Source organism: Anoplopoma fimbria, chromosome 11 (assembly GCF_027596085.1).
Source record: "Anoplopoma fimbria isolate UVic2021 breed Golden Eagle Sablefish chromosome 11, Afim_UVic_2022, whole genome shotgun sequence".
Classification (NCBI taxonomy): domain Eukaryota; kingdom Metazoa; phylum Chordata; class Actinopteri; order Perciformes; family Anoplopomatidae; genus Anoplopoma; species Anoplopoma fimbria.
Genome location: NC_072459.1, coordinates 8,243,041 through 8,531,398, shown reverse-complemented (window position 1 = coordinate 8,531,398; position 288,358 = coordinate 8,243,041). Strand labels below are relative to the sequence as shown.

The 288,358-nt window shown below is 38.9% G+C and overlaps 12 protein-coding genes, 2 long non-coding RNA genes and 1 other non-coding gene across 15 annotated transcripts; 7 read left to right on the top strand and 8 right to left on the bottom strand.

The window, feature by feature from the left end:
- Nucleotides 1-12,413: 12,413 nt before the first annotated feature.
- gsg1l (gsg1-like) lies at nt 12,414-40,929 on the top strand. Its single transcript, XM_054607233.1, has 5 exons — nt 12,414-13,011; nt 23,305-23,352; nt 33,174-33,326; nt 36,805-36,916; nt 39,597-40,929. The coding sequence occupies exons 1-5, from the start codon at nt 12,723-12,725 to the stop codon at nt 39,955-39,957; spliced, it is 963 nt and encodes a 320-aa protein (XP_054463208.1). The 5' UTR covers nt 12,414-12,722; the 3' UTR covers nt 39,958-40,929.
- A 15,239-nt stretch (nt 40,930-56,168) lies between these two features.
- Nucleotides 56,169-56,824, bottom strand: hoatz (HOATZ cilia and flagella associated protein). The gene has a single exon (XM_054608244.1). The coding sequence runs from the start codon at nt 56,783-56,785 to the stop codon at nt 56,339-56,341; it is 447 nt and encodes a 148-aa protein (XP_054464219.1). The 5' UTR covers nt 56,786-56,824; the 3' UTR covers nt 56,169-56,338.
- Nucleotides 56,825-60,424: 3,600 nt separating this feature from the next.
- Nucleotides 60,425-92,898, top strand: LOC129098803 (myosin-11-like). The gene is made up of 42 exons (XM_054607910.1): nt 60,425-60,589; nt 61,761-61,931; nt 65,312-65,468; nt 66,924-66,951; nt 67,628-67,727; nt 68,031-68,060; nt 68,440-68,532; nt 68,614-68,677; nt 68,775-68,873; nt 69,129-69,272; nt 70,335-70,430; nt 70,537-70,655; nt 70,744-70,896; nt 70,973-71,146; nt 71,813-71,986; nt 73,329-73,443; nt 73,536-73,723; nt 74,095-74,216; nt 76,403-76,472; nt 76,963-77,123; nt 77,595-77,703; nt 78,840-78,971; nt 79,053-79,259; nt 80,118-80,255; nt 80,339-80,462; nt 81,183-81,354; nt 82,216-82,428; nt 83,548-83,692; nt 84,235-84,441; nt 85,234-85,338; nt 85,930-86,082; nt 86,173-86,421; nt 86,961-87,173; nt 87,257-87,469; nt 88,268-88,429; nt 88,543-88,671; nt 88,819-88,907; nt 89,577-89,700; nt 89,816-90,024; nt 90,922-91,030; nt 91,120-91,292; nt 92,508-92,898. Exons 1-42 carry the CDS (start codon nt 60,425-60,427, stop codon nt 92,719-92,721), a joined length of 6,012 nt encoding a protein of 2,003 aa, XP_054463885.1. The 3' UTR covers nt 92,722-92,898.
- On the bottom strand, nt 73,623-74,558 carry LOC129098804 (uncharacterized). The gene is made up of 3 exons (XR_008531611.1): nt 74,490-74,558; nt 74,069-74,230; nt 73,623-73,695 (listed from the first exon to the last, which is right to left on the bottom strand). It is a non-coding gene; the product is annotated as an uncharacterized LOC129098804 (long non-coding RNA).
- Nucleotides 92,899-94,974: 2,076 nt separating the features above from the next.
- Nucleotides 94,975-104,204, bottom strand: LOC129098624 (nuclear distribution protein nudE homolog 1-A-like). The gene is given in 10 exon segments (XM_054607682.1): nt 94,975-97,113; nt 98,005-98,150; nt 98,603-98,688; nt 98,773-98,968; nt 98,971-99,053; nt 100,247-100,383; nt 100,645-100,793; nt 102,453-102,606; nt 103,239-103,350; nt 104,036-104,204. Coding segments are annotated over 9 exon segments (1,086 nt in total). The 5' UTR covers nt 103,325-103,350; nt 104,036-104,204; the 3' UTR covers nt 94,975-97,064.
- A 4,929-nt stretch (nt 104,205-109,133) lies between these two features.
- mpv17l (MPV17 mitochondrial membrane protein like) lies at nt 109,134-112,079 on the bottom strand. The gene is made up of 4 exons (XM_054608282.1): nt 111,773-112,079; nt 111,342-111,412; nt 110,085-110,114; nt 109,134-109,385 (listed from the first exon to the last, which is right to left on the bottom strand). Exons 1-4 carry the CDS (start codon nt 112,077-112,079, stop codon nt 109,170-109,172), a joined length of 624 nt encoding a protein of 207 aa, XP_054464257.1. The 3' UTR covers nt 109,134-109,169.
- Nucleotides 112,080-115,129: 3,050 nt separating this feature from the next.
- crlf3 (cytokine receptor-like factor 3) lies at nt 115,130-131,068 on the top strand. The gene is made up of 9 exons (XM_054607151.1): nt 115,130-115,204; nt 120,515-120,642; nt 122,871-123,078; nt 123,576-123,663; nt 124,428-124,605; nt 124,685-124,913; nt 125,073-125,212; nt 125,412-125,523; nt 126,804-131,068. The coding sequence occupies exons 2-9, from the start codon at nt 120,526-120,528 to the stop codon at nt 127,070-127,072; spliced, it is 1,341 nt and encodes a 446-aa protein (XP_054463126.1). The 5' UTR covers nt 115,130-115,204; nt 120,515-120,525; the 3' UTR covers nt 127,073-131,068.
- A 1,293-nt stretch (nt 131,069-132,361) lies between these two features.
- Nucleotides 132,362-147,314, bottom strand: LOC129098064 (polycomb protein suz12-B-like). The gene is made up of 16 exons (XM_054607018.1): nt 146,540-147,314; nt 144,758-144,804; nt 144,563-144,627; nt 141,917-141,985; nt 141,609-141,658; nt 140,888-140,973; nt 140,527-140,773; nt 139,913-140,015; nt 139,701-139,806; nt 138,483-138,657; nt 138,304-138,392; nt 137,822-137,965; nt 137,104-137,261; nt 135,902-136,094; nt 135,717-135,796; nt 132,362-135,147 (listed from the first exon to the last, which is right to left on the bottom strand). The coding sequence occupies exons 1-16, from the start codon at nt 146,727-146,729 to the stop codon at nt 134,694-134,696; spliced, it is 2,256 nt and encodes a 751-aa protein (XP_054462993.1). The 5' UTR covers nt 146,730-147,314; the 3' UTR covers nt 132,362-134,693.
- A 2,777-nt stretch (nt 147,315-150,091) lies between these two features.
- On the bottom strand, nt 150,092-152,238 carry LOC129098915 (uncharacterized). The gene is made up of 2 exons (XR_008531616.1): nt 151,903-152,238; nt 150,092-151,172 (listed from the first exon to the last, which is right to left on the bottom strand). It is a non-coding gene; the product is annotated as an uncharacterized LOC129098915 (long non-coding RNA).
- Nucleotides 152,239-152,544: 306 nt separating this feature from the next.
- trnat-cgu (transfer RNA threonine (anticodon CGU)) lies at nt 152,545-152,616 on the top strand. The gene has a single exon. It is a non-coding gene; the product is annotated as a tRNA-Thr (tRNA).
- Nucleotides 152,617-154,532: 1,916 nt separating this feature from the next.
- LOC129098926 (type-2 ice-structuring protein-like) lies at nt 154,533-157,048 on the bottom strand. The gene is made up of 5 exons (XM_054608065.1): nt 156,373-157,048; nt 156,002-156,117; nt 155,191-155,325; nt 155,004-155,109; nt 154,533-154,719 (listed from the first exon to the last, which is right to left on the bottom strand). The coding sequence occupies exons 1-5, from the start codon at nt 156,425-156,427 to the stop codon at nt 154,652-154,654; spliced, it is 480 nt and encodes a 159-aa protein (XP_054464040.1). The 5' UTR covers nt 156,428-157,048; the 3' UTR covers nt 154,533-154,651.
- Nucleotides 157,049-161,186: 4,138 nt separating this feature from the next.
- On the bottom strand, nt 161,187-164,452 carry LOC129098247 (C-reactive protein-like). Its single transcript, XM_054607231.1, has 4 exons — nt 164,383-164,452; nt 164,197-164,257; nt 162,721-162,928; nt 161,187-161,737 (listed from the first exon to the last, which is right to left on the bottom strand). Exons 1-4 carry the CDS (start codon nt 164,422-164,424, stop codon nt 161,332-161,334), a joined length of 717 nt encoding a protein of 238 aa, XP_054463206.1. The 5' UTR covers nt 164,425-164,452; the 3' UTR covers nt 161,187-161,331.
- A 3,873-nt stretch (nt 164,453-168,325) lies between these two features.
- tsen54 (TSEN54 tRNA splicing endonuclease subunit) lies at nt 168,326-180,975 on the top strand. Its single transcript, XM_054607724.1, has 13 exons — nt 168,326-168,396; nt 170,462-170,601; nt 172,296-172,454; nt 173,114-173,177; nt 174,374-174,457; nt 174,578-174,676; nt 174,757-174,809; nt 175,564-175,671; nt 176,669-177,134; nt 177,454-177,589; nt 177,711-177,771; nt 178,863-178,976; nt 179,371-180,975. The coding sequence occupies exons 2-13, from the start codon at nt 170,546-170,548 to the stop codon at nt 179,519-179,521; spliced, it is 1,551 nt and encodes a 516-aa protein (XP_054463699.1). The 5' UTR covers nt 168,326-168,396; nt 170,462-170,545; the 3' UTR covers nt 179,522-180,975.
- Nucleotides 180,976-181,273: 298 nt separating this feature from the next.
- On the top strand, nt 181,274-187,415 carry LOC129098285 (5-hydroxytryptamine receptor 3A-like). Its single transcript, XM_054607273.1, has 9 exons — nt 181,274-181,313; nt 181,408-181,571; nt 182,208-182,252; nt 182,363-182,472; nt 183,415-183,587; nt 183,671-183,831; nt 183,907-184,117; nt 185,347-185,505; nt 187,150-187,415. Exons 1-9 carry the CDS (start codon nt 181,274-181,276, stop codon nt 187,413-187,415), a joined length of 1,329 nt encoding a protein of 442 aa, XP_054463248.1.
- A 1,420-nt stretch (nt 187,416-188,835) lies between these two features.
- tmem104 (transmembrane protein 104) lies at nt 188,836-255,515 on the top strand. The gene is made up of 10 exons (XM_054608147.1): nt 188,836-189,071; nt 189,792-189,858; nt 190,515-190,636; nt 191,830-191,911; nt 194,328-194,421; nt 197,311-197,394; nt 209,240-209,339; nt 212,009-212,105; nt 238,543-238,636; nt 254,162-255,515. The coding sequence occupies exons 2-10, from the start codon at nt 189,814-189,816 to the stop codon at nt 254,923-254,925; spliced, it is 1,482 nt and encodes a 493-aa protein (XP_054464122.1). The 5' UTR covers nt 188,836-189,071; nt 189,792-189,813; the 3' UTR covers nt 254,926-255,515.
- Nucleotides 255,516-288,358: the final 32,843 nt, after the last annotated feature.

Here is a 288,358-nt window from a genome sequence, read left to right as displayed (position 1 = left end):
TTAAGTATACTGATCTGTACTTTTACTGAAGTAGTATGACTTCACCTGTTTCTGTAACAGAGTATTTCTACTCTTACTTCACTAAAAGATCTGAATATACAGAACATAAGTGAAAACTAACTATGAGTGTACTTTAATTAAAACAGCGTTTTAAAAGATGTAAAAGCAACACAATGTTTAGAATCAGAAATATATTAATGGGTCTTGTGTGTCTGAAGATGTTGGGTTGAAAAATCTAACAGAGGTTTATTTAATTCATTTCAGCTCGTTTGCAATCCACTGACGTTTATGAACGACTGAATCTTTGGAACAGCTCTTTGGTTTGAACGAATGAAACCGACTAGCTCTTGGGAGACGTTCTTTTCAAAGTATTGTAAAAGTACAAAGGAAACAAAACGACTTAGTCAGATTTAGGACAAGATCGTTGTTTGGGTTAAAATGACTAAAAAAGTGCAGTTATTGAACTAAGCTACGTGACAAATAAATCAATATTAACTTCTCGTTTCACAAAAGGAATGAACAGCGGTCGGCTGGGTGAAAGTTTGCCACTTGTTGGATTAATCCACCTTACTCCCTCCTTTGTTGGATATCTACAAAGTATGGCACATTATTTTTTTACAGGTATAGTTACAATGCTGGATTGGAGACAACCAAAGTGGATGGACTGATACTCTAATTATCGACATGTTACAATCATGTTAAAAATGTCTGTGTGTGTGTGTGTGTGTGTGTGTGTGTGTGTGTGTGTGTGTGTGTGTGTGTGTGTGTGTGTGTGTGTGTGTGTGTGTGTGTGTGTGTGTGTGTGTTGGAAGAAGGTGTCTAAACTGATCATTTAAAAAAAGCCCAAATCAAACTATATTACAAAGGAACCCTGAGGACTTTTTGATGTGAAGACAGAGAAGATTAAAGACGTTGAGGTCACTCGTGAAGGTGAGGACGTCAGTTGTCCTCTGTCTCTTTAGAGCTCTGGGACTAAAGACACTGATGGATGTCAGGAGGACGATCTGTCTGCTGTCCTGTTCTCTGATCTCCGACACTTCCTCTCTCTTCTTCCACAGCTGCAGCCATCGATCATCTGCCTCCTCTGTAAAGGACGACTGTCTGCGTGCAGCGAGTGGAGGCTGCAGATTTAGAATTTAAGCATCGTCTTATTCTTTGTCTATTTATAACACACACACTCCTTTTTTTGGTCTGAATAGTTAAAGTTTCTTCTTTCTTATTTACTCAAGTGCAATATTGAGGTACTTAGTATACTTCACTTTTTTTTTTCTGCTATCACACTTCTACTCTTCTACATCTCACATGGAAATATTTTGACACCTAAAGTCTAAGAATTTTCTCTCAAAACACAATAATTGATGCATTTTTCAGTCAATAAAATTTCACACTGCTGTAAGAATATTTCTACTTTGAAATATTTTCGCCATTGAACTTGTTTCAAGTATTTTATAAAATAACATTCTTCATAATTCTAGTGCAGCAAACTGAATTTTATATATATATTTTTACGGCACCAAATTCTTTCAAAACACAATCAAAGAAACTGTTTTTGTATAAAGAGTATTTTTACATTTTCAGTTAGCATTTTGAACACATGACTAGTACTTGTTTTGAAGCATTTCTATAGTCTGTTCAACTTCTTAGTACTTCTTTCTCCACTGATACCGTGTAATTTAGTACTTCTCTCCTGAAAAAGTAAAGTATCTGCTATAATACGAGTACAAACTCACAGTACTAAGTGATGAGTGAAACAGCAGCAGCCTGTTATCAACTATTAAAGACATGTTTTTCTCTTTGTGCTGATTCACAGCTTTAATCTGACTCAGCCGTCTGAATGCTGCTGATTAAGGATGAATGTTCATCTCTTAAAACACTTTGTTTTACTATAAAGTAGTTTTTCTCTACCGTTCCGTTCTGCTGACTTGATGAATTCATCCTGTCATTCGTCTCTTTTTCATTCTTCTCCTCGTGATTTGCTCGATTTGTCTCCCTTAAAAACAAAAAACCTTTGCCCATCTTAAATGTAAGTTTAAATAACATGCAGATTTTGTTTCCTTCTGCTAAAGATACTTCCTCCACCACAACAACATTGAGACATTTGACTGCAAGTAAAGGAATTTATTAAAATAAAAGAGACACATCTGTTATGTTTTTCAAATTTCCGTGACAGACGTAAATTAATCTGAACTCCAAAAGAAGATTCAAACGTGGAAATAAAACGAAACACAAATCGAATTTTAAATTTATTGCAACTGCTTGTTCAAGATATTTTCCTGACTTTCAGTTTGCAAAAATACATCAGTTTCACTTTAGAACATGCAGATATAAAAAAATGCAATATTCTACGTTTTTATCATACAAACAGGAAGAAAGTGCATTTGTCTGGGACTATTTACAGTGGCAGTTTAATCCACATTTTCTGCCCTGAATTAAACCAAAACCATCACATTATTTTACGTTTCTAATGCTCTGTGTGTTTGTGCAAATCCCATCAACCTTTTTAAAGCTAATAAAAGTTCAGTGGAACCAATTAAAATCATCAACTTAATCTGTTTGGTATCGACTAACAGCCGACAACATTTAGTTTGCATTAGTTTACAATTATTTCTGTCGAGACGTAAAAGCCCCCCAGTTACAGTTTGAATTCATACACAGGTGCTTTCTCCTCTTCCACAAGAATAAAAAGTCTCAGGGTAACATATTTGTAATTTGGGGGGAACTTTTGGCATAAAACCAGTGGAAGATAATGGCTTTAGATAATGAAAATACCGGCGTTTGGCCTTCAGAAAGTCATTTTGGTGGAACCCTGATACGGACGGCTGGCGGAGACAGATAGACTGACGGAAAGTCCCGTTAGATTAGGAGAGAGGAGCATGAAGAGGAGCTTCAGCAGAGGGTATAATGAGCTGCAGGTTAGCACACAGCCACAGTGCTTTACCGAGGGGAAATCAGGCTGCACATACACACACACACACACACACACACACACACACACACACACACACACACACACACACACACACACACACACACACACACACACACACTGAATACAGTTATAGTGTGTGTAGAGGCCAACAGACAGACAGATGGACTGATATTCATGCATGCACACACAGCTCCTCTGCAGCTTAGACAGAAGTCACAGAGAGGATTAACAAACCGCCGCTCTGTTTCTCTTTTAATCTCATTCTCTCTTTAAAAACATTCAGGTTGACCAGCTGTTTCTGAGAGCAAACACACGCTTTCTTCAGGCTTTACACACCGGGGACATTTTGATGTTAATTTGGACGACAATATATGTTTTTAAACTGTTGTTTTTTTGTCATGAATATGTTCGCACAGAACGCAGATATTTCCCAAACTTTTGGTCAAAATTACAACTTCCCGGTCCGTCACATGATGCAGCTTATCTTAAAGTCCAGCATCACGTGTCTTTTTTTGGCTCTTTACATGAATACAGTCTTTTCAAAATAAACTTCCGTCTTAACTGGAAACAACTTTGTTGGGTTTAGGCAACAAAATTACTGAGTAAGGTTTAGGAAAAGATGGAAATGTTGTAAAATGCATTAATAGCTGAATCTAGAGTCATTTCTCTTTATTTATTCATGTGAACTAGATCGAGGCTGGGCAGAGGGCTGGGAGGCGGGGCTAAAGGAAACATTAGTGCGCTTTCTCAATGAGCTAGGTGATGTGGACGATCAGCGGATCTCTGGGTAATTTGACACTCGAAAGTCAAACTTAAAGCTGCGTTGATATTTTATTTTGGCCACTAGGGGGCAGAAAAAATTAAACTTTTATCAAACTGTTGTCCTCTAATTGTCCAACAAACACAATCATATAGATAAGAGATGAGAGGAGTTGATTATCATATAAATATATAAATTGTTAAGAAGCTGAGCTGCCTTCATGAGGTACTGTGACACGCTGTCGTATCTTTCATGCGACAGTGCTGTTGAAGTGATGAGAAAGGATGCTCCGTGGACACTGTTCTTGCTGGTATAATAAAGTTTATTATAAACAAGCAACACATGTCATGACGGACGTCTAGAGCGCCCGGAGGTCTCGAGTCGAATCTGTGAGTTCCCTGACAATCCGGGCTCTTACACCTCATTATATAGGGTACATGTTAATCACATTTGGGGGGGGAAAGTCAAGATAATGTATGTGGCTCCGTCATTCTACACACTTAATCACATTTGGCCCCTGGTATCCTGTCCATCTGCTTCCTGTATCCTATGTAAGACAAAAACACTTGGGTCCTTCGCTGTATTGTGAAAGACCAGAAAATATACCACAACGCTTACTGACTTTTTTGGACCTTTTTATGGCCTTTGAGGCCATATACAGCCTGAGAAAAAAACAAGTCGATACTAAATTGAAAATAGTATTTGCACAACTGAAAATAGTATTTGCACATTTTTCAATATTCTCCCGAAAAGACACTAGAATTATTTTTCGTCGTCATGTCCTCCCCATTTCTAAAATCAAATGTATGGATGTTAGTCTCTTTTCCTCTTAGCTCACCTGTCTGTGTAGTTTTAGCTTTCAGAACTTTGTGTTTATTTCAGTCTCTAACTTGCACATCATGTGATTCATTAAACTTCTGTTGTCATGTAGGTGAAGACTCAGCACCGTCACACAATCCGGCCATTTAGACTACGTCTGCATCCACACTCCACACACACACCTCTGTCAGCAATCCATCCTCAGGGAATTTGCATAAATGTCATTTACTGGCCAAAATAAACAACTTACCTCTCTCAGACATCACCCCCCCCTCCCCCCTTTTGCACCCATCCAGACACTTAATTGGAAAAACACAACCAGGAGGAATCTGCTGAGCGTGGAATTGATTCGCAGGTTATTTTCACTGCAAACTGCTGTTCAATTTTTTCATTTTTTATTTATTATGCTGCTGAGAGAGTGAGAGGAGGGAATCGTTCCCAACAAGATGACCAATGACAATAAAGAGGGATTTAGATCATTTAAAGGCAAGTAAAAGAGTACTGCAAATTGCATTGAAATAAAAGTAAAGCAGTGAAAGTACTTCAGAAGAGCGGGTAGTAAATAAGAAGCAGGACGTTGCATTCAGGGTCAAAGCATCCTTTAGCGAGGATTGATGTTTGCAGATTTTTGCGGGTGCTGTGATAAAAGCCTGATTTATGTTTGACGCATTTGCAAGAGTCTCAAGCGTTTGCAGCATAGACTGTTTATAAGAAATGGACGTAAGGGCGGCTGTGGCGTAGTGGAGAGCAAGGTAGTTCTCCAATCAGAGGGTCGGCTTCGGCAGTCGATGTGTCCTTGGGCAAGACACTTAACCCCAAGTTGCTCCTGAAGGCTTGCCATCGGTGTGGACTGGATGATGAATGTTAGTTAGAGTCTGATGCTGGCACCTTGCATGGTAGCCTGTCATCAGTGTGTGAATGGGTGAATGATATGTAATATACTACTGACTGTAAGTCGCTTTGGATAAAAGCGTCTGCTAAATGACTGTAATGTAATGTAATGTAATGTAATTCTGGTGACATCTGGACTGATGTTAATAAGACTTGAGTGCAGTGTTTTTGTCGTCTTCATCTTGCCTTCATGCAACCCATTAACGGAAGTGACCATATTTGGACTGAGGAGGAGTGATGTAGAGACGCCGTATACATCTCTGGTAGAGACCTGTCAATCAGTGTGTAGCCCCGCCCTAAAGCATACCCTGCTTTATGGTCTGTTTGACTCTAAATGGACCATAATTTACTAAATGAACATCATGCTGTATTGAAGAAGACTTGAAACTAGAGATTGAGACCATAAACTCATGTTTACAATGTTTCCTGAGGGAATAAATCAAGAGAGAAGTAGAGTCATTTTCTCATAGACTTCTATACAACCAGAGGAGTCGCCCCCTGATGGACAGTAGAGAGAATGCAGCTTTAAGACATGAAGCATTGGATTCACTCAGCAGAGCAAGAGGTTGCCGCCTTAGGAGAAACTTCTTGTCCTTTTTGAACAAACTATTGTATGAGGATACGTTTGAATAGGGTTGTGTGTTTTTATAGATTTAGTCCTTTGTTGATTGTGATCATTGTATAAAATTTGCCTTTTAGTAGTCTGGATAATTTAAAGGGTGATATTGATCCATTGGTTGTGGCAGTTAAGGCTTTTGCTGCTGGTTCAGATATAAACTCACATCATCACAAACTTTCATTTCAGCATAAGAAGGAAAGAAGGAGAGACATGAAGAACAGACGGAAAATGTAAAGAAGTGAAAAAATAATGGCGGTTATTTTTTTTAATGACTTTACCTCATTGTGAATGTGAAACATAAATCTGTAAAGTAACTTTTAAAACAGTCATATATTAATCTCTGAGATGAATGGAGAGAAAATGAGTCCCAGAAGCTGTAAATCACAGTAAATGTACCAGGTTGATGTATTTTGTTGTTAGAGGTGGAAACAGACCGACAGCCTGTAAACTCTTATTTATCTGCTCTCCTCTTGTGCAACACGTCGACTCACATTTAATTAAACTAAAGTTATGAGTTCAAACAGGCAGAATGGATGAAGGAAATCACTTTCGATGCTTTATGCAAGACGTTATGCGCTGAGGACAGATCCTGGATCAGCGTCACAACATTTACAGTTTTATCAATCTGACACTGTTGATTTTTTATTTATTAACTGAGAGTTTAATCTCAGCTGATAAAGAGACAAACAGACGTTTGATTTGTTTTAGTTGATAAAAGTAAAACTCACTGAGGGAATCAAACCGTCACTGATCACTGAGAGTTTGTTTATTATGTTTCTACATCCAGAGACAGATAATTATAATAAAAATAAGCTTGTATACGTGTGTAAGTATTATCATTAAATGTTTTAATGGTATTGAAAGATCAGTTAAACGTTTCACTATTATACTATAGTACAATACTACAGTTTCCTTTTTAGGACAAAGTATTCAGATGAAACAATTATTATATTATATATTATATTATTAAATGAATGAAAATCACTCTTTAGTTGAACTGCTATAATCACCTGACATGCATCATGTGATGAGGTTGGTTTATTTTAAACTGAGGGAAGATAAAATTACTATACTATACAAATATACTTCTTGTGTAAAAAAAAATATATATATATATATATACATATAAATATGTATATGTATGTGTATATGTATACATATGTACTGAGTGTATCTTGTGTTATATATATATATTGTGTGTCTCTTGTGTTCAGTGTTTGCAGCATCACGGTGTAAATATATATATATATATATATATGTGTGTGTGTGTGTGTGTGTGTGTGTGTGTGTGTGTGTGTGTGTGTGTGTGTGTGTGTGTGTGTTGAGTCATGTTGTGTGATGTCACAGATGATGAACCGCTGACTCTGATTAAACTCAGCACTCAGTTCACAGACTGAAGTCAATTTCAGACAAGGTCGCTCTGAGCTGGTAGCTCTCAAATACCTAGCCCAGTGTGTGTGTGTGTGTGTGTGTGTGTGTGTGTGTGTGTGTGTGTGTGTGTGTGTGTGTGTGTGTGTGTGTGTGTGTGTGTGTGTGTGTGTGTGTGTGTGACAGGTAGAAATGAGACACCTGAGGACAGTGTGTTCAGCGTGTTTCGTCTCCAGTAGGCGTCAGATGTTGATCACTCCCTGTTGAGGTGTTAATTCCCAGAAGCCCCGTTCACCATTCACCGCCATCCAAACCTTCACCTGTCTCTCTTTCTGTCCGTCTCTCTGCCCACCTGTCTTTCCATGCTCCTGTCTGTCCTAGTGTCTGTTTTCTTTTTTTTTAAGAATAAATGGACTTTGTACATGGACTCGTCTCATTATTGGCATAATTCCACCAAACTACCACCCAAGCAGCAGCTTTTTTAGAATAACTGTAACCTTCACAAATGTCCTTGAGGATTTTCTTTGAGAGGATAAAAAGTACTTGATGTAGATAATTCAGTCGTCTGATCTTAATGAAACAACATCATTTTTGATGAGGATAATCACCTGCAACTATTTTTTTGGAAAATGCATTTTTATCTTTGTTGACACCAGACTCCTTTGACAGAAACAACATTTTTCCTCACGGGAGTAGCTGGTCTAGTGCTGCTTTGATTGGATAATTACTAGTGGTATTGTGGGACTTTGGTGAATCTTAATTTACCAGAATCACACATTTTTGTTACCATCTTAAAATAACACTTTAATGATTGGCAGAAGGTCTCATTAGCATCTAGTTACTGTCCTTATCTTATAGACCAAACAGCAATTTGATATTCATAGTACATCCATGGGAAAATATCCAGTACTTATAAGACTACATAATATATATTATTAAATTATACTTATTATTTTGGTTCATATTATGTTTAAAACCAGCTGAGTTTCTGCCAATCATGAATCTTGTTGCACATGTTCAGGCATCTTTATCTCAGTATGTGTCACTGTATCTGATTTCAATGTCAACTTTAATTTGGCTGAGAGACCATATTCTGTGTGTGTATGTGTGTGTGTTTAATCTGGAGAGTGGAGTAATTTTCCCCTCTAATGAGTGTGTGTGTATAAACTGAGTCCTAATAGGATCAGTAGAGTCCTTTAACAGCCCACAGTGAACACTGAGGAACAGCTGGAGGGAGTTCACACACACACGCACGCACGCACGCACGCACACACACACACACACACACACACACACACACACACACACACACACACACACACACACACACACACACACACACACACACACACAGTCGTGTTTCCATCATTTTAGAGGACATTACCTTGACCTACATTCATTTCCTGGAGCCTAATTCTGACCCTTAACCTTCAACCAAACAATGTATCGTCAAACAACAGTTCGTATGAATTCTTATGAAACATAACTTCTCGTTTTTTGTGCTTTTTTTTTTACTAAAGTCCAGAAATACATGTCAATTTATGTCATAACATGAATAAAGGTATTCAGTTTTTTATCTTTTCATCATGGAAGGAAAGTTGTTTTAATATTTTTTTTATTTTTTTATTTGCCATAAACACAATCTTTCCTTAACCTTGACCGTATTGTAGCTTACCTTCACAGAATATTATAGAATATTAAAAACATTGATGATGAACATTATCAGGGATTTAGTTTCTTCTTCGTCTTTTGGCTGTTTCTGTTTTCTGATATGGAAACCTGATTTTATGATCCACATATTTTGATTTGGCAAAAGTTGTACAACAGCTCCCCCCACACAGAAACTGCCCAATATGGGAATCAAACACTGAGCCTTCTCTCTTAAAAAACCTGCAAATGACTCTGCAAAACAAACAAAAAAAGAGACCCGAAGACAAATAGAAGATTCTGCTCAAAACACAAAGCCTGCAGAGAATGAAGACGCTGGAAGAGTGTGTACTGTCAGATAAGTTAGCAGCGGTGTGTTGTTGTTGTTGTTGTTGTTGATGTGTTATCTCGTGATCTACTGGCTGCTGCCGGGATTTAATTCAGACGGCAAACAAAGCCGGGGCGAACCCACAGATGGTCCCATATATCCGATGGGAAATCTTGTCAGGGGGCATCTATCCAACAACCCTGCAGAAAAGAGGTGTGTGTGTGTGTGTGTGTGTGTGTGTGTAGAGGTGTGTATGTGTGTGTGTTTTCAAGCCAGAGAGGGGATTTAACTGTCACACGGACAAAGTGATTCACAGCTCTGTTTTCAGAGATTTAAAGCTAATGATTCTTTGACGTAAAAGAAGAAAACACAAAACATTTCGTTTCCTCACAGAATTAAGAGAGACTGGTTCAGGACCAGATAAAAGTTCCTCTGCATATCATTGTCTCAGTATTCTGCAATAACAGTAATGTTGACTCTAAACGTTCTTGTTAAATGCTCCTAAACGCTCTGATTAGAGGACAAAATGTTCTCTGAAACCCAAATATATCAGATTATTTCCCAGAAGTCCCAGTCTGGTCATCAAAGTGGTTTATATAACTTTTAATATTTTAATTGTTTGGTTTGTCTGCAGAGAAATCAAACAGCATTATCACACATCCATCAACGTTTTTCTGCTGTTTATCGACTTTCCTGAAGTGCTTCGTCACTCTGGATCAGACCGAGCAGGCCGTACGTCACACACACACACACACACACACAGGGTATTGATCTGCAGGTGGGGGCCATAAAACGGGCGCTGATGGATCGGTGGCTCGGTCTCTCGTTTTCATGCCCTGGAGTTGTGAGCTCTCTGCCGGCTGATCGATAAAGAAGGCCGGCCCACAGCTTTCTACGCCGTTCCCCTCGTTCTCCATCACACCTGCAAAAACAAATAACAGAGAGAGGGTGCGCTCCATTTTAACAGATGTATCGGCCCGTCAAGCTGCACCGGGGTTCCCCCTAATAACCAGAAACATCTTTCATCCTCGTTCTGCGGCGGATTTGTCGTCGTCTCGTTGATGTATTTGAGCTCAAACTCTGCATGTTTGTATGAAACAATCATGAATCAAGACATGAAGTATGAAGGCCCACTAAACGTCCAGCAGAGGTCATGTAGAGGTCATGTAATGTGCATTATGGGCGATTTTACTCATAGTAATGTGGCTTTATTAGAAGAAAAAGGACTGTAAAAGCAAAGCAAACTAGAATATAATCCAATAAATATTAACAGATCACAGCTGAGAAGATTCATGTTTACTTTTTTACTCCAATAAAGTGTATTTTTTGTCTCAGTCTTGTTAGTTAGTTTGCAGGAAAAATAATAATTAACAGATTGTACTGGATTTAGGTGGATATCTGGAAATGATATTTTAAATCGCTTAAGTCATTTTTCGTTTTTCAAATATGAGGATTTAATGCTTTTCTGTGTTACATTACAATAAACTGGAAATGTGTTGGTTTTGGACTTTAATCCAACAAAGCTACATAATTTCAAGACATCAACCTTTTACTTTTTTTTTTTTTTTTTTTTTACATATTAAAGACTCAATTATTCATCGAAAAATAAACAGTAATACAAATATTTGTTAGGTTGCAGCCCCGCTTCCCTTAAATCTCATTAAAGGATATTCAATATTCAATATTTGTTTTAATTATCAACAATCTCATGAAACGACCAAAGCCATCAATGTGTTTGTTCGTCTCCATAGACTGTCTGACTTCCTGTTTGTGTCTCTCAGCTACAATCCCATTGGTTCCTACTGAAGACGTAAATCTTTAAAAACACTTACATGTAGAGTCATTTTGTTAAAAGTAATCTCCTAACTTCTCTTTTCTTTGGTGGATATGTGGAAATATTGTGTACAACTCTATGAATCATTCTTCATAAAGGGTTTATGTGTTGTAAATAATGACAGACATTTTCTTTATAAGGACAACGTTTGGGTGTTAAAATAATCCATTTGGCATTTGAGACAAACAGCGCTGTTATAAAGGTTGTTAAACCGTTAATAAAAGAGTCTAAAGTTTTAACAAGCCATGTAGTCTATATTTAAATATTAATCTAAGTAAATGAAAAAAATAATGTCTGTTGGAATCGCCTTCCATGTGAATTAAAGGGTCAATAAAAAGGAGGACAAACAGCAGCAGAGCTGTGACACCAGATTATTTAACATTCCCAGATGAGCTTTTTAAATTATGTTTTACATTTTTAATCAATGTTTTTATTTACTTCTGCAGATACTGAGATGAAAAAAAAAACAACCTGGCATTGGTCCTTTAACTGTTTGTCACTGAGGGGTTTGTTGCTTATTATTATATTGTCACACACAGACATGTCTAAGCATTTCCTACTATTTAGAAAAAGTAAAAATTTAAATTAAAATAACCAACCCTTCCATTTCAAACATGTGTATAAGTAAATGATAAAACTGTACTGTAAATAAATTAAATGTATTGACATGCGTTGACAGAGTGCCCATCAGTGGTGAGTGCTTCACTTGTCCTCCAGTAACCTTAACCTTTACATATAACTTATGATCAATTCATATGTTTCATCATTGTTTATGTACAAATGTTACAAGTTCTACAAGTTTCCAGCTACATTTGCTGCTTTTCTTTGCTACATATATAATAAAAAAATGAACTGAATATCTTGTTTTTCTGATAAAAGAGCTGACATTTTTCCAGCATTTTCTATAAAACATCTATAATGATAATAACATTTAGGTGTAGCAGCTCTCTGCGTGTTCTTTTTTATTTTATTTTTTTATAAGAACAGTCCGGTCACGGTGATGACGCACGAACAACCGAGAGAGAGAGAGAGAGAGAGAGAGAGAGAGAGAGAGAGAGAGAGAGAGAGAGAGAGAGAGAGAGAGAGAGAGAGAGAGAGAGAGAGAGAGAGAGAGAGAGAGATGCTGCTCTCTCGTCCTGCTCTCTGCCAGTGATCGCTGTTCTGTCGGTGATGCTGGGAGCAGATCTAGGAGCAGGTCTACAGGTTTTGAAGCAGGTCTTGGAGCAGGTCTGGGAGCAGGTCTGGGAGCAGGTCTACAGATCCGGGAGCAGGTCTACAGGTCTGGGAGCAGGTCTACAGGTCTGGGATGTGGTTCTGGGATGTGGTTCTGAAGTAGATGGAACATTCCCGTCCCGTGGACTCCGGACTACCTGTCACGTCTCCCCGCTCGGAGGACACCCCGACCCGAACAGGAGAGCAGAGACGCGCGTAATTCCCTCAGTGCGTCTCCCCGCGCCATGCCGCCTCTCCGCCTCTGACCGCCGCCTCCCGACGCCTCCTCTCCCCGGAGGAACTTGGACCGAGACCATGAAGACGACGCGGAAATGTCGCGCACTGCTGTCCGTGGGTCTGAACCTGGTGGCGCTGTTCTTCTCCACCACCGCCTTCATCACCACGTACTGGTGCGAGGGCACCCAGCGCGTGCCCAAGCCCAACTGCAGCAAGCAGCGGCGCCACAACTGCATCGACTACGGAGTGAACGAGACGGACCAGAACAAGGTCCACTACAGCTGGGAGACCGGGGACGACCGCTTCCTGTTCCGTCGCTTCCACACCGGCATCTGGTACTCGTGCGAGGAGAACATCCACGAGGCAGGTGGGCACATCGGTCCAGAGATGGTTTCATTAAAAAAACCAAAAAAAAAACGAGTTCAAGCAGTTTAAGATCCAAATAAAGTTGTTCCAAAAATAAATCTTTTTAAGTCCAGGGCTTATAGAGCCGTGTCAGAGGCGCCTCTGGGACCAGCTCGGCTGTAAACACCAGTGAATTATTCAGCATCTTGTGCGTCAGCTGTTGTTTGTTTTTGTCCCCAGAAGTTTATTCCGTTTAAAGGCTTTTAAATCAAAAAGATTTCCCTCCTGAATAAAATAAGATAACGTTTCAGTAATATCTGAGCGTGAAGCTCGAGTTTGCGCTTTATTCTTTTTTTGTTTTGTCCTCGTGTTCAGGAGCTTTGTGGAGGTCGTTCAGGTGCGTTCATGAACGCTGTGTGTACTTCACTGTCGTTGGAATAGACTTGTTAGTTGGTCGATGTGGATCTACAATAAATTATTCCCAGCAGGAATGTAAACTACTGGCTTCTTATAGAGCTGAAAAGATTAATTGAATATTTGATTTACATTAGATTAATTAGTAGCTTTTTAAAAAACATTATATTTTGAGTCATTTTTCGAGAAAGAATACCAAAGATTTTCTGGTTCTAGTTTCTCAAATCTAATGATTTGCTGCTTTCTTAAATTATAAAAAAAATGGATAATTGTTGGTATTCAACTTTAATTTGATGGAATCACAAAATTCAAGACATTAACATTTTTTTTTACATTTAACTATGATTAATCGAGATAATAAACGATAAAGAGGTATTTGTAACAGCCCCGTGTTCCTTAGTTATCTCCTGAAACAGCAGTTTTGTTAAATAAAACAAACGGGAGGAATTAGTTCATTTGTTTGGGACTATTTTTAGCGGCAGATTAATACACATTTAATGCTTAACTTGTCTGTGATCCAATAGGCTGTTTCTGTTATTTTGTCCATCTGAGAGGACAAATCTGAACATTAATAGTCTGATAAACAACAAACAAGATCTGTTGCTTCTGTGCTGCAACCAGAGTGTAAGGGTAAATAAAACAGCTCAGCGAGACAGACAGATAAAATATATCAGACATTGTGTTTTCTGTCCAGTTGAAGGTCTTAAACACAAAGATTGATGTGTGAAACGTTTCAGATGGTAAATATCTGAGTTTAACCTCATGTTTCCTAATCAGGCTCCCCACAGGATGAACCAAACAGCTCAGGACTGTGAGAGCGAGTTAAAACCAAAAGCCCAAACTGAACTTTATTATGCCGTTGTAGTTTAAAGGTCAGTTGTAAACTACGTCAATATGAGAGTTAAGGAATCACATGCTGATACATTTAGTTTATTTTTATTTTAAAGTTAATGTTACTGGTACAGTTAACATTTAAAGTTCAACAACAATCCTGTTTTAATGTGTTTGTTTCTGTTTGTACATGATTCATTGTTTTTCAGATAGTTGGTCTTCGGCTAGTTGTCCAGCAGTTTATTTTGATCACATTTTTCTCTATGTGGTCTCGTTTTTCGCTGCAACATAAAACTCCTGCATCTCTATGGAAACAACACAACCATGACGAAGTAGAGAGAACTCAAACAAGTCCTTTGTGCAGGAAAACACAGTTATGATGGTATAAATTATTTAAAAAGAAATTGTCCAAATGCCCACAAGTGTTACCAATGCTGGTTAAAAAAAGTTGTCCACTTGTTGTATATATATATATATAAAAATATTTACATCTTTACAACCTCCCCTGTCCTGACCTCTGACCTCTGTGTTCAGCAGCCTGCAGTTCAGTTTTTTACAGGGTCTTTTTAAAGCGACATGTAGAATTAAGTGTTTATGAGGAAAAATCACGATTTTAGGCTTCGATTTGGTTGCATTTTCACTCATTTCTCGTCATCAGAGTCTTCCACAAGCTGGTATCTTCACAGCTGTCAGAACTAACAGCAGCCATGTTTTGTTGTCTAAGTTAACTAAGAGCATTTTGGGGGAGTGTCTTTGGAGGCCTGAAGGGATGGACTGACAGAGTTGAAGATTTGAAGACTTTCTTGTCAGATTTAGTGACTTTTGGATTTAATGCTGCTGGATACTTTCACACAAATATAAAGCTTTAATTTGAATAAGTACATTGATTGTAACAAAGAAGTTTTAAGTTTTAAACAGTAGACTTGGTATCTTATGCATAGTTGAACTGGGAGGGTAGATGTTGTTTAAGAGAAACCAGTCAATCATCAGCAAAGAGCCACACCAGCTGCAATTACTTAACAGCTTCTTGTTGAGAAAATTGGGCGTGAGAACATGCAGCAGACCTAATGAACCCTGTTGATTCTGACTCCATGATCAATAGCTCTGGCTCTCAAATGTTTTCAATCAAGTTTTATTTATATAGCACATTTCAAACAAATCAAGTGCGAAACAAATATTTGACAATTCGAAAACAAGACAAAAAACATTGTAGCTCCATTACATAATATTTGTTTATTCAATGTTTTTTTATCTGAAGCTACTTACAATAAGTTTTTCTGCAGTACTGCCAAACCTTGGACATAATGTCAGAACCATCAACATCAACAAACAGAGACCTTTCAGCCAGGAGACTGGGGTTCATTCCCAGTGTGAAAAGAGAAGTTAACGTTGATTTATTTGTCATGTAACTTGCGTACTTCGGTTACACTACTTCCATAGTTATTCAATCCAAACAACAATCTTTTCCTTTAGTAATTTGGTTGTCTAAACCTAATTGAGTTGTTTCCAGTGAAGACAGCAGTTTATTTTGAAAAGACTGTATTCATGTAATGAGCAGAAATGAACATGTGTCGATGGACTTTTGTAGGAAAATGCACTAAAATGAGTAACTTTTTCGTAAGACATCATACAGACCGTTGCATGAGGATACGTTGGTATGTTAGCATGTGATCTCATCGTTCATGTCGAGTTGGGGATCTTTGCACACCAAACCAACACAGGTGTTTTAACTTGTTCCACCTGATTAGAGCTGATCTGAGAACTGTGCTGAGTTTTTTCAGAGAGCAGCTGGTTGACTCTCCAGTTACCATTTCTGCATTTTGTAGAGTGAACTCACACTCCAAAAACCAGACAGTCTTTTTCAATCCAGTTCAATTCAGCACACAAAACATGCACACTAATATTCCACTGTTAGTCCGATGATGACAATATTGTGACTTTAATATAGTTCATGTAAACATCATATTCTGTTTGGATATTCTGAATTAGATCTTATTCCAAATGAAGCGTTTTCCGATCAAGACATTAGGGACATGCAGATATTATTCAAGTTTTTGGAGCAAGTATCCCTTTTATAATAAACCTCTCACTGACTATGTTTACCTGCACCAAATATTCAGTTTTTTGCCCTTATTCCAAATAAGACAATATTGTCAATTAAACCGTTTTCATGGCTAATGAAAATGAATGTCACACTAATATTCCCGTTGACATGCAGCAGTGCGTACTCCAATTCATTTGAAAAACTTCTAATCCAACCTCTCTTTAACCGTTTTATTTTCTTCTTTTTTTAAACTGAATATTTAGTGCATGTAAATGTAGACAAACGTAGTGAAAATAAAACTCCACGTGCACCTACAGCGTAAACAACACACACTAACACAAATCAACGCCTCATGGCTCATTCTGTTATGTCTCTGCTGAGAACGCAGCGAGCAGATTAAAGTTTAACCACCTGCTGCCGTTTAATTATGAGCTGATGAAGATTCTCCGTCATCCTCAAACTCCACCTGGACCACATTTAACTCGTCAGTGGAGAAACAGGCCAACAGAGCGCAGCCACAGTCCTCCTCCTCCTCATCCTCATCATCATCATCATCATCATCATCAGAACCTGAGCTCAGGTCCAATCAGCCTCACTAACTGACTACACCTGTGTTGAGTTCAGGGCCTTTGAATGCAGCAGATTTATCAGAATTAGAATCATGTTTGTTGCCTGAAGCAAGTCTACAATGTTTATACATCGTTTGATAGTTTAATATATTTATTTTTCGCAGCTATGATTGTTAAACTCTTTGTGCACTTTGGATGTTTTGGTTTATTACTCCGATAGAAACGAGGCAGCTCGTTTGTTTTGCATCAAGACTGTGATGATGGAGTTCATTTAATGGAGCAGCCGTTTGTGGATTCTGCTTCCAGTTTGAAAAGTGAAAAGATGTCGAGCTGATTATATAAATAAAGTTTAGATGATTAGGTTAATTTTACTGCTTTACTCAACTCTCTAAAGAATCTTTTGTTCCTTTGTGGTTGGCTGTTTGAATTCAATCACTTGTTAAGGCCTTAATACATGTTTTACGCATATTTCATCAGGATAACTCATCTTTCAATAATATTTGTCACATTTTTGCATCATGTTGTACAAAACCAGCCTGATATCAAAGAAAAAAGGATGAAATGATGAGTCAAACACGGTATTACACCCAATAGACTGGTGTTTGTTTCCCATATGAAACCAAAATGCAATGCAGATTTATTTTAAATTCTAAATGTTATGATACTTAACAAACATACCGTATTTTCCGCACTATAAGGCGCACTTAAAAGCCTTTAATTTTCTCAAAAAACGACAGTGCGCCTTATAATCCGGAGCGCCTTATATATGGATTAATTCTGGTTGTGCTTACTGACCTCGAAGCGGTTTTGTGTGGTACACGGCGCTCTGTCAACATGTTTTAGTAGACTTAGTAAACTACAAAGCTGCACCGCAGCAGCATCACGGCCACCGTAGTCAGGAGCGTCGCGGAGTAATACATACTGTGCTTCACCATCATATCACAGTGTGTGTGTGTGTATAAGGACCAACATGGCTCCGGTCAAGAGACACGCTTACGACGCGGACTTCAAACTCAAGGCTGTCAGTCACGCAGTAGAACATGGGAATAGAGCAGCTGCGAGAGAATTCAACATTAATGAATCAATGGTACGGAAGTGGAGGAAGTTTGACTGACTGACTGTTTTGTTTCGCTTAATGCGCCTTATAGTCCGGTGCGCCTTATATATGAAAAAAGATCGAAAATAGACCATTCATTGACAGTGCGCCTTATAATCCAGTGCGCCCTATAGTGCGGAAAATACGGTAGTTCTTTTTACCCAAACCAGGATTCTTTTTACCCAAACCAGGATCTTTTCTTTCCTAAATCTAAGTAAAAGGAGGATAACCTCCGCTTCACCCGGCTTAATCTTAAATAAGCTGCTTGAAGTATCAAAAACCTCAAACTGGTAGAAAAGATATCTGCAAACTTAAATCTATGCAGAGAACACTTTATTTTTAGTTTTAGGTCTAAAGGACCTTCCTCAGAGCATAAAGGGTTCAGCTGGAATGGCAGGTGAAGAAAAAAACAAATCACATCCCAGAGGGGTTTTACACAAAGACAAATGACTTCCATTTTTTATTTAAGTGAAACAAATAAATAATTCAAATAAGGTTAAATTTAAGGATTTAAAGTGATCATATTTGAACTGGAAACATGCAGATGATCCATTAAACACCTTAACAGGACAGGTTTACATTATATTATGCAGGTGAGGTCATTATTCATTCTAAATTGATAACAAAAGCATTAAAAAAATATTTTAAAAAAGTAATTCAGACAATCCACTAAAAACCCTTAAACCACTTAGATAATCCAACATAAAAGCATAAACCAGTCCCTTAAAGAATCCATAAAAAATAGAATTGACTCAAATGAAAGCCTGCAAAACAGTTGTTTAGTGTTTTAAGAGGTTGTGGCCATTTCATGTATTTCTTAGAGATCAAGTTGAAAAAAGCACCATTTTTATAACCTTATTGTGAATTTCAATTTTATTCACAAAACACCAACTCAGTCTAATTGACTTCACTTAATTTTAGAGTTCATCCAGTCCACAATGTTTTATTGAAAACAAAGAATGTATTCTAGACTAAATAATAAATATAAAGTACCTGTCAGTTCCTCGGTGTCTTTATTATTTCTGGCTCAGCAGGATAAAGGATTTTTGACGTCACATAAATCACAGAGCAAAGTGTTATGTTAATTAACATTTTACAGTGAGACTCCCTCTTCTCCCTCTCTCTCGCCCTTCTTCTTCTTCTTCTTCTTCTTCTTCTTCTTCTTCTTCTTCTTCTTCTTCTTCTTCTTCTTCTTCTTCTCTGCTCCTGTTTGTCTTTTAGGAACCTCATTTTAAAACCTCCTCTAATGTTCGCTGTAAAGACGACAGGCAGCTCTTCCTAAAGGAGCCATCAAACACTCATTTACTTCAGTAATTCACAAACATCATAACTCAGAATATGAAGCAACATCAGAGTTTATGAAGCACTTTAGTCACAAAGATGTAAATCAGAGGCAATCAAGAGAAGAATCTGTGAGGTTGAAGTTACAGAAGGAATGTTGCTGCCTCAAAGTTGATCACATTTTAGATCTTATTTTCATATTTTTGTCATTATATCTATCAGTAATCATTACCAGTTAATATCAGAGATGTGGGCACACAGTGACATTGTTTAAAAGAGAAGTCGGACGGTTAAACAGGCTGTGAATAAACCTTTTAAACAACTTTATCTGGAGGTCAAACTTCCACACACTTCTGTAGATATTCAACCCAAACCACGATGTTTTTTCAAGAAAAATCTAAATACTTATCAATCTTTTCCTTCACCTAACTAAATATATCGAGATATTTCCCTAAACCTTACTAAGTATTTCACCATATTTTACTAAACCTAACTAAGTATTTATCGATCTTTTTACTAAACCTAACTAAATATTTCATGATCTTTTCCTAAACTAATTGAAGTAGTTTTGTTTCCTAAAACTAACTAATTTGTTTCCTGTGAAGACGAAAGTTAATTTGGGAAATATTTTATGTAACAAGCGTAAATGTGTTGGAAATTTGAAGGAAAATGCACCAAAAATTTGGATTTTTGTATGATTTCATACAAACCATTTTATGAGGATATGTTAAAATGTAACGTATTTGCCTCTGAGATGTTGCAGATTAGAAGTTTAATGTAGCAGAAAATGAAAGTACTTTCAATTTCTTTGCACCACTGTGTGTTTGTGAATAAATGAAGGCACAATAAAGACAGCAGACTTCTTATTAAAGTGACTCCTCTCTCTTTGAGGTCTAATCCGGCTGCATAATGCAGACGAAGTCACCACCGCAGAAGTAACCCTACATTAATCGTTGTTTCACAAAACCATTCATACTCATTACAGCTGCAATTAGCCCCGAATGACACGGGATCACTGATTAAACAGACTGAAGAGCCGCCGGCTGCAGGACCACGGAATAATAAACGAGTGAGAGTTGAGACTGTGAAAGAGAAGGAAACCTAAAAACCACCTGAAGCCTCTTTAAAATGAATCCATTCCATTACAACCTGATGGACCATCAGCCTGATAACTGGGATATTTTGGGGGTAATTGTCACATTGGAGCAGCGTTTTGGAGGCGTAGGGATACTGATTGTGCTGTTAGTTAGTGCCGTCGCTGGGTCACAGACGAGCCTGCTCACTCTTTAATTACATTTTAGATTCATGTCCTAATCAGACGCTGAGCTGCTCACCTTTTGGCTCCGGAACACTTTGACTGCAGCTCACCGAGTCATGAACACACTCATCTGTTGCCTCCACTCTCCATTCACATCCCTGGAGTTTTAACCTTGGAAAAGATGAGTTTTAATACTTCAGATGAGTTTCTGGGAAGTATCTGACAAATAGCATGCTGCATGTTTAACAAGGGAGCCAACTTTTAATTGTGATTATATTTTAATTCAGGGGAAGTTTAGGAACTGGCAGGCAAGAAGGGGGAAATGCAAAAAGGAACTGAGGGAAACCAGAGGGGACAATTTCAGTAATTATTTGTAACTTAAAAGAAGATTTAAGATGGAAGACAGTTGCTCTCTGCAGACTCCAGAAACAGTAACATATGCTGGTTCATAGTGGTGGAATGTAACTAAGTACATTTACTTAAGTACTTAAAGTTACTACAAGGAGCTGTCATTTTGTGGTGATTTTAGCGGTGTTGAGGTTGTATTTCTGAGCACCAGAGTCCCTTTAAAAAAACTCTAATTTTACTGCACCAGGGTTAGTCTGTTTCTGGCTTTTATGGTAAATGATCTGAACACTTCTTTAACATCTGCTTGTTCTTGCAATGCATGCTGGGCAGGCTGCACAGTATGAGTCCCGTTTAGTTTTCATTGGCTCTGGCCCTGGAGGGTCGATCTCTCAAAAGTCGTTCTTGAGTTTTCAGGGTGTTTAAACGTCACTTTTGCTAAAGAGAGTTTATATGGGAGTTACCGTGGTTACCAGTTTCTCATCTCTATCTTTTATCCCAGATAATATGAACAGCAGATTAATGCTTTGTATAACAAAATATAGTATATAGTACTCAGATCTTCCTGCTTTTAAAATATTCTCATAATTTGTACGTACTTTGGAAGTCTGACACTAAAGACTCAAGTCTTTTTTAGCTTCTGACACTTCAATCATCCTCAGTATGCGGGAGACAAACCGAGTATCTTCATCTGTGGTTTGTGCGTATTTGTGTGTGTGTGTGTGTGTGTGTGTGTGGTGTTCAGGCTGGTTATGGATGGGCCCGCCTGCTGCCGGTGACACCGTGGAGGCTGAGTTATGGCTCGTGTTGTAGCCGCCGATCTGTGACCTGCAGGGTCCCAACGAGCTCTGATCAACTCTCTGCAGCCGGAGTGTGCCAGAAAAAAATGGAACGAAAGCCAAGATGATACTGCATTATGCAAAACAGCCCACATTAATATTGTAGGCGACTAAAAATAGCATAGTGTTGCTAATAAATGCAACTGTTGAGTGTGTTTCAGGTGTAAGGTTAATCCAACATCTTAAGAATTTCTTGATGAAACCTGTTGACATGAAGCCTAAACAGAGAAAACATATCACGTCTTCTTTTAAAAGAGACAACATGTAATCAACAATCTGCAGGAAATAAATTAGACCTGTTTGAAAAAGTGAAGAAGATCCATAATATCAACTGCTGAATAATACAAAGGAAAGAGAAAGAAGGAAAAATAATATAAAACAATTGCCATTTAGCACTAAACACAAGTATTGTTGAGGTAATAGTTTTGTAGTTTTTTGGTCATTAAGTATTGGAGACATTAAAAGGTTGACATGATGTTGGTGCAGGATTAAAAGTTAATAAAATGTATCTGAAGGGAACATGAAAGTCTGAACCAAACTTCATGGCAATCCATCCAATAGTTCTTTAGACATTTCATTCAAAACCCCAAATTTGGCCACATGGCGACACTACAGGAAGAGTCAGAGGATCACCAAAGTCAGATGGGATCATCCACTGAGTACCATGAATGTGTGTCCAAATTTCAAGCCAATTCATTCAATAGCTCTCGTTACATTTCATTGAAAACCACATAGGTTAACCTCATCTTGGCATTCAATGAAACATCAGGGGATCACCAAAGTCAGATGGGTTCCTCCCCTGATGACCATGATTGTGTGTACAAAACTTCAAAGCGTTCCATTGAACAGGTCGATGCAGGCCATTAAGTAATTGTGCCTTTTACATGGTGAATTTTCTTAGTTTGCCTGGCTGCATGTTTTTCTGGCCAGCGTCTATTATTAGATTAAACATTTTTGTTATGTTAGTAAAATGAAACTTTGTTAAAATCTTTAAGTTTATTGCTTCCCTTATTTGTCATGGTCTCAGATTCAGTCAGAACATATTGGTTGTCCGTCCAATTTGAGAACTAAGCTGTGAGCAGTTGTTAATCGATACGGTTTTGTTGTTAAGACATTGATTGGCAGCTTCTCTAGACGACTTGGTAGTAGTGGGTTCCCAAGTTATTGACTTAAGGTCCAAGGATTACCTTTTTTCGCTCGTTCACGTAGGGAGTTAATGAAATGTTTTCTCGTGTTTTCTTGTGTTTGATCCAAACACCTTGATGGAATAATTTCTATGCAAAATGTGTTTCTTTCTGCAAAAGTTTAGATTTTTTTGCGGTGCATATGTTTAGCTGACTCCACTGTAGAGGTAACACGTTTTATAATTCATTTAAACAAGTGTTGATACTGAAATAGCTCATTTTATCACTGTTTGATAGCCTGACACATTATTTGCTTGTATTGGTTTGACACTAACGCTCGTTTCATCCTTTTTCTCTCCACCATTAAATTTCATCCTCATCATCTTCTCATTAATCACGTCATCCTCTCTTTTCTCTTCCTCCTTCTTTCCAAGCTCATTTCCCCTTGTGCTCTTCACCTCTTTTCCTCTTTACATCCCCCTCTTCATCTCCCCCCTCTCCCCCCCTCTCTCAGGTGAGAAGTGTCGGAGCTTCATTGATCTGGCCCCGGCGTCTGAGAGAGGTGAGTAATGGCTGTCATTAGGCGTCGTCGCCACTCCCCGCCGCTCCCCACCGCTCCCCGCCGCTCCCCGCTCCCCACCTGTTCCTTAGGCTCAGAGAAACCCACGAAAATATATATACACACACATCTTCTCATTGTTTGTTTTCTGAGGAATCTGTTACTGTGATCTTATCCAACGAGATGAGACAGATCTCACTTCAGAATTGGGTGGTTTTGTCGTATGACGTGTCCTTAAAGCAAATAACACCAAGGCCATGGTTAATGACTTCTGAGCATCAGCTCCCAAAACAAGAAAGGACAGTAATTTAAAGCGTAAAAATAGTTAATTTTAGCAACAAGTCCTCCAAATTAGATGCGCCATTTTTAGCTGCCTGTCAGAATGACACATGGACCTATCAGCTGGATGACATCATTTGTCCTTGTCCTCCAAAACCGCCAATCAGATGGCAATCTCCGGTTTTGCATAGTGAATCCAATGCTTCAAGTCTTAAAGCTGCATTCTCTCTAGTGTCCATCAGGGGGCGACTCCTCTGGTTGTATAGAAGTCTATGAGAAAATGACTCTACTTCTCTCTTGATTTATTCCCTCAGTAAACATTGTAAACATGAGTTTATGGTCTCAATCTCTAGTTTCAAGTCTTCTTCAATACAGCATGATGTTCATTTAGTAAATTATGGTCCATTTAGAGTCAAACAGACCATAAAACAGGGTATGCTTTAGAGCGGGGCTACACACTGATTGACAGGTCTCTACCAGAGACATACTGTATACGGCATCTCTACGTCACTCCTCCTCAGTCCAAATATGGTCACTTCCTGTTCACTGCTTGCAAAAAAACAACATGGCGTCGGCCATAAACCAAGATGGCGATGACGAAAAATCGTTGAACTTGAGGCTTCAAAACAATGAGTGACATCCCGATGACTACATCAACTTCTCATATACAGTCTTTGGTTAATGAATGAAATTAGTGACAACTTCTGGCTCTATAACAACATCAACTCTTTCCTAAAAATGTCTCTTTTGGGCATTTGCTGGATTGATGCTGTTGCTTTTCTTAGGAGGACAGCCTCAGTTTTAGGCATCTGAACAAAACAATCAATGTTGTTATTTATTTTTTGGTCTCTGAACCCAACTGTCCAGACTGTACACGAGCAGAGTGTGCTGCTGCTTTCCTGTTTGTCCTCAACTTAGAGGACAAAAAGAAGACAAGGCTGGAGTCGGGCTTAAAGGGACAGTGTGTAGCATTAAGGGGGATCTATCTAAGGAATATAATATTATGAAGTATGTTTTCTTGAATGTATAATCACTTTAAATTTAGAATGTTTTCTTTACCTTACAATGAGCCGTTTATATCTGCAAATAAACCAAATACTTGCTCTAGATAGATCTATTCATGTTTTTCGCGTTGGCCACCGTAGTTCTCCTACATGCTTGGCACACAGGAGAAGTTTCAGTTGGTTGCAATCTGCGACCGCACCACTAGATGGCGCCAAATACTACACACTGGCCCCTTTAAGTAATCTTTGGACAAAATCGTGGAAAACGTTTCTATTGGTTGTCTGAAACCTGCATTGTTTAGTCCAGTTGAATTGTGTTGTTTTTTTTGGGAAGATCATGACACAGTAATCATACTTTGGTTGCTGTGAAAGGTACTGGTTTGAGCTCCAGTAGCAAGGTGCACTTTGCATGCTGGGATGAAGATGGCTGATAATTGGGCTAATGGGACTTTTTTTGAATGTTAGTTAGAGTCATGACCTTCTTCATCAGTGTGTGAATGGGTGAATGATATGTAATATACTACTGATTGTAAGTCGCTTTGGATAAAAGCGTTTTTGTAATGTAATGTAATGCATGCTGGGATGAAGATGGCTGATAATTGGGCTAATGGGACTTTTTTTCATGACCTTCTTCCTGTTTTTTAGAGTGAACGCTCTCACTTAACCTCTGATTCCATCTTCAGAATATTGGCTTCAGATGCCCTAATCGTCTGACGCCTTCATTGTGATTTTATTGACGGACGAGGCAGTAAAAAGAAAGTGACATGTATTAATTGAAATGAAACAAGCTCCGTCTTCTCCGGTGTGTTGTCAGTTTTGATTTATGGAAGTTATAAGCACCTGAACCCGAACAAAAATGAGGATGACGCCTGACGTTCACATAAGTTTTAAGCCAATTTACCAAAGTCCCAAATGTTTCCATCAAGAATGTAGTGAGCAATATTTTCAGATGAATGCATCTTTTTTTCATTATAGATATGTTACCTTCATGAATTAATCATTTTTTTTCTCAGCAGGCTTTGCTGAACCTGTCGATACACGTCAGTCCTGTTTTTTAATCAAGTCAATTAACATTTTTGAACCAAAACAAATCAGTTTTTTAAAATTTTATAGGTATCCTTCTTAATTGCTTCATATTTCTGTCATCATTGATGTTTGAAGGAACTGTTTGCTTTGGCTTTTATTCTTTTTTTTTTTTTTTGCTTCTTTTTAATAGGATCATTTATGAAAAACAGACAGAATATATTTGTATGCATCCGGAGCTGGATAATGAGAGAACATCTCATCCAGATTCCTCCTAACTGCAGATGAGAGCAGGTTTTTTTTTTTCCAACAGCACTTTGTGTTTTTTATTCTGCAGCTCATAAAAGGAATATTTGAGCGTCCAGAAGAAAGGGAATATTTGGTGCATGTGGGCGTAGCCCTCTAATTCGCTGTTTCATGCAGAGCAGGTAGTTAATAATGAAAGTTCTGCGATGGTTTCGTCTGTTGATGCCATCTGGAGGAAGAGCAGGGGTGTTTTGCACTGAGCAGCGGTGGATGATATGATGCATCGAGCCGAGCGACCTTGCCTTTCACACAAGGATGCAATATGTTAATCTGCCTTCCTTTGAGTCTCAACATGCTCACTGCTGTGTTTCATAACACACAGCTGCTCCTCACTCAGATCCAAGTTCGTTCTTAATGAAAACTAAAATAAATAAACAAACAAGAAAATCCAATTTGATTACAAGAAAACACTCCAGAGTGCAAAGTCCAACCTGAGAAATGCACCACTAGCCACCAACCACATTTTTCTTAATTAAGATTTTACTTTTGATTTATTAACTGTCCAATCTCTGTTCTCAATGCTGCAGTATGTGTTTTATTTATTTAGTTTTTTGCCTAAAAACAAACCTACTTTTTAACCTAATTAAAAAGTTTTTGGGCCAATTCACATATTGTAAAGTTGTTATGGGGAAAGTGTTAGCAACCAGTACACAACAAACACAGAGCAATGATAAATGAATGAGTCCATTATTCTCTCTTTAAACTCTGTTTTTGGTCCCCACCAACTCCTGAGGAAAATATCACGCGGTGAATAAAGAGACAAAATGTTTCTTATGCTAAATTTTTCTGAGCTTTCACACTACAAATCAAAGCATAATCCAATTATGACAGACATATACAATGGTTTCTGCAAACCTCGGGATACATTGAATTTCAACTTTTCCAAACCAAAAATAAGTTTCATAAGTACATTTCATATCAGCCTTATATGATTACAAATGGTTAGATTTATGCAACAAAACTATCTGCCTAAGGTTAAAAAATAATGTAACTGCTAAATAACAATGCAACGTAATAACTGTAAAAACATAATGTAACAACTGTAACAACATAATGTAACAACCGTAGAAACATTGTGTAACAACCATAACTGCGTAGCTAGCATTATTAAACAACAACTGGCCTTTCATGATTTTCCGACACAAAGTAAAGTAACAACTGTAACAACGTGACTTAACTACTTAACTAGTAACTAGTAAAAATGATAAACAACAGCTTTTAGGGGACTTTTTTTACATAAAGTAACAACGTAACGCAACAACCGTAACAACTTAACTAGCGTTGTTAATAACTGCCCTTTCTGGACTTTACTGCTCGTTATACTTGTTATTTTTCCATGTAACAGTCACTTGACATACTACGTCACTTGCTCTGCAACCTCTGAAACCTACGCCCTCAACATTTTTACCTGGAGACTGAGCTGCCTGTGGTTGTCTTCATCAATACAAAAGCTGTCTAAGAAAATAAATGTTGATTGAAGACAAACTGGAGATCACCATAACAAAACAAGTGTTAAATGTCTTCAAAAAGGCCACGTTTGTTCACTGATAAAAAACAAAGACTACAATGGAAGTAGCTTAGAAAACTCTCCTGTGAATATGATTTAATAAAAAACAATACAACATTAAATCAGCATGTATCATACGCTGCATGAATTCATTTCTTTATTATTTTATTTAGAGCTAATAAGAATAACTAATTAGTCAGCAGACAGGAAATTAATCAATCTAGAATTGATTAATGGTTTTATTTCTCATTTAACAATATTCTTCGTTTTCTCTGTGTCATTCAAACCCTGTGAGATTGTATAACTGTGGTTAAAATCAAGCCGTTTAAAGACAATTTTAGTTTGAGCTCAAAACCTTTTCTTTAAGCTTAATAATTTAATTAAATACTCCTGAAATGAATTTAAATATTAAGCAGTAGTGACATCGCTGCAATCATTAGATGGAGCCCTAATTCTATTTGCTAAAAACAACTCTTCTGATTTAATTTTACATCCTAAATCCAGCATTTAATCAATTAATCAATAATCTTGTCACTGAGATTCCCTGTGGGTTATAAATCTTAATAAATCTGCATTCCCGACATGGAAATGTTTTGTGAATCTCTGAACGACGGAATCAAAAACGTATAAGAGACAGAAACTGTTGACATCAAGCACCACGGACACACAGATAAAAGCACACACACACACACACACACACACACACACTGAGAGTAATTAAAGTTGTAATTATATGCGGCTCGGTCTGATGAGCTCCTTCCTTCCTGTTATCAGCTCCTCAGAACACGTTTTATTTGCTGTTTAATGAAGTCTCACTCTGCTCCGTCTACTGATACATTTCAATAAAGTCAATATTGTTGCATTGTGAGTTTCCCTTAAAGGCATTTTACAAAACCAGAAATTTGTTTCCAACGACTGGAAATTAAAGCTGCAGCCGACTAGAAACTGGAGAGTGAAGTTTGGTGATTCAGAGAGATACTTCATTAAAACTCTGATTATTAAGACAAGGCACAAACATTGCTTTAGATAAAAAAAAAAATCTTATTTTGGGCTTCCATAACACGTCTTCTTTCAGACTAGTGGAAAGTAAACATTTATTTTTCCCCTAAATTCACCAAAAGTGAACATTAGATAATGCCTAATTTGCATATTTAAACCTAACATTTCTGAAAACTTGTAATAGAAAAAAAAATTGACTACAGTCTTAATGTCAGTAATCAACTGGGGAAGTTTCATGTTGATATCTATTAGTTAATTTTTTACCCTATTCACCTGTAGAGTCTTCAAAATGTATGTAATTTAACAAAACATATCTTTAAAGGTTGTTTTCTCTAAATTAGTTTTTTCTCAGACTGATCCAGAAATCTCCACTTCAGTAGCTCTTACATACACCAAACTTTACAGTTTCATTAATATCTATATTCTTAAGGTTTTTACAGAGATGTTTGTTCATATATCATTCATAATCTGATTAATACAACATTGTATTACTTAAAACATGGACATTTATGGCTTTTGACAGTATTTACTGATTCATGGAGTGATACAAAAAGATATCCAAAATTCCCTCTGTATAAACCTTTGACTCTAAAATGTCAACAAAATAAAACAAGAATTTTGAACTTGGCTTTATCCAATGTTCACATTTATGTTCTGGAAATGTATGTGAAGTGTATTGCCACATATTTAACAAGAGAATGCCTCATTTGCATATTTAAACATACAATTTCAGAAAACTTTCAGAAATAATTTTCTTTGTGTAAGAAATCAATTTAGGAATGTTCATGGTGATATCTAGTAGTTAAAAGATAATATTCACATCTATTTCAAATTCAAATTTGCTTTATTGGCATAAATAAAGTATCGCCTAAGCATGTTGTAAAACATGTTATGACATAATGCTAACATTAGCTAGTTAGTACGAAACACAGCTGAGGCTGTTGGGAAAGTCTCTAAAGTTATTATGGTTAATCCTGAGGGGAACATGAATGATGAGTCAACACAATCCGTCCAGTAGTTGTTGAGATATTTCAGTCTGGACAGACGGACATTAGAGTCACGCCGACGGCAGAACGCGTTCTACAAAAGAAAACAACATCACGAGGAAACACCGCTCAGTGTTTGTCATCCTGAAGGTTTTCAGCTGCAGGTTTGTAGTTTCTGTAGGATCTGAGCAGCCATCATGTTTATTCTGCACCTTCACATCGTAAAGGGGTTAGTGCTGCTTTTATCACTGACCCCCCCCCCCCGGAGGTTTCTACACTTCTTCATGTCTCAGTGTTTCTCTCAGTCTGTTCTGCAGTTTTGTTGTTTCTTATCATCAAATATGATATGATTTAATATATCTTCTGATTGGATGGCTCTACAGATGTCTCTTAGCAACCAGTTTACACATTACTAAAGTCTTTAGCTAAGATATTTTTCCAGAGTTTCCAAGTGGTATTAATTGTTGCTGATGTAGATTCAAACACCCGTTAGAATTAATAAGCAGGCAGGTTTTGTTAACCTTCTCAATTCCATAAGCTCTCTCCGAGGTTCACTCTTGTTTTACCTCAGGTTTTCATCAATAGACTATTTATAAGAAGTGGACGTAGTCATGGTGACGTCACCCATTGGTTCGTGGACTGAGGTTAGCAAGAGCTAACATTATATTCTGTTATTTCACTCAATGTCTTGTATAAAACACTTTGAATATAGAAGTAAGCTTGCCTAGAGAAAAAGCGTGACACAAAATTTCTGATCAATTTTGGCTGTTCAGGGATCCTGTAGCTCCCTGAAAACTCAGCGTTGAGGTCGCAGAGAGCAGATAATCTGTTTAATTCTATAAGTTAAAGTGTTGGAGAGCCTTGCCGACTCAAAAGGAGCCTCTGCCTTTTAGAAATGATAACTGTGGAGAGCTGGTTGAGTCTGAGAGTGGACCCTCAGGACAGCTTCGCTTACAGGATGACAACTCCTCTCTGCTTTAAAAATGTTCACATTTCCAGAGCGCGAAGAAGCACAGAAAGGTTGTAAAACTTTTTCATCATCCTGCGTAATGTCTTTGCTCTGATGGGATTTTTTTTTTATGTACAGCCCTGTATGACCAGAGGGCTCCTTCGACACAGCACAGAGCAAATCAGTGTGTGTCAAACAAGCAGGTGGTGATATCAAACACACCCTCCCCTTTGCCCGATCAAAAACGAATACTTCACCTTGTTTTGAGCTCAAAGTGTCACGTCCTGTCGGCAGAGCAGAGATGTATCATCATCCTCCGAAGATTCATCAGAGTCTCATCAGTAGTTTCAGAATAAATGGAGGGACAATTGAACGTCCCCACCCTCAGTTTGTGCCTGGAGGACAAAAATACTACAAAATGGAATTCTAATATCCACATTTTTATGAAAGCAGCGGGAGTGAAGGTCGACACGGACATTTTGTTCGAGTGAGAGATAGGACGAGGAAAGTTGAGCACATTTAAAACACAAAAAGAGTAAAAACAGAGAAAGAAATATAGAAAGGTGAAGATGTAATATAATTCAGATACTTTACTGCAGTAAAAGTAGTAATACCACACTGTGAAAATACTCCACTACAAATAAAAGTCCTGCATTTAAAACTTTCCTTCTATTATCAGCTATATTACCTTCAAGTACTCGAAGTAAAAGTATTGATTGACAATAATGTTTTACTATTATATCGATTGTTTATTGACTGTAATCGTTTGGTGCAAGAGACGGGTAAATGTGTGTGTCGTCTGCATAATGTGATAGTTGATTTTAGTTTCGGCATTATTTCGTCAAAAGGAAGCAAGTTAATGTTTCGTAAAAGAAGCTTCAGCTGTGGATGAACAGTTGTCAACATCTTCATTAGAAACATTTTATTATAAAAAAAAATTAAAAGAAAGAAATCTTGTGTCAGCTGCTGATACAATGGATTTGTTTTACTTTTTTAGCTTCAGGGTTGTTCATGACTTGTGACTGAGTTTTTAAATGGAGGAAATTAACAAATACAGAAACTACAGGTTCTAAGCTTCAAGTTGATGTAAATGTGAAATCTAGCCGTGCACATTCAGTAATCTGGTGGACATGGAACAAGTACTTATGAGCAACTTTGGGTAGGAAAAATGTCTGTTTCCATGGCATTATTTGTGCTTTTCTGAAAAACGTGTTCGGGTATATCCCTAGTATTCATGTCCACTAGGCTGCGCTTGCATTGATTAGAGCCTATATAGAGGAATTGAGATCAGGTGTGAGCCCTTTTACACTAGCCAACCGCAGAACCCTGGACTTTCTATTGGAAGCAATGGTTTGTCTGAGTAAATATATATGAAAACCAGCCTAGATTGTGCCAGCCTCACCTGCCCAACCACCTGTCTACAATAAATCACAACAGAAGTGGTTTCTCCTGGTGTGTCATTGTGCTCGACTGCCCATCCATATTGTTTGTCAAAGAACCTGGTTTTGAGCAAACCCTCATTTAATCCTGAATGGGGAATATTCTACAACCTTTGTTCTATAAATTGCTTTAAGACAGAGCCTTGTCAACTATTTTGTCCTGTTTCCAGTCTTAATGCTAAGCTAAGCTAACTGTCTGCAGGCTCCAGCTACATATTTCACATGCAGATCTTCAAGCAGAATCAATTTTCTTATCTCTTTGCAAGAATATTTAACTATTTGTATTCAGATTATTCTGTTCCGTAATTTGCGAAACGACCTCCTTCCATCTAAACTATGATCCTTTTGAATCACGTCTCTGTCTGAAATCTTTTTAGCTTAGACAGTTTTCTTTTTCTGGTTCTTCGGCAGGTTTTTGTGATTTTCTTCCCAGAGCGCAAAGTAGAAAAGCTTCAGATGTTTGACAAGTCAAAACCCTGACCTCCAGAGTCCATGAGCTCCTTCAACACAACTTTATGTTTCTCTTTTTTGAACTTGTGCGTCACTGTGAATGTCGAGAGAGAAAAAAGGGGAAATTGAGTCAGAACAAGAGGAGCGCTATCCCACAAGTCATTCCTGCATTTGGTTAGATGTATTTTCTGCTCCAGATGTACTACTGAAGATTGTCATTTGAGAATTCATCAAAGTAGGTCGTAATGCTGAACATTGTTCTTAAGCAATTAAAAACATGTAAGTAATCTCATTTAAAAACCCAGGTGCACAAAACACATTTTATTGTGAACAAATTAATTTATGGAAAATTATTTATTTGATCCCTTTTACATTTGAACATATTTATTCCCTAAAACGTCCAAGAGTCCCACGTTTATTCTTAAGTGAAACAAACTCTGAAACAATAAATAAACCATCAGAATTTACCATTTTTTAGTTACCTCGGCCAAGGAGGTTATGTTTTTTTGGTTTGAGATGTATGCCTTCAAATCTTCATAGTTCATAACAGAGTTAATGTCTTAATTGGCCGGCAGGTTTGTCTCAGGCTAATGTTTGCATGTGTGTTCTTAGTTGAGGTGTACTGTTCCAGTGTGTGTTTTGTTGTGATGTTTGTTTTTTATGCAGCCATTTCCCTCATTCAAAGACAATTTTCTCACATGGGAGACATTAGCATTAGTATTAGCATTAGCATGAGCTCCAAGACTGGTTAAAATTGCATTTTAAAGAATGTAATCTGCCCAGAAAATCCTACTTGTACAAGCAGGACAGAGGTTTACTTTATGCTTTAATGTTCTTATTTTCAAACACTGTCTGTGTTTAACTGGGTTGCGTGTGTTGCAGGTGTGTTGTGGTTGTCCGTGGTGTCCGAGGTTCTCTACATCCTGCTGCTGGTGGTCGGCTTCAGCCTGATGTGTCTCGAGCTTTTCCACTCCAGCAATGTCATCGACGGACTCAAACTCAACGCCTTCGCCGCCGTCTTCACCGTGCTGTCTGGTAAGATGAGATGAGACACACCTAAAAAAATAAATAGATTATTTCCTCCTCCCTGTATTGTTTGGAAGTAGGTGAAGTGGGAAAGAAAGACAGACATCATCTTCCTTTAACCCACTTCCACGTTCAGAAGTGTCCTGAGGATGAGGAGGGAGACTGATGCCGATTTGTCAGCGGTCGTCCAGGGTCGGAGGTTATCCTCTGGAAGCCTTTCGCTGTGAAGGATTGTAGGCTTTTTTCTCCCAACTCATGTTAAACCTCTTACACAAGAAGTTGGCTCTGTGTGCAGTGTGTCGATCACATGCTCTCCTCTTCCTCCCCTTCTTCACTGATTCTTTTCAAAGAATCAGCTGAAACTGTGAAGCTGTGAGGACGATTCCTGTTCTTTACCCGTCACTTCACAGATGATAGATTTAAAACATAGTTTGTAATGACATGAGATGCTTATGAAAGTACTTTAAGATAAAATAAGATATATCTTTATTAAACCATAAAGGAGATTTGTGTGCCAACAGAAGAATAAGAAAAAACAATAGCGTAAAAATATAAACATATATATAAACAAACAGATGCATGATTCTGCCATTAACTGGAAACCAATATATAAATAAATAATTACTGGATGTAAATACAAAAAAATATTGATTAATGCTGTAATCATGTTGAACCAGATCATGTTGTTAGTCACAGTCCTACCTGATTTAGTTTGAACCAATATGATGTGATATTGAGAATGTAATTCATCTCTTTGATTAGTGTCATTAATATTATTCCCATAAAATGAAGAGATGATGAGCCTTTATTGATCTCCATTGTTGCAGAACCACAAGGGCAGAAATAAGTACAGATATATCCAGAAAGTAAACAATGAAAAAATTTAAATGAGAATAGAAGTACAAAAATAAAACTATGAGAGCAATTGAAGACAAAAATTAAAAGGTAAAAGTGACAGTGGAGTGATCAATAACAGCAAAGTCAGCAGGTCTAGTATATTTAAACAGCATACAACAGACTAATATATAATATGATTAAGTCATGATACTTAGTGTTTGTCTGTATTAATAGAGAATTATAATAGAAACATATTGTAGTAAAAACAGTATCAGAATCAAAACATGTTTATACACATCAAAGTACTTTAGAATGAAGTAACCATATAAAATGAAGTATTTTAGGAAACTAAAAATAACACAATACAGCAGAACATTTAAGAGAACTGAAACAATACAACCACTACATATGACAAAACATCATATTTATGTGTTATAAATGATGAGTAGTGAGTTATAGATGTGACCACCTCATCCTCTCTGTTTTGGCCTTGAGGCAGCATCAGTTGTTGTGGTGATGGAAGTATTTTATGATCCACGTCAGGATGTGAGAGTTCACATCAGGTGGTACGTTCAAGGTCAGGTAGTATCTCAAACTATGCTGCCTGTCAGGATGCTCTCCTCTGTGTTTTCTTGAGAAAGGTGATGATATTGTAAAATATACTCATTACTCCAAAAAGTGATGGTGTCAAACTGCTTTATGGTCTGTTTGACTCTAAATGGACCATCATTTACTAAATGAACATCATGCTGTATTGAAGAAGACTTGAAACTAGAGATTGAGACCATAAACTCATGTTTACAATGTTTACTGAGGGAATAAATCTAGAGAGAAGTAAAGTCATTTTCTCATAGACTTCTATACAACCAGAGGAGTCGCCCCCTGATGGACAGTAGAGAGAATGCCGCTTTAAGACACTTCAGCATTGGCTTCACTTTTCAGACTACAGAGGTTACAACCTGGTAGAAACAGTTTGCTCACTTTTATTGTTTTGGATGGTGTTTAAAGCTAACAGATAACAGATAATGCTACTACCAGTACTTCTGCTAAGTACATCACTGCCACTTAGTCGCTGCTACGTGGGCAGAAAGCTTGGTGAGTGTATTTAGTCTTTGTAAAAATTGTTTGATTTAACATTACAGCAGTGGTCGTAGCAGACACTCCTGGTTGAGATATTTTGGTTGTATGTTGGTTTGGACATAAACATTGGTGACAGCTATCATTAAAGCTAAAATGTTTACAGCCAAGCAGACAGTAAAGCAGGTGAATGACCTTGTGTACTAACTGTCATCTGACACACACACACACATTTCTTATATAATATCTAATAGGTGTCTGTCACGGTGTCAAGGTCAAGGAGAAATGATGCTCTCTTTATGGTGAACTGTAAATCTGAAGCAGCTGAGTTATATTTACCGTGGCATGAAGCCTCAAACACACACACACACTGATTACAAACACAGACACGTGGCTCTAACACATCACACACTTCCACGTGACACACATACACAAACACACACACACACACACACACACACACACACACACACACACATAAAGAAAGGCGGTGATGTATAACCGCTGCATTAATGTCATTCTCTCTCATTCCCTCATTTACATTGTGGCTTTTTTTGATTAACTGTATGTTTATGAGGGATTGTATCCCTATTTCTAATTGATCGGGTGTCCCACGTTAAATCAATTAGTGCTGTGTTATGACTAATTATTACAGTTACATGTGTTCTGATTTATCACTGATAGTATGTTGAGCTGGGACGTAAAGTGATTTACTGTGGTTTTGTTAATGGTAATCGACCCACGGCTGTAAAGCCGGTCAGGTCTTTATTCACTGTTACAATCATTAAATAGCAAAGGCAGCATGTGAAGACATTCAGTATAGCTTCAGTAGCTAGCGTAGCATTGAAGTGCCAACATCAGTTAATGATGTGCTAACATACTCTGCTAATATTAGCTCCACAGATTTTTACATAGAAACATTACATTTAAGAAATGTATGACTCATAGACTGAAAATAAGAAGTGGAGGTATTCTTCGTGACAGTATTGAAGCTTTGAGTTCAGCATTTTGGCCGTCGCCATCTTGTTTTTTGCAACCAGTGAACAGGAGTGACCATATTTGGACTGAGGAGGAGTGATGTAGAGACGCCGTATACGTCTCCGGTAGACCTGTCAATCTCAGTAGCCCCGCCCTTAAGCATACACTGCTTTTTTTGTTGTTGATTGGACAGGTTCTGATCGGACACGTTTTGAACGGTCATTGCAGTAGTTCATAACAAATTCTGCTGCCAGGCTCACTGAGCCGACATTAGTTCTGCAGGTATTTGATCATAAACCAAGTTAAAAAAAACCAATGTTGACCTGATTTGGTAGATGAGAAGTATCAAAAGTTATTTTGATTCATCCCGAGGATAACATGAATGTCTGTGTGAAATATTAATGCCTTTCTACCAAAAAGCACGACCACATGAGTTGAAAATGTCCAACTTGAGGGGAAAATTTGTCCGTATCCCAAATGTATGATTCTGCTTCATATGCGTACAGAAAATAACTATAAATAGTTTATTTCTGCCCATTTTTGGATTTTGTTTGAAGTAGAAAATGTTGCTTATAATGATGTGTGTATGTTACAGGTCTTCTGGGTATGGTGGCCCACATGATGTACACTCAGGTGTTCCAGATCACAGTCAGTCTGGGTCCTGAAGACTGGAGGCCTCACAGCTGGGACTACGGATGGTCCTTCTGGTCAGTCTCACACACACACACACCCACACACCCACACACACACACACACACACACACACACACACACACACACACACACACACACACACACACACACACACACACACACACACACACACACACACACACACACTCGTACATAAATAATAATTAATTTTAATCAACCCTGTTGTGTTAAAAGGCCCCTGCGTTTTGACTAAAGGATGATTGTTAACTTGTTTTAAAATGTCAGAATAATCATCCACACAAAATCAGACCGACGGCGGATAAACAAATCCAGTCACCTATAAATCATCTCTTCAGGGTGTCGATGTTTTGGGAGTGTGTTCAGGTACACAGGGAGCTTTTGTTTCTGAGATAATTAGCCAGACAAGACATCCGGAAGCACCTTAACCTCCGCTGCTCTCGGCTGGATGGTGAAGACGAGCTGCAGCTGCCGTCTGAGCTCACGTCGCTCGTTAGTGGATCAAGGACAGAGAATCTGAGAGAGGAGAGAACAGAGCACTTTAAGGACTTCTCATCCTCGCTGCCTTAAAAACAATTCATCATTCTTTACTTTAAAAACATTACATGCGCTGATGAAGATCATGTGAGGCGTTCAAAGGCTCCAGAACAGCTACAAAATGGACCTATAGGTGAAATTGTTACCGTTCTTTCTGCTGTTGGATTACAAATAGCGACCCAAAACACTAAAATTCAGAAAATTGTATTCACAAACAAAGATCTTAAGTGACATTTTTTTGGGGCTATTTGCTTCCATCACATGTCTTCTTTCAGACTAGTGGAAAGAAAACATTTATTGTACTACTTTGTCTGCTTGTGTCTGTAGATTTCTCCTTAATTCACCAAAAATGATCATTAGAAAATGCCTTATTTGCATATTTAAACATAACATTTCAGAAAACTTGTAACACAAAAATGAATTGTCTTAATGTGAGTAATCAACTGGTGAAGTTTCATGGTGATATCTACTTTTTAGAAGAAGTTTCTATTAGATACATTTTCTATTGAGTCCCTGAAAGATGAGAAATTGAGAATAAAACATGACGACAGAAAGAGAGAAATATCCGGAACAAGAACCCGTTAAAAGTGAAGGCTGCTCATTTAAACACCTCCAGGGAGTCGCTCAGAATCTTCAAAGTGGAATAAAATCATCAGGAGTGATGAATCTCAAGGCCAAAACGTTCCTTGAGGATGAATAAAAAGTGTGAATTTAAAGCTCTTTAGCTCCATTTACAGCCTGAGAAAACAGCTGACACCCAAATCAATTATGTAATAAATCACCAGTCAAACTGCGTCATACTATCTGCAAAAAGAAAGTCGTCCTCTGCTTGAAACAATAGTTATCTGATTGTGTCAGCGACTGATGTTTATCAGTTTGATAAATGTTTTTGTGAAACTATGATTTATTGTCTTAATGTTTTCCTCTTTCTTTTGTTTGACTCTGAACACATTGAGTGACATTAATGTTCCAACAGAAGAGAAAGAAACTCATATTAAACCAAGTAATTTAAAATGATGATGCATAGTTTAGATTCGTGTTTTCTGAGATAAAGGGCAATGATTGTTTATTCTTTTTTTCTCTTGATGTAGCTGTGGAGACAGATGGCTGTCTTATTAGTATTGGAGAAAAAGTTGTATTGGCACTGAAACAAGAAAAATAAAACAAAAAAACAAACCTTTGTCTCTTCGAGGCTGCACTGGCTGCAGTGTTTTAAGCTTCATCATATTGCTAACATATTCATGATGATAATGCTAACATGCTGGTGTTAAAAAGGTATAATGTTTAACATTCAGCATCTTAGTTAGTATGCTAACATTAGCTAGATATTAGCACTAGAAACAAAGTATTTTTCATACTCAAAACCACAAATGCCAATCTCATGGTGGCACAAGAGGACAAGTCAAAGGATCACTAAAGTCTTCAAGTTTCAATATCTGAGGACCATGAATTTCTTCTAACCATTTTGTATCAATGTATCTAGTAGGTGCCAAGATATTTCACGGATTAATTAATGGGAGAATTGAATATCTGTCCCAAATTTCTTGCCAACCTAATTGTTTCATATACTTTCAACTGATATGTAATATACTACTGATTGTAAGTCGCTTTGGATAAAAGCGTCTGCTAAATGACTGTAATGTAATGTAATGTAACTCAAAACAATAAATGCCAACCTCATGTTTGTGCTAGAGGCAAAGAAACACTGAAGTCATCAGGTTTTATCTTCTGGGGAACATGAAAGTCTGTAAACCATTTTTTACCAATGAATATAGTGTAAGTGGCAAGATATTTCAAAGATGAATTAATTGCAGGACATGAATATTGGTCCAATCGTTGTAGAGACATTTCACTCAAAACCACAAATGCCAACCTCATGATGTCACTAGAAGGCAAGTCAAGGACCACTAAAGTCCTTTGGTTTTATCTTCTGGGGAACATGAATGTCTGTCAACCATTTTGGACCATATTTTGGACCATATTATCAAGCAGATACCAAGATGTTTCACATATTAATTCTTTGTGGGACATGAATATCTGTCTCAAATTTCTTGGCGATCTAACCAATAGTTGCCAAAAGCGTTGGACCAACCAACATCCATCCATTGAGCTACATGAGTAGAAATATTCACTACCTCTTCTTCTTGTTCTTCCCTCCCTGTGTCCCTCTCCAACCAGCATGGCCTGGGGTTCGTTCACCTGCTGCATGGCCGCCTCCGTCACCACCCTCAACTCCTACACCAAGACGGTGATCGAGTTCAGACACAAACGCAAGCTGTTTGAGCAGGGTCTGCGGGAGGAGCAGAACTACCTGGACCAGGAGGCCTTCCACTACTTCCGGGACCGCTCCCTCCAGTCCATCTCCAGCACTGTGGAGGTCTACCCGGGCCACGGCGGAGCCAGAGCCGGGCTCGTCGTCGGGGGCCCTGTTCCAGGACCGGGACCGGGTCGTGGCCCCGGGAGAGGCGAGATGAGAGGCACGTCAGCCTCCATAGACCTGGGGGAGAACACAGACTCTCTGGGGGAGGAGCAGTGCTGAGAATCCATGAACGGCTTCTTTAGGTCTGAACTGGCGACGGGTTCTTCCACCGAACACGAAAGCACAGCAGCCCTTTTTTTTTCTGTTTGAGGAAAATTATTAACCCGTCGAAGAGAGTTGGAGACAGTGAAATTAATTTACTAGACGGATATATCCTTTATATATTAACTGAAAATCAATATGTATGAAAAAACAGAGAGATCTGTGACTTTGAGAACCAGAAATTAAGATCCTTTGTTTACGGAAGAAGGTGTTCTCCAGCATAAATCAAGGTGTTATGTGTAGTATTTCAACATGGATATTATACATTTAGATGCATCAAAAGTGAACCTATTTAATGTCTGTGGCCAGAAGTTGCATTTACAAAATTAAAGTGAATTCAGAAGAGTAGCAGCAAATGTAGAGAGCCGTTAAATGGAAGTTATACAGCAATATCTACCGTAAATTCGCTAACATGAGAGTCCATAGAGAGGCGAAGTCCCGCCCCTTCTGTTGGGTCACCATGGGACCTTATTTCGGAAGAAATATGCACAGTTGTCAAAAATCATACATGTAATTCTCATTATATTTATTTCCTAAATATATTTTAGAGCAGTGCAGATTAAAACCAAAAACATAGATATTTTTTAATGCTTAACAAACTTAATTGTTGATGAAAATGGGTAGTAAACTAAAGGAACATGTGTCACTTTTCAAGAAAACAAAGAGAGGTGAGAGTTTCAGGAGCTGGCTGATGTTACAGCAGGGCTTTGGCTCTTTATAAATGTTCTCTTTTTTAAATCCACCATCTTGTGGCCATTAGAAGAACTGCAGCTTTTTACTGATGGATCGTGTCTCTCATCTTTCCTCTGGTTCAGAAAAAAACTGAGAATGATTCAGAGGTGGACACGCAGGGTGATCTACCTGGAGAAAAACACAAAATACTACACATAGCACTTTTAAACAGGTTGTACAAAGCCAAGAACATATTTATGACGCTGAATGTGAAAACTAGTGTTGAGAGTTATTATTAAAAGCTATATGTACATTTTTTCAGCCGTGTTGATTCTGTTGATGAAAACTGGACAAAAGTCCTTTCATATTTAATTTAAGAGTGAAAGCGCTTCCTGTTTTTCTAATAGTAAGTGTGAATATTTGCCTTCATTTGACAACTTTTAATTATTTGTTCAACACAAGTTTCAATATATAATTGCAGTTGCAGATGCAAATGCACATAATGTGAGCGTAGTGGTGGAGGGACTTTATTTATATTACAACACGCCGGGCCTCGGGAACAAATTAACTCTAAAGACGACCTGTGGAGCCTTCTTCTAAACAAACACATTTATATTTGGTGTTTGAGCTCTAACACATGTGCTGATTGCATTTCCTTCCTCTTAAACCATTGAATGTACCTTTCAACCCTATTTTTCATGTTTTTGTGTCTTAAGTGACTGATGGGGACAAAAGTTTTTTTAATTGGTCCAGTATTAGTACCAGTCTGTTGTATGAGTTTTGAAATGTGAAGAAAATATAATTGGCATCACAACTTGCAGTTCAATAGTAGAAACTTCTACTAGCTTTTTGTGCAGGTTTCTGTCCAGGTGCATCACTTTATCAGACTGTTCCCTCTTCTCTCACTCTTTAGTAACAGTTTCTCCAGTTCCATTTCTGTCACTGCTTAAATTACTTTTTGCCAATTAAACTTCCCCAAAAAGATCAGTTTGAGGGCATTGATGATTGTTAATGATCAAACAACGGCAGAGATGTGCACCTGCTCATGAACAGGTGGAAATCATCAGGCTGAAACAAGCAATTTATGACAAGTTGGTGAGGAGAGTTTGTTGAATCCGACTTTGGATACTCTTACGAGGCACACGGTATAAAGTGAGACTAAATACACCTTAACAGAAAAAGTGTTTATTCATTCTGTCTCTGTATATTTAGAGTAACAATCTTTCCACCTGCAGCAGTTTGACACTTTTGAAAGGGCTTCGGGCAAATATTGACACCATGCACCAGTAAAGTAAATGATTAGAGCACAAATCAAATTATAAAGGCTTCCACTCTTCAGTCTCCACTTTTCATGTTGACAGTTCTTTTTGTTGGCTGTGGGTTATACGTTTTTGTTGTGGGTTCAAACACATGACTGACAGCTCCATCACACGGAGGTCAGAGGGTCAACCCTCTCAGAAAGGTAACGTGCTCCACCGGCACACAGCATCCTTGGAGAGGCTGCTGAACCTGCTGCAGGGAACCGTTCACCTCCGACCTCTCTGAAAATTAACTGCATAAATGTTCTGTGTGAGACTCTCAAGGGGAGGCTGGCTGTACCTACCACATAAATCCTAATAGTGACTGAATATCAAAAAGAACAGAGCTGAAATTGAGCGGCTGTGTTGGCAGCTGACACCAATAGATCAGAGCAGGAGTTGTTTCTTTTCAAGCGAAGTAAATATTAAAAAAGTTAATCTATGAACGTCTTTCTATTTGAAGCGCTGACCTGAAGAGAAATGGATTAATTGCACATGACATGATGGTATCCGGACCAAAAGAGATCTAGAAGTCCTTTTTTCTCCACTGCAGGAACTTAACGACCAGAAACGTTGAGCTACTTGTAACCTGAACTGAAGAAGCTTCACGTTCTTTAGTGTATGATATGAATTATTCAGCAGAGTTATATATTCAAAGGTATTTTAATGATCTTATGAATCTACTATCAAGAATGATAAAAATTATATTTGCCTGGAACAAACCACTTGCCTGGAACAACCTCAATGTTACTGGAAAAATGTAGCCAAACTATAAAAATACTAGTTAGTTAGTTTACAAAGACAAATAAATAACAAGGCAACATAACAAGCATTTTGGATATTCTGAGGAATCAAAATACTTTTCATTCTAAACACTCATCCTGCATTTTCTTTCCCCTGAAAGTACCTTGAGTTTTATCTCCTGTATTTGAGTTCCATGATCAATGCGACCAGTGAGAAATCGAAACCCTGTCACCATGGCGACATGTTAAATTTAGTGGAAAAGTCCTGTATGTTCAAACTTGGCTATGTCGAGCTAAAATGAGAAAAGGTTCCAACTATATGCTGAAATTAAAGTAATTAAAATGCACAGTATGCAAATGTTTTGTCATCTAGGACGTAGTTTGTTGGTGTGGTGAAACAGCATGGGATTATGGGAGTTGCAAAAAAAGCAGTTACACGTTAAAAATCAGTGTTTCTCCGCTGCTGTTCAGAGGATGTTAGATGCTGCTGCTAACGTTAGCACAGCTTGTTTCTCTGATGACTTAATATCCAGGCGTCCGACGAAACCAACAAGATCTTAAAAGTTTATTATAAAACTATGTCTTAAAACTGGATAAAAGTTCAGTTCATGACGACCACAACGCTGACACATGAACAAAGAGGATATGATGCTGATAACAAAATTACGGCCATTAACTTAATTTAAATTAAATTATTGTTGGTACAAAAATTGTTGAAACATTAAGGAAAATATAAGTACACAACTCAACAACAAACAGAGATTATATTTTAAGACTTAATTTGGACTGATGCGGTTGTTTCTTCTCTTTTGTTTCATGCATTTAGAAAATCAAACTAATACCCTGAGAATAATCTCACCAACACAAATGAGTCATGTGATGTTCAGGAGTTTGAATAAAAGTCAGACATGTACAGTGAGATGGACACAAACTGCAGCTTCTTCTTTCTCCTTGAAGCTGACAGTGAGCTGCTCAGCCTTGAAATCTGTGTTATTATGTAACGCGTGTTGGATTGTAAACAGCTGGGATTAAATTGGCTGCAGAAGTAACGGGGAGTTTTGTTGGGGGGACGACGTAATCCAGACTCAAATTCTAAATCCCTGTGCTGCCTGTCTGTAAACTGCTGGTTGGTGGCAGGTCATGAATCCTCTCTGTACGCAGATGTAAAACAATCTGATTTAATGTATTTACTGACATATATTTACTATGGATAACACATCCTCTTTCCTGTCGTTTTTTCCTCAAGCACATACATATATATATATATATATATATATATATATATATATATATAATATATATATATATACAGCTGAATATCACTCAAGGTCATGAACTTGTTTAATCTTAGCTTTCTGTATTTGGACTGAGGAGTGACGTAGAGACGCCGTATACGTCTCTGGAGTCGACCTGTCAATCAGCGTGTAGCCCCGCCCTAAAGCATACCCTGCTTTATGGTCTATTTGACTCTAAATGGACCATAATTTACTAAATGAACATCATGCTGTATTGAAGAAGACTTGAAACTAGAGATTGAGACCATAAACTCATGTTTACAATGTTTACTGAGGGAATAAATCAAGAGAGAAGTAGAGTCATTTTCTCATAGACTTCTATACAACCAGAGGAGTCGCCCCCTGATGGACATTAGAGAGAATGCAGCTTTAAGACATGAAGCATCGGCTTGAGAGCCTTTGGTAGGCGATAGAAATGCTCCCTATCTCTTATATAGCACTTTGAAAGGAAAAAATATCATGCTCATTTTGAGGTTTATACTTGTATTTTTGGTTTCTACTAGAACATATTTAGATGCTATAATTTACATAAAATACATTCTTTTTCTCTGAATGTCTGTCTGAATATACCTTTATTCATCTTCTGGCTGAATAAATAAATAAACGCTTTGTCTAGCACCTGTCACTTTAAGACCCCTCCTAAAAAAGCCCTGTCTGCTCTGATTGGCTTGATAAAAAAATATGGTGTGTCTTTATTTGACAGATTATGGGTTGGTAGGAAATCCAGACACTCAGATTCATTCATGATATGTTCCCTTTAAATTTAACATAATTAGCTTGTTGCATTATCCAGCAGGTAAAAGTTGATCCCTATACAGCTAGCAACAAAAGCTAATCTAGGCTGCTTTCGTTGTTTGCTTTCAGTTGAACTCAGAGACAATCATGTATGTGATCTGTTACACTTGGTGACATGTTCCATAATCACCATGAACAAACACAATGGAGTTTATTTTGACTCAATCCAATACACACCATCCTGCTCCAACAAATACTCACTAAAGCATCAAATGTGTATTAATCCACCGCTGAAAATAGTTCCCAACAAAATGCACAACTTCCTCCTAAAAACTAAAGTGATCGCTGATAAAACTATATATTCATGGAGTGTTTTTTTTAGATGTGCACAAGTTATTACTATAAATCACAAAGATAATTTGTAAGCATGAATTACAAAATTAAATCAGCGCTGTTTTCTGAACTTTTCTGATTTGTAGAGACCTCTAAAGATGAATCAGGAGCTCCATGCTGACCTGCAGTTATGGATTCCTCTCCCTCCCATCTCTTACAGATGTGTCGCTCTGATCCATAATGTGTCCACATGCCGACGTAATGAATGGACTCTCTGAGCCGTAACGGCCAGCAGAGATTCAGAGTGGGAAGATTAGCTGAGCAGTTAAAGCTTCTGTTTCGCTGCTTTGCTGGACGTTGTAAATGGAGGTGGAGGATTTATAACTAGAGAGAGAGACGCAGAAAGGAAAGACATCTCTTTTATTTTCATAAGTCAAACATTCGTTAAACATTTAACTCATCACCTCCAGTAATTTTTCTCCACATGTACGGATCAGACATCTCGTTTTAAATGCTAAATGTTACATGTTTTTCAAGCTGGCTGTTGGAGAAATATCAATATGATCATTGATTTTACATCCAGGTGACCCTCTTTATAAAGTTCATGTCTTCAAATTTACACTAAGTAAGTGATGAACTGTAGCACTGACATTTAGAGATGCTTTAACACTGTACGACCTTTTTATCTTTTATGTTTTATCATTCATTTAATCAGTGTTATCATTATTTTCTCAGCTGTAGTTTAAAATTTTAAATGTTGGTTTAATATTCAAAGTACAATTACTAAAAATGACAACAGACCTTATAGTGAGATTGTTTTCTCAACTACTGTCATAAGCCCACAGCATGCACTTGAAAAGAAAGTAGAAACCGTTTTTTTGTTGAGTTTAACAGTTTAGTGTGTAGATTAAAATCCTAACACAATCCGGCAGATTTAAGGATAAATCCAGCCTTGTGGCCATAAAATGAACTGCAGTGAATTAGCTGTTCAATGTATCAATATGTGTTTTTTCATGTAAGAAAAATATTACATGAACCAATTTCTATGTTAACGTCTTAAAAAATGCTTCATGTATCAATTACTGTGTTTACGTCTTTAAAAATGTTACATTAATAATTTCTGTGTTTGCGTCTTTAAAAATGCTACATAATTTAATTTCTGTTTTTAAAAATGCTACTGATATCTATTGATGTGTTAACATGTAAAGAAATGATACATATATCAATTTATGTGACTCCATAAAATGCTCCAAATATCAATTTCAATGTTGAAAAATGCAGCCCCTTTAAAGCAGCATTTATTCATTTTTGGCAATTTAGAGGCAGCGTAACAAGCTTTAACCATTCACTGTTTGGAAAAAGTTGAATTTGTCATCATGACATCACCCATCAGTTTGTGGACTTTGGTCTTGAAGCCTTGAGTTCCGCATTTTGGGTTTGTTGTTTCAGGCTGTAAACATGTTTATTTCTGCAGTATAGTAAGTCATTTTAACATAGAGGTCTATGGGGATTGATTCGGTTTAGAGGCAGCCTCAAGTGGCCATTTGAGGAGCTGCAGTTTTCTGTTTTGGCTTCATTTTTCTACACCAGAAGTTGCTGCTTGCTGTGAACACCAAACTGGAATAGCGTCACCTGAAGAAACAAACTGCTAAACTAAAATGATCAGAAGAAGATGTTAAAAGCTCCATAAAACTGAGAGATACTGAAAATGTGAGTGTTTTTCTGTGGTTTCAGCTCTTCTAAGACATTTAATCCATGGATAAAATAATTTAGACGTGTGTCAAAACTTTAGTTTCAATTCGTAGCCCCTTCACAATGCACTTGTGCAGCTTCCAGACAATGACAGGCCTCTTTTCTGGCACTAAGTGAGTGCCGGTGTCAGTCCTTGGAGAATACATTAGATGCATATTTGTGTGCTGCTGCCGGGCTTAATGGGGCTTGATGATAGCAATGCTTCATCTCAAGGTGGACCTGCATTTTTCAGTCCGTACAAACAGCCTCACACTGTATGACCTTCTGTATTAGCGATGACACGGCAATAAACAAGAGCTTTTATTCACTGAGGTTGGTTGTACATTGCCAAGTGTTGTTTGCAGAGAATCTGGCAATAGTGATAGAAATACATCGGTAACAGAACATCCAGAAGAAAAAGGGAAACAGGTTATTTTTTTTCGTCAGAAAATTAGAGGCATTTATAATGATACAATTAATTTCCAATGGGGGCATCCCAGAGATCAATACCCTTTATTCTCATCAATTGAACTGCCCATCCTTCACCCGGCTGCTTCAGAGGCTGATCAATGCATAACAGATCTCATTAAGGTTGACATTTCATGTTCCTGGTTGGCAGAGAAACTGCAACTCCAGCTCAGTATCACTGCAGGTCATGAAATTGTCATGAAGGTAGTGATTTTGTTGCCTAACAATTAAAGTTTATGACAGCCTAACTGTTGGTTTTGTTGTCTAAACCTACTGTTGGTTTTGTTGCCTAAACCTAACTGGTGGTTTTGTTGCCTAAAACAAACTGTTGGTGTTTTTGTTGCCTAAAAGTAAATTCTTCTTTATTGTTTCATATTTAAAATGACTAAATAGTCATATATTGGAAAATGTCCACCTTATTATGACCAAATTGTTTCATAACTCTTGTTCAACATATGCTATTTGTCGAGAGTAAAGAGCAGTGGGGCAGTTTACCAGCTCTGAGAACATCTTGTTGAATCCCAAAGGACGAGTCAAAGTCGCAGAGCGGCCACGTAGCTCCACCATTAAAAGTGGGACTTTTTTACTAGACTGCTCCTGGTACTGATCAACTGTAAAACCTCCCGCTGGGTACGTAGCTTTTATTGGAGAGGAGACGGTTGTATATCACCTCCTTTTAAACTCAACCTCAGGGACGTTTCTCTGGAAGGCGTCTGTGTCGCTGTGATTTGTGTCCCTCTCCAGTTTATTGTCATTGACTGTCTTTTTTTTTTATCACGTGTCTGTTTTCTTGTGTTACACAACAGGTCGTCACAGACCCCAGAGACGGATCCATAAAACATCCTCAGTGTTCCTCTCCAAACAAATAAAGCCCTTCAGTGTACTGGTGCCTGACAGTGTGTTCATATTAAATGGTACACACTTGATATTACTGCTGTGCTCGCATTTTCGTCTGCAGGAACTGGTCTTCCCAATGGGATGGATATGAAAACGTAATGCAGGAAAACAGAAATAATGTGGTGGAAACTGATATTTCTTCTACCCAATGATGATCGCAATTATTCAGTGAGGGAAGCAATGAATGACGTGTCTGTGTGTAACATATCCTCAAAGAACATTTCTTATGACATATTAAGAAAAGTTATACCTCATTTTTCATGCGTTTTTCTACGAAAGTTTGGAAACATGTTCATTTTCACTCAATAAATGAATACAGTCTTTTTTTAAATAAACTTCCATCTTAGAAGGAAACATCTCAGTTAGGTTTATTCAGAAAAATGATCGGAAAATACTAAGTTAGGTTGAGAATTTTTTTTTGAATTTGCTTAGTTAGGTTTACGAAAAGATTGTGAAATATTTTGTTAGGTTCAGGAAAAGATGTTAGTTTGGGTTAAAATAACTACTAAAGTGCCGTTACTGAAGTACACAAGTTACGTTAGAAATAAATCAACGTTGAATCGTTCTACATGAGGAACAAACAGTGGTCTCTTGGCTGAAATATCACCTTTTGTTGTTCCCATCCACCTCCCATCCCTCCAGCCCTATGTTGGCTCTTGCAATCCTTATTTTTCCTCATTAATTATTAGGTGGATAGAATACTAAATCATTTTCTGGGATATCTTTATATTTTTTGTCTGCGACAATATTCGCCCAATTTAACATAACTTCTGGTATAAACCACGGCCACTTCCTAACTTCTATCCAAATACAGATCCAAATACAGATTATCTCCTCTCTGTACATCTCTAGACACCACCATTCCCCATTCCCCATTACCTGACCGTCCCCGCCCAGTAGAACATACTGGTCCATTTCCCTGTTTTAAACCGTGAGTATGTTTTATTTTACCAGCCTGGTCCCAGAGTCTTTAGGTTCCAACCCTTTTTTTTACAAGCCTTTACATGTTTACAAGTCTATATAAGTATTTTGTATTTAAAATACATTAAACAAACGTTTAAGAAATGTCTAATGACCCAATCTGCCGAACAACGACCCCACAGAAGTTGACCCACATTGGCCAACAGACTGGACCCTCCAGAGCTCTGAGAGGCTTCCTGGCTCCCTAACTGGACGATTACTGAGAGGTTGCATCAGGGAGCGAAGGCCCTTTGATGCTCCAAGTGTTGTATTATTTAACCACAGACGAGCATGAAAGGTCAAAAAGAGAAAATGCAAAAAGTCTAATTTGATAGCAGAGGATTCAAACAATTTAAAGCAGTTTTACATTTTTGGCCACTAGGGGGCAGAAAAACACATTTACAGGCTGACAGATGCACCTTAACTGAACCAACTTCACCTCCAACAGTAAACTACAACAAATCAATTTCTAATCATTATTCTAATTTTCCTAGGATAGAAATATTAATAATATAAGTTGTTTAGGGTATTTAAAGAAAGACTATTATCAAAAGCAATGAATCCAACCCGTTCTCTCTTGTAGCATACGGATACTCAGTCAGGGGCCGTTTAGTCAAACTGTGACGCTCTATTTACCCCTCAGTTTTGGACGTGCAGATCAGCCTCTAGTGGTCATAGTAATTATGACGGGTGGAAAGAAAGAAGTTACGTGACTATAAAGAAAGGAAAAAAACACATAGAGGTCGGGTTGCTGGCTAGGAAAAAACACAAAGGACTTTTTATCCAGAGTACTGTTCTTTGTCTCCCAAGTGACACCAAAACTAAACTTTGATTTATTATAATTTACGTAGCATACTTACGCAACTTATTTAACTAACGTTGCATGAATAACAACAACTTACTTACGTTAATGCAGGGTTAGTAATCATTTTAGATATTTTTGTTAAAGTTCTAAATATATCCTGACAGCAATAAATGCTCTGACTAAAAAGAAAGAAAAAACATCTGGAGTCTGTGGCTGTTGCAGGACTTAATAAGGTAATAAATAGACACGCAGGCAGCCTTAATGTCCAATCATTAAATTCAGGACTAAACAGTTGTGTTTGGTCCACGTTAACCAAAATTCACTCAACTTTTGGTTTCATAGGTGACCCAAAAGTCCACAGTTTGTTTGACCCATCCAACACACCTCCAATTGTCCCTTAGCGGACTTTCTCTCTTTATCATACGTCTGTTTCTCTTAGTGTCTAATAAAGAAACAGACGGGTTTACATTGGAGTAAGTTGAAAGCCCGGAGCGTATCATAAAGACGCTGAATGGTGTCTCTGTGCTCCGGTATCAAGACACCAATGGCGACTTACCAAGCGTCGATGTCCTGGGAGAAAAAGTACTGAAATCTGAACATTTGGAATTTCTTAAAGACAGAAATAAATTAAAGTTAGTGAACGCTTTTTTCCAAGTTTAAAATGTAACATTGTTCACCAACTGTCTTCTGTCTTTGACTTAAACAAAGACAGAAGACTATCACTGCCTCCCTTTAGAGCCGATGAATCAGTCGAGTACACACCAAAGCTGTGTGAGCTGCAGACCTTTACTTTGGAAAGTTAATACATTATGTAAATTCTCATCCTCACGAGTATAGAGGACCAAACGTGTGTTGTGTTTGTCATTTATTAACAAACCCAGCTGATTGCGTGGAGCCTATCAGAAGGCCGTCTGAATACCTGACTGGTGTGTTTGTGTGTCTGTTTGTGACTTTTGGATACACACCAAAAATGTACTTAATAAAAAACTAAATGAATAACAGTTAATATGTTTTTTTAAGGTAGACGTCGGCGGGCAGAACAGCTGCCTCAGCATGATACAGAGAGTAATAAATGGATGACACACACACTTTAATTACAGCTCCATTGTTGTGGGGACGGTTTGGGAATCAAGTGTTTCAAACACTTGATTCCCAAAACAGTAAAAAAAAAAAAAACCTGATGATTACAAACACTGTGTTTGTAATCATCAGGTTTTTTGTTTTTTTTACTGTTTCTTCTTCTGTTCTCTGCTCAACCCTGTCTCCTACAAAATTACATTCCACTAAAACTAAATATTATTCAGAATCATGCTTTGGATTATGGTCGCTGCTTTAAACATGTGCTTAATGTATGAAATGTAAATGAAACCAAACAAAAACACAACAAGTTTCCGTTGTAATGTTTGGTAAATCATCATGGTTGGGCTTATAATAAGTACGTTTGTTAGGTTATTGAAGCTACGGTTGTAAGTTAAAACAAGTCAACGTTGACTTGGAACAGCTGGATTCTCACGATATCATGATATCTTATGAGAAAACATCTTGGTTGGGCTTAAAATAACAACATACAGTTAGGTTTAGGCAGGCGGCAACCTCCAGTACTATCAAGTGAAGTCAACGCTTCATGTGTTAAAGCTGCATTCTCTCTACTGTCCATCAGAGGGCGACTCCTCTGGTTGTATAGAAGTCTATGAGAAAATGACTCTACTTCTCTCTTGATTTATTCCCTCAGTAAACATTGTAAACATGAGTTTATGGTCTCAATCACTAGCTTCAATACAGCATGATGTTCATTTAGTAAATGATGGTCCATTTAGAGTCAAATAGACCATAAAGCAGGGTATGCTTTAGGGTGGGGCTACACAGTGGTTGACAGGTCTCTAACAGAGACATATACTGAGTCTCTACGTCGCTCCTCCTCAGTCCAAATATGGTCACTTCCATTACTGGTTGCAAAAAGCCAAGACTGCCGTAATCCAAGATGGCGACAGCCAAATTGCCCAACTCAAGGCTTCATAAAAGCAGTCACGACGACTACGTCCACTTCTTATATACAGGCTATGGGTTTAGGCAACAAAAACCACAACAACAAAACAGCAACACACTCTCAAACACTGGTCCCGTGGTTAAAAGTACAGTGTTTGTTGGATTAAATCATCTCCCTTCCTGCCCAACAATTATGGCTTTGACCTGCCATCATACTGGGCTGGTGAGGAGCTACTGGCAGCTAGGGCCGTGGCTTAGGCGCGTGTGTGTGTGTGTGTGTGTGTGTGTGTGTGTGTGTGTGTGTGTGTGTGTGTGTGTGTGTGTGTGTGTGTGTGTGTGTGTGTGTGACAACACAGAGAGGCGACTCTTTGTTCAAAACAACATGGCCGCTCTTTAAGAGGCTAGCGTAGCTGCAATAACAAAGAAGACGATGGAGAAGTTGTTTTTGCCTAACTCCCTACTGGTTTCGGTTACAGTTTGAATGACAGATGGTTCATCCAATCACCTGCCTGCCCTTTTCCAAACAAGTACATATGGAGGCCAAAGTATTTCCTCCTGTTTGAGTTGTTAAAAACTACAGTGAAAAGCTGTTTAAGAGCCTTTTTTGTGAAACTACATGTTGTTTTTTTAAAGATTACTCAGACAGTATTGAGAGGTTATAATTAATTATTTATTAGAATTTTAGAGCCTACAGGATGTATTCACACCTCATAAAAAAGTAAAGAACATTAAAAAAAACATAATTGATCCAAAACAGCAGATAGTATTGACACAGCTCAACAGCTGTCTTGTCTGGTTTGAGATTTTATGAAACCTTGATGCATATTTAAAAACTCTCTACTCAAGAAGGTGGACAGACAAGAAACAGAGATTCTGCCAGACTTTAAGCAACACGTTGCCAACGCTGTGCAGCTGAACATCCATCCGATCGTCTCTGCTATCAGACCGTAAAGCCTCCTGAGACTCTGAATGAAATGTCAGATAAATATCAGGAACATCGGCTGACCGTCGCGCTCCCTCAGAGCTCCTCGTCTCTCACTGAGCGGTGATGAAGTGCAGCTGACTGAGCGAGCGACAGCTGGCGTGAAGATATTACAGCGATCTGTTTTCACCCCTGAGAGAAAGAGACGTCCAGGCCCGGTAATCACGCACCAACACAGACGGAGAGCTTCAGGAAGTCATGCTGAAGTATTGGCATTAAAGGCAGCACATACAGGAAGCTTATGGGTGTAGTTCTCAATTTAAATTCACCTTTTTATCTGTGGAATACAGTTTACAGTCTCAGTAGAATCTACTCAAACACACTGTTTGAGTTGTAGATCAAGTGAAGTCCATAAATGAGATTTTACTGACATCTTCTGGCATATCTGTATCATTACACATGAGCTCTAACTGGGCATGTTAAAACCAGAACCAGTACTGCATGTGTACTGGAGGATATTCTAGGAATTAAGAATAAATGTCCACATCTTTTTGTCCAGACTGAAACAACTTTTCCTCTAGTGACACCAAAAAACTTTTGGATTGTCATCATATTTTATTAGGACATTCATGTTCTCATCAGGGGCTGCACAGTGGTGTAGTGGTTAGCATTGTCGCCTCAGAGCAAGAGGGGCCCAGGTTCAATTCCCAGGCTGGACAACCTTCTGTGTGGAGTTTGCATATTCTCCCTCTGTCAGCGTGGGTTCTCTCCGGGTTCTCCGGCTTCCTCCCACAGTCCAAAGACATGCAGCTTAGGGGCATTGAAGACTCTAAATTGCCCGTAGGTGTGGATGTGAGTGTGAGTGGTTGTTTGTCTCTATATGACAGACTGGCGACCTGTCCAGGGTGTACCCTGCCTTCGCCCATTGACAGCTGAGATCGGCTCCAGCACCCCTGCGACCCTTAACTGGATAAGCAGGTTACGGAAGATGGATGGATGTTCTCATCAGGAAGAATTGAAATAACTTTGTTGAAACTCCGACCAAATCCCAACCTCCACACTCACAGACTTTGATGCATACTATCTGAAAGTCTGCATTTCAGCAGCCTCTGCCTAAGGGAATTACCCACAATTCATAGCAATGTGAAGTCAAACACAGGGTTACTAGTGAAAGCATTGAGATGTAAGATAAAAGAGGTAAACAAAGAGAACGGCACGAGTGTTCAGAATCAATTCTTTCATTTGATTGATAGACAAGAAGAGAAAATATAGATTATAACCAGATTCATCCTTTAATAAACTGACTCCAAGTTAAGAAGTTTTTCTTTAGCATTAGAACAAATTATTATATCTGACATCAGTGACCACAGCTTCTATTTGCATGCAGACTAAAAACTTTTAACTGTAAAGTTTCTCCTGAACAACAATCCACTTTTTATTCATATCATATTTTCTGTCACTATATAACTAAACATACTGCTGGTCCCATTAAAACATAATCCTGAGCTTTTGTTCATCAGTGAGGAAAGTTATTACAGCGAGCACAGAAGAGGATTGTTGATAGTGAGGCTGGATTTAAGGTGGTGGATCACTTTAAAGCTGCTTAAGGGGGAATTACACGGATACAGATGGTTTGAGAGGTTAAAGAGAGTTTAGAGACATCGAGCCTCCGTGTGCTTTGAAAACTTTAACCAAATTAGCTAAAGTCAACAGTCGGCAGACTTCTTCTTATCCTATTATGGTTGGGCCTTCTCCACTGCAGGTTTGGGATTTGAATATCACACAGGCTTCACTTCACGTTACGTAATGCGGTTTGAAGCAAACTGATGTGTGTCAGCTCCTGCTGACACACATCAGCAGTTTAAATACAACCAGAAAGTTCAATTTTATTTATTATATTTGCTAAAAAAAAAGGCAGGTTGAAATATTTCTTTAAGATGAGAAACTACTGGCATTTCTCCTAAATTCCCCAAAAGTTACCATTAGATAATGCCTCATTTGCATATTTAAACACACCATTTCAGAAAACTTGTAATACAAAACATAATCATCTTAATGTCAGTAATCAACCGGTGAAGTTTCATGTTGATATCTATTAGTTTTGTTTTTTTTACCCTTTTCACCTGTAGTGTCTTCAAAATGTTTGTAAAAACACAAAATGACTATATAAAAAAAGACCAAAAAATAAACACAAAATTACTACTAATGGTCCAAAGCTTCACAAAAAACTACAAAGAGACACTAAAATGACCAAAAAACCACACAAAATGACTAAGAAATGTCCCAAAACGACACAAAATGAGTACAAAGAGACACAAAGCAACATATCACAATGTGCCCATGCATGTACATTGACGTCACCCTTTTTGGTGTTTTGTTGTACTTGTACACTGTTATAATACTAATTAGTACATCTTGGTGACATCCCATAACATACCCTACACAGCTTTATTTTTTATATTTTATATATACAGTACCAGTCAAAAGTTTGGACACACCCTCTCATTCAACTACTTTGAAGAATCTAAAATATTTTATATATATTCAGTCATTTAGCAGACGCTTTTATCCAAAGCAACTTACAATCAGTACCTCAAAGCTTATATTACACATCATTACATATCATTCACCCATTCACACACTGATGAGGCAGGGCTACCATGCAAGGTGCCACCTGCCCATCAGACTCTGACTAACATTCATACAACATCCAGTCCACACCGATGGCAAAGCCTTCGGGAGCAACTTGGGGTTTAGTGTCTTGCCCAAGGACACATCGTCCGGGTATCGAACCGCCGATCCTCTGAATGGAGAATGACTGAAAATTCTCAACAAACCAGAATATAAAACATATTCTGGTTTGTTGAGCATTTGTTTGTTTACCACATAATTCCATATGTGTTCCTTCATAGTTTGGATGTCTTCAATATTAATCTACAATGTAGAATTTTTTTTAAATAAACATAAAGAAAAACCATTGAATGAGAATGTGTCCAAACTTTTGACTGGTACTGTATATATATATTTTAATTATAAATGTTTCTAATTCATATAAATTAATCTTGACAATTGCAGTACTTCCTGTTATGACAAGCCAAAGCTCCACTTAAACACCTGCCTACAGGTATAATTGGACACACCTGTGTGGGAGAGCAGAGCCTCTTAAAGTGGCCAATAATATGAATACATTTGGTGATCCTCTGACTTTTTATCTGGTGCCATAATCAGGTTGAACTTGTTCAATTTGCATCAGCCTCAAATGTACTTTGTGTCTAATTTGCAAACAAACATATCTGAAAAACATCACATTGTTAACAGCAGTTTATTCACTCATCTTCAGTCCACTTTACAGCTATAATATGTGCAGTATTCAGCCTCAACACCAGACTTCATGGAGAATTCATCCTATTTAGAAACAAAACATGTCCAACTTAATCTGCTTGGATTAAAATAGTGTTTACAGTCATGTTTACAGTCACTTCTTCTCAGTGTTTCTACTGCAGCTGCTTCACCAGCTCCTCTTCCGTCTCGGACTCTGGAGGTTTCAGCAGCTTGGACTTCATCTTCGGGTTGAAGTCCAGAGACACCAGCTCCTTCTGCATCCTCTGCTCCCTCTGCCGCCTCAGCAGAGCCATGGTCTCCCTCCTCTGGTCGGCCATGGCCGCGTACCGCCGCCTCTCCTCCAGCCGGAGACCGGGCTCTAAACTCGGCTGTTTGGGGCCGGTGGTGGTGGTGGTGGTGGTGGTGGTGCGCTGCGGCCGCGACACCGGCAGCCTCTGTCGGATGTCCGAGGACACCAGCCGGGACTCCAGCGGCGGGAGGAGGGACAGCGAGCTCCACAGCAGCCGGGCGTGGGACACGTCGTCCGGCGGAGAGCAGTCAAACACGGTGAATAATTTCTCAAAGTGCTCCTGGTCCGGACGGCCAGCCGGGGCAGACATTTCACTTGTAGTCCAGAAAACTTTTCACCTGTAGTCCAAAAAAAAGGTGTGGTCGCCATGGAAACAAGAAAACTACAGCAAGTCACATACAAAACCTTTCAAAATAAAAGTAGTTTTTTTGTTTTTATAGGTGACCTTATTGACCTTGAGGGGTAATTTTGAGAAATATGCCCCCCTTTAAGAAAACTGTGTATTTACTTAAAACATGCAGTACGAAGTGTTTGAATGTATTTGTGTCTGTACATATAATATTTCAGTTATTGTGGATTTCTTTTACTGTTTTTTATTGCTTATTTATAATACTTGTTTTTATTTCATTTCATTTTTATCTTGTCTCTTGTGTGCACTTTACCTTATGCTGCTGTAATCCTGCAAATGTCCCCGCTGCGGGACTATTCAATTCAATTCAATTCAGTTTATTTTGTATAGCCCAGAATCACAAATTACAAATTTGCCTCAGAGGGCTTTACAATCTGTGCACATGCGACATCCTCTAATAAAGGATTATCTTATTTTATCTTATCTTATATACTCTCACTGTGCGTAAACAAACCCAGCTTTAAGGTTCGCCTACTGTTAATATTCTAGATTAAAGGGGCTAAATTACTTATTTTAATTTTGGGTACATACAGGCTTTAACATTCTCAGAACACATACTCTCAATAAGAGAATTTCTTTTTTATACGCTGAGAAATACAATGTTTAAATTTTTTAAAGGAATCTAGCTATGAAGAGTATACGGCTCAAACATACAAAATGTCAGTTTTGACACCACTTCCACATTGTAAAGATAAGTATACATGAATAATAGTTTATTCTTCAGTGATCTAAATGCTTATTGTAGTAAACAGTTCTCTGTACTTGAATAAAAGTAACGATACAAAAGTGTTAACATAAACAAGTAAAGAAGTATTATCAGCAAAATGTACTCAAAGTATTAAAAGATACTCATTTTAAAGCGGAATGGCTTATATTGAGGTAATGTTATTTCTTATTACAGAAGTGTGACATTAATGTTGTAGGTTTGGATTTTTGTCCTCAAGTGCAGTTTCAACTAGTTTATTTATTGTATAAACTCATCTTTTGCTTGTATTTTAAATTCTTAATCAGGAAAGCAACTAACAAGTAACTACAGCTGTCAAATAAACGTTCTGCACCAATAAATTATTTACTGACAGTAATATCACCTTTGAAATGTATTGGAGTAGAAGTTTAAGTAACAGAAAATGGAAATATTCAAGTAAAATTGTACATTATTGACCTTCTATTTGTATATTTAATAAAGTTATTATTATTATTATTATTATTATTTACAAGCACCTTAAGGTTGTAACTAAGTACATTGCTTGAGAGTAAATAGCATACTCAACTACCTAACAAACTCTATATTCATCATTCTCAATAACAGTAAACCACAAATTCAGAGCTTTTAATTTGAAGGCAGAACAATTAAACCTCTCCTCTTCGCTGTGATTGGCTGGATGGACGTCGCTCGGGGCCGCTGCCAAGTTTGGGAAACCCCCAGGTGTCGCGGGCGCTGGTTTAAATAGTGTGGAGGGAGGAAGGACGACATCATCATCATCATCATCATCCTCATCATCAGTTCATTTACCTGACATGATATTCTCATTTCTCCTGAGTTGAGCCTCCATCCTGCACTGAGGGCTGAAACACTGCACAGTGAGTATACAGACTTTTATTTATTTATATATTCTATAACTTTATTTAAACATGTTTAATACACAGGGGGCATGTATAGGTTATTACTATACTTTAATGCAAGGAATTCTGCTGAAATTACATGTTCAATTAAGGCTATTAATATTGTTAAACATGCAAAATTACCTGAAAAAATAGCTTGTTAATGCCTAAAAGTCACATTTCTGTCACTCTTAAAGCAGTATGTGTTATGTTTGCTGCTAAAGAGTAATAATAAGACATAAGAAATAAAGTTTAATTCAAAACCAGCAGCCTGCTGCATCATCCTGAAGTGTTAAAGGGATTCAAAGAAAGATCCAGGATGGGTTTTTTTTATCTATAATGTGGTTTATTGACATTAAATTTCTCAGTAAATATGTCATAAATCTCCATTAATACATGTTGCATATTAATTCCTGCTCACATACCTGCCCTGTTTTTGCGCCAGTGGCCACACATGGACGCACCTTGTGACATGTCACCATTTTGGTGTAAACGGTAAGCTTGGCTGGACACACATGGAGCTGCACCTTATAAGGTAGCATGCCTGCTAAGTCCCTAGCATCCCCCTCTTTGGGCTACCAAAGCTACCAGGAGCAAAGGGGTTAGCCAAACATGGGCATTCCAGCATGGCAGCCGAGCTGTTTGATTATAGGGGTTATCTGCTGTGTGCTGCTTTTCATGTTTTATTGCCTGCTGTTCAATGGGAGGTCAAAGCCGCCCTGTGACCTGCGCGAGGAGGCAGAGACGAGGATAAGGGAGTAAGTAGCTCATCACAAACCAATAGGGAAATGTCCAGAGGCCGTTATCTAGATTTATCTGTCACTGAAAACAAATTAAGTCCATCTGAGCGACAGTCGGATGCAAAAGGCAGCAGATTGAGAGTCAGAAAAATGTGTTTTATTGATGCTCGTTTGTCTTCTGTGTGGTAATTCCAGCTGTGTGACGGTTTAAATAGATGGATGGATGTTTTATTCTCCTCAGCTGAATGTTAAGAATAAGTTTCTTAAATTAAAATGCGATCAGTTCTCAGTTCTGTCAGACCGGGACTTTAGTGTCTTTTCAAAACTTTAACTTTTGTTGCTTAATTGGGCATAAATATTAAAAGTAACAGAGAAATGCTTTAAATCTGAAACCAAAGGTCAAAGTCTTTACTTATGTTTTCTTTTAAAGTTCAGTTTCTTCTGCACTTTAGACAAGGATAGTTTAGTTGTGCAGCACAAAAGTTGTGCACACAAAGGCAAATTCAAAGTGGTTTCCATAAAGCATAAAAAGGTTCAAATATACAATCGAAAATATTGCAATTTGCAAAAAAAAGTATAAAATAATTTTAAGAAAACAGTATAGAAATATTAAAGATTTAAGAAGTGCAACGTAAAACAAAAAGTGAATTGGGATCAATTCAAGAAAGTCTTTAAAGAATAGTTTGACATTCGTAGAAAAACTTTTTTTTTTGCTCGAACTTAAAGGAGAAGATCGATAGAACTTGGGTCTCTACGGTAAATATGAAGCTGTATGCTAAGCTTAGCTTAGCATACAGCTTCATGGGGGAAACAGTTAGCGTCTGTCCAAAGGTAACAAAATGCTTCTGATTTACATCTTATGTTTGTTTAATGTGTGCAGGAACCAAAACTGTAAAAACTACAGTTTGGAGTTTTGTGTCGCACTATTCCTTGACGGATTAGCTGGAGTCTTCTTTTGCTGCATCCTCATTGGGTGAGGACTCGCCGTTTTATCCAATGAACTCAGTTTTTGATTTCTGTCCTCTGTTTTGTCCGCAGGTCAGAGGTCAAACCGAGGTCAGAGGTCAACCCGATTCCCATCGCGCCACCAGAGGCCGACCCAGTCGCCGTCGACGATCCAGACGTCAGCTCGACTGCCTCCGAACCGCCCTCGATCGACTCCAACGAGCCTGAGACCGACTCGACCGCTAACGGCGACATGGCTGACGCGGCCGCCGACGACAGCAAGTTCCTCTTCCTGGACAACGACTTCCGCAACAGCGGGGTGGCGCAAGCCGATTGGTCAGCCAAGAAGATGGTGTGGGTGCCGTCGGAGAAGGACGGCTTCGAGGCGGCCAGCATCAAGGAGGAGAAGGGTGACGAGGTAACACTGATGATGTCATCATTTTCAGATGCTGCTGCTGCTGTCACATTACTTCTTAGTACTTTTAACTCTTTTAACACATGGTACCGATACAACTGAACACACAGTTTTTTCTGAGCATCTACCGAACGTTCAGATATCCAATGAGACTTAAGTACATTAAAGTTAATTAAATGGCATTTTTTTTATCTCTTATGTTTTTTAGCATCTAAAGCAAAGTGTAACACTAACTAAAAGTTCCGGAACAATAACAAACCAAATGATTAAGACAAGGACTAGACTTTTAAAACGTTTGCCAAACGAAAAAAAATGAAAAAAACTATTCAAAAGGTCAAAATCAGCAGTTCTATCGTTCTATGTTATGTTTACAACCACAAAAAGAACCGAACAAAGTGACGCTTTCTGTCTGTTTATTGATCTCCGTTTCAGTACTGGACAGCTCCACACCGACAAACAACAAACAGCGCTGTCCGTGGTCCTGAAACAACATGTATCTCCGCCAACAAGTTTTTTTTCTATAGATACATGAGGCTTAAAGTCCTGATTAAATGATGAATACACCATTTTAGAACACATCCCCAGAAATCTATTTTCTTTGTGTTTCAAAATCAATCTTTTCTTCCTGTAAAACAAAATATGAAGTATGCTCACATTAACTAAAATCGACCAATAATACCATGACATCAATACAAGCTCACCCCACCCGCTTTCAAGCGGTCCAATTGAATGCAAAGGATTTGATGTAAATCCCTCTTGTATCTGTACACCACTCAAATAGTCTGTTTCAGTACAGAAGATAACAACGCTCAAATGCTGCATCATTGGGACTTAAAACAAATGAGGCAATAAATATAATAATAATATTAAGACCTTTCAAGGTGCCAGCAGGTACTTTACCTATAAGTTCATGTCAATTTACGGTCTTTATGCACACAGTAAATTTAATAAATAGGTAACATTCAGAACTGGCCCTGAAAAATATAATCTTATTCCAGGAGGGCTGAACTTTTGTTTGGGGATAGAATTGAATTTATTCAGTTTTCCTTTAAAAATGATTTCCCAAAAGTTCAAGAAACTGCACAGAGCTGCTGGACATTAATGCATATTTCTTAAGTTTGTATGTGACGTTTTTCCAAACAGATGTTAATACAGAGTGTGTTTGTGGCTGCAGGTGCTGGTGCAGCTCCCCAACGGTCAGAAGGTGACGGTGATGAAAGACGACATCCAGAAGATGAACCCGCCAAAGTTCAGCAAGGTGGAGGACATGGCCGCCCTCACCTTCCTCAACGAGGCCTCCGTCCTCCAGAACCTGCGGGAGAGATACTTCTCCAGCCTGATCTATGTGAGTCACTCACACACACACACACACACACACACACACACACACACACACACACACACACACACACACACACACACACACACACACACACACACACACACACACACACACACGTTTGTACTGCTGTATTTGAGAGGACCCACACATAATGCATACCTTAGCGGGTAATGCTAACGCTAACCTGATACATTTGATTTGAAAAAATATCTTTATTGTCGTTTTCACACACACGAATCGATAAAACATGATATTGCAATATGCCAATAAAATCACTTGTTAGTCCTTCAGAGAAACAAAGGAAAGAAAGACAAGACTTTATTGAACCCGAAGGAAATACTTGTGCCAGTAACTGATCAAAGATTACAACAGAAGAATAAGAATTAACAATAGAGAAATAATATAAAGTATGCATACAATAGTGTAATATGTAAAAATTGTATAGGAAGTAGTACCAACCCCAATGAAAAATATAACAGCAATAAGAGTAAGGTAAATATAGTTTAAAAAAAACTAAAATAGAAAAGTAAATTACAACATCATAGGATTAAAAACAAGAATAAAAATAAAAGGTGTATAAGAATCAATAACAACACAGGTACCGAATAGACAACAAAACGCTGTATAATGAAAGTATCATCCAGTTGCTGTAGAAGCTTCTTACTTCATTGTTTTCCAGCAAATTGTACAAAAGTACAGCTCACATTTGAGGTACTTTTGAAAACACATCATCACTTCACAACAAAATGTTTGTCTCACAAATTATTGTAGGTCTTTAAAGTAAAAGAAAAGACAGAACCAACATAAAACTGAAGACATCAAGAAACCAAAACGGACATTTAATAAAGAAACATAAACTAAAATACCGTGTTTTAGACCCCAGTCTTAATATAAGTACCTTCTATTCAACATCACTTCAAAAACAAACAGAATATTTCATTTTTTTAAAATAACCTACTGATGTTTGCGGACGACTTGGTGTTCTCCCCTCTAAAAGTCTTTACGCATAAACACTCTGGATGAATGTGAAATAAAGAAGGTTAAATAAAAATCAAGCTGACTTTGTTTCTGTGGAAAGAAGAGCAGCCCTTTTAAATCTAAACATCAGGAGAACTTTGCAGTAAAGACGCTCATAAACCGCTTGACGTTCACCAGATTCAGGTGTAAAAGTCCTTGTTTAGGGACAGTGTGCAGACATGCTGCTCGCTACGTAGAGTCAGGATGTACTCGGGAGGATCAACAGCTTAAGTTTTTTATTTTTTCATTCCTTCTTACAAAGTCTAATAAGGTTCGGGGGATGTTAAATTAAAATCCACGCTGATGCATCTAATACAGACAGCCATGAAGATCAGTCCCTCCAGTCCATATATGAGCAGACAGTAACTGAGCAGCCGAAAAATGCTCATCACTCGTCTCTGAATGTGAGCTGTAACCCTCTGGAAGATGATACGGAGACACACAATGTCAAATAAATATTTAGAAAATATATATTCATAGCAATCTAAATTTAAATTCCAATTAAAACAAATTGAAAGCAAAAGTAAGTAAAATGTATTTATGTAGCGCTTTTCACAGACATAAGTCACAAAAAGCAGAATTTCAGACAAGAAGAAAACATAATTAACACAATGTGACCATACAAGTGCGATCAATTTCAGTTTTTAGAGCATGAAACATAAAGAAAGGCCCAATAGACTGTAAAATACACAATAAAAGATAGATTAAAACAGGGTTTGTGCAATTTAAAAAACAAATTGGGGATAAATACAGTTTGAGAGGCTTTGCCGTATGTTAGTGTGAAGGCTTTTATAATATGTGTATGTATTGATGTGTGTGAGTGCAGATTAGATTAATAACTGCTGCGTTTTATGGCTATTTTAGTTATCACTTAATCTGATTATCTTTTTGATAGGTTGATTAATTGCTTGGTCTATAGAATGTCAGAAAATAATAAAAAATATGACAAAAGGGTGACATTTTAAGGAGGTTGTTTTTTTCTTTCCGAACCCTTGAAATTATTAACACATAAGATGAAGAAAAGGTGTAAGGATTAATTTATTGACTTTGTACAACGAAATGTAGAAAATACAGACATAACAAACTATAATATAGGGTGTCTTGTCTTTAATATCATTCTCTGCGCAGGCACCTCTTGTCACCAATATCACTGATGCTTTAGTAGATGGGTATCAATGATGTTCTGGTTTTAATCACTGCTTTACATTCCTCCTGTCCTAGACCCTGAACATCTCATGCCAGTTTGTAATGTTTCCAGTCAGGATGCTTTCTATTGCTCCTCTTTAAAAGTTGACAACAACCCAGAACAGGAATTAAGCACATTTAGGTTCCCTTCAGAAATACAGCCGTTTTTTTAAACTTTCTTCACCAGGATTGAGATGTGTGATGACCATGGCAGGTTGTTAATGATGCTGATTCCCATGATCTTAAAACTATTCACTTGCTCCATTAATGAAGACACGGTTGCTTGTCTTTGCCTCCCTCTTTTCATGATTTTTTTGCTCGAAAAATAGAATTTTCATGATCGTCAGAATAGTTTCCTCAAACTATGAAATGTCTGAAAGGACGTTCTGAATCGGATTCTAATTTGCTGCAGGCTCTAATCTTAACTCTAAACCAACTGACTGAGCTTCTGCTTGGTTGTTTGTTATTTGCTTGTGGCTTGTGAAGCTCTTTCATGCTGTCTTGTATATCAATTTAGTTTATTTATTTACCTACTGGGGCCCGAAAATCAATTCAGAGCTCCTGAGTCGGTTGTAAATAACTACAGGAACAACAGAGGAAAAACGCAAACTTGCCATCTTATTGGACACAAACCCACATGCAAATTCATACAATAGAAAAATTAAATAAGGTAACAATAAGGACAGTACTTACACAATACGATACAATATTGCCAAAAAAAGCAAAGCATACAAACAATTAATTAAGTAAACTTGAATAACTGTGTAAAAAGATAAAAGTGTGGCACTAGTGGTGAGCTGAAGAAAGCCATGAAAACTGTGCATGCTTACCTTGTGTGGCATGAACAAAATAATTATAATACATTTATTTTGTAAAGCACTTTACATGGTAAAACAGAAACAGTAAAAGTAATAACAATAAAAAAGGTAATAAATGACATTACAGTTAAGAAAGACAATAACTTTACATAACAATACATTAAATGCAGATTTAAATGAGTTTAAATGAATCTGAACAAACCATTTTATATGAGAATTTGAGGGTTAAAGGTAAATGGAAGCGTTTTAAACATAAAATGTGTGAAAATAGAGGCATTTAATGTCACTTTCGGCTTTCTATATATTTAACATTATGAACAAACCAGATGGACCACTGTAAATGTTACTGGTTTCCACCCACAGACGTACTCGGGTCTCTTCTGCGTGGTGGTGAACCCCTACAAGATGCTGCCCATCTACTCGGAGAAGATCATCGAAATGTACAAGGGCAAGAAACGCCACGAGGTGCCGCCTCACATCTACTCCATCACAGACAACGCCTACAGGAACATGATGCAAGGTGACCTATATATATATATCAATATAAACAGCCAATATAAACAGCCTGTCAACAATATATCATTATTCCTTTTCTACTAAAAATGCAACTAAAAATGCAAAGTTTAAAGGGTCAGTTCACACAAATAGCAAAATAATAAATTTTAGCATATCAGATCCCTTAAGCCATTTAACGTGATCTGCAATTAAGGGTGTCACAATATAGGGGTATTAATGATAATGTGATATTAAAAGATGAAATATTGATATCATGAATATAATATAAAGGAAAGGTTGGTAAGGCTATAATTATTTAAATTTTTAACAACTCATCACATGCGGATGCTTTGTAAGGACCTCTTGTCATCACTTACATTTAGGCAACTAAACCAATTGGTTAAGTTTAGTAAAATATCTTGGTTTGGGTTAAAATAAGTACTTTTATTCAGTTGCGTGTTCATCGGGGGCGACTCCTCTGGTTGTATAGAAGTCTATGAGAAAATGACTCTACTTCTCTCTTGATTTATTCCCTCAGTAAACATTGTAAACATGAGTTTATGGTCTCAATCTCTAGTTTCAAGTCTTCTTCAATACAGCATGATGTTCATTTCATAAATTATGGTCCATTTAGAGTCAAATAGACCATAAAGCAGGGTATGCTTTAGGGTGGGGCTACTGTGATTGAAACAGTGTTGTCCGGTCTGGGTGATGACTACCTTTTTTTAAAGTGTGTTATAATTTCATGAAAGTTAATTGTAAAATTTCTGGTTGCCTAAAAAATGTCTTAACCAGCATTTGGTTGTACTTAGCTCCTCCCTCTCTTGTCATTTCTGGTTGCAAAAATCCAAGATGGCGACAGCCAAAATGTCGAACTCAAGGCTTCAAAACTGCACTCCACAAACCAATGAGGTCCACTTCTCATATACAGTCTATGGGAAAGAGACCAGACTTGAAATATATATTTATATTGTACTAGTACTACTACTTGTACTGCTGTAACTACTATACAGTTCTAGGAGGAAAAGGTGACGTTTAAAAACGCTGACTTAGAGCACAATATACCTCCAAAACAAAATGTGTTAGAATCGTAGTAACTTATTATTTTCTAGAATACTTTTTCAGTCTCAGAGTAGTTTTTGAAAGTTACAAAATGAAAGCCTCGGAGCGTGAGCGTCTGGTCTCCGGATGGTCCGCAGCTGACCTCAGACCGACTCCGTTCTTTCCATTCAGCCCCAGAATGGCCATACATGGAGCAGGCAGACCAGATTACAGCGGCGGAGCCTCTGCATCCACCTGCTATTTTTAGACGTCGGGAGTGATGGGAGGCTAATCTCCCCCCGAACGAGATCCCCGAGCTGTTTTGCTCTCGTGTGTCCGCCTGCAGAGTTCATGTTTGGTGTGTTCAGCTCGGCTTCAACTAATGAGTTCAGCTTTCACATAATGTCCCTCCCTCCTCCCCCTCCCTCCCTCTCCACAGACCGTGAGGATCAGTCAATTCTCTGCACGTGAGTCTAAACAAAACTTTTTTCCATGCATGTGATGTGAACACACACACACACACACACACACACACACACACACACACACACACACACACACACACACACACACACACACACACACACACACACACACACACACACACACACTTCCATCACTTAAGGAGACGTTGCATTGACTTACATTCATTACTGGAGACTTCAATCATATGTTATCTCTCAAAGATGTAATGATTTACACTGTGGGGGACTTGGATTTATGTTTAGGCTGCATCTAACAATTCAAATCATCAATAAATCAATTATTAAGATTAATGGTTTGGTCTGTAAAATGTCAGAAAACAGAGATATGAAATGCTTAAAAGCTTGAAAATTACTGTTTTTGTCCAAAAAGGACAAAAATACTAATTTTATTATCATGGAAGACAAATAAAAACAGCAAATATTCACTTTTAAGACGTTAGACCTCGAGAACTTTTGCTTAAAATTGGCTTTAACGATTAATTGATTATCAGAATTATTGCCCATTATTCTGTCAATCAACTATTCGATTGATGTTCCATTTATTTCAGCTCTTATTTACTGTCATGAATGAATATTGTCACAGAATATAAAAAGAAAAACTCTTTCATCCTCCATCTCGTGTATCCTCCCCCTCGCCTCACCCCCCTCCATCTTCCAGAGGTGAGTCCGGAGCAGGGAAGACAGAAAACACCAAGAAGGTGATTCAGTACCTGGCTGTCGTTGCCTCCTCACACAAGGGCAAGAAGGACGCCAATCCTGTGAGTGGAAAATGTCATCGAGACGGTTAAAGATTAGAAACGAGCAGCCAAATAAGGATTTAACAAAAAACACATTACGAATACAAGTTAAAATCACAATAATGAACTTCAAGAACAGATCATTTAATGGAGTTTATTCATCTCGTCTTCTAGATGTAACTCCTCACTATTTTTTATAAAACACAATTAACTCTTACGAGACAATCTTACGAGCCCAATTTTTGCAGTAAAAACTATCTATACCATGAAGATAAACAAAGAGGATTTTCTAAACAATTTGTGTTTTTATGTTTCTTTCTTCAGCCGCAGCAGCAGGCAGGATCTCTGGCCTACGTGAGTAGAAAACTTTTACACAAGAAGTTTAACTCATCATTGATTCTTTTTTTGTGATTTGACTGCAACAAAGAAACAAACACAATCACAGAACTTACTGCATCACTGTGATGTCACTATACATCTAATATACATCGCTGTCATGTGCATGCTTACTGTTAAATACACAGAATAAGAACACATAGATAAGCATTTTACTTTACAGAGGGTGCTAGAGGAAGTATCCAGATGTTCAATTTAAGTAAAAGTAGCAATACTATAAGTTAAAATCCTGCATTCTAAATTTGTAGAGGTGGAAAGGTGGAAAGTAAAGTACCTCAATATTGTACTCATTTTGAGTAAAAGTACTCCGTTGCGTGTAACCTTGTTTTGGCTGCAGGGGGAGCTGGAGAAGCAGCTGCTGCAGGCTAATCCCATCCTGGAGGCATTTGGAAACGCCAAGACCATCAAGAATGACAACTCCTCTCGCTTTGTGAGTTTTTTATTCAGATTAAGAGTCACAACACTCAACATGTTTGGTTTCTCACGTACCTACTGTCTCCTCCATCCACAGGGAAAGTTCATCAAGCTCAACTTCGACGTGACTGGATATTTAGTCGGGGCCAATATCGACACCTGTATCCTCTTTAAGATCGAGTATATAATCCACTGTGTTTAAAATATTACATGAAAATAGACCTGGTTATGTTCTTAACCCTCTCCTGACCGGATCAGACCTGCTGGAGAAGTCTCGCTGTATCCGTCAGGGCAACACCGAGAGAGCCTTCCACATCTTCTACTACATGGTGGCAGGAGCCAAAGACAAGCTGAAGGGTGAGCAAGGAGACTTTAATGCCCTTAAATAGTCAGTTTGATATTTGTTGGAATATTATCTGATTTAGAATCAGTTTTGTCCCTGAACATCCAGAACTTTAAGAGATCCCCATACACGTTCAAGGTGAAAACAATCTTTGAAGTTGTTTGAAGATGAATAAATTCATGTTTAATAAATCCACGATGAGCCGCTGTACTCTTCCTCTGATTGAAGACTAAGTAGATTTTATCTGCTGTGTGTGTGTTTATGTACAGAGGAGCTTCTGCTGGAGGACTTCAGCAGCTATCGTTTCCTTGTTGCCGGCCATGTGGAGATCTCCGGTCAGGAGGACGACGAGATGTTTATAGAGACTCTGGAGGCCATGGAGATCATGGGCTTCACCGAGGAGGAGAGAATAGGTACAAACTGCTACCAGGCAGCAACGTCTGGTTCTGCCGAGTGAAGCCGATGCGAAAGTGTCTTAAAGCTGCATTCTCTCTAATGTCCATCAGGGGGCGACTCCTCTGGTTGTATAGAAGTCTATGAGAAAATGACTCTACTTCTCTCTTGATTTATTCCCTCAGTAAACATTGTAAACATGAGTTTATGGTCTCAATCTCTAGTTTCAAGTCTTCTTCAATACAGCATGATGTTCATTTAGTAAATGATGGTCCATTTAGGATTTCTACTAAAGATGGAAAGGAATCAGGAAATTAAAATGAATTTATTCCAGGAAAAGACTGCACTGTAAATTTCAATAAGTTGACTTTACTTAAAAAAAACAAAAAAAAACGGTTGCCTCAAAATTTTCAAGTGAAGAAGCTAATTAATTTTAAGTTGTTAAAGCAAAAAAGAACTGTGTTTCAGTAACTCATGTTATTGCAGTAAACATGAGCTTAGTTAATCAAAAAATCATGAACACGGTTGACTATAAAAGGTCAGTTCAGACAATTTAAAGATCTGAGTTTATCCGGGTTTTGCGGATGGTTCCTTCTCACTCAGATTTTTTATTAAAGGTTACCGAAGCTCATTAGTTTAGTTTCCTCACCAGAAAGTTCTCTTCACCAAGTTCATTTTAGTATAATAAACAAAGTAAGCAGAAATAACTAATAAATTCGTAGTTTCGGGAAACTATAGTAGGATTCTTTAAGCTCTGCTGTTGTCTTTTCCTAAATCCTCATTAATTCTCCTTCACACCTTTCCTTGACCTCATGACGTCTTCTATCGAGGTCAAGGGGAAGTGGTCAGGAATAGAAGTTCAAAAAGGTACTTTCTGAACATCACTTCCTCTTACTCTGAATATTTACTATCCTCTTTAGTGGAGTTATTCACAATCCCCACTAGGTTTTACTAAAAGACATACAAAATAAACCAATACACTGATTCCAACACAACAACTTGCATGTAGTTTAGGGCGTTCATCGTGCTGCCGTTTTATGTTTGGAGATCATCTTTAATATCTATCTTCCTCCTCTCTGCAGGGATGTTGAAGGTGGTGTCCACGGTGCTCCAGCTGGGCAACGTCAAGTTTGAGAAGGAGAGGAACAGCGAGCAGGCGACCATGCCCGACAACACCGGTAACCTTTTTATAAAAATAATAACACCAACGGCGGCTCTGTGAATTAACCCTCTAAACATGAGTCTGACCTTCTCTGTATGCTGTCACCCATCAACCCCCTTCAGCTGCACAGAAGGTTTGTCACCTGCAGGGCATCAACGTCACCGACTTCACCCGCGCCATTCTCACCCCTCGCATCAAAGTGGGCAGAGAGGTGGTGCAGAAGGCGCAGACCAAGCAGCAGGTAAATGCAACCAGTTTGTTGCATCACTTTCCAGCAGCATAAAGCTGTAAAATCATCCCAAAATGAATCCTAAACTTTCTCCATCCAGGCTGATTTTGCGATCGAGGCTCTAGCGAAGGCTATGTACGAGCGTCTGTTTCGCTGGATCCTCGCCAGAGTCAACAAGACGCTGAACAAGAGTAAGAGGCAGTCGTCCTCCTTCCTGGGTATCCTGGACATCGCCGGCTTTGAGATCTTTGAGGTGAGTGCTTTTCAGCGAAACCAAACATTTTGCTTTGTTTCATCGTGCTAACGTCATTCTCTAATTTCTTCCTCAGGATAACTCCTTTGAACAGCTCTGCATCAACTACACCAACGAGCGTCTGCAGCAGCTCTTCAATCACACCATGTTCATCCTGGAGCAGGAGGAATACAAGAGGGAGGGCATCGAGTGGAACTTCATCGACTTCGGCCTCGACCTGCTGCCCTGCATCGAGCTCATCGAGAGGCCGGTCGGTTTGGTTTTATGGTCGTGGTTTTGTTGCCTAAACCTAACTGTTGGATGTGTTGCCTAAACCTAACTGTTGGATGTGTTGCCTAAACCTAACTGTTGGATGTGTTGCCTAAACCTAACTGTTGGTTTTGTTGCCTAAACCTAACTGTTGGTTTTGTTGCATTTGCCATCTTTGGTTGTTAATGGACTTGACAAGCTGTTGCACTCCGCCGTTCATCTGTTACAAACTGAGCAACAATAGACACTTTTACAGTTTGTAAAAAAATATCCTTACATTTCATAAGTGCAAGTGAATAGAACGTGATTGCAAACAAAATCAATGCCAGATTTGCACAACTGATGAATGCAAAAGAAAGCAATGTTTCTTCTTATCAATTATTCAAATCAATAAATAATGGGCTCGGTTTCTGTGCTGCAGCCGTCGACTGTAGAATTTATTTGGAAAGCAGGATTAAAAGCAACTGCAAGTGACTATAACTTATTTAACAGCCTCTTGTTTGATAAATTCCGATCCTTGTCTAGCCATAAAAACATATTTACAATATTCAATAAGAACTATATTTTTGTACCTACATCCAAACCCATATATGGACAAATGTCCTAACACCGATCACAAGGAAACAAATGTAAAAAGACTTTCTCCGTCTCCCTCTCCGTCCTGCAGAACAACCCTCCAGGTATCCTGGCTCTTCTGGACGAGGAGTGCTGGTTCCCCAAAGCCACCGACCTCTCCTTCGTGGACAAACTGCTGAACACCCACACGGATCACGTCAAGTTCTCCAAACCCAAACAACACAAAGATAAACTCATGTTCTCTGTTCTGCACTACGCCGGCAAGGTGAGGATCAATGACTGCTTCACGATGCATAAAAAACATCCTCAGAACTCTAGTAACAGTTTAGTTTAAAAGATGAGGTCATATTCTGTTGTGCGTGTATCTAAAGCCTGATTTATTCATAAATACACACAATGTAGTTTATTCTGACTCAATGCAACATTCATCCTAATACTCACTAGAAATGTGGATACCTCCGCCGCTGAAAATAGTCCCCAACAAATTTACTATTTGCTTCTGTTGTTAGATAAAAACTTAAGTGAAATGAAACTATATATTTTTGAGGTGTTTTTAAAGATCCGTTCTTATTCCTGAGAGACGGAATAACACATTGTTGGTTTTATTGTTTTCATGGAAAATACTGGAAATGAAACTGTCGTTTATATGCATTACTTCCACAGGATGACAGTGAAAATACTCTCAGACAAATTAACAATTTCCTCCCATTTGATAGAAATTTCAGTTAAATTATCCTGTATTCGTGAGTTGTTTTTAGAGATGTATTCTAATCTTGAGAGATACATCATGAGTTTTCATTTTTTATGAGAAATACGGAAATTCAACTTTAATATTCATTATTTCCATGATGATAATGAAAATATCACCTGCAGGCTCCTTTTCGTTGGATAAAAACTTCAGTGAAATGAAACTTAACATTTGTGAGGCGTTTTTAAAGATGTGTTCTTACTTTTAAGAGACTGACTAACACACTTGTTAGATTTCCTCTAGATTTCTAGAGGAGGATGATTATGGAAATAGTCCCAATAGATGCATTATTTCCTCTTCTGTTGGATAAAAATTTCAGTGATATGAAACTATATATTTGGCAGGTGTTTTTAAAGATGTATTCTTACTCTTGAGGGCCGTAATTAAACTTTGTTAGTTGTTAATAATCATGATTTCCAGAGGATGATGATGAAAATAGTCCACAACAAATCGAATTTGTCCTCCTGTTCGTTTGATACAAACTTCAGTAAAACGAAACCATGTAATAGTGTAGAATAGTCATGATTTATTTTTATAGATTTATTCTAATTCTTGAGAGTTGTACTAAGACACTGTTGGTTGTTAATATTCATGAATCTCAGAGAATGATGATAGATGAAGATAGTCATAGTGCCCAATAAATTGCCAATTTTCTCCTGTTTGTTTGATAAAAACTTCTGTGAAATGAAACCATGTATTTGTAAGTTGTTTTTAAAAATGTATGCCTCAGTAGGAACCAGTGGACCTGGAGTTTAGAGCCACAGACAGGAAGTCAGAAAGTATTCAGGGTCTGACTAACCTTTTTGGTTTTGGTCTTTTTATTAAGAATAACAAACACATCTTCCATTTACGTTTCCAGGTGGACTATAATGCAGCCAGCTGGTTGACCAAGAACATGGATCCTCTAAACGACAACGTGACCGCTCTGCTCAACAACTCCTCCAGCAACTTCATCCAGGACCTGTGGAAAGACGGTGAGTCCTCCTCCGTGATTCTGTCCTCACGTGTCTCCACATCTCTCTGTTCACGTTTATCACATGTGGTGTGAATCTTTCTCCGGTCTCAGGGGATCGAGTGGTCGGTCTGGAGACCATGACCAAGATGTCGGAGAGCTCGGCGCCGACTAAATCCAAGAAGGGAATGTTCCGCACCGTCGGTCAGCTGTACAAGGAGTCTCTGGGGAAGCTGATGACCACGCTGCACAACACGCAGCCCAACTTCGTCCGCTGCATCATCCCCAACCACGAGAAGAGGGTAAGAGATTTTATGTTAACATGAAGGGGGGAGACTCCACAGGTGAGTAGGGTAAAATATTGAACTAATGGATATCACCATGAAACTTCCCCAGTTAATGACTTATACTAAGATAATTCTTTTTTGCATTACAAGTTTTCTGAACTGTTGTGTGCAAATATGCAAATGAGGCATTATCTAATGGTAACTTTTGGTGAATTTAGGAGAAATCTACAGACTCAAATAGACAAAGTAGTAAAATAAATGTTTTCTTTCCACTAGTCTGAAAGAAGACATGTTATGGAAGAAAAATTGACCAAAATGTCAACATTGACCAGTGCATGTGCATGTCTCGAGTTTTGTTACCAATGACTGAGTGTGCTGTGCTGCAGGCTGGGAAGATGGACTCCAACCTGGTTCTGGAGCAGCTCAGGTGTAACGGCGTGCTGGAGGGCATCCGGATCTGCAGGCAGGGATTCCCCAACCGCATCGTGTTCCAGGAGTTCAGACAGAGGTGAGGAAAACCATCTAAGACCACAGTTGTGGATATATACAGTGGGTACGGAAAGTATTCAGACCCCTTTAAATGTTTCACTCTTTGTTTCATTGCAGCCATTTGCTAAAATCGATTCATTTTTTTTCGCATTAATGTACACTCAGCAACCCATCTTGACAGAAAAAACCAGAAATGTAGAAATTTTTGCAAATTTATTAAAAAAGAAAAACTGAAATATCACATGGTCATAAGTATTCAGACCCTTTGCTGTGACACTCATATTTAACTCACATGCTGTCCATTTCTTCTGATCCTCCTTGAGATGGTTCTACTCCTTCATTGGAGTCCAGCTGTGTTTAATTAAACTGATTGGACTTGATTAGGAAAGGCACACACCTGTCTATATAAGACCTTACAGCTCACAGTGCATGTCAGAACAAATGAGAATCATGAGGTCGAAGGAACTGCCCAAGGAGCTCAGAGACAGAATTGTGGCAAGGCACAGATCTGGCCAAGGTTACAAAAGAATTTCTGCAGCACTCAAGGTTCCTAAGAGCACAGTGGCCTCCACAATCCTTAAATGGAAGAAGTATGGGATGACCAGAACTCTTCCTAGACCTGGCCGTCCAGCCAAACTGAGCAATCGTGGGAGAAGAGCCTTGGGAGAAAGAAGAACCCAAAGATCACTGTGGCTGAGCTCCAGAGATGCAGTAGGGAGATGGGAGAAAGTTCCACAAAGTCAACTATCACTGCAGCCCTCCACCAGTCGGGGCTTTATGGCAGAGTGGCCCGACGGAAGCCTCTCCTCAGTGCAAGACATATGAAAGCCCGCATAGAGTTTGCCAAAAAACACATGGAGGACTCCCAAACTATGAGAAATAAGATTCTCTGGTCTGATGAGACCAAGATTGAACTTTTTGGCGTTAATTCTAAGCGGTATGTGTGGAGAAAACCAGGCACTGCTCATCACCTGCCCAATACAATCCCAACAGTGAAACATGGTGGTGGCAGCATCATGCTATGGGGGTGTTTTTCAGCTGCAGGGACAGGACGACTGGTTGCAATTGAAGGAAAGATGAATGCGGCCAAGTACAGAGATATCCTGGAAGAAAACCTCCTCCAGAGTGCTCAGGACCTCAGACTGGGCCGAAGGTTCACCTTCCAACAAGACAATGACCCGAAGCACACAGCTAAAATAAGTGAGTGGCTTCGGAACAAGTCTGTGACCATTCTTGACTGGCCCAGCCAGAGCCCTGACCTAAACCCAATTGAGCATCTCTGGAGAGACCTGAAAATGGCTGTCCACCAACGTTCACCATCCAACCTGACAGAACTGGAGAGGATCTGCAAGGAAGAATGGCAGAGGATCCCCAAATCCAGGTGTGAGAAACTTGTTGCATCATTCCCAAGAAGACTCATGGCTGTACTAGCTCAAAAGGGTGCTTCTACTCAATACTGAGCAAAGGGTCTGAATACTTATGACCATGTGATATTTCAGTTTTTCTTTTTTAATAAATTTGCAAAAATTTCTACATTTCTGTTTTTTTCTGTCAAGATGGGTTGCTGAGTGTACATTTTAGCAAATGGCTGCAATGAAACAAAGGGTGAAAAATTTAAAGGGGTCTGAATACTTTCTGTACCCACTGTATATTGTTGAATTATTAATGTATTTTATTATTATTATTTGTATTTATTTTTTATTTATTTTTAAATCAAGACTTATTATTATTATTATTTTTATTATTATCATTATTGTTGTTGTCATCATGATTTATCATTATTATTATTATTGTTTAGAGATATGGAAGAAAATATTCTTTGTTGTTTTTTTTTGCACTAATGGTGAATGTGTAAATAATGTGCTATAATCTTTTATCTAAGAAAATGAACTCCTGAATCATTAAATAAATGTTAATAAAAAGCATTGCCTTTGTGGATGCACAGTACACATTTACTGCTGTAATTTAAATGCACTGTTGTAGTTCCTCTCTGTGACCACTAGAGGGCAGACACAATCATTCAAACTCCATTTAAAACTTTCAAAATATAACAAACGAAGCATAAACTTAAATCATCATTTAATTCAAACATAGTTAAATGTCTTAAGCATTTGATCACCTGTGTCTGGGATACTTTTGTTTTTTAATTATTAATCTTATTCATACTTCATCTGATGCTTCATTAGAGTATTTTCTTGTTTGTAGATATGAGATTCTGGCTGCTAACGCCATCCCAAAGGGCTTCATGGACGGGAAGCAGGCCTGCTGCCTGATGGTGAGCCGGATAGAGCCGGACATTTTAATATATATTATTATAATAATATTAAATAGTATTATCAATACTGCTGATGAAATCTGTTTACTTTAACCTGCAGTGTCAAAGTGGAGACGATGTGCAAAAGTAACAGCTCAAAAACTAATTAACATGAATTTACTTGAAAATGGAAGTTTCTCCTGTTTGTTTCTTCCTCTCCTCTCCTCTACTTTCCTTTCCTTTCCTTTCCTTTCCTCTCCCCTCCTCTCCTCTCTTTTCCTTTCCTTTTCTCTCCTCTCCTCCTCCTCTCTACTCCTCCCCTTCCCTCTCCTCTCTTCTCCTTCCTTTTCCTCTCCTCTCCCTCCATCCCCTCCTTCCTCTTCTCCTTTCCTTTCCTCTGCTATTTTCCCCTGCCCTCCTCTCCTTTTGTCTCCTCTCCTGGCCTCCCCCTCCTCTTCTCCCCTTGTTTCTACTTTTGTTTCCTCTCCGTTTTCTTCACCCCCCCCCCCAGGTGAAGCACCTGGACTTGGACACCAACCTGTATCGTATCGGTCAGAGTAAGATGTTCTTCAGGACGGGAGTTCTCGCTCAGCTGGAGGAAGAGCGAGACCTCAAACTGACCGTTGTCATCATCGCCTTCCAGGCTCAAGCCCGAGGATTCCTGGCCCGAAAGTAGGAATAATAATACTTAAGTACAAGTTTGAGGTACTAGTATTTCAATGGAGTATTGATGACCTTTGCTCCACTGTACTTCGGACAAATATTGTTCTTTTTCCTGTACTATAATAATGTCATGATTTTATAGATTAAGATACAACTTTATTGATCCTCGGAGGGATTCACAAGCTTCCTAGAAGTATATAAAGTAATTAAAATGATATCCGCCTTTGCCAACTGCATCATTAGTTATTTTAATGCGTATTAATACATCAATTTTTAAAATTCAGTAATAAAATAAATATATATTATATGGCATTATGACTACTTTATGCTATATTAAGTATATGTTGACCTTTACTTTAGTGCCTGCAGGACAATAGAGTATTTCTTGCACTGTAGTATTACTACTTTTACTGAAGTACATGATCGGAGTACCTCCTCCACTTCTTGCTGTTTATAATAACACTATTTTATTTTTTTCAGGGCTTTCAGTAAACGTCAGCAGCAGCTGACCGCCATGAAGGTGATCCAGAGGAACTGCGCCTGTTACCTCAAACTGAAGAACTGGCAGTGGTGGAGGCTCTTCACCAAGGTCACACACACACACACACACACACACACACACAAACACACACACATAGTTCGTACAAAGATAATATGGTCACTGTACACCTGGCAAGACTGTTTATGCTCAAAAAATTTAACTATTATTAGTCTAATACATAATAAGTTTTAACAGTTTTACAAGTTAGATTTGCATGAGTTCTGTCATACAAACTTAGCGTGGTATGCTAAATATGACATACTAAACATGAGTATGTCGCTAATGTTAAAGTTCTAACGTGCTAAGATGCTAAATGTTAGCATGTTGACACCCAACAGTTGTTTAAGGGCTTAGTTTCAAGTTTTTATTTGAACTCTAAATCTAATTGTAAATTTAACTCCTGGACTCATATGATTTCATTACCTATGTCATCGTACTTGGTTTATGTTATTGTATTTATTTTGTTATGTCACATTGCTTAACCAAAAAAGCAGTATTTTTTTCAGTTTAAACAAAAAACCACAGGCTAGTGACACGAATAAAAAACTTAAATAAATATAGAAATAAAAACGTAGAAACAATAAAAAGCCAAATTGGTAAAACTATAAAACATTAAGAAAAAAAGTTAAATTTGAAAGAAAATGAAGCAACTACAACAAAAACGACTGGAAGTGAAATTCATAATGACATAGATTTAGATTGTTTTTGTTCATGTTATTCCAGGTTGCAGGTGCACAATTAGGAATAACTTAATTTTCTAAGCATATGCACAACAAATACGTTGGAGCTCCCTTCATCAATGCTACTAAAACATGTATAAAAAGAAAAACATGCAAGTAAAAATGAGAATCCAACGATAATTTATATAATATATAAAATGTAATATATTATTAGCATGTTGGTGTAACTTAAGCATGCTAACATTAGCTGTGATTTGGGCTGAATGCTAAAGTTAGCATATTTGTGTCCTACAGTAGCCACCTTACACAAACAAACCCTTAAAGTTTAGATCATAACTTTTGATCAGCACAGTTTTAAGTGGTTAGCATATAAGATGAACAAAGTTGTCTTTCCATTTATCATGTGTGGTAGATCATTTATTTCTTTATAAAAAGACATTTCCTGTAAATGACTTGAAGCCATGAGCTGTGTTTTAAAGAAGAAACTGTCTGTTCGTGGTTCAGGTGAAGCCGCTGCTGCAGGTCACCAGACAAGAAGAAGAGATGGGTCAAAAAGACGAGGAGCTAAAGGTGGCGAAGGAGGTGGCGCTCAAGACGGAGGCCGAGCTGAAGGAGGTCGCGCAGAAACACACACAGGTGGAACAAATCAAGCTTCTTATCTCCTTGTTTTTTTATCATTTTAAATGTTCTTAAAGTGACAGAAGTCTGTGTTTGCAGCTGATGGAGGAGCGAGCACAGCTGGAGACAAAGCTTCAGGCAGAGACAGAGATGTACGCGGAAGCCGAGGAGATGAGGGTTCGCCTGGAGACCAAGAAGCAGGAGCTGGAGGAGGTGCTGCACGAGATGGAAGCCCGTCTGGAGGAGGAGGAGGACCGCAGCAACGCCCTGCAGCAGGAGAGGAAAGAGATGGAGCAGCATCTGCAGGTGGGAACACATGATTATTTTTAGTATTATTTATTTTCACAATTAATCAGGTATTTATTAGCTATAAAATGTTATGAAAATAGATATTATTGTTCATCATAATTTTAATTTTGTTATTTTTAGTTTTTTTTAATTGTATTATTTTATGTATTTATGTATTTTTATTTATATGTATTCTTTACAATTTATAAGTTATTGTTTAGCCTATAAAATGTTAGTAAATAGATATTTTTATATAATAAGTAATATTATTGGTGTTATTATCTTACTTTTTTTTTTACAATAAATCGCTTATTGTTTGAATGTTTGTTGTTGTTATATTATTATTATTATTAATATCAATAATAATGTTTTTTAATTCTATTTTATGTATTTTGTATTTATATAAGTTTTTATTACAATTAATCGATTATTGTTTCGTCTATGAAACATAAGAAAATACATATTTGCTGTTTAATAATTACTATAGTTGTAGGTAAATATTTTGGGGATTAATCACTTATTATTTAGTTTATAAAATGTTAGAAAATATATATTGTTATTATTGTAAAAGTGACGTCTTCAAATGTTTAGTTTTGTTTGACCAACAACCAACAGTCTAAAACCCAAAGAAATTCTGGTTACAATGACATGAAACACATTAAAGACGCAAATCCTCATCATTGAGATGCTGCAAGCAGCAAATAATAAGTATAATAATAATAATAATAATAATAAAATTATAATAATATATAATATTCAACTTTATTTGTATAACTCCCTTTAATACACAAAAAGGTCCTCAAGTACCTCAAACTTAAGACGTAAAATAGTTGAGTAAATGTACTTAGTAACATTGCACCTCTGTGTTTTGTGCAGCTGATGGAGGCTCACATAGCAGAAGAAGAAGACGCTCGTCAGAAGCTGCAGCTCGAGAAAGTTTCTGTGGAGGGAAAAGTGAAGAAGCTGGAGGAGGACGTTCTGATCATGGAGGACCAGAACAACAAACTGCAGAAGGTACGAGGCGTTCAGCGGCTTTGTTTCGTGGTGTTTAACATATAATCGTATAATCAAGTGTGTGTTTCCTCGTGTCTTTACAGGAGAGGAAGCTTCTGGAGGAGAGGATGGCTGACATGAACTCCAACCTGGCAGAGGAGGAGGAGAAGTCCAAGAATCTGGGCAAACTCAAGGCCAAACACGAGTCCATGATCTCAGACCTGGAGGGTCAGTCTGCAAAACACTCAAAACACTCCAAATATCAAATATTTGTATTGGCCTCCAGTCATTTTCACAAACTCTTGTTTATATGTCTAGAAGACTGCAGCTGATCATTTTAAAACCTTCGTCTTATGAATCTCATACTATCAATCCGAAGCTTTTTAAAATTATCGTTTGAAGTACTTCCTTGTTTAATACAATAAATACAAAGTATACCTATACTGAAGAAAGATGAGAGGCTTTCGCAGGTAAAACAGTTGTATTATTGTAATAATTGTAATTTTTACCCTTAAGTCTTTATTTCTTAGGGGAAAAAATCTTTATAATTATTTAATTGATAAACAAATATGATATTGTATAAAGAAAATAATGATCTTGTTTGATTTCAAAAAGTTCATATGTTTCCAGAATTTAATATTAATAAGTATGTGGTTGTTTTTGTGTGTGTGTATGATCACCTGAAATTAAGAATTGTTGTGTTTTTGTTAGTTTAGAATGATACGTTTATATCTACATCTATGCACACGAGAGAAGTTTCAGTTTGTTGCAATCTGCATACTCGCCACTAGTTGGCGCCAAATCAAGTTTTAAAAAACTGGCCATTTAAGGATACCTGTTATGATTTACAGAGTTATAATACCAAAAGATACTTAATAATTTCCCGTAACATCTGTAAAAATTGAGCTTTTATGACGAGGTCTGTTCACTGTCTCCTCTCTTGCGCAGTGCGTATGAAGAAGGAGGAGAAGGGCCGTCTGGACATGGAGAAGGCCAAGAGGAAGGTGGAGGCGGAGCTTGCCGACCTCCAGGAGCAGCACGCCGACCTGCAGGCCCAACTAGCCGAGCTCCAAGCCCAGCTGGCCGCCAAGGAGGAGGAGCTCCAGGCCACACAGGCTCGGTGAGCAGATTACTTTTACAACATCGCAAAGTTTATCCTGAAGGTGGCGCTACAGGTCATTCTTTGAATTCAATGTATCTGGTAGAATTTAGGACTCAATTTAATATAAAAAATAAATGTTGTGTTTGTGCCACTAGGAGGAGCATGCGTATATACATTTGTTGGGTGAATTTTGAAGGTTTAGATGAAGAAAAATTGTGCAAAATATTATATATTATAAATCAATATAAGAAAATGTACAACAATTGTGTTTGAGAGGTAAATCGATGAGGAAGGTGCCTCGTCTCGTTGTGTTTCGTTGGAGTTTTTTTAAATATTAAGTTGATTATTATTATTGTGTGTATAAGATAAACATTAAGTTCTCTATTTGAGTTATTTAAGTTATAGAGAAAGGTAGGACCTTATCGGTGCCCACTCTTGTTTGGAAATTCTGTATTTCGTTTATTAAGAATTTATATGATTACTGCTCATTTTATTGGTTATTCTTGTTTTGTTTCATATTATTTCTTACTTGTTAAAAATAAATGGATTTAATGTGGTTTCAAGCATATTAAGATTAAGATAAGGGACCTGTAAAAATATCTTTTTCACAAAACAAAGGTCTAGATGTTGTTTTAAAGGCTTCTCAAGGCTGAAAGAAATAACATTCTGGTGTCATAGAAAAGATGACACATCTTTAATAATGTAATTTTTTTAACTGTAGGAAAAACTTCCAGGTTGTTAAAACTCAACAGAACAACACTGAGCCCTTATGGAAGCTAAACCTACTAAGACGTTTCCACTTAGCCAAGAAAGAAGCTCCTGAATTTGATGAGTCAGATGTGAAGATCTAAATTATTTCACAACCTTCTGCGTCCACAGCTTGGAGGATGAATGTAATCAGCGCGGGGTGGCGGTGAAGCGGGTTCGGGAGTTGGAGGTTTTGATCTCAGAGCTGCAGGAGGACCTGGAGGCCGAGAGGGCGGCCAGAGGGAAGGTGGAGGCGGCTCGGAGGGATCTGGGGGATGAGCTGAACGCTCTCCGCACCGAGCTGGAGGACAGTCTGGATACCACCGCCGCCCAGCAGGAGCTACGGTCCGTAACACCTCATGTTTAAACAATCACTGATTTAATCAACAGATCTGTAAAACAAAGTTTCTGCACAGAGATTCACACAAAAGCACCAGTTTAAATCTTCTATTTACCAGAAATGTGTCCATTAGTTTCTTGGAAATACATCATTCAGCTTGAAAAAAGCATTTAAAACATACTAATCGACTAAAGAAGTCTTTCCCTGAGCCCTACCTCGAGTTACAGAAATAGATCTAGTAGAAACAAGTTGCAATAAACAGAAAAGCGGCATCAGTAAGCATGAAACGTCTAAGAAATGGTCCTTAACTTTTACTTATGAGCCAAAAACTTCTTATTAAAAAAAGGATTTTGAATAAAGAACCTAAAAGTATCCTATCAAAGTAAACTTCTAATAATTTATTTCCAAAATATCTGCTGCTCACTCCTAAATTATTTAGTAGACATCTGCAGTTTACTGAAATAATTTGGGATTTGAGACCAAGTCTCTCTCTTTCTTAGTACTAAAAAAATGAACAAAACTTTATATATTTTGACACATTTAAAACCAAAATATAACTTTGAGTGGCTTTATATCAAAATAAGAAACGGTTTATTCTCAAGTACGTTTGCACATACAAGGAATTTAGCTTGGTGGTTGGTGCGTGATAATAAACACAGTGTAACAGTATAAGACATGATATCCAAAAATAAAAACATGAATATGACATGGTGCCACACATATGATGCATCACAGGCCAAGACTTTTTCTATAGATGAATTTAATAATCTAAACATCCTGGGCTGCTATCTTTAAGGTCAAAGCTGCAGTTTTTTCAAAAGTTTAATAATTTGGTGGTTGAAGCACAGATCATGACTCTGTGCTTCATGAAAAGTTGGTGAGATGAAGGTCCGACTTTAAATCTTTTAATTTGTAAACAACATTTATTTTTCTGCATTTAGAACAAATAACAAATAATTGATTCAATGTTAAACTTGTCAAAGTTACACAGCTTCTGAAATGCTGCAGAACCGTAAATAACAGTGTCGTCTGCATAAAAGCGGACATTTTGGTTAGCAACCTGCTTGGTCATATTTATTTCGGATGTGTCGCATTGATGTCATGTGATTGATTGGGACCGGCAGGGCGAAGCGTGAACAGGAAGTGGCCATTCTGAAGAAAGCCATGGATGATGAGGGGCGGAGCCACGAGGCCCAAGTCCAGGACCTGAGACAGAAACACAGCCAGGCTGTGGAGGAGCTCAATGAGCAGCTGGAGCAGGCCAAGAGGGTACACACACAGACACAGACACAGACACACGCACACGCACACACACAGACACACACACACACACACACTCACACTCACACTCACACACACACACACACACACACAAAAAATGTGGACATTTATAAAACTCAAACATAAGAAAACATATCTCCCGATAAAAGAAACACTGTCCGAATAGGATTGATATACAGGGGGTGTATTTGAGTTACAGGGGGTGTATTTGAGTTTAATAGAATGGAATTAAGTCTAATGATATATTACATATTTTATTACACATAAAAGCGGAAGATACAGAAATACTTTTTGTATCATGTGGGCACACCAATAAATTACTGAAAGGTTAAGCTGTTTTGTAGTGCTCTGTAGTTATTTTGATAGAAAAATGTATGTTCTAAATATTTAAGTAATGATAAAGAATGATATTATTAACTTGAAAATTAACTTTACATAAGCTTCAGGCCTGCTATGTTGTGGCCGGTGCTCTTCTATTTAATTTAAAGCAGCACTGTCACTGACCTGTCAATTCACGTTTCTCCGTCCAGGTGAGAGCTGGTCTGGAGAAAGCCAAGCAGTCCCTGGAGAAGGAGTCTTCTGACCTCAGCGCCGACCTGCGATCCCTCGCCAACACCAAACAGGACGTGGAGCACAAGAAGAAGAAGGTGGAGGGTCAGCTGAACGACCTGCTCTCACGCTTCAACGAGAGCGAGCGCCAGAGGACCGAGCTCGGGGAGCGAGTCTCCAAGATGACTGTGAGCCAAATAAATATGAATAAATTAACACAGAAACACCAAATAAATACTAATGAATTAACACAGAAACACCATAAAAATACACATGATTTAACATGGAAACATCATAAAAATACTTATGAATTAACACTGAAACACCATAAACATATTAATGAATTAACACAGAAACACCATAAAAAATTATCGTGAATCAACACAGAAAAAGCTTAAAAATACTTATGAATTAACATGGAAACACCATCAAAATACTATTGGATTAAAACACCAACACCACAAAAATACAAATGAATTCACACAGAAACACCATTAAATACTAATTATCAAAAACAGAAAGATCATAAAAGTATTAATGAATTAACATACAAAAGCTAATGAATTAACACAGAAGCGCCACAAAATTACAAATGAGTTAACACAGAAACAACTTAAAAATACTAATGATTTAACACAGAAACAACATAAATATACTGATGAGTTTGAATGGAAACACTATAAAAATATTAATTAGTTAAGCTTAAACATTTCAAATACTTGTGAATTAAGATGGAAAAAATCTTAAAGATATTAATGAATAAACAAGGAAATGCAATAAAGACACTAATAAATGAACAAAGAAACAATAAAAAAAAAACAATGAATTAACACAGAAACTCCACTAAAATACTAATGAAGCACTATATATATATTTATAGTATGAGAAGAAAGTGAAGAATAAAACTACATATTTTACCACCTCTCTTCTGTCTCCTTTCTTTCCTTCTCTGTCCTTTACTTTCTCCTCGTCTTCATCAGATGGAGTTGGAGAGCGTGACAAGTCTTTTGAACGAGGCCGAGGGAAAGAACATCAAGCTGAGCAAAGACGTCTCCAGTCTGTCCTCTCAGCTCCAGGACGCACAGGTGAGGGACACCGCAGATATAATCACCTGTTTATAGAGTTGTAGTTCTGATTTGTAGTTCTGCTTTGAGCTAAAATGTGCTAATTAGCACAAAACTCAACTGGGAATGTAACATGTTTTTAAAAAACATTATTTGACAAAACTTTTGATCTGAAAATGGCACAAGATCAAAAGTCAAGGGGTCAAAGTGATTTATTTTGGGGAGTATGAATGTTCTAAACTGTAGAAAAATGCATCCAATAGTTGCAATAGAAAATCACCAAAGTTGCTTTCTGGAAAACAAGAAAGTCTGGGTGCCAATCAAGATCAAAGATATTCAGATATTTTATTGAATAAGTATAAACTTTGACCCACTGGTGGACCTTGAATTTGTACATTTCTTAGCAGTCCATCCAATATTTCACACCGACCCACAACTTTAAACCCATTGTTGACTTCTGGGGACCATGAATGTCTGCACAAAATGTCTCTAATATCTTGAGAAATTTCACTCCGTACCAAGATGGCGGTCCGACCGATATTGCCGTTAACTTTCTTAATTGACCCCCTATCTCCTCATCTCCTCCCTCGTCTCCTCGTCCTTCTCCTCCAGGAGCTGCTGTCGGAGGAGACCCGTCATAAGCTGAACCTCTCGGGTCGTCTCCGTCAGATGGAGGAGGACAGGAACAGCCTGATGGAGCAGCTGGAGGAGGAGACGGAGGCCAAGCGGGCCGTGGAGAGGCAGGTCTCCAGCCTCAACATGCAGGTCAGTAACCTTTAAGTCACCAGACAGTCGGAGTCAAAATCCACAGTGACGCAATCTCACCCGAACTCTCACCGTCTCACTTCCCGTCAGCTGTCCGACTACAAGAAGAAGCTGGACGAGACGTCTGCGACGGTGGAGCTGCTGGAGGAGGGCAAGAAGCGTCTGCAGCGCGATCTGGAGGCGGCCAACAGCGAGTACGAGGAGAAGGCGTCGGCGTACGACAAGCTGGAGAAGAGCCGGGGCCGCATGCAGCAGGAGCTGGAGGACGTCCTCATGGACCTGGACAGCCAGCGGCAGCTCGTGTCCAACCTGGAGAAGAAGCAGAAGAAGTTTGATCAGGTCTGATGATGCTTTTGATGTCGTTTCTCACCTTAAACACACATAAACACGCAAAATGACAGTCCTCCCCATCACAGACTATGGTGATGTTATCAACAAATCCGCCTCCAAACCTCCTCTGAATAAACTAGACGTCATCTATCAAACTGCCATCATTTAACCCACTGGTATCTGCTAATTTGTAAATTAGTCTAATACTGCCTTAAACCAGTATTATACTGTCTTAAACCAGTCTAATACTGCCTTAAACCAGTATTAGACTGTCTTAGACTAGTATTTGACTGCCTTAATCAAGTATAAGACTGCCTTAAACCAGTATTAAACTGCCTAAACCAGTATTAGACTGTCTTAAACCAGCATTAGACCAGGTTCCAAAAGTCCGACATCCTTCGGCCGTTTCTCGTTCAGGTCTGCTTCTCCAAGCGACTGGAACGAGTTGCAAAATAAGTTGGTTCTCAATTTACTTTTATGTTTAAAGGTAAAATAAAATAAATAAATAAAAACTGAATCCTTTTTCATCTAACACCCTGTGATCTCAGATGCTGGCGGAGGAGCGCGCTGTGTCCTGCAAGTTCGCAGAGGAGCGCGATCGGGCGGAGGCGGAGGCGAGGGAGAAGGAGACGCGGGTGTTGGCTCTGTCTAGAGCGCTGGAGGAGCACCAGGACGCCCTGGAGGAGACGGAGAAGACCGTGAAAGGCCTCCGAGCCGAGATGGAGGACCTCATCAGCTCCAAGGACGACGTGGGGAAGAGCGTAAGAGGAAACGTCTGAACAGGAAGTGATTCATCTTTAAACTACGCCATCTCTGATGTTTGATCTTCTCTTTGCTACATCAGGTCCACGACCTGGACAAGGCCAAGCGCGGCCTGGAGGCCATGGTGGACGAGATGAGGATGCAGATGGATGAGCTGGAGGACGAGCTGCAGGTCGCCGAGGACGCCAAGCTGCGTCTGGAGGTCAACACTCAGGCCCTGAGGTCGCAGCACGAGAGGGAGCTGCACGCCCGCGACGAGCTGGGAGAGGAGAAGAGGAAGCAGCTCCTCAAACAGGTGATGATGCTCCTAATGTCACGTGTTTATGATGCAGGAGGAGAGCTTCATGGTTCCTTCCCACTGCTTTTTATTCTAATTCTAATGATTTTGGAAGTGTCTTAAAGCTGCATTCTCTCTACTGACCATCAGGGGGCGACTCCTCTGGTTGTATAGAAGTCTATGAGAAAATGACTCTACTTCTCTCTTGATTTATTCCCTCAGTAAACATTGTAAACATGAGTTTATGGTCTCAATCTCTAGTTTCAAGTCTTCTTCAATACAGCATGATGTTCATTTAGTAAATGATGGTCCATTTAGAGTCTAGACTAGACCATAAAGCAGGGTATGCTTTAGGGTGGGGCTACACTGTGATTGACAGGTCTCTACCAGAGACGTATACGGCGTCTTTATGTCCCTCCTCCTCATTCCAAATATGGTCACTTCCTGTTCACTGGTTGCAACAAAAACAATATCTCAGCATCCGTATTCCAAGATGGCGACGGCGAAATGGCCGAACTCAGGGCTTCAAAACATCAGTCCACAAACCAATGTATCAGGATGACTACATCCACTTCTTATATACAGTCTATGATTTTAAAATGTTTATTAAGTAGCAGGAGGGTCATATTCAGGGCTTTAATCTGGATAAATGATGTAAAAATTTGCGGAAAGCAGGTAAGGTTTTGAATGAGTAGTAACCGTAAACTTTTCCTAATTCCAGTTGGATCCTCTTTGACCTTTTGACTTTATAATTATTATAAAATCCAATTTAAATCAATTGACAATATAGAAACCTAATGACTGTCCATTTACCAGGTGCGTGAGCTGGAGGTGGAGCTTGAGGAGGAGAGGAAGCAGCGAGGTCAAATGTCGGGCAGCAAGAAGAAGCTGGAGGGCGAGCTGAAGGACATGGAGGACCAGCTGGAGGCCACCGGCAGGGGGCGCGACGAGGCCGTCAAGCAGCTCCGCAAGATCCAGGTCAGCTGGACGGATGTTTTGATACCTGAACAAGTTACTTCCTGTTATTTTGTATTTCGAGCAGTTAAACAGAGTGGACCTGAATCAGATGTGTTTAAACCTTCTCCTCTCAGGTCCAGGTGAAGGATCTCCAGAGGGACCTGGAGGACTCGCGTGCGGCCCAGAAGGAGGTCCTCGCCTCAGCCAGGGAGTCTGAGCGCAGGACCAAGGCCATGGAGGCCGACATCGTCCAACTGCACGAGGTTTCAAAACAAAAGCTTGTTGTTTCCCATCAATTTTGATACAAAGACATTAAGCTCTAATTCAAAAAGTATGCCATTAGGGAGATAACATGGTGTTAATTTGTGTTTCTTACCTTTTTAAAACACCATTAACTTGCTTTTTTTCAGATGTTGGCAGCAGCTGAGAGAGCTCGTAAGCAGGCAGAGACGGAACGAGACGAGCTGTCTGAAGAGCTGGCCAGTAACTCCTCCGGAAAGTGAGTGTTTTATATATTAAAATTATGTATTAGTAATAAACCCTTGAGATGTACCATCTCGTTTTCAAGGGGGTCCTCAACGACAATTATACAATACAAGCACAATTAGACAAAAGATTTAACAAAAATAAATAAATAACAAAAAGATAATTTAACAATACCAAAATATGACAAAAAATCTATTAAATAATAATACAAAATCAAGAGGTCATACTCAAACAGAGCATGAAAACAGATCATTCTCTCTGAAAAACTTTTTTCATCACCGGTTTCAATGACGAAAAATAAAATTAAAGAACTTTTCAAAACCTTTTTTTCGGCTGTTTATTTTAAGTTACAAAGTTACAAAACTATTTAGATCAGACTTTTAAATAAAAATAATTCTCACTGGCCTCTCAGGGCTTCCGTAGATATCTGATGTTCAAGGATATAAAAAGATTAAATAAATACATCTATTCAAAATAGTTTGCTGTTGCAACAGTCATCAGATTGAAAAAAAGTTTTGGGATGCAAGTAGAATTTAGTAGGTACCAATTCTTAATCTAGGTTAAGTTTTTTAAGATATTAATTCATTTTTCTTTTTTTTTTTTTTTATTCTCTTTATTCTTCTTAGTGGAAAAACTTATAAAATTCATAAGATTTCATCTCTCTTTCCTCCCATTTGTTCAGATCGCTGCTGTCGGATGAAAAGCGCCGCCTGGACACGAAGATCAGCCAGCTGGAGGAGGAGCTGGAGGAGGAGCAGGCCAACGTGGAGAGCCTCAACGACCGTCTGAGGAAAAGCCAGCAGCTGGTAGGTTCAGGGGTCACGACCAGACCACATGGGTCACGACCAGACCACATGGGTCATGACCAGACCACGTGGGTCTAAAGTTTCCTGTATTCTGTCTCTTACCTCTGCTGTGTAGGTGGACCAGCTGGGGGCGGAGCTAGCGGCGGAGCGCTCCTCCTCTCAGAGCAGGGAGGGGTCCCGGCAGCAGCTGGAGAGGCAGAACCGCGAGCTGAAGGCCAAGCTGCAGGAGGTGGAGGGTCAGTGCCGCTCCAAGCTCAAGACCTCCATCACTGCCCTGGAGGTCAAGCTGAGAGAAGTGGAGGAGCAGCTGGAGATTGAGAGCAGGTACTGGTGCATGCTGGGAAACAGAGTTTAAAATAGATGAATTTCAACTAACATTTAACCAAAGAGATGGGACCAGGCGATATATCAATATTATGTCAATATAATGACATGAGACTAGATATCTTCTACCATTTTGAGTATTACTGCATTACAGTAAAGTGATGTCATTTTCTGAATTTAGCAGCTGTTCTATTATTTTTCTTTACAAACAATCCACATTTAAGTTGATCATTTATCAAAAATCTTCACAATAAACTTCACTGAAAGAGTGAAAGTAAAGATTGAATCACTTAAAAAGTAATAACTTAACTTATCTGTTACAAATCTATGATTATCTATAATTTCCAACAAGTGTTAATTAAACAAATTTATTGAATGATTTATTTGTATAGTTTCACTTTGTACCTTTCTTCTGAATTTGCTGTATAAGGTTAATTATTATTAATAATATTATTAATATTATTAATATAAGTATAATACTTATTATTATAACTAATTTATTGTTGTTATGATTTGATTTTTTTTGATTATAATTATTATTGTTATTTTAATTATCCAGCATTTTTTCGAACAAAGTCACAAAGTTCTTTACACGTTTTAATCTGGGTTCAACCGGATTAAAAGTGCTGTATAAAGTTTGATATTTTGAAAATAATATTAATAATACTTATTATTGTACTTATTATTATTATTATTATTATTATTAATAATAATAGTTAATCATATCAATAGTATGTTGTGTTAATCATGTTGTTGTTAATTATTGTTATTATTATTATTATTGTTGTCATAAATAATAAATATGTTGTGTTAACTATGTTGTTATTCATTATTATTATTATTATGATTATTATTATTAACCATTATGATTAATAATATGTTAATGATGTTGTGTAGAGAGCGTCAGGCCAACGCCAAGAATCTTCGTCAGAAAGAGAAGAAACTGAAGGATTTAAGTATCCAGATGGAGGACGAGAGGAAGCAGGCGCAGCAGTACAAAGACCAGGTGACCCATGACAGAATGTAAAAACAGAAGCAACAACGTGTCACCTGTCGGTCATCATGCTTTCAGCCACACACCTGTTGTCTCTGCAGGCGGAGAAGGGCAACATACGGGTGAAGCAGCTGAAGCACCAGCTGGAGGAGGCCGAAGAGGAGGCTCAGCGCGTCGCGGCGGCTCGCAGGAAGCTGCAGAGGGAGCTGGAGGAGGCGACTGAGGCCAACGACACGATGAGCAGAGACATGGCTTCACTCCGCAGCAAACTCAGGTAACAAAAAGAAATCAAATCAGGAATCATTCAATCTCATTTGGGGTGCAACAAAATATTCATAAAGCCCACGAATGAGGCAATTTGTACATATTTTGAATCTTTCGGCGCAAAAAAATTCATATGCATCGACTTTCTACGTAAATCGCGCTTTCTACCAACTCTCTGAACCCCAAAACCTGCTGGCGGGATGGAAAAGCATATTTTCTATAAACAACCGCTAAAACTATAACTTTTATTACTGCCAGAAGCAGTGAAAATTGGCATAATGGTCAGATTTTCCTCTTTCCGACAGTCCTTGAACACACCATGTGCGTCAAAAGGTTCTGTCAGAAAAACATTTTATTCTACATGTCTCATTTAAAATCTTGCCAAAAAATAAATCGTTTACTTTAACCAGATTCTGTAAAAAACATAAAATTCTGAGCTCCACAACACAACAGTGAAGCCATGATTGATTCATCTGAGACCAACAGTCATGTGACAAAAATTCAGTGTATCTTTGACTGAACTTCAGGCTGCTGAACACAGAGCAGAGAGGAGAGGCTGTAAGTGGAGGTTGTAAAAATGTAAATAGTTAAATATATATATATATATATATATATATATATATATATATATATATATATATATAGCATGTAGAGCCTCTATTTTTTTTCCAACATTGGTAACACTTGTAGACTCTTGAATACATGTTGGATATAAAGTAAAATAAATGATCAAAGAATTTAACTTATTTTTAAAGATTTATGATATAACTGTGTTATTCTGCATTAAAGACATGTTTGAGTTCTCTCTACTTCTTGTCATGATTGTTCTGCTTCCATAGAGGAGCAAGACTTTTATATTGTAGTGAAAAAAAAATAGCTAAAGAGAGAAAAATATGACCGGAGCAAATAAACACCCCAAAACTGCTTTGGGGTTCAGAGGGTTAAACTTGTGTCTTGAGAAAATAAATGTGAAGGCATGAGATGATGTGTGATTTTAAATTTCCTCTCCCTCCTTTTCATGTCCTCAGACACTACTGAGTCTGAAATCTTTCCTCAAAGCCTTCTGGGAAATTTGCTCCTCTTCCTCATCGCTCTCTTAATCCCTTCTGTTTCATCCTGCTGCAAGATTTCAGGGGCTTAAAACTTTGCAACTATCCTCCGCCTCCTTCTCACTCTCCTCTTCCTCCTCTCTCTATCTTCCTCCTGATTGGTCTGGTGTTCCTAGGCGTGGCGGCGGGGAACCAGTGTTCAGCAGCCCGAGTCCTCGGAGCAGCAGCGGCGGCAGCGTGAGGAGTTTGGGGCTCGGAGGGAGCATCAGCCGGAGGAGCACCATCAAGGAGAACTCGGTGGAGCTGCAGGAGGAGGAGCCTCCATCCCGGTCCCCGTCTCCCCCTCAGGACCCCCGCGGGGAGGTGTACAACTACTCCCCCGACGAGTAGACCAGGATCCACCCGAGTTAAGTGGGCTGAACCGGAGCCCAGAGATATTATCACACTTTTAATTTAAATTATTTGACAGTTTTATTTAACAGTAAGGTGAAGGTGTTTTCACTTAACGGATTTATGTTGAAAATTCTAAATGTCATTACACAAACAAGTAGAAAAAATTGACAAAAAAAAGCCAAAAAGACCCAATAATATTGTTTTATGTAAAAAAAATACCACTAATGCCAATGTCATTCTGATCATACATTTTTATATAATTTTTAAATAATTTGAAAACATTATTTAAGACTTATAAAGTCTGTAAAATTACTTGGCAACTATATTGAGAATCGATAAATCATTTCACATAAATCACATAAAATGTTGGTTCCCAGCGTCTAAAATATGAAGATTTGTTGCTTTTTGTTGACTTATATGATAGAAAACTGAATATATTTAAGTTCTGCACTGTTGGTTAAGCCCTCCTGTTGGCTCTGGGAAATTATTTCAATAATCTTTCACATTTAAAGGGAAAAAAAATCAGGAAATAATCTACAGACAAAATAATAATCTCTGATAAGAATTTAAATAAAATACAATCATTTTAGCTCTCTAATTTACAATTAAGTTTTTCTCTACTCCATGAGAATGTGATGATTATAATTGAGAAATGTTACATACATTTTGCTCCAAATACTACAATACCCATGAGCCTCAGCGTCTGTTGCTATGCAGAAGACTACAGTCAGAGCTCCAATATATTCAGGACACAGACACAAAACATTGTAGTAAAGTAAAGCTGCTGAATTTATCCAAAATCTAACATCAATGCACTCTGGGATTTGAAGTCGCCTCATCTCCTGAAGCTGTTGTGGACACTCTAGTTTTTTTGTTTAAATTCATCAAACTGTTGACAGGAAAATATTTGCAGCTTAAATCCAGTTTTACCAAAACCTTTCCCTCCAGTTAAACCCGTCGCTAACAAACCAAACTTTTCTCTCATTCATAATTTCCTCCCTTCTTTTTCTGGCTTTATTAAATGATGTACTGCTCACATTTTGTTTTTATCTCACCTTCTCAAACATTTAAAAAACAAAACAGCGCTCAGGAAGTCAACTTGTTGTTTGTCGAGTTTAAATACGAGCAAGTTAAAAAAGTAAACTGATGTAGACATGAACCTAAAAATTAATTATTAGGACACACACACAGGTCTGTCAATTAGTGCCCCAATTTATTTTTAAAATCAATTCTTTAACATGAAGTTCTCGCACAAATCAGAGACCTTTTACTACATCATGTGACTTCAACATTATCATTAGCTGGTATAAATAACAACAAAAGACCTTGAGATTTGTTCCTACTCTAGTTTTGAACTGATTGATTCCAAATTGTTCAACTTCATTTAAGAAAATCATTATAATTTAAAGAGGACAAAGAAGGAGACATGAATGGAAATAGATTTTATCTTCTTGGTTTACAGTGGAATGGATACAAAATAATAAAAAAATAATAATAGAAATAAAAACGCTTGGGTTTTTTTCAATAGGTTTTGTGACGTAGCCATTATCTTCAATGTTTGTCAATTATTAAGACATATTATTTATGGAAATCTAATATATTTAGTTTTATTTATATTCCAAAGTCAGTTTTCCTAGTTTAAGTTTCTGCTGTTGCGTTTTTCCCCGAAAGAATTATGACCCAGTCGTTAAACAAAACTTACATTTTGCAGCTCAAAGACTTTTCTAAAGATTAAGATGAAAAAATTATTCCATCTGTTGCGGAATTAAAATTATTTTTAACCAGATTGTCATGTTGCGACTGTATTTTCTGACCAGGTACCTTTAGAGTTAAAAACAAACAAAATATAATTTTGTATGAAAATGACATTTTTATTTATGTTGTAAAAATGTTTGCAGATTAAATATTTTCTCAACCAAATAGTTTGAAAAAATTTTAAGGATTAAACAACAACCTTCGGAACTTAACGACCTTCAATGGGTTTATTTTTATTTTTGTTTTCAAAATATTTTAGAGAGAATCTGTTTACTTGGAAACTGAATGTAAAACTATATTTGTATATTCATTATTGAAATTAATCCGTGTGATTTAAACCTCACAGACACACAATATAATATTTAACTTTAATTAAAGTGAGTTGTACAATGACTGCTGTGACTCTCTGCTATTAAACTGCTACTAAATCCTCACAGATGTGTCGTCTCGCTTCTTCTGCCTTTTTAGAAGAAATACAATTAAGACTTATTGTTTTTAAACATTTCAAGTTTTATTGCTTTTTCAGAAACATAAGCAGCACTGAAGACTCTTTGTTTGTGAGCATGTCAGTGCTCTTAAGGCAAAAAAACACAAAACACACAAAACCTCAAATAGTTTCCACGTCTTTGATACAGTAAATAAAACCTATTACATCCTTTTTTCTTTTAACATAAAACACAAGTAGCCTTCACTGAAGTATTCATATCTCACGTTTTTTCACTCCTGTAGAGACAGAAGTAGAGCTCTGAATTCAGTCGGAAGTCGATGATCGTTTCATCACAAAGTATCAAAGTATTAGACAGAACGAACAACACGCTGATGTTTTTATATTCTTATCAAGAGTGGAGCTAGAAGTGTAGGCGTCCCTAGAGTAATGCTAACAGAAGTTTGGCGATTTTGCCATCGCCATCTTGGATTATGTCGCCACATCATGTTGTTTTTTTGCAATCAATGAACAGAAGTGACCATATTTGGACTGAGGAGGAGTGACGTAGAGACGCCGTATACGTCTCTGGAGTCGACCTGTCAATAAGTGTGTAGTCCCGCCCTAAAGCATACCCTGCTTTATGGTCTATTTGACTCTAAATGGACCATAATCTACTAAATGAACATCATGCTGTATTGAAGAAGACTTGAAACTAGAGATTGAGACCATAAACTCATGTTTACAATGTTTACTGAGGGAATAAATCAAGAGAGAAGTAGAGTCATTTTCTCATAGACTTCTATACAACCAGAGGAGTCGCCCCCTGATGCACATTAGAGAGAATGCAGCTTTAACACATGAAGCTTTGGCTTCTGCTGCCTGGTTTGGCCTGATGAAGCCAGAGAAATTGAGCATCCTCTGGGGATCATAAATATCCAAAGTAAACTTCACCAGAAAAGTAACGGACAATAATAAAGAGTGAAGGTTAAAGGCAGAATGAGTGGTATGGTCGGTTGCGGTTTTTAAACACATTTAAAGTTGTACGTTGCCCGACAGCGGTGACGTTTATGGTGATGCCAGCGTGGAACCAGCTTTATCTGTTTGGCGTTTGCATAGCGCTGCATCATTAACCGAATATTAATTATGATTTTGACTTCCCACGTTTAAATGAACATGATCGACTGTGATATTGAAGTTTTAAAATGCTCCTCTGCATATGAAATCAAGCGCTTCCTAAACTAGCCACCAGGGGGCGATCCAGATGTTTAGGTTTTCACTTTTGTGTAACCGGCAAAAAGCTATAAACCAACCTCCACAATGCAGAGGACGAATTATATAAACTCATATTTCATATTCCTGGAATACTTCACCTTTATACAAACCCTGTAAAGAATCAAGTCAAGTCTTAAATGTATTAAAGAAACAAAGGTTGTTTATTCTATAAAAAAATTGATTTGGCTGCAAAATATTTACTCAAATGTAAAAAAAAAAATGAAGACCTCGTGTTTCTAAAGCATCTAAAAACGAATTGACCCTTTTTGTAAAATCCTTTGACATGTAAAAACATTTTTTATCAGTGAACTATTTGTGACGGAACTTTCGGGCTCACCATGCTGGCCGTGATTCTGTAATTTGGAAAACAAAGATTAATCGGGTCACATTTGTGATCATACTTAAAAATGTGCATTTATGTGACAGATTCATCCTTCGCTACAGTAAAGTGAAGGAAAACCCTTCATGCATTGGAGTAAAACACTATTTAAGTTAAGTTATTTGCACCTTGAATGTCTAAACCTGCACCCATCAGTGTCTTTTCATAATAAACCGTAATCGTAACCTCGCTGTCTCTTAAAGTCGCTTCATGTTCAGTCTCAATACACAAAAAAAGATACAAAGAAAAAGCAAAGGAGTCCAATAAGTTAGTCCAGGACTAAGTGCTGAAAAAGTCCTGCTGACAAACAAACAAAAACTCTTCCTGTGCAGACTGGAGCTGCTAACAGACATCCCAAAGTATCCATAGCAACCGTATCTCAATCCAGTGGTCCGTGTTCTGCCAATTGACCCGTACGACGTGCAACACACAGTACCGTTAAATCCAGACTGGAGGAGACGGGGAGGCGTAGAGGAGCCCAGAGGAGGATTTAAGGACGTTTCACTTTCACAGCAGCAGCTTGGGTCCGGCTCCGAAGTCCAACCTCTTCACCAGCCTTCAGAGACACAACAAAAACACTCAACAATAGAACTCAAGGTGAAAAGTTTACATGTCAGACATTATTTTTAACCTTCAAACCATTCATTAAATAATGATCTAACAATATCTAGACGGTGCATTCTAGAGGTGGAGAGTAACTAAGTACAGCTACTCAAGTTTGGGAGCAAAGCAACGAGTGAATCTCCCTTTAACCCTCTGAACCCCAAAGTTTATGGCGTTTTTTGCTCCTGTCACATTTTTCTCTCTGTGGTCTTGATTTTTACTACACAATAAAATAAATTTCTTCAAGTGTCTACAAGTGTTACCAATGTTGGAAAAAAAAAAAAGGTTCTACATGCTATTGATATAAATTATTTACATTTTTACAACCTCTACTTACAGCCTCTCCTCTCCTCTCCGCTCTGTGTTCAGCAGCCTACAGTTACGTCTACATTTAACAGAATTGTTGTCACATGACTGTTGGTCTCAGGTGAATCAATCATTCTTCCTAGTTTCACTGAGGAGCTCAGAATTTTATGTTTTTTACAGAATCTGGTTTAAGTAAACTGTGAACATGTAGAATAAAATGTTGTTGATTAAATATCACAATTTTAAGCTTAGTCTCTGTTTCTTTTTCTGACTAAAGCGTTAGTCAAACAAGATGTGTTCAGGGACCGTCGGTTAAAATCTGATTAAAAGATTAAAATCTGACAATAATGACTGAATGAATGAATGTTTTTTTACAGCTTCTGGCTGAGATAAACATTGAAGTTTTGCTGATATTAAAGAAAAAATGCTTTTACATCCCGCCGGCAGGTTTTTAGGGTTAACAAACCATTAACAGATAACACAACCCGATTCGATTACATGACATGACCTGTACAGCAGTTGTTCTTCTTCCTCTCACCCCTTGTTGTAGAGCCCGTTGGTAGAGTGAGTCTCTGAGGAGTTGTTCTGTCCCGACGGCGCCCCCTGTCCACCAGCCTGGCCTCTGCGGCTCGCCGTCTGCTCGTTGACGTAATCACGACACGACGCAAGCTTGGACTCCAGGTTCTACGAGCAGGAGACGACGTAAACATTCAGCTTCATTAACACTTTGACAATAAAACGTGATCAGGGATCTCTTAAAGTTATTTCTGCTTTTGTGTCTCTGACTCTGATCTGTGATCCGATCCGAACCCGTGAGTTTTTTGATCGTTGCATCAATACTCATGACGATATTCATGATTATCCCGATAATGCAAAATTCCCCACAATTCAAATGATATTCCAATAGGCCGTAAATTCTATATTACTCAGGAAATGTTATTTATGAAGAACAATCATTGATTTGTGCTTGTTTAAATGTTATGTTATGATTTGTGCTTATTTAAATGTTATGTGGGTTCAAAATAAGTAGTTTGTGTGCATTTGAGAGTGTAAAACCAGAAGCACCCTGCAGCGTCACATGATGAAAGTCAGCAGCTGATTTAAAAAGGTTCTGGGTCAAAAGTCACAAGTCTTACCCCGACTTTTCTCAGCAGCTCTCCGACGATGTTAAGAGCCGAGATTCTCGCCGACATGGTGAGAGGATTCCCCGAGAGGCTTTCTCCTGCTGTAAAAAACAAACACACCTGATGAATGCAGAGAAGCTTTAAGTGGTATAAAACAAAAACAAACAAACACATGAACCGACCTCTGCTGACGGACAGCGGTGTGGAGCTGAAGGACTCTGACGAGGCTGGAGGTCTGGATGGCGTCGTTGTGGAAGAGGGGACGGGCTGGTTGGAGGACGGAGACGTGGTTTTGTCCTCCGGTCGTTTGTCTGCCGGGGTGAGGGGAGGGGTGGGCAAACCCAAACCCGCCGAGGCTGAAGATGAGGAGGAGGAGGAGGAGGATCTCTGATGGCGCTGCTGAAGGACGGCTTCCTGTCCTGAACCTGCTGTTTCTGCTGCACGGCGAGCTCCTGTCTCAGGTCTGTCTCACACACACACACACACACACACACACACACACACACACACACACACACACACACACACACACACACACACACACACACACACACACACACACACACATATAACAGTTACAGAAGTGAAACAGGAGACTTTAAAATGATGCATCATGAAATAACACGTAGAAAAAACAAACTGTATTCACGTTTGCTGTGTTTAAAATCTTTAGATAAGTTGCAATCTTTGAGATCAAAGAAGATAAAAAATGTCTTCAACGATGTCTTTATACGATTTTGACTAAAATGAGTTCAATGTACTTCTTTAACCCCCTGAACACCAAGCAGTTTCAGGCCGTTCTTTTCTCTCCTGTCACATTTAACTCTCTGTTGCCTTGTTTTTCACTTCAGTATTAAAGTCCTGCTCCTCTATGGAAACAGAACAATCATGACTGTTGAGGGAGAACTCAAACATGTCTTTAGTGCAGAATAACAGAGTTATAATGACAAAAATCCTAAAAAACAAAAAACACAAGTTGAATTTCTTTGATAATATATTTTACAAAAATTTGAAAAAGAATAGAGGCTCTACGTGCTATACATAGTGAACTATTTACATTTGTACAACCTCTACTTACAGCCTCTTCTCTCCTCCCTGTTCTGCAGCCTGCAGTTCAGTCAAAGTTTATGTCATTTTTGTCACATGACAGATGAATCAATTATGGCTTCATAGTTTCACTGAGGACCTCAGAATTTAATGTTTTTTATAGAATCTGATTAAAGTAAACAGTTTATTTGGGGCGAGACTTTAAATGAGACATGTAGAATAAAATGTTTTTGATTAAATATCACAATTTAAAGCTTCGTTTTGGTTGCTTTTTTTTGTTCCTCACACATTTGTTCGAGGTCCATCGGAAAGATGAAAACCTGACGATAGTAACAGCTTTTACATCTTCTTGCTGTGATAAACGGTGTAGTTTTAGAAAACATGCTTTTCCATTCCGTCGGTGGGTTTGGGGTTTCAGAGGGGCCTCAAGTTTTCTGTCAGTGTTCCTCTTCTTGTTCTTAAAATAACTTGTTATAATATTTAGATTTATTATAACTATTTAAAGAAAAAGAAAATAATAAAACAACATGAAATCAGCTCCAAAACTTAGAAGTCACTGTCATCTCAGCATGCTGAACACTGTTTAGATGAACAACCGGAGCTCTCTACCTCTGGCCTCGTCCTTCAGCCTCTGGACGGACTCCAACAGGTTCTCCTTCTCATCCAGCTCGCTCTCCAGGAAGGCGTTCCTCTCTATGACCTGGTTCATCCTCTGCTCAAAGTCCTCCAGAGACATGATGGTCGCCCTGAAACAAAAAAAGATTGAAGAGAGAATTTTCCTTTAACTTCCTTAAAAGGGACAGCGAGTGGGATTTAGTGACATCTAGTGGTGAGGATGCAGACTGCAACCAACTGAACACCCCTTCTCTCACGCCTCCCTTTTCAAAACAAGCGTGTAGAAGTCTACGGTGGCCTTCAAGGTAATTTAAAAATGTGAAAGGCTCTTTCCAGGCTCTAAAAACATGGCGGACAAATCCTGCACACTGGCCCTTTAAGTGACCTCTGACCTCTTGGTCCTCTCCAGGTCGTCGTTGGCCTGCTCCAGCTCTCGGATGTATTTTTGGAGCTGGTCTCTGACGGCGGTGGTCTCCGCCAGGTCCCCCTCCAGGGTGGAGATCTGCCGGTGGGCCTCCGAGTGCTGCGTCTCATACTTCTCCTGGAAAGAGGACGACCACGAGAAAACATAGAAAATATACAGATTATGAAGACTTCAAAGTCCTTTAAAAGCTTATGTGACGTCAAAATCATTTAAATATTCTGAACATTTGAGGTCATTCAGCTAAACCAAAGAAAAGTTTTAAAAACATCATCTTAATGTGATTAAAAGTATAATAACAAGCTAATAAAAACATTTGCTGGTATAAAAACATACTTTGGTGATCTCATATATGAGTCTCACAGCTGGATGTGTCTTAAGAGAGAACCGACAACACAAAACATGTCAAGCTTCAGCATGCTCTCGCTAAATTCCTTGAAGTCTCTGCATTCTGTTCACACATCCTGTCAAAGATAAACACTCTCTGCTGTTTTGAAAGTGAGTAGAAACCTTTCTCACTTCTCAATACAGTCTCATGTGTATTATTTGTGTGCATGTATCTTAAATGATTTTAATTTGAAGTATGAGTGACTTTTTTGCCATTTTGACTGTACAAAAACTAAATAAATATCTTAAACTTGCCCATTTTGTTTCCGTAAACTTTTTTTTGCTGCAGAATCACTGATCTTCATAGTCTTTTTGGCTAAAATGCCTCTGAACTAAATAAATATATAATAATAATAAATACAATTATTAATAAAAGTTATTGCTGCCACAACAATATATGTATATATATATATATATATATATATATATATATATATATATATATATATATATATATATATATATATATATATATGTCATCCAAACTTAAAAACTTCACCTCAGACCAACATTCTACTGCAAAAAAAGTCAAAATTTTCTCTCCTGAATGTTGAAGTGCAATGTTTATAAGAAACTTATTAAAAAAATTAGGAAGTACAAAACTGCGTGTTACAAACAAGGCTTTACGACTGAAATGTGTAGCAAAAAGTATCTCTATGTTTTGTTTAAGTGGCCTGTTTTAGTTTTTTTATAATAGAGACACTTTCCCTCTCGTGATCTCAGCAGAAAGATAAGGAAAAAAGGGAACGAATTAACTCTGACATTTACTGGTGAAGGTTTTATGGGAAGAACTGACATCCCCTCCAGACACGGACCAGGCAAGAGTCATCAGCTGGCTGTTCCAGCCCTGAATCAATCCTCTGTGAAAGTGTGTGTGTGTGTGTGTGTGTGTGTGTGTGTGTGTGTGTGTGTGTGTGTGTGTGTGTGTGTGTGTATATATATGTGTGTGTGTGCAGACTATTCAGCACAGGCAACCAAAGTCATAAAACTTAACATACTATCAGCTGATGGATATGAAAGTCTCCAGTCAAATCCACTTTTAACGGGTGATCAGCTGGTTGAATGTTATCACAATAACTTGGACGGTTCTGACAGAGCAGCTTTATGTTTCAGTGTCGGCTATAAAACCAATGCTGAGGTAATGACTACGTTTACATGCACACAGGCGGTGACCTCCGGTTCTGCCGGGTGAAGCCGATGCGGAAGTTTCTTTAAACTTGCATTCTCTCTCCTGACCAGCAGGGGGCGACTCCTCTGGTTGTATAGAAGTCTATGAGGAAATGACTCTACTTCTCTCTTGATTTATTCCCTTAGTAAACATTGTAAACATGAGTTTATGGTCTCAATCTCTATTTTTCACCAATATCTCATAACTGATAACGTCCTCTGTACCTTGTAGTTTTCCAGTTCCATATGAAGGCGGTGGTTGGTGGACAGAAGCTCACGGTTTCGCGTCTCGCATTGCTTCAGCTCCGTCTCCAGCTCCACCTCGTAGTCCCGACTCATCTGCTGAAACTCCTGCAGCTCCTCCTGGGCCTCCTCCGCACTGAACACACACACATGCACACATATGCAGAATGTTAGTCACACGTTTGTTACCTTTGGACATTATCACAGAAAACATTATCTGAGCTATTATCCAAATTGACCATTTCCCCAACCGAACCTCGAGAAGATGTGGCGATTATGGATTAAACACGAAAGTCTAAACATCACAGAAATGTGTTTAAATGGAAAACACCTTGAGGTTCACAATTGTTTATCATGCAGGAGGGTCTACTGCTTTACAAACTAAACTGGAGAGGAGGTATTGATTATTATTTCTGAATTCATCACGGAGCCCTAGAAGTCCATGAAAGATTATATTTTTGTTGTATTTCCCACGCAGTCTGATTAGCACAAGATTATTGATTTATTAGAGCAAAATATTAACTCATGTAATTTATATAACAATATTAAAAAAGATCATCTTTCAGAACTTCTGTGGCATTAAAAACATCAACAATCCTCTAGCTAAAAAGGTGCAAAAATACTTTAATCATCTAGTAAAAGACGATAATGTACTCTCATATTATGATAGAGAGTACTTTAACATGTGTTATGTTGATGAACAGAGGGAGGCAGAAGTGATGGACTGTGAGGCTTGTTAAAAACAACATAAACAAGGGGGGGACACACCTTTGTTGTAGTCTGGCAGCCTGGTCCTTCCAGTGCTCCAGCTCTTCCTCCAGGGACCCAAACTCTGGAGGCTCCGGATCCCCCATCTCTCCTCTCACACACCAGCACCGGTCTGTGGGTCAATTAAAAACAAGCCAATAAGAAAAGTTCCGATCTCTGGGAATTCCCTTTAGAAATAGGGACATTTATTTTCAAAGTCACACCAGTCAATGGTTAAAAAGTAAATGATCATAAAACATGATTTAAAAGGATTCATCAGCAGTTCCACGTTAATTCGGCATATAAGGGATTAGTTATGCAGCACTGACTTCCAGATGAAATCGCAGTTTCTTGTTTTCTGCTCGTCAACACCATCAATGGCGTTTACAGTTTTCTCAGTTAGGAAAGAGCGTCCAAGTTAAGGGAATCAAGGCACTAAACTTAAACTTAACTATATTAAATACGTTTTTGTTTGTAAGCCGAATTCAACAATAGCATCTATCGATTCAAATGACATATTTAATGTAGGTTAAATTCGATTAAATGGCAACTCAAACTACAGTTCAAACTATTTAGACGCAATATGTGAAAGGAGTCTGGTCATCAAGCTGAACTACAAAAGGGGAACTACAAGTAAACGTCACCTAAAAGATAACGGGTAATGTATACCCTCATGTCAGAGCGGACACCTGCTTTAATACACAATGCAGATGATAAGGTCAAACTATTATATATACATATATATTATATATTATATTTACTAGTTAAGGGAGTTTAGAGTGTAAATCCCAGCTGAGACAAATAGAACTACAACTTACGCTCAGACGCAGTAATAACCAACTTATTATTTATTTTAAATCCTCTTCATGTGCTGCTTTGTATTCCGACAAACGTCCGTCGATTAAATGTAATGGTAGAACCGTAAAAAGAAAACCATTAAAGGACTTCCTCGGAGTTGGAAAGCCACAAAGTTGCGACTGTCTTGGGAAGACGTCGAACAATACGAGATGCCATTGATAGTGTCCCGGACCGATCCACCAATCAGAAGTTAGATGACGGACTCGTTCGCTCGTTGCTATTGGTCGATTGCCTGTCAATCAAATGTTGGTAGGCGGGATCAGGATCATTGTCCAATCAGAGGAGTGACATCTGTGACAGAGGGGTGTCTCCATAATCTTCAGGGTCTAGACGTTGTGATGAATTACCGGAGGCCGGTGATGCCTTCCAGTGCTGTCGGAAAATTGATACTTTTTTATATATCGTGATAAAAATAGTGCTTCTGGAGTGGTGGTTAGTTAATAAGTGCGTTATTGCTGAAAATTATGAGCTATGAATACATAAATTACAGGTATAATCTTATATGAACGGATGAATTTGTGCTGTATTCACTGACAGTAGGAACGTAAAGATAAAATAATATAAGTTAAGATAAGCCTTTAATGATCCCCAGAGGTAAATTTAGTTTTTGAAGCAGCATAAGGAAAGAAAAAAACACAGATCTAGTAAATATAAATAGTTTGAGGTGTATAAAGCTAACGTATAATAGAAGCTGTACAAGATCAGTTGAAGTCGAAACGTTAAGAAAAAATTACAGTTCAAAAGTGAAAGCGGTGTGATGTGTTTTATGGGAGCAGAGTCAGCAAATCTAGTAGGCCTATATGTCAGAGGTGTTTATATAATATGATTATTAATAGATAACATGAAAAAGTAATTGTCCTTATTGTTTGTCTGTATAAATTGTACAAGCAAATTTCCCCTGCAGGGACTAATAAAGGATTATCTTATCTTATCTTAATATGAAGATTTAATAGAAATGTAATATAGTATACAATGTAATAAAACAGTTTGACATAAATATATCTTAAACAGCATTTAAAAACTTTTGTTGTAACATTTTAAGTAGTAACAGGGGCCAATTTCAGTGTTGGGGTTACCCTTTTGTTTTCTAAAAATCCTAAATTCGTGTCTAAAAATGTCATACCTTTAATTTTCTACCACAACCATTTGATATATATATATATATATATATATATATCCCTGTTTGTGTTTCTCATTTATTTATCATAGTGGATCAAGAAATAAATTAATAAACATCTATGTTGTTTATCTCTACATATTAAAAAAAAGGAGGAAATATTTATACTTTTAAAGTTGCATTTAAACAACTTCCTCTTTACCACAGTGCAACACTACAAAAGCTCCAACAAAACATCAGTTTTATTGAAATCAAGTAATTAACAGGTGATAGGAAACAGACATTATCATTACAATGATTTATACTTCCACAGAACATTACTATTCTCCAGCCGTTAATTTCTATTTCATTCGGTGGGGTCAGAGGTCAAGCTGGGTCAACCATGTCCTTTTCTGAGGGATTAACTAGGCATATCTGATCCTGGTTAATCCACACGCACCATCGCTGGAGCATAAAACTGTTATTGACACACACACACACACACACACACACACACACACACACACACACACACACACACACACACACACACACACACACACACACACACACACACACACACACCACACACACACACATAAACACACTCCAATCCACTCTGTCATGTAGCAAACAGGTATTCAGAAAGTCAGGATGTGTGGTTAGTCTAGCTTAGCATTAAACACTGGAAACAGGAAGAAACAGCCAGTCTGGATCTGTCCTCCAAATCTTACCATTTAAGAGGATTTATCTTGTTTGAAAACACGTTCTTTTAGACAGAAATGTACAATTTGTGGTTTACGGGAACTACTGGCGAACAACAGTTTATTCATCTGCCCTCTACTTGTAGATCCAATGTAGTCAGTGAAGTTATGTTTTGTTTTAGGTCTTTGTACAGCAGTAGTGGAAGGAGAAGTATTCAGATCCTTTACCTTTTCTTTTAAGTTTTAGTACCATAATATAAAAATTATCAAGTTTTAAACATGTACTTACTTAAAAATTACAAGTATTCACTACAACAGTTTGTAAAGCTGGAGTAGAGATGCATGTACAAAAGAAAAGGAGAAACACACCTACTTTTAAACATCATGAAGGACTTGGATATCAACAGCTTTATAATTCATCGACAACCTTTTTGGATGTAGAAATGAACCGTGTTCCATTAATCAGAGTATGCATGGCTGCATGTAACGGGAATATAAGTGTAATATTAATTTCCCTCAGCCATGTAAACAGCTTATTATAATATTGTCTTTTCTAGAATAAGGATAAAAGAACAGAATATTTTGTGCACTTAAACAAAATCACTGTTTCCATCAGTCTAAATCCGCTCCAGGAGCTGATTCATCACCTTCACCAGTGTGATAGGACTCATCATTCAAGGTTTAACTGTAACAAATTTCTCCATGACATCATCCCATCTACTTAAAAGAATAGAGGAGATGTATAAAAGGAATAATTTGACTCTATTATATCAGATTAAAGTGACCAAAGAATTGTCCTAATTAAAAATAAAAAAAATGCAACAAAATAGTTTAAGTTCTCACAGTTTGCTGTAAAACAATCATCACAATATCATATTCACACAAAGTTCTGAATAATATTTAATTTTTGTTTCGTACATAGAGAAAAAACTGAACATCTATTCACTTAAAGCTCATCGACAGAAGTCCAAACTTCTAAAAGTCCTCCCTAGAATAATTTATGGGTAATTGTATCCATTATAAGTATAATATTGGTATAATAATAAATGTACTGCATATTCAGCAATAAATTCTCTTTGTATAATCAATGATAAAAGTCACAAATTGTACAGCTTCGCTAAAAGAAAATCTAACAAGAGCGAATAATGGGTTTGTTTGGGTAAATTACGTGTTACATGATAAGGTATCTGGGCTGATGGCAACCTATGTGATGTTTCAAGTAAGAGGACAGGATTGAGATTAAACTAGGAGACACAACACAAGTGGGATGGACCGATAAATATCCTTTAGTAATAAAACACACTGAGCCTTTTTCTGCTATCGACAAATCCAACGATACAGAACAACCAACACGTTTTATCTGAGTATCACAGCCTGATGCCTCTTAGAGCTCAATTAAAACACATTATTAAGTGTCGCTGTTGTTCCTTCATTAACATAAACACACTGCAGTTTATTCTGACTAAATCACACACACACACACACACACACACACACACACACACACACACACACACACACACACACACACATCGTCCTGCTGCCACAAACACTCACTAGTATGTGGATTAATGCGTCCCCAACTATTGCACTGCTGACAGAAGAAAGCTTGCTAATAATTAAAGTGACCTGCTATTAATGAAATTATATATTTGTGAGATGTTTTTAAAGTTTTTAGTTTTTTTAAATTATTCTTAAGAGACGGACTAACACGTTGGTTTTGTTCTTTTCTTGGGATTTGTCGACATTTAAAAAAACTACAAAAAAATGAAAACTGTTGTTAATATTCATGATTTCCAGAGGATGACCCACCTCCAGCTTTCACCTCAAACAAAAACACTTTGATTGCCCTTCCTCTTGTGCCGCCGTCAAACATTAATGGACATATTTTGATATTTGCTGAGATCATTCTTGCTCCCCAGGTGATGAACCTTCAAGAGCTTTCAGGCATCCGACTCCTAATATGTAATAATCCAGAAAAATCTCTATTTTAAAATTGTACACACACAAAAACATATATATATTTATACATATTGCGTTGTATTGATTATGCTAATAACTATCACCAGTCAGCCAAACACTGCAAAGCTCACAGACACCAAGAGAGAGAGAAGGCACAACTTTAGTGTATAGCAGAAACATCAAACCCTTAAATCTGATCTCAGGAGCTTCATCTGTTCATCACTTCAACTGTAAACAATATGTGCCAGGCTTTTTCAAAAATCTCTACTTGGACACAAGAAATATCCAAATCTGTCTCGATGTAAACCGTGTTGAGCAGCTTCATGGTCCCCTGAGGATGAACCAATTTGATTTCGTTGAAAAACTTCCCCTTTTTTTGCTCCAGTAGTGATAATGTTTTAAGAGTGGAAGAATTTTGGGTCTGTTTCATCCAATACTTTAGTATTGTGTGCTGTAATGAAGATAAAAATAACTTTTTATAAACTAAACTATATTAACTGATATATTCTCTTATTCTTAATAATCTGTTTCACCTGAGTTTCCTCTTTTACTCAGACGTAGTCATCGTGAGGTTTTGAAGCCTTGAGTTTTCTCGTCCCCATCTTGGAATACGGCCTTAGCCATCTTGTTTTTTTTTGCATCCAATGAAAGGAAGTGACCATATTTGGACTGAGGAGGAGTGACGTAGAGACGCCATATACGTCTCTGGTAGAGACCTGTCAATCACTGTGTAGCCCCGCCCTAAAGCCTACCCTGCTTTATGGTCTATTTGACTCTAAATGGAGCATAAATTACTAAATGAATATCATGCTGTATTGAAGAAGACTTGAAACTAGAGATTGAGACCATAAACTCATGTTTACAATGTTTACTGAGGGAATAAATCAAGAGAGAAGTAGAGTCATTTTCTCATTGACTTCTATACAACCAGAGGAGTCGCCCCCTAATGGACATTAGAGAGAGTGCAGCTTTGAGACACTTCCGCATCGGCTTCACTCGGCAGAACCAGAGGTTGCCGCCTGCTTTTACCTAAATGCTGTCCCACTTTACCAAGAACACATTTCTGGGGAAATAGGATAAAGTTATCACGCAGAAAAAAGGTAAAATATAACTCAGTACAAGAAGAAAATGTCACCACATCTGCAACTTCAACTTAAGTTCTTAGTAATGTTATGGTAGCCATAACAGTCAACTGTTGTGTGCATATGTGAAAGAGAAATGTTTTTCCTTTTTCCAACCAGTAACCTTCTCCTCAGTTAGATGGTTAAGCCAAAGTGGAAACCCTCTGTCAAAGGCCTGGAAGACAGAAGCATCCTCCTCCTCTTCCTCCATCTAGTTTTCCCGCTGGGTCTTCTGTTTTCTCCGAGCCAGCCGTGCCTCTCGTATCTCCTCCAGGGTCTTACGGGGGTCCATGACGAAGGCCAGGGCCACGGCGGCGGTGCCGTCGCCGCTCTGCCGCGAGAAGCACAGGAAGGTGGCCCAGAGGAAAGCGCAGCAGCCCATGAAGGCCGTCCGCATGTACAACGGCATCAGGACAAAGTTCAGGAGCTGAGACGGAGGGCAGAAAACAATAAATGATGTTCAACATATACAGATATGAATTAAAACGTATTTATCCTTCAGTGGGCAGAATCAGACAGACAGAACAAAAGTTAAAGCTGAAGTGTGCAACTTTTGTTTCCCCCTCTGGCAGCGACAGGAATTACACCGTTGTTTTTTTTGCATCCGATGAAAGGAAGTGACCATATTAGGACTGAGGAGGAGTGATGTAGAGACGCAGTATACGTCTCTGGTAGAGACCTGTCAATCACTGTGTAGCCCCGCCCTAAAGCATAACCTGCTTTATGGTCTATTTGACTCTAAATGGACCATCATTTACTAAATGAACATCATGCTGTATTGAAGAAGACTTGAAACTAGAGATTGAGACCATAAACTCATGTTTACAATGTTTACTGAGGGAATAAATCAAGAGAGAAGTAGAGTCATTTTCTCATAGACTTCTATACAACCAGAGGAGTCGCCCCCTGATGGACAGTAGAGAGAATGCAGCTTTAAGACCAGAAGCATTGGCTTCACTTTACAGAACTGGAGATTGCTGCCTGCTTCTGATGTATGCATAAGCATGTACATAGATATTTTTTACTTTAATCCCTACTCTGAATGCAAAAATTCAACTCACGTAAACTGTGAAATACAGAGTCAGACATAAATGTGTACGAAAAAGTAACTTGTTTTAACGTTTACCTGCATGAACGGCCAGTACATGAGTCCAGTCTGAAAGAGAAGATAGGAGATGATGAGTGAAGACACAGAGGAGCTACAGCACACAATCACATGTAAATCTGTTCTTACTGCCTTGAAACGAGTATTAAAGGAGATCAAAGGTTCATATATAGGTTAATATATGCAGAGAAGATACTGATAGTTTAGTTTGGATGCTTTGAGATTCTCATTCGTCTTAAAATTTTAATTGTATGAATGGGCTGTGTAATTAGATCTTGAAATAGAAGCAACACTTACGGTGCCAAACTTCCATCATCATTAATTTAGTTAACTGACCTGCGATTTGGACTTTGAGCAAATTTTGGATTTGAAGGTATTTTTAGGATGATTGATTGCTTGGATTGAGTAATTAAATCATGTTCATGCTGTAACAGTATCAAGTAAATGACATTCAATTTGGAACAAGATGGAATGTAATTTTGATCATTTTTTGTTTCCTTCCTGTCATTTGTGTCTCTTTGAAGACTTTTTGTGTCTTTGTAGTTGTTTAATGCTTCTTTATACTCATTGTGTATCTCCTTAATACATTGTGTCCCTTTTAAGTCAAATTCGTCTCTTTGTAGTCGTTTTGTGCCTCCTTGAGGTCAGTTTGTGTGTTTCGCTGGTCTTTTTTTGTGTCTTAGTAGTTATCCTGCGTTTCTTTTGAGTTTTCTGTGTTTCCTTGTCGTCATTATATGTTTCTTAGTGGTCATTTTGCATCTCTTCATGGTCAGTGATATTTGGCCCTTTGAGTAATCCATCCATGACAGTAATTTATGTCTTTTCACCACTGTGAACAATTATACATAATTATTTAAGATTATTGAGTCAAGGTATATCATAATCAATGATCTGGAACCTTTCTACACGTCAAGTAAAATAAGATTTAGGACGCTAAGTATTATCTGATGAGACATTTACCAAGATCATGAAGCTTTATACACAATTACATCAGCATGACAGGTGATTCACATTTGGCAAGATTTCAGCTCCTGAAACTTGCTTCCTCTTTTTTATCAACTGGCTGTAGTTATGATTGAATTACCCGATTTGCTCGTCCCCACTGCGCAGAAGCAGCAGCGCCATAATCTAGGTTAATCTGGTGGTGAGGTCGCAGCAGTGTGTGTGTGTGTGTGTGTGTGTGTGTGTGTGTGTGTGTGTGTGTGTGTGTGTGTGTGTGTGTGTGTGTGGAGGACAAGGTGACTCACTTTTACATGATGCTAACGAGGCCTTACTCACCTTCCAGGTGTTGAAGAACTTCTCCCTCCAGTCTTCAAATATGTCTTCCTTTCCCTCCAAGAAGCTCACTCCTGCAGGACACGAGGAGACGTTTACGCACAGTTTGGGGATGAATGTGCGCCATTACGCACGATTAAAACGTGTGTTATGACTCCTAACCTTGACCCACATGATGTTTGACTGAAATATGACCTCAACAGGAAGCTCATCAATTTACTACTTACTGTATATTTTACAGATTTGTAACTGAAAATACATATTAGAGTCTGTGTTCCTGATCTATTTTGGTGACCTTTAAACAAAGAGTTAGATATTTGGATGTTTTAGGCATCAGATAATATTCATCTCAAACCAAACATAGACCCAAGTGTGCATGCACTTGAAACCAAACTCTAAATTGTCTCTGCAATGTGGATTTAGAGCATTTCTACCTGTGTAGAACACACTGGTGGCCAAAGGCGACGCGAAGCTTTGGTCCAGCAGCAGTTTTCGGAGCACCATCCCGGCGGACTTCCCGGGGAAACGCCTCTCCAGGGCCCGCAGCCAGAAGTAATTGAAATTCCCATGAAAACTGATGGCCACGATGGCCACGTCGCGAGTGTGTTTCCAGTCCATGCGCTCCTCCTGCGCAATGAGCTGGTGGACCAGGTCTCCGCCTGCGAACAAGCACCCGTACAGAGTGACGTTGGCGAGCCAGGGGAACCGTTTCACGGCTTCTTTTAGGACAGCTCTCCTCATTTTTAGAAGCTGGGGGCTCCAACAGTGATGCTTCAAGTCCCTCAAATGACTTCAAATCGGCAATCAAGACGCAAGCATAGCGGTGAGAAGGATCTGACTTGGCCCTGGTGTCAGTCGGACGCAATCCATCTGAGGTATAATCAGGGGGGATTAAACGGCGCCACAGGCAGAAGGAATATTACACATCATCAGATCTCAGATAGCTAGTGAGAAATTGCAGAATGCTCCAAAAAAAAAAAGTTTGTCAAATCCTCCTATGCGTAAAACCTGCCATGGCTCCACTTTGGTCATTTTTGGAGAGGGGCTCCTTTTATTGGGTCCTCGAGTTTCGTGCGTAAAAGATGCATCCGATCCTTCTACGCTGAATTAAAACACGCAGATGGAACATAAGTGGAACATAAATATGAAAATCTAGATCATTCCGTCTGCTCTCACTCGGCGTATCACTCCCAACAAATCCTGCGGGGTCAAGCTCTAATCTGATGGATTGTCACGGGCCCGTCCGACGTACTACGTCACCGCGTACAGCACGAGCGCTCCTGTCCTGGAAAGGACACGCGTCCTCAGGTGCAACCCCTCCACCATAATGAGAAGCTGCATATACATATATATATATATAACACTGTCCTCCTCCATTTGTTCTTTCTTTTTCACCCTATAGTCATGTTGTGTGCGTTCTGTAAGTGCGTTTCCTTATTCAAATGTTTGGTTTTCCTTTAATGTCACACTCTATTTTTGTTGAGCTAGTTACATGTAAAGAAATGAAAAGGAAAATAAAATGAAACTTGGACTCCTGCCTCATCTGTGGGTCTCTCAAACGCACTCCAGCAAATGTATAAGGTTTAACAGTGAAACAATTGCAATACGCTGAATTTAATATGGGGAAACTTCTCAGGGATGGATATGAAATGATCTCTCTGATCCATCAAACATGGATCTTTAAGAATCTTGGACCTATACAGGATGAAAGGAGCCAAAAGTTTTCAGATGCAGTGCACACATGCTGTATTCATTATAACCTGTAGAAGGCGATGTAACTCCACACAGAGCCAATTATCTCACCTGGTACCTGAGAAAGGAAATAAACCTGGTTACCCTCAACTGTCAAACCTCTGATTCATTATACTTTACTTTTTGTCTTGCTCTGTGTTCTTCCAGGCTATTTGATTATGAAATATGCACCACATGATGTGCATTCGTGACTTATTATTTGATTTATTACATTAACTGTTGCAGGATCAGTTATGTTATACGACTAAGTTGACTGCTTAATAGTTTTTCACCCCCACAAACTCTATTTTTAGGGGAGATGGGGATCTAAGTATCTGTACAAATAAAAGTTAATGCAGTTAGATTAAACACATAATTGGATGTACCAATACCAACCACATAAAGTGACAAACTCTGAATATATATATACAGCGGGTAAAATAAGTATTGAACACGTCACCATTTTTCTCAGTAAATATATTTCTAAAGGTGCTATTGACATGAAATGTTCACCAGATGTCGGTAACAACCCAAGTAATCCATACATACAAAGAAAACAAAACAAATAAGTTCAGAAATTAAGTTATTTGTAATAAAATGGAATGACACAGGGAAAAAGTATTGAACACGCTTACTGAAATTGATTTAATACTTCGTACAAAAGCCTTTGTTGGTAATGACAGCTTCAAGACGCCTCCTGTATGGAGAAACTAGTCCCATGCATTGCTCAGGTGTGATTTTGTCCCATTCTTCCACACAAACAGTCTTCAACTCTTGAAGGTTCCGTGGGCTTCTTCTATGAACTCTGATCTTTAGTTCTTTCCATAGATTTTCTATTGGATTCAAGTCAGGTGATTGGCTGGGCCATTCTAGCAGCTTTATTTTCTTTCTCTGAAACCAATTGAGAGTTTCCTTGGCTGTGTGTTTGGGATCATTGTCTTGCTGAAATGTCCACCCTCATTTCATCTTCATCATCCTGGTAGATGGCAGCAGATTTTTATCCTTCCTTCAATTATATGAAGTTTGCCAGTGCCGTATACTGAAAAACAGCCCCACACCATGATGTTCCCACCTCCAAACTTCACTGTTGGTATGGTGTTTTTGGGGTGATGTGCAGTGACATTTGACCTCCAAACATGGTGTGTGTTATGGCATCCAAAGAGTTCAATTTCGGTCTCATCTGACCAGACTATATCCTCCCAGTATTTCACAGGCTTTTCTAAATGTTGTGCAGCAAACTTTAAACGAGCTTCAACATGCTTTTTCTTCAGCAATGGAGTCTTGCATGGTGAGCGTGCATACAGGCCACGGTGGTTGAGTGCATTACTTATTGTTTTCTTTGAAACAATTGTACCTGCTAATTCCAGGTCTTTCTGAAGCTCTCCACAAGTGGACCTTGGCTCTTGGACAACTCTTCTGATAATTCTTTCTCCTCTGTCAGAAATCTTGCGAGGAGTATCTGGTCGTGGCCGGTTTATAGTGAAGTTATGTTCTTTCCACTTCCGGATTAGGGCCCCAACAGTGCTCACTGAAACATTCAGAAGTTTAGAAATCCTTCTGTAATCAATGCCATCAGTATGTTTTGCAACAATAAGGTTGCGAAGGTCTTGAGAGAGCTCTTTGCTTTTACCCATCATGAGATGTTTCTTGTGTGACACCTTGGTAATGAGACACCTATATATACATATTTCCAATTGTGTAAAATAAAATTATTTTAAAAATAAAGAAGGACGAAAAATGCACGTGTTGTTCCATCGACTTAAATATGTGTATGTATGTGGAAATGACACAACATATTACTAAATCTATCATAAATACAATGTTAAATAGAATAAATAAATACACACTACAACAACTTATGTGTACCATATTTGTGCACAAATCAACTGTCATCAGTTCCACTACTAATACATCGGTTTGATGAAGGGGAGGGGAGAACAAAGCATAACTCAATCCGATTGGCCCGTTTCCCCGTCAATCAAATGCATCTTGCCTGTGATTGGCTGCTAGCCCGAAAGCCTCGGAAGTGTCATTTCTGGACTTGGGCAAAACTTGGGCAGATCTAGCGGCGGCTTCGAGCTGATTCACGACTTTATCGGGATTAAATGGCCACCAGAAAGCTGTGAGAAAAAAAGGTACGTTTGCAGGTTTATCTACATGAGAACGTCTACTTTTAATCTGAAACAATGTAGTGGTTGTTTTCTGTTGTAGTTTGTTGTGTTTGCTCAGCTGAGCATGATCCAAGTTTCATTGTCTTTCTGACCACACAATCTTCCACCAACATGTGACCACCACCTATTGAAGTGGACATTTTAATGGATAAAGATGCTTCAATGTGAACAGATTCTACGCCGAATTCACTCTAAGACATCCATAAATAAGAAAAACTCTTAATTATGTTTATATGAGGAAGGCTGGTTTGCTGAGAGCAACGCCAACTTAAAAATAGCAGATTTCTTAAGGGAGTCTGGGATTATCTCCACGAGCCAGATGCATTGATATTAACAGGTATTAACATAGATACAACTATGCAGCGTGCATTATATAATTATGCATTTTAAGTTCTTGAACTTCTAAATAAGACCAGGAAAGCCTCGGTGCAGGTGGGCGGAGGATTCATTTGATGCAAAAGGACTACAAAAAATACGGAAGTATTTCTGAGCGAGTTGAGACATGTTGTGTCCTGTTGTCTCTTCTCGACAGAAGTCTGCTCTAATAATAACAATAATATGGCTTTGCACTCGAGTGCCTTGCATAACTTGTATATTAGTCAGAGCACGTGCAGCATGCTTGAAGTAGTTGCATGCAACTTATTGAAATATGAAACATTGAGAAATCAAATTGGGGCATTCAAGTGTTATGAAAACATCAAAACAAAGTGGATTTTTTTTTTTTGGGGGGGGGGGGGGGGGTTTCTGAAGGTTTGAAGCATAATAAAACAGTTTATGTACTTCAAAAACTGCATCACATACAGTTAAATTAGAATATTAAAACACAGCAGAATAAACACAAAAAACAACTTTTGTATTTAAAGCCTGTTCTTGCTGCATTCTGACCAAAATCTATGTGAAATATGTGGCTTGTCTCGCTTCATGCAAAGCCTCTTTAGCACTTTATCCCCAGAAGCAGGACTTGTTGGGTCACATACATTTTTCTAAACTCGTAAACAGTCTGACAGACCTCTGAAAGCAGGACAGTAGGACATCATTCCATGCAGGTTGACCTAAATACTCCCAACGCTGGCAAATCTCTGGCTGCACATTTGCATAAAAAAATGCATAAAGAATACAGATTTTTACAGTATTATAAAACTATAAACAAGAGCTATTCTGTGCTATCGGACAAACAAGTTTGAGATTTTGGAGGGATTATAAGCCAAAGGATTAAATAGAGAGAAAGAGAGAGAGTGTCCTTTTTTTTTTAGATTATAAAAAGGAAAGTTAACGGCTGCTGTTTTTGGCAGTTTGTTAGCAGAAAGAGAGGAGGACTAATATCTGTGTGCGTGTTTATGTCGGCGTGCATGCCTGCATAAATTATGTAGCCCTACATTTGCATTCATGTGGGTGTTTTAATGCATAAACTGGAGAACAGTTTACTGGTTGAGGGTTTGTCAAAATGTTTGACTGTTTAACTTAAAACCAAAAAATCTCTTATGATTGTATTAAGTACATAAGGGCTGAAACAGTAATCTACAAATGCTTTCTTAATTGGTTAATTGTTTCAGTCTCTTTTCAGACAAAAACGTGAGGATTTTGTTGCTTTTTATTTGAGAAAAATGACCGTAAATGAAATATATTTTGTGTATTAGACTGTTTGATTGACAAAAGAAGATATTTGAGTAGAGCTCTGGGATCGGATTAGCAAAAAAAGAAAAAATCTTTTCTCTGCATTTGACCCATCCCGGAGGAGCAGTGGGCTGCAATGAAGCACCCGGGGAGCAATTTTGGGGTTAGGTGTCTCGCTCAAGGATACCTCGGCATGTTGCCTGTAGAGGGGTTCGAACCACCGACCTTGTGGTTGCGGGTCAAGCGCTCTACCTCATGTGCCACTAGCCGAAAAACAAACAATTTGAAAACAAATCTTGGCCTTTTAGGAAATAAACGGCTTAATCAAATGATCAAGATAATAATCTGCAGTCCTATCAGATTCTGGACACAAACAAAAATGCAAAATGAGAAAATATTCCTATGACAATATGACACAGATCACAGGTTATGTCTCTTATCTTGCAAGTAAAATAAGATGTTTAATCGTACACACAGACTTTTCTAGTGCATACTTCTGATATTTACATATTGATAGGCCTAATTAGTGTTTTCATGGTCCTGTGTTGTGCAGAACTTGGATGAGCTCATTATGGATTTAATATTGAGATGCTACAATCATAGGTGGTTTATTGTAAGATGCTCTGCTGGGTCACATGGTGATACTGTATGTGGCAGAAGCATGAAGCTTGACTTCCTCTTAAGATGCTGTAAAGGAAGCCGGCCGACCGCAGCAGGTTGTGTCATTACTTTCAGCTCAAGTTTAAACCTTCATCATTTGAAGACTTTAACACCTGAAGATTGAAGTGAAGGAGCAGGAGACTTATTGCTTTTGGGTGTGGTGTTAGTGGCGTTATTATATGTAGGTATTTGTTCATATTTGGTCAGGAGAGGGTTATTAAAGGGAAGGTCTTTTCCCCAAAGGTGCCTTAGTGTATTTTTTATAATAAAACAACAACAAAAGCTTCATGAGATGCATTAAAGTCCAAGTGAAACAGAATATTTGAGTGATGCACAGTCACAAAGAGAGATATTAATCAGATTAGCTCAAATATTTAGTCTAATAGTCGATCAGGAACAGTGTTGCAGAAATGCAAAGCATTGGCTTGCTCCAGCTTCTCAAATGTGACGACTTCATTTTCTCAATTTTATATCACAGTAAATATCTTTTGGTTTTATGTTAATCTGACAGAAAATGCTATGATTTGTCCCCAGGCTGTGGGATTACATTAACCACAAATTAATTAAATTAAATCACAGAAAAGGCATTAATCTGTTCAAGTTCTTGCACTGTAAATAGATAGCTTTTGACAGGAAGACATTTAGTCTAAAAGGAAATTCATCTTTTGTTTTGTCTGCAGAGTGAACACATTTCCACAATGTTTTTGCTCTCAAGTCAATCTTTCAGTCATAGTTTCTGGTTACATTGGTGCTATAAACTCCAAATAAGTGAATTAGCAACACCTTTTATTTTTGGAAAAAATGATGCTGCTACACTGTGATGTTGTGCATATTGTTTCCATATTTTCAAGCCTTGAACTCAAACTGAGGCTCTACATTTAAAATTGAGAGTTTTTTGGTGAAAAATAGTGAGAAATATGATGCATTTTGTTGTTTATACTGTTGGGAAAGTGTTTCTGTGAGTCGTGTTGCAGACTTTTAGAAGCAGCTTCGTGTGTTTGAATGCTGTGACTTTAACGCTGATGTTAGACGATCTCGACATGTTGATGTTACTTTGTTCTCTGCTATCAGTTTTCCCACATTCACCGACCGGCTTTAACATTAACATGCAGCCAAAATAACCAAACGTGGCCGTGGAGCACCATCATTTTATTATTTTAATGATCTTTGATAGTGGATTCTGAAGGTCACAGGAAGGAGCTTGACAAACTGACTTCATGAGAGTTTTCTATTCTGGGGTCACGACTGCATAACAAGTTACGTGTTTTATTTTTATCAGACTGAGCACACCTTATGAATATTGTATTGTACTGAAGTCACTCTTAAAGTGGTGTTTTTAACTCTCTGGTAGCGGGAGGAAGTGGTTTTCTTGTTGCCACACATCCTCTACTAGTCAAAATTCTCTGCATGCTGAGTTGTACCTTGTAGTTTTTTGTGGTGGAGGACAAGTACATTGAGTAATGACAAAGTGAAAACTAGACTTTTTTTGCAAGTTTATTTAGAAGAAAAAAATGTTCAGACCCTAAAAATTCAACAGCAACACATATTCATAGAAAACCTGTAAACTGTTTTCTTTGATATTTGGTATGAAGTAGTACCAGTGAAAACTGTTCACATTTATGTGTGAAAAACATGAAATTCTTAACATGAAAATAGGAAGCATCTTCTAATTGTGTGTGTTTAAAAATGTAAATATTGATTATATTTTATTTTGCAGGTGTGATATAGTACAAACACGTGACAAATCAGACAGACGGACAAAGATGTAATTACATATGCAAACCTTGACACAAGACGTTATGATTTAAATATGGTACAGACTTTTTATTTTTTTAGTGGGATTCTGGTGAAAAACTGCGGAGGAGCAGGATAAATGGAAGGAAATGGGTGCATAAATGTTAAAAATGATGTTGATGATTTAGTTCATAACTACATAAATAATGATGATAATAATAATAGTAATATTAACGATAAATTATAATAATGATTCCAAAAGTTGACAATGAAGGCCAGCAGTGTGCTGGGGTGTCCACTGGATACGGTGGAGGTGGTGGGAGACAGGAGGGTGATGGCCAAGCTGTCATCCCTGATGAACAATACCTCCCCCCATGCAGGACACCCTGGCAGCTCTGTGCAGCTCCTTCAGCCACCGGCTGCTTCACCCCCGGTGTGTGAAGGAGAGGTACCGCAGGTCCTTCCTTCCTGCTGCTGTCAGGCTGCACAACCAACTCTGCTCCCAGCAGACCACATGACACATGACAATAAAAACATGACAATAAAAACCTGTGCAATACATTACACATTACACTGTGCAATAATAGTTAAAATAGGTTTTTCTGTCTGTAAATATAATATTTCAGTTATTGTTGATTTTTCTACTGTTTTTTATTGCTTGTTTTTTTTACTTTCATTTTTTATTTTTATCTTGTCTTTCTTCTACTATGTCTCTCGTGTGCATTTTACTCTATGCTGCTGTAAGCCTGCAAATTTCCCCGCTGCGGGACTAATAAAGGATTATCTTATCTTATCTTATCTTATGATAATAATACAAACTAAAAAAGATGTACAAAATACATAAATAAAAAATGACAATACAAATAATAACACAAATAAATAAAATATAACATAAATTAGTAACAATAATAAAAATGATAAACATACTAAAATAAAGTAAATAAAATAATAAAGAAATTAAAATAAAGATAATAAAATACAATGACTTATAATAAGTACAATAATTAAAAAGAATATTAAATTATATATAAATTATAGTAAAGTTAAAATAAATTAATCAATTAATAGTCAGGGACTTGGTGAAGCCCTGGAAGGAGCAGTCATTTTAGATAAATAAAGATTCTTCACATGAGCTGAAACATTCTGCTGCACTCATTTTACTCTCTATGAAACACAGTATGTGATTGCGTTTGTGTCTAGTTTCAGGTTGGACTGCATTTCTGGTTGTGTTCTGTAAATACTCCTCTCTCTTCTGGTTTGTCTCAGGAGGAGGGAGGATGTCTGTTGAGGTGGACTTGTTGCTGCAGGAGGCTAAAGAAAGCATCGAGGCGGCCCAGAACTACCGCAGTGAACTCCAGCAGCGTGTGAATGGCCTCAACCAGGCCCGCAAACAGGTACCACAGTCTGATCACAACGCTGCATGAACGCTGCTCACATTTAATATAGAATAACAAAGAGCAGGATAGTGCCACCATCTGGCTGTTTATAAATCAGCAATGCATCATATTCTATAAGATCAACATATGTTTGTAGCGTCTCTGTCCTGTGAGAACCACGTATCTCTAAAAAGAACAAAAATACAATATTTACCTCTGAGATGTAGTGAAGTAAAAAGTACAATATTTACCTCTGAGATGTAGAAGAATGCAAATAGAAAGTAGAATAAAAAAGGTAATATTCAAGTAAACTACAAGTACAGTACTTTAGTAAATGTACTTGGTTCTATTCCTCTTGATGATGATTTTGATGTATTCTCTCTATTAACCAGTCTTCATAGTACTATTAAACCTTTAACCCATCAGACTCCCAGGAGAGTAGATTCTCTCCGTTATCTCTTCCGTCCTCTTCCTGTCTAGATTTTCTCCTCCAGCTATAAACAAAGCTGCTGTTTCCTGTTTCTCTAGAATAGAAAGACGAGGACGGATCCTCGTCCACAAACATCAGACTCTCTGAGTTACATCAGAACACAGATATGCCTCTTTATGTCTGTACGCTACATGTGAGGCAACACCCAGTTAGCTTAGCTTAGCATAAAGACTGGAAACGAAGGGAAAAAGCTAGCATGGCTCCTGCTTTTATCTTGTTGTCTATTTGCACCCAAAAAAGCCAAATTGTTTTTTATGGGGGCTTGAATGGTCACATTGATGTTGTTTTTTTTCCCCGCGTCAATTATCGATTTAATATCTGTGTTGTTTGATATTCAAAAGTCCTTAAGCTTTGTTTATTCTCACGTTTGGCATAAACAATTCAATTTGGCTGCAAAATATTTCCTCAAATGTATATTTTTGAAACTTATTATTGAACAGCTCATAATTCATCTCTAATATCTATTTTATATTAAGGTGGAAACATCTCCTTCAAACTACCGGATTTATTCAAGTTTATCACCACCACTACATTTTACAGATTACACTTGATAACATTATAATTTACATTTACCCAATACTCATTTTCACTGAACAGAGCCTGAACGCATCATAATGTAACTGAACTGAACCTTCGTATGTTAGCCGTCAGCGGTGCTGCTGACGTTACTAGCTCTCATACTGTTGATTTAAACACAGGAGACTCCCTCCACCCAAACCCAGCTGCTCCATCAGACACAATGTTTCTTTCCCATAACCCCCCTCTGTCCCAAAGCAGGAGAGATGTTCCCCAGCAGATTAAAGGAAACATGACACACACACACACACACACACACACACACACACACACACACACACACACACACACACACACACACACACACACAGAGACAATACTATCTCTGCAGCAATTTGTCGTCTAAACGTCTCCTCCCGTGTTTGATGGCGTCCGCTCATATTTTTAGTTCAACCATTATTTCCCCATCAACCCCCCAAAAATATTGATCGTATTAGTCGCCAGGAAGTGATGCCTCGTCTCCAGTGGAAAAGTCCACACACACACACACACCTAGTTCAGTGTGTATTCTGGCAGAAGCCCTGTGTGTGTGTGTGTGTGTGTGTGTGTGTGTGTGTGTGTGTGTGTGTGTGTGTGTGTGTGTGTGTGTGTGTGTGTGTGTGTGTGTGTGTGTGTGTGTGTGTGTGTTGGTTTATAAAAGTGTGTTCTGCAAAGAGGAACTGAAACATGAAACATGACCTCTACCACTGATGACAATCTGCAAGCTTCCTGTTGAGCTACTTGTCAGAGAGAGTAGTCTGTGTATGCTATAAGTAGTATTAGTAGTATTAGTAGTTGTAGTAGAAGTAGTAGTAGTAGTAGTGCCTTCTGAACCATAGAGCTCCTTTAAAAAACCTTTTTTAACGTATCCTCATTCAACTCATGCCTATGATGTCTTAAGAAAAGTTACTCCTCATTTTTTGTTGGTTTTCCTACAAAAGTCCAGCAACTCGCTCAGTTTCCTCTCGTTACATTTGATTTATCGGTTTATTTGTTAGGGACATTAATAAAACATTACTGTAAATGAGCCAAGAGGCTATTTTTCCTTTGTAGTGTCTGGACCGATGTTACAAAGTCACCCTAAAAGAACTGAATACAAGATTAAAATGACAAAGTTATTCATCATTTATCCTTTATAAGCGTGCAGAAACATAAATAAAAGAAGAGAGAATGTGAATATACTATTCCCTCTGTCCTTCAGGTGCGTGGCAGCTCGGGTCAGGCCCGCGAGGCCCTGCGGCGCCACTTCACGGAGCTGCAGGCGGCAGCGAGCCGTCTGCTGTCGGAGCGGCTGGACGCCCTGCTGACCGAGGTGGACGCCATCGAGGCGGACAGCGTCAAACCGCTGGACGACTGCCAGAGCCTCATTGAGCACGGCTTGGGGCAGGCCGACGAGCTGCTGAGAGAAGGTGAGGAACCCCGAACAACGGCGTTTACACCTCCACTGTGGGACAGACAAGAGAAAAGGACTGATTGTTCTGATGTTACGTGATAATTTAAGATAATATTTGGGATTTGGGCTGTTTTTAGGGGCTAAACGGTTAATAATCAACATTAGAAATACTCATTAGCTGCATTTTTAGTTTTTATAAAATGTCACCTTCAATTCCAGTCTGATAAGAACATCATACATGTGTTGAATATAAAAAATGATATATATATTCTTTGAGGTTTTGACTGTTTGTCAAACAAAACAAGACATTCATAGATGACATTTTCTGACATTTTTGTGGCTAAACAGTTATTAATCCACATCTAAAAATACACATTAGTTGCCTTTGTACTTTTTTTTATAAAATGTCACAATCAATTCCAGAGAGTTACATCATACATATTTAAAATATCCTAATAAAATATACTAACGTCCTACAGGTGTTAAGTATTTAAATAAAGTCTGTGTCTCCAGGGGAAGCAGCTCTGCGTTGTGGTCTCGGGGAGAAAGAGGACAAACTGGGCAGTTTCACCAAGAAGGCCATGCACATCCAACTGGACAGGTGGGATGAGACGAGGGACCACTTATCAATACTAGTACTCTTATTGATTAGTTCTTTTTGATTATTATATATTGTGAGAAAATAAGACAATTTATTAAGTACATAATCTACATTTCTTTATTATTCTTGTATTGTAAAAAAATGTTTTTCTTGAGCAGCAACACAAGAAGCTTTAAAACACATTCTCAGCTAATCAATTATCTCAGTGATGATCTTTCATTGATGATCCTGTTCTTCTGATCAAACGAACGTTACCTGCAGTGGACGAGGATGGACGGCTGATCTCCAAACAGTAGAAAACTGATCATTTCTGCAGACTGATGTTCTGCTTGTTGTCCAGATGTTGTGATAAACTGCTGCTGTTTCCTCCCTTAACTTGTGAGGGTTTTATTGAGTTTGAGACAACGAGTGTTCTCAGCGTCTACTGGAGGAAAATGTAGCCTCAGTTGGATCTTATCTCACTCCAGAACTTTTAAAGTACCGATAGCAGAACTCTTAACTCTGGTCTGCATATACTATATAGTACTCTGGGTTTTTCTCATTTAAAACCAGTTCCTGTTTAGAACCAAGCTTCTGGGGGCATCCCTACCTGTTATATAACTTCATTTAAAACAGCAAAGTCATTATCATTTAATGAACAAATCCGTGACTAAACCTTTTCTAATTTTTAGTTGAGTAAAAAGTAGAATAGCTCATAAAAATCTACTGCTTTGTGCAATAAAGTTCTGATTCTGGTTCTTTCTGGTTTTCTGTCCGTCTTCCAGCCTTCCAGAGGTTCCGGCGCTGGTGGACGTGCCGTGTGTCTCGGCCCAGCTGGACGACTCCCTGCTGGTTCTCCTGAGGGACCGGGTGTCCCGCCTCGGCTCCGTCTCCTCCCACCCGCCGGTCCAGATAGACGAGCTGCAGGAGAGACCGGGCAGCATCCTGGTCCGCTGGTGTAAGGTCAGCGAGGCGTCAGAACACACTCACAGTGATGCAAACGGCATTATTATTATTATTAATATTATTATGACATCATAAGGTCGACGAGGACTTTGCTCCTGCGGATTACCGGCTGCAGCATCGGCGCTCCGGCAGCGGGGGGAGCCAGTACGAGGACGCCTACATCGGTCGGGACAGTGAGTTCCTGGTCCTCCACCTGGACCCGCACACGGACTACCTGTTCAGGGTCTGCGCCCGCGGGGAGGGCCGCACCGAGTGGAGCCCCTGGAGCATCCCGCAGACCGGGTACACCACTCTGGCACCGCACGGTGGGTCAAGACTCAGAGGTCTTTATTAGTCCAGGATTAGAGAGATCTTTCCTCGGATTTCTTAATGATGCATTCAAGCCAAATCAGACGTTGCAGCGTTCAGTGAGTCTCACTTAAATGTTCCAGTTGTTTAACGTGTGTTTGTCTCCTGATGTGCAGAGTGGTGTCCGGGCTCCGAGGGCTACATCCTCAGCAGCAGGAGGAACATCGCTCTTCGCAATGACTCCTCCCACTCGCGCTGCCCCATCCTCTACTCAAAAGCACCCACCTACTTCTGCGGCCAGACGCTCACCTTCAAGTACGCACAAAAGACTCAAACACACACAGATACTTTATAGATTATAGATGAGGGTTTGTCTCACAGTCTCAGACTCAGGAGTAAATCCTATCTCTTTTGTTTGGATGTGTGTGTGTGTGTGTGTGTGTGTGTGTGTGTGTGTGTGTGTGTGTGTGTGTGTGTGTGTGTGTGTGTGTGTGTGTGTGTGTGTGTGTGTGGATGTGTGCGCTACAGGTCAGATGGATCGGAGGGACAGTCTGGGTGTGTGCGTGGACAGCAGGAAAGGAACGGAGTCTCTGCAGAGAGATCAGGCCGTCTGCATTTCCACCAACGGTACGCTGACACCGACGGTGTCCTTTTATGTTTTATTTTAAAGGATAAAGAAGGTTATATTCTTAAGCTTGTAGTTAAATTACAGATAATTTAACAAAGTCCAATGTAATCAAAACATTGTCGCATAGCCATATTTCACTTTGTGCAGTAAATCAATTTAAGAGACTTATAAGAAGCTGTTTTATTAAAAAGGAGAAAGTAATATATTTAATTTTAGTATTTTAGAGGCGACCGAACACACAGAAGAAACTCAGTACCTCGTAGTATAAAAACTTCTTCCATTAAATTATTCCTGCAATCACACATTTTTGTACACAGATCTAGAAAAAAATACTATTTGTATTGTTTTGCTTTCAGCCAATCACCACAAGCGTTCTTGTGTGATTGCTGTGGTGACGTGGAGCGCTTCGTATTTCAGGGGTTCAACGTTTAGAGATGCCACCAACACTGATCTGATTAAAATCAATGCTGAGGCAGCATTTTTGTGAATGCCTCCATTTACAGTAGATAAAAAAAATAAAGTCAGTGTCACTTTAAGGCAACTGGTATCTTATTTTTCTAAACAAAACTCAGCTTTAGTACAAATGGATGTTTTATGTTGAAGGAAATGCTTCCAACATGTTTGTTTGACCTCAAGGAGTCTGTTTACTCTGCAGAGCATCTTTAACTCTACGTTATAATTAGATTGTATCTTCTTGGCGTAACTCTGAATTGATGCTCAAACTAAACTACAATTAAACACACAAAGCTGCTGCACTTTCTTTTTACTCTCCACTGTGTTTCAGAGAGAAACGTTCCACTCTCTTAGCTAATTGTTTAGCAACAAATGTATTTTGGAACTTGTTGTGTTGCTGCTCAAGACAAACTATTGGTTTACATACATTATTAGTAAGGCAATGTCAATTTTCTTTTCAATGAATGTCTTCTTTTCGCACAATATAATCAAAAAGAACCGATAAGAGTATTGATAAGGAACCGGACGGCAGCAGTATCAATGAGAGTACTAGTACCATTAAAATCCTAACGATACTCATCCCTAGTTATCGTTTTGTTCAATCATAAACACTTTTCAGCACTAATTTTCTTGGCATGACTCAGGACTTGAGCCCAGATTTGTTTACATACAAGAATAATTAAGAAATATTGCTTCTTCTCTTAATTAATCGTCTTTTTTTTTCTCACAAAATAATAAAAAAGAACCGATAAGAGTATCGATAATAATCCTAATGATTCCCGTCCTTAGTAACAGTCCAGTGTTTGTGTTGATGTTTTCCTCTCAGGAGCCGTGTTCGTCAACGGTAAAGAGATGACCAACCAGCTGCCGGCCGTCATGTTGGGCTCGGCCGTGACCTTTGACATGGAGCTAGTGAACCTGTTCCCCGTCAGCAACAACAACCTCAGCGAGGGGGGGGGCCACTTCAAGCTGCGGGTCACCATCGGCTCCGGGAATCGGGAGGTAGTGTTTGATTGGCTGGTGGACCAGGCGGTGGACTGCCTCTTCTTCGGATCCTCGTTCGTCCACACTGGCTGGAAAGTTCTGGTGTTTTAATGGAGCCTCTTTTTTTATTTTTTTGGCTGGATTTTTTCTTTTTTTCTGTTTGTTGAGTCTGGAAACAAAATCAGTCATTTCCTCCCAGAATGTTTACTTCCAGATCATTTTCCAGGAGCTTCACACAGTATTTTGCTGTAATTTACTGGTCAGAGTTTCTTTATGCAACCTGGAAATCACAACGAGAAACAGCTGTGAGTTCCACCCGAGGCAATATTTCTCTAGCAAGAAAATAGATTAAACTTAAAGTATTAATGATCTGCTGCGTTTATCAGTTTTACTTCTGCAGAGACGTAGATTCAGTGTGTCTTATTCACTCGCAGGTTTTAACTGGCTAACAGCAGTAATTCTTCCTGGAGGAAAGAGATTTCTCAGTTTGTTTACTCAGAACTGGGTTTCTAATCAGCTTTAAGGTGTGAACATAAAAAGCGAAAAGTTACCTGGCTCAACTTTAATTTTTAACTAATTTTTAACTTTAAAACACATTAATGTAATGCTAACGCTTGATTTCTAGTGTTTAACCTCCGGCGGCGTATTAAAGCCATTTTAGGTAAAACCTAAAAGATAAATAACAGATCTGGGAGAGGAGAGTTAATATTTCATGGTATATGAAATATTAATATTTCATGGGAAAAGAAATCAGAATTTCCCAGATAAAAATCTTTAATTTATAAGAAGAAAACGTGGATATTCTTTGAGATTAAAAAGTTAAAGATTTGTGGGTAAAACACTTAAATTGAGGAAAAAAGTAGTACGGCCAAGAAAAATTTACTTTAAAATTTACAACTTTTATCTCACAATTTGAGTGTTTATCTGTCTGAATATTACTCAGTTCCATAGAATATTTATTTTTACATCAAATACATGGAAGTGTGAATTATTTGTGGATGACTTTCTAATGTATTTCCAGGAAATTTTCCAGATAAAAATCTTAAAAATATATATATATAAACTAACTATAAAGTTATAGATTTGTTTGGAAAAAACTCAAATTGAGTAAAAACGTGGTACAGCGAAGATGCATATACGCGGTTTTTTTTCATGTTCTGTCTGTGTTCTTTAATGGATATAAATGAAAACTTATATAATGAATATATTTTGCACCATTCAGATCACGTTTCTGCAGTGTTTAACGAAACAATTTTTTCTTGTAAATTTGTGATTTTAGTCTGAGAATTTCTGAGTTTTACTCTGTGAATATCACCGCCCTCTGCTGACTCCATAGATTATTATTATAGATTATTTATTTTTTACTTAGAATGGCCTTAATACTCCTTCGGAATGCAAAGCAGCATCGTCATTTCAGACAATGTGTTGAGCAATGAAATACATGGGAGTGTGAATTCTATGTGGATGACTGTGTTGTAAACGCCATATTTCGCCCATTTTTTTTTGTGTGTTTTTCACAGCAAAATATAAGTTATTGTACCTGAAATACCGTTCCTCCGCAAACTCAGCTCCTTGCCATTCTTAAATCCAGGGATTTTAAGAAACTTTCCTTCTTTTTTCTGTATTCTGACTTCTGTGAACAAGTTTTCTCGTGTGACCAACTCTCTGGGAGGAAATGATATTGATATATTTTTTTTAAAACCCTGTCAGTGTTTTTTGATCTTTTCCACGTTAACGGACGGATTGTCACCCAACTATCCTCCGGCTCTTCTTCAGTCTCTGTGAAGCCTTGTTGGAGAAAAGATGTGCTTCCTTAAAAGCTCCTCGGCTTTTACTTTGACTCTCGGGGCCTTCGTTTAAGGTTTTGTTTACAGATCCGTTTTTAAAAATGACTTTCAGTTGTTGTAGCTGTTGATCTGTGCGTCGCCTTCATTTATTAACAGTTTGACACCTCGTAGATGTTAAACTCAGCCACAAGATGATAAGTTAAGTATTTTAATCTTTAGTTTTAAGCAGCAGGAAAACAAAGACACAATCTGCTAAACCTGCTGCTCTTTTTTTATTTGTTTATTTTAATAATCCGTCACTGTGAAAGTTAAACCTCACCTCCTCCTATTTTTCTCTGCTTACTAAACTTGTTCATCAAAAGTTTTAAAGGGACAGTTCACCAAAAATCTACATGGAAGTTTTTGTCTTCTTATTTAAGTGTTCATGTTTTTTCCACAAAGGTCTCCTCTCCAAAACAAACAGACCCGCTGGTTAAAACTCTGAATTAAGCAGATAATGTTTTCTCTGACTAAATCCTTCATCCGGTTTAAATTAAAAGCTAAAAAAAACACTAGAAATGTGACTTAAACCTGCATAAAAAGTCAGTTAATGCAGCTTCTGGTAGACTGAAGAGGATATGACGCTACAGACAGGCGACCAAATCAAAATTGTTGAAATATTTGGGATATTTTAAGTACATTTCAATGCAATTCAACAACATATACAGCATTTGTCTACTCCTTTTTAGTCTTTTTAATTCTTAAAGTTACAAATTAGACCTTTTTAAGTTGATGTTAAACTAAACTCTTGAGATAATTGAAGCGATTTTACTGCCTCCATGAAGATAAAACTGCTCATTAGTTGAAAAAATTAATTGTAATTTTTTAATGAAGAGATATTGTTCTTGAGTTTTACAGTTTTGACCTTCAGGATGAAGAAGTGAACTTTAGTTTTTTTGCTGAACTGTCTCCTTTAAAATAATCGAGCTGTTACGTTGAATTATTTTTGCGTTGACAATCATTTACAGTATTTACATAAATCTGCCGCTGTAGGAGGACGAGAGTTTGAATATAAGAGTGTTAGCTGAAAGGTTATTGATGAATCTGTGAGGAAACTAATCATCATATAGTACAGTTTACACAGTCGGACTTTGTGGAATATTTTAACTGTTTATAAATAAAACGAGAAGTTTAGTTTATCAGGGACTAATGATTATAATTGTTGAATCCACCAGTTACACCTATAAAATGTTGATATATTGGTAAAATTATAGTCCAAGTTTACTTCTTCAATGTCTTATTTTGTCCATTTAGCATATTAATAATTATGTAAAAAAGAGATAAGCAACAAATCCTCACAGCTGAGAGGGTGTTCACACAGAATATTTAGACATTTTTACTTGAAATTGTTCAAACTGTGATAATCGATCATCAAAATTAATTGACTAATCGTTTTCTGCTCAAGTCAACAAAACAAAAATCTATTCGCCATCAGTTTCCATCAAGAGAACTGCAGCTCAGAATCTTGTTTTCTGTCCTCGATATCCTGTTCTGCCCTCATCAGTACCGTCTCATGTGGCGCCGTCTTGTTTTAAAGGAATAGTTTGTTGTTTTGGGATGTCACTGCACCCGGTCGCTGGTGGCCAACAAACTACTCATAAATATTTAAAATTCCTGTTTTTGTACAAATAAAACAAACAAGATGAAACGTGTTAATTAGTGAGCTGTTTGTTATTTGTACTTTGAACTGAGCCAGGCTAACGTTCCCCCCTGTTTCCAGTGATTATGCTAAGCTAAGCTAATCACCTCCGGGCTCCAGCTCTGTATTTATCACACAAACATGAGAATGGTATCGAGCTTCTCGTTTCACTCTCGGCAAGAAATCAAATTACGTGTATTCCCTTAAAAATATCAAACTATTCCTTTAACGTAATTGTTATTTAGTATCAAAGACTTTCTAGGATTAAAGAGAACTCTGGATGTTCACCTTTTCACAAATGTATTTGTCTGCTGTCAGTTTTATTCTTTATTATGTTTCTTGGTCTGTCTGGTGAACAAATCTTGTTTCTAACAATCTTAAAGTCTTCACAACATTTCAGCTTTTCTGATTCTGTTTTTCGGCTGATCTGAAGTCAGTTTTTCTTCATGGACATGGGGGGGGCTCCAGTCGATGGTACAGATTTCTTGAGAACACGTGAACTCACTGCTGAAGGAGAGTAAACTGGTGAAACGGAGTGTTTGACGGTAAAAACAGCGACATCTGCTGGTCAAACATCCGCACTGCATTTGTTCTCACTGCTGTCATCGTGGATATTTTGTTCAATAAAGGTCAAATTATGTAAACTGATAACTTTTTTGCAGAGTTTGTGACGTAATGAGGCCGATGTTCGTAGTTGTCAGGAAGTGGAGTAAGAAAAATAATGTATTTACAGGCTGATCAGACTTAATACTGATTCTTTTTCAGGTAGTATTCACCTTTTAATTTAAAGACAAATGTTGGAGCAGATATCTTTGTTAATATGTATTTATTTCTCTTTAGAATGTGACAAACTGCAGGGTTTGAATAAGTATTCAGATCCTTCATGTACTAATACCACACTGAAGTAAGGTAGTAGAGTAAAAAGTACAATATTTACCTCTCAGATGTAGTACAGTAAAAAGTACAATATTTACCTCTGATATGTAGTAGATAAGCGTAGAGCATGATGTTGGCTTGGTTCTGTTAGCTTCACTTTGGTCAAAGTATTCTGAAAATATTAATTGGAACCAGTATTACACCGTCTGTTTGATTAATTTAACGTAGTGTTGCAGTTCCTCTCTTTCACCACTGGAGGGCAAACCCTTCAAAAAGACACTCAGCAGGAAAAAGTTAAGATTCTCCTAAAACATGTTTACCATTTTATTATATTTTAAAGTACTTGGAAATATACAATTAAGTATTCCTCATTCTCACAATAAGTAAGAATTACTTGTTTAATGTTGTCGTACTAGTTGAGTTAGCGATCTGTCTGCTGCCCCCCAGTGGTCATAACAAAGAACTACAGCACATTAATTAAGACTTCCAAATATAATGACCAATCTGAGATTAATCCACTTTGTACTATTCTTTTGTATTGTAAGACAGAAGGGAAATCCAGAAGGAACCTTCCACAAGCAGAACGATGGTCTCATGTGATTCGGAGATAGCTAAAGGCTAAGCTAAGCTAAGCTAAGCTAAAGGTACGTAAACAGAGCTATTAACCGTGACCCCATGAGAGCAAATAAATATAAATATAAGTGTCAGTATGACGTCACATCTTCACATTGGTTTTACAAATTTAAAGTAGGACTGATGTTTTTACGGGACACTTAGGTCAACCGTGTGTCAAATAAGAGACTATATAAATGTAAAAAAATGAATCTATTGCATTAACAAGTTTTGTTAATGTTAAAAAATAAAATAAAGACATTTTCGTTAATAGTGTATTCCACTGGAAGTAGACATAACGAGGCTTTGTGGTGCGATTATGTTGTTTTTGTTGAATTGATCCATTAATACATCTTACTGTGGTATTTCTGCTCTACAGAGTTTCCTCTGTTGTGCTTGAATGTAATGAACTTAATAATCACTTAAAGAAATAAACCACATAATCGATAATTGTACAAAATTGTTCATTTATTAGAAAACCACTCTGACTCAACTGAAAAGTTCACAAGCTGGTTTTTACATAGTCGTAGAAGAAAAGTCTGTTTTTTTTCTTGACATGGCTCCTCTCATCTTGTGCAAAACGCTGCTGGTCTCATGTGAATGAACAAAAAAAAAAAAAAACTAAACAAAAAGAAAAATCTAAAAATGTATATCCAAAACGTCACTCAGAACGTCCAACGCAAACCAGACTTCTAAAGCTTTTCTAGAGAGCAGAGTCGTAACATGAAATATATATTTCTGCACCAACGTCGCTCCAGAAGATGATCCGAAGCAGGAAAACTGAAAACATCTGGACATTGTGCTTTCCGTCTCACCGAATCTTGATATCATTTCAAGGCAGTGATATTTTTATTTTTCAAAAATAATGGAAAGAAATTTCACAGGACACAAAAAAAAAAACAAGAGTGGAGAAATCTGCAGCAAATTTATCCCCTTTGGTGTGTAAACTAAAAAAAAAACTACAAAACCTCCTTGTGTGGCGTTCAGGTTTTCCAGAATAATCATGATCAAAAACTAATTTATTACAGTTTTACAGAGTCGTATGTACAAAACGGCAGGAGGAGAAATAAACCAAAAAAACAGTGGAGAGAAAAATAAAATTTGGGAGTTTTTTTGTTCATACTGTTCTAAAATAAAAAGCAGCACTTCCTCCCATTAAAGAAAGTGGAACCAGCACCTGGATTAAAACCCCAAAAACTGAGACTATTTAATCCTGTCGATTGACGACGCAAAACATTTTTTGAGGACTAAATCTGCATTTTCTCCCCAAATTAGACGATCTGCACTTTTCGACGTCACAAAAAAGTTTATCGTCGTGACGCCAAAACAAATCCTGGCTTTGAATCGTGGGATTTTAAAAAAGGAGGCGGAGCAGGAAGTGGGACTAGTTTACCGTCTGAAAACCACATCGCATGGTGGTGCTTGAGAGAGCTGGCAGTGGAGGTCGCTGTGAGAAAAAACGTTTCAGAGTTTTAAAATATATATATAAAAAAAAAAAAAAAAAAAATCTAGCACCAGAAGGATCTGCATCTGATCCAGGACTCTGATCAAGTCTGCATTCCTCTCCCAAAAAATATAATAAATATCAATATATTTATATTTATATACTGATGGAGGATGTGATGATCAGATGGAGAATATCAGAGATAAGAAATCTGGACACCGGATCAGAGACCTGATTATAGACCTGAAGACCTGACCAGTTAGACACCAAGAGAACCGGGACGAGTCCTGGACACTTTATCAGAGACCCAGAGACCAGATTAGACACGTAAAGACCACATCAGACACCTGGAGACATAATCGGAGTCCTAGGAGTCTGTTTAGACACCCAGAGACCAGATCAGACACCTAGGGAGCTGGTTAGACACCTTAAAATCACATCAGACACCTTGACACATAGTGTGAGTCCTGGGAGTCTGTTGAGACACCCAGAGACCAGATTAGACCCATAAAGACCACATTAGACACCTTGATACATAATCGGAGTCCTTGGAGCTTGATCAGACACCCAGAGACTACTTTAGACTACCTTTGACACAGAAAGACTCGGTAAGAGTCCTTTACACTTTATAAGAGAACCAGAGACCAGATTAGACAAGTAAAGACCATATCAGACCTAGTCTAAATCCTGGACATTTTATCAGACACCTTGAGGCCAAATTAGACACATAAAGACCTGATAAAAGTCCTGGACATTTAATCAGAGACCAGATTAGACACCTGGAGACCTAATCTGAGTCCTGGGAGCCCGATTAGACACTTTAAGACCACATCAAACACGTGGCTTCATAATCTAAATCCCAGAGACTACTTCTGACACAATCTGAGTCCTCGGAGCCTAATCGGACACCCAGAGACCACATCAGACACCTGGACACTGGATCAGAGACCTGATGGGACATCATCCATCCTCTTTGACCCATAACTGTGACACTAACGTAAACACACTCAGTCTGAAGTAAAAACCTTTGGTGGAGCCGAGTGCTGCAGGAACCGATTGGTTCTTCACACCGAAGACGACAAAATGAAAAAGTTAAAGTTCGATGTATGGAGCGCAGAATGAATCTAAAACCCTCAGAGTCCAAACTAATCCAGATTAAAGGCTGGATTAGTTCTTGTGCTTCCTCCACAGTTCAGGGTTGGAAATGAAAGTAAAGGATGTGAGGTCGGGTCAGAACTCCTCACTTCCCCCGGTGATGAAATGATTAACAGCTCTTCATCTTGTTTCCCTGCAGTAACCCATCTGTCACCCTTTTTTATTTATTGTAATTTTTCTTCAGTTTAAAACCGAATCCGATCCGGAGAGTTTCTGCTTGCTGGTCGTTCTTTCTGTCACAGCTCCCTCTCTCTCCTCCTCCTCCTCCTCTTCCTCCTTCTGCTGCTTTCCATTCTCCACACAGCCGTTGGTTGTCTCGTCGTTAAACGGTGTGTACTCCAGATCCGGATCCAGGTCCGGCTGGGACTCCACGGCGGTCTCCCAGTCCTCCTCTTCTTCCTCCTCCTCTTCTTCCTCCTCCTCCTCGCCTTTCTCCCTGTGGGCGTCCTGGCTCTGCAGGAGGCGCAGACGGGCCATGGCCTGGTCGATGGTCTGCGTGGTGACCAGGTTGAAGTCGTGCATGCTGATCAGGTGCAGCAGGAAGTTGCGGCAGAGGTCGTTCCTGACGATGTGGACGCCGTGGTGGTCGGCGAACCGCAGGCAGGACTCGTTCATCTGGTTGTCGGCGATGAATCTGCAGAGAGGACGGAAGAGTGAGATGTGACGAACGACAGCGAAAACAGTAAGAAAGGAATCATTTCATCCGTTTTCCACAGAGAGAAGTCAACACGGCGTCAGGTCGACTTCTGTAAAACCTCAGATTATAAACGTTATTTTATTTTATTTTATTAGGAGAAAGCTGCAGGTGTGAGTTCTAAAACCAGGAAGTGAGTCAGCATTTTATCACTTCCTGTTCAATCGTCTGGAAGTCCATGTGTTTTTTTAGTCAGTGAGGTTTGTTGTTTTCACCCCTCTGGTGAATTTAGAAGCTTTTACGAATCCAATTGTTTTTTTGTCATTGCTAACTTCCTGTTGGACTACAAAAACACATCATCAGTTTGTGTTTCCTCCTCAGCTGCTGTTCTTGTAGTTCAACAGGATCAGCTGATTTCTGATTTATTCAGTTTAACAATCTGAATATCTGACCTCATAGTTCATGAAATGATTAATCGTACATTAAATGTTCAGAGTCAGTATCTGCTGATGTAAAGCTGTGAACTCCATGCATTTCATTCACACACACGTATTCTGCTTCATACACACCCGTGCTTCATGACGTGGAGGTTCCACAGCTTCATGATCTCCTTCTCGCCCTCGTTGACGTCGGTGAAATCCTCGATTTGCTGCAGAGAGAGCAGAGCGATCAAACTTTAAAAACTCTCAGGTTTCTAAAGTAAACTAAAGCAACACATTGATCCTTCTTTTTGTCCGTCCAGCTGTAAACTGACCATGGCCGTCTTCTCCTTGAGCCAGTCGGGGTCCCTCTCGTCCTCGCTGTCCATCTCCATCTCCTGAGGACGCAGCGGGACGCAGCTGTCGCTGTGGAAGTAGAGGCGGTTGTGTCCGCTGATGATCGGCTGCTCCTGATCTCCGTCCTCCGGCTCCAGGAACTCGGACAGACTCGCCTTCGTCCTCTTGGGTCTGGACAGAAAATAAAACTGTTTATTAAAAATATTTAAAGCAGATATTTGACTAACCATAATATGTACAGTATCTTCAGGAATTATTTGTACCCTTAAAGCTTAAAGACATAGTTCCGATGTTTTGAAGTATGTTTGTATGAGGTACTTCTACATAGACGGAGTATTACTACAGTAGATGGAGCAAAGCATTGTACTGCTGTGGACGGATTTTAGACACCTAAAAGAATCAATATCAGTGTTTGCTATATTTACACTATTTCCACCTCTTTACCTTGCTGTCAGACACAACTTTCTGACGGAACTGAAGCCGTTATCTCTGCTCGCTTTAAAGACACCAGACTACATTCATTTTACTTGTCATAATACAGGAGTTGCTGGTCTACCGCTGCCTCTATATGTTAGTTAGTGTTATTGTGTGACTTTGGTGTTTTAAAGTGTTAGTTCAGATTCACCTAAGTCAAACAATAACACAAACAAAAGACGCTAAAAAGATACAATTGTCTCACCGAATACAACGACAACGTTTGTCTTTTCACTCTCAGAGGAAAGCTGCTGTTTCGTTTCACGTATATTTCGTGGTAATATCACTTTTCCACGCCTTCATTCTTTAATTAATTTAGCTTTTTTACAGGCGTGTGACACTGTGACTTGTCTGACAGATGAGCCAATCAGAAGCTTGAGAAATGTTGTTGCCGATCACAGAAGAGGCTGAAAAATTCAGGAATTCCTGCAGGTTTTATATTAACAATGTGTAACATTTAGGGGGATTATATTAAATATAATATGCATAACTACATAAAATGTCAATGGAGTCTGGTGGCAAAGGGAGTAGATAACAGCTTTAGCTTCGTTTAGGCGTCTTAAATACGTCCACTCCAGTAGAATGCTTTGCTCCTCTTGGTTTCTCTAAAACTTCATCTACTGTAGTTTTACTCTAGAAGAGTGGTTTTATTAAATACTTCTTAAACATCCCAACGATCCCATTACTAGAGGAAGTGAAGTAATACCTGCAGACGACCACGTGGGTGACGGCCGTCCTCTTGACCGGTCCGTTCCTGCTGAAGGCGAAGCCCGGCTGGCTGTGGATGTCCTGAGGGTTTCCTGCGTACGAACCGTCATAGCACTCGTTGATGGAGACCTCGATCCTTGCTCCTTTAGAGTGAGGCTGCCAGAGATCAAGAAATCAGGAGGATAGGAGGTCAGGAGCAGGACGTGAGAATGACAACGGACAGCAGCAACATCCAGAAGTTCTGGTAATCATTTTTTTTAAATCACTTCTTTAAGAAAATCGTTTAAATCTTCTGAGAATATCACTGTTCTAAAAATGTTTTATCCGTTTTGTTTATTCTCATATTATTTTACTTTTAAAAGGTAAATTTGACCTATTTTTGATCTGTAAAGCAGTTTGTACCTTTGTTTTAAAAGGGGGTGCATAAATGGAGTGTATTATTGCTATTATTATTATTATTCGACTATTTGACTGAATCTGTGAACATTTGTGGGAACAAAAATAAATAAAGTATATTATAATACTTTTTCAATGCTCTTTTTAAAAAAAAAACCTGCTTTACAGGTCTTTGGACTTGTACTTTGAATTATTAGGATCATTTGAGGTTTTTCTACTTTAACTTCTATCTAAACATATATTATTAGGTTTCTGGACTTTTACTTTGATTTATCATTTATTATATTTTAAGGTTTCCGGACAGTGTGACTCCGTCTTACCACGTAGTTGAAGATAAAGCGGGAGTGAGACAGCTTGAGGTGTTTGATCAGACTGTAGAGCTTCCTGCAGTTGAGGGTGCACCAGGGACAGTGGAGGTCGTCTCTGGCCTCCGTCTGCTGCCGCGTGTTGCTGTTGTACTGGAACTGGACACAAAAACAGAGATGGTGAGCGAGACAAACAAACACAGGATCATCTGTGGGGCTTTGAATCCATCTTAAATGAGTCTTTCTAGTCTCTAGTTGTGTAAAGAATGAAAAAGATCGCTGCCTAAAGTGGGGGTGATGATCGGATCGTTGATATGACACCTCATGTTGACTGGAGGTGAAGATGATTTGGACTGATGAAAATAGTTTGGAAGTGTTGGAGGGGCCCGACTTTCGTCTGTTCGATCCGGATGATAAAACTCTTCTAAAATAAGAGCCAGACTCTGTCAGGTGAAGCTGCACGTGAAGCTGCAGATTCAGGATCCGGTGACACCGACCTGGTACAAGATGCGTAGCTTCTGTCGAGGCTCCGCTGAGATGAGTTCTCTTCTGGTTTGCACGTCGGCGTTCAAGGATTCTTTAAGAGCTGCAGCACAGAAGGAGAAATCAGTAACTGTTTTACCGCTGACGGATCATTTGAAACATCCGTGTCGTTGCTGGTTTTTTTAGGGCTCACCCAGAGTGTGTGTGGTCCTCAGGGTGCTGGGTCGGGGGTCCTGGTTGGTCTCAGAGTTGCGGGTGGCCAGAGGTTTGGCCACAGGGGCAGTGGAGCGGTCGGAGGAGTCGCTGGTCCAACGCAGCGTGAACTGAAGGGTGGGGCCCTGAGAGAAGCTTTCAAAGGGAGGCAAACGCTGGAAAAATAAGAGAAAAAAGTTGAAAGCTTATTTATTATAAACAAGAACATCAACCAGATATGAAACTAACAGATTATGTATTTCTCTGGTTTTTTTTGTTCCATGAAGCCACCGGCCTCCACTGACAGTGAGCTGACAAAAGATGGAGGTAAGTGATGTTTAGACCATAATAATAATAATAATAATAATAACTTCCTATGTTATTAATTAAAATTAATTAAACCTTATTTTACACTCTAAAGATAATTGAGGGACAATGATATTGAGTTAATTACAAAAAACAAAGAAAAGGAAAAAAACAACGACATAAAAAGATACTAAAAGTAAAGAGGTAATATCTTTATAAAATAATGAAATCCATAACGATTTGATGGCTGCATTAAAATCATTAGAATGAACTTTGAGAGAAATTTGCTTTTTGTGTACATAGAAAAAAATTCTGAGGCCTTTTTATTTCAACTCGTGAAAAACAGGAGCGAAAACAAAAGCGTTCGTATTTTAGTTTGTGGGGATCAGGTTTTGTTGTTATGGATGAACTCAGTCTCATTAAATCATTAAAGGTGCGTTTATAAATCCAATCTGACGCTCGACACTCAAACGAGACTCATGTTGATGGATGGAACAGGTTCTATTTCTATAAGAATTAACAATCTGATACCAAGTTAGACTGGATTAAGAACACGTTTCCGATCGTACATTTTTCCTGGTTATTATACAAAATAGCGGCTCTTATGCATAAAGATTTTGATGAGACTGTTACACTATACTTAAGAAAAGTCGTTTAAATAAGCAGGCTAAAGCTAACATTTGGAGTTAGAGAAATGTAAACTAGTTATCTTAGCTAAACACTTTATTAAATAGTATAACAAGTTCATTTCTCACATTTATAGATAAAATGTCAATGAGAAGGGTGGAGAAATGGTCTTGTAATTAAATAAAAAAAGGCTGAAACAACACTAATGGAAGTTATTCTCCCCCCACTTTCCACAAAATGATGTCTACAGAGGGTTTAGCATTCTCACTTCTCATTCAAAACTCACCTTTCCGTCCAGGATGGTCTCCCACGTCGCCCTCTTCTTGGTGACGGGACTGTCCTCCATCTCTTGCATAGACACCTCGTACTCCCCGTCCAACAGCTGCAGACGTCTGCACACAACCACACAACCAGCATGACGGGGTGTTACCACTTCTTGAGATCAGAACAAAGACATCGTTCCTGCGGATTCAGAAGCCAGCGGTTTGTGATTTTCACCTGTTTTTGTCGAAGACCGTCATCTGAGCCACAAACGTGGTTTCTCCCTCCTCCCTGAGAGAAGAGCTCCTCCTCTTCCTGTTCACCACTTCCTCTGTAAAATCTGAGGAGGACACAAGTGAAGACATGTTAACACCTCCTGTTTCCATGGTGACCACAAATAGCCAAACAACAAATCAAGAAAAAAAGAAGGTCTGGCTTATTATAACAAGTTTTTGCAGTTCAACTCTGATATTCTCTGGACTTCAATGTGATCAGATAGATTATTTCTCATCTCTCTGTAGTTATTTTCTTGACTACAAAAAAACACTATCCACTCAGGTTGTAGACAAGTTTTCTGTCACAAACAAGCTTCAGGAAGTTCAGGAAAAGAATAATTTGGATATTTAGCCAACTGGGAACTGGATTTAAGCTGAAGTTGAAGCAGGGCAGTTGGTCTGTAAACTGTGATGGATGTTTTGGTAATGATTTAATTTCTCTTCCAAATAAGTTTGTCTCAAATGACGTCACATTGTTTTCAGACGCGAGCAACTAACTTGGTGAGTACGATGTTGTTGTTACTCATAGAAATCAAGACACATGTTGAAATAAAGCAGTTAAAAACAAACCCGGACCTCTGCTGTGGTGGTTCTCTCCGTTGGTCAGGCCGTTGATGGGAGTCCGGGGGCATCCGGGCCTCGACACCCTGAAGAGCAGCGAGTACGACTTCACCATGTGGGAGTTGCTGGGCTCGAACTCGCTGCTGGGGACCAACAGGGAGGGGAAGGAGCCCGGCTTGGCCTGGACTCCAGCGCTGGTGTCCGGGTTCAGAGGAACCTGCTTCTTCCCCGTAGGGACCTGCTTCACCGGACAGCTCACATCCTGGACACGAGGGGCGGGGGAAAGAAAGGACATTTTAGAGTACGTTTCTCTGACGCCGGATACGATGGAGATGTTGAGGTAACGACACACACCCACACCACACACCACACACACCTTCCTCTTCTTGTGACACACTTTGACCAGCAGCACCTCCAGAGAGACAGAGTTCTGCTCGTTCTCACTGTCCTGAGACGGCTTCCCTGAGAACACAAACAAAAGGACTTCCTGTTAGTCACCATGAATCAGTGAAAAAAAAGAAAAACCTTCTCCTTGACCTCCACTCCCACTGCACTTTTACTAGGCTACGGATGTTTTGTTTGTTTTAAAGCAACTTTAAAGCAATAATATAAAATATTTAATATACAATGTGTAACATTTTGAATATATTCAAAAAGGTTTGGATATATTTTTGCAAGCAGAAGACCAACTACCATTTATATTTTATTGAGTTTCTTTTTAGCGACATGTTCCGAGTGAATCTGAGTTCCCTCTCACAGTTCCTCTGTGTATTTGGATCTAAGGCTTATATTGTGAAAGGTTAGAACAGAAGGAGTGGATCTGGTCTGCACTGCCTTTGTCAAATGTTGAAAGGAGTAATAAAGTTTGCCATCTTGGTTCGGCGTTGTTGTACACTAGAGTGTATGTTTTAAATATGAACGTTCCCCACAACTAGATTGGTTGATGCTTTTATTCGTTGGTGCAAAACCTCAGTCAGAATTTTTTTTGTCACTTTTCTGCCGCATAATATTTGCCTACTGTGTAAAAGTACTCACGACAAAAACACTTAGGGGAAAAAAAGACAATTCGACGGCAGCATTAATAAATACAAACTTACCAGCTTTATGAAAGAAGCCAGTAAAGGTGAGCTGCAGATTAGAGGCCAAGCTGTGAATAAAAACACAAGAGTTTAAAAAAGATGATTTACATTTCAAGTTCAGATAGTCAGTTGTTTTCATTCAAGTAAATGCAGAAGTGAACAATTTAACTTAATTCCCAGTTTAATGTGTTTATTATGATAAATGTATTTATATACAAAGTTTGATCTGGTCTATAATCCCCCACCAGGCAACATACTTTGGGTCCCACTGACGTACAGCAGATAGTTTATGGATATGATTTTAATCTCTGTATTTTGTTGTTTACCTGTGAGTCTCCTGTTCGCCTCGCATCTTTTCCACTTTGAACAACAGATTGTCAACTTTGGAGGTTTTCCTGGACCGGCAGACAAACAAAAGGAAGTTAACAACAACAACAACAACAACAACAACAACAACAACAACAGTGACCTTCAGTCACAATAACTGATCACTGAATAGATTCAGTCCACTGACTAACATCAATATATCTTGCATGGTCGAATAAGTGGGTCAGAAACCTACTTGCCTGACCAAAATCAATTTTTACTTGTCTCTATACAAACTGTTTTATTGATAAGTAGCTATCGATAACAAAACCAACACAGTCTCACTACAGTTTGTGAAATAGTCACAAAATGACTCTATTGGGTTTTGTGCTGGGTGGCACGATTTGTTCATTTCTTTCATGTCGCTCGGCATGAGTCCTTTTTCGGAACATTACTTTACAAAACTAAAGTTAGGTTTAGGAAACAAAAATACTTTGTAATGTTTAGGAAAAACATCACGGTTGGGCTTCCTATAACTACGTGCAGTTAGGTTTAGGAAAACCACCACAAACGCATCGCTTTGGGACACGTTGTGTCAAACATTACGTAATTTGCTGCATGTGTGTATGTGCATAGAAATATATACAGTACATTTAACCTCCAGGAGTCTGAATCAGCTCTTTACTATTTTCATAGTGTATTTGTTGTTTACTGTCTGCAGGTTCTAAACATTTGCGTGTTTCTTACTCAGACTACAGAGACTGAAGAAAGTTCCACTTAAAGCTGTTTGAGCCAAAGTGGAAACGACCACAACACCTGATTAAACGTTGAGCAGGAAGCAGGTAGGATGTTTAATCAATATCAGCTGGAAGTGAAACAGCAGCTCGTGGAGACGCAGTGGCAAATTAAATGTTGTTGTTTTTTACGACACAGCTTCCATTTTCCAGTTGGACTCAACCAGGACAAACCATGTGAGCTCTGCGTTTGATACGGTGCTTGTTGGTAGATTTGCAAACAGATATTTAAATGGGAAGCATGCCCACCTGGCCCAAATCTGGCTCGCTGTTTGTTTTTTTTAGTGCACAGAGTTTGGTGGCCTCACATAATTCCTTCCCGCTTCCGTCCAGCTCCAACCTGAGCGGCCGTCTAATGAGCCAGAGTAACTGAAAACACTTGTGAGGCTTTGCAGGGGTCTGCAGGAAACAAGAACCCACCTTTACATCTTTAGGCTGCGTTTAGAGAAACATCAGCACTGATTTAAAGAGTGTGCAGGGTTTACGTCCACGACCTCGTTCCTGAAACGTCTTTATTTCACCGTTCTCCAGGAGAACATGATTGATTCCTGACATGATGTCAGCGGTGCATTTTACTTTAATTAGCTTTCAGTTACATAAAACATCAAGACTTCACCAGCAGCATTAGCTATGGATGGAGCCGTTTTAAAAAGGCAACACAAGAGGGAAACTGCTCAGACATCTTTGTTGCACGGAGCCAATTTAGTTGTCTGGACACAACCTAACCGGCTTTGCATTAAATACAAAAAACTAAACCAGTTTGATGTTTAGCTTCTGATGAACTAAGTAAAGACCAAGTAAAGAGAGGAGCTCCTTTATGTGACTGAAGCGGGCAGAGCAGCGTGAAAGTGAAACTGAGCCGAGCTGCTGCTGTAGACGCGGCGCCTGGTTCTGTGAGCTCCACTTCAAATCAGGAATAACACACCTTCTTCTAACGGCTGCCATTTTTAGTCAAGCTGCACAGAAAGTTACTGTTCCTCAAAGAGGAAAAGTACCAGTCTGATGAGAGGGTGCCCAAATAAGGACTGCAGCTATTAAACTTTCAATTTTAGTGTTGATCTTAGCAATGAGAGGCTATTAGAATGATTATCTTGAAATAACTTTTGACTTTTTCTTTGTTTTTTAAATTTTAATTAATGTTAAAACTCTGATAATAAAGAAAACTGAATTAATAATGAAAGCTCAAAGTTGTTTCTTTAATTTTCAGTTCAATACTGTAAGAATTTATATTTTTTTCTTTTGCACATAAATGTGTTTTTGAGCGACAAAAACAACAAAACAAAAACATGCCAGCTTCTGTTCGTATCTTAGCTGAGTTTTGGTACCAAGACAAAACTATTTCTATACCTTCTGACAATTAATACATATTTCTACACAAGTCATAACACAAACAGCTGCATGAAACTGACAAAAATATGAATCAATATTCGACTTGCTTGTTTCACCGTTTGTAATGCGATTATTCAGCCAGAGATTTCAAACTTGAAAAACATGACCTACAGTCCCTCAGCTCAACATCCATGTGACGTGAACACCACCCAACAACGTAGTTCAATGCTCCCCTGAACCACAAGCAGCCTCGTGCATATCAGAGGAATCTTTTTTTGTCTGTATGCAAAGTGGCCTAACTGAAAACGTCTCTCCGATCTCAGCTTCGACTGATCCAGTCAGCCTCAAACCTCCAGCAGACCGTTAACTCTCTCTAGATAAAACTTGGACTAACTATTTAACACCAAGTTTCAGGTTTAACAAAAAGTTATGAAACATAAACCAGAAAGCAAAGCCACACAAAAAAGACACAAGAAGAAAGATAACCAAAAACACAAATAATCTCTTAAACCTAAATGTTTTCTATGAACTCTGGATTTTTACCTTTTGACGTTATTCCTTGAGTTTCGGTGGGACATGTAGGTGAGGGTCCTGTGCAAGAATATAGGCTGATAAAAAAAAGAAACAAACAAGTGTTAAAATTCTTCTTCAACACGCTAAGATCTACAGAAACGTTTCCTCACATCTCAAATGGTCAAGTTAATCATGTGACCGTTTTTGAGGAAAGTCAACACTCACAGCGATCAAGTTCCTGGTGCGGAGGAACCGGTAGATTTGGGTTGGTTCTGCAAATAAATACAGTTTCATCGTCAGCAAATCAATTTGTTATTCAGCCTTTTATGAGAGTATTTTGAATCTTAAACAAGCCTCAAGCTGGATTTAAAAGCATGATAAGCTCAGTGCTCTTAGTGCTGAACCAATAATTTATTTAATGAATGAAAACTTTGTTTAGAAACTAATTATGCAAATCATTAAATAAGTAAAAATAACAAACATTTGCCCCTTAAAGAGAATCTCTGCTTTATATTTTAAAAATGTACCGTTAAGTCAGACAAAATAATGTGTATGTATACATCGGTTTGAGTCCAGTAGCTTTGTTTTCATGTCGTTTATATAAACTTATTAACAATGAATTGATAGATAAGCCCTAACCCAAAAAATATCCAGCAACAGATTAATATAATGAGATGATTTGCTTTTACTTTGTCTTTGTAAGTTCATACTGAGTTAAATACCCCAAAAATTGCAGCTACATTAACTTATCCTGTATTAGGTATGACAAAACTTGTTCTAAACAAGTACATAAATATTGTACTTTTTACTTCTCCACTACACCTCAGAGATAAATAATGTACTTTTTACTCCACTACATCTCAGAGGTATATATGGTACTTTTTACTTCTCCACTACATCTCAGAGATAAATATTGTACTTTTTACTCCACTACATCTCAGAGGTATATATATTGTACTTTTTACTCTACTACAATTTGGAGGTACATATTGTACTTTTTACTGTACTACATCTCAGAGATAAATATTGTACTTTTTACTCTACTACATCTCAGAGGTATATATTGTTCTTTTTTCTTCACTACATCTCAGAGGTACATATTGTTCTTTTTTCTTCACTACATCTCAGAGGTGTATATATATATATATATATATATATATATATATATATATATATATATATATATATTTTTTACTCCACTACAGCTAAGAGGTGTATATATATATGGTACTTTTTACTCCACTACATCTCAGAGGTACATATTGTTCTTTTTTCTTCACTACATCTCAGAGGTGTACATATATATATATATATTGTACTTTTTACTTCACTACAGCTAAGAGGTGTATATATATATATATATATATATATATATATATATGGTACTTTTTACTCTACTACAATTTAGAGGTACATATTGTACTTCTTACTCTACTACATCTCAGAGGTAAATATTGTACTTTTACTCCACTACATTAGTCTGACAGCGTTAGTTAGTTTTCAGTTTTTCATTCCCTTCATGTCCAGGTAAAACCATGTATCTTTGATAAATGAAAGGATCACCAAGTAGTAATTATACACAGCATAAACTTAAACATCTACAGTAGTAAAAATGCAACAAACACTAATGCACCAGTAACATTTTACTGATCAATCAGAACTTGTACTTTAAGTACATTTTGCTATCAACACTCACACACACACATACTAGATGCCACATACTTTTACTTGAGTAATGTTTAGAGTGCATGACTTTTACTTAAAGTGTATTCTCAGTGTGGTTTTTAGTACTTTTAAAGCAGTAACGGGTCTGAATACTTCTTCCACCTCTGGTAGTAAAGCGGAAAGGGACGTGACTCGTCGGTGTGAGTTAAAGTATGAAGTATATCAGATGTAAATCGATCTGATCAGCCCCTCAACGATCACACGGCCCACATTAAACTTCCTGTGACCTTAATTCAACACTCATATCTTTAAATATGCGACCGGATGACAGCAGCAACTCACTCTCGAAGGCCTGCAGGAACAACTCGTGGTCGGCTTGAATGAGTTGCATGTTGGGCTTCTTGGCCACAGCCATCGCAGAGGAAGAGGAGGAGGAGGAGGAGGAGGACTGGTAGAACCCGTTGGCTTTACCTCCAGAACCAAACCCCGCCGGGTGGGTTCCACCTGAGGAACCCTGCTTCTGTGGAGCCATTGGTTAAACACACACAGAAATGATCGAGGAAACTGCCCCAACACCAGATGTGAACTGGTGTTTCAAGAAGAAGAAGAAAAAAAAAAAAAAAAAAAAAAGGGAAAGAAACTCAGCTCCTCTTCCTTTGTCAAAACAAAAGAGCAGTGTTTGCAGAAAAACAGCCGCTTAGGCGAAACACTGCTCACTTTCCATTTTAAAAGACAACTAATGCAAGTTTCACTCTTTTTCCAGCTGACATTGGTTAAGCTACACGTTACAATCTGATGTTTTCGTTCAGCCGCCGGTTCAATGGTGACGGAGACTCGGCGAACAGGCTTGAAATGCGCGAAACAAGAAACCAGCCTCCGGCGAGCTGACGCGGCTCGCTAGCTAACCGGCTAACTTCCTTAGCCAGTTAGCAACAACCCCGGGCTAGCTGGATAGCATTGTCCGGTGCTCTTGATTTCGCTAATCGATAACCTGCGAGCTGCTACCAAGCGATAAATGATCAAACATAACAATGGCACACGTTTTTAGTGGGTTCGATGCCATCATTTCACAAAAATTCGCGGTATAAATCGCGTAGCGCCCGCTGGCAAGTTTGATCAGCGGTGCCGGAAAGCAGCACAAAGTAACGTAGTGGTTTTCCGGTTAGTATTTTCACAATAAATTCTTATTCAAATTAGAAATTGTTTAACACGTGTTTCACTGCAGTTTTATGTGATACAGGTACGTATATCGATATCAGAAAGACATCCCAGAGGAAACATTTATTACATTGATAACATTTTTTTCCAAAAAAACTAATGTTGATGATCAAATTATTTATTTTGAAGGTATATTCTATATGTCTTCCGGTTTTTTGGCCTAACTTCGACAACTTGTGAAATATACGTTGAAGCTTCTTATGTGTTGAACGATCCCGCCTTCCAACAGTTCCAGCCAATCAGCGTGCTTGTTTGTGAAATCCTGCGCTATCATTGGTGGGAATATTGGCTGGTCTAGACAGAGGCACATTTGCCGCCTGCAGCATGGCGAGCCAGGGCTAAATATGGGCAGACACTACATTTTATTAAAAATAAACACATATACCTTGATGGCTCAAATTAAGTCATAAAGCTGCTAATGGAAAAAGAAAAAGTTTTAAATAATATCAGAATAAAATGTGCATAAATATGAATTTCCTTGGATTTTTCTGGAAAAAAAAGATTAAAAAAAAAGTAATTTGAGATCTTTGACAGTTAAAATGAATGCAAATCAGAAGCATCTGAAGCCCGTGATTTATTGATTTTTTTTTCATCTTGAAAATCGTGAAGTATCAGTTCCATGGAGCGGATTTCATGCTAGTATCCAGCATTAATCATTACATAAAATGATTAAAACTCAAAATGTTAAAATTACAAATGAACAAAAGAGTAAATTTATTTGTACATCATTTATTTACATGTTTCATTTCATCATTTGTTTGTTTTCCCTGTAATTGCTTAAATATACATTTGTAACAAATTACATTTTCTGGTTTGAAAAGAAAATGGAGGTGTGGTTAAAAGAGATGACATTACATGGTACTAATCTTAACTGATATGTTCCAGTATGAGCACAGAGCAGCCTGCACATGATTAAACCACTGACCCTGAAACATAATGAGGATTAAAATAGCTCATGAGCACACACAGTGCTTGAACTTGCACACTGGTGATATATTTCCACTGTGTTACTCAGCGGCAACAATAACTCCTGTTACCAGTCTGAGTCAGTGAGTGGGTTTTGTTTTTTGATGTTCAAATGTCAATCTGAAGGAGCTTCAAGTGCAGAATATTGTTCTGACTCTTGGAGAGGGAACTAGTCTTCTGCTGTGTTCTATGATGTTTTGACCATATTATAACCCTTTAGAATAAAAAGCCTTTATTTTCATTGTACAGAATACAAAAAAAAAGACCCGGAAAAACAGCAAAAAAAACTAAACGACTTCAGCAAACAAACATCCATAGCCAACAACATATTATAAAATTATAAATAAACACAGTTTAACAATATGTACAATGCACTGAAATAAGAGTATTTATTGCACTATAATACATGTATTTATTGAAGAAATAATGCAATTACTGCAAAAGAATAAATGTGATTATGTCACTAGAATACATTTAATTATTGCATTCGATTAAATGTTAATATTAAACTAGAATAAATGTAATTATTGCACTTGATTAAATGTAATTATTGAACTAGAATAAATGTAACTATTGCACTAGAAAAATAATAATTGTTGCACTAGAATACATGCAATTATTGCACAGAATAAATGTTATTATTGCACCAGAAAATTGTTTATTATTGCACTAGAATACATGTAATTATTGCACCACAATAAATGTTTTTATTGCATAAATTACATTTAGTTATTGCGTGAAGTAAATGTAATTATTGCACCATAATAAATGTGATTATTGCACTAGATAAATTAAGTTATTGCACTAAAAACAAGTTAATAAATGCACTAGAGTAAATGTGGGTCTACTGTTCTAGAATAATTGTATTTATTGCACTGGAATAAATTATGAATGTAATTGCATAGCTGTAGCCTTGTTCTGTTAGACTTTTTCTCCTTCTCGTGTTTTATTCAGAGCTTCTGCTTTTCATTATATTTATTATAAAGTAATTTAAAAAGTACCATATTAATATTTACAGATTTTAAAACCAGTAAAGTTCAACAAAGCAAGGCAGATTGTTTTCTCTATTGTGAATTACTTATTCATCACAGGTAACCAAATGGTTATAATTAAAAACACACACACACACACACAAACAGCTTTGACTTCAGTTATGATTTATTATTCCAACATATTCCCTTTAACAGAAGCCATGGTGGCTGTTTGTCAGAGCAATAGTGCATAAAGTACACCTGCAATGAGCCTCAGAAAGTAAGCATGATACAGTAGTGAAAGTGATCGATATTTTGATTTACTCATTAAACCATTTCTTTTAAAAACAAGACACAAGAAACGTCGATGACACACAAAACCCATTTCACCTCCGTCTCTAGTCCCTTCTCCTTAGAATGAAAAAAATAAAAACAAAAACCACGAGAGGATGAATTCATTTCCCACAGCTCAGAGGGATGTTTGATGCTGAACTGACATCATGTCAAACTTTTAACGAGCAAAACACAATTTATTAAGGAGTTAAATGTTGGCATTCACATCCCGTTAAAACCTGTTAGGAAAGAAATTTAACCTTTAAAAAATGTAGTGCTGGAAAAAGTAATTGGTGGGAAATGTATGATATCTTTATAGCCTGCTGTCTCTAGATCAACTTATGTTTTGTTTTTAAGCCGAATGTCCAAAGCTAGATATTTAACAGTTTTCTTCTGTTTGGGGGAGTTTAAAATGTAAATATCTCACAGCTTATACATTTTTTTGTTGTTTTAATGCTTTGTTTATCTGCTTCTTGTAGCAGTGAACTGAGAGATAGATGATTTACATATTTAAGATTTCCCAAACCAGAGGATGAGTTTGCAAAAATCCTATTGAAAATATGTAAAACAAGAACTTTAATCACTCTAAATCATTCATTTGAACAACTAGCGTTTGGTGTAATTAAATGAGGCATCAAAAAGGCCAATTAAGTTTTCAAGACTGAATTATCGGTGGAGTTAAAGATGTAAATATCACCTGATGAAACAGGCTTCTTATGACCATCATTATCTCAAGGATGGAGATAATTAAGTCATCAAGAAAATGAGGCAATTACCTCAGTATCTCAAGTTAATGCTCCGAGATAAAACACTACAAAAAAGTAGAGGAGAAAATGTGTAAACATGAGAAAACAGTTGATCTCGAGGTAACTAAGTTGGGATAACGGGGTAAAAAAAAACAACAACTTAGTGGCGTTCTGTAACATAACCAGAGTTTTAAATTCTAAAGTGTCTTCACTGACCGAACGTCTTCGCCCCTCATCACACATAATAGTAAGGTGTTTAGATTAATGGCATCATCTCAGGGACGTCAAAGTGCAAAGTTGCCTTAAGAAGAAGTTATGATTTTGTAATAGTTTTACATCCAAAACACACAGAAAAACAGATCTGACCCACAATCCAAAGAGTACCGGACCAGTGTTCAGATCCCTCATGTCCCATCAGTGCTCCTGACCTCATTTGGGACGTCCTGATCAGGGTGGAGAGCATAATATGTGGGTGACTGGCACCGGTTTTTGTTTCAGTGTTTTCTCCACAGTATGTAGGTGATGAGCAGGATGAGGCCCGCCGACAGGCCCGCGATCACAAACTGGTGGATGGAGAGGACGTTCTCCAGCGTGTGGATCCTCTCCTCCATGGCGCTGGTGTGGAAGTAATCGTAGACGCCGGCTCCGATGCTCCACAGCGCCCACACCGCGTCCAACACCAGCGGCATGGCGAGGCAGACTGGGGAGGCTCAGCAGCAGCAGAACAGACTCTGTCAAAGACTGGAACACAACAAGACACTGAGCAATGGTGGATGTATCTGAATGGGCAATGCTGAGACTTTTACTGTTGAATGAAACTCTAAATTCCACAGAAAATAATTTTTGACAGATTATTTCCTTGAAAAAACTCCACTATGTCAGTGAAATTAGACAACAGTTTAAGTAACATACAAAAAAATGTAATTTAATCATGTTTTAGCAAATTTGCAAAATTCACAGCAATCTAGTCCTTTAGAGACACCAAAAGAATAATTATGACATTGCTTATACATGGTTTTGTTGTTTTAATGCTTTGTTTATCTGCTTCTTGTAGCAGTGGCCTGGGAAATATATGATATACATTTTTTCAGATCTCCAAAACACGAGGATAGGTTATAACAAAAACCTTAATCAATCTAAATCAATAATTTCAACAACTGGCGTTTTGTGAAACAACACTCGGCATCAATAAGGCCCATTAAGTTATCAAGACTGAATTATAGGCCATATACAGTTTAAACTTCACATACTGATATGATTTGATATGCCGAGTTGAAGAATGCCTCACAATGCCTATTCCAATTCTGAATTTTGAAAATGTGTAAAACAATAACACATATTACAACATCATTGAAAGCTTACATACTTGCAGCAATGTGCAGACAAATAAGGTGTTTTATGCATAATATAACCAGCAGGCTAAAGCTTTAGCTGCTCTACAGATCTGATCAAACCAAGTCTTATTACTCACAGCATGAGCTCCTTCATTGGTTTACAAAGACCGCACAATATTCACACCATCCGATGAATGAACCTGCACACTCACATCATCGCTGTACATTTGTTGTTAACTTGTTTCAGGAAAAAATAAATATTGGAAATCGGATCCTCCGTCAGTCACGTTGTCAGCTTCCGGGTGTGTTCTCCATCAAGATCCCCTTTTCTCTCGCGTTGCAGGACAGATGCGTCAAATTCACTTTGCTGACCGTCCAAAATATAATTAATAACGCATTGCAACATTTGATTATCACAAATGACATCTTCTGGGACATTCGGCTGCATGGAAGTGATCCATCGAGGTGTGTTTTTATTGTAATGGGTCCACATCGCATCAGCTCCCACGTGGTGAGAAGGGACGTTGTTTTGGTAACATAAGAATAAATCGACATCTAACATGATAACTCTCCACAAACATCTATTGTTTTCTTGCCGATTTTCATAAAAGTGCTTTTGAAAACAACAGAAACGTTTCTGATTCTATGAGAAAGTGTAATTCGCCTGCTTGCTGCGAAGAAAGTCAAAATAGTGTATATTTTCAATGCAGTTTGGTATGGCAATCGGACAGACCAGTGCCAATTACTTGAAGCCTCAACCCGACCCATCTACACTGCCAGGCGCGGTGGCCAAGTGGTAAGGCGTCGGTCTCGTAAACCGAAGATCGCGGGTTCGAACCCCGTCCGTGCCTGTCAGCCGTGATTTACAACCTACTCCTTTTTTAAATACTTACAGATCCCAACGCACATAATTATGCGTAATGTGAAAGTGTAATAATTGTTACAACAAATACAATGTATTAAACATTATCATGTATTATTTATTATTAAGCCAAACAAAAAAAAACACTCAAAAGTATTTGGTGTGAAGAGTTTTCTTATAAAGTCTATGATTGTGGCCGAATGCAACTTCTACAGAAACATTTTTTAAAAGTCCACAAGAGTTTGCAAAAACAATACATATGCTCCAGATTTTTATACCGCCCTTCGATTAACCATGTGTGCTGTGCTGTTAAAAATAATTTGTCACAACAACCAAGTTGCCATAAAAAAACGATAATAGAAAATAATTACACCACAGTGTTTTCTGGCATTCCTTTGTGGGAAAGGTTCACGTCATATTTCAGGTAGAGAGTTAATGATTGCTTCTCAACTACAGTTTATTTTCAAGTTCATAAATAAAGCAAATTGTTCAGATTATTCTTTTTAGTTTTTTCAAAATATTGACTTTGCTGAAATATCACATTTCAGCAAAGTCAAGTCAATGTTTTGTTTATATTCACAAACAAATTGTCGATTGAATTAGTTTTTTGTACACTCTGATCTTTTATAAATGTGATTTTTTATTTTTTTACCTACTTTGTTAAATCCAGTGATGTACATAAAGTAGGTAAAAGGTTAAAAACAAGGGCAATGAAATCATTAACCTCATACAACTAAAATAAATAATATTTGATGTTATATATTGTGTGTATATATATATCGGTGAATATTTATAATAATGTCATATTATGTGTTTCCACCAAAGCATGCATCGTCAGAACACATTTTTATTCGACTAAGATGAGTTACAGTGAAGAAATTATTTAATATTCTCACAATAACTCCTAATTATGACTTTATTTTATAATTATGACTTTTTATCTGATCATTTTGAGTTTTTATCTCATGATTATGACTTTTATCTCATAATTATCAATTCTTATCTCATTATTTCGACTTTTGGAGTGAATTATGACTTATGACATTTATTCTTATGAATATTTTTATTATCAAAGCTAAGTTTTCATCTTATCTTGGTCTTTTACTAGTAGAAATGGGCTTCCATATTAACGTCATTTAACTAATATAAATAAAAAAGGAATTGTGGTGTAACACCGTTTATGATCATATTGTTGAAAAAAGAGAAGCCTGCTTGACCCTGTTGAAGAGGAGAGTGTGTTAGTGGGGGCCGAGTGGGAGAATTCCCTCCCCTCCCTCCCTCCTTTGTGTAAGTGGCAGAATGCCCATTGGTGTCAGTGACTGAAGCCAAGAAGTGTTTATCAACCAAAGTGTTGTGTATATCATGGAAAATGAGTTGAAATACATGAACTGAATTATTGTAGACTTAGAATGAATGCAAATATCATTTCATAGATTATTTCAACTGCATCTCAGGGCCTTCATCAGGGAAATTAGATAGTAGCTTTATTGCTTGATGCAGTTTAAAAAAATAATAATAAATACCCAACTATGTAACAATTATTAATAATGCCCATACATTAGTATAAAAACAACACTCACTCTGCATATTCATGTTTCTTTTAATATGTCTAAATGGATTATCCCTTATATGGCGACCCTTTCCCCTAATCTTGGGTTGATAGGTCTGTTATTATTCGCCTACAGCTGATAGAAATATCGGGCACAGTTTTTGGTTTTCTTGAAAACAGGTAAATTGTCGTTAAATCTATCTTTTTGTCACAGTATATATTGGCCTGAAAATTGTCTGACACCGTAATCTAAATGCAAAAATCAGCTCTTTGAGGTGAAAGTTAAGAAGATCACATTCAACAAAAGAATCTGAGACCAGCTTGTTTAAATGCTTCAGAGTTTTAATTGTTACATCAAAGATTAGTTTTCAGCAGTGTTACAGATAAAGGGAGAGTTAAAGATGTGATAACGCATAATACATTCACACTGTCACACACCAGCAGGTGTTTGTGTGTTTGGTTGGTACAACATGTCTCACATGTTGATGGCACAGACAGATGGGCTAATGGAGGTACACTGTTGATTGTCCCAGCAGGTTCCCGCTGTGAACACATGAAACAAAGGAGTCCGTTAGAGCTTCAGTATCTCACCAGAAGGAATATCAGTTACACTAAAGGTTAATATTTTCACAATACAGAGAAGGAAGCAACACATGGACAGGAGAAATTTACCAAAATGAAATTCACAGAGAAATGTATTCACATGTTGCTAAACGGAGCAATTTGTGTTGTTTATCAGCCTTTCAGCACTTCAGATATTAACAGCCAACATTGTTTTTTCGACATTTGTAATTTAACAGTAGCTCAAATAATATGTTCTGATTTACCTCCATGATTCATCACGATACAATTCTGTTTGTAACCTTGAGGTTTCCCAAGACACCAGAACGAAAAGGAGAAAACACTGCCATCACTCCAGAGCCAAATATTGTCCTAGAAGACAAAGTAGAAAAGATGCAGATGTTCACAAGTGTCATCCAATTAGTAATCAGAGCTGTTGTAGTGATAAATTACCTGTTGGCAGTCAGAGCCTCCAATCCAGGTGTCGGGATTATTTGAAGTCTGTGATTTTATCATCGCCTGAAGGAACTGATCCTCTTCGGCACTGTGCACAGATGCAAGGTTTCCTTTCATGCTCTGGCAGTTTTTCTACAGTGGAGATTGACAGACAGACACACAGACAGATGTGAAGTTACACTCTAAAGCTGTACATGTGTCCATCTCCTCCACCAGCAGGAGGACGAAGGTTTGTGTAAGTGAATATTGGTTGAAGAAGTGACAGAAGCTATTCAGAGTTTCACTTCACTGTTGTATTGTGGTCCCTGCTCACATATGCAGCTTTAATTAGGAGGTTTTGTCCTTGGACACATTTGTTTAATCTTGACCAACACTAGCTGTGTCCTCCTGTAGCGCTACAAGCGGCTCAGAATTTTCACAACATGCAAAACATGATTTCCAAATAAAACCTTTCACAAAATCTTTCTAACGGGAGCTATTTGTATACAAGAAGTTGAGGTAGTCGTTTTTTTTACAATGAGACTATGAATGTTTACGTATGTTTTATCGCTTCTTGTGTGTCCAATATGAAATAAGTGAAATTACTGTTAAAATCTTAGCATTTAGCTGAAAGCTACTGTGTCTTATTATGGCCACATGCACCGTTGGAAAAGGAAGCAAATGGAAATGAAACGTTCACTTATCAATGTTATAAATAACAATATTAACAGGAAGACACCAAGTCAGAGGAAAATGCTGATTAGTCAGTGCTGGCGTGGAAAGTCAACACCAGCAGAATAAAGTTAGTTTAGAGTGTTTCACTGATTACCTCAGCCTCAGCCCAAGTCAGAAGTCTTGGCTCAAATTTGAAACAGCGACCATTGTTCTCGTTCCATCCATCGGGACAAGAACGGACATCGACTGATGGGATAACGGTGGAATCGTCTATGAGAATGGAAGCAATGAAATAATATTGTAACAGAATGTTGAGGTGTAGCTGTGGAGTCTGAGGGCAGAAGGTCCTCATGACAAGTCCCCCTCCTGTTTAATCTCCACATGGATCTGTCTCATCAGTTTTTATGACTTAAACACTAGTAACATCAGGCTTTTTATAAAGTGTATCTGCACACGTATCTACACATGCATCAATGTCTGTACTATTCTTTAACTATACAGACAGAGTTGAACACTGATACTCACCATCAGCTGCAGCCAGAGTCATCATGGCACAAACGAGTAGAGACACAGTCAGCATTTTCGTGGTGGAGATGATGCAGATGTTGAAGATGATGATTCAGCTTTAAAAGGAAAGAGACCGCTTACTAAAAATCCTGAAGGGAGTTGAAATGAACATAGCAGTCGTAGTGACTCCACAAGAGGAATTATTATTTCCCAACACAGCCAGCATCGTCAGAATACATTTCTATTGGACTAAGAAGAACAACAGTGAAGAAACAGTATGTTGAAACTGGTTCATGAAACTCTGATATACATACGAAGTTCTCTGAATCAGCAGAAATTTAGTCTGAGTTGAATAATTAAAGCTCTTACAGAAAATGATATATAAGCAGATTGTATTATTGAATGAATTTTACATTTTTTATTTTATTGAATCACTTATTAGTTGTTACACTGTGTGTGGTTGAACCAAATAGTGTTATTTGTGGGTTCTTACAGGAAATTATAAGTAAGATGAACACATTTTATTTAATTTGAATTGTTTTATTGATTTTTTTTTTGTTGATGTTATTGAATTAGTTATTAGATGTTAAACTGTATGCGGGAGAACCGGATAACCCGGAGAAAACCCTGTGCCACCACAGTAGTCAACACACCATCTGAGAGAGGCTCATGTCCGGGGAATCGAACCCTCGCCTTCTAGCTGTGTGTGGACCACTGAGGTGGCCCTGAGAGCTGGAGTCCTGCCCCACATCCAGGAAGCGTCCTGCTCCACTGGTCTCTGTCCCTCTTTGATGAAGGACGGAGGTCAGTGGAGGACGCCTGGATGTGAGGCCGGACTGGAGCTCTGTGTTGAATTCATTTGAAGGAGAAAAGAAACCTCACGCATCTGTTTCTCCCTCAAGATGAAAACCACATGAAAGAGTTTTTTTTCTTCAGAGAAGTTCATATTGAATGAATTTGGGAGAAACCGGAGCACCCGGAGTAAACCCTAACCGTAACCCTCACTTACGCCACACCGACCCTACTGCAGATGTTGGCGATGGCTCGGCCCACGGACGAGAAGAACCTGGAGATGCTGCTGCTCTTCTTTGTTGGTGCCGTCACATGGTCTTTGACGGCGGAGACGATGCAGCTCTCAAGTGCCTCTTCGCCTAATTTCAAGGAGAGCAGCACCATATCTGCACCGCCCCTCTTCTTGCACAGGTCCTTGAAGATGGTTTTGTCGAGGTTCTTGAAGGTTTTGTGAGTGACGTCAAAGTTGACGCCCTCGACTTCAGCCCACATCCTCTCAAACAGACGCTGAATGATGGCCACGGGTTCAGCAACGGTCGATCTGACTTTCGACTTCCTGAACGCCCGCGAGACCAGCTTCTCCACGAGGATCTCCACGGACATTTTGTTCTTCTCGTCCCGTGCCGTGTTGTCCTGTGCTGGTTCTGCAGGAGTCGCTGGAGCAACGTTCTCCTGGCGTTCAACGACCGTTGCCTGTGGCGGTGACTTGCTGTCCTTTAAAGCGCGTCTCATCCTTTTAGCGAGCCGGTCGGCCTGAGTGTTCTGCCACCACTCCAACAGTCCCAGGAAGTTCCACACTTTCTCCCATATCTCAGTGTACATGTCGTTATGTGACTGAAGAACGCTCACGGTCCCGTTAGACGCTCCTGGGACGATCTCGGGCGCCGTCTTTCCCGTCATGCGTCTGAAGAGGAAGTTACTCAGCTCCCGTGTGATGATCAGGGCTTTTTCTCTTGGGATCCTCTTGTACATCAACGCACAAACCTGGTTTCCTACCTGGTCTTCCTCTGATGTCTTCAGGGTGGGGATGATGTTTTCTACATCTTCCAGCTTTAAGGGGACAATTTCTCTCTTGGAGTCCTGCTGGAATTTGTTCTTCAGTTGAACCAGCATGCGATTCAGCCACGTTTTTGCAAAGTGCTTTGCAAAGAACATCTTCACTTTGCTTCCTGTCTTTTTCTCAGCCGGCTCGCTCTCCTGTTCGGCATCTGTCTCCTCCATTTCCTCTGGTTCCTGAAAAAATCCGTCCTCGACGGTTATCTCCAGGGAGGATTGCAACCTCTCGTACTCGGAGTCTGACAGCTCATCCAAGAGAGGATACATGCTCTCACTCAGCAACTTCTGAATGATTTCCTGGGGAGATTGAGATCTTTCCGTCTCAGAGACATTGTCTGATCGGACCTTCTCCGGGTCTGAGAAACACTCAACATTGTCTGTGGTTTCTGGCGCCTCCAGGTCTTCAATGACCAAGTCTTGGGTCGGACTTCGTCTCTGCCTTTGTGGTCGAGGTGTGAACAACCTCTTCATCTTGGCGGTGAACGTCTTTGTCATGTTGAAGGCGTGACGAACCATTGTGTTGAGTCTGTTGGGGGGAGTGATGTGCTGTGAGACCCCAGACTCTTCAGGGTTGGAAAGGACAGAGGTGACACTGACTGCCACCTCTTTATTGATCAAGTCCCTCAGGCGCTCAGAGCTTTTGCACTCCACTCGGTCTGGGCAGTCCAGAACAGTTTTAAAACCCTCTGTGACTGTGTCGCCCAGACTGGCCTTGACGTCTTCTTCAGACACCACCATGTTTATGTTCCTTACAGCTGACAGTAAGGCTTTGGACAACGTGGTTATTATGTCCAAAAGCAGTTCTGCCATCAGAGCTTTGGTGGTGTCATCTGGGGTTCTGGACTTCAACAGTTTCCACTGTTCTGCTGTCATCCTGTTGAAAAAGGACTCGATCAGTGGGTGAATGGTGCCTCTTACCTCCATCATGTCCTCTGTCTGTGGTGTTGGTGAAGTCTTCATGGTGTTCGTTGCTGCCAATAATCCTAGCTGCTTTCTGCTCTGAGAACTTCTAGTCCGACTGTCCTCAAAGCCTGTTAGTTTAAAACTGACGAGAATTAGAAATGTTGGCTATGTATAGGCTTCAACAAGCATCCTTCTTCAAAGAATCAAAGCCGTGATGTCACACATTAAAGCCACCGGAACACAGCTGAAGCCAAACAAACTTCAGCAGCTAGGCAACCGTTGCTAGGCAAATCTCGGAAGAACAGATCCTTTGCTAAGCCCCTCCCCCCTTGGTTACTGTTGCTAAAGTTATGCTAAACTTTATATTTGTATACAGTACCATAAAAACAAAAATACCCTTAGATTCTGTTGGCTAGTTAGATTTCTTGACAATGCATGATTTTAAGTTTGTAATTTGTAAAATCTTAAAGTAACTAAAGCTGTCAGATAAATGTAGTAAATTGGAATTCAGTATTTTCTAATTTATGGAGTTGTATCAAAAATTCCTTCTGTAAAAACCTTTGACTTTAATGTGTAAACAAAATTAAACCAGAATTATGAACCTGGCTTCATCAGAAATTCAGATTTGGGTTCTGCTATTAATATATTTGATAAAATAAAATAATAATAATAATCAATATTAAAATCTGCTTATCTTACTTATAATTTTTTTCTGTAAGGGGCTGTAAGTATTCAACCCACACTAAAGTTCTGCTGATTCAGTTAACCTCACATTTGCATAAAGTACAATAAAAAGTACCAAAAAGGTCAAAGAAAACTGTGTTTTCCTTTACAACTGTTTATTTTTCCATTTTAAAACCACTTTCATCGGCAATGTAATGATAATAATAATAATAATAATAATTATTATTATTATAATAATAACAATAATAATAATAATAATTTTTAAATAACAAGTATTATGATTCACTTTATTACTGTTCTTATTAGCAGTAGTTATGGTCAAGACTCAAAATTATTTTTACATAATAATCAAATTTACCATCTGGAACAAACAGCTAATTCCTTTTAAATTGAAAACCTTTTGCAAACCTCAGCCTGGCTCTTCTTTGATTCTGGTTGATGAAGGGCTTTTTTCTAGCTTTGCACGACTTCAGCCCTGCCCCTAGGAGCCTGTTTCTAACCATCCTCAGCGTGCACTTCATCCCAGCTGCCGTTTGCCATTCTTTTTGGAGGTCACTTGATGTCATCCTACAGTTGTTGAGTGACATTCGAATGAGTTGGCGGTCATCCCGGTGAGTGGAGAGTCGTTTTCGTCCTCTGCCGGTCTGTAGCTTTGTTGTCCCTAATGTCTGCTGCTTGACCTTGTTCTTATGAACCGCCGTCTTTGAAATTTTAAGGATGGAAGCAACCTAACGCTCACTATATCCCTCTGCCAGTAAAACCAGAATTGAACCCTTCTTTTCCTCACACAAAACTTTTCTTTTTAACTCTTTTGGCATTGTCAATAGTCACTTTTTTATTCCAATTACTTATGACGTACTACTAGCACTGTTTCTGCCATCCAGCTGGTCCTGTTGAAAGAGGATAGTGATGACCACAGCACTGGTTTTTATACTTTTCTTCATTAAATAAGATTTGATTTAGGTGATCACCTAATCAGTACCTCATTAAGTAGAATCAGGTGTGCCTGTATTGAAATTCAACAGACACTGGAATGGAATGGCTGCCATACATACAGACACGTAGATATGCTGATTTAAGAAAAATTTGGAGTGGCCTCTTAATCTTTTCCAGAGCTGTATATATGTATATATATGTGTGTGTGTGTGTGTGTGTATATATATATACATACATATGTATATATGTGTGTGACCATATTTGGACACACATGTATATATATATATATATATATATGTATATATGTATATGTATGTATGTATATGTATGTATGTATATATATATATATCTGTGTGACCATATTTGGACACTGAGCACTAATAATAATGTAATATTTTCCAACACAGCCAGCATCGTCAGAATACATTTCTATTGGACTAAGAAGAACAACAGTGAAGAAATGAGTTGCTATATATTTTTATTAAATCAACAAATCATCAGCCTTACAATACTGTACGTCATAACAGGTGTAATGGGGCCGAGCAGAGCCTTTAATTGCTTCAAATTATGACATTGCCTGCTTTAATCCAAGATGTCGTGTTCGAGCTACAGCTCAATATCAACCACCGTCACCTCCCCGTTGACTCTAAGCTCCGCGGTTTCCCAGTCGAAGACGTTTCCCTTCGCCACCCACTTCCCGGAGAACAGGTCTTGGATGTTGCTCTGCGAGAGGACGTAGTCCCACATGTTGATGTCGCCGATCTCCCCGACGAAGCTCTGCTTGGCATCAAAGCCACTCAGGTAACTATCCGGGTCCTGACCCACGATGACTGTCCCGCCGGGTTGCACTATGTGGTTCTTCTTGTAGATTTTGGTGACACTCTTCCTCCCGTCAATGAAGAGGGCGGACGCGCCCGAACCCGAGTCCCAGGTGGCGCACAGGTGGGTCTGCAGCGCGCCGAGCTGAGGCACTTGGAACAAAACGCCATTGCCGCTCATGTAGAAGGACAAGCTGAGCACACGATTCAGGACAGATAACAATCATTTCATTTCTTTTTTTAAAGTCATTGTGTTGTAATTAAACATTAATATTGTAGTAAAATTGTTGAGTATTAACTGTTTTAGCTTGTTTTACCGAAATTAACTACTGAAATACAACAGTAGTTAAGTTAGCAGACGTAGCTACATGCTATATTTTTGTTTCCTGTAGGGGGGTTTTGAGTAGTAGTGAAAGTAGTACGAGGGTTTTGTGTAGTAATGGTAGTATTACGAGTTTTAAATAGTAATACAAGGGTTTTGAGTAGTAGTGTAAGTAGTACAAGGGTTTTGAGTAGTAGTGTAAGTAGTACAAGGATTCTGAGTAGTACTGGGAATAGGGTTTTGAGTAGTAGTGTAAGTAGTATGAGGGTTTTGTGTAGTAATGGTAGTATTACGAGGGTTTTGAGTAGTAGTGTAAGTAGTATGAGGGTTTTGTGTAGTAATGGTAGTATTACGAGGGTTTTAAATAGTAATACAAGTGTTTTGAGTAGTAGTGTAAGTAGTACGAGGGTTTTGAGTAGTAGTGGGAATATTACGAGGGTTTTGAGTAGTAGTGGGAATAGTACGAGGGTTTTCAGTAGTAATGGTAGTATTACGAGGGTTTTAAATAGTAATACAAGGGTTTTGAGTAGTAGTGTAAGTAGTACGAGGTTTTTGAGTAGTAGTGGTAGTATTACGAGGGTTTTAAATAGTAATACAAGGGTTTTGAGTAATAGTGGAAGTAGTACAAGGGTTTTAAATAGTAATACAAGGGTTTGTAGTAGTAGTGTAAGTAGTATAAGGGTTTTAAATAGTAATACAAGGGTTTTGAGTAGTAGTGCAAGTAGTACGAGGGTTTTGAGTAGTAGTGGGAATAGCACAAGGGTTTTGAGTAGTAGTAGTATTAGTAGTACAAGTGGTATTTGTGGACTGAAAAAAAAAGTTAAACCCAGAATATTAGAGCGTTGCCGCGACTACCTTCCGTCCAGCTCACGCCATACGTTCAGCTCGTCAAAGTTCGGTGTCCGGTAGGCGAACAGGATGACCTCGCGCCTCCCGCTGAGCTCCGTGGCCACGCGCATGCACAGAGTGAACGCCGTCAGGTTCAGGGGCTTCAGGGGGACCAGCTCCACGTAAGCGGTGTTGGTCGCAGAGGGGAACACCAGGGTCCTCACGTTCACGCTCGCTGGGGGACGAGAAACGAGGGACACGAAGACATTGGAGTTACTGTAGAATTTTTTTTGTGTGATGTTTAATTTAATAATTGTAATTATATAGCGAGGAACCTCTTGTCTGTGTTTTCTTCAAATATTTCGAGAACCGTTCCTCCGATCTGCTTCACACTTTGTGTTCCCCAATGCTCGGGGACCGGAGTCCAATATAGTTTAATTCTGGCCAGATGGTGGCGCTATAATGCTACGTTCACATGGAAACCGTTATCAACCAAGCCAATTATTTCCGCCATCTACAATGGAAGAGATAACCACTATTGCTGCTTTCTTCATGTTGTGGAAGTCCCACATATCCCGGGAATACCAACACCGTTGTGTCTGGGTTCATAAGGTCATCTGGAGGAGTATTCATTTTATCTAGCAAGACACACGTCGGCTGGTTTACTACAACTGTATGAACCCAAAATAAACCACTTTGCTGTGATTTCAATTGCAATTAACGGACATAAAGGGAAGCCGAAATAACTAAAGAATGATGCAGATTTGTAAAAAGTCTGAATCCGTGTTTTGTTAGTTCTCTCTGCAAAACGACAAACAAAAAACTTTTAAGATGCTTGTTTTCTCAATGGAGCTCAGATTGATTGGTGCTAGGCTTTGCTAAAGTTGCAGCTGCTCCATCAACACTCAAAATAACGTGTAAATACGGAAGCATCATTATTGTTTGTAACATATTGTTTATACAAATATAAAAACATCATATATAACACATCACTGCATAACTCTACGCTCTGACCTTTAACTTTTGAACCTAAAATCTAAAAATAAACAAAAAATATTTTTTTATGGGATTCTTTAGGTCTAGATAAGGTGGCAACCAACTTAAGCTACTTTTAGTGACGCAATTAAATCATCTTTCACTATAAGTTTTGTCTGTATACCAATTTTTTTTCTCAATTAATTATTTTGTCAAGAAACTAGCTAAAGTTTCCAGACCAAATGTTGTCTTTTTTTCTGAACAATAGTACAAAACCCAAATACATTCAGTTAACTATCATAGATGACAGCAAGACAGAACATTTTCTCATTTCATTATTATATCTTTTTTGCTTGGAAAAAAATAACTTAGATAAATCAGCCATAGAAATTATATATTTTTCCCCTCAGCTTACGATTAAGTAATCGTTTTAGCTCCATGTATTTTGAAAATTGTTATTATTATAATTATTTTACATATAAACTACTATGAAAGCACAGATTTGCACATAAAGCCACACAGACTTACCGCCCACCAGCGTGGGGACGAGGAACAGGAAGGCTGAAAGTCTCATTTTGTCCAAACAAACCTGCGGACAACAACACTCTTTAATTTATTTTCCCACATCATGCAATGGGAACTTAAATGCAGGGTTAGGAGTTTTTTTAGGAGTTTAAAAAAAGATTATAAAAGGACATGGAGCTGACTACATACTGTGAAGGCTTCTGCTGCAGATGATTTGTTCCCTGAACTCATCGTTTCGTAATGTATTGACTTTAAATAGTGACAAAGTCCAGGTATTGTGAATTCAGGGGCTTAGCCAGCAGCTGACACGGTTAATATGCAGCCTTTTCAAGCAGTTTTCCTAACTTTTCATTTTCTTTGGACACAATCATTTTTTTTTTAATTACTTTTTACGATGCAATTCACAATAGGCGTCAAAGTTTTTGATCATTTTTACTGGCATTTATAACTTTTAAAGATGCTAAATCAGTTGTGAGTGATACTAATTGCTGAGCATTTATGATCCATATTGGCAGATACAGAGCCTCTTTTTAGTTTTGTTTGATTATAGCAGCTGGTCTACAAAGATCAAGACCATTTTTTTATGGTTTCCTTTCCAAAAAATGACTTCAACTGCTTTCAATTCAGTGTAAACCAGCAAAAATGATTTTGTTATATTAATTTATAGTGTTTTTTTATGGATTAAAACAAATCTTGTCATTAGTAGTTTTACTGATATGTTATTATAATCTGCTTAAAGTTAGTGTTAGAAAGTTAAACAGCTCATAATTAATATTAATAATAATTTCCTTCAAATAACTGGATTTATTCAAGTTTATCACCAACACTACATTTTACCAGATAACATGTGAACACATCATGATAATGTTATAATTTACCTTCACATCATAATGTAGCTCAGCGGAGACGTCTGTGCGTTAGCGGTGATGCTAACGTAACTAGCTCTCCTCCCGTCAGTTTGAACACAAATTGGTTGTTTACAAATGTAACATTATCAGAGATCAGAGACTCGAAAAGCTTATAAATCCAGATCGCAGTTTTTACATGTCGTCAGTAAATCTTTATTTCACACTGTGATGGTTAAACGTTAAACTTTGTCAATAATACGCAGTTCACACGCATGCCAAAAGACATATTGATAAATCACAACTTCATGAATGTGTTATTGAAAACATATATATATGTTAAATACTTGATGAACGCGAACAAACTCGTTCTTTTCATTTCATCTCATCAATTAAATAAACTGAATGTACGCCAGCCTTTAATATTAGATTCAAACTTAGACTAAAAAAAAGTAGACTAAAATAATCAGAACAATACCAATATTCAGACTAAAAGACTATTGAAGAAATCATTTTTTAAGTCATTAAAATAATCTTACATACTGTTGTGTAGTTAGATTTCTTGTCAATGCATCATATTAAGTTTGTAATATGTAAAATCTTAAAGTAACTAAAGCTGTCAGATTAATGTAGAGGAGTATTGGAGTTCAGTATTTGTGGAACGATATCCAAAATTTCCTCTGTAAAAACCTTTGGCTCTTATATGTCAACTAAATGGATTTTGAACCTGGCTTCATCCAAAGTTCAGATTTGTTTACTACACATTAGCAAATATTTATTAAGATAATGCCTCATTGCAAAATATCAAAGGATGTGCAAAAGTTCACAGTATTGATAATATTTTCAATGTACAGAGATAATATGAATCTGTGATTGTAGGTTTTATGTGTTGAAACTGGTTCATGAAACTCTGATATACATACGAAGTTCTCTGAATCAGCAGAAATTTAGTCTGAGTTGAATAATTAAAGCTCTTACAGAAAATGATATATAAGCAGATTGTATTATTGAATGAATTTTACATTTTTTATTTTATTGAATCACTTATTAGTTGTTACACTGTGTGTGGTTGAACCAAATAGTGTTATTTGTGGGTTCTTACAGGAAATTATAAGTAAGATGAACACATTTTATTTAATTTGAATTGTTTTATTGATTTTTTTTTTGTTGATGTTATTGAATTAGTTATTAGATGTTAAACTGTATGCGGGAGAACCGGATAACCCGGAGAAAACCCTGTGCCACCACAGTAGTCAACACACCATCTGAGAGAGGCTCATGTCCGGGGAATCGAACCCTCGCCTTCTAGCTGTGTGTGGACCACTGAGGTGGCCCTGAGAGCTGGAGTCCTGCCCCACATCCAGGAAGCGTCCTGCTCCACTGGTCTCTGTCCCTCTTTGATGAAGGACGGAGGTCAGTGGAGGACGCCTGGATGTGAGGCCGGACTGGAGCTCTGTGTTGAATTCATTTGAAGGAGAAAAGAAACCTCACGCATCTGTTTCTCCCTCAAGATGAAAACCACATGAAAGAGTTTTTTTTTCTTCAGAGAAGTTCATATTGAATGAATTTGGGAGAAACCGGAGCACCCGGAGTAAACCCTAACCGTAACCCTCACTTACGCCACACCGACCCTACTGCAGATGTTGGCGATGGCTCGGCCCACGGACGAGAAGAACCTGGAGATGCTGCTGCTCTTCTTTGTTGGTGCCGTCACATGGTCTTTGACGGCGGAGACGATGCAGCTCTCAAGTGCCTCTTCGCCTAATTTCAAGGAGAGCAGCACCATATCTGCACCGCCCCTCTTCTTGCACAGGTCCTTGAAGATAGTTTTGTCGAGGTTCTTGAAGGTTTCGTGAGTGACGTCAAAGTTGACGCCCTCGACTTCGGCCCACATCCTCTCAAACAGACGCTGAATGATGGCCACGGGTTCAGCAACGGTCGATCTGACTTTCGACTTCCTGAACGCCCGCGAGACCAGCTTCTCCACGAGGATCTCCACGGACATTTTGTTCTTCTCGTCCCGTGCCGTGTTGTCCTGTGCTGGTTCTGCAGGAGTCGCTGGAGCAATGTTCTCCTGGCGTTCAACGACCGTTGCCTGTGGCGGTGACTTGCTGTCCTTTAAAGCGCGTCTCATCCTTTTAGCGAGCCGGTCGGCCTGAGTGTTCTGCCACCACTCCAACAGTCCCAGGAAGTTCCACACTTTCTCCCATATCTCAGTGTACATGTCGTTATGTGACTGAAGAACGCTCACGGTCCCGTTAGACGCTCCTGGGACGATCTCGGGCGCCGTCTTTCCCGTCATGCGTCTGAAGAGGAAGTTACTCAGCTCCCGTGTGATGATCAGGGCTTTTTCTCTTGGGATCCTCTTGTACATCAACGCACAAACCTGGTTTCCTGCCTGGTCTTCCTCTGATGTCTTCAGAGTGGGGATGATGTTTTCTACATCTTCCAGCTTTAAGGGGACAATTTCTCTCTTGGAGTCCTGCTGGAATTTGTTCTTCAGTTGAACCAGCATGCGATTCAGCCACGTTTTTGCAAAGTGCTTTGCAAAGAACATCTTCACTTTGCTTCCTGTCTTTTTCTCAGCCGGCTCGCTCTCCTGTTCGGCATCTGTCTCCTCCATTTCCTCTGGTTCCTGAAAAAATCCGTCCTCGACGGTTATCTCCAGGGAGGATTGCAACCTCTCGTACTCGGAGTCTGACAGCTCATCCAAGAGAGGATACATGCTCTCACTCAGCAACTTCTGAATGATTTCCTGGGGAGATTGAGATCTTTCCGTCTCAGAGACATTGTCTGATCGGACCTTCTCCGGGTCTGAGAAACACTCAACATTGTCTGTGGTTTCTGGCGCCTCCAGGTCTTCAATGACCAAGTCTTGGGTCGGACTTCGTCTCTGCCTTTGTGGTCGAGGTGTGAACAACCTCTTCATCTTGGCGGTGAACGTCTTTGTCATGTTGAAGGCGTGACGAACCATTGTGTTGAGTCTGTTGGGGGGAGTGATGTGCTGTGAGACCCCAGACTCTTCAGGGTTGGAAAGGACAGAGGTGACACTGACTGCCACCTCTTTATTGATCAAGTCCCTCAGGCGCTCAGAGCTTTTGCACTCCACTCGGTCTGGGCAGTCCAGAACAGTTTTAAAACCCTCTGTGACTGTGTCGCCCAGACTGGCCTTGACGTCTTCTTCAGACACCACCATGTTTATGTTCCTTACAGCTGACAGTAAGGCTTTGGACAACGTGGTTATTATGTCCAAAAGCAGTTCTGCCATCAGAGCTTTGGTGGTGTCATCTGGGGTTCTGGACTTCAACAGTTTCCACTGTTCTGCTGTCATCCTGTTGAAAAAGGACTCGATCAGTGGGTGAATGGTGCCTCTTACCTCCATCATGTCCTCTGTCTGTGGTGTTGGTGAAGTCTTCATGGTGTTCGTTGCTGCCAATAATCCTAGCTGCTTTCTGCTCTGAGAACTTCTAGTCCGACTGTCCTCAAAGCCTGTTAGTTTAAAACTGACGAGAATTAGAAATGTTGGCTATGTATAGGCTTCAACAAGCATCCTTCTTCAAAGAATCAAAGCCGTGATGTCACACATTAAAGCCACCGGAACACAGCTGAAGCCAAACAAACTTCAGCAGCTAGGCAACCGTTGCTAGGCAAATCTCGGAAGAACAGATCCTTTGCTAAGCCCCTCCCCCCTTGGTTACTGTTGCTAAAGTTATGCTAAACTTTATATTTGTATACAGTACCATAAAAACAAAAATACCCTTAGATTCTGTTGGCTAGTTAGATTTCTTGACAATGCATGATTTTAAGTTTGTAATTTGTAAAATCTTAAAGTAACTAAAGCTGTCAGATAAATGTAGTAAATTGGAATTCAGTATTTTCTAATTTATGGAGTTGTATCAAAAATTCCTTCTGTAAAAACCTTTGACTTTCATGTCTAAACATGAAAGTCATATTTGATAATATATTTGATAAAATAATAACAATAATACTTCAATTTTATATAGCGCTTTCCTAGGTACTCAAAGATAAACAAATAATTTTATTAAAAGATAATAAAATAATGTGTGAACTTCACATTTGCAGAAAGTACAATAAAAGGTACCAAAAAGGTCAAAGAAAACTGTTCATTTTTCCATTTTAAAACCACTCATCGGCAATGTGATGATGATGATGATGATGATGATGATGATGATGATGATGATGATGATAATAATATGATAATAAATAATAATAATAATAATAATAATAATAATAATAATAATAATAATAATAATAATAGGCTGCACGGTGGTGTAGTGGTTAGCACTGTCGGCTCACAGCAAGAGGGGCCAGGGTTCAATTCCCGGGCTGAACAACCTTCTGTGTGGAGTTTGCATGTTCTCCCTGTGTCAGCGTGGGTTCTCTCCGGGTTCTCCGGCTTCCTCCCACAGTCCAAAGACATGCAGCTTAGGTGCATTGAAGACTCTAAATTGCCCGTAGGTGTGGATGTGAGTGTGAATGGTTGTTTGTCTCTATATGTCAGCCCTGCGACAGGCTGGCGACTTGTCCAGGGTGTACCCTGCCTTCGCCCATTGACAGCTGAGATCGGCTCCAGCACCCCTGCGACCCTTAACTGGATAAGCAGGTTATGGAAAATGGATGAATAATAATAATAATAATAATAATAATAATAATAATACACGTTTAAATAACAAGTATTATGATTCATTTTATTACTATTCTTATTAGCAGTAGTTATGAAGACTCAAAATTAGTTTTACATAAGCTAATAATAATTTAGCATCTGGAACAAACATCAAATTCCTTTTAAATTGAAAACCATCCATCCATCCATCCATCTTCCGTAACCGCTTATCCAGTTAAGGGTCGCGGGGGTGCTGGAGCTGATCTCAGCTGTCAATGGGCGAAGGCAGGGTACACCCTGGACAGGTGGCCAGTCTGCCGCAGGGCTGACATATATAGACAGACAACCACTCACGCTCACATTCACACCTACGGGCAATTTCAGAGTCATCAATTAACCTAAGCTGCATGTCTTTGGACTGTGGGAGGAAGCCGGAGAGAACCCACGCTGACACAGGGAGAACATGCAAACTCCACACAGAAGGTTGTCTGGCCCGAGAATTGAACCCGGGCCCCTCTTGCTGTGAGGCGACAGTGCTAACCACTACACCACTGTGCAGCCCCCACTTGAACATATATCTGATTCTGGTCGGAACCTTTGGTAAAACCTGTCCAACCCACGGGACTCTTAAGAGCGACGGACTTCCTTCTATCGCTTAATTTCATTAAATATATTTCAGACTTCATCAAAAACGACAGACTGTCTGTGTTAATTTAAATTTCAATAAGGACAAATAAATTAATATAAGTGTGATTAAAATATATATATCTGTCGTGTTTGATGTAAAATACCACTTCAGCGAGAAACAGGAAGGGAGAGCAACTAACCAATCAGCTCCACGGAAAATGTGTCATGCGCAGTAGTGGCTTTGGAGCTGGTAAACATGGCGGACCAAAACAAGAAGGACACCGAATTGAATTTCTTCAATGAAATATTAGCGTGCGTAGCTTTCACTCACATGTCATATTTGTGCATCTATCGACAGGGGAGCTGAATAGTTGTTTTTTTGTCATGTATTTACTGTTGTGTGAGTTTTTAAACAGACACGGTTGACGTCGCATAAAAAACGCCTACGGTAACTTTAGTTGCTACGTTTTATTTAATTATTTTTTGAAGTAACAATACTTTAACTAAGTAGTCTAATTTAATCGTGACACTTTCAATTTCTCCTACACTGCATTTCAGAGGCGCATATAGCACATAGAGATGTTTTACACACAAAACATATGAACAACTTACCAAATATGCAAAAAAAAAAAACTATGATTAGTCAAGTTATACATTTGTTGAATATGCAATTATCCGAAAGTATTTAGCGACTGTTTTAATAATAGCTAATGGTTTATGTGGGGTTTTTTTCATACAATAATACCCAATAGTTAATTGTTTCAGCTTCTCAAATGTGACTATTTGCAACTTTCCCTAGTCTTAAATTACAGGAAACTGAATCATTTTGTGAAGGAAAAAGGTGTTTTATCAAAGAAATAAACAGCAAACGAATCCATGATGAAAATAATAATTATTTACAACTTTAATGAGTAACAAATAAATATAATGGTATACATCTTTAAATAGATAAGTACAATGCAGTACTTTAACTTGTAACAGAATAGTTTAACAGCTTGGTATTGATAGTTTTACTAAAAAAGGGGTCTAAATACTTCCTCCATGATTGTTTTTAAATAAATGTAAAATGACTGGGCGAGTCATGAACATATGACTCATGATGGCACTGCAAGTACACAATACTGCTATTATATGCAGCTGTACTTCATAAATAATACAACACCAAGCTGCCCCGGCAGTATTGCGCGCAACAATACATTTATATGCTGTTTCCTGTATTTATAATCGAGCCACTAACACATTAGGATGCATTTCTTTATTGTGGTTCCCATAATAATGTTAAATTAAGTGCAGGTAATTGTATTCAGTTTCTCTGCTTAAAATCACATGGAGTTCCCTTGATAGTCTTCGTTATGACAGATAAGTAGGTATTTTGATCTTTAATAGAAAGATATATTTACTCTGAGCTTGTGTCCTTTTTAAGATGTCAAACAATTCAAAGTCTGTAAACTGCTCACCTTGAATCCTTAATGTTACAAATAACAAACCAGAAATATTGGTGCAGTTATGGACTCAAAAAGTTTACATCTACATTAAAGGGATTGTTTAGTAGTGTGTTTGTATGAGGTTCTTCTCCATAGTCAGTGTTTTACTACAGTAGATGGAGTTTTGAGAAACAGATAGAAGTACCAGCAACTAACTGATAGAGGCAGCGGTAGACCAGCGATTCCCCATGCTCTGTAATGCAAAATTACTGTTTTTGTCTATGGAGTCTGGTGTCCTTAAAAAAGAGCTTGCAAAACATTTGAATTCAAGTTACGTAAGTTAAGTTTAAGACTTTTGTCAACTAGATATAAGAATCAATATCAGTTTAAGTTTAAGCTATATTTAAAACATTTTCACTTGAACTTCTTAGAAGGATGACTGCATTAACTCCAAGAAGTTCAATTTAAAACAATCTTTTTATCCAGATCTTTAAGTGTATATATTTATGTCTCGCCTTTATCTCCTGATTAAATGATCAAAGGTCCTGAAGCTGAACATTGTTTTCTGTCTTTAAATTCCAGTCCATCTGAACTGTTTGCAGCTCGGTCCAGGAGTCACAAGATCCCAGTCCGAGGACAGAAGGACTTCTTCCCCGATGACTCGGACGAGCAAAGACAGCGGCTTGAGCAGAGTCTGAACGAGCACTGGAGCCTCGTGTCAGAGGAGCGAGTGGAGAAGCTGTGAGTAGACGGAAATCCGTCCGTCCAGGAGTAACATCCACGAGTCCTGTTGTCAAGTCATTTTAAAAAGTTTGCCATGTAGGAAACAAGCTTAGGTTTTTTTTTTAATTCCTTGATTGCATCGACAAATGAGGGGTTTTGAAAGCCGTCGCTTGCAGCTGCATTGGAACACAATGATGCAGCAACTTTGGTATAAAAAAAACAAACGTGAATAAATGAGTCAAGCAACTTTCTGTTATGTTTTAATCCATTCAAATAAATGGAAAATATATATATATATTAAATCTCTTTATTTTTTGCAATTGCAACAACACAGAAACTTGTTCTTGTGGTTGAATTATTGAAAGCACTAACTCATGAAGCCTAACCATCAGCACATTTCCTTCTTTACTCTAAGTTTAAAATTCTAAAGCATACTTTTTCCAAATAACTGCACGTGGTTATATACATAAGACACATCGTTCAAAACTAAAACACTGTTTGATACTCTTCTAAAGAAGTAAAAATTAGAATACACACATTTGATTTGTGTTCATAGTCATAACGATATATCATTTCAACAAACCCTACTTTCAGAAATTGTGTTTTAGCAATTGCAAAAAAACTAACAATGATTCACCAACATGAGAAAGATCCTGTCTGCTTTTGTTTCACTGTAGAGGAAACCTGGTGAAGGCCACATGGATTCCAAGCGAGCAGATTGTCGAGCTTCAGTCTCCAGCTGTGAGTTCAATGAGTGAAACAAACAATACAATACACACACAATTGTTTAACTTTTTTTGATTTTATACACTGATATCCACATAGATACTGGAAGCGTTATCTGAAAGGAAAAATGTTATTGGAACATATTTAATCTTTCGACAAATTAGGACTTAGATAAGTTCCTCTTCAACTGAATTCAGTGCATTTTTGCTTTTCCTGTCTGCTCTCTACAACGAGTAATATACAGTTTATACTCTTTTACTCTTTAAGGAAAGTTTTTCACAGGCAGTGAAGTGAAGTTGAAACATCTCAATCGCCCCCTGTTGGCTGCCTGTTAGCTTAGGAAGCCTTTTATTTGAAATGCAGCGGAGCATTTAAATGTCAATATCACAGTCGATCGTGTTCATTGAATTGTGGGAAGCTGAAATAATTTTAACAAGATTAATATCTGATCTGTTAGCCTTAAAACACTCTGGGATAATTTATAAACCCTTTAAAACCCCCAAACCCGCTGGCGGGATGGAAAAGCATGTTTACTTTAAACAATCGACAAAACTACTATTTTATGACAGCCAGAAGCTGAAAAAAAATCATAATGTTCTCATTTTCATCTTTCTGAATGTCCTTGAACACATCATGTGTGACGAATGCGTCTGTCAGTAAAACTACGCTTAAAACGTTATATTCTACATGTCTAATATAAAATCTTGCCCCTATTTAACAGTTTGCCTGAACCAGATTCTGTAAAAATCATTAAATTCTGAGCTCCTCAGTGCAACTTTGATTGAATCATCTGAGACTAACAGTCATGTGACAACAATTCAGTGGAACTTTGTCTGAGCTGTGAATAGTTCAATACAAACAGCACGCAGAACCTCCATTTTTTTCCAACATTGGTAACACTTGGAAACATGTTTGATATATAGAATCCATCTTTTCCCAATTTTTGTAAAATAAATTATCAAAGAAATTCAACTTGCGATTTATGGCATTGTAGCTGTTATTCTGCACCAAAAACATGTTTGAGTTCTCTCTACTTCTAGTCATGATTGTTCTGTTTCCATAGAGGAGCAGGACTTTTTTTATATTACACTGAAAATTAAAGCCACAGATGGAAAAATGTAACTGGACCAAAAAGCCCCAAAACTGCTTGTGGTGTGGAGGGTCAAATTATTAAACTGTGTCTTAAAAACTCTTAATGTTTTTTTAAAAAGGGCAAGTTCTGGCAGACGATGGGCTTTTCTGCCAACGGCAAGCAGCTCCTCCTCCCTGAAGAGGCTCTTTATCTGATGGAGTGTGTAAGTAGCAGATAAAAACCTGATTACCAGGCTGTTTAAACATCATCCTATGTGTTATTCACCAATATTTATACAGCATGTGTGATCCATTAAATACTGATTGATGACCTCTGCGAACAGGGAAACCTGCAGGTGTTTCATCAGGACCTGCCGCTGTCCATCCAGGACGGGTACGAGAAGTTTCTGTCCTCCAGCACAGTGAGCCTCCTGCAGTTTCAGGTAGGTGTAAATGTCCAGCAGATAAACCAGTTCAGATGTGCAGTTGTCCTTCAGATTAACAATTATGTTTCATTACAAAGGTGTTTGGACATTTGAAGAGGCTCGGCTACGTGGTGCACAGGTTCGATCCCAGGTAACAGAATCTTAACGCCCCAATCGGACGGGATTGGGATTAAAGTAGGCTTTGGAAATAAAAGATAATAGACCCCTTTTCCGTCAGTAAATATGAGATTTTTTGGGCGGAGTGTAGGTGGAGGCAAAATAATCATCTGAACAAGTTAGTTAACATCGGCTAGCAAATTTTGTTGGCTTGTTTTATATTTAAATGGCTGAAGAAAGTACGAGTTTCTCTCAATATGTACAGTCACTCACTCTCCCAAAATGGTAGTGTTACTTGAGAAAGTTAACATTAACCAACGGGACCATATTAGAAAGCATGGAACAGGTGCTGCTTGAAGCTGCTAACTGAGTCAAATTTAACAACCTAACGCTTCATCCACACACTCATTTTCTGTGTAATTTAAGCATAAAAGCTTGGAAGTAGCAAGGTAGCTCGTTACATAGCCAGCTGATAAATAATTGTGTTTAATGGAAGCATGGAGGAATAAGCACGCTAGCTAATAGCCCACCGTCCGCTAGTAAGCATGCTAATTGCACCATGCTTTCATGCTACACTGGTTACAGAAAATATAGCGTGCATCTCTTAATCTTGCTAATAGTTTAGCCTGTTAGCAACACTCCTCATCATCTCTTGTAATTTAGTCTGTTAGCATTTCCTTACTTAGTGTGGAGAAATCCTGTCCGATTGGATCTTTGGTATTTTGCTCGATGTTTGCAGTGAAAGTCCGCAAGTCAGCATATCGTGTGTGTATGTGTGTGTGTTGCAGTTCACAGCCGTCATCCTATGCGCGGCAGCTGAACCTGCCTCAGTCACGTGACAGAGCGGGGAAACATCTGAAGAGGAAGCGCAGTGCCAGTCCCACCACGACATCCAGGTAAACACAGGCCCGGTACAAAATCTCTTCCTGCCTCCCTACCTCTTATTTTTGTATTTATCAATAAAGGCCTATCTTATCTAATCTTAATTAAAATTCTCAGTGTGAAATAGATTTTTGTTGAAAAGAAGAAACGGTAGAACTATTATTTTCCAGTATATAACAAATTATTATTATTATTATTATTTTGTTCATGCAATTAAAGGAGAACTTCAAGGATTTAGTACTTTAATTCCATACATTAGTTCGTCCCAAAAATCAATCCTAAAAAATTCTGCAAAATCTTGCAACTCCCAAAAATACAACAATTTATAAATTCTCCCCGCCTGGTAGATGTCCACGTCTTTCAAACGCCACACAAAGTGATCTTCATGTGGCAAAGAAAAATGAAAAATCATCCAAGGAGACATCTCCAAATATCTCTTTGTCTGAGCATCGGTCGAAAGATATTCAGTTGTTAATCAAGTTATTGATTACTCGACTAAACTATTCAGAAAATGAGAGACCTAAAACTGTACACTGTATAATCCACCAACAATGGACCTAAATTAATGATCTATTATAAAGATTTTATAAAGATTAGTCAGCTCTACAACCCAACTGAGCTTTATTTATTTACATAGCAACTTTTATACAAACGTGCAGCCCAAAGTTCTTCACAAAGCAAGATTAAAACAACACAGACAAAAACAAAAATAGACAATAATAGATAGAGAGACAAGAAAATAAAATGCTGAAAAAGTAAAGTCAATAAATGATCCACTTTTTTTGTTTTAGTTTAAGATTCTAGTTTACTTATAGACGTTTTAGGTAATCGGGTAAAACAGGAATTACACAATTTAAACAGCTATAAAATAAAAGCGTAAATTAGCATTTTTCTGATTTAAAACAAGGTCTAACTGTTTGCTAAGACCCTTAAGCATTGAGTGCAGTTTTTCCTCGTTGAGTTTTGAAAAGTTTTCACCCATCCTTTACACAATGTTTTCTCTTGCTGTAGTCACACTGAAACACAAGAAGAATCCAAAACTGACAGAATTAAGGAGGATAAACACAGCCATGAAGGTGAGAATAATAAAAAACCTCCAGAGTCACACCTGGCGACGTCTCCACAGACCTCAGGCACGCAGGATGCCGCTCCAAGTTCAGCAGAAGGAGGCGGAGGCGGGACCTGGTGGATGAAGGAGGTTCTTGAGGACCAATCGGATCACAAACCAGCCTCTGGTTCCTCGCACCGGGACTTCAGCTCCATCCTTTTCCCCGACCTGGGCTCCAGGGAGAACCTCCCTAGCTGCCTGGCCTCCCCGGACCCCTCTCTGCTCCCGGGGTCTTTGGCTGTCGGAGTCTGTGACGTGGCCCACTGGAGGAGGAGAATAAACCTGAGGGAGGTGAAGATGTCCCCGAAGGAGCAGCAGAGGGAAGAGGACAGACGGAGGCGTCGGTGGGACATCAACAAGGACAAAGAGGTTTGTAGCGTGTGTGACTTCAAAATCTGGAAAATGATTGTATTTTATTCTGCCAGAAGGGTAGACACAGAACCACACTGCATGTTTAAACATCAGGTGTTAAAAAATAGTTCTAAATTAAAACTATCTGTCTGTCTGTCTGTCTGTCTGTCTGTCTGTCTGTCTGTCTGTCTGTCTGTCTGTCTGATTGCTGGTAGTTAGCTGCTAACTGGCTATCTATTTCTCTGGTTATTAGTAGCTACTAGCTGCTGGCTGGATATCTATTTGTCTGGTTTTATTTTCCAGAGGGGGGGATCACATTTTGAGTTTTCTCTTCCAGGTTCGGCGGTGCAGAAACTGGGCTGAGTATCAGGAGCTCCTGGCGAGGCGTCAGGGGAGGCGTGAAGGCCGACCAGCACACCTGTGGAACAGCGAAGTCACTCCTTTACACGACCCAAGACAACCAATCCCCACCGGTGAGATCACATGGACCTAGTCTATAAAATAAACTTTAAATATATATTCTGTATTTTAATCTACATCGAGTAGTTGTTTCTTATTCAAATCAGTGATTTCTGTTTTTTTTTTTTATTCCAGAGCAGCTGCTGGATAAAATCAGTGTGATTGAATCTACACATTTACTCGAGGGAGCGTCCAGGTATTACTTGTTTCTATTTCATGTAATAATCTTGCTATTAAAGTGGAAATGATTTATCAGATACCAGTTCAATCAGAAGACAATTAAGCTACATTTCCACTAACTGTTCCAGCAGATTATTTTAAAGGAACTTAAAGGTTCCTTCAGCCCATCGTGGTCTGCATTTCATAGCAATCAACACGATAAATCATGGTTTTATCTCACTGTGACAACATTTACTGCTGCACAGTATTTACTGCTGCATGTTGGATGTAATGAAATGCAGAGGAGACCTTCAGTCTCCACAATAAATCATCTGTTTAATAGTTTATTTGTGCGTTAGAGCGTAACCGCCGTGAAACAATCAGCTCAATCTCACTCTCTTTTTCTCTGTCTTTTTTTAAAATGAGTCGGGAGCAAAGGCTAACTTTACTTTTAATGTTATAAAACAAAAATAAATGCTCTCTCCTCGTCCTGAATTTAATTCACAAAGGTCTGAATTATTTTTTCCTTGCCTGCTGTAAGCCCCTCACATGAATTTGAACTTTTTTTATGCTCTTTTCAAAGACACAAGACTTACACTGCAGAGCATTGGAGGCAGCAGTAGATCAACAACTCCTGTGGTCTGAGAGCTTAAATTAGGGTTTTTTTTCAATGTAGTCTGGTGTTTCTTTAAGAGAGCATAGATAACAGCAGTTCCAATGAAAATATTCTAAATAAAGCGTACACTTAAACTGATATTGTCTAAAATACGTCCACAGCAGAACGTTGATTTGCTCCCGTGCTGGTTCTCCTGTCTGTTTTTACAAACTCCATCTACTACAGTAAAACACTGACTATGGAGAAGAAACTCATTCAAACACACTTCTAAACATCACTACCGTCCCTTTAAATATGTGACCTTGTAGTTCATTGATCAGGAACATCAACTCGGATTCACCTGTGATTATGTCACCTGCAATTTATGATCTTTGATTTACAAACACATACAGACTTTGAGACAAAAGAGCCAGAGTGTTTGTCGCTGCATCATTGTACAGCGAGGTCGACCTTTTGTACTCGTATGGAGCTCGCATCATTTACGGGACGACCTTTGTTCTTTGTCCGCTCAGGTTAAAAGGCTCTGATGAGTGGAGGATCTGTTTCAATGTTTACCAGGCTGATTCAGTGGCTGATTTCAAGAAGAGCAACCCGGGGAAACCTTACTCCCGGATGTGTGTGTGCAGGTAGGAAATCACACAAACCGCCCGCGTGCATGTTTAGTCAAGATCAGCTAACAAGAAAAACAACAGACATGTCACCCAGATTAAATAATCATCATCACAGTGGTTGCAGCTGAATGGACTTTTTGTGTCATGTTATCCTTTTACAATTTTTGATTAATCATTTAGTTCTTAAATTGCATATATGCTCATTTGCTACTTCCCAGAATTCAATGTGCTTGTTTTGTCCAATACTCAAACAAAAATATGAGAATGATGCTAATCAGAAAGGGGGAAAAAAACACATTTAAAAGCTGCTATCCATTTCATTTTCTGTTTAATGACTGATTCATTTGTTGCAGATTGTGGCGTTGAGTTTGGGACAGATTAATTAGATTTTCTCCCCGTTGTGTCTCAGTTTCGACAGCCCGGTGCCCGACCTGCGAGCCTTAAAGCAGCTGGCCTTTCAGAGCGGAGACGTCTCGGTGGTCTTTGCTGTCGTGGATCACGGAGACATCTCCTTCTACACCTTCAAAGACTTCCAGCTGCCCACAGATGTTTACCCCTGAGACCCCACTGCTATTTAACGCCACTGCAAAAACATGGGCCAACAAGTATCCGGGACTTTTTCGGGGTTGGCTGGACATAAAAAATAAAAAATAACCTTATTCTTTGCCTCAAATAAGGGACTTTGCATTGCGTCATTTTGTTATTTTGATTCTGTTAAAAGTACCATCACTTTGCTAAGCATCGCTAGCTTTATCATCCTTTACTTGCCAAAAGAACTGTATTTTAAGCTTTATTAAGTTTGATAGAGTTTTCAGGTGAGAAAGTAAACATTAAGACTTCCCAATATGTGAGTTTTTAAAAATAACAAGTTTTTTCAAGTTAATGGCAACGTTTTTTGGAGCTGATGAGAAGCTGCTGGCCGTGTGAGACCGGGCAGTCTGTCGGTGTAAAAAAAGCACATAAGACAGTGTTTCTGTAATTATTCTCACTGCAAGAAGGGAAGACAAGGTCCACACTGCATGTTTAACCATGGGTATTAAAGAAATAATAGAAATGAAAACAAGAACACTTTTTAAAGAGACACTCCCAGATTCAGTTACACTCCTAGACACTCGCGTATTTGAACTCACAATCATTCCTTAAATACAAATAAAATGTGTATTCTTAAATTGAAGAATCGTTACAATTCACATTTTCTTGGGGGTAATTCAGTGACATTTTTGAGGACAGTTTAAAAACCTGGGAAACGACTATTTTTCCTTTTTTACAGGGGTTTAAATGTGTATAAACTGCTTGTATTCTGGAGTTATTGTGTCTTCATGCACACAGTTATTATTTATCTAACGCACTGGTTTCTGAGGGTCTCATCTCCCACTAGGGCTGGCCAAAGCTTCACAAGGGGACCATTCATTTCTTTGAAAATAACTAAAAGAAATTGTTATGTTAAAAGTTTGGATTGCTACTTAAGACTTAAACAGGATAAAGACCAAGCGCCCGGATAAACTAAACACTGAATTTGTCCAAGAAAAAAAGCCTATTGAAGAAGTTTATGATTGAGTGCCATTAAAAAATTGTGGTGAATCAGGGTTAATTAAACATAACTCTTAAAGTCATCTTTTCTGAGGCTTTTCACCAACATCATCAGCTGCTCTACTAATAAAGAACGATTAAGTAAGTGGGCCTTGAGTTCAGAATGAATTATCAAACTACTATTCATTAACTTTAACACTAAAGTGAAAATGTGACATTTGCAACGAGATTGAAAAGTCCATTCAGCAGTTGGTAAAACAACAAACCGCAAGGTCCATTGGCAGGTGTTCTGGAGCTTTCTATCACATCTCATGATCTTCCACAGCACATGAAGTTTGCCCCCAATGTCACGGGATTGTAGAAATGTCTCGTTCTTTTTGGGATCTGGAGAAAGTCAGAAGAGTTTTTAAAAGTATTGAAATGTGCATCTCAGATGTTGCTGTTACACTTCTTTCTATTTGCAGAATATTTTTTCATTTTCTAAATAAAAACATGGAATCATTTCTCTTCTCCTGCCTGTGTTTTTTTTGTTTGTTCTTGACCACATAAGCGTCGAGAACATTGTGAACACTGAAACCCATATCCTTTTGTCACTGAGATCTGCTGCTGTTGACTTTTCTCTTCAGCTGCAGGTCGACAACGGACCGCATTGACAATGTAATTAATTACATTTATTGATGGCTCTTCTGCTATCAGCTGTCGTATTGTTCTTCTGTTTATGCAACGCGGCTTCGCAGCTTAAAAAGGGTTTTGCTCAGATTGAGATGAAGCCAAAAACAGTCATGTCGGCTCTGAGGACTCTAGCCATTCTTGCTTTAATTGGTGAGTTATTAAAGTTAAAATTATTGGTTTTGATGAGATCAACTGATTTGATAAAAGTCTCTAAATTAATTTTTTTATGTCTCCTTCCCACCAGGTGTTTGCAGCTGTCAGACCTCAGACTGCTCATACCTCGGTGTTCTGACACACCTGAACCTGACGACAACAAATAATGTCCTGTCGATCATGAGACCCGTGAAGAACTGGACGACAGCCACCCTCGTTCAGATGGACATGTTACTGTATGGTATTTTACAAGTGGTGAGTGTCTTTTTTTAGTATTTACTGAGCTTTCAGAGTGCATCATGAATTGATATGTTATTTAAAGGGTCAGTTCAACCAAAAGTCATTTAAAAATAAAAACATTTTCAACATTTTGGTGTGTTTTAATACGGCCAATTTTCCTTTTAAGACATTGGTGCAAATACATTTATTTACTTAATAGGTGCTTTCTTTATTTAAGTATTTTATTATATCTTTTTTTATTTCATTATCTTATTATAATAACATTTTCTAAATTAATTTTCATGACAACAACAACTTGAATAAGCTCCACCTGCAGCTTAACTTAAATTAAATAAATAATATGTCAAGTGTTTGTTACGGACCCCCTGTAGTCTAGAAAGTATATTTATTTAATTCATCATTCATGAATTCATCTCTCAGGACTGTATTTTAAGTTTTAAGTACATTTAACTGCTGATGCTTCTCTTATTGACTTAGAATTTTAGGGATTGTTATTTTTAGTTAAGTTAACAGTCTGCACCAAACTGTTGACATGAATAGATACCACCAGATTTAAAATGTGTGTATTGATCCTCTCAAATAAACAAGTTGTTGTTATTTTGTTGTTGATGCCCTTTAAACACTTAACACAGTACTGCTGGTTGTCTGCAGGATGAGAAGTTTCAAACCATCACGAGTCACATCTGGATACAAATGGTGAGAATTATGTAAAGCTCAGCTGCCAAAAGAATTGAAATGCATTTTTTAAACCTCAGTGATGTTTGACTGAGTTAACTGTCTTTCAATATCATTTTTTCCCCCCCCAGCGTTGGACAAATGAATTCCTCACCTGGAATCCATCAGCCTTCTGTGGGATCAACAGTATGACCATCCCGAGGTCGAGACTGTGGATCCCAGATGTAAACATCCACGAGGAGTATGAACTGTTTATTACAGTTTGTGGTTCTGATTCAAATGAGAGATTCATGAAGGAGGCCAGGAAAATCATTCATTAAACTCTTTATTGAGTTTAATGAACTGAACCATCACCGATATATATTATATTTGTTCCAAAGGTGAAAATCTGAACTTTATTTTCTTGTAAAGAAACATGATAAAATTCAATGTTTCTCACCAAATTTTTATTCTTAAAGTCATAAATCCATAAAGCCTAAATCTTCTACCTCATTGAACATATTCTTTAAATTTGAAAAGAGAAATCTGAATATATAATTTCTTTTAAATAAGAATATAATAAATAATAGAAATAAGAATATCATTTAAAAAAATGAAATACAATTAAAATAAAAATAATGAAATAAGAATATATAAACAAATAGATATAGAATATCATTTAAATAATCAAACAAGATTTTAATACAAATTAAATAAGAATATAATAAAAAATTGAAATAAGAATACAACATCATTTAAAAAATGAAATAGGAATATAATAATAATAAAATAATTTGGAATAATTTTAAAAATGAAATAAGATATAATAAAAAATAGAAATAACAATATATTTATATATAAATAAAAAAGAATAAGATTATAATTGAAAATAATCAAATAAGATTATAATAAAAAATGAAATAAGAATATAATAAAAAATTGAACACGAAAAGAACAAAAGGGGACAAAAATGGCCACTTAAAGTGACATTCTTATATCATACAAATTGTTAAAATATTATTTCAGGAGAGAAAAGAACTAACATTTCTACACACTTTAAGTGTTAAATTCATTCATTATAAAGCTGTGATTTGTTTCCATCTCTGTGTTGACAAAACCTTTCTGCTTTGACCTGTTTTATTAATGAAGATAAACAAAGAACCTCTTGTCCCTCCACATATAAACCATCTCTATCCTTTTCCAGTGCCTCTGATACTGGGACCATCCAAAACAGCCCAGTCGTCACTTTGTCCTTCAAAGGTGTGGTGCTGGTAAACACCCGTCAGCGTCTCACCTCCACCTGTCTGCTCAACCTCATCCTGTTCCCCTTCGACACGCAGCTTTGTAACTTCACATTCACATCCATGAACTCAGGTGGTAAATCATTAACTCCAAGGCTCACCTCTTTAATTATTTAACATATCTGATGTAATGATTTGATATTTATATTCTTCACCCAGCAGATACAATAAAACTTGGAACAGTCTACAACGACACCCAGCTGACTGAAGTGTCTGAGCAGATCATGGTGACACGGGGAGAATGGCAACTCGTCAGCTTGGAGATTTTAGAGTATAGTGTCGCCAGAGAAAGTGGAAGTCGAAGCAAACTTGTGTACACTGTAAGAAAATATTTGTATTTAAATTGGATAATATTTCTTATTCATGAAAAAAATAAATAAAAATTCCTTTTTCAGGTCAAAATCGCCAGGAAGCCGATGCTTTACGTGATAATCTTCATCGTGCCCTTGTTCTATTTCCTGTTGCTGGATCTGGCCTCCTTCTTCATCAACGAGGCCCGAGGGGAAAAGCTAAGCTTCAAAGTGACGATTCTCCTCTCCATCTCCGTCCTGCTGCTGATCCTTAAGGACATGCTGCCCTCCACTGAAGACAGTCTGCCGATGATTGGTGAGCGTAGACCTAAAACATGAGATTTAACTGTGATAAAGGGTTCATGGTCCTGCTGAAGCCCTGAGAGGAAAGTGGGAAAAACAAGATATAAAGACTGATATAAATATTTTGTTTCTCACATGTTCATGACTTAATAGTTGTAAGGAAAGGTTTGTGTCAGGATCATTTTTCTAACTTACTTTTCCCCCCCACTTGTTTTTGTCGTTTTGGCCACTAGAGGCGGAAGTGCTCAACTACCTCATGTTCTAAGCAAATAAGTGACGTAGTTGTTGTGACGTCACTCATTGGTTTGTAGACTGATGTTATGAGACTGTAAGGTCTATTTGACTCTGAATGGACCATAATTTATGAAATGAACATCATGCTGTACTGAAGAAGACTTGAAACTAGAGATTGAGACCATAAACTCATGTTTACAATGTTTACTGAGGGAATAAATCAAGAGAGAAGTAGAGTCATTTTCTCATAGACTTCTATACAACCAGAGGAGTCGCCCCCTGATGGACATTAGAGAGAATGCCGCTTTAAGACACTTTGGCGGCTTCACTTTTCTTCCAGGTGAGTATTTTGTAAATAAGATACAATTGCAACCCACAACAAATGTGATAATGTTTGCCAATTTTGACAATTGTGAAACGATAACCTGACTGGGACCAGGTTTGTTTGGAGGAATCTGTTTTTCTTGGTATGTTTTTGGTCAGACTTATCAAAACCTGCAAGTGAGTTTGATTTTCTGACGTCATTTTCTGCCTGTTTTCCTTAGAAAGTCCAGCATCACGTGTCATTTTCCGTTTCTTACATATAGTCTTTTCAAAATAAATTTCCGTCTCAACAGGAAAATAATTAGTTAGGTTCAGGAAAATATCGTGAAATACTCTGTTAGGTTTAAGAAAAGATCATGGTTTGGGTTAAAATAACTACAGAAATGGAGCTACTTTAGTACGGCAGTTACATCACAAATAAATCAACGTAGACGTCCTGTTTCCAACAGGGGGCACATGTATTGTTTTTTAGGGATATCTACGAATTACACATTAATTTTCATTGGTATAGTTAAGAACTCCGTATGAGACCAGCCTGTTCTCAAGGCCTACACCCAGGAGAGAAAAAATATTAGATCAGACCAGAGTTGTTTTTTTTCTCACGTGGATTTCCGTAGAATCCTCGTTACTGATGTCAACAACATCCTACTGACCATAAAAGTCTCTGCTCCTTTTATTCTAAAGCCATGTACTGCATTGGGATCTTCGCCCTGGTGGGGCTCAGCGTCCTGGAGGCCATGCTGGTCGGCTTCCTGTTCGACCTCGACGGTTGTAGTTGTAAGAACGGTCAGACTGCTGATGATGCCCAAGTGGACATTCAGCTGGAAGTCAACTATCACAAAGGTACGTTTTTCTGCCAACAAAAGATAATCATGTTTCTGTTATTTTGTTGTCTGACTGAAAAGCAACACATTCAAATCAATACTGGAATCAATTGGAAGACATAAGCAGCATCTATCAAATGCAGGTTTAGAGTTTGTGTTGATCGAATTTAAGACATTTTCTTCATGGAGATAAACTGAAGTTGAAATGTTTGACTAAATGTGTTCAAGAGAACAACATCTCTGAGTATCTGAACGATGATGTTTGTGGTAAATAGTTAAGGAATCAAAATGAAAGAAAAACCAACAGCAACAATAGTTAGACTTCACCAGTATCCCCAGAATAATATCCCTTTTGATTATTATTGTTTTAGCCTTTGAGCTGGGTGTCATTAATACTTTTTTAAAACTATTGGCAACAAGATAACTGAGTTTTTTTTATATACTTTTCTTTGAGTTTGGCAGCTTCCTACTAAACTCTTTTCAATTTGATGAAACAAACCAAATTTCTCAAAAATAAAACATCTTGTAAACAAAAGCAGACATATAAAAACTTAGCAGCAACACTTGTGGTGGAAATTTCCAATACAATTTACTATACTAATACCCAATTTGTACTAGTACTATCTATGTCCCGAGATGAGTCCCAATGAGCGTTGAAATAATGATCAAATGACAAATGAAATGTCCTTGCGGTATTTTATTTCTTTGCATGAAAGAGCCAGAAGTTTACAGAGTCACCGGGAGCCTGCAAAGTACTGAACTCCCGAGTCAGGGTGCTCACCCCTCTATATATGGGAGCCGGGGTGGCCAGGCTCAGTTCTGAGTAATGTGTCATGGAGGGGGTATGAAGAACAAAAGGGGTGAACAAAGAAAAGGAAGTAAAACAAAGGAGAGGAAGAAGATCAAAAGGTGGATATGAGTCTCAGGTAGGGAGGAAGGTCAAAGGTGTGAGAGGGCCAAAAGGTGGGGGCATGAATGACAAAGAGGTGAAGGGACATAAGGGGGGGGGGGGGGGGGGGGGTAACATCTCCACACAGTGTAACTTAACATACAGAGAGACGAGGTTCTCGACCTTTAGAGTACACATCATAGATACATTTATTGATCATGAAGAATGGAAGATAAGATAAGAGATACTCCTTTATTAGTCCCACAGTGGGGACATTTTTCCCCAAAAGATGTGGCCTCAACAGTCATGTATTCTGTTATATATCACACACTGACATTGTAAGAAAATATTACATTACATTACATTACATTACAGTCATTTAGCAGACGCTTTTATCCAAAGCGACTTACAATCAGTAGTATATTACATATCATTACACATCATTCACCCATTCACACACTGATGACAGGCTACCATGCAAGGTGCCACCATCAGACTCTAACTAACATTCATGCAACATCCAGTCCACACCGATGGCAAGCCTTCGGGAGCAACTTGGGGTTAAGTGTCTTGCCCAAGGACACATCGACTGCCGAAGCCGGGTATCGAACCACCGACCCTCTGATTGGAGAACTACCTTGCTCTCCAGCCACACAATTGTCATCCCAAAACAGATGCATCAATGATCCTACATGCACATATTAGACCTTGGAACACAACTTGCTTTTTTCCTCTTTAGCATACCAGCTCATATCTCTCCCCTCCCTCACACAGGGACTGATGGAGCAGAAGAGACTCCAGAGAAGAGCTCCCTCCCTCCATATCGACCTGATGACTGCGACCTTCTGGAACTGATCCTGAAGGAAGTGAAGACAGCTCGACAGGAAGTCGGAGCTCCACGGGACAAAGACCAGGGACGGCCTGGACGCTACAGAAGACTGGCTGAAATCATTGACTCTGTGTTCTTTGTCCTCTACTTTCTCACTGTTCTTTTTTTCATGACGTACATGAATGTTAAGTGGATTGTACAGATATGTTAAACACGGTTAGATGATGTGGGTGCATGCTCTTAAATCGGACTAAATATCACTGTTTTCTAACAGCTAAACGATTGTTTCTTCTTCATTTTCTATCCTTTAATCATTCTTATAGATTTTTTTAGAACAGGGATCTCAATGATCTTTTCAGACATGAACTCACAACCTGAATTTATTTATTTACCAGATTATGAAAATGATTGTACGTACAGTATGTTACGGAATGGTTCAATTGGGTGTTTTCTATTTCCATTTGTATATGTTACACGAGATAAAAATAAGAAATCAAAAAATGAGAGGGAAGGGTTATGTAATGGAACAGAAATGTACTGTGTCTCATTGATTAACACATCAAATATTGTAATTTTTTACTTTTACAATGTTGTTTTATTCCAGTCCTACACAGAAAATGTTCCTTTGGTTAAACTAGAAAGTATAATCAGTAAAAATGTAGTTAGAATATTCAAACTGTGACTATTATATATTCTATCATTAGATTATTATTTTTCATGCATCCATGTAAAAATTGAATTTTACTGTTGTAATTGGTTTATTATGGATTAATCTGCTCATTATTTTCTCCATTAATCGACTGATGATTTGTTTGTAAAAATAGAGAAAGATAGTGATAGTCAAAAACCTAAATAATTATTACTAATACATTTAATTTATCAACATTATTTAATCTGTAACAATCAAATGTTTTTACACAAAAAATTACAAACAAATTATATTTTCAAAATAGTTGTCAATCAAATTTCTGTTAATCAATTAACTGTTTCAGCCGTCCTTGTTTGGTATTCTAAGCTCTTAATTTGTTTTGCATGCTTAATTTACTGTTTGGTTAATTTGCAAAATCACTTAAGCTGTCAGATAAATGTAGTAAAAATATATAAATATTAAATAAATAATAGATAATGTATTTAAAATAAGAAGAATAAAATATGAAATAACAATACAATAACAGATACAGGTGTGCAGGTCATATGACATGTACATGTGACATAACGGTTATGGGGTTGTTCGTTTGGTCGACATGGACAGCACGGAGGGGCGGGGTTTAGCTGATTTAACCAAAGTGCAGTCACATAATGCTGCGTAGCTCTGAACTGATTTACTAAAATAAGTTAGCAGTGTATTGATAACGGCATCGATTATCAAAATATGCTTCCGCAATCTGATATGATTGGACCTCGTGACTTGTTTTCCGAACCAAAAACAACTGACCGAGCAAACCGGACAACAGTCGCATCAAGCTAAACATAATGACAACGATAAAACCTATTATGACCTTCACAATAAAAGCTTTATTAAATCAACCGTTAACGCACGACAGAGAAGATTTTACTTTGAAAAGCAGGTACCGGAAGTGTCATGTTCTGTTAACACTAGCTTGACGTGTGTTCATGCGGGAGCAGGTCAGCTGACTGTGTTAGTGACTGCTTCACTTAGCTGTGTGTTAGGGACTTGTAGGGTCTTTGGGAAGTGTTTATTCTCCAAACTGTCGATTTACACCGACACTCCTCCAACTATTCAACAAACAAACAGCTCATGACAGCAACGCAGCGTTCATTCAGCTAGCTAGAGACCCACATGACAGCCTGGAGCAGCTAGCTAGCCTAGCAGCTAAGCTAGCAGGAGTGCCTGGAAATAAGTGAGGTAAGAAGTGTTTACTTGTGTTTTCAGTATTGACACGCCGGCTACTCCCTCACTGCATTCATATGTGTGTGTATTAAAACGTAAAAACTAATTATACATTTGTATTTTTGTGTGACAGCTAATTTATTGTAGCCTTCGCTGCTAGCTGGGTTGCTAGTAAACATATCTTTGATCAATAAATAATAATACAAAATCACTTAAAACATCTTAAAGTGCCCCATGCAATCAGCAACTTAAATAAATAGATAGATAAATAAATAAATAAATACATAGATGGATAAATACATAAAAAGTTAGATAAATAAATAAATAGATCAATAAATAAAACACTCCCCTGAATCAAAGGCTGCTTCCGCATCACCACACTACACAGTAATGTTAGGAGACATTTGCCAAGAGATGATCTTCATGTCAATATGTGCTGCTATTTGAATTATGACTATGCCGAATTGAAAAGTAAATCTAAAATGTAATACACGTCATGAATGACCATAAATAGATGCACACATTTGTTGCCAACCTTAAAATAAACACTAAAGTTCTTTTCTCAGACGGAACGATCATTTATTATGTTTTTCTTCCATATTCAATGTTTATTTACACATTATAGACCTTGTATAACCGGCCAATAGTTTACTAAATGATGACTGTGCCAATAAAGTAAATATTAATTTAGATTAAATAAGTGATTCAGCTGCCTGTCTGTTGTCTTTCCTTCAGGTGAGGACCAGTGTCAGCAACCATGGCAGGTGGAATTACAGAGAGCGGGGAACCCTACTCCCCTTTTGTGAGTATCATGCAGGATACTGTTGTTCATTTATTTTTTATTTTTTTTACTATCTTGGAGCTGCAGTTAAAATGTTAAATATTACATTGTACACTTAGAAGTTGTAGCATTTCTCCCCGATTACTTGCAGGTGTTTTAATCTTTACCCTGTATTTCTTTTTGTCTTGAGCTACTTAAATTGACGGCTCATTATGTTTGAAACACTTTTAAACTTCGGAAAGCGAGTGAAACCTTCTTTGGTTGATCAAATGCGTAATGCCTTTGTGAGTAGGGATGATGGTATGAAAGTGCGGTAAAGAATAAAGAGGAAACTTAATTGCTTACACATCCTTCTTTGTACACACCAGGCCTCTATCTGGTCTGGAATCAGTTTGTCAACTCATTTTTTGTCCCCCACTGCTTACATCAGCATGATTTCGCTGCAGTTTATGCTGGTTAAATGTTTTGGTTTTTTTTCCAGGAAGCTAAAAGCTTTGAATCATTAAAGCTCTTTGCTACCAGATAAGTGTTGCTCAATGAGCAGAGATGTTGACCTTTGCATTGTTTTAATTATCCAGCATGCTTTGCTTGAGATTTTGCATGAAGCAAAACTAGTAAAATGCAACAGAAATGTAAATGTCTTCATACAGCTCATCAGACTCTTGTCTCTCCTCCAGGTGGGGCTGGTGTACATGTTCAATCTGATCGTGGGGACGGGAGCTCTGACGATGCCCAAAGCCTTCGCCTCTGCCGGTTGGGTCGTCAGCGTGTCACTCATCTCCTTTTTAGGGTTCATGAGGTGAGTTTTGTTTCCGCACATCTACCTCTTTTCCCCTTATTCCCCCTCATGCATCACCTGTCGTTCTGTCCCGCATGTAACAACAGAAACGACGTCAACACTTCTACAAACATCTGCCTTCTTTTTTTAGTTTATATTCAGAGTCGGTATTAAAGTTTGCTGCTAAGATAAAAGTGATAAGAGGACTTTTAATGGGAATGGAAGTGTTTAGATACAAGTTTTTATGTTTTTTAAGTTGTGCATGCTGCAAGAAATTGTCACACAACATATGATAATGAACACAAAATCTAATATAAAAATATAAAATCATTATTGTTAACAGTAAAGGCAGGTGATTAATTAATCCCTCTCACATATCGTGACATTTAATAAGGTAAGGTCAATGAAAGGTTTTTTTTTAATATGTGCTTAGAAATAAGAGTTTTTTTTTTTTTTTTTACTGTCATTTAAATATTGTGTTAAAGTCAAACTCAGACAGTTAAGGTACAACACATCTCTCACCTTAAATTGGGCAATAATTGTTTAAAACATAATAAATTGTATTAATGTCAGAACTGATGCTGATGTTTCATAATGATTCATTTTTTAGGTACAACACTATGCATTTACGTTTATTTCAACCTAAAACATATTTAAATGTGATAATTTCTTGCCAGAATTGTAATGTTTGTTCTTCTGCTTTTAGTATTTAAAGAGGCAATAATCTATATTTTAATGTTTTCAAATGTTAATATAAAGTCAACGTGAAAGGTGTCGGTCGTAGTGAGAAACCTTCAGAGGATGATCAGCTGATCTGCAGCTTTTTGCGGAGCTTCATGGTGACCTTCAGCTCATCGTTTACTGTTCTGGTTCACTCTCACAGCGTCGCTTTCCGAGAAAAATACGTAAAAAGCCGACGTACACCTCCTGCTCAACAGCAAACGGCGGACAAAGACTAGCTGGTGAACATAGTGGAGCTTTTAGCAGCTAAAGAGAAACGCGTATCCCTCTCTGAACCAACAAATCAGTCATTGCATGTTCTAATGATATCGATTTTTTAAAATATTCACAATAACTTGTTTTCATTTAAAGCAGCAATGTGACACTTTAATGGATCCACCGAAGCTTCCAACATCATGTTGCAATGAGTTAATCACACTTTTATTCATCCAAATGCGTCAATAAAAGCATCTTCTTGTCTTTGGTTCTTTTAGCTACATGACCACCACGTTTGTGATCGAGGCGATGGCGGCGGCGAACACTCAGCTGCGCTGGAAGAGGAGAAAGCAGGAAGAGGTGAGATAATTATCTTTATGTAGGATGTTGGCTGGATGGACGGTTCTGGCAGAGACGGTTCTGGCAGAGTTTCCTCTAATTGAACATGAAGCCAAACTCTATTTACACCCTTCAGGCAAACAAGAGGAACTAATATTTCCTGTCCTCAGCTCTGGTGAACGTGTTTACAGCTCCTGTTCTGACGTGCTGAAGAAATGTATTTGGTAAAAAGCGGAACTAGAATCGAGAGAAACTTTAAAATCACAACGAAGACACTAATCTGCTCCATCTGTAGGCAAACTCATTTAAATCAAGTTGAATGCAAGACAAGAATTTAAAAGCCAGCTCTGTTATAATGATTCTAATTATGAACTGAGGGTCACTTGTCTGTTATAATTTAAATCTGCATTATATGAGTGACCTCGTCCTCCTTATTTTATTTAATCACCACCTAAACGTCTCGTCTTCCACATTTGAGAGAAACTATGACTGTTTTTATTAGAAGCTGTGACTCTAAAATATTTTTATGTTTAAAGCCTGAAAAGAAATCCAACTTTCTTTAATAGGAAGCTGTATATATTTTTTATATATGAGAAGGCTATGGTTGTTTTATGGTCTGAGTGAAATGTGTCTCTTGGTCGAAGCCGTCAATAAAAATGACTGTTCTCCATTATACACCCGGTCTTTAATCATTTTTACTTTGCCTGAGAAAAGGACTTTAAAAGCTCCGGTCTTTACTTCTGGTCTCTCCACCGCTACAGAAGTCATCTCTCTGGGTTTCAAGCTGTGGAGTTATGAGTCCGAGGACGATAACCCCCGACTCTTAAACACTCGGCTCCTGATTCATGGCTTGATTTTTACTCCCACGTAATGGAAAACAAGCGAGGGAGGAGAAAACTGGAAATGTTTACCGCTTAATGCTTTTTTTATTTCTCTCTGCTTGAGTGAAGCACATCAGCGAGAAATAAAGTGATGCATCATATATGTTTTTTTCTGAGAAAGCCTCACACACAGGAAGTGGAAACTGGAGTCAGATAATGGTCCGTTATGTTTTGCAGTACTTGTGGAAAACAAGGAAGATCTGTGGGAAAAGAAAAAGCACAGTGTTGAATTCTTCTCTAAAATATCACATAACTGGTTGTGTTGCATCCCAGTCTGATCTTATAGTCGATGTTTGTTTGATGTGATCGCTTGCCCTCTGCTGGAACTTTAATTGTAATGCGACTAGATTTAATACATTTTCTCTCTTATCCATAAAGAAATAATGGCAGTGTTTTCATTTTCATGGACATAACATGTTATTTGGGACTAAAAACAGAGAAATTAGGGACAATATTGTAAACGGATATTAAAGTGAGATTTGTTCAGTTTAGCAGATGATTTCCAGAGGGAATTTTCTGGGAGGAACTGCTTCATGTTAAAGCTCAATATGTAATTTTCTGACGCTAGAAAAATAATAAGATATGTAGTTTGTTGACATGGTGGAGCAGTGTGGGATCATGGGAGTTGTTGTTTTCTCCTGTTAGGATTCCTTCATGGTTCAGTTGTCTTCTTTGTCTTCCCCTCTCCAAAAAAACTGAGCCGCTGATTAAAACACTGACAGATTTTTACGTTAAGCTGCTTTTTATTCAAACATTTATAATGACGGCGACTGACAGAACCCCCCCGTACGCAGGCAGGAGAGAAAGAAATTTCATTGGTCAAACTTTAAACTTATCTCTCATCTTTTACCCTGTGATATACAGTTTTACGTCTTCACCCAACAAAAAAAAAGTTCTTCATATATGATTGTAGTTGACCACTTTTCAGACTTCAAAAATATGGAGGATTTCAAACCAAACTGGGGGATCTGGGGATGCCACCCCCAGAATAACATTTAGTTTTAGATACCTTCCTGCATTATGGGGACTTTAAGAGAATGAAAACAACAAAAGCATATTAATGAATTGCTCCTCTTCCTCCTGTAGTTCACGTGCATGACGTAGAAATAAGGAACCGCAGATTAGCAACTTAATTGTCCTGGACAGAACGTGTTATTCAGGATTAATTACAGCAAAAGTAGAGACAATGTTCTTAAGTTATAAGAGGATGTTTTCTGGAAGAGACGCGTTAAAGCTTAATATTTCATTTTCTTCTCTGACAAAGTAGACTCATCATTGACAGTTAATCGACATTAATCTGCAGAGAGTTTGTGAAACAATAACAAGTGAATGTGATGTGGGTGACGTTGTTGGTGTGAAGCACTCTGTTTTCTCTGCAAACTGCTTCCCTGCAGCTGTTGCTTGTAAGTTCCAGATGTTGCCCTCCCCTGCGTCGCATGCAGAGCAAATAAACACCGTGTTAATAGCTTGTGAAATGATATGTGAGGAATTAGAGAAAACAAGCAACTTAAATAGAGATTCACACACTCGTTTATTTTTTTTTTAACTCTCTGCAGGTCGACGACAGCGACTCCACCTCAGAGTACTCAGACGACGACGCCGTGGTCCGAGGTCGATCGGAGCCGGAGACGAAGCCCATCCTGTCTGTTCGTAAGTATCGTAAGTGTTCATCGGACATGTGGTTTATTAGGAACACGAGGTTGAGCTGTTTTTAAACTGGACTGAAGGTGTAACGGAGCGTAGTTGATCCACAATTACACAGTTTAACCATCACAGTGTGGAATAAAGTTTACTGCAGCTCGTTATCAGCTTATATTCAGTAAATGTCTGATAATGTTACATCATGAGCAACAAATCTGTGTTGGAATCAGCAGGAGGAGAGCTAGTTATCATTAGCAGCACTGGAGCTTACCGCGAACGTACGGAGGTTTCATTCAGTTACATTATGACGCGTTCAGGCTCTGTTCAGTATATTATTATAACATTATCATGATCAAATGTAATCTTGTAAAATTTTGTTTTTGGTGAGAAACCTTAATAAATCCAGTAGTTTGTAGGAGATGTTTTCACATTAATATAAAATAGATTATTATAGATGAATCTTGAGCTGATCAATTTACTAACATTACATTACATTACATTACAGTCATTTAGCAGACGCTTTTATCCAAAGCGACTTACAGGAAGTGTATTCAACATAGGTATTCAAGAGAACTACTAGTCACCAGAAGTCATAAGTGCATCTCCTTTCTTAAACAAGCATCTAAGAGCATAAACCAGAGCAAAAGTATAGTGCAGAGGCAAAATACTACGAAAACAATAATTGCAACAGACTAATACGAATACAATAAGTGCAATAAACGAATACGAATACAATAAGTGCAGTGAACTAATACGAATACAATAAGTGCAATAAACGAATACGAATACAATAAGTGCAGTGAACTGATACGAATACAATAAGTGCAACAACTAATACGAATGCAATAAGTGCTACGAGGAAGGCTCAGGGTAGTACTTCATGAAGAGGTGAGTTTTCAGCCTGCGCCGAAAGATGGGCAGCGACTCTGCTGTCCTGACGTCAGTGGGGAGTTCATTCCACCACTGAGGGGCCAGGACAGAAAAAAGCTGTGACCGGGTGGATCGGCCGCAGGGACCTCTGAGCGACGGGGCAACCAGTCGCCCCGAGGCAGCAGAGCGGAGTGGTCGGGCGGGGGTGTAGGGCTTGACCATGGCCTGGCGATAGGAAGGAGCTGTTCCTTTCACTGCCCTGTAGGCTAGCACCAGAGTCTTAAACTGGATGCAAGCTCTAACAGGGAGCCAGTGTAGAGAACGGAGAAGGGAAGTTGTGTGAGAGAACTTGGGGCGATTATACACCAGACGTGCTGCAGCTTTCTGGACGAGCTCCAGAGGTCTGATGGCCGACGCCGGGGCTCCGGCAAGTAGTGAGTTGCAGTAGTCCAGGCGGGAGATGACCAGAGCCTGGATGAGCACCTGCGCCGTCTCCTCAGTGAGGAAGGGGCGAATCCTCCTGATGTTGTAGAGGAGGAATCTGCAGGAGCGTGTGACCGATGCAATGTTTGCTGAGAACGACAGTTGGTCGTCCAGGGTCACACCCAGATTCCTCACAGTCCGAGTTGGCGTCACCACGGCATCATCAATGGTGATGGACAGGTCTCGGTGCGGGCAGCCCTTCCCCGGGAGGAACAGTAGCTCGGTTTTGTCCAGGTTGAGCTTCAGGTGGTGTGTCGCCATCCACTTCGAGATGTCAGCCAAGCACGCAGCAATGTGTGGGCAATTCCAAAGCCCCCCTGACACCACTTGCTCACCATGGGCTGAGAGAGTGGGATAGATGAGATTAGTGGGGTCACGGCACCTGGGAATGACCCACTGTCTACGTGACCACCGGACAGAGGAACGGACAGAAATAGGATGCAAACACATGGTAGTCAATATAAGCAAATTACTGACCCGCAAGTACACGCTCGAGAAGTCATTGCTTGACGAAGTCTGGCTTGAAAAAGTCGCCCTGTTGCCTTTGTTCGCCCTAGCCTTCGTTTGCCCGACGCTTCCAGCCACCAGCAGTGGTTAAGGACCTACCTACTGATTGCTCATTGTCTGCCAGGAGTGTAAGCCACGCCCCCTAGCAGTTAAGAGGACAATTGCCCTATTGAAACTAAAGCACACCTCTCAAAGCAGTTCCTGATTACAGCAACAGCACAGACAACAGAATCAGCAACACACACTAACACTTTTAAGCAGGCTTGGTACAGTTAAGAGCAAATTATGAAAGCAAGAACAATATACTTAGTCTATCCTAGCAGAATCAAGAAGTTCAGTATCCCTCCAGAAGTCAAATACACTGGAGTAAAGGTTTGTTTGGTCTGAGTATATATATCTATATAACACTAGCTCTAAGCAGATTATAATGCATCATTAAAACTACTTGTTTTATTCAATAAAAGCACAATCTTTAAATTCCTAATCATTTGAATACTGTCTTTATGAAAATACCCCCTATAGATGACTTTAACAGAATAAAAGTATAACAAGTTTTTGATGGTTTAACTGACTTCAGGACAGTTGAAATAATTTTTCTTATGCAGGTTCAAATGTTTTTAAGGTACTTACTCAGCAGTTTGTTTTGGACTTGCAGAGCTTAATGTCTTCTTCACTCACGCTGAAAAGCTAACCACACACGTGTGTAAATTTGACCGGCATAAAAAAATGAGGTGCATCACTTATTGAAAAAACTTTAATTTAGCCAGTAAATTTGGAAAGTTTACAATAAAGTTGTAGTTTTTAAATTCCCCTTTTAAAAGCCTAATATGAAAATGGGTTCAAACACAACATCACCCAGCTGATGTGCTTTTTTCTATCTTTTAAGAATGTAAAACCAAGCGATTAATACGTTTGCTCTTCTGCAGAAAGTCTTTCTCTTCGTGATTCCAGACGAGTTTGACTGCTCTTTGACATGTAACCGCCTCTGACTCGTGTCGCGTTGTATTCACCGCCGATGTCCTCCATGTTTTTCCACAGAGAGGTCGGGAGGTCACGTGGACCACTTCGACATCGTGGAGCGGGTGGAGATGGGTCAGATGGCCTCCATGTTCTTCAACAAAGGTAATCTTCCTCTTTGCCCTCAGGCGATTTTACCCGTTTATTCAATTAACCGCCAACGTTTTATGGAGGAGCAGTGAAGGTCGTGTGGGAGTGAATCTGATCCACACAAAAAGTAAAAGGCTCTTTAATTGGATTGTAATTATAAATGGATAAATTGCCTTTGGTTGTAATTACCTGTTTGAGACTCCCATTAATGTGCATGAGTGAGGGAGGAGGGGCGGGGGAGACAAGATGGCTTCTTCCAGGATGATTTTGGCGCTAATGTTCACCTGAATCAGCTTGAACCTCACGTCTTTTAGAGGCGGTGCTCCCTCCCTCTTCTTCTCTGCTCGCTTTACTCCGACCGGCTCTTCCTCACCAGATGTGAGTGACTCAACAGTCTGCAGCGTCCTCCCCTGTCCCCCCCCCTCCATCCCACCCGTGTTGTCGCAGGGATAGAAAGACAACAAAAGGTCAAAGCTCTGACGGCGTCATCTGATCATACCGGCGTTTTTTTCGACACTAGGTGGAGCACTCGGCACGCCAGCATCACCCACACGGTGGTGATGCTCTTAAAGCTGCAGTGTGTCACTAAGCTCGTTAAAGGTGAAACGCTTTTTAAAAAAAAAAAAAAAAAACTCTCTGCTGATGACCTTTCCCAGCGTGAAACGGGCCGTGTGCAGGTGAGACACGAGGACGTATCGATCGGTAATAAGGAAATTAGTTTTTCCTCCTCCACCTCCTCCTCCTCCTCCTCCTCTCTCGCTGTGGGAAAGCTTCCCGGTGACTAATCAGGAATGAATGAGATATGAGGCACGAGTCCCGGCACATGCTGGACCAGGAGAGAAAAGAGGGAATGCAGCTCTTTTGTCTGTTATGACCTGATGTCCACACTTTTTCTTACCAGTGTGAGAGCTTCCTCTCTGTGAACAAATTAAGACATTTAATAGCTCAAACAAGATGTCATTTACATTTTTAAGTATTATCTCAAATGTTTAATGTTTAATGTTGTTGTCAAGAACTTTTTAGCTATATTTTTATTTGAATCAGAAATCTCATCTGCTCCTCTTTTTCTTACTATTAATGACATGAATATTTCTCTAATATGTGTTTTTATTCATAAGATACCTTCAGGTAAAGGGAGTATTCCTGAAAGATTATAAAACCTTCTTTAAAGCAAATTCACAGGTTCTTTCTTACTCAACTTGCCAATCTTAAGATATTCATCGTTCCTAAATTATTTACTTGCAGAGGTCAGTTTTCGATAGGATTTAGGGCAAGCTTTTCCCATTTGACATATGTTCCTTTATAAAATGTTTGTGCAAACTTGAATAAAATAATAACAAATCTTCCCGACACTTTTTAGTCCAGCTGTTGATACTCTCTGCTCTGCTTGTAGGTAGATTATGCTATTCAGAACTAGTTTTTCCAACGTGTCATTGGATCAATATCAAATATCAAAAGTGATTATACTTGTTCTGGATAGCCGAGTGAGAAGCCGTCCGTCATAGAAAATGTCAGGCGTGATAGTGTTCAAACATTGTGATATTTATAAAAAAAGCTGCAGCAATAAGTTGACTAATGTATTATCTGATCACCACCTGTTTTCCTAATTGATTAGTTTTGAGTAAATTTTCATGCAAAAATGTCTTCAGCCTCTCGAAAATGGAGATTTCCTGCCTTTTCTTTGTTTTCTATCATATTAGAGGGAATATCTTTTGGGTTTAGGACAAAACAAGACGATTAAAGACATCTTCCTTTAATTAAGAAAATAAATCAATATTACCAAGTAATTATTCGTTAATGCTAAGTATATAGCCGCCTTATATTTAAAGTTGTCAGTATTTTTTTTTTCAGTGTGAAGCTATTCGATCAACCTATAAACTGTTCTGATGCAGTATACTGACTTAAAGCTTAAACAATCAGCTGATTAATCGATTAGTTGATTGATTCTTTGGTTCAGCTGTTCTTTGTCATAAATTATATTAAATTATATACTTTTAGGACTCTTGGTTGGGGGAAAAAAGTCAGAAAACTTTTTCCAATTTCTTTTGACATTTCATAAATGTGAAAGTGCTGTTTTATGTTCATGTTGTGATCCAAAAGCTCTGTCAAAAATGTACATTTCATCCAACATTTCATCTGAAATAAAGGATTCCAACAGACTCGTACAGCTGGCCGCTCTGCGTGACCTCTGCGCGCTCAGACTCATGATAATTCATGTTAAAACATGCTGAGGACTGTCGAGACACTTACAGGTCACCAGATGCACAAATGTAGAGAAACAAATCGTCTGATTTATTTGTTGTTTTCCTCAGATCATACTTTAGTATAACATGTTAAAACAATGAATACATTTGGGTTTAAAGGTGTCAGACAATGCAAGCAATTTTAATCTCAACCTGGGTTTTGGAGACTTTTTCTGATGTTTTACAGACCAGAAATTTAATGGATTAATCAAGATAATAATCAAAATTCAGTGTTAGTTGCAGCCTGTTTTACTTCCTCCTTTATCTAGAAAGTTTGCATTCAGACTTTTTAGATTTGCACTTTAATCAATTTGCTGAATCTAAGAAGAAACACAACCAGGCCATTAGGAGCTATTCATTTATTTGTTTACAATCACACCAAATTGATTGGGAAAAAATGTAAAGTCTCAGCTGTCTTTTTCCGAGAAAGTGGCCGTTCCGTTTTGTTAGAAGTGACGTCTTAATTCAAACCAGCTGCAGGAAACAAACCCCTCAATTGCAAAGGATTATGGGTGCGTGGAGACAGATGGCGACATCTGATATAGCAAAACTAAATCAACATGTGAAGTTGTGTTCAGCTCTGTTTTCTTTTATTTTTAAGCAGCTAAATAACAAGAAAGAGTGCAAAGGGGTCTGTCAGCTTACAGGACGTTAAAACGACACAGATAATAAACTGAAGGTGTGACTGCACTCTGTCTCTCTCTGTCTGCACCTTTTGCAGCCAATTAAAGGCGTCTCCTGCTGTTGAGGAGGTGCTCGTAGAGGGCGTTTGACTTCCTCCTGGACTGAAAATTGACATGGTGGCAACGGTGGTAAAGCGGGTTTGGAACAAGGCCACGAGTATCAGCCTGACCCGCCGCCCCTGACAGGAATGTTGATGGTTTATCTGCACCGCTGAGGAAAAGGTGCTGCTGTAACCTTCACGTTGACGATTTTGAAAAGTTGATTAGAAGACGACTCTTTCACAAAAAGAGAGAGAGACTTGACGGAGTGATGTCTATGCATCGGCATCATTGTCTCGGTTTTTCCTTCTTCCTTCTTGTGATGTGATGTGCTGGTTAACATGGCGGCTCTGCAAACAGCAGGATTGTTTCTACCTCCCTCGACACGCAAAGCACCATGGTGGCGATTAATAATCCACTCGGCTGTAACGAGAGCCAAACAAAAAACAGTGTCAGAAAATGCAGTTTTCAGCCTCTAAAATATGGAGATTTTCTGGAGTGAAAAGCAGTCCGTCATAGAGATAGTGTTTAAATATTGTGATATTTAAACACTGCTCCAACAAATAGTTCACCAATATATTAGTTCATAAGCAGCTATTTTGATAATTGATTCATTTAAAGTAATTTTCATGCAACAATGTCAGAAAATTCAGTTTTCAGCCTCTAAAATATGGAGATTTCCTTCTTTTTCTCTGTTTTCTATCATATTAAAGTGAATTTCTTTTGGGTTTTGGACAAAACAATACGTTTAAAGACATCTTCTTTCTGAGGAAACTGACATTTTACAGAACAAACGATAATAAAAAATAATTGTTAGAAGCTGCTTTCTTTTTAAACAGTATTGTCAGTATCCTTTCAGTTTTGTAACGATCAAAAAAATAGTATTTCGCTCTGCTGTAACTCGAGCTTCTGTTTTTTAATGAGAACCAAACACGAGCAGATCCATTTTTAATACTTCAGTGACTTTTACCTAAATGTCACACTTGTGCATTGAGAGTGCCGGCAAAATGAAAATGCCCGAGCAGCTGCGAAGATAAATAGACGCGGCTGCTTAAGCTCGATCAGCCCGATCATTTCCCATAATCCACTACTGCAACTGTGTCCTGCGTTGGCATTGTAAGAGATTGATACTACAAGTTAAGTCAAAGGAAAGAGGCTTCCTCCATTTAAAAGCTTGATTTGTTTTTCAAATAAAAATAAAACGCCTGTTATGTTGTAATTTAAGAATCTGTTCAGTGTTTTAACACCTCGACTCTGTTTTCTGGTGGTTTTATGTATGTGAAGCTGTAGAAAGTAATAGAAAGTAGCTCAGATTTTGTAAAACTTTAGGTTAAAAAGGTGTGTTTGCATGTTATTCACCGCACTAATAGATAATATTGCCTTTTTCAAGTTGCTTTTATTGTGCAGTTTGATAGAAGAGATCTTATCAAAGCCTAAAAAAGAAGCGTATACTTTAAAGCAGAGTTCTATTTCATTCTTACTGACCGCCAGAGGCAGTGCTTAAAGCTAGGGTGGGTATTAATTAATTAATTTCTTTACTGTAATATTTGGCAAAACTGTCCTAATAGCCAGTCAGCTATATGTAGGTGAAGTGCTCTGAGAATATCTGCTCATAACTTTGCTCTCCCCTGCCTCTGTGGGCCGCACCCAAAAATTGCCACCGCTCATGTACACTTTGACCAATCAGAGCGAGGCTCCGATTCTCCGTTCTTATTGGCTGTGGGACTGTCCGGTCACCTTGGCAACGACGTTGGTGCGTCCCTGCGTGTTTCGTCTTCCTATCAATGTAACTGAATTCACATGAACGCGCATAACTGACGTTCGGTGGGAGGAGCTACAGCAGGTAGCGTGGCAGGGAGAGGCCAGAGAGCACGCGACGGAATCTCAACGGCTGTTTTCGCCCACCCTAGCTTTAACACTGGATGTTATCCATCGCGCATGCGCAGGTCGAGTATTTAATATCAACAAAGTCACACGTGACCGGGGATGACGTCGGGCCGCCCGTCTATATAAGGCCACGTCACTCTCCAAGATGTCCCCTTGTATCTTCTCGCAGTAGCGAATACAGGTTTAGAGTAAGAGATAAGCTTGAATAAAAGCAATATAAACCGGTGACTCTTTGCTGGTAGCCCTGCAACCGCATGGTTGGAGCCACGAATTCGTCCTCCAAGGGCTGCGATTAGTCACGCTCGGCTTTGTTTTGAACGCCGCATACCGGTGTTTTCGCCGGTGAGCTCGGCTCACGCTAGACTAACACAGCGTCTTCATCAGCTGTAGCGAAGGCTGCTAAGGCACGTCTTTGCAGGCATTTGCCTTCATGACCAGAGAGCTTGGTAGGCTGATGGCGTCGCTTACGCTGGCTCGCCGCCAGGTATGGCTGGCCCAGTCCCCATTATCAGAGCCATGCCGGAGGACCCTTCGCACTCTCCCCGTAGTTCCGGGAGAGCTGTTTGGCCCAGCAGCACAACAGGCCTTGGATCGTGGCATCCAGGCTAACCAGACACGGCAGCAGTTTGCTAGCCTTCGGGGAGCTGCATCCCAACCGAGGCAGCAGCCTCCACAAGGTTATGGCACCAATCGTCCTCTGCCGCTAGCACGTCCTAGTGGTTATTCCAGGACCTCACCAGCTCCTGAGCGACCCTATCAACCCCGTCGGGCTCCCACAAGGCCAGCACCACAGGCACAGAGGGGTCGGGGTTTCCCCCCTCCAGGCCCCCAAGAGGGCGTGGGGGCAGGTACTGACGGCTCATGGCCGGGCGTCGGGCGCTTCACCCAGCAGCACCTAATCTGCTGGGGAAGTTGCACTACAGACCCTTGGGTGGTGACCACGCTTTCCCAAGGGTACAATCTCCAATTCCGACGCCGGCCCCCAGTCTTCAGGGGGATCAGACTGACTACAGTCAGCGATCCCACAAGGCGACAGGCCCTCAGCCAGGAGGTATCCACCCTCCTGGAGAAGAAGGCCATCGAGATCGTAGATCCTCAGACACAGCAAGGTGGGTTTTACTCAGTGTATTTTTTAGTTCCAAAAAAAGAGGGTGGGTTTCGCCCTATACTGGACTTACGAGGGCTGAACAGTTTTCTGAAAGTATTGCCCTTTCACATGCTAAAGACAGCGGAAGTGCTCCAGGCCGTCGCACGGCAAAGCTGGTTCACATCAATAGATCTAAAGGATGCATACTTTCACGTTCCGATAGCACCACATCACAGGCCATACCTGCGCTTTGCATTCGAAGGGCGGGCCTACCAGTACAGGGTCCTCCCATTCGGGTTATCCCTAGCCCCACGGATCTTCACAAGGTGCATGCGGGCAGCGCTCGCACCAATGCAAGCCACCGGAATACAAATCCTCCCTTATCTGGACGATTGGCTTATTTGCGCTCCAACCCGGCAACAGGCAGAGCAGGACACCACAGCCCTCCTAGGCCATGTGGGAAGGTTGGGTCTTACAGTCAACTACGGCAAAAGTTGTCTAATACCCAGCCAACAGGTATTATTCCTTGGCATAACCCTGGACTCCGTCCAAATGCTTGCCTTCCCGTCTCCACGGCGGGTAGAGGCCATACTCCAGATCCTCCTGCATTTTCGGGAGGACAGGAGGGTAAGGTACAGCCTTTTTCTCAGGCTGTTGGGAATGTTGACGTCAGTAACGTCAATAGTGCCACTGGGCCTCCTTCACTTGCGGCCGTTCCAAGTTTGGACCAATGGCCTCCACTTAGATCCAAGGTTGCACGGATCCAGGAAGGTCAGGGTGTCCAGTCAATGCCTCCTGGCATTACAACCCTGGAGACGCAGGGCATATCTTGCCAAAGGTGTCGCACTAGGTTCGATCCCCTCACGCCGCGAAGTGGTGGTGACCGATGCTTCGCTCTCTGGCTGGGGGGCAGTGTGGCAGCACAGGGCAGTGAGAGGGCTCTGGAGTGCGCCGCACAGGACACAGCACATAAATGTGCTCGAGCTCCGTGCTATTTATTTAGCGCTCCACCAATTCCTGCCATATTTGAGGGGCAGACATGTTCTGGTACGATGCGACAACAAGTCAGCTGTCTACAATGTGAACCACCAAGGGGGCACAAGGTCGGCTCAGTCATTACAGGTTGCACAGCAACTTCTTGTATGGGCTCTCCCTTACTTTTCCAGCCTCAGGGCTATGTACCTTCCAGGGCCACAGAATACGGTGGCAGACTTTCTTTCACGCCAGAAACCTCCGTCGGGGGAGTGGCGACTCCACCCAGAGGTAGTAGAGGCAATTTGGAGCAAATACGGCACAGCAGAGGTAGACCTGTTTGCTTCAGAGTCCACAACACATTGCCCTCTCTGGTTCTCTCTGTCAGAGACGAGTCCGATGGGACAGGATGCCTTGGCACATCCATGGCCACGTCAACTCCTTTATGCCTTCCCGCCATTTCCACTGATAGGGTTAACTCTACACAGAGTTCAGAAGGGGAACCACAGACTCCTGCTGGTTGCCCCAAACTGGCCAGGAGACCTTGGTTTCCAGTAATGTACAGGCTGCTAGACGGAGATCCATGGTGCCTGCCGAAGAGGCGGGACCTGCTCTCACAGCTGGGGGCCACATCTGGCACCCCAGACCAGAGTGCCTGCAGCTATGGGTTTGGCCCTTGAGGGGCCTGATCCACTTATAATGGAATGCGACCAGGAGGTAGTTCAAACCATTATGGACTCAAGAGCTCCCTCCACCAGGGCACTTTATGCTAACAGGTGGAAGATATTTGCAAAGTGGTGTGAGGTACAGAAAGAGGTACCGGAGTGTTCCTCAGTGCCAATGATACTGCGTTTTTTGCAGTCCTTACTGGAAAGGAAGCTATCTGCTTCCACTTTAAGAGTGTATGTGGCTGCCATTTCATCCAGGCACATTAAGGTTGATAGCCGGACGGTGGGGTCTCATTCTTTGGTGACCCGATTTCTTAAAGGAGCCCAGCGGAGGAACCCCCCACGGGCTGTCAAGGTTCCCTCATGGGACCTACCTCTGGTACTTGGAGCCCTCCGTCTCCCCCCGTTTGAGCCCTTGGACCAGGCGCCACTGAAATGGCTGTCGGCGAAGGTGGCCTTTCTTCTGGCGATCGTGTCAGCCAAGCGTGTGAGCGAGCTTCATGCGTTGTCAGTGAGTGAAGAGTGTATACGCTGGAACTCAGATGGCACAGGGGTGGCACTGTGGCCTAACCCATCTTTTTTTCCAAAGAGGCTGTCTTCGGCCCACTATAATCAGGTCATAGAGCTAGCAGCTTATGGCCCCTCACACCCACCGGATGAGGAAGCTAGTTCAGCAGAACTACTCTGCCCGGTGAGAGCCTTGAGATGTTACATACAGGAAACTGCCGGTTTTTCGTCAGTCTGATGGCCTGTTTGTCTGCTACGGGGGCCCGAGGAAGGGGCAAGCGCTGTCCAGACAGAGGCTTTCGAAGTGGGTGGTGGAGGTAATTGAGGAGGCATACAAGTCAAGAGGACTGCCTTTGCCTCTTAAGATCAGAGGCCATTCCACCAGGAGTGTCTCCACCTCCTGGGCAGCACTACGAGGAGTGCCTCTAGGTGAGATTTGTGCCGCGGCCTCCTGGGCTTCAGCGTGCACCTTTGCCCGATTTTACAGGGTCAATGTAGCTGCTCACCACGCAGTGGCTGCAGCTGTTATTCAGGAACCCTCAGGCCCTTCCTAATAGGTGGGTACAGGATTCCTCGTGACTACGTTGGTAATAGTCATCCAGTGTTAAGCACTGCCTCTGGCGGTCAGTAAGAATGAAATAGAACGAGAGTTACGTATGTAACTACGGTTCTATGAATTCTGGATGACCGCCAGAGTTCTCTGTCACTCGGAATCTTGCGAGAAGATTCTGAAGGGACATCTTGGAGAGTGACGTGGCCTTATATAGACGGGCGGCCCGACGTCATCCCCGGTCACGTGTGACTTTGTTGATATTAAATACTCGACCTGCGCATGCGCGATGGATAACATCCAGTGTTAAGCACTGCCTCTGGCGGTCATCCAGAATTCATAGAACCGTAGTTACATACGTAACTCTCGTTTCCCACCTTCAAAGTATAATATTCCTGATAATATAACCGACTGTCTGAAACATTGGCCCAGATGCTATTAAAGCTTGACCACTAATTACTCCATTCTGTCCTATTAACTTATTTTTAGAGGCGTATTGTTGATGGTGGTGTTCCCTCTGGGGCTCCATTTAGATTTGATTTGTTGAAGTCTGTAATTTTCAGTTCATCAACATTTGAGCTGAAGTTAAAAATATGAGCAGAAAAAGATTAATGAGGTGATATTTAAAGTTTTATCGTCCCTCCTTTTTAGATCAGAGGTTTTTTCAGTGCGACAGCGGCACATTCTCGTGAGTTATTTGTGACTTTGCAGGAGGTCAAAGCAGATTTTTTTTATAAAACGATAATTAAAATAACATTTTTCCATTCCTATAATGTAATATACGGTGTTAAACCCAGATAAGGTAACAAAAGTGTAGCTGCTCTCCGAGAGGTTGTCAGTTCTGTCAGTCAGAAGCAGAGAGGTGATGGATGCTGATGCTTTTCACAGCTACACGAGCGACCGGGCTCCTCCGTCAAAGACCCGTTCTGCAGCATTTTTAGCCCGTGGCTCCGGGTAATTGGGAAATATTAGTTACACTGGCGTGAAGGCCTGCATCCCTGCGGTCATGCAGAGCTCCCGCCTCGCTATCACTAACCGACAGCGACCGGCGGAGTACAGTACGTCCTGTTTCTGCTCTCCGCCAATGAGACACTAACACTGACCCGTCCAATGTCGTCTCACAGGAGACATTTGTTGTAGTAGAGGAGGGTTAGTTTCTGATGAGCCTGTCCAGTCTGAACTTAGTACTATATTTTAATATCATCTTATATCATCCTGCTGGAGTTTGTCTTGTATTTCAGTGCAGAAGTTGTTTTGTTTAAAACTTTGATGCTTTTGCTGATACGATACCAGGCGGCAACCTACAGCTCTGCCCATCGACTGCATATTAGAAGACGATGTTTCGGCGATTTAACCGTCGCCATCTTGGCTTTTATGCAACCAATGAACTGAAGTGACCATATTTAGACTGAGGAGGAGTGACGTAGGGACCCCATAGACATCTCTGGTAGAGACCTGTCAAACACTTAGTAGCCCCGCCCTAAATTAAACCCTGCTTTATGGTCTATTTGACTCTAAATGGACCTTAATTTACTAAATGAACATCATGCTGTATTGAAGAAGACTTGAAACTAGCAGAACTGGAGGTTGCTGCCTGATTCTGCTTGGTGAAGCCAATGCAAAAGTGTCTTAAAAGCTGCATTCTAGTCAGGTTATCGTTTCACAATTGTCAAAATTGGCAAACATTATCACATTTGTTGTGGGTTGCAATTGTATCTTATTTACAAAATACTCACCTGGAAGAAAAGTGAAGCCGCCAAAGTGTCTTAAAGCTACTGTCCATCAGGGGGCGACTCCTCTGGTTGTATAGAAGTCTATGAGAAAATGACTCTACTTCTCTCTTGATTTATTCCCTCAGTAAACATTGTAAACATGAGTTTATGGTCTCAATCTCTAGTTTCAAGTCTTCTTCAATACAGCATGATGTTCATTTAGTAAATTATGGTAATTTTCTCATCGACTTCTATACAATCAGATTATTTTTGCAACCCGAGGAGTCGCCCCTTGCTGGTCAGGAGAGAGAATGCAAGTTTTAAGTCACTTCTGCATTGGCTTCACTCGGACGCCTGGTCATTTTACTGCTAGATCCTCATGTTTTCAACCTCCATCACAACCTAAATCAACTGTTTGATCGGCGCCATCAGCCCTTAATTCATAAAAGAACCAGTGAAGCTCTGAATCTGTCACTCTTTATTCCTTTTTAATGGCCTCGATGCTCTAATTTCCTTGGCAGTAATCAATTAGCTGAAGGGGTCCAGTTGGAGGCTTTAACCCCCTTCTGAGAATTCAAGAGCGTGATGGATGTGTGGCCCTCTGTGATGATCCGTCAGCTGGTTAAAAGCCCTCCATCTTGTCCTGGCAGCGCCGGCCGGTGGCCAAAGGGTTTGCCAGTCCAGAGTGTTGATGGAGAAATAAAAAAGGGGGGCAGATGGTGCAGAGCGTGTTGCTGTGGAGAGTAAAAGGCTGACGGGGGAGATTCTCTTTCATGGAGGGATTAGTTTTTTAATTAATGCTATTAATATTTTTCTTTGCACCAATAAGAAGATGTGCCTCCGCTGTCCCAGAAAAGGGATGAGGATGGAGGAGGTGGAGTTTGACATGTGGTCTATCGACCATATTTCCCAATTAAGTGTTAGGACGGCTGATGAAAAGATGAAGGATGCGTTTGTTCCTCCCCTTTTGAACTCGCATTACTTCGAAGAGAATACTTTTATACCAATTAAATGACTTTTTATGTCAATTAAGCCCCTTTTTTGTGTTCGCAGGAACTTTCTCCATTAAAGGATTTAAGGTTCAATTTAATCTATTATGCAACACAGGGATGCACAACGAAATGAAGTTGTTGCCCGTTTGAAACAGGAAAAACATGAGTAACAAAACAAAAACCTTAGTACATTTCACTGAATTTGCATCATAATGAATGTAAACAGCAACAATAAAACGAGTTTAAATGGGCGGCTACGTAAAAACATCCGTTTACGAACTCTCAAACAACTCGTGCAGTATAATCTGAGTCTCATTAATCAGTCGTTTGCTCACTAATTCACAAACACATGCATCGTCTCTAAAACATTACTACTTAAATCACTACAGACTGGCACAGACGATTAATGCACCTGTGCAATGTTGAGTGTTTTTGTACAAATTGTCATTTTTTTGGGGTGAAATAGTCACAAACTCTGAGTCACTCATGTGTTGTATGCTTTTATATTTTTGTCTTTCAGTTGGCGTCAACATGTTCTACATCTGCATCATAGTCTATCTGTATGGAGACTTGGCCATCTACGCAGCAGCTGTGCCCATATCACTGATGGAAGTCGCCTGGTAAGACCAATACACATACTTTATCTCGTTCATTCTCACTTTAACTACAAAAAAAACTACAAAAAACCCCCCTATATATTGATGTATTTTAAAGAAGTTCTCCTTGAAGAACATTTTGGAACATTTGCTACTTTTTCTTTTTGGCGAGTTGGACCACAGCTGTCTTCATCTCATTGGCTCCTGTTTGTCACCTTCTGAACTTGAGATTAAGACAATAAAGCTTTGCTGACCTCTGCTGACCTCTTACCGGCGCTCCTGGCGTCTTTAGTCGCATTGACTTGCTTCCAGACAGATTTTTATTGCTAGTCCGTTGGCCAGAGGGGGGGAGAATAATTTATTTGATATACTGGTACAGGGTTCAGATCCTGGACCAGAGAAATAACCATTCCCCCTTTTATGGTTTGTTTTAGTGAGATGATTTCATAACGGTTAAAGTTTCTGATAGTGATGTCTTTGATTGGTTCAGACAGTAGAATATATGATCTTTTATTAACTGCCATCATTTATACTTCACTTACTTTCTCTGACCTCAGTGTTTTACAAGGCTGTACTATATTTCTTTTTTTTTTTAACATTAACATTTCAAAACTTCTATTGAGGTTTTTCAATGTCTGTCGTCATATTTATGATGAAATCCTCCCCAATTGGAATAGATTCAGCTGATTTAAATAACTTACCCATTTTTTAATGAATTAAGATCTTCAATATATCTTTAGTAGATACAACTCGTCAGAGCTGCCTCCCTTTGTGTGAGAGCAAACTGTTTTTTTCACTGCAGTGAAAATGTTGTTTTTGAAAGGCTAAACGACAGCAAATATGGACTGAAGGAGAATATTTTGTAAGATAAAAAAACATGTGAATTTTGAAAATTATAACATCCATTATTTTTAATACATTTTGCCTATTGTTTATCTATTATCTATTTTGGGTTTTTATACAGCTAAACTCATGATTTACGTAATTTTTCTCATTGACATCTTTCTTTCTGTCTTCACAACAGATAAACAGTCATTACTACTTGTGTGCAGCAATGCTTATCAAATGATTGTGTTATTATTTAACATCACAGTGATAACAGACAAAGTAAAAGGCAACAGGAAGTATGGATGTCCCGGTCAAGCTTTTTAACCACTGATCCCAATCAGTAATTTAATATTGAGTATCTGCTGAAACCGAGTCACGATATTTTAATTTACTATTTTCCTAGATAATACAGCTGCACTGTGCACATTACAGTTGTTCAAATCAATCCTATGTGTATGCTTGGGAATTCAATTGCTTTGCACTGCATATATAAAAAAGAAAATGTATCCAAGCTGTTCCTTAATGTTCCTTTTTATTACATTTTTTTCCAAATCACTAATCTCTGTTCACGTTTTGGCCTCGTCGCTGTCTCGAGGGACTTTCTCTCTCCTTTTAAATCGTGACCTCCAGTGCTTGTTGCTTCGCTGCAGCTCTGTGTTAACTGTATGAACCGTATTAGGTCTGATGCCGTGCTTAACCATTTAAACTCCACACACGTCACCACGTTTCTTGCAGAGACAAACTTAAACCACATTCATGTTTTTGTCCAACCTGAGCCCTAAATTGCAATCAAACAAAACCCATTGAGATTATTTTTCATTACAGCTTTTTTCCTTAAAGACACGGTGGCAAACAAACAGACGTGACAGACTGATCTTATCTTTTATCAGGACATTATGTTACTAATACTTTCACTTTACCCTCAATAAGTATTTGAAAACGTTTCAGTATGCTTCATTTACCTTTTTCAATAAATTAATTTACAATTATACAGTCACAGTGTAAACTTCTTCCTCTAATTGTTGTTGTGACAGAGCAGGACTAAGTCATCCTGTCCTCAGGCGTCTGTCGTATCGTATTAAATTCTCTTCCACTCTGATCCAAACATCGCTAACCTTCCAACAACAATAAGTGTGAGATGTAACTGAGACTTCAAAAGCAGTTTGCTTTGCCCGAAGGCACAAACTGCAGACTTCTTAGCAGCATTGGGCAGAACTGAGAAAAGTTTCACTAAAGCTCTGTCTGTTACACAACAGTGATCGGGTTCCTGATTACTTTGACATTCTTTAACACTCTGAACCCCAAAAACCCACCGGCCAGATTGAAAAGCATAGAACAGCATACACAGTTTATCACAGCCAGAAGCTGTACAGACCATCATTATCATCAGATACTTCATCTTTCCGACGGTCCTTGAACACATCATGTGTGACAAACAGTTCTGTCAGAAAACGAAACTAAGCTTAAAATTGTGATCGTTCATCAAAAACATTTTATTCTACGTCTCATTTAAAATCTTGCCACAAATAAACCGTAAACTCGTTACAGATTCTTGCGTTTTTTCTTTTTTATGATTTATGACATGGTTACTGTTTTATTCTGTCGAAAACACATTTTTTAGGTCCTTCTACTTCTAGCCATGATTGTTCCGTTTCCATAGAGGTGCAGGACTTTTATATTGCAGTGAAATTCAAGGCCACAGAGAGAAAAATGTGATAAGAGCAAAACAAATTCTCATTAGGACTGTTTTAGATGAGAGGTTGTTGTGAGAGTGCAAACTTTAAATGATCGTGGCCAGTTTCCAATGGCAACATCTAACATTGTTGGGGTTAACTCTATTTTTTGTGTTTCTTTTTCTTGTGCAGTGGAAACCACTCCTGCAGCGCCGGAAGTGTGAAGTACAACGACACTGATCTGTGCTGGGGCTCTGTGACGAGGAAAGACGCGTACCGGGTGTTTCTGGTGAGTCCTGACAGATAGTTAGTATAAGGACAGTTAGTATAAGGACTCTGTATGAACACCAGACTTTGGTGCGTACAAACAAAACGGACAGCTAGCGGACTGTGTGGAGATATTTGCTGAATTTGACACGAAGTGTTTTGGATAAGAGGACTGAGAAAAGGAGAACCGCATATCGGTCTGCACTAACACCAGGCTACGTAATTATGTGCAGGCAGATTTTATTTACGCGTGTCAGCTGTGGTGCGGCTGGATGGAATTGTGGGAAGGATGGTCGAGTGTCCTTTTCTTAAGGAGATAAGAAAGGAAGCATTGAAGCACGTTTCTTTAGTGTTTAAGGCCCGTCTGATAATAATAATTGCTTGTGAATATTATAACATTTTAGAACAGAAGTTGTGGATATGGTCTGCATTGCCTTTGTCAAGGTTGAAAAAAGTAAAAAAAGATTTCCGACTTTGCTCGGACTACAGAGCCTCAATGTTGTTGTTGTTGGGAATGAGTCCATTTTTCCTGCACAGAACTTATTTTCTGCAATAATCCAAAATTAAATGGAAAAATACTGATGGCTTTTTGTAAAGGATTCAGAACCTGTTCTGTACAAAGTGATTGGTTGATGCCTTAATTTGCAGTGCCAAAACCACCTCCATTAGCTAAGGGGACTGCAGGGGTTGCTGGGGAAGCTTTTGGAGAAACGTAACCTCGATCCATAGCTGTAGAACCCAAACACGAGGGAACAAAGACTGTTTTACAGCCACACAACTGCACAAATAACTACAGCGCTTGACCTGGTGTGAATGCAGCCTTAGAGAGTTGGACCAGCTCTAATCATGGCTGCCACTTGTCCTTAGGAACCAATAACCCTTTTAGTACACTGATCCAGGACAATATACTGCTAGATATCTGTAGGACGTCTGACATTTCAGTCACAGATCCACTAATGAGATTATGGAAAGAAGGTTGAAAATACAGACTTTTACAAAGACGGTTGACAGCGTTTACAGTTTGTTTTTCACACGGATTCAGAAGTGAAAGTATTCTTTTGGCTCAAACACTTCTTGTCTACAGACGTTTAAATGTGCAAAGCCATGCCTGCCTTTCTGTCGGATGCAGCTTTGACAACATTTTCTGTCCTCTGAGTCCCTCCCTCCATCAAACTTTCCCCGGACACCCTCATCTCTGTAGCCGACAGGAAGTGTGTGTCCTTGAAGTCTTAAGCGAGCCAAACTCTGATTTCCACTTGAGCTCTAACTCTGCACAGCGACAGTGATAGATGTGCTGATCTCCTCCTGTATAATTTCTCCTCCCCCCGCCTCTCTCACCGCTTCCTGTCCTTTTTCCTACATTTTAATAGAATGAGCAGACCCCAAATAATCTTCCAATGAATTAACTTTCCCCCCCCTAATGGGATAAGCCTCTTACTGTATGTTGGCAAATTGGAATAACGCTGATTTGTAATCTCCGCTCGGTTTGTTTACACTTGCAGTTCTGCAGATTAATTTCCCGGTTTCATCATGACCATAAAGGGAAATAGATGTTACACTAAAGAATATTTTTATATTTTTGAATAGGGGATGCACCGATCTGACCTTATCTTCAACTATAGCGTAATGGCCACACAAGTACTTTAAGTAGTAGTATTTTCCCCCAATTTAAAATCTAAAACTTATCTGTCTGTCATTGGTTAAACTTATTTTTCAATGCATAACATGAGGCTGTAATGACACATTTATTCTTAACTTCAAATGGAGAAGTTTATACATCAACTATCCTTTTTTAGTGCATTGTTTAAAGGTTTATTGACGACTATTTTTCATTCTGAATGACTTATTTCCAGAGACATTTATGAGCACATCTCTGCAGTGGCGCCTTTTTATGATTCTTTGTGGAGAAACAAGTTGATTTAAATCCGCTAATTAATAGGTCGACAAACAATTTCTTTGGTTGAGGACAGCCCTAGGTTTATGGATCTGTTGTGTTACATTGCATTTCAACTTGTCTTATCCATTAACAAACACGGTTTCTGCTGTAGGATTACTAGTGTTGTGGGCAGTTACTCTTTTTTCACGCTCTGCATGTCCTTTGTCCAAAAATGTAACGTCGGACTTGACAACGGACATCGTTATTTCATCCAAACTCCATTAATCTACTTTTAGAAAAAGTAGAAACTGTTAAGAAGAAGTGGACGTAGATGCCTCGAAAGAATGTTCATGAACTTTTGCCTTTTGATTTTTAGTCGTTGATTCTTCTGCTCACAGACATTTTATTTTATCATTTCATATATATTTTTATCCTGTAAATCGTCTTTTTCTTCTGGTCGACCTTTCCCTGAATAAATGAAAAATCACTGAGCTGTGATTAAACATTCAGGTGTCCCCGTTAGCGTCCTGTACAGAGTGTGGATTCTCTCCACTGTGTTTCTGCGGCGTCACAGGGTCAGAGGATCTCGGCCTAGAGACACCGCCCCGACTCTCAATGATGAGTCTAAATAATTGACTTTTTCTCATCAGCTGTGGAAAGAACTATCAAAAAGCTGCCCCACCCAGAATCCACCTGGGCTCCATTTGTATTCTCAGTGTTGGTGAGCTGAGCCTCAAGGACAGAGTGACCTTCTTTCTCAGCGTTGAGCTGAGGGTTAACTCACCATTTTCACAGAGGGACAAAGTTTCCGAGTGGGTCATCCAGTGAAGCAATGCTTAAAATTGCTTGCTGAAAAATACACTTTATGAAAATAGTCGATACATTTTGAAGCAGGGTTCTTCTTGCGAACATCAAACCATCTCTGGTTTAAAGAACAAATAAATGTGCATAAAGGAGGAGTTCATGACCTTTTTTTAAGGGCTGTAATATTTCCTTCACTTTCAATTCAGCATGACAAAACTGGGAACGTTTTCGTGGTGTCAAATCAATTGGAAAATGGCAAGTTTTATTTTTAGGGTCATGGGGAAAGCGTGGGGGCAAATTGTAGAATACCACATTTTTTTATTACAAATATATCAAGCAAGTATAAATGCATAACTCCTAGACGTCTAGCAACCCAATCGGCATGTAAAGCAACGTTTAGAAACCAGACATTAAGGTTACAAACATAGAAAACAGATCAGCAAACATTTAAAGTCATATATGTATATATTAAAAAAGGCAGAATGTTAAGATTCAGCACAAAATAGCAAATAGCATTTTCTTTTAATTTTATTTATTGAATCCGTCTACAACAAAATATCGTCCATGTCCTCGCTCATGGAAAGCCTTGACAACTGTTTAAGTAAATCTAAAGTAGAAGTCAACGCAAATGGAAATTCATAGTATTCTCAAATACATGCTGTTATTTGAAAACAAAAAATATAATGCACTGAACTCAATGTAGAAATACAAAATGCCATTTTTAAAGTAGCAGTGCCTCTGAAATGATGTCTTTGAAAAACTAAACTTTTTCTACATTTCAATACATTCTGTCATAATTGTTATACTATGTCGTTCTAATTTCAGCTCTTTTCACGTATGCATGTCAACAAATAAATAAATAAAGGCTACTTTCGTACCAAATATTATTTCTGATTCCACATGTTTTGTTATGAATTGAAACAGATCATAATTACTTTATATTGCTGTTAAAACTTCTCTTTCAAACAATTAAATTTCAAGTTTCTTGCCAAAAACTACATTTTACAAAATTAGATTATAACACATCTAAACGTTATAACTTACCTTCACCCAATACTCATTTTTACTGAATAGAGCCTGAAGGTATCATAGTGTAAATCAATGAATCTTTTCACGTATGCATGTCAACAAATAATTAAATTGAGGCTACTTTTGTTCCAAACACTTCTACCTGATATTTTGAATATAATGTACAAAATGAGCAAACTTGAAGAGTTAAAACTGGCTAACCTGGCAACATTTAGATGTCATCCCTGTGTAATAATTTCGTTCTTTTTTCTTCAGTCTTTTCTTCAACTTCTCTCATTTACTTTGTACTTTAGTTACCGTTCCATATTCATGAGTAGTGTGTGTTATTGGACTTCGATGTGTTTTCTTTAGACTGCTCTGTGATAAGAAAGCTGCTTTGTTTGTGTCCAGGAGAATCATTGAGGGTGATTCTAGAGACTTTACTGCAGCCATTACATTATTAGAGTTTAGAAAATGAGGAGAGATTGAAGAGCAGCTTGATTAAATTGTTTCTGTAAAGAGTTTTAATCCCTGTGTGGGAGGTTGATGTCAGACGGAGGGTGTTGTTGTTGTTGTTGTTGTTGTTGTTGTTGTTGTTGTTGTTGTTGGTGGACGGAGGCTTTGTGAGTCCTGCAGGAAAATAATGTTTAATTTACTCTCTTTTACTGGACTTCATCTTGATGTTTTTAATCTGTCTGCCTTTTTTGTCATGCCTCAACTAACAATTATATCATCAATATCCGTCAATGTGTTGGTTATTTTTCAGATTAATTGATAAATCTTGCGTCTATGAATCCTCAGAAAAATGGTGAAAAAATGCAAGGTCCCAGAGACAAGCTGTTGCATTCAAATGCCTTTTTGTTTTGTTTGACCAACAATCTTGACCCAAAGATAGAGGCAGCAAGTCCTCCTACTTTATTCATTTTATATTCATTTCAGCACTTATCCATCTCATCCTTCAGAGCACTTTAAAGGAGTACTTTATTCACAAAATGACAATTTGTTTATCAATTACGCCCCCGGGCTATCTTAAATTCTTGAAGAAAACTTTTTTCACAAAACCCCAATGAATCGGACAATGCGAGGTTGTGGCACCTCGCCCGGAATAGGGAAACCGGGGCACCCTCCTGGAGCCAGACCCGGTAGGGGAGCTCGCCGGCGAGCGTCTGGTGGCCGGGCCTTGGCACATGGGGCCCAGCCGGGCCCAGCCCGAAAAAGCTACATCGTGCCGCCACCCTGTGGGCCCACCACCCGCAGGGATAGGCATTGGGGTCGGGTGCAATGTGAGCTGGGCGGCAGGCTGGGGCGGGAACCTGGGCGTGCTGACCCCCGGCATCACAGACTAGCTCTAGGGACGTGGAATGTCACCTCTCTGGTGGGGAAGGAACCGGAGCTGGTGCGGGAGGTGGAATGCTACCAACTAGATATAGTTGGGCTCACCTCCACGCATAGCACCGGTTCTGGAACCAAACTCCTGGAGACTGGCTGGACTTTTTCCTTTTCCGGAGTTGCCCAGGGTGAGAGGCGCCGGGCGGGTGTGGGGATACTCACAAGCCCCCGGCTGAGTGCCGCTGTTCTGGAGTTCTCCCCGGAGAACGAGAGGGTCGCCTCTCTGCGACTGGGAATCGCAGGGGGAAAGTCTCTGACTGTCGTTGGTGCCTATGCACCAAACGGCAGTTCGGATTACGCAGCCTTCTTGGAGTCCTTGGGTGGTGTTCTGGAAAGGGCGCCGACTGGGGACTCCATAGTTCTTCTGGGAGACTTCAACGCTCACGTGGGTAACGATGGAGAAACCTGGAGGGGTGTGATTGGGAGGAACGGCCTGCCCGATCTGAACCCGAGTGGTGCTTTGTTGTTGGACTTCTGTGCTAGTCATGGACTGTCCATAACAAACACCATGTTTGAGCATAGGGAGGTTCATAAGTGTACTTGGTACCAGAACACCCTAGGCCAAAGGTCTATGATCGACTTTGTAGTTGTGTCATCAGACCTGCGGCCGTATGTCTTAGACACTCGGGTGAAGAGAGGAGCAGAGCTGTCAACTGATCACCACCTGGTGGTGAGTTGGATCAGGTGGTGGGGGAGGCTGCCGGACAGACCCGGTAAACCCAAACGTGTAGTGAGGGTGAACTGGGAACGTCTGGCTGAGGATCCTGTCCGCAAGGTCTTCAACTCCCACCTCCGGAATAATTTCTCGTGCATCCCGGGGGAGGCTGGGGACATGGAATCTGAGTGGGCCATGTTCAAATCCTCCATTGTGGAAGCTGCTGCTAGGAGTTGTGGTCGGAAGGCGATCGGTGCCTGTCGTGGCGGCAATCCGAGAACCCGCTGGTGGACACCAGTGGTGAAGGAGGCCGTCAAGCTGAAGAAGGAGGTCTTTCGGGCTTAGTTGGCCGAGGAGTCTCCTGAATCAGCAGGCAGGTACCGGTTGGCCAGAAAGGCTGCAGCTGCGGCGGTTGCTGAGGCAAAACCCGGGTGTGGGAGGAGTTCGGCGAGGCCATGGAGAAGGACTTTCGAATGGCCTCAAGGAAGTTCTGGCAAACCGTGAGACGACTCAGAAAGGGGAAACAGGGCATTTCTCAGGCTGTGCTCAGCAGGGGGGGAGAACTGCAGACCCGGACTGGGGATATTGTCGAGCGGTGGAAAGACTTTGAGGAACTCCTGAACCCGACCAACACGTCCTCTGTGGAAGAGGCAGAGTCTGAAGACTCAGGGGAAGACTCATCCATATGCCTGGCGGAGGTCGTTGAGGTAGTTAAAAAGCGCCAGGAGTGGATGAGATTCGACCGGAGATGCTAAAGGCTCTGGACATTGTTGGGCTGTCTTGGTTGACACGTCTCTTCACTGTCGCGTGGAAGTCGGGTACAGTGCCTGTGGAGTGGCAGACCGGGGTGGTGGTTCCCATTTTCAAAAAGGGGGACTGGAGAGTGTGCTCCAATTATAGGGGTATCACACTGCTCAGCCTCCCCGGGAAAGTTTACTCCAGGGTGCTGGAAAGGAGGCTCCGTCCGATTGTCGAACCTCAGATTCAGGAGGAGCAATGCGGATTCCGTCCTGGACGTGGAACAGCGGACCAACTCTTTACCCTTGCAGGTCTGTTGGAGGGTGCATGGGAGTTTGCTCATCCAGTCTACATGTGTTTTGTGGACTTGGAGAAGGCCTTCGACCGTGTCCCTCGGGGAGTCCTGTGGGGGTACTGCGGGAATATGGGGTACCTGGTTCGTTACTACGAGCCATTCGGTCCTTATATGACCAAAGTGAGAGCTGTGTCCGGATACTCGGCACAAAGTCGAGCTTGTTCCCAGTGCATGTTGGCCTCCGCCAGGGCTGCCCATTGTCACCAATCCTGTTTGTGATTTTCATGGACAGGATTTCAAGGCGCAGCCAGGGGGAGGAGAGTTTCCGGTTTGGGGACCTCAGAATCGCATCCCTGCTTTTTGCAGATGATGTGGTTCTGTTGGCTTCTTCAGAACGTGACCTTCAGCACGCACTGGGGCGGTTCACAGCCGAGTGTGAAGCGGTCGGGATGAGAGTCAGTACCTCCAAGTCTGAGGCCATGGTTCTCTTCCGGAAAACGGTGGATTGCACCCTCTGGGTTGGGAGTGAGTCACTGCCCCAAGCGAGGGAGTTCAAGTATCTCGGGATCTTATTCACGAGTGAGGGTAAAATGGAGTGGGAGATGGACAGGCGGTTCGGTGCAGCGTCAGCAGTGATGCAGGCGTTGTACCAGACCGTTTTGGTGAAGAAGGAGCTGAGCCGAAAGGCAAAGCTCTCGATTTACCAGTCCATCTACGTTCCAACCCTCACCTATGGTCATGAGCTTTGGGTAGTGACCGAAAGAATGAGATCGCGAATACAAGCGGCCGAAATGAGCTTCCTTCGTAGGGTGGCTGGGCTCAGCCTTAGAGATATGGTGAGGAGCTCAGACATCCGGAGGGAGCTCGGAGTAGAGCCGCTGCTCCTTCGCGTCGAAAGGGGCCAGCTGAGGTGGCTCGGGCATCTGATCAGGATGCCTCCTGGACGCCTCCCTTTAGAGGTTTTCCAGGCACGTCCAACTGGTAAGAGGCCCCGGGGTAGACCCAGAACACGCTGGAGAGATTATATATCTCGTCTGGCCTGGGAACGCCTCGGTGTTCCCCAGGAGGAGCTGGAAAGTGTTGCTGGGGAGAAGGACGTCTGGAGGACCCTCCTTAGCTTGCTGCCCCCGCGACCCGGCCCCGGATAAGCGGAAGGAAATGGATGGATGGATGGAACTTTTTTTCCCGGCATGACTGCAAAGTAAACAAAAAAATTATAATAACAGAGAAAAGTCTTGATGAATGGAAGCAAATGGCGGGTGAATTTAACAGCAGCAAAACTTTATGAAAACTACAGTTTACAAACTCACACACAACTTTTTCAGTATAATCTTAGACTAATTTATCCAGACGAATGCTCACAACTTCCTTTATTATTTAAAGAAAACTCTGACCCTTGTGAGCTTGCACAAGTGTTTTAAATAATGAAGATTTAGGGAAGTAGTGAGAAAACAAGTGCATAAATAGGACTGCAAGAGTTGTGTTAGAATTTATAAACAATGTAGTTTTGATGTTGTTAAATTCTGCATCCATTTACTTCCATTCATAAAGACTTTTCTCCTTTTTTTTTCGTGGAAAGTTTTTCTACAAGAATTCAAGGAAACACCGGGTGAGTAATTGATACACAAATTATCATTTTGGGGTTAAGTATTACTTTAAAAACCCTGAATTTCTTGTCATTGACCTTCTTTTGTCGGTGTCCTTTCTGTCTGGAGTCGAGCTTCCTAGATTTTAACGTGAGAATCTCTTCGACGGTTTTGTCAGATTTCCCCTGAGAAGGCCGCTCGGCAGTGATTTGGGTTCTTTGTTCACAGTGGACAACAGATTGCTGGTTATTTTTAGGTTTGAGAACAGCTGTCCCTGTACAGATGACGAGACCTTCACCGACAACACTTCTAGTCAACACTTAAGGAAAGAAAGAGGGATGAGGGGAAGTTTGGCTCACTTTTGAGATTATTTGTAATCCTCATTGTGTTTTTTATTTGACCTGTTGCTGTGCATTCTTGAACTGCGTGTTGTTTTCTACAGATTGGCAGACTGCTTTGTTCCCACGTCGACACCCGGAGGGCATGTTTGAATTTAATGTGTCTTCAGGCATCCCACATTTTGTTTTTAGCTCCACACCTCAGGCTGCTTTCCTTCATCATGTGTCAGTCACCTCAGCTGAGTGTCAGTCTTGACATTGACGCTCAGCCTATAGGGGGAAACTGGGGTTTATGTGTGTTTCCACAGAGTTAAATTCTGCATGACCTGGAGGGGGGGCATTGAATTTATTCATGTTACAAATTAGATATCGTTGTTAAAAAACAAAAGTAAGCAATGTAGAGTGGTTGCGCACATTCAGAAAATCCTTTTGTAATGCATTAGCTTTAAACTATAGCTACAAGCTAATAAATTAGCTGGAAACCCCAAGAATACACTCCTTATTTACTGTTTCCATATTATTTTTGTTATGAAGTCAAACGGATCAGAATTATTTTATATTGCTCTGAAAACATCTCTCTCAAACTATCTTATATCTTCAAGTTTCTTGCCAAAAACTACATTTTACAAAATGACTTTATACCACATATAAACCTTATAATTTAAACACATTTACTGTCCTTCTGGAGACAACTGGACGGCGTTGGTCTCAAGGCCTGGCATTTCCTGCTGTACAGAAGCGAAACGAGTAACGTCACGTTTTCAGAATCAACTCGGTACCAAAGTATTGGTTCTCGTGACATCATTAACTGAAGCTCACTTTTGCTCAACAAGTGATAAGCGGTTTTCAACTAATTTCCAAGCTGCACTTCGAGATCGGAGCAATCTTCCTCTTCCTTATTGGGCTCTGCACTTTTTGCGATTTTGGCGTAGCCTTCTTGGATTACGGCCGTCGCCATGTTGTTGTTTTCCCACCCGGTGAACAGAAGTGACAATATTTGGAGGAGGAGTGACGTAGAGACGCCGTATACTGTACGTCTCTGGTAGAGATCTGCCAATCACTGTTTAGCCCCGCCCTAAAGCATACCCTGCTTCTACCTTCTACCTTCTACCCTGACTCTAAATGGACCATAATTTACGAAATGAACATCATGCTGTATTGAAGAAGAGATTGAGACCATAAACTCATGTTTACAATGTTTACTGAGGGAATAAATCAACCTATACAACAAGAGGAGTCGCCCCCTGATGGACAGGAGAGAGAATGCAAGTTTAAGAAACAAATAAATCAATGTACTTTATTATTGGAATGCTCCGTTTTACTCAGCTTCCAAAGGCCACAAACCTCCACATGAGGAAGTTTTAACGCACATCAAACTCTCGTTATAGTAGGCGTTGTCATTTTCATAAAGACCTCAGTGCTGAATCCACAAAGAGACGGACTAATTACTCGGTGATAATACACCTGTAGCAGCCTGGTTGATATTTCACGAGGTCAGATCTCTGACTCGATCAGTATAGACTTTACACAGCAGCAGTGGACACGACACAACAGCCACTTTCCTCATCCGAGGCTTCAGAGAGCTCTTAAGAACATCAATTGGCCGCGATTTTGCTGTGCGGCTGATTGATTCTCGTGTTTGCTGCCTGAGTGGACGGCCTGAAGGCTTTTCATCCCATATCTACAATATTTGTTGGCTTTCGGGTGTGAAAAAGGGAGACGATGGAGGCCGTTGCATAACAGAGCTCTCGTGTCGATCCTGGCCCTTTACCCGGCTCTGATTGAAAAGATTAAGCAGCCGCGCTACAGTGCTATCCTTCTGGGTTTTAGTTCAGCTCCAGCAGAGATTCCCGAGACCTCAATTAAACTTCCCTGTCCTTGATTGTCCCCTGCTAAGTTTTCTTTTTGGATTTCACCGCAGGGGCTTTTGTCACAGTGCAGTTGGCGTCCTCCGCCCTGCTGGACGGCCAGTACAATTTAAACAACTGATTTATTGTTCTCCCAGCATGTGGGGGAAGTGATGGAAAATCAATGCGGCGTATGAGCTCAAAGACAGGTTTATGCTTACACTGCATTGTTCACTGCTTATCTTCATGCAGATGTTTCAATTATAGTGTGTTTCTATCAAGCCAAACGCCGTCGTCTCGCGTATTGAAATAAAGTTAATTTGAAGTGCAGGTGAAATTCTGGCGTGTCCCCTACGAGTTCAGAAATGACCCACCGTGCCACTTTACTTCAATACAGAGCTGATTGATTAATTAACGCACTAATAAAGATTTATTGCAAGAGGTATTTCAGTGACCTTGAAGGCCTCCTGCCATCTTTTTTACTGCAGTGTTTTAACCTGTTATACATGAAAGGAGCAAATTTATGGAGGCAAATGCTGAACCAGTACCAACTTTGTATAAGTAAAAACTTTGTTCTCATACTTTTATAATAAGTTTAAAATGAGTTGAATGGACTCCTTTTTGTTGGTGACATAAACCTTTTGTGGTGCACATCTTCTTGTGAGATATCGGGGAAAATGGGACTTTTGAGACTTGATTAAACATGTTTAATCAAGAGTTCTTTCTTTGTTGGATATTCTTTGTCCTTTGTTGTGCTACAGACAGTTTCAAACGGGCGTCAAAGGGAAATCAAAGTTGGAGCTCATACCATAAACTAGAATCGTAATATCACCGTACTTTCCAAGTTAATTGCGGAAATGTGGGTGCATTAAAGTTCAGGGCAAAAAACCTGAGTAGTCAGACAATCGGACAGTTTATCCAGATTATAAAAACGGCAGTTGAAAGGTCATGAAATGTTGGTAATAATCCCTCATTGCACATCAAAATTGTGTGCAACTACGATAAGTGCAGTGAGTTGATACTGAAAGTCTCTCTGTACAATGCATAGTTTTGCTTTGTCCAACCTAAGAATTAAAAACAGTCTGATAGTCTCACTATTTGTTTCTGTCCCTGTCAAGAGATTAAAAACCAAATCCAAGTTGTATTGTATTGTCAAATTCAACCGTAATATCAATTGAAATCATCATTGTAATATCAACATTTCATATTTTCTACTTCATATGTGCCATAAGGTGAACACAACCATCTTATAATAATTATAATAATATATCAGTTTGATTACTTATTTATTATTACGTTTTTTTAACTGAAGCCTCTTGTTGTTGCATTGCGCCCTTTTCTGCGTTTCATCAAACACTTCATTTTGTTTCTTTGAAAACAATATCTGGACATCATATCTCCACCCTGAGCGGCTGTGGCTCAGTGGAGAGCAGGGTCGTCCTCCAATCAGGGGATCGGCGGTTCGATCCCTGGCTCCGGCAGTCCATGTCGATGTGTCCTTGGGCAAGACACTTAACCCTGAGTTGCTCCCGAAGGCTGTGCCATCGGTGTATGAATGGGTGTGAATGATTAGAGAGATCCTGATGGGCAGGTGGCACCTTGCATGGTAGCCCCTGTCATCAGTGTATGAATGGGTGTGAATGGGTGAATGATTACTAATGTAAAAGCGCTTTGAGTGGTCGGAAGACTAGAAAAGCGCTATACAAGTACAGTCCATTTACCATTTACCCTGACCGGCATTGTATGATAGACTAGCATCGCTAATTAGCTTTTTATTATCTATTTGTGCTACTATCTAATTGTTTTACATAGTTTTTTCACCATGAGCACCAATTGGAGGATGTCTGCTTCATACCGTGTGTCGATGAGCTCGTCATAACTCAATCTGACAGTAGTCACGGCAAAGCGAAGCGGGACAAGATGTACGGCAATAAATGCAACAGTCAATGTCCGACCAGCCGATCTGCTTCCACAAATGGGCGTTTCGGTCTTGATATGATAGTTTGTGTCCAAAATATAAAAGCTCATGAGAGACAGAAAACGATTCTGGGTACAGAACTTTTTCTCATTGGGAACAATTGAAAAAAGTCGCTGTGTGGACACAGGCTCTTATTAAGTCTTCACAGATAAGCCTCTTTACCTAAAGAACATAATATGTCCTTAAGTTTTAAACTGTTCCTCTTGAGACGAAAAGTGTCCTCCTTGTTGGAGTTTCATATTTAACTGAGCTCACACTGATCAGAGTACGGTTACTTAGGAGCGGTATCAGCCTCGATTGCCGTCCTACTTCATGCGGTTGTACAGTAACGAGGCGTTCGCTGTAGCGGAGTGACTCTCCCAGTCGCTGCAGGGAGACGACAGTGCAGATGGTTTTATAAAGATTATCGCCGCAGGAAGAAGTGTTGGAGCTGCGATCCACACGGGGAGGGAGTCCACTCCACGCAACAGCAGGAAGCTGTATCAGACTGGTGGGGGGGGTGCATGATGATTCTGCTGCTGGCACTGGGATGACTGGTGGGGACATGTGACGAGGGAGCAGTTGTCAAGGAGACACAGGGGTCACCATGGATTCTTAGTAGCCTGTTTTCGTTACAGCCTGATAAACTGAATGATTCATTATGAGGACTTGTTTGTATTAGATAACATGTACTCATACATAATGCTTTTATTATGAGACATAGCGGCCCTTTTTTTACGCTATAGTTTGATCAGATATCTCTTTTGCTTCGGTGTCTTCAAGGGCGTTTTGTGTGTGTGTGGACAATTTTTCAAATCTGTCTTAAAACAATAGTCAGCTGCCTATTGGAAAAATATATTTGCTGTAATCGTTCCTCCTGTGAACATGAACATGAATATCAATGACCTGAGGCTGAATAACAAACACTACTTGCTTTATTTATTTATTTTCCTACGAAATCCAGCAAAACGTGTCAATTTCTACTCGTTACCTTCATACAGTCTTCACAGGAAACAACTTAGTTAGGTTCAGACAACAAGACTACTAAATTAGGTTTAGGAAAAGATTGTCGCAAATATTTAATACATTCGTGGCTTTAATGTCACTTTTGGCTTCCATATAGAACATCCTTCGTTGATGTAATGCAGCTACCTCCTCTTCCTTCTCTTCCTTTTCCTCTTCCTCCTCTGTCTCTCTTTACAATAGTCGGGGTTATTGTCCTATTAAACCAAACAGATTATCGTTTCTCATCTCCTCCCCAGATCTGTCCCAAAGCCTGTCATTAATCCTCACTGTGTGTTGTTGCTCATTATTTTTACTGAGGTAGGTGTGTAATGGTTTCTTTATGAGGAGCAGAACTTTCACATTATCAGTTTTAATTAGAGGAATGTCTTGGAAACAGCAGCTTGCTCAAAGTCATAGAGTCCGAGGCAGATAGCTCATCAGTGTTTACTTTGACAAGTTACTGTCCTTTTTCTTTAAAAGGAATGAATGCATGTTTTAAATACAGCTGCAAAAGTTTGGATAGTAAAGCCACATTAAAATAGTTATTATGATCCTGAAATTCTTGGTTTAAGAACAGGGTTGGAGAACTGTGCAGGAATGGCCATAATGTTTAAATATTTTTAATTTCGGATCAGCTTGAGTTCTCTTTCACGTCGACTAAAATTTAATTTGTAAACCCTTCTGACACCCTTCTTTTTAAGCACAACCCAAATATAAGTACCGCAGACATGCTCCATATTCATAGAACAAAGGTTACTATGTGTAACTGTTTTTTCTTATTTGTTTGTCACTTAATTTTCCTTCCTTAAATTTGAACAATATCAACAAGGAAATTCTAAAAGTCAGAAAGACATTTGATTGATATTAAGCCATTAAAGAACACAGTTAACACCTGTTAAATCACGCTGCAGACGACCAAAATGTGATTAACGTTTACCTTTGAGCTCTGCCACAAACAGTCCAGCCAACGCATTTATTCTGTTTTCATATTGCACATTGACAGTGATGATTAAGTAACACTGCAGTGAAATAATGTCTGCACTCACTAGAGTCGAGGCCTCAGTCGGACGTGAACCCCAAAAAACCCTGCAGCCTTTTGTTTCATTCTCATCACATCTTTATTCTTGGTTTAAAATGTACCGGCCCGTCCCACACAATGATACATTCTCCTTGCATCTCTGCACTCTCTTTATCCTTCCTCTAGTCTGAGTTGTCTTCCTTCCCCTCATTAGGAGTCCTGACTTTAATCGTGTGGAGACACAGAAGTCTCCGGGGCAACACAGTGTAGCAAATTAACAACTCAGCCTACTGCATTGGATGTGTTTTTAAATGAGATGAAAGAGGCTCTGAGAGTGTGTCTATAGGTGTTCTTAAATTCATTTTAAATGAGTTTATTCTCACAGTGTCTTTTATTGCCATTTTGCTATTGTTGTTAATATTACTTTCAATATGAGACGGATTTTGTCCTGAAAATGTTGACCACGGACCATTTCTGTTTTTAAACATAGCAAAAAGTTTTATTGCAAGTAGCATTGTGGTTGTTGAAACCACATTTCCTTTATGCCATGTTCTGCTTGTGTTTGTTTTGCAGAATAAATGGTAAAAAAAAAAACAATATGCATGCTTGGAAGCTGTATAACTGACAAAGTGAGGTTTCTCCTGTTAAGAAGGCAAAATAAAAGAAGTCAACTCCAGATGCACCAAACTGTTCTTAGCATTCATAACAATGTGCTCTTACTCAGGTGAACTGAATGATGAATCTTATCATGAATTGGAGAAGTGTGGCCTATTGTTTATTATCACCATTGGTAACGACCCCCAAAGAACACTTGTGCCGTGTGCAAATAAGAAATTGAACATATGCCACCAAACAAAAGGCTGAAAGAAGAATAACTTCAGCATTATTTGAAATCGATATGTACTGTTAAATAAACTTTAACAAAGAAAACATGATTTTCAAGATAGTAGTTTCAGGTGTGCGAGGACAATTGTATTTCTTTATCCAACAGATTTAATGATCCAATTATGGTAAAACAATTTGTGGACTGAGAAAACAAGAAGTTTTTTGCGCTCGACTGCTTCTAGAATGTTTATCATACCTATGAGAAGAGTAAACATAAGAAAACATTGATGGATCAGAGAAATGAATTGGTGCTAACAAACTGGTTGATAAAAACAAAAATAAGAGGAAATTTGTTCCTGATCACTTCCAGCATGAGGCCAATTGTGTTTCCTCTGAGTGAGTGAATGTGTGACTTGTACATTTTACTCCCTGACACTCGAGGCAAAACAAGAGTGGCAGCGTAAGACATGTGTCCAAACTGACGCTCCTATTATATTAATATGTATGTCCTATTTTCTAAAAAGACATTTTCTGAAGAGGAGCGATACGATAGCAGGAGATATTAAGAGGTGTAGAGTCGCGTACCATAACGAATGAATAAAGGCAGATTTGCTTATGCTTTATACTATGCTGGGTAGTCCGGTTGAGGTACAGCCAAGGCAAAGTATTGTTTTATATTTTTGAATGATAGTGCCAATACATTACATGAATTTGTAATACTTATTCCATAACTGTTGTTTTTTTTAATTTTATTTAATATATTATTTTATCTTTTAAAAGTTTTTCAAAACAAAATTGTCCAGATTCTCAAATGTTTAATGTTGTCTGGAACAATTTATGGTGATCCATTTTTGGGGGGTTTAGGGTAATCTCTCTAAATTCCTTAATGTTTTTTTTTTTTAATCTGTGAATTTTTTTTTTTGTGTTTGTTGTTGTAATTCTAACTTCTACCAAGAAGCAGAGTGCACCACTACCCCATGTTCTAAATATGAACTCTAAAATGACTAAAGGCAATGTTTTCTTTTAATTGAGTTTTAATGTCTTAACATAGATTACGTAGAATGCATGTTAACAAGGTATATAACGCATCTGTAACAAAACATGAGTGCTTATAGTCCCATTTAGAACATAAGGAAGTGGTGCACTTCAGCCTCTTGGGGCCGTAATGAGTATTACAACAACAAGCACTCGGAACAATTATCATAATGACCAAAAAATATAAAAATCATCTGTACACACTTTCCCCTTTGGGCTTCCGTACATAAAATAAATAAAAATAAATAAAAAATTGGAATTCGATCAATCATTACTGAAGAAGTATTGAGGTTTGATACCCTTTCTTTATTGAAAAAAGAACAATACATATTATGTACTTGATTAAATGTGAAACGGAGACTGAAGGAGCTCCAGTGAATTAAATCGTCTCCCTCTCGTGCTGACGGTTCATCACTGGTTTCCAGAAGTCTGCTTCAGTTGTCTTTTTGGACGCAAAACATATTCAGAGAGAGAGAGACGGTGTTAATTATTCATCTTTATGTGTGTGCGTGTGGGTGTGTGAGTTAAATTTATGTGGCTTGGCGACCCAAAGACCCAGAGGGGTGGGAGTCAGCGTCCAGAGCTGACAGAGAGGCCACATAAGAGATGGATGGAGAGGCTTCTGTTTGCAGAAGATAAGCCTCTGTTATACAGCCTCATCTCATAAAACACATAAATATGCAGACACACTCACAGAAATTAGCATGACATTGACCCTGAACCATTTTTTTTATAATATTTATAAATTAGTTTTTTTCAAATTCAAGTTCAACTCGTCAGCTTCAGCTTTTTTTTAACAGTTTTGTTCTACGTTCTGAGTCAGCATAAATTGCATTTCAGCTTGCCAGGAAACTCACTTGTCACTCATTTTGATGCGCTGCCAAAGCTTTGAAACGGCACCTGGATGGATTTGTAAAACCTCCACAGACACTAAATTTTTATAGCCTCGAGTTTGTCATTTTGGCCGTCGCCATCTTGGCTTTTTACCACCAGTGAATGGAATGAACATATATGGACTGAGGAGTGATATAGAGACGCCATATATGGCTCTGGTAGAGACCTGTCAATCACAAGGTAGCCCCGCCCTGAAGCATACCCTGTATATGAGAAAATGACATTTTTCAAGTCTTCTTCAATACAGCATGATGTTCATTAATCAATTATGGTCCATTTAGAGTCAAATAGACCATAAAGCAGGGTATGCTTTAGGGCGGGGCTACACAGTGATTGACAGGTCTCTACCAGAGATGTATACGACGTCTCTACGTCACTCCCCCTCATTACAAATATGGTAACACCTGTTAATCGGTTGCAAAACAGCCAAGATGGCAACGGCGTAATCACCGAACTCAAGGCTTCAAAACGTCAGTCGACAAACTAATGGCTGATGTCACAATGACTACGTCCACTTCTTATATACAGTCTATGGTTCCTACTCAAGGTTAACTTCTCACATTGTATTTTACCCAGGAAGCAGGATAGAACCATACCACCATTTTTGGGTGATTAATGAGGCTATAGGTAGGACTCTATTTCATCCTGACAAACGTATAGTTCCAATATGGTTTTAAATGCGTCATGTCGCCTCTGAGGCACCGTCCCCCCCCACCTCCTCCACCTCCACTTCCTCCACCACCATGTTCATCTTACCTCCATTTCCTCCCTGCTGCCTGTGTGTTCACTGAATCAGCTGACTTCTTATTGCTATCATAAGAAGCGCGTGTGTATCTCTCGGGCTTTTATGGCCTATTTTATTTCATTTTCTATTCCACACCACTATGGTCAGGTTACCGCCAAAGTCTTTCATCATACATGTCACAACCAAGACAATGAATTGCCCCATAGTATCCAATATTCCTCTATGTCATGAATATGATGTAGCTGAAGTGTTTTTCTGAGCGTCATGCAGTCACGAAGCGCTTTATTTTGTTTTTGCATCAAGATGAAATATTGTCTGGAAATCTAAGTAATCTGTCTTATTTTGGCTTTGATTCCCCCCCCCCGAACATTCTCACACATGTACTGCACATAGTGAGACATTTAAATGTGCATCGGATTCTTGGCTCTATTGTCTCTGTTGATTACTTTTAATCAGTCCGATTGAAAAGCAAAGCAGATTGTGGATGTTCACAAGGAATGTTAGTGATATCTTAATTTCTGTCAAACTGTCTGCAGACTTAGAAAAAAAAAAATGAATTGCTCGACTCTTTACTTCACACATTCAAGGTCTCGACTCAAGGTCTTAATTAAAGTTAAATGATGCATGAAGTTGTAGAGGTCTTGAGTTATTGCAGTTTTTTTCAGGAAGCAGCACAGATCTCTGTTTCAACTGTATGTCTCTGTTGTGAAATTCCTCTTGAAATGAATCACAGCTGTTTAATCTATCTCAAAACCTTGTCTTGCATTTGAAACATCTTGTTAATTACAGAAGGTTAGACGAATGAAAACATGATGTACAGGGTTTTTATAGTGGAAATAAAAAGCTCCTCCCATAACTACAGGAAAAATAATCACACTTTTATAGAATATAACATTAAGCTTCTGGGAAAATTGGTCCATATAGTTATTGACGGAGGCAACTGTCATCTTTCAAGGATAATGAGATGAGATGCTTCTGTTTTGTTTAGCTCAACGGGTGAAACTGATCAATTCATCACATAGCACGTTCACTCCTGTTTTATTAATCAGGGCAGCAATATGTTGGGGGAAAAAGAGAGTTTAGTTAAGAAATGTTTGGAAATCTAGAGGAAATGACTCTAGTTTGAAAAACACAATCTTGACACGTGATCTTTGAGTTAAACTAGTTTACCTTGTAGTAAATTGATTATTTTAACATGAACTTTACCCTTTTATACACTTTTAACTTCCCATTGCTTTTCCTTAATGAGCAGAATAATTACCCTAAAGTTCTATATTCCTTTGCTTCACAAAGCCGTAACAATCGCTAATCTACAATAATCAAGAAAAAGAGAAATTTCAGTTTGACATCTGTTTGGAATAAAGATTAACATCAGAAACAAATGGCTGGGGATCTTGGGACTGAAGGGATTGGGAATCATAATCCTTCTTCTGTTTTATTGTGTGTTGGGGGGATTATGCATGTCCAGGCTGGACCACAGCATGGAACCACCAGGACATTTATGATTTAGCCCCCCGCTAACGTGACCTCTGCTCGACCTCTGGGACTTTTACCGTTAACCTCCTTTGCTTAAATCATTCACCAAACTGAGCAGTGGTTTCACAAAAATCTCCCGCTTGGCGCTCGTAAACAAAGCGCTCATATGGCTCTTTTGGATATAAAATTCAGCTACAGTGACAGTACATCTGTGCCGTCGCGGTATTTGGCCGACCCCACAATTTTTTTTTTGGTTGATTAATTACTTAAATGGGGTGGACGGTCAGGGGGTTGAGTTATGAAGCCCAACTGTGATGGATGAAGAGCCCAAACGCAACACGTGGCTCAGGAGAAAAACTCACATATGTGGCGATTAATGAGACCGTTGGATTGGCTCGTCAGCTCCGACTGACGCAACGCAAATGCCAATTAAATGCCTTTTTTTTTTGTACTCTGAACTCTCTCATCCGCACAAATCCAAAACACTGGTGTTTATGGACCTTGAAAGTGATTGACAGCCACAGCCCGGGTTGCCAGTTGGTGGCGGGTTTCTACCATTATTGAGATCATTCACCATATCTAAGCCCCGTTAATCTCTTATTTCCAAACTATAACTTTGCAGCGTCACAGATGGAGCTGGGAAAGTTGCAGAAAAGTGATATTCTTTTACTTTTTAAAAAAGGTACTTTTTCCTTATAACCCTCTGAAGAATGTTCAGGGCGTCTTTTGCTCCTGTCACATTTTTCTCGCTGTGGCTTTGAATTTTACTGCAAAATATGAGTCCTGCACCTCTATGTAAACAGAACAATGATGGCCAAAAGTAGAGAGAACTTAAACTTGTATTTTGTGCAGAATAACACAGTTACATTGACGTATCACTTATTTTACAAAAATTGGCAGACGATCGAATCCATGCATACAACTTGTTTTTTAGTTGCCACAAGTGTTACCAATTTTGGGAATAGAAATAGAGGTTCTACATGCTATATATATTGATCTATTCATATTTTTACAACCTCTACCTGCAGCCTCTCCTCTCCTCACTGGAGAGGTGGCAGGTTTGTGGTTCCCCTTTGGCTGTGACATAATGATAAAAAGATATTGTCCTCTGAGCCTCGTCATGATTTGGGTCATGGTCTGTAATAAGAACGTAGTATAGCAATGAGGATTGGCAACGAAGGTGTTGTTAGGACATAGTAATGGTTCATTTGAATGACGTATTCAAAGACGGTCCCAAGAGATGGCAGTTATTTAAGTTGTACAGTCTGTAAGAGTGTTTCTGTCTCACTGCCTGTTGCACTGCTCATTATTAACCCTACCAAGATATAAAGGACCATGTTTTGGTTTGTAGCAGCTTTTGTGTAAACAGTGAAGTTGCATTTATTTATTTAAACATTAGTGGGTTGACTCTGGAGAATGTGCAGCTAATTATTCAATCTGGTGTAGGGCTGAAACCATTCATCAAGCTTGATTTAAAAAAAATCATCAATGCATCGAAGATTTGTTTGAACTCTTTTTTCTTTTTCTTATCAAAGCAAGTATTTGATTAAAAATACAATAATTTATTTCCTAATACTTGTAATTTGGTGTTTTTATCCAAATAACCCATATTTATGACATTTTCAAAGTAAAAGGATAACAATTCCAATTTTTGACGGATTACACTGACTTCAGGACGGTTTAATTAATTTTTCGGAATGAGGTGTAATATATATATGTCATATGGCACTTTAATGCACCATCTGGGTTTATTTTTTTATAATAATATTGTATACAATTTAATCAATTAAATGTGGATTTTCAAGAAAAGAAAACCAATTAGTTGTTCCGCCCTATTTTCTCTTTGGTATATTTACTATTTCTCCTTCATAAAGCAAAAGTATTTCTTATCCAATTACCTGGTTAATCAATTTAATAATGGAATAGATGTTGGACATTTTTTAGAAGACTTTTTTTACTTGGTGATAACAAGGCTCATAGTTTAACGAATAGTTTTGTGGCATGTCTCACACGTTTTTTCCAATCATACCATCAAGGTTTATGTTGTTTATTTGTACGTTTTATTGGTTCTTTATTATATAAAAGTTTAAATTGTGGTCCTGAAACTGCGTAAAATCAAACATAATATCAAATTGGACAGATTTAGAAATTGTTGGTTGTTGTGCAATCTGCAAAGGACTGAGTGGCTTTATGACCTCACATGTTGGCAGGTTAAACAAGAATCTTTTTTGTCTTAGTGTTTGCTGATGCACCTTCAGTCTGTATCCTCTAAAGAGGGATAACTGGACAGATCTCAGTGTTTGTATCCATCTTTGCTTTTGTCACCTTTTGAGGTTTCTCATCTCAGACTCACCCTTTATTTTGTTTCCCTGAAGTGTGTGGTTGCAGTCAGCCAGGTGAAAGGGTTGTCTCCTACGGAGGAAGAGAAACGGAGGATTTTTAAGAATGTCTCTGTTGTCTAACGTGAAATGCTCATATATGATGAGTGCGCTGCTCTGGAAGAACAAAAAAAACCCATCAGGAGGAGAGAATGGAGAGGAAGGTGTCCGGCCAGAATGGATTCACACCACTTTTCTCCTGACAGAATCTGTTTTTGTTTATTGAGACATTTATTAAACCGGGCGTGAAACGTAAGCAGTTTCTGTCGAGAGGAAAAAAAAAAAGTAGAGAAAAATGAAATCTGTGCGTCGGCCTTGAGAGCAAGAGCGAGATGAAATTGCTACAACAGCGTGATCAAAGTATTAAATGAATAAATGCATCGGAACCAAGTGTCATTCAATCCGTCCACGTTATGAGATTCTAGTTACATTCATATCAGGTTCAGCTGTAGTCGGGCAGTTTTATTTCTGCGTCTGCACATCCCCAGCTGAGGGGGAACTACAGATACTGGTCCTTAGTCTGTACTGTTTTATATTAATGTAAATACATAGTACATAAATAGTAAGCTAAATAATGATATTTAGTGCAAAACAAATTTCCTTTGTATTAAAGCAGCACGTAATACCTGATACTAAACATTTATTCTCATCAGCCGACTCTGGGTTATGCTTTCCTGTCCGATGTGGGAGTACATGGCTTCCTCTGATGTTTAGTTTATGCCCCTCATTGTCCAGTTAATGGACTATTGTGATGGTTTCACATGTTTTAGTCCATTAACTTCAGGTCTTTGACACATAGCATTAGTAACGGCCATTTCCCAAAGTACACCAAGGTTTTAGAAATCAGTATAAAATGGAAGGTTAGCTTTGGAAGTGATGGTCAGTAGGTGTGTTTGCAAGATTAATCAGACAAAACACAAACAAAAAAAATACATAATTGTTGGAACGAAAGAGAGAATATTTTATTTTGGTGTAAAACCAGTATATCTTCTCCTGTTCGGGTCCCCATTTCTCACTCAACACGACTTGACTACGGGCTGCATGCAGACTAATCTATTGAGGCGGCTGCAGAGAGATAAATCTCTTTCCTGTGATTTGTGTTGCTCTTTGATTGTTAGAGACATTTCCTGCTAGGTGATAACAAAAAAAAACAGCTGGACAAGATCTGAAATGTTTGGACCCTTATCCACCAAAATAGCAGACGTATAACACCAAAAGTACAAATGGGGACAGAAATACAAAGCACATCTTCTGTAGCTACATGTGTCTCTGTTGGCGATCTGATTGTAGATTTCCCTCTAAAGTCTTGAGTCTTGTATTGCTCTTGTTGTTGAGATACTGTTGAGCAGTCCAGTGTCCTCAGGCCATTGTTGGGTATGGGGGGGTTAAGCTGTTGGAGGTGCAGACTTGATTCATGAGGGGTCCAGAATCTGTCTCAGCCATGAACCCTCAGGGAGCTTTCTATCTCTGCAACACCAGGCTGGATGTTGACCTGATATAAGGATGTTAAAAGCGTTAGTAAAAGACTAAAAGGACTGGTCGACCAATGAAGTCTGAAGATGTATAAAGAAAGAAAGGGAAGCAAATGATTGCCTCAAATCATTCTTATACATTTCAGATTTCTTTATGTAGTCTGTGTTGATTTGCTCCAAACATCCAACTATACCAAACTGTTTTTTGCTCAAGTTGAGACGTTTTCAACTTCTGCAGACGTATCTTTGTGTCATTCAGCCTCTAAAATACACCTCAAGTTTTTTCTCAACTCGCAGTCCGAATAAAGGATGTAGAAGATGGAAGCCCTATGAGGAAGTCATTTTTGATTTTGTTCAATGGACTTTTTGCAGGGATGGGGAAATTTTTTGAAGGAAGTTACCACTTTTATTGTCGTAGTGTCATGTTGTCATCATATTACGTCATATCCATAAAAATAAAAAAAATTAAAAGGAAAAGGCAGAAAACTGCAGAGGGTCCGAGATTTGCTGGGATAAGACCTGCAACCTCACATTTAAATTCTTAGTATGGTAAACATCTTTTTGTGTTTTACCAAAATTCAGCTTTGATATTTGTTCAGATCAAGAAAAATGTCAAAGGACACAGAACCCTAATGTCTGTATCTTTCACTTAATAAGTCCCTTTATAATGCTAAAAACATGCAATGACCTTTAGAGTAGATAGTAATGGAGCTCAGTATGTGACACAAGTTTGTTCAACTTTCTGCCTGTTGATGTACGACTGGTAAAAGTGGTAATTAGAGTAGTAGTCACATGTATTCTTCAAAAAACTATTGTTGTCAATCATGAAAAGTATGTTTGAAACATGAATAAATCTTGATTTAGTCCCAGGTTGGTGTCGTGTTATAGTTTACATTACAAAGCTGCCGGTAAAGAACTGACTGTGCAGACACATTTGGGTCTAAAACGCTGCTGTCCGTCAGCCAGTTGCCATTAATTTCACTTCCTTCTTCAGACTCCTCTCTCTTCATATCGCTTCATTCATTACAAAGGCGTTTGCAGAGTTATGCTTTGGCTATTGCTCGCGCTTTGGCTGCACTTTGCCGAAAAGACAGCTGGTAATACTTTAATATTTAGACACATAGGTTTCATCATTATTCAGCAGAATTCTTTTTACCCCTTTCACCTCGTCCCACAGATCCTCCAGCTGTTCACCTGAACATCTGGAAGAAATAGCCGACTCTTGCTGTGTCCGAAACCGCTCCCTTGTGCCCAAATTAATTAGTTCAAACAGAACATCAGAAATTTTTTAATTATTGTTTGTTCACAGCAGGAACTAAGTGTCCAAACTGGACTTTAGTTTAGAAACAAAAGTCTGCTTATGTGTAAACAACTTGCATTATTCTTCAGTCAAAGTTTTTTTTTAAGATTTTAGGATTATTTAATACTAGCATCCTTTTGACCCCTGACTTGCTGTACATTTACTAAGATTTAAAGTACAATATATATAATCAATATATCACCGTGATGATGCTAACATGCTAGTGTTTAGCAGGTATCATGTTACCATGTTACCATGTTCACCTAACCCCAAGTAAAGAAAAAACGTTAGTAGAGAATAACATCTTTTTTGCAGTGATTTCACTCTGCCTTCTAGTATCGGTACTCTTGGAACCTTTACAGAGGTGGTACCAAAACAAAGATCCAGGTCCTATCAATCAACAGTCGGCAGCCTTCGGTTCTGCCGGGTGAAGCCGATGTGGAAGTGTCTTAAAACTTGCATTCTCTCTAATGTCCATCAGGGGGCGACTCCTCTGGTTGTATAGAAGTCTATGAGAAAATGACTCTACTTCTCTCTTGATTTATTCCCTCAGTAAACATTGTAAACATGAGTTTATGGTCTCAATCTCTAGTTTCAAGTCTTCTTCAATACAGCATGATGTTCATTTAGTAAATGATGCTCCATTTAGAGTCAAATAGACCATAAAGCAGGGTATGCTTTAGGGCGGGGCTACTGTGATCGTTAATTAATTCACTTCTTATATACAGTCTATGGTCACAACATTTGCTAATGAAAAAACAAAACTATAGAGAGTTGAGTAAAGCTGTACGGTGCAGTGGATAAGCAGCATTACTCTGTGTTTGTAAGTGTGTCTGCATAGATAGCTGTTTGAAACCCTTGTGGCATAAGAGTGACTCCCCCGAGATCACATGCCATTCAAAGTGTGCAGTCCAGGAGGAGGAGGAGGAGGAGGAGGAAGGGGGGAACTGATGGAATTGGAGCTACAGTAGCTGAGCCAATGCCTCTGATTGCACCTCCTGATAAAGAAAAGTATCTGATAGGCAATCAGAGTTGTGGCCCGAGAGGATTTGAACGTTTTTTGGTGGACTATGGATCGGCCCACCTGTTTATCTCTTCACCAATCTTTGAGAGGGCTGATGGGATTTTTTGACAGCAGATGCGTCTCCGCTGGTGTTTGAAAATTATTTGACAGGAATAAAAAACAATAAAAAATTAACAGAAAGTGGGATGACACAATGTGGTGTCTCTTCAATTTATCGATAGTTGTTTATCGTTTAAAGTGTAAAAAGAGTAAAAAATGCCCATTGCTATTTCACAAAGGCTTCATATAACTTTTTTTCTGTGACCAAAATCCCCAAAACTTGGTTTATATTCGTATAAAACAGAGAAAAGTAGCAAATTCTTACATGTAAATTGTTTATTGCTTCCAGTTTCAAGTTTCAGCTCTAATTAAAGTCATGTAACATGCTAAAATACGGCCTGAAGAATAACCAATAACCCGATAATAAATACCTATTTTACACACTTTAAGAAACATTTGATTAAAATTGAGAAGCATCTCACAGGCAGGATTGTACAGATGTTCATAATATTATTTATCCTGTAAATCAAACTGACAAGCGCTGACATTTACTGCATCATCTTCGTTGGCGATATTTTACTGTTATTGCTTCGGTTTCTCAGCGTTACTGCTTTTATTATTGGATTGTAAAGGAAGGTTCCTCAGTGAAAGCATCCTTTTTACTAGTACATGAGTTGAATTAATTAATTTAAGCAGTTTTTTCTCTTGTATAACAGTGACAGTAATCAACTCTTCCTCTCTGTTTCTTCCTACAGAGCGTCTTCACTCTCATGTTGGGGCCTTTCACCTTCTTCAATGCCCAGAAGACCAAATATCTCCAGATTCTCACCTCCGTCATGCGCTGGATCGGTAAGAATAAACTCATCCTACTACGAGGTGTACATTTTAAAGATTTTAATCCTTCAAACATGGTATTAATATGATAAGATAAAACTTTATTAATCCTGAAGGAAATACTTGTGCTCGAGTTTGATCAGAGATTACAACAGAAGAATAACGAAGAAAAAATAAAAAAGAATCATATATGAACAAAAGAATAACAATTAAGTGTAAAATAAGTGATACTGGCACCATTGCAAAATAGAAGAGCATAACAACAAAGGTAAGGTAATAAAAAATTTCAAAAGCAAAAGATTATAAAAATTTAAGAAGTGATACTAACCCCAGTTCCTAATAGAGACTTAAATATACAATTTATATTAAGCATGATATTGAGAATTATATTGTCAGTGATATTGAAAAGTGATAAAAAGTTATATTGCACATAGTATGAGAAAAATTATATTGCAAGATGTTGAAAGTTATTTGCAGATGATGCGGTGATATTGGTGTAAGTGTCCGATTGCTTCACTGTTTTTCCTTCCTTCCTTCCTTCCTTCCTTCCTTCCTTCCTTCCTTCCTTCCTTCCTTCCTTTTTCTTTCCCTTTGGTTTCTTTTGCCTCCTCCTTTTTTTCCAACATATATTTCAATTTTCTCTCTCTGTCTGCCCCCCCGGTTTTCTCCCTCCCTCCCTCCCTCGTCTGTGTGGCTGCCATTGGTCCGGTCTGTCCATCATGGTTTCGGTCCTGCTCTCTGTCTTTGATTTCCATCTCCTCTCGTTCCTCAGGCCTGACAGGCTTGACAGCCCGTCCCAAGCTTGATTGGACCGTCACTCACGGGGCGGTGGGCGAAAAAAATGAATAAAATAAATAAACCGCATGTGCCGAGACCCCACCGTTAAAATCACAATGCCACTGAATCCCGCCGCTCACGCTGCCCCTGCACTGCTCGCTCAAACGGTTACTGAGCTGAACCTTCACTCCTCTGCCTCTCTCTTTATCCTCCTGTAGCATGTTAGCTATTTGATTGGTTTGTCGCTTTTGCAGAGCTCTTTACAACACTGGCATTTCCTATTGTGTAAAGACAGTTTGAGTTATAGATTGTTTGTGGAAGAGCTGCTTCTCAAGGACAAGAGAAAATATTACTCTGTTAAGACGTCTCTTTACAGATGTTTTGTTTTGACAGCTACAAGGTGTTTGGTGTGATGTAAAGTGATGTTCTGCTCTCATAAGCGCTGTAAACTGTTTACACGCGGATGCTTTTTAGATCAAACTTTTGGTGTGTTTACAGGAATTTTACTGCGGTATTCATTCCCAAATACTCCCCTTCAGGCTTCAGAGGCCGCTATAAAAAAATTTAAGTTTGCGTTTTCACTAAAAGACTCTGATCACAGCCATTTTCTCCAAATGAGGAAACTGTAAACTAATTGTTTTGTGTTCCTGGATCTCTTGAGCTGTTTTTCTTGAAACCCTCTGCAAACATATCAACCCTCCTCCCCCTCTCACCGTTACTCACCCCTTCCTGTAAACCCTGTGCTGCCCTGTGAGGAGTCATGGTGTGTTGGGTGTCGGAGGTTGGCAGCTGGCGGTTGTGTCGGGCCCTCGGCTCTGGCCTCGTCACAGTCGTTGACACTCAGCTGTAGCCACCTTCTTGTCTGGCGAGTTTTTTATTTTTACACCAAACATGAGCGATGGTGTTTGGCCGCCTGCCGCTGCGCTGCCTCTAACACGCTGGGATTGGAGATGGAGTAGCCATTAAACCGGGTCAGTGTGACACCTTCAACCCAAAACTCTGGTCTGCAGTAATTTCAGGTTTTCTTTTCCCTGCGGTGCCTCTTAATTGTCCCTAAATTAAAAATGGAAAGTGGTGCAATGGGCAGAGTGTGAGTTCAGGCCATCTCGTAGCACTTATTGCATGTTGCACTTATTGTATTCGTATCAGTTCGCTGCACTTATTGTATTTGTATTCGTTTACTGCACTTATCCTATTCGTATTAGTTTGTAGCACCTATTGTATTCGTATTAGTTTGTTGCAATTATTGTTTTCGTAGTAATTTGCTTCTGCACTATACTTTTGCTCTGGTTTATGCTTTTAGATGCTTGTTTAAGAAAGGAGATGCACTTATGACTTCTGGTGACTAGTAGTTCTCTTGAATACCTATGTTGAATACACTTCCTGTAAGTCGCTTTGGATAAAAGCGTCTGCTAAATGACTGTAATGTATTGTAATGTAATCTGCACCAGCACAGTGTCATGGCAGGTTGTGAAATAGTCTCCAAAAGCACTTTATTGGTTTTGTGTCACTGACTGTATATAAGAAGTGGACGTTGTCATGGTGACGTCACTAATTGGTTTCTGGACTGATGTTCTGAATCCTTGTCTTTGGCGTTTTTTTTTTTTTTTTTGCAATGAATGAACGGAAGTTGCCATATTTGGACTGAGGAGGAGTGACGTAGAGACGCCGTATACGTCTCTGGTAGAGACCTGTCAATCACTGTTTTGCCCCGCCCTAAAGCATACCCTGCTTTATGGTCTATTTGACTCTAAATGGAGCATAATTTACTAGATGAACATCATGCTGTATTGAAGAAGACTTGAAACTAGAGATTGAGACCATAAACTCATGTTTACAATGTTTACTGAGGGAATAAATCAAGAGAGAAGTAGAGTCATTTTCTCATAGACTTCTATACAACCAGAGGAGTCGCCCCCTGATGGACAGTAGAGAGAATGCAGCTTTAAGACATAAAGAATCGGCTTAACTCGGCAGAACCGGAGGTTGCTGCCCGTTTTGTCTACATTGTCACCCAGGACAAAATAATGACAATGAAAGTCAACAAACCAACGACTTTTAACCACGAGACTGGTGTTGGACACCGCGCCAGGGTTAATTTCTCTAAAGCAAACCGTACAGATTTATTTTGTACATTGTCATTTTTATTTTTGTCTTGTAAAAAACTTTTTTTACTTTTTAAATACATTATTCGATTTAAAGATTTAAAACACAAAAAAACAATCCAATGAAAGTTAATTATAATGTCATAATTCACGTCTTTAAACATCAACTTGTGGCTAAAGGGTTAATACCTCTGACCATAAACTATAGGGGGTTCAAATCGATTCTACAGTATTGATTCATAGACAAGCTTCTAAATTGGTATCGATTCCTTTAAAAAAATGTCACTAACACAATTGGCATGCATGACTTCCAAATGTTGTCACTACTTTTTGGAAAATTGTTTCTGCGCTGTTTGTAATAAAGACATCTTAAAAAGCCTTCAAAAATACAGTAAAAAAAAGAATAAATAACCCCATTAATAGACATAGAACACGCCCCTCTTCACATATTCTCCCTTCTATATATTTGGACCAGATATACTGAAGGACTCAAACACCATCCATCATTCACTTCCTTCTGAAGAGCTTGTTAACCTTTATGTCTGTCTCTACAGCGCCTTGTAACAGCAGATGAATAGAGCTGCATGTAACACACATCATTACTCACCAAAAGCACATTAACCTTCTGACGAGGCAGCTTTTTTTTTTTTTTTTTTTTTTTTTTTTTGCCAAGTGAATTTAAACAAAAAACATGTGACTTTAGGATGAGATCTTTGACGTTGGCGGCATTGATGATGATGTTTGCTTTTGCACTTTTTTAATTTTATAGTTGGCCATTTACAGTATATTTTAAATAACTTATATTTATCACATTCTTAGTCTGCACAAAAATCTGCAGCACACTGACAAATAAACAACTTATATGAAAAATTTAACAAAAACAACCCCAGCATAAATACAAATACTGTTTAACTTCCCTGCACATTATGTGGATTGATGTATTAAAAAGGTAAATGCTTTTTGAAACCATTGAAACAGGAGGAATCATTACACATGAGCCCTCCAGAGGATCACCTGTTAAACTCACTGACAGCAGCCGAGAGCTTCTCTAATTGATATTGAGTGGAGTGAGAGGAAGGGAATAAGTTAACGCTCAGCAGACGAGTATTAATCACATCCGTCCATCTCTCCAGAGGAGCATGGAGGGCTGTTAAGAGCCTCGGGGGCCTTTCTGTCTCTATTGACTGTTGAGTTGGTGACATGTACTGTAGATCTGTGGCTCCCACTGAGCAGCTGTCACTTTAATGTGGTTTTGTTTACAGCTTTTCTTATTAAAGCATCTTTATAAGAGCTTGCAATAATCTTTGCATAGAGCAAAGGCCTTTGACCTGATGAATAAATGACACAAAAAAATGCTAAATACTCACCAAATATTATATTTATAGGGCTTTTATTGTGAAAGGAAAGAACAGGAGTGTATCTGACTACGGAGTCTGAGTTGATTTAAGTGCAAAAGCTCAGAAAAATCTACTTTGTTCTGAAGAAGAAAAAATTCAGAACCATTTTCACCGCTTTATATTTATGTGTGAAAGTGTTAATTACAAAAATCAACAGTTAGAAAAAAACAAAACATGTGTAAAGGACTTTATCTACTAAAGTTGTAGGTGGTTGAAAAGGGCTTTATTAATAAAGGTTATATTATTATTTTAATTGTATTGAATTTAATTGAATTGTATTTATTTGATTTGTAATTGTTTTATTTTTTATAGTAATCATTATTATAAAAAAATAATATATAATATATATATATATATACATATTCTTTTAGATTATAAAGATTGTACATATGAAGAAGCACCCCCCCCATAGATTGTGTTTCATTGTCTTACACGTATATTTAATGTGGCTTCTTTTTTTACACTTTCTTCTTGACATTTAAGGGACTTTTTCTTTGCATCAACGTCCAGAAATCCACATTACATCCCTTTTTAGTTCAGTTTTGTAGAACAGTAAAACTCCCATGGGGGATGAATAGTTTTTATAGCCACTGAACTTAAAAGTTGTGATCTATCTACATAAAGTTTATAGTTTATTAAAGAAACAAAAAAGGTGAGCTTTATTTACCAATGTTAAAGTATAAACTCACATAAAAATGTAATGGTGAAATAAATGTTGGCACCTTCAGAGTCTGAATATTTCTGTGAAATGTAGAAAATGGCCCCATTCTCCTCCTGCACAAAGAGAAAAAATAACTGTAAGTTAAAGAGTTGTTGCTTCAGTGATCCAAGAGACTCTCCATCCATCTCATGTTCTTATTTTACTACAACAGGAGCTGAGAAAAGGCCCGCAGAGATTTTAACAGCTGCCCAGTGCCGTTTTAAAAAGGGAGCGAGAGGGAGATATTGTTTTTGAATGTCGGAGGGAGGCATTGAGTTTGTCCAGAGCTTTCTTCTCACAGGGGGAAAGTGAAATATGAGCAGGTTTTAAGGAACCGTAGAGCTGAAACACAGTTCAGAGGTCCTGAAAAATTACATTTAACAGTGAAAAAGAACGCTTAGATTGGGAAAAGTCATCTCTTTTCTGTCTTCATGTGATGCTCCTGATGTCGGTCAAGGACTAAAGCCACTTCCTTCTTTCCTTCATCCCTTTCTTTATATTGATGTCGCGTGATGAGAAGTTTGACCTCCTGCTGAGACGAGTTCCTGGGTGATTAGAGGAATGTTTGGTGTATGTCGTCTTTAGTCTGAGAGCCTGATCAATGGGATCTATACCCGGTGACAAAGCTTTTAATTATGGTCTGTGAGCTCGTTGTTTACCTCAGAGAAGCCTTCATTCAAAGGAGGAATTAAAGTTGCACCTTCAGGTGTTTGTTTTAAAATTTACCAGAGACAATGCACATTAATCAACATTTCAATGTAAGTGTGCCAGAGTCAACTAGAGAGCTGGTTTTCCTCAAAGTCGACCACATCATCTTTGCTTTGCAGGCAACTTTTGTTTTTATTAACTATTAATCTCTAGTTAAATTTCAAATTGCAAAATCTAATAGCATAAAATTTATTTTTTCTGCCCGCACTGCAGAAAGGTTTATGCCAATTAGAGACAAAGGACTCATTTATCTCACGTGTTTTGCCTAATTTATCTATTTCTATTTTCCCTGTGACTCCGAGCGTCAGTACTGAGTGCTAAACAGCCGGCCAACTGCTGTGCTGTGTTGGCTGATAGTCCTATCTGAGATCACACAAGTTGTTGCGTGGCGAAGCAGCCACTTATCACCCGGTCGACCCACCAAACACAACAGCAGCCGCCCGTTAGCTCCGCTCCTGAAGGGGGGTTTAAAGTGATCGAGTTCTACTCCACAGCAAGAACTCCTGAAACCCCGGCGAGAACCGGGCGAACAGCCAGGGCTCCTAATTAGCTAAGAGGTTATCCAAGAGCACTCAAGGAGCGTCTCTTAATTAATGATGGGGTGATTGCTGTGCTCTAAAACCACTAGAGGCGATCATGTTTAAATTGGCAACCAAGAAGAGAAAACAGTAATGCAGGAGAACGAGAACCATGCGTCGCGTTAGTGTTTCCTCAGAGTTAAAACAGAAGCAGTGGCACTTCACCCAAACATTAAAGCACAGCTGAGAGCTGGCTGGTCTCATTTAGCATCCGTTGCTATACCTACGAAAAATAATGAGCCGTAATTCGTAGATATATCCCATGAAGACCGCTAAACCAACACAGGGTGACCTGGAGAGGAGGTCAATTGGTCCAACAAACAGCAATCCTTTAGCCAGGAGATCGCTGCTTGTTCCCCTGTGAGAAGTCAACGTCTTCAACACGTAACTTGCATACTTGAATAAAGGCATTTCCGCAGTTATTTCAACCCAAACGACAATGTTTTCCTAAACCCAACTAAGTTGTTTTGTTGCCTAAAACTAACCGATTTGAGTTTATTTTTAAAATAATGTATGTAACGAGCAAAAATTGACACGTGTTTGCTTTCGTTGAAATAAAACGCACGATAAATGAGGAGTAATCAACCTCGTTCCAAGAATTTTTTTATTTTTTTGTTACTTAATATTTGCCATCTGTGGGAAAGTACTTTTGACAAAAAGAACAACTTTAAAAGATATATTGAGGTGCGTATTAAACAAATCCAAAAATCACTCCCGATTTGTTCAGGCAACAAACTGAAGCCGATGCTGAAGTGTCTTAAAGCTGCATTCTCTCTATTGTCCACCAGGGGGCGACTCCTCTGGTTGTATAGAAGTCTATGAGGAAATGACTCTACTTCTCTCTTGATTTATTCCCTCAGTAAACATTGTAAACATGAGTTTATGGTCTCAATCTCTAGTTTCAAGTCTTCTTCAATACAGCATGATGTTCATTTCGTAAATGATGGTCCATTTAGAGTCAAATAGACCACAAAGCAGGGTATGCTTTAGGGCGGGGCTTAACAGTGATTGACAGGTCTCTACCAGAGACATACAGTATACGGCGTCTCTACGTCACTCCTCCTCAGTCCAAATTTGGTCACTTCCATTCAACGGTTGCACAAAACCAAGATGGCGATGGCCAAACTCAAGGCTTCAAAACATCAGTCCCCAAACCAATGGGTGACGTCACGCTGACTACGTCAACTTCTTATCTAGTCTATGACCTAATGTTTTCAAGTCGTTCTCTCCGAGCTGCGAGACCCCCACCCTAACATGCATCTTCCTCTCGCTTCATCACACATCAAATTGATCATCTCTCACCTTCTACCATTTCCTCCTCATTAACCGAGTCCAGGAAATCCCATCTCTGAAGAGTCCTTCTCCAGACGCATCCAACGACTCCTTGCAGCATTGCATGCGTCTGCAACAGCTCTGTTCACCACCGGTGTGAATGCAGCTGTGAGAGCAGCCTCTGGAGGGTTGTTGAAGTCGAAGAGCGTTTCCCTCTCAAGGTCATTGCCCGTCCCCCGTCTAGGTGATATAAATCACAGGCCCTGCAGGATGGACGGGCGCTAGTTACGTGGATGTGATATGTGGCCATATGACACCCGCTCGATTTACTCAGATCCTGTTGTGGAGTATCAAGTGAACAGGAGGGTGTTGGTGATGGGCCGGTGTGTCAGTTTGAAAGTGCATGTAATCACCATGTACTGACAGATATCTGCAGAGGTAAATGACTCATCCCATGTAGGGGGAGGGGTCTTTGGTAAGATGGGTGTTGCTGTTGGCTTGTAGTTGGTGACATGAGACTTGATCAGGGAGTCAATGGCATCTTTTAAAGGGGCTGTTTTAATCTTGTCAATACATAATAAGACCATAAAGATGCAGGCAACAAGGGTTGTCCGAAGAGATGACAAATTTAGATTAAAACTGAATGTCTCGCTTATTATTGGTTTTACTTTGTGATACGTATTTGAATTCGGAGTTTGGATCGTATCATGGTTTTGAGTCACGAATCGGATCAGCACAAAAGGGAAAAAAAGGAGCCAATATAACTTTTAGAAGTGCTCCAATCACATATTTTTGCCACCAATACTAATTGCTGATCATTGATGATCCATATTGGCCAAATACAGATCCCTTTTTTTTGTTTAGTTAGATTATAGCAGAGCCTGAAAGCATCATAATGTAACTGAACTGAACCTTCGTTCGTTAGCAGTGATGCTAACGTAACCACCTGTCCTCCTGTTGATTTTAAACTGATTTGTTGTTCACAGTGTAACGTTATCAGAGACTTTACTGAATATCTATGGATAAAGATCGTCAGTAAAACTTTATTTTCACATTATGATGGTTAAACGTTGTAATTAATTAGCCGTTCACGTGTGTGCCGAACCGTGAGGGGGGATTTATATGGATCACGGATCGGCAACAGTCCGTGGCAACACCACTAATTTGAATATGGTTTACATCAATCAAGTGACGTGGGAGGCCACAACAGATTTGCCGTGTAAATACAGTACTAGACTGTGTTTCTTCGGTCCTTCAAAGCAATCAAAGTGATTATAGCTGATATGTTCCCCTTTTAATGGCTTTTCATTGTGCCTCAGCATTGAGATTCATCGCCACGACTGCAATTAGCGAGATAAAATCGTCACCTGCGGACGTGATTTGCCGACCTTTTGTAGCATGATGCATCTGAGCGTCGGTGACAAATGAGCACATTATGAAAAGCTCCATTCTGCTGGTTTTGTTATTGCTGTTCAGCTCCTCTCTACCATCTGATTGACTTTCAATTCCTTTGAAAAAGTTAAGGGGTTACTTCCTGTGTCTTAAGTGAGATAAATGAGTTTCTTTGCCTCTAATTAGCATAGACCTTTCTGAAGTGCGGTCAGAAAAAAAGAAATGTTATGCTTTTAGATTTTGCAATTTGGAAGGAATCTGAATATGATTTAGTTATTAACCCTCATTTACATTTAACTGGGAGCTAACCAGTACAACCAGCACTCACAGGCTCTCTAGCTGCATCTTAATCTTGGCTGAACTTGCAAAAATGGTGCTTAAGGTAATGCACTCCGTATTAAAAGCCCCGTGCTTGTTTTCTTCCTGTTCAGCCTGCACGTGTTTGGTGTCAGAGAGGAGACATCGTTTTCCTTTCCTGCAGCTTTTTCTCCATCGTGTACAGCAGACTTACATGTGGCTGTTTTTCACACCTGGCTTCTTACAGACATAAAGGTGCAGACTGATGGGTTAAAGTGATGGCTCTTTCACACATTAATGATGTTTTTCCAGGAGAGAGAGTGGAGAGTAAAGCCTCGGTTATACTTTCCTCAAGGACAGACACACGGACATGAGCTGACAAGGAATCGTTTTGATATTTTATACTTTTGCTTTGCTGTAAACCGTTATTCTTAAAACTCCTCAAAGTTCTCCTGACACTCGTGACGTTGATGCTTACTGCAGAAACATACCACACAGTTGAAGACTGTTTTATGGCCTTAAATAGCTAGCTGTGTGACTTTTCTTTAACATGTGGGTAGAGCTGCAACAATTTTAGTAATTTAATAATGGACTCATCATTTCTGTCATTCTTTTATGAGGAATAATTCTCCGGTTTCCGCTTCTCAGATTTAAGAATTGCTGCTTTTCTTTGTCATATTTGACAGTAAATGTTATATTTTTAGGTTTTGGCCTGACAAAGTAAGGTAACTACATCATCGTGAGCTTGGAGAAGTCGTAAATGTCATTTTTTCACTATTTTTAAAACATTTTATAGACTAAAGAATAGTGCTGTACCGAACAGTTTGAAGCTTCAAAGCTTCATTCATAAAGTTTTGAATTCTGAATCAACATTTGATTCCTGAGGAGCATTTTTTTTCTATTCATCTGCTCATTGTGTTATAAGGCTGTTTTTCAGGTTTTTATCAGGTTACACTTATATTGTTGTTATTGTATTATTTGTGGAATGAAATTCCCGTGGTGGCTGCGTAGGATTGTTTAAGACTTGTGTGATTGTGTGACAAAACATTTCCAATAACTTAATAAAGTGTTGGTAAGTCCAAATGTCAAAATGTATTGAAAAGATAAATTCAGTCATTTTTTAAATTTACAACATGTTTTTATTTAACAAAATATTCTGCGTCCACTAAAATTTGTTGTTGAAAACGGCGAGACAGCACTAATTATTTAAATTCATTAGAGAAAAATTATTTAACAAAAAGACTTAATCATTTAAAGCCAAACACATTTAATGCATTGAATCACATTATCATAAAATATGAAGAAAAGAAAATCCCCAAAATATATTTAATCATTTTGAAGGTTTTTATCTTAAAAAATATTATAAAACAATATTTTCCGAGCGGTCCAAAAGCGGTTTGCTTTCTCGCTTGCTACAAACACAAAGAGACATCACTGACTAGTTATACTCATTAAAGAATGTTGATTTATTAACAAAAAGACTAACTCATTTAACCTAATGAATCGCTTAACCATAAAATAACATTTAAGATATTCTTAGCTTCTTTAGAAATCCTCTATATAAACCTTGTTACAGCCCTACTAAGGAAAATAGCAATAAATCAAGAAGATAATTGTCAGATAATTGTAAGTTGCAACACTACATTCATGCGTCCGTGTCCTTGAAAGTTGGTCCATTGCCCAGCTGTTTGACCTCCATGTATGAGGAGGGTTGAGGTCGGGGTGAGGAGCTTTCCCTGCAGCCACAGATTACACTGGCTGTCAGCCAAAGATGCATCAAATATCGAACACTTGTGCAGCAGGTTTGCAGACTTTGGCCACTGGTGTGTGAGTGCTTACATCTACTCTGATATAAGAGTAAGGAAAGTGTGAAACAAGGGTGAGGATCGAGCTGTGTGCTCCGTTTGTTGAAACTCCGGACAAAACAGTATTTCTCTGTTGTAGTCGGTGATGCTTCCGTTTTAGTGGCCCCTAAATCTCCTCTCTTAGATTTATGCACCATTAAAAAAAAAAAAAAAAAAAAGTGCATGTGCCTGCATAATTAATTTTTCCTTTAGCATCTGCATCCTGTCTTTCTTTTCTTTTTGGACAAATACAATCTAGTTTAGATTCTCTTCATAATGTCACAACATGTGAAATACCCCAAAAATTGTAAAAAAAAACACCTAAACATCATCTTCTTTGTCCTCTTTTGTATTCACCACAGCCAACATCTAACACCAAACCTGTATCCTGTCTCCATCACCACCTACCTATTGTGTTTTCTCATTTACATGTTTTTCTTTTTCATGACAGAATATAAAAATGTAAAAAAGGTATGCAAACCTGTAAACCAAGTCAACAGAAATTCCTGCACTGATTTAAATCACGTACTCACAGCCATATTGACCAGAAAGTTGACTAAAAAGTTGTAGCTAATGTTTTTGGATTTCACAATTATATCCAAAGGCTGTCTATCATAGATATATTTTATGCTCATTTTCAAGGATTGGATTAGAGAAGCTGTATGGACAGGGAAAATTTGATTTAACATTCTTAATTGAGGAAAAACAGTTTATACGCTTGCTTGAAGCAGTTCTTGCCTGGAATGAGTTCAGGCGAAGCAAACATTTCATTCACATTACTAAACAGCTGTAGCCGTCTTCCTGGATATATATTTACATTTACATCAAACACGATAAATACTAGCTGACATAAAAGAACAATTCAAACTTGACAAATTTAAACAAATTCTTCTGCACCTTTCTCAATGTTTCTATCGTAGGATCTTTACTTCTTCTTTTACTCTTTTTACTGTTGTAATTTAGCCATGCGTAAAGCCTAGCTTATAGCAAAACACACAAAATCAAACCAGTTGATGGTTTTTTTTTTTTTTTTTTTTTTTGGTGTAAAATTTGCATCACAATTGAATGGGAGCAAGACTGATGACACTTTTTTTGTTTTATGTATTTTTTGGGGTTTAGCTCTTGTATTACTTTTTAAATTTCTTATTTAATCAGTTTATTTCTTTCTTAAAACAGTACATCTGTAAAGAACCTTGAATTTCTTCTTCGTCTCATGATAATCATCTCAACAAAACTAGTAGTCGTAGTACTTCTGTTTCTTTCTTATTCACTCCTTCCCGATGGTTTCTCCTTCCCCTTTTTACAGTCCGTTCCTGTAAATTGGAAGGAACTTCACCCTCTTTACATTAAAATGCCACTGCAGCAGCACACATTAGCCCCCCCTCCCCCATGCACACACCTCCCCTCCACCCTGTTCACCCTCTGCAACCTGTCCTGGAAACAACACTATCCTAGGACACGCTGTATTTGCCCTTTTGAATATTTCCATCAAAGGCAGCAGGGATCTCTCTCTCTCTTTCATTTATGCATCACACTCATGGAAGTTCATGCTATAGATTCATTTTCTGCCTGTGTGTGACAAATTATGGTGCGAGTGGTACCTCCTAAATGTCACCCCGCGTTTAAAGGACAGCCTGATGATGAAAGTTGAGGAGCTGGCCGCCGGCCAATCACAGGGCTATGACTAACTCCTGGTGCCACGGGCTGATATGAGCGTGCATGGAGGTGAGGTGGCGAACTATGCAACATGACTGTCGGCCCGTAACGGGACCACACGCCTCGCTCAGAGCTCTCCTTTAGCTACGCTCGTGTTAGTTGGTACCTTCAAGAAATCAATTGGAGATGCAATCTAAGCAGCAGGAGGTGGAGGCACATTGGGGAGACGGTGCTTCTCTATATCGTCACCTGGCTCCAATTACTTTTTGCCCAAGCCAAGAAATGTTCCCAATTGGTTTTTTTTAATGCCTGATGTTTCTGGGACAAACAGCTGGAAGGCAGCTCCACACTAAGGCAACATTCACACTAAGGCAACATTCACACTAATAACTAAAAGGCACTAATAAGAGAACACTATCTCCGTCGTCCTGTAGTACACATCTCTGGTAGAGACCTGTCAATCACAGTAAGCCCACCCCTAAAGCATACCCTGCTTTATGGTCTATTTGACTCTAAATGGACCATCATTTACTAAATGAACATCATGCTGTATTGAAGAAGACTTGAAACTAGAGATTGAGACCATAAACTCATGTTTACAATGTTTACTGAGGGAATAAATCAAGAGAGAAGTAGAGTCATTTTCTCATAGACTTCTATACAACCAGAGGAGTCGCCCCCTGATGGACAGTAGAGAGAATGCAGCTTTAACACATGAAGCATTGACTTCACTCTGCAGGCCTTTCATTTACACTGGGCAGGGTGCTGGTGTAAACAGGAAGTAGATTGATTGCTTAGTTACAGAAAACGGAAATAATAAAAGGTCATGCCTGATAGTTAGGATCATTGATTGATTTTTTTTAAATATAGTCACTTGCTTTATCTCTCTCACATACATCAATTTTACTTGAAAAAATGAATAAGGGAATGAAATTAATTCTTCCACTGTGATTTTTCGACGGTTAGAAACTCTTTGCTGCAGGCCCTTTTTCTCGGTCCGAACATCCACAAAAGGTGTTTTTAGACTCAGAGAAGTGGAACTTGACAAAGAAAGTGATGAATGATCGCCTGACCGTCCCCTTTTAAAGCACATTTCCACATTGTAATGTAGAACAAACAAGGTAGGACAAATGTACTCCTTTAGCCCATTACAAGCACCAACACAATCCTGAATGCTTTTTAAGGAGAAGCTATTTTACAAGAAATCATACAAATAAACTGGTTAAAATCGAGGAAATGAAAAAAACAAACTACAAAGCAGGTCAGGATATAGTTGCAAGATGAATAATGATGAATGATTAATATTCCATCGAGGGTTAAGCCAACAGTCTGATTTAACAGAGATTTATTCGTAAACACAATCAGCTGTACATCATTTGCTGCCAGTTCCAGTTTAGTGGTAAATCTTCTTGATTGATGGAAAAGATCTGTAGACTGTAGTAGAAAATGGAGATTGTCTTACAGTAGAAGGCATAACTGACATTGGTTGAAGGTTGTTTGAGCAGTGTCACATGATGTTTATTCTCTCCAGTCGCCCAATTGTAAGTTATCATGATTACTTTGACGTGATGTACGTTATCACATTTTTACAGGATGACGGGGTTTATTAACTACACTGGCCAAGGTCACGACAACATAAACAATTCCACCATGTCAACGTTAATCTCTTTAGATGAAAAAATGGACGTACTTCATTGTGTATTTATTTAGGAATGAATGATAACTCTATCTGTTCTTACCTTTCACAATAAAAGCCCTAGACATATACCTTGTGTGACTGTTTACAAGAAAGAACTCAAATTCAATCAGAGCATGTTGTTAAAAGAAAACTCATTAAATTAAAAATATGATTTTGGTTATTGAAAAAATGTGATTTACAATTTCAAATGGCTCTTATAAAATATGCAATATTTCCTTTTCAGACAATGAAGATTACATAGTGCCCAATTTTGACAGTTTTTATTTATTGTTTTCTTACTTTTAGACAACTAGTTTAAACTACCATCTAAACGTCAGGGAGATTAATTATTAGGAGCATACCTTCTCTTTATGAGGCTTTATATTATACTTGTGTTAGTCTAGATTTAATTCTGAGGTTTTAGTATTTAAACATTTTTTTAATCTTATTTCTTTCCTAATTTCAAATTTTTTACTGTTTTATTCAGCGTTGCATTTTATTAATCTATTTTTCTAAACTTAATTTGGTGTGCATTAGTCTCTTTATCTTCTCTCTTCCGTCTCGTTAATCATTTTTAAAGCACTTTGTATTGCATTTGATTCTTTGGAAAAGCAAACTTGATTGATTTGATTGCTAAAGTAGGATTGATGTCTTTATATGATCTTTATAAAGCACTGAATGGTTCAGAGCCAAAATACTTTTGTGAATTTCTGCTACGTTACGAACCATCCAGACCTCTAAGGTCGTCTGGGACAGGGTCTGTTTTCTAAAGTAAAAAAAAAAAGCAGAGCTCAGTTTTTATGCTCCATATATCTGTAACAAAACTCCCAGAAAACTGAAGGTCAGCTTGAACCTTCACTTTGTTTAAACAAAGGCTGAAGACTTTTCTGTTTGCTGCTTTTGAAGCTATTAAATAACTTCTACCTCTGCTCTGTTTTATTCTATGTCATACCTCTTTCTTTTCTTTTCTCTTGTGACAGTTTTTAATTGTATTTCGTGAATCTGTTTCTTTTGTGTCTTTTGATGTTTATGCCTTCTTGCTGAAATGTGTTATACTAATAAACCCGCCTTGCCTTTGAGTGATTTACCGTCACAGTTTGTTCTTAATTGTCCATCTCCTCTGGTTCTTTCCTCAGCGTTCACCATGATGATCGTCTTGGCTCTTATCCGCATCAGTAAAGGCGCCGGCGAGGGTCGCCCGCCAGTCGCCTCCTTCTCCGGCGTTCCCAACCTGTTCGGGGTGTGCGTCTACTCCTTCATGTGCCAGCACTCCCTTCCCTCCCTGGTGACGCCCATCTCAGACAAGAAGCGCGTCGGCACGCTGGTGCTGGCGGACTACGTCCTGATCCTGGGCTTCTACGTCCTCCTCTCCATGTCCGCCATCTTCTGCTTCGACAGCTCGCTGCTACACGACATGTACACGCTGAACTTCACGGACAACTGCCACGTGCTGGACATCCCCTTCCTGCGCTACTTCCTGGGCCTCTTCCCGGTATTCACCATCAGCACCAACTTCCCCATCATCGCCGTCACGCTTCGCAACAACTGGAAGACCCTGTTCCACCGGGACGGGGGCACCTACCCGTGGGTGGTGGACCGGGTGGTGTTCCCGCTCATCACCCTGGTGCCGCCGATCGTGGTGGCCTTCTGCACCCACAACTTGGAGTCCCTTGTGGGCATCACAGGGTCCTATGCCGGCACGGGGATCCAGTACATAGTCCCGGCCTGCCTCGTGTTCTACGCTCGCCGCAATCTGGAGCCCGTGGTGGGAAGGGACGCCGTCAACAAGCACCGCTCTCCCTTCCGCCACGCCTTCTGGGTGTGGTTCGTTTTGGTGTGGGCGGCCTCCTGCCTCATGTTCGTCACAGCCAACATCATCCTGACGGACGTCAAGAAATGAGAAATCCAAGAACTTTCTAAAAATATAAATATATAAATATCTGTTTGGCCAGTCTCTTAAACGTCTACACGAGGCCTTACTCGCTGCTGGTGGGACAGCGTGCCTTTTTATGGGACTTTTGTTGCATATATGATATGTAATTAAGAGTAATTTATCTAATTTGTTAAAAGGGACCAAATGTTTTTGTTCCATCCAAAGAAAGATGGAACATTGCATGAACTGACAACGATGAGAGGAGAACGAAAAAGGGTAATTTATTAATAAGACGTTTTGTCACACACAAAGATTTGCACAAAAAGTACTTTTTAGAAATATATATATATCTTGAAGAGTTCAGTGGGTTTCGAACCGAAGAGGACGTAATGTTAGGTTGCTTGTTGGATTATTAGTTTAGAATTTGTCTGTTGTTTCCGATCTTGGCGAGGCTCAGAGGCAGGCGATGTCGGACGCTGTTCGACGGTCCAACAAACACTTTGTTTGACTTTAGAGTTCTGCTGTTTGTCCATCCTGAACTTCTTTATCCTTAGAAACTATGGAAAAAAAGATGTTTGGACGCTGGAGAGAATGTTCCAATAAAGATATATTCGAAAGAGCCGACTAGTGACAAGAAAAAGAGCCTGTCACATGCCGAGTCGTGTTCTGTTGCTAAGCTGCTCTGCGTCCTACACAGGGTTTGGTAACGAAATCAGATCAGAAACCCAACAGAAGGAGACAAACGAACAGAATCAGGGATGATCATTCTCTGTCGCGGCTGACGGGTTTCCATCCCTTAGCCTCCGATCTCCTCATCTCCTTTGTGAGCGATGAAGCTCCGTCGGTGACAGATCGGCTGATGGATGGAGATCCGTCTCTGTTTGTCACCAGACCTGTAGTTCATTCACAGGACATGTCTCTCGTCTTTTTACCGCTCAGCATCCATTCGTGACTCTGTCAGCCTCGTACTGTATCCATCTCACAGCCTGACGGGATCATTATGGTCTGCTTTTGGAGACTTTTGGGTGAAGAAGTCAGTTGCCGAAAGTGAAGGGTAGCGAGCCAAATGTCACCACACTGAACTGTAGTTTAGTGACGATGAGTTCAAAGACAATTGGCAGCTTCTACTTTGAGTTGTGCCTTTTGTTAATGGACTTCTTTATCGCCCTTCACCTTCTAACTGTCTGACTTTTGTCTCTCTGACTATCAGAATTCATTATTATACTGCAAGGGGCATACTTCTTAAAGGGCCAGTGTATGGCATTAAGGGGAGTCTGTTGGAAGATATATTATTATTAGGAGTGTTTTCCTAATTGTATACTCACCTGAAAATACATTTTTTTTTCTTTTTTTATTATCTTAGAATGAGCTTTTTTTATATCTACAGAGAGTGCCGACAGCCATGTTTCTACAGTAACCCAGAAGGGTCATAACAAACACTGGCTATAGATCATAACAAATACGTTTTTTGTCTTTTTGCGTCGGCTACCGTTGTTCTCCAACACGTTCATGGCATGAGTGAAAAGTTTCATTAGGTTGCAATCTGCAAACTCACCACTAGATGCCGCTAAATCCTACACACTAGACCTTTTGAAGGGTAGGTGCAAAATAATTTAAAAACGTGTTTTCTTTCTTAAATATTACAGGCAAAAAATATTTACAATGGAAGTAAATGGTAATGAAAAAAACGGTTTGCAAATATTCAGCAGCAGTATGTCAACATTCTTCTGGTGTCTTGGGGACTATTTTCTTGGTAGAAAGTAGTTCCTCTTCAAACTATTCATTGTGTGGTTTGTGGATAATCCAAAATGACGAATTGTTTCTGAGAACCTCCAGAAATCTTACATTTCTGGAGGTTCTCAAAACCTAGACAACTAAAACCAACTAGACGACTTTTGTTTTTTGTAATTTGGGTAAAATTAGTTTTTGACGCTGTAGAACTTTAGTAGGAGACTAGAGATGCATGATGCATTGATTCATATTATGGCCACAGAATGTATTCCTTTCTGATTGGCAGATAATGAAATATACTTCCAGTCAACAGTTGGATTAAATGTCCAATATCTCTATCTATTTTCTACGATATTTGAATTGTGTCTCCAAATTATTAGTGTTAAATGTATTCCTTGTTTATTGCTTAAGGAAATTTCAACTAAAGAATGAAAAAAAATTGAACTCATACTGACCAAACAAACCTAATCAGAGTTAAACTCACTTTTAATGTGTAAACATTTGGATTAAAATGAGTAAATGGTCGAGGTATAAGCACATTGACAGTCAAGTTTCTTGATGTAGAAAATAATCGAGTGACTAGAAGAAACGCCGCTCTGTAAAACAATTTCAACTCCAGTTTTTCCACAATTATCTCACATCCACACTCTTTGTTCTCTATTGATTCTCACACAATCGATTTAATCAGATGTTTTGGTTTGAAATGTGAGATTATAGAAAAATTGTATCTTGTCTTGTATAAAGGCTTTATTGTGACACAGCATTTTTCCGCCTATTTGATGGCTGACTGTTGACAAAATCTGTTGTTTTTTTGTATATGTATCCTCTGAAAGCGATTTAATATTATTTTAAATCAAGATGCAAACACATTTTCTCATTGAAGGTACTTCAGTTTATCAAATTAGCAGAGATTAAGTATTGAACCTCTTTAAAGTCGGCGGAAAAACACTTTTAATCACCTTTATGTCCCTTAAAACTGATTCTGTTGCCACAAAGTGTAGCATTGTCGAAGCTCTGTTGAAGGATGCTCAAGATATGGACTCGACAGCTTTGGTATCATCTTTCATTTGTTTCCAAACGCTGCTGAGCTTCTGTCGTTCTGTACTTTACATCTTTATGTCTAATCTGGGTGGATTAACACTCCCTGCATGCAAAAATCCATAAAACATCGTTATTAAATGTAATTTATATGTTTACGTTACAACTTTTGTGCCGTTTGGTTTCTGATGTTTACAGTGTCCTCGTCACCATTTCTATGAGAATTTTTAACTTTGGTTGGATGATTATAATTCAGTCTGGAGACGAAGATGTGACTGTTTTTGTCTGAATGGATGATTAGATATTGATTTTGTGAAATCGGGTTCTGATGCCTCTCGTCGAGAATTGTGCCTTTTATTTTTAACGGATTTAATTTTCTTGCCCTAAACTGTTTTTGTTTTTTTCTCAGCTTTCATGATAAACATCTGTATGTGAAACCTTTCAACTGACAATCAACAAAATATTTGTTTATAGTTGTTATTTGTTGTCCTTAAGTTTGCTTTATTTCCTCATTCTTTCCTTTATTTGTTTACAATAATTTGTCAAGCCTGTGAATCATTTATATGGATGTTTACCTCTTTAATGGTTGTTCTTGTTTGCTTTATATGATTCAAAAATAAAATAAAAGCTTTACGTTCATCCGAACCTCACGAACCCTCAATTAGTAAAAGGGAGATTTAGTTTTCTCACAACCTCAGTCTTCTACTTAAACTAAAAAAATATGACCCAGGTTGCAAAAACACAATTCTTACCTTAAAAATGCTCATTTTGAGGTTCGTTCTCGTATTTTGGGTTTCTACTAGAGCTTGTTTTCATGCTTTAAAGTTAATGTGAGGAACTTTTATCTGGTCCTGAACCAACCTCAGTTTAGTCCTGATCCTCTATATGACCTCCATCAGTAAACGAGACCATCAGAGAGAAGATTGTCTGTTTCTATATAGTTATTCTTAACGCTTGCTGCTTCAGTAAAATTAGGTTTTCTAAAGGGACTCTGGTGCCCGGAAACACTACCACTTTCGTCCACAGGGACCGCCAGAATCAACACTAAATGAAAGTTACTTGTAGTAACTTTAATGTTTGTGAAACACTTTTTTTTCCTTATACTGTCTGTCTGAATATTACTCAGAAACGCTTTGTTTGAGCACCTGCATATGACATAAGAAGGGGAACCAAATCTGATTGGCTTGTTAAATCACATTTTCACTAATATATGCACTTCCCTAAACACTGAATGGATCATCCTTTTCACAGTTTGTAGGTTGTTAGGGACTCCAGGAACCAACAAACCCTGAAAAGGTCCGTTTTTTACGACATGTCCCCTTTAAGATTCAACAATTCTAATTTAACAAGTTCTTGTTTAACAACATCTGATGCGTTAAAACGGCGAAATATAAAACAAATTCACCTCTTAAATGACAGATCACAGTCAAAACTGCTTGTTGTGAAAAAACCTATTACCTTCTGGGACCTGAATGCATGAATCAGAGCGGCGTTGCTGTGACTTTAGCCGAATCACATTCTTGTATTAAGTCCTACTCCTACACAATTTCACAGACTCCCGGTTGGCAGTATCTGCTCTCCAGGTAATTGGCAACTTTTATTTTTTTTTTACACTTCGGTTCACCTCAATCTTCCCTGAAGCAGCTCAGTAGTTTTTTTATTGACACACCAGATCCCTGTTTTTTTTTATCAAACCAGACCTCCCCCTCTGAATTTCAATCTCAGCAGAGCTGCTCTGCTGTAATTTAATTTACCCTCGGCCCTTTTTATGTATGGGGGGGCGTGTCTGCATGTTCGGGGGACGGGGCTTTAATTGGAAATGCAAATTTAGCACGGCTTAATTAATTCACACTGTGTTTAATTGCTGCATGGTTTATTATACAGAGCACCTACTGGCTGCTTTATGCGCATATTTGATCTACGAAGGTGACATTTTGGATTTTGTTTAAACTTTAAAAACATGAATATGTGATCTCCTCTTCACTGAAACAGCAACAAGATGAGATTATCTGCAATACATTTCCTTGCACAATTGCTGCTCTACAATATCTCGTACATATTTTAATGTATATGAAAATGGAGTATGAACAGCCTGTCAGGAAATATATTTTTATTATATATATATATATATATATATATATATATATATATATAAAAAAATCTTCTTGATGCACTTCAGTGGTGAACGTAAGATTTTCCAAATCAAATGATCAAATCAACTTCTCTTGAAGTTTAATGTGGTTCAACATTGATGGATTAGCTGCAACCAGCAGCTCTTAGGTCACTCTGTTGGACCACAAAAATTCCCCCGTTCTTTGTCGTCAAATTTTTTGTTGTTTTATTTGTTAGCGGTAATAAAATAACAAGAAAGACTAAAGTTAGCTGTCAAGGTTGATCTTTATTTAAAGTTACCAACAGGAACTTTGTGTTAAATTTGTTGTGGGCAAAAGAGGTAAAGTTTACGAGCACCAGACTCCCTTTAGAAAACCTCAAATTTTGTTGATGTTCATTTAGTAAATGATGGTCCATTTAGAGTCAAATAGACCATAAAGCAGGGTATGCTTTAGGGCGGGGCTACACACTGTCACTCCTCCTCAGTCCAAATATGTTCATTTCTTTTCATTGCTGCAAAAAAAAAAACATGGCGACAGCCGTAATCCAAGATGGCGAGCTAAAGGACAGAAAAGTTTCCTTCTCATCATCGTTTCTTCACTGAAAGGCCGGTTGGACGGTCAGAGAACTGCTCCCTCGTTGGTCCTTGAGAGGAGACAGTAACACTCCACCATCTGCAGTGGAGTCCATTCTGGTGCACAGCTTTATTTACTCCTGGATTTATTTACTCTGGCTGGTTCAGGTGCTGCTGTGAAACCCGCTCACCCCTTCAGGTGGCGGCGATTATGACTCCATCACCCATCCTTATTAAGATTCAGCAGCAGAAATAACGCTGTGGTCGCTTCAGACCTCAGCGGGAGGAGAAATCGGACGCAGCATCCCTTTGCAAGTTACATGTTTCCTACTGTCTGCCGTCACTCTGTACATCTATCATGGCCGAAAGGTTGAGTTCACCTTGCCTCACTAATGGGGAGTCATTTCAGGGCGGTAAACACTGTGGCTACAAGATAAGACACAAATGCATCGCCCAGAAGCTTCTTTACAATGTTTGAAAGAGATCTAAAAAAGAAAGAGGCTTTAAAAGCAACATCTTCCTCATCTGCCGTCTCCCTTTGTTACTTTCCGACATCATTCACCTTTAATATTTCTACTACCAGAGGGTTTTTTTAGAGCGTTTGGAGCTCATTACCATCCAAGTGGAGTCTCATCGTTTGATGACAGATGGCTTTCTTTTAATTCCAGACAGATGCTTCCCTTTTTTAATTTTTTTATGTTTCCTCCCTCGTGTTTCGCCGCCGTGAGCTTCATTAGCACAAACAGGGCTTAGCAGAAGTCTTGGGGAGAGATTATGGTCGCAGTGTTTTAGTAGTCCAGCCCCGACCGAGCTGCTCTGATGGTCTGATCATCATTCAGGACCGAGGAAGTCGTCCTCTGTCCCTGCAGCTACTTCCAAACAGTTATTTTGGTTTCAGTCCAAACTCAATACAAGTCTGCACACTTCCACCACGTCTCATGTATTCCATCACTTTAATTAACACAATATGTTTTTGTAAAATGTTGTGTTTAAATATGCAAATGAGGCATTATCTAATGGTAACCTTTGGTAGTTTAGGAGAAACCTACAGAAGCAAATTATTTAAATAAATGTTTTATTTCCACTAATCTAAAAGAAGAATTGACTAGTGAATGAAAAACAATGTTTTCACCTGTTCTGTCTCATCTTAAGATCTGAATTATGGCAAATAAAAAGGGGAATTTTTGCTCTGTGACAGTTTCCTGCATGAAAAGGACCTCATCGTTCCGCCTCTCTACATGAAAGACACACTACCTACCACTGAATGTTGGCATTAGACGTAAATTTTGAGGTGCGGAATCATCCAATAAGGCTGTGAATCCTGGTGAAACTAATTAAATGATGAAGCAACACTGATGTCAACTGTTCACCTGAGCGAATCAGCTGTACAACTCTTCTTTTTATTCTGACCTTGGAGATAGTTTTTCTTGCTTTCTGTGTTTTTTTCCCCACTCTAATCGCCCTCATTGATGTGTTGACAGAAGACGTGGTTGGATATTCTGCCGGCGGCGCGTCTGGTAAAAGTGTCAGTGCATGATTTATCGCCGTTACACTAAACGTGCAGACGAGCACAAGCAGCCGATATCGTGCCGTTTACATTCAGGAGGCGAACGCGTCCGTCTTTGACCCCGTCGACCCTGCAGTCGCTCGTCACTACACATTCTCCATCTCAGATCAGTTTGCAGATAGTGGATTTTTATTATATCATCATTTACTTTATATAAACTGATTTATTTTCATCCATTTATATCCACCTGATAATACTTTCTTTGTGTACCTGAGAGTTTCAGTGTCACATGACGGACGAAATGCTGCTTTAGATTGAAACAATACTCCCTGAATTCTTGCCCTATTTTTGGCAGGGTTGCTGTTAAAGGGTAAATATTTTCACTTTAGCATTGGTATCAACTTCCAAATACCCTTATTGATCTCATTCTAATCCACTCAGTATTATGTCTCTGAACCTTTAGGGGTCATTTGAGCTCTGAAGCCAACTGAGCAACAAATGTCCAACAATATGTGATAAAACTACGCATGAAGTAGTCATTACCATCTAGCAGGAGAACCAGATTCTCAATCTGTGCAGGACTGACTCTCGCTTCGTGCCTCTTCAGCTCTCTATTCCAGCTGCCGGGGTCAACGAGCATCAGTCTGCCGTCAGCTCACCGCTTCACTGAGAACCGTCTCACCGGAGCCGGAGACCCTGACGCCTGTCTGGTTAACAGACTCGGTCCACAGTCGTAAGCCGATGACCCCGGCTCTCCGTCACGGCTAACACATGACTCCTCCCTGCACACGGAGGTGATCTCTTGCGTGTAGATTTACTCCTCTACCAGATGGCTGCAGTGATATATTGAGTTTTCATAGCAAACACAGACATTGGAGCCATATTTAAACACTACTTTAGTTTAAAGTAAACGAGCACCAACAGGAAAAAATAAGGAACGATTCTGTTCTCGGGTTCATGGTGTTGTGTTTTTCTGTGCTTATTTCTGTTTTTACTGGCTTTCTGGCACAACGTCACTTACTTCTAAGGTGCATAGAGAAGGGAAAAAATCATAGACTACCTAAACCGAGAACAAGTCCTGCAAAGACCAGTTCACGACAGAGACAAGATCAAGACCAGAATCTATCGAGAACAAGACTCGGTGTGTGAAGGAGAGGTACCGCAGGTCCTTCCTTCCAGCTGCTGTCAGGTTGCACAACCAACTCTGCTCCCAGCAGACCACATGACACATGACAATAAAAACATGACAATAAAAACCTGTGCAATACATTACACTGTGCAATAATAGTTAAAATAGTTTTTCTGTCTGTAAATATAATTTTTCAGTTATTGTTGTTTTTCTACTGTTTCTTATTGCTTATTTATAATACTTGTTTTTTTATTTTTCATTTTTTATTTTTATCTTGTCTTTCTTCTACTATGTCTCTTGTGTGCATTTTACTCTATGCTGCTGTAAGCCTGCAAATTTCCCCGCTGCGGGACTAATAAAGGATTATCTTATCTTATCTTATCTTATCTTAAAACCACAACTTTAGGGGGTTGAGACCAGGTCCAGACTGAGACAAGACTAACACCGGATCAGTGGGAGTCCCAAACTGCATGTCTTACATTTGATACATTTTGGAATTAAATCCTCTTCACTCGACTCTTTTATTACCGAATATACTTATATGTGTGTCTTTATAAGTGGACCATGATAAATGTCTTGATAAAATAATCAAAAAGGCATTGCAGAAGTGAATTTAATCTTTAGGAATGTTCCTTTGTTTTCAAGTACAATCAGACAACAGTTATGATGTTAACAGATAATTCAGATGATGCACAGACAGTCCTCTTTGTCCGAGACAAGATGGAGTACAAATGATCTGGATATTAAAATCAGATTGAGACCTTGGTCTTGAGACAGATTTGCAGAACTAAAATACTGGTCTGAAGAGGTAAAACTCCAGCAATACTAGTAAATAAAACGTTTATATTGTTTAAATGTGTTTGTCATCATGAAAAACATTGCAGACAACATTTTAAAAAACTCTGCAAGTAGAAAAACCTAAATCTAAGTTTTTACATAAGAAATACATCATAATGTCTTTTTTATGTCCCTCAGTGGACCCTCCCCTCACCTCTCTGCCAGTCTGAGACAACCATTTGTCTGAAGCCACATGACCATAAACCCAGCCCACCTTTGCAGGCGTGCTATTGGCTGATATGAGTGTGGATGTATATGATTGGTTGTCTTTCTTTTTTAAATGTTTTCTGTGTCTCATGATGACAACAATAGAGTTGTTTTCTATCCACTAAAAGTGTCAGTTTTGGCCTCTTCATCATGTCGGTTTTAGTCATCATCATTTGTGCTGTACATCGTGTGATGTGGTGAAAAACTCCAAAACAAGCTGGTAAGTTGACTTTAACTGTAGATTGTTTCAGAGGTTAAGGGTCTGTGTAGCTCATAATTTAAGATGTTTACGACTTAATGTTTTCTATCTAGTTTGAGTGCTAAAGTCTGGGGACCCGTCCACCTCCACAATATGTTTTTTGTGGTCTTCCTACTTCCTCGTTCATGATTACATGGATGACATACGAAATAATTTTGTGGGATATCCACAAATTACGGCGCATTATTCTTTGTAGATACAGCTATGAATGCTGGATGAGACCAGCCCGTGTAGTTTGATTACAAAATGATTAATGCAACTTTAATGAACAGATGTTGCATATTTAAAACACATGTGCTGATGATTTTTTTTCTGGCTGGAACAGAAACATAACGATGATTTATCAGTTTGTAGAGCCTAATGGTTTAGTGGAGCCAAAAATGTTAACATGAGTTTGATTTGTTATTAAATCATCTCTATCTGCAGCCTTTATCTCCTCGGTGTGAATTATTTGCAGAGCTCTAGGAGGACGGTGTCTCCGTCTACCCAGAAGCCTCAGAGGCCGGGCTGGTCAGAGGATCAGGCAGAGCAAACATTCTGAGACGGAGCTGCCGTCATCAGAACCTGCTATTTTCTCTCTCTGTCACGCTGTCAGGGGGAATTGTCCTCCAGACAAACACTGCTGCTTTGTGACAGGAATTCTGTTTTCTCAAGGACCTCCTCACCTTTTCACTGTTTTTCTTTCCATTTTAACCTTTTGGAGTCGTTCTGCTGCCAGCTGCTTCATGTCGTCTGTTAACAAAGTTCATTTTAAAGGTTTCAGAAAGTCTCTTAGGTTTGCCAGTCTCTAAGGTCTCATTATGTCTTTATGTTATGAGCATGTTGAACACCCTGGTGATATTCTACATGTTTCCTACAGTCAACAAATCACATTAAAAATAACAACAACAAATTAAGTGTAGTGTAGCTTTTTTCTTTGTAAAAGTTATCATCTAACCCTGTGCTGTGTTTATTTCACACATTATGAGCGCTGAGTCATTAATACAAATATGAGAGTAATATCTTTTTTCATAGAGGACCTGAAAATAAAGACGGTGATAAACATGCAGCTTCATATTTTAGTGACAGAGAAATTTGATAATAAACAGGAAAAACGTTTGGCCTTGTATTTCCATAAAACCTGAATTAATCAGTGTCAATAATTACTGTTAACAAGAGTAAAGTCATTTCTGTTAATCAGCCATAAAATGAAGCTCTGCATATCTGAGTCCAGGTCCCTGTTTCTCTCATTAAGCTCATCATGAATCACATCGTTTTAAATTCTCATCCACGTCTGGGTTGGTTCAGCGGGGTGAAATCAGTGCCACAACTGCAGGAAACCTGTGGGAAGGTTAACAAAGTTAATTGTTTAATATTCAAAGTGCCCTCCTGAGGGCAACAGAGCTGACTAATCATCATTCACAGTGTGTTCTTCGCTCATTATGTATGAGACATTCACAGACATCAGCTATTCTGAGAATAAAGCCCACTGTGTGTCTTTTATTTATTCTAAAAGTGAAAAGAGAATTTAAATAATTGGCTTAAAAAAACTAAACAATACTGCAAGAAATGCTGATTTTTTTCAATTCTTTCACTTCCATTTCATCGATGTATTCAAATGTATTTTAGTTCCTTTATCTGAGGAGATGTATGTCAATGTTTATTTTTAAGTATTTGATTTAATTTAAGAAAGACAGATTTATTAAAGTAGCTGCTTCAGGATTGTATCATTTTCCCATCGCTAAGTTTGTGCTTCTTGAGTTACAGTTTGTTTTTACTAATTTGTCAAAAAGTGACTCACGCTCACATGTTTGCTTTGTGTTGCTCTGCAGGATTAAAAGTATAATTGATAGATTATCCACACTCATTAAATAGGACATGCTTCATTCATGGTGGAATGAACTGAACGGTTGTTGTTGTTGCCTTGAAAAAAACAAGTGCATGCCTTAGCTGTTCGACTGCCTCATTTCCTTTTGTTTTGTGTTTGAGATGCAAATAATTTACTATAATTATTAGATGTTACTTTTTCAGCTGCATTTATATCAATGTTAAAAAAAAAACCATGATAAATGTTCACAGTATGATGACTTGGTAAAGATTAAACTGTATGAAAAGTACTTAAAATGACCTCAAGAAATAACAATAAAAAGCCAGTTAATGCAACAGTAATATAATATGTATACATTTAGTCTAGCTGCTTAATGCCAGGAGGCCATTCACAGTTCATCACTGTCGGACTCATAAATAGTTTCTCAATATGTTGTAAAAAAACCAGACGGTTTGGTCTTTTCAGCGTCTGTATGACGACGTCTCTCTCTGCAACATGAAGTTCAAAGGTGCAGCTGCGTGCTTTTTTTATCCAGGACGTCCGCTGAGGATTAAGTGACAAAGTTTGGATTGATGTGGTTGGACAGCGGGGCGGGGGTCTGGGGAGTCACCTCCACGCTCCTCATTAGGACTCGCCGTCGGAATGCAAAACGGTGAGAGTGACAGCGGCTAAGACCCCGAAGAGTGATGATGGTGAAACAGCCGCAGTGGGACGGCAGACAGGAGGCCGCTGATGGACCTTAGAGTCACAAACTGAATCTGTCGTCAGTGTCATTTACTCCAACTGTCTGCGTACATTATGTACTGCAGCACTTATGGTAGTGTCTGGAAATCACACATAATGTCATCAAAATGGATGCAGACCACCACAGTTGGAGGAAGACCACCTCTGTTAACGTTCAGGGTAAAAAAAACAGAGGCAAATGCTAATTGTTGCTTTTGTTCATGCAACTTTTAACTAACTAATTAACTGATTTTCGTTGTCATGCAAAATCTTGCAAAAAATAACGCAAATTTGGCCTGTTTCCAACAGTTTTTGAGTGAATGAAGTCGGCCACGCAGAGCGTAGTTTGGCACTATAAACTAGTCTTTACACAGAGCTGTAATCCTCCAGTAAACACAGTAGAAGAAAAAGTAGAAGTTGTGAACCAGAAGCAAAACAGGTCTTGTTGACCGTCTAATCTACGAGAGAAAAAAATGGAGAGAGGTCTTCAGGAATTTGTTTCAGTAAGTTTTCATTGTTATTTTATGTCAGCTAGAATTGTTTCATGTTGTCCGGAGACGAATACAGTATTAAAAAAAGATATATCCAGGAAGAGACCCACAGCAGAAACGGCTGATTCTGTCATGTGTGTTAAATGTTGCCTGTGTCAGAACTTGAAAAGGTTTTTTTTTTGCGCTATTGAGAAAGTTTCATCAAAATTTGCCGTTGGCGAGATCGGGGTGGCTTATAAGTAGAGGTCCTTTCAGTTTCTATTGACCAAAGTCACGCTTGGTCTAAAATCTAACCAGGCGACAACCTCCAGTTCTAAAGACAGAAGTCAATGCTAAAGTGTCTTAAAGCTGCATTCTCTCTACTGTCCATCAGGGGGCGACTCCTCTGGTTGTATAGAAGTCTATGAGAAAATGACTCTACTTCTCTCTTGATTTATTCCCTCAGTAAACATTGTAAACATGAGTTTATGGTCTCAATCTCTAGTTTCAAGTCTTCTTCAATACAGCATGATGTTCATTTAGTAAATTATGGTCCATTTGGAGTCTCTACGTCAACCCTCCACATCCTAATATGGTCACTTCAGTTCACTGGTTGCAAAAATCCAAGATGGCGACGGCCAAAACGCTGAACTCGAGGCTTCATAACATCAGTCCACAAACCAATGGGTGACTTTGCGATGACTACATCCACTTCTTATATAGACCCTTTGTGGGACTGATTGTTCTTTTCATTTTCGTCTTTGTGTATTGTTAGGTGTAATGGCCACTGCAGCCTCTAGGGGGATCTAGAGTGACTTTTGACTTGTATTTTCATATTCAATATCATCTTGTCATGCCTCAGTGTTTGTCCACCCTCACAACTCTGAACCTGATTTATTGTGTGTGTGTGTGTGTGTGTGTGTGTGTGTGTGTGTGTGTGTGTGTGTGTGTGTGTGTGTGTGTGTGTGTGTGTGTGTGTGTGTGTGTGTGTGTGTGTGTGTGTGTGTGTGTGTGTGTGTGTGTGTTCTGTGTGTGTGTGTGTGTGTGTGTGTGTGTGTGTGTGTGTGTGTGTGTGTGTGTGTGTGTGTGTGTGTGTGTTCTGAGGAGATCATGCAGCTTGTCTCGCTGTAACTCAGAGCAGATTAAGATGTTCTGTGCTGTATCACTCACACACGTTTTTGACTTCCCAGCATTCCCTCAGTGACTGATCTCCTCCTCTTCTACAAATCCATGGCCTCAGGTGCCGTCTGCTCACAGGGGATCTACTGATTTCAGGGGTTTTGTAAAGATGGCTGATCCATTCTAGGCTGAACCGGTTGTAGAGGTTTTTATTTTTCACTTTGTGATCCTCAGCTGTAGAACGAACAAGCTCAACCTGCCAAAACATAAAGGAAGAAGTTCAGGGACACACATCAGCTGCCCAGGGAATATTTCGCTTTGTATTTTGGCGCCCATGTTAACAGGTTAGAACAGCTGCTCCATGCTCCAGCTGCGTCTCTGCTAATAATTTGAGGTTGTGCACATTTTTCAGAGTGTCGTGCATTTGACAGAAAAAAACTGATTTTGAAAATAATCTGACAATACAGTATATTAACTTCATACCAGTATCATCACTACAGTTCTGATGTCGGCCTCTGTAGATTTTGTGACAGACATGAGAATAAGTAAATATTTGTTTCTGACTCAAAACTTCCTGTTTCAAATAAAACCCCTCAAGGGTCTTTCTCTGCATAGAACAAGGCTTTTATTGTAGTGACTTGCATGGCTCCGTAAAATTGATATAGTACCAGCTGGACTGTTTCTATTATTTACAAATGAGCTCATGCTTCTAAACTTTTTTCTGTCTAAAATTAAAATAAAATCCATTTATAAAGACTATTCTGGCCGTTATGAAAGACAAACTTTAAGTAGAGAGAACTGTAAAACGGTGGATAAAAAGGGTTTCATTTTCCTATATTCTTCACAATAAAAGCACCTCGTTATTTCTGCTGCTTACTCTTCCTCCCTGCAGTAGCAGACTTATTGTTATTGAAGAAAAGTTGCCCACAAAGCTATGCTAACTCACTGATAAACACAATTCACTTATTATAAATTCTTCACAATAAAAGCCCTCCGTTATTTTGTTATTTGATAGCTTTGATTATGAAGCAGCAAAGTCAGTCTCTTCTGGACGGTCTGGTTTTGATTCAGTGCAGTGGTGACATGCTTTTACTAACTAAATCATCCTCAAGTGTCTTGAAGGTCTCTATTTTTACACCACAAAAAAAATGTATTAGTGTTAAGATTTTTTTTTTGGGCTGAATTTTAGTCTGAGTACTTCCGCGATTGATTCACAGTCTGAATTACTACACTGTAAAGGACTGCAGAATCTTATTTTGCATGAATCAGGTTAAATATGTTAATATCCCACCTATTAAAGCTTTAAGTTGTATGTGATGTTGTTCACTGTGGTCCGATTGATCTTTACCCACAAAGTTTACATCAACTCCTGCAATAACAACAGATATTTGTAGTTATTGAATTCATCTTTGATTTTGAGATGGAATTCCACGTCTGCGCTCCCAATTAAACCCTCATTACCTCAACGTTCAGTCTGTTGCAGCGTCTTTGAAATTCTACATGAGCATCATTTGGGATTCAGGCTGCAGTTCTAATGACAACCCCCCCCACACACACACACACACACACACACACACACACACACACACACACACACACACACCACACACCACCTCCACCACCACCTTTCATCTGGGGCCATCTGTCCCTCCTGTCCACTTCTTCTGCATCCTGCATTGTGTACGACACCGTTGTTTGTTGTCGGAAATACCAGGGTTCCTCTTTAACCCTGAGAGAAACTCCAGCTCCTTCAGACTGTGTTAAGTGAGACTGTTAGACTGTAAGAATTATGGGAAGAGAATGAGTTCAAGATCTCAAGTCTCAACCTGCAAACATTTGTCAAATGTTAAAACAGCTTATGGGAAGAGAATGAGTTCTGACAACAATGAAATGTAGATAAAGGAGACGAAACAAATAAACAAAAACAGAAAAAGTACTAGAGAGCGCAGTACCGAGGCTGCCATCTTGATTTTAAAGGATGTTTAGGAACTTTTGGAGTGAGTGCTCGCCACTTTTATTGGAAAAGAATCTGCAAAAGGACAAACAGCATTTTGTTTTTCATGGTTACCTCTGTTGTTCCTCCGTCCACCATTTCCTCGATTGGGGGTAGTTACTAAGGAAGAATGTATGCTTTTTGGTAACTGGGATATCTACTGATAGCTACCAGGATAACAAAAGCACTTGTCTAATTGATTAGATTTAATTAGACATTAGACAATTCTAATGTAAGACTTTAAAGTAAATACATTTTTAAAGGAGATTTGTTTTATTATAGATCAGTCTGTTGTCGCTTTTTTTTTGCTTAATCATTTAAAAAATATTCAAGTTTTTAAAAAAAATGTATGGATTGTGTAAAGAAGGAGCTGCAAATATATTTAGGTATTTGAAATATGTATATATTAAAATAGATAAATGCAAAAAATCCTTCTAATTCAGAAGTTGGATTTAGTGAATGTTTGGAAGTTTTGGTTATCAAAGTTGTTATTTTCAAGCTGATGGATTAATTTACTAACCCATACAGTCCTCGTTAAATCATGTCCCATGACTGTAATTTTTTTTACATCTTCTACACCGTTCTTTCTTCTCTCGCTGCCTTGCCCTTGGTCGGGGTCAGTCCTGTCGAAGCTCGTGTGTGTGCTACAAATTGATAGCAGGCTTTGGATGTCATATCTAATTAGTCTCCAGGTGCCGTGTTTCTCTCCTCACCCACTGTGACTTTGGCCCATTAATGCAAACCTCGGCCTCCAATTTGTTCTCATCCAAATGAGTTGTCAATAATCTGCTTCACCGAGCCCAGCTTGTGTCAACGGGTGACAGATTTTCTCACAACGGTTAACGCGTCCACTCGCTTGCACGTGCTCACCTCTGCTCAAGGTGATTCACAGGTGTTTCAGAGAATTTATGTATCAACTTCATTCTGTCTTAATTGGCCGCTTGTTTTTGAAACAATGGCTCATTTCTGCTTCATTTTGCTGGCTGAAGTAACAACTGTTGATTGTATTTTAAGTATGAACATTAAAAGCAAAGATTTAAGTTATTTTGTTTAGACATAATCTTGTTTTTTTTACTTAGTTCATGTACATTGCTTGTTTTTTCAAACAGTATGTTTTCACTTCTATGCTACAAGAGTAAATGTTTTGTGATGACTTAATCATATTTTTGACTAACGCAACACTGTCTCAGTGTAAACTTTTCCAAATCCAACCAAAAGAGAAGGACAGAGCTGCAAACGTTAGGTTAAACTCTGATAGAACAAAGGCGTAAAACTCCGGTTCTGAAATATTAAGGCAATGTTGAAGTATCTTAAAGCTGCATTCTCTCTAATGTCCATCAGGGGCCGACTCCTCCGGTTGTATAGAAGTCTATGAGAAAATGACTCTACTTCTCTCTTGATTTATTCCCTCAGTAAACATTGTAAACATGAGTTTATGGTCTCAATCTCTAGTTTCAAGTCTTCTTCAATACAGCATGATGTTCATTTAGTAAATGATGGTCCATTTAGAGTCAAACAGACCATAAAGCAGGGTATGCTTTAGGGCGGGGCTACAGTGATGGTCTGGAAGTAGTCCGTGTTTTCATCTTAAAGCTTTAACCCTTTCAAATTTCAAAAACAGAAGAAGGCGATTGCCAAAATGTCAAACTCAAAGGCTTCATAACATCAGTCCACGAACCAATGGGTTACGTCACAGTGACTACGTCCACTTCTTCTATACAGTCCATACTTCCACAGCATGGTTTAATACTAACCTGTAACCCTAAAAGCTGGTTAAACTGGTTAAATTGACATTGTTTTTTCAAGTTACACACCTCCATCATGACCTCACATCTTCGACATGTTGTGAAATCCGGATCTTGACAGGTCTGCAGTGCTGAGTAATGGTTGCTTACCTGTGATTGTAGAATTGCTGTTTGGTTGAGAGGTTTACCAAACAGTCAGTTTTAATTCAATAATCTTTTTTTATGAAGTGTCAACGTGATGCAGTGACTCAGCTCTGCGCTGCTGTCCATCACCATCATACCTGATTCTGTCTTCAACTCCACGGCTCCAGATGAAAGATTACGTGGGGCCATAAATCACATTAACGAGCTGATTCTTGGCTCCATATCTCTGTACAGAAAGCTGCAGCTCTAAGAGTAAGAGTGAAGCTGGAAACATTTATGTATTTATCTCTTCAACTTAATATTTAAAAACCTTCTGTAGTCTGAAAGTGAATTAACAGATAAGGCTATTTTTTCTGTGGCACGACCTTCTACAAGGCTGATCTCCTCTTTTGTTTTGATCAGCATTGAGAGAGAAATCTGTTCCCATAGAGGACGAGACTTGAATTCATCTCCTGGAGAGATATGCTGCCAGATCGCGTGCTAAACAGTTAAAGTGATTGTGGGAAAGTGAAATATCGCTTTAATATCTTGCCCAAACAGCTCACTGCACCGCCATGATCCACAAGTTTGTCTTCTTGATCAACAGCGCTGCCCTCGCTGCCTCAGTAGTCTGAGCCAGTTTGTCTAGAACGCTCTCCAAGGACCAAAGGATACGTCTGCTTTTATGGCCCGTATTTACGGAGACGCGACACAATATTTGTCCCACTGAGACGTTGCTCCTGCCTCTGAAATTGTCCAGAGATTTACTCTTCGGGCTGCAGCCGCCTGCTCTGTTTCCGTCGTGGACGACCAGCGATTGGGTTTCCCTCTAGAGAGAAGATGGGAACAGTCTCGGTGTAATCTCTGCTAATGCGCCCTGGCATGTTGGAGACACTGGTGGTTTACGCGGTCGTGGGAAATGCGTCAGATCGGCTGCGTGTCGGGACATCCTCTGGGTTCAACCTGAGCTTTTCTTAACTCCCCTTGTACATGCCGACTCCTAATTCGTGTCTTTGCTCGCCAATTAAAAGTGGAAGAGTGGCTCAAAGAGGTGAGCAGAGAAGTGTGGGAATGTTTTCACGTCGGTGTCAGTTTGCTTTTTGACATTAACAGAAATCCTGAAAACCCATTTCTAACAGAGATTATTAATTGGATCCTCCAGGTGGATTGGGATGTTTATGGTGGAGTGGAAATGCATCTTATGACCCTTTGAAGGGGCCTGACCCCTAGGTTGGGAACCACTGGACTAAACTAACAACAACAAAATGAACTTTATGACAAAAATAATAATACATAAAAATCAAATAACAATAAAATGAAAAAGATCATAATTTAAAAACACCAATCCACACTACTAAAAATGACCATATTCATATAATTTGATGGACTGTTTTTATTGTAGAATTAATCCCCTAGTATACTGTTTTATTAAAAAAATCATTAAACCCCTCCACAAATATCTAAACCTTTTTACCACCCTGCCTCTTAGGAGAATAATAAGCCAGAGTATTTCACTCCAAATCCGACACATGCCACAAACTGTCGACCATCGACTTCTTCTGCCATCAGCCAAAGGAGGAAAGTCTTTAACGGCTGCATGTAACGACTCAGCGCTCCGCTAAGCGACCGTAGTCATTTGAGAAAAGGCAAAACTATTTTTCCATTTACTCTCACCCTAAAGGGCTCTCTGAAAAACCCAGCAGAGTGGATTAAAGCTTGACAGTTTCTATTTACTGTGAAACAGAATTAACCTGCAGGGCACAAGGGCGCTTTGAATCGGCTGCAGTGGAAACACAGCGGTTTGTGCTGTAGATCTGCGGGGTTACAACGGCATCTGTGACAGATGTGTGGCTCTAATTTACTGGGGGACTTGATCACTCTGGGGTAACTAGCCACTGGTGCTAAGTGGGATTCATTAAGGCTTTGATTGGTGTCATCACTTGGTTAAACCAGGTAGCTTTCTGCTGCAATGATCAATGCTAATGAAGGTTTGGACTCCAACACATGTGCAGTAATTATGGGGATATTCACCCAGCACGTTATGGATGGAGCACATTACTGCTCGTCTTGTGGGTGTTCCCTCATCCGTCTCTCTTTGCAGGCCTTGGCCTCGTTCACACATGGAGGACAGCCCTGACCACGGCCACCTCGGAGCGTCTCCTACCAACGAGCCACTTGTGCAAATTGAACATGACAATGAATCAAGCGGCCCTTCAGCTGTCGTACGGCGTCTCCGTTAAGCACATGCTGTGAAAATGACCCTGCTGTTTTTTTAAAGGACAGCTCCATTATTATTTTATTTTTTTCTTCCAAGGTTTTTATATTCTGTTTTGTCCCAGTGGTGTTTTGTATGGAGTCACATCAGAACATGAACATTTTGGTCAAAGTACTTATGTTTTAGCCTTAAAGTCGTATATTTACAAGACCTTCTAAAAAAGACGTTGGTACGTTGGACTTTTATAAATATTTACTTACTTATGTGTCCTAATAAAACGGTTCATATGATATCTTACTAAAAGTTACTCCTCATTTGTCACGTGTCCATTTCTGCTCGTTAAATGTAAACAGTCTTTTCAAAATAAACCTCCGTCTTTACAGGAAACTACTCAGGTAGGTTTGTGCAATAATACTACTTAGTTAGGTTTAGGAAAATATCATCGTTTGGGTAACTACAAAACTCAAGTTACGTGACAAATAAATCTGCAACTCTCTTGTTCTGAAAGGTTTAATTACCGTTTTTGTCAATGGAGTCTGGTAGCTTTGAAGAGAGCATGGATAACAGCTTTAGTTCTATGTTGGAAGAGGCTGTCTGACAGCATAGTTATGAGGTGAAAATATACTAAATATAGCGTTCACTTCAACTGATATAGATTTTTTGGCAGAAATACATTTTCCTGCAGCTCCTGTCCACAGAAGCTTTACCTCGCTATCAGAAAGCTCTTTCGGCAGGGAATTGAAGCTGTTAAATAGCTCTCATCTTAGCCACCGCAGTTCATTGACAAGAAAATCCGACTAACCCTTTAAGTTATTTCTAAACTTTTTTTCCAGTAGAGAGACCAGTACTTAAAATGTGTCAAACATTAAAGCAGATGAAGTAGCAGAAATATACAATTTTGTGCAAGTAGAGGACAAGGACCAGAGTGATATTAGTCTGAAGAACAACTGAAATGGAATATAATGTTCTGAGAAGACACTACACCCATTGTTCTCCTTTTCATGTGTTTGGGGATCCTCTTGAGGGCCCTCAGTGGCAGCTTAGTTTCTGCTTGTTTCTCTTGATAAATCCACGTTTCCTGTTGTTTTGAGACACGACAGCAGCAGAAAGCAGAAGACGAAACGGACGTTTCTTCATCCTGGACGGAGCGGCGAGCGGACAGACGGCAGGTCCGTGCTGTCGGAGCTCCACTGGGAGCTCTGCTGGTAATTGTGGAGGAGAAGTGGTTTGTTTTGCCGATAATGGAGGATCTGTTTGTTAACCCTGTGACTTTGCTATAGATTGGAGACTCATTGTTTGCCAGCTGACTGTGCTGGAGATAAATTGAGCTTTTTACAACTTCAATTATGTAGAATTAAGCCTTTGATAAATAAAAGTGGCCCATGTGATTCATGTGACCAGTTTGATAAATTCCTCAAAGTTGTAGCTGGAGCATTGTTGTTGTTGTTGTTGTTGTTTTTATTATCACTGTCAGCCTCTTGGATTAAACTTGAGATTGATGACAATGAAACCTCATTAGTCACATTGTCAAGCATTTGCTGCCACAAATCCTCGGTCCATGCATGTACGCTGAGAATCATCCTTCTTCAAGCTCTGTGGCCTTGAAGGGTCGATCCATGACGGAGACGACTGTGTCAAGGTTTTAGACGGAAGAAACAACTTTTTTCGGCCATTTTGGTCGAAACAGAGAGATATCATTAACTTTTAGATAGATTGCCTTGAAATTCTGTTTTGACATTCATGGTCCTCAGAGGATGAATTCTACTGACTTTTGTAATACTTTGGTCTATTCTGTTAAACAGGGAAGTAATGCATCAGATATACTTGTATAATGTGCATCCCCAGAGGTTAAACCCTAATAATGTTATTTCCTACCAGTACCCCTTAAGAGTCACAGCCTCAGGTTTCATAATTGTTTCTCACAAATTGGCGATTAATTTGCAAGTCAAATGAGACTCTTGCATGCTCATGCATTGGTCGCAAATATACCGTTTGTTTTGATTAGTATATAAATAAGTTAAATGAAGTGAGAGGAAATCATCCAGTGTGGCAAATTTGATGAAACAGTCCCCAGGGTCACAATTCAACCTTTTTCTGAGATCAGCTTTAATCCCCATTTTCTGCCTGTGGTAACCTTTTGTTGCTTCAGAAGCCAATTTAATGGTACAAGCTATCGCTGTCTTTCATCACTGACTTTAGCATAAACGGTAAACATTCTGAAGCCCATTTCACATTCTTATTGCAAACTGAAGAAGAATGAAAGTGAATCTGTCATCATCCAGTTGCACCTGTGTGACTGTTTCATCTGTAGGTAAGTCGTGAAATAAACAAGGAGAGTGATACAGCAGACGGAGTGTATAAATCTGAATAGAAAGGCTAAACGAGCACGCTGGAATATGTGGCAAGAGGATTGTGGGAAGTGAAGCCATGACGAGAATAAAACTAATATGAGTCTTTGGGGCTGAGAGAGACGGACTCATATCCACCTGATAGAATGGCCATTCCTCCTCAACTGTGCTGTTTTTTGCGCCACATAAAGAGGCAAAAACAAATGTTCCACGTGAATGAAAGCCACATTTATATTGCTCATTAGTTTATTTTTTTTCCGCTCAACCAAAGATGATATTCCTCCACCCCACCTTTGCTCCAAATCTTTCACCTCCAGGTTCATTCCAGGAATTCCAGTGGATCGATATTATGTTATCTGTCCGTCCATCCTCTCATAGAAGTGAAGCGGAGCCTAAACAAACCTGCCTCATCTCACTGAACGTAATGATTCATCTCATGCTGAAATCGTTTAGTTATTGGACAGGCAGGCGATTTCTGACAAAGTATACTTTATGACAAAAATAATTATTACAGGACGTGCTGCACAAACGTCAAAGCATGACATGTCACGTGTGCTACTGTGATGCGACAATGAGGAAAGTTTATGAAAACATTTGCACGTTTAGCTCTTTGGTTTTGGTTCTTCGATGAAGCCTGATTCAACTGCTTCCTCAACTTAAAGGAATACTCCACACAAAAGTTTGAAAAGATGACAGCAGACCTGCACATGTTTGGGATTGGTCATATGCTGCAAACACCATCCCTTTTAATGTCAACGCGCTCCAGATTGTGAAAACCAGGGTTGATTTAGGGAGTTAGTAAAGCCAGCTTTCGTTCTAAAATAATGTCAATTCTGTACTTATCTTAACCCAAACCACCGTCTTTTCCTGAACCTAACTAAGTTATTACCTGTCAAGACGGTAGTTAATTATGAAAAGAGTGTGAATGCATGTATCGAATGTAAATTGACAAGTTTTGCTTGACTCTCATAGGAAAATGCATGAAAAATTAGGATATCATACGAATCGATGTATTAGGATACGCTGTCATGACAGATACCTGATCTGTGTAATAAATAACATCTGATCGTGGGGAATCTACATTTACTGGTTTTCAAGAAGTTTCTTTCCACTCTCCAGACAAAATGCTCTTGTAAAACCTTCTTGTATTTAAAATCATAAAATCTTTACATGTTTATCTGCTTCTCTTATGACGTAAAGCATCTTTAATCTCCTCAGACTGCATCAACACTCACACGCTGAACTTCTCACATCAGTGCGCACATACAGAATAAAGTAATAGTATTGATTTTTTTAAATATTAAATGTAAATAACTATCAAAATTCTGCTCAAACGCCTGCATGAGTCAATCATAAATCCCCACCACAATGCATTGATAATGTAGTTCAGGCTCCTGCCAATATTTATTCATCGTCATAATTACTTTGACTTTGATCATGCAGTACTTCTACAACCTACAGAGGTATAAGACCAGACTGAATTAATGTTCTCATTTGAATTAACAAAGTGTTGACTCATTCTGATGTTAATAAAAGAAGCAGAAGGTCTTGAACTTGAATCGCACACAGACTTTAGAGCAGCTCTGTGTTTAAAAGACTAGAGCGATGTGTTAAGTAACAGTAGATTATAGGCTGTCATTAGTTGGTGACAAAGTGGTTGTACTCTTAATGTTGTTGAAAAAAAGGTTACAGTTATTTTTGCATGCCCTTATTATGTTAGAAATATTTGCTATATTTCTGTTACCCAAAGTAATGGGAGTCAAGATCCATTTTAGAGGCAAAATACAGCTATTTACTTTGAAGGACAGTTTTCATTGCGATAGTTTAAAGTGATCAATACCGAACAACTAATAAATGCTGATACTGTATGCTAATAGAAAAATGAGTGATGGCACTCTACATGCTTTGAATCCTTTAGGTCAAGCTGTACTTGACGATTAATGGTCTTTTCTTAAAACTAAATATTTTACAATCTTTTCCTAGATCTTACTAAGTATTTCACCATCCTTTCTAAACCTAACTAAGTATTTCACCATCTCTTTCTAAACCTAATTAAGTGTTTTTGTTGCCCAAACATTCCTGTGGAGACTAAAGTTTATTTTGAAAAGACTGCATCCATTTAACGAGGGGAAATAAACACATATTGCTTGCATTTGTAGGAAAATGCATGAAAAATTAGGAGGAACTTTTGGTAAGATATCATATAAACCGTTGTATGATGATACATTGACTTTGGGAAATATGATTGTTAGGACAGGAAAACAGAAATGAGTTGTAGGTTCAAATACACAACAGGATTTTAAGGGTTTAGGTGCAGAACCAAAATCAGATCTACCTGAGAGAAGTTGCTCATGAAGGTGAGGAAACTGAGATCAATGTTTGGTTCCAGAGATGTCAGAAAAGACTCAAAGGTCAGTTGCGTTCAAAGTCTCGGAGTTAATTAGCTATTGGAAGAAGGAGCACACTGATTTCTCTGTCTTTGGTCCGTGAGGATGTAATTTTGTGAAGGCAGGATGAACCGGGGACCAATTTCCTGCAAACTTTGGATCCTCAAAAGCTCAGTGGAAATAGAACAGTCAATGAACTGCTCTCAGTATTAAGTCATGTCTGGTATTATACTGCACCAAAATGACCCACCTTTAGTACAAGTGCTTCTTAAACTTTGTGCTCTCAAATATTTTATTTGTGTTATTGGATTACTCATTTTTGCAGACCATATGGTTAAATAATATTGCAGCCTCACTGCCTGTACAAATTAATTCCAGAAAAATATGAACATTAAGTTAACAAAAGTACCTTGGACATGTGCCAGGCTGTAGAGTTAAAGAAAGACGCATTTAAAAGACAGTTAATTCTGCAAAGATAGTAACTGCTGAGTGAACTTCAACACTAAAACAAAACTCTTGTTCCCTGTTTTTGTCCAGTTATGTTTTTATTTTTTTTATTTCTTCTGCTCAGACATATGACTTTAACTATAGTCCTGATTACATCCGTAAAAATTAAAACTGCGATAACTAAGTATTTCACCATCTTTTATTAAACCTAACTAAGTATTTCACCATCTTTTATTAAACCTAACTAAGTTGTTTCCTGTGAAGACGTAAGTTTATTTTGAAAAGACTCGTAACGAGCGAAAATGAACACGTGTTGTTGAACTTTTGTTGGAAAAAGCACTAAAAATGAAGAGTTACTTTTCATATGATATCATACGAACCGTTGTGTGAGGATATGTTGACATATTGTAGTAATACAACTTTACCACATACTCTAGTTCAGGCATCTAACCAAAGACCCAATTCAAATGTCTCATTGACTTTTCATTTTGTAGTTTTTTACGACTCATTCTGCAGCACTTTATTGAGCTTTATAAATAAAATCAACTTGACTCCACAGATTACGTTGCTCCCAGCACAGAGTTGGACCCTTGTGTAGGTAAACAGCACACTTTCATTCAACTTTTAATCAAAGCAGCAGCTGTGGTTAGTGTGTGATGGGGGTGAGGATGGTGGTTGTGTTGGGGGGGGCAGAGCCTGGCCTCCCTCCTGGGTAATCAATTTGCAAAGGCAGATGCTCAGCAGGGCACAAACTTCTGTGGCTTACAACAGCTGTTCTCAAGCACATATCAAGGAACATTCTGTCTTTTTTTCCCCAACAATCATTTGTTTGTTTATTGATCCAAACATCGGGCGTCGCTCACGGAACTTTGGGACTTTAAAAACAAATCACGCTGAACACCTCGAGGGAGACGACACCAGCAAAGAAGCACATGTTTCTATTATAATCACAGATATTAATCTGCACCTTTTTTTCCTTCTCTCTCTTCCCTCTTTTTCTTGCTGGTGGGTTTCAATTTCTCATGCAAGCCCCTCCAGCGCTGGACAGGTGGAGACAGATGGTGCGACGCTGGCGGCCATTCAAAAAAAAAAAAAAAAAAAAGTTTCCTGGATCTTGGACGCTGATGAATAGCAGGTAGAGTAGCTGCGAGTGAGCAGAAGAATCGTCGGCTTCATCAAAGAGTCAAACGGGGGAACGCAGAGGGACAGGAAGTGAAGTCATTAGAGTAAACGGCCAGATTTAATGTACTGAAACACTCATCAGCACGCAGAGAGCCACCTGTCTCTACCTGTGTGACACTCACTGCTTTGCATTGTCTATGGAGTTGAGAGTGCCACACAAATCATTTACAGCCTGCAGAGTTTAACAGAGTTTAGTTATAGTAAATTCAAAAACTGATTCATAACATTAGCATTTAAAGGGCGTATTAAAAACTCATAGTGAAAGAAACCGAATATCATCGATTCATTGATTCAGAAAATTAATTTGAAAAAAAAGTTAAGTTTGACTATTTGCTGCTTTTGTTAACGTGTTTCATCTCTGTTCATTTGTCTCCTTGACGTTTAAACTTTACATTTCTTGCTTACTTTAATTCACTGACATGTTTTTTAGTATCCAGCCTGAAAATGAAAGGAGGTGCAAAGAAGCATTTAAAAATGAAAGGTTCCCTGTGGAGCTAAGTTTACATTCAGTGTTTTATCACCAAAAGAAAAGTCTAATAATCATGTTGAATTGATTTTATCCTTCAGAAAATATTTGCATCGAACACAAGATACAAACAAAACAGTAACCACCACGTTCAACCTCTCTAGTTGCTTCTTAAAACATTTTCTATTAAAGTAAAGCAGACTATTCTAATGATCTCTATACATATTGTGTCAACTATGCCAAGCCTAAATGGATTCATAAGACACCAAAAATGGATCTGAACCAGATTATACTATATAATAATTAAAAACTAGACTCATTAAAAGTTTGAGATGTTAATTACTAATTTCCCTGAAGTTTCAGTAACAAAACACATATTTGTCTCAAAACATATTGGTTAAATTATAATAGCCATTATATTTCTCAATTAAAATGCTGCTGATGTAATATTTGTGCTGTTGTATGTCAATATGTAATTTAAATGTGTACACCAATATTATAATAATAAGTTTGACCAACCAGTTTTCTGGTGCCAATTAGCGAGGGTAGCAACATTTAATTGACTGGTTGACAAATGTTTGTTTGTCCACATGTTTGAGACAAATTTATAAAAGTGAAGGACAACAAATTAAAGAATTCCACATTTACATTTATTTGTGCACATTCACATTTTATAGTTTTATTCATTTATATGCAAATTTCCTTTTTTAAATCATCATGCAAATTATTTACAGTAGTAGAAGATAACATTATTTCTAACTTCTCCCAACTCAGACAATCTATTTCCTCCTTATTTGTGAATATTCATGCCATAATTGTTTATTTTTCTTTGCTATGGCTGAGGTTGTGGTGTGTGATGTGATAACTGTAGATAAAATAGTGCAGGTAGTTTTGTTGTTCTCAGGGGCTGTGATGTGATGCGAAGTAACGTCTGACCTTGTCGCCGGTGACTTTGAAATGTTTTCCACACACTCTGCAAAAAGATAAAAAAATAGATCAAAACTGAGTTAGAGGAAAGGAGTCAGGAGGGCGAGAAAAGAGGGAGAAAATGTGTGCAGAATGAGAGACCTGTGGGACAGGAAGGCTCTGCAGAGGGCAAAGAGTCAGTACACACACACACACACACACACACACACACACACACACACACACACACACACACACACACACACACACACACACACACACACACACACACACACACACACACACACACACACACACACACACACATCCTCTTGAGAGATCTATTAAAGTGTCAGCCTCAGGAGATGGAGATTAAATACCATTTCTCCCTGTTTCCCGATAAAAAAGACTTTCTCTCTGATTCTGTGTTTGGTCTCTCTGCCTTTCCTCTCGTTCCGCTGAGAGGAACTGTTGTTTGTAATCTCGTTGTTTTGCTCATTGAGTTGTCTGTTTGCTTTATCATGAAAGGAACACAGGAACACTGACTGCAGTGTCGTTCTCGATCACATCGTCACGTCAGTGTTAAACTAACCCATTACTAAAGTGTTGTGTAGACGGTCTGACTCCTTTAGAGTACCTTTAAAGACGCCATATACGATCACTGTGTAGCTCCGCCCTAAAGCAAACCCTGCTTTATAGTCTATTTGACTCTAAATGGACCATCATTTACTAAATGAACATCATGCTGTATTGAAGAAGACTTGAAACTAGAGATTGAGACCATAAACTCATGTTTACAATGTTTACTGAGGGAATAAATCAAGAGAGAAGTAGAGTCATTTTCTCATAGACTTCTATACAACCAGAGGAGTCGCCCCCTGATGGACAGTAGAGAGAATGCAGCTTTAAGGCACCTCCGCATCGGCTTCACTCTTCAGAACCGGAGGTTGCCGCCTGGTTCAGATATTCTCACCTTACTGTCCTTTTAGTTTGACCAGCAGAGACCTCACTGCAGGGACGAACCAGCCTCTAGATTATATTTGTGGAATTACAATAACTTTCTTCAAGTGAGTGAAAGAGAAAATAATCTGCAGTTGCATAATGCCTTTGTGTGAAAGAGACTTTTCCCTTTAAACATTTTACCCCTAAAGGTTGTGTTGCCTCTGAAGTTCAGCAGTACAGTAAACAGTTTTCCAGTCTTTTGCACGTGTCCATTTGTTTTTCATTGGAATTCATGGTTGTGTCAGTGTGTGTTATCCTCTCGACGCCTGAGACTCGCTCCACTTTTTTTTTAGATCCAGGGCAAAATGAGCTGCAAATTGAGAGGCTTTACAACAGGTAGAGCGTGATGAAGGTCAAGGCGGCTCGGCTCTGAGATGTGTGGGTCTGTACTGGATAATTTCTTTGCAACAGGGAGGAGTGAACACACAAATGGTTTCTACTTTCCTGCTGATTTCCTCCGGGGGCATTTCCACTTCAGAGAAGAGTGGCTGTTAAACCCTCAACCTCTCCCACTTACACAAGCTGCTTTCTTCATCTCTGTTTTGGCGCGTGTACATATCTTTTTTTATGCGGTTGTTTCCTTTTTTCAGATTTTATTTATTATATGCATGTAACGTTTTTGTTGTACATATTTTTTATATTAAGCACAAGGTGCTCTGGTTTTCTCTCAGCCCTTCCATGGGTGAGAGGAGGAGATTAATGTTTGTCCTTGTAGGAGTGTACAGTATCTGCTTTTGTCTCAGAGTTCTCCTTGTGTGATGGAGCTAAACATCTGATTATGATGGGAATTTATTTTGATGTTGTTGCTGTTTTAATCATAGACTTATTAATGTACACTTATGCAGTTGGATTCCTGATGAGAAACACAATGTAACTTCCTTTGCAAGATGTAAACTACAACTTTAACCACACTGTCAGTTTTAAAATCTATTATTCTCTAAATACTTCTTCATATTGATGATCCGATACCTTTTTTTTCCTCCTTATTCCGATACATGAACTTCTGAGTGTTGATCCATTAAAAACTAAAGTATTAAAAACTAAAATATAAATATATATATATATATATATATATATATATATATATATATATATATATATATATAGCTAAAATCACACATAAACATAAATACACAGAGCTTACAAATAAACAACACAGAGTATTCTAATGCTTAAGAGTAAAAATATGTACCGTAATTGTTATAAGGCCTCGCTCAGGTTAAACCTTTTGTAAAACATGAACAGAGACTAGAGAATAAATGTTATAGAACTGAAAAACTACTTATATAGATCTAGGAAGGAAAAAATAATGCATAAATGTTAATGTGCAGCCACAATTTATGAGAAGCTTTTATGCTGGCTAGGAAAACGCACGAAAAACGAGGATACCTTATGCATGACATCATACGAACCGTTGTATTAGGATACGTTGGAAAAATGAATTCATAACGAGATATAATATCGGTGCATAAACTCACGTACCTGCCAATAGCTGATCCAGGATTGAGCATGTTTCTGAGGCTTTTCTAATCAAATATTGGCATCAGAGCAACTTTAGTTCTTCAGATGTAGCTCTAATGCAGGAACTGGACTTTGAGTTCGGGATCTGGTACCTGAGTTAAGTTCTTTAGGTCCTGTGACTTTTTGTTAGGAAAACACTAACATCTCACGATGCAGTTTCAACAAGACCTTAAAGTAAAGTAGAACTTATTGCAGAGCTGCTGTGTTGCAGTGCATCAATCACACAGCTGTTTGTGAGTTGTAGTTAAACTCATTTGGAAAACATCTGTTTCAAAATTTAATTTAAAGAACAAAAAACAAAAAATGCAAATACAACGACAAAACCACTGAAAGTCTCCTAACCGCTGTTCTTTGTGCTGCAGACTGAGTTCCGTCTGCAGAGTAGAACCTACTGAATGTATCACGGCAGATTTATGTGGTAATTTCTCTCCGCGTTGTCGCTCTGCCACATTTGGCCTTGTGACTAAAATCAATAACAAAAATGATCAGGAGTCAACCATCTGTAATGTCTGCGACTGTGAAATCCATGGGAGAGTATGAGGATGAGTCGATTCCTTGTTGCCAGACGGCGGGCTCATTAACCGCGGAGCAGGAAACAATTCATGGATCAGGCCGCACTGATGGATGGCGTCGTCTGCAGGGAGACGAGAGGAGGATATGCTTTATGACGCTGCTACTGTAACTACATGTCCTGGCCTTGGAGACGGTTTGGAGATGTTGTTTATGGTGTTGATACACAACAGCTGATTGATATCCGTCGAAGCGGCTGTTGTTGATTTTCTTGGCGCTTTATTTATCCGGGGAGGTTTGCTTTACAAACAGCCCGTCTCATAAGCTGATCAGAGCGTCATTTTAGTCTAAAAGAGATCCTTCCGCTGGGGCATCTGAAACGGCTCCAACTGAAGGGCAATTGTACTGACCAGAGGGGCACTTTGTATGACTTGAGGATCATTAATATCAACTCAAAGGACATTTGGGCATTTGGACCAACACTTATTTTGACCGAAGGGGGCATTTGAAGCGAAAGGAGAGATGTTTGGGCCGAATAAAAGCGCAGTAAGGCAGACTAGAGGAGCATTTATATCAGCTAGAAGTTGGGCACTTTGATCAATCACAGGTCATTTAGGTCCGATCCCAAGGTGCCCCCTAAAGCCTTAAACCCTGAACCCTCAGGGACTTCACTGACGTCAGCTGTTAATTGATTGATGAGAGGCTTCAAGGGATTTAAATGGTACAAATGCTAATGTGACAGCAGGTTACCATGATGAAACTAAAACATGTAACGTACAATTGTAAGGTTTTATTTTATGTTTTGTACCTCTTTATATGAACGTATTCCAAGCTCTTCCGAGACAAGAGTTTTTATGTTTACATTTTTTTTACCCGTTTTGTCAAAACAGCATAAATACGTTGAATCAAAAGAAATGGTTGATGAATAAATAAGGTGTTATTTTTTTATGTACTGTGAAAATTGTGCATAAAGGCCAGAAATTTCTTCGATCAAGCCCTCAAAAATATATACACTAATGATATATAACAGTGGGACAGCCCTAAACCATCACAGACTTTGCGGGATGCGTACCAACGTCAGTCTGTAATTTTGGAGATAGGGCCTTAGACTTATTTGAAAAGCACTTGTGCATTTGAACTGACAAGAAGTGCATTTGGGCCAAACACATTGGCTTCTGAACCACATATGGGGCAGTTTGGTTGCCTTTGCACATTGTTTTTTAAATCTGTCATCTGATAAAAAATCGTTACGCACAGAAACTTTGCACACTGAGTCCGATTGGTGTTATGATTTTGTTTGTTGCGAATATATGCAATCTAAGACAATTTAATGTATAGAGCTAGTCGGTGAATAAATGACACTAGGAAGAAGCTATAGTTTAGCTGCTATAGAGCACAAACAGTACCGTCTACCTTTCCTACATCTTTTGTGTTGTTATCATCCCTGAAGCCTAACTGGTCTTTAAATTCCACATCTTTACTCTGTTTGTTGTAAAGTGCTTTGTACTGAGATTAAATCAGCTGATCAGATGTCTTTTTGGAGGATGACGTTTGCATGTACGGTGGCTCTGAGTGAGCAAACAACTCTGATGGATGCAAAAAACGTAGAATATAGAACCATTCTAAGTGGGCGTGTAAACATGAGTTTGCATTTAGTTTTTAAACCTACGACAATTTCGAGCAAAATATATGAACTTGGTGTGCAAAGACCTTTACTGGCGAAGAACTTGGGCATTAAGACCGACAAGAAGGTCACTCTGGATGAGCAGAGGGGCACTTGACAATTGAATTGTCATTTAAAGTCCCAACAAATCCTGGTTAAGTTTTAAATAAAGAACAAAAAGGGAACACCAGTTGCCACAGAGCAGCATGACTGCAGCAGCTAGGTGTTAATAGAGTAGTTGTTCAAGACGTCGTGCTTCTCATTCGAAGATCCTTTTGTCAAACCTTCAAGGTTTGGGTAAAACAACCTTTTTTGTCAAAGCCGCCCTCTCGTAGCGTTCAGTCCCCTCAGCTCATTGATTGATAGATTCAGTGAAGTCATTCTGTAAAGCCATTCCTTTAAGAAGATAAAACGTAGGGGAAGCGGGGGTTAAATGGACAAACGGGTTGACGTATTCTCTCTGGGGCAACATTAAGCTTTTATTGATTTTACCTTGATTACTCTCAGGCTCCACAGTGTGCATACTAACACACTCAACCATTTTTTTTACAAATTTACAGCAGATAAGAAGCAGAATTCTCTCTTTTTCTTTCCTTCCACCTTGGACCGGACCAGAAAGGGAATAAGCTCTCCGAAATGATCCGGCCTTTCATGTCTCTCTCCTCACACACACACACACACACACACACACACACACACACACACACACACACACACACACACACACACACACACACACACACACACACACACACACACACACACACACACACACACACATACACACAAATGTGAAATGAGATGAAGGAGGAAGGGAAGACCCCATTAAAAGCACTCCCATTGCCCTTGCACCAGCCATAACCAAAGACATGCAACGCAGGAGGATTAATGCACATGATGAGTGGAGGTGTGGGATTTTGAAGGTCGATACCAGATGACATCAGAGGTGGATGTCATTGATGAGCTGATGTCCAGTTTTTCACAAAAAGACACAAAATTATAACAATAAGATACACAAAACTACTACAAAGAGACACAAACAACTACATGGAGACTTACAGATAGGATGTAGTTTGATTGATTTATTATTTATTGTATAATTTGCTCACTGGTTCATCATAAACTTTTGATTTAGAGTTTTAATTTCCAAAAATATTAGTATTTGTATCACCCATTAAAGAACAATTTTAGTTGAAACCTCTTAGTACGTCTCCGTTGACTAGAATATTTCTAAATAAGATATAGCACTTTTACTTCCTGTTGTGGTAAAGTTGCTTGTTGTCAGTGGAGCTTTGACATAATGACTCTCCTCATGTCTTCTTCTATTTGCATTCTTTAAGTGTTGAACTTTACCATCGTTTTATTCTCTTCTACACATTCAGCCCCCAGCAGCGACTCCCTATTCTCAAAGTGACTCTCAGCATCTGTGAAAAAATTTA

Bases quoted from the DNA above. Each gene is read 5' to 3' on its own strand.
- tsen54 (XM_054607724.1), top strand. From the start codon at position 170,546: ATGGCGGACCAAAACAAGAAGGACACCGAATTGAATTTCTTCAATGAA. The intron at 170,602-172,295 runs GTGCGTAGCTTT...TTTAAATTCCAG, and splicing joins TTCTTCAATGAAATATTAGC to TCCATCTGAACTGTTTGCAG. The intron at 174,458-174,577 runs GTAAGTAGCAGA...CTCTGCGAACAG, and splicing joins CTCTTTATCTGATGGAGTGT to GGAAACCTGCAGGTGTTTCA.
- tmem104 (XM_054608147.1), top strand. From the start codon at position 189,814: ATGGCAGGTGGAATTACAGAGAGCGGGGAACCCTACTCCCCTTTT. The intron at 197,395-209,239 runs GTAATCTTCCTC...TTTGTCTTTCAG, and splicing joins CTCCATGTTCTTCAACAAAG to TTGGCGTCAACATGTTCTAC. The intron at 238,637-254,161 runs GTAAGAATAAAC...TTCTTTCCTCAG, and splicing joins CTCCGTCATGCGCTGGATCG to CGTTCACCATGATGATCGTC.
- mpv17l (XM_054608282.1), bottom strand. From the start codon at position 112,079: ATGAGGAGAGCTGTCCTAAAAGAAGCCGTGAAACGGTTCCCCTGGCTC. The intron at 110,115-111,341 runs GTGAGTAAGGCC...CTTCTCTTTCAG, and splicing joins AGTTCTTCAACACCTGGAAG to ACTGGACTCATGTACTGGCC. The intron at 109,386-110,084 runs GTAAACGTTAAA...CCTCCGTCTCAG, and splicing joins TGTACTGGCCGTTCATGCAG to CTCCTGAACTTTGTCCTGAT.
- LOC129098285 (XM_054607273.1), top strand. From the start codon at position 181,274: ATGTCGGCTCTGAGGACTCTAGCCATTCTTGCTTTAATTG. The intron at 183,832-183,906 runs GTAAGAAAATAT...TTCCTTTTTCAG, and splicing joins GAAGCAAACTTGTGTACACT to GTCAAAATCGCCAGGAAGCC. The intron at 184,118-185,346 runs GTGAGCGTAGAC...TTTATTCTAAAG, and splicing joins AGACAGTCTGCCGATGATTG to CCATGTACTGCATTGGGATC.
- crlf3 (XM_054607151.1), top strand. From the start codon at position 120,526: ATGTCTGTTGAGGTGGACTTGTTGCTGCAGGAGGCTAAAGAAAGCATC. The intron at 124,914-125,072 runs GTGGGTCAAGAC...CCTGATGTGCAG, and splicing joins CACCACTCTGGCACCGCACG to AGTGGTGTCCGGGCTCCGAG. The intron at 125,213-125,411 runs TACGCACAAAAG...GTGTGTGTGGAT, and splicing joins GCCAGACGCTCACCTTCAAG to GTGTGCGCTACAGGTCAGAT.
- LOC129098926 (XM_054608065.1), bottom strand. From the start codon at position 156,427: ATGCTGACTGTGTCTCTACTCGTTTGTGCCATGATGACTCTGGCTGCA. The intron at 155,110-155,190 runs GTAATTTATCAC...TTTGTCTTCTAG, and splicing joins GAGGCTCTGACTGCCAACAG to GACAATATTTGGCTCTGGAG. The intron at 154,720-155,003 runs GTAAATCAGAAC...ATGTGTTCACAG, and splicing joins TATCGTGATGAATCATGGAG to CGGGAACCTGCTGGGACAAT.
- LOC129098247 (XM_054607231.1), bottom strand. From the start codon at position 164,424: ATGAGTTCAGGGAACAAATCATCTGCAGCAGAAGCCTTCACA. The intron at 164,258-164,382 runs GTATGTAGTCAG...TGTTGTCCGCAG, and splicing joins CTGCAGCAGAAGCCTTCACA to GTTTGTTTGGACAAAATGAG. The intron at 161,738-162,720 runs GTAGTCGCGGCA...TCGTGTGCTCAG, and splicing joins TGGCGTGAGCTGGACGGAAG to CTTGTCCTTCTACATGAGCG.
- LOC129098803 (XM_054607910.1), top strand. From the start codon at position 60,425: ATGGCTGACGCGGCCGCCGACGACAGCAAGTTCCTCTTCCTGGACAAC. The intron at 68,874-69,128 runs GTGAGCAAGGAG...GTTTATGTACAG, and splicing joins AGCCAAAGACAAGCTGAAGG to AGGAGCTTCTGCTGGAGGAC. The intron at 70,656-70,743 runs GTAAATGCAACC...TTCTCCATCCAG, and splicing joins AGGCGCAGACCAAGCAGCAG to GCTGATTTTGCGATCGAGGC.
- hoatz (XM_054608244.1), bottom strand. From the start codon at position 56,785: ATGTCTGCCCCGGCTGGCCGTCCGGACCAGGAGCACTTTGAGAAATTA.
- gsg1l (XM_054607233.1), top strand. From the start codon at position 12,723: ATGAAGACGACGCGGAAATGTCGCGCACTGCTGTCCGTGGGTCTGAAC. The intron at 13,012-23,304 runs GTGGGCACATCG...CCCCTCTCTCAG, and splicing joins GGAGAACATCCACGAGGCAG to GTGAGAAGTGTCGGAGCTTC. The intron at 36,917-39,596 runs GTCAGTCTCACA...CTCTCCAACCAG, and splicing joins GACTACGGATGGTCCTTCTG to CATGGCCTGGGGTTCGTTCA.
- LOC129098064 (XM_054607018.1), bottom strand. From the start codon at position 146,729: ATGGCTCCACAGAAGCAGGGTTCCTCAGGTGGAACCCACCCGGCGGGG. The intron at 140,774-140,887 runs GTGTGTGTGGTG...CCTCGTGTCCAG, and splicing joins TGTGTCACAAGAAGAGGAAG to GATGTGAGCTGTCCGGTGAA. The intron at 139,807-139,912 runs GTGAAAATCACA...GGTTGTGTGCAG, and splicing joins ACGGTCTTCGACAAAAACAG to ACGTCTGCAGCTGTTGGACG.